Source organism: Calypte anna, chromosome 3 (assembly GCF_003957555.1).
Source record: "Calypte anna isolate BGI_N300 chromosome 3, bCalAnn1_v1.p, whole genome shotgun sequence".
NCBI classification, from domain to species: Eukaryota; Metazoa; Chordata; class Aves; order Apodiformes; family Trochilidae; genus Calypte; species Calypte anna.
The window spans coordinates 5652971-5913804 of NC_044246.1; the positions used below are offsets into that span (position 1 = coordinate 5652971).

At 43.1% G+C, this 260834-nt stretch overlaps 3 protein-coding genes and 1 long non-coding RNA gene across 7 annotated transcripts; 2 read left to right on the forward strand and 2 right to left on the reverse strand.

Moving 5' to 3' along the window:
* The first annotated feature begins 4648 nt into the window (after window positions 1-4648).
* Window positions 4649-162332, forward strand: SLC35F3 (solute carrier family 35 member F3). Of its 2 annotated transcripts, XM_030447668.1 has the most exons (8): window positions 4649-4935; window positions 5321-5550; window positions 118188-118512; window positions 153231-153450; window positions 157445-157570; window positions 159200-159392; window positions 161261-161350; window positions 161902-162332. In XM_030447668.1, the coding sequence occupies exons 1-8, from the start codon at window positions 4883-4885 to the stop codon at window positions 162144-162146; spliced, it is 1482 nt and encodes a 493-aa protein (XP_030303528.1). In that variant the 5' UTR covers window positions 4649-4882; the 3' UTR covers window positions 162147-162332. The 2 variants fall into 2 exon arrangements, with proteins under 2 accessions (XP_030303528.1, XP_030303529.1); XM_030447669.1 differs by lacking the exons at window positions 4649-4935; window positions 5321-5550 and adding an exon at window positions 101536-101611.
* Window positions 162333-163456: 1124 nt separating this feature from the next.
* LOC115598081 lies at window positions 163457-173115 on the reverse strand. Of its 2 annotated transcripts, none has more exons than XR_003987364.1 (3): window positions 172919-173115; window positions 169633-170001; window positions 163457-163722 (listed from the first exon to the last, which is right to left on the reverse strand). It is a non-coding gene; the product is annotated as an uncharacterized LOC115598081 (long non-coding RNA). The 2 variants fall into 2 exon arrangements; XR_003987365.1 differs by having other exon boundaries at window positions 172907-173115.
* Window positions 173116-173212: 97 nt separating this feature from the next.
* LOC103535598 (cytochrome c oxidase assembly factor 6 homolog) lies at window positions 173213-174975 on the forward strand. Of its 2 annotated transcripts, XM_030447720.1 has the most exons (3): window positions 173213-173280; window positions 173396-173552; window positions 174632-174975. In XM_030447720.1, the coding sequence occupies exons 2-3, from the start codon at window positions 173409-173411 to the stop codon at window positions 174725-174727; spliced, it is 240 nt and encodes a 79-aa protein (XP_030303580.1). In that variant the 5' UTR covers window positions 173213-173280; window positions 173396-173408; the 3' UTR covers window positions 174728-174975. The 2 variants fall into 2 exon arrangements, with proteins under 2 accessions (XP_030303580.1, XP_008499887.1); XM_008501665.2 differs by having other exon boundaries at window positions 173235-173552.
* Window positions 174976-176433: 1458 nt separating this feature from the next.
* On the reverse strand, window positions 176434-214254 carry TARBP1 (TAR (HIV-1) RNA binding protein 1). The gene is made up of 30 exons (XM_030448645.1): window positions 213399-214254; window positions 213223-213320; window positions 211984-212053; window positions 210955-211103; window positions 209721-209773; window positions 206943-207040; window positions 205718-205853; window positions 203864-203960; window positions 202964-203053; window positions 201912-202041; window positions 201026-201122; window positions 199964-200124; window positions 197461-197558; window positions 196974-197135; window positions 195363-195541; window positions 194513-194768; window positions 194240-194428; window positions 191312-191511; window positions 191098-191169; window positions 189917-190037; window positions 188682-188792; window positions 188020-188169; window positions 186106-186192; window positions 184983-185179; window positions 183814-183895; window positions 182323-182494; window positions 180843-181034; window positions 179852-179976; window positions 178887-179023; window positions 176434-176898 (listed from the first exon to the last, which is right to left on the reverse strand). Exons 1-30 carry the CDS (start codon window positions 214252-214254, stop codon window positions 176736-176738), a joined length of 4728 nt encoding a protein of 1575 aa, XP_030304505.1. The 3' UTR covers window positions 176434-176735.
* Between the last annotated feature and the right edge of the window lie 46580 nt (window positions 214255-260834).

The window sequence follows — 260834 nt, forward strand, 5'->3', positions numbered from 1 at the left end:
AGTCCCATTCAGATGTACTAACTGGCAAAATTGTTAAATAAGCACAAATGTTGTTCATCAGCTTAATTTAAAGATCCTGTTTCAGTCAATGGAAACTTTTCATGAATTATTGTGTAGAATTTCTTTTACACTTATCCTACCATCACAAAATACCTCAATACTAAAAATAAGCACAAAACTACTGATGGCAGAGGATGAAAATTTAACCTTTAGAGGGAGATGAACCAGAGCCTAGAATTAGCCTGCTAGCCCCTAGATGATTAAAAATCACTTGCATGTTTGTTGTGTATCTCCTCGACCCCAGGAGCAGAGCTGGAATATTTCTGTGGAGGTATTTTTAATTCATCTGTTGCAATTAGGCTTTAAAAAAAGAAATGGCTCTGTAAACCCCAATATCTCTGCTTGTCTATAACAGGGAGGAGTCCCTGAGAAAGCTGAGATTGTCCACAGCTACTGGAGGAGAAAAAGAAGGGAGCTCTTGCTCAGCTCTGCAAAAAGGGAGTAAGTGTTTTATGGACTAATGCAGCACAAAGTGAACTTCAAGAGTGGGGAATGACACAACAACCTCAGTAGCTGAAGGGTCTGAGTGTTCTTTTTGTCTCAAATGGTATCATAGTAACCAACAATAGAGCAGGTGGGAGGAGAAGCCAAAAAAAAAAAAGGGCCATTTTATTTATGGCAATAAAAGGAATCCATAGATTTTGATCCGTAATTTCTGCCAAAAGGCAAGCTGAAATCTGTTGTTGTGGTGGGGATTTATTTTGTTTTAGGAGAGAATCACTGTATTTAAGGTTATGAGACTCTAATTTTAGTGGCAGGTGAGAGCTGAAGCTGTTGGTGTATCTGTGTGTGAGTGCCAAAACAAATATGCAGCTCAGTGTTCAGGCAACAAAAATGACTGTGGTTTATAGGTGCTATTTTCACTCCCTTTCAATGTTTACAAAAAATACACTGAAGGTGATATTAAAAATCCCATGTGAGATACAAAGGGCACAAATTACCTCCTCTCTGCACAGTAAAACAGAACGTGTTGTCATTTCCCAACTTCTTAATGTGTGACATCTTAACTGCTCCACCTGTGCCTCATGTAGGAGTAGAAAAAAATAAAATTCCAATTAATTACTCAAATTATTCTTTGCTTAGCTGTTGGATACAACTGGTATTTCTGCTGGGCTTCCTGATGAAGAATGCACAGCAAAATCAAACTAAATACATTGAATAGTCCAAGGAGAACCCATAGTATTAAACACCCAGTTCTGTGCAGTAAGCAGGTCTGGAATGAATGGACTGGGGCCAGCGGGGGGAAGGTCTGGACTACAGCTTTTGCAAGGTCATCTTCTCCTGACTTAACCTTTAAGAGTATGATTTAAAAGCTTTCTGAGTTTCCTCAGCAAATGCCCTTTGGCAGGACTAAACTGCACTGCTGCCAATCCAGCTCAGTCCCAGGCATGTTAATGAGGTGTCTTGGCCTTTTTATTAATTCTACAAGCAAGGGAGTCCATTCAGCACAGCCTGAGAAACTTTAATGAAATCACCTCCTTGTTTCCCATTTATCACCACAATAAAAAAATCTACTAAAGAAATAGAAGATGAAAGAGCTGATTTTTTAAAGCTGTGTCATTATATACTAAGCTGCAGTACATCCTTGGGGCTGACTGTAGTGCTAACACCTATCCCTGTGTAGGGACAGAGTACAGGGGGAGCTTCGTGTCTACAAGGGGGACCTGCACAGCATCTCTGCAAATTGTCTGCCTGGAGTTCTTACTGTTAATCTCACTACATATTTTTACTTTAAAAGTTGTGTGTTACTCACGAAAGGAGTAATATTTGGTGAGTGCAAAATTCCACCCCAGATAAATTTTGGTAATCTATTGGTGACAATAAATACAGTTTAAATGATACTTTCCTCTGGCACAGCATCACATTGTAGACAACATAATTCTAATATATCTTAAGGCCTGTGCCTTCTGAAAGCTGACTATCAGTCAAGCATATAATTTCATGTTATCTGGAAAAATATAAGAAGGTGTCTAACAGGGGAGAATAAGTAACTGCATTCTGGAAGTACTAATTGTTACCTTGCTGCAGGGCTCTGCTATTTTTCAAAATACACTGTTTCCCAACTACTACTCTCTGCTTAGATGATTTGAAGCTATTTTATTAAAGTAATGCACTAGTAAGAGGCCCAGAAAAGCCATTTAGAGTGGTTCCAGCTTGGTGTTGCATACCATGCTAGGTGGCTCCAACCTAAGCTGTGTGAAACCTTGCTCCATTTTTCCCACTGTTCCAGGAATAGGAATATATTTTTTAGCCAATGCTTTCTTTTTAACATGTTCCTCACTTTTGGTAGCATTGCTAGCATACTACAGTACTTCTTCTCTCTTCATATTAAAAATCTGAAATAGCTCTATAAACCTACAGATGCTAATTCCTAATGGGGGATACCATATTGTTGTGTTTCAGTTTTAGCTACAATGCTTAAACATAATTAATGTAATCAAGAGTTTTTACTTGCATGTCTCCAGAAGCTGCTATTTTTTAAGAAATGTCATTTACAGCAAGTTTGATAAAAGCCAGCTAGGTTGATTTTGCCTCTCACTACAGTTTGGAAATGTCATTTTTATTAAACATTCCACTGAACTTTAAAATTTTCACTCACATGCACTTTCTTCTCTCTCATAAGATGCATGCTCACTTCAAGTTTGTCAGCACTGCCAGCCAAGCTGTCCCAAGTCACTTGCTTGCACGACTAACACCCATCCATCACTTAATTTACACCCTGAAATGACAGCAGATGGGAAAGAAAAACAATCAAAAAACCCCAGCAGAAACCCAATCTTTATTGGATAGAGGAATGAGATAGTTCTGGTATATTAAAGTTATAGGTATGTGTAGCAGGACGCCTGACTTCCACGGCTCCTCTCTGGGGCTACAGAAAATGGGCAGTTAAATACTTCAGAGATGGGGGCAAAATGCCTATCAGGGCTGAGCAAGCCTCTGCTTTTCTGCACCAGAACATGGCAAGAGGTAGGTGAGTGCTCAGTAGGTGACTTGACTGGTCAACAATGTCACTTGCTTGGTTATTGGAACCTTTGTTTGCTCTGAGATTTAGAATTTTATACTAAATATTATCTCATCCCTATGGGAATTAGTCCTGTACTGAGCACAGCCAGCCCAAACTTAGATTTCTGGACCTACTTTATGTTGTTTTTAGCACCCTCTGAGTCCTGTACCTATAATAATGGAAGGATTTAACATTAGATAAGTGAAGTTTTACTTGCAATTCTCCTCTGAGATCCTACCCTTGTCCATCACTTAAAGCCAGAGGGTGCATGGGCTCTGCATACAGAATGATGCTGGACTTTGGAGACCTGATTGAAAAGCTTGAATTCCATTCATGTCTGCTATTGCCACTCCTGCCCTGAATGCCCTTAAGAGACTTAACCCAGGCCAGTGAGCACTATCTGTAGATTTAGTGAGCGCTGTTGTTTTCATCCTAACATCTTAACCTGAATCATCCCTCTGCACTGCTGTGTGTACCTTGCAAAAGGTGACTCTGAAGGTGAGCAGCAGCTTCAGATGGCTGCAGTTGGATCAGCACCCTCACCTCTCCTCATGCATTTTGGAACTGACCCCCACAGCAGCAAACATTTTCACCAGCTCAGAATAAGGGTTGTATAAAAGAAATTTAGGATATGTGTATTTGGGATTAATTTATCAGGCAGCTGCTGGAGATTTTTTTACTTTTTGTTTCTGGTGACAGTGCAGTGATGCTATAACTTGGCAGGGAAAGGTTGCATGCAGCTGGTACCAGCTGCTTCCACATTCAGTACCTTTGTGTTTTCGTGTTTCAGGTAAACTGAAGGTGTGTGGTGATGAAAGAGAACAATTCTTTTCTCTTGGACTTATTTTTTCCCCCTGTAAGATACATATATACACAAAGCAGTCTTTAATGTCAACTATCACATTTTGTGGGTGATCAAAGGTCTAAGCATCTATCATTCGATTTTTTTTTTTGTTTGAATGAAGCGTTTGTGTAAGCTACACATCGACGCTTACACATTCACTTAACTACGTTCCCACTCGGGCAGTGTGTTTAAAAACAAAACGTGGTTTAACAGAAGGTTGGGTGTCTGCGGTACCGGTTCCATTACGGAGAAACCAGGAGGATGCTCCTGGCAGGACGTGCCCGCCGTCACCTCAGGACCGTCACTATTGGGTCTGACCCCCATAGCCCCTTCTGTTCTCAATTGGGCCTTGCTGAGCGGACCGGCACCAGAGCCACCACTCCACCCCGGGGCTGAGGCTGAGCCCACCCGTGCCCCGCTCCTTGCGTGAGGAAACCGCACGACGCAGCCCTCACGCAGCCCTCCGGGCAGCGGCCAACCCAGCCCCGCCCCGCCTCACACCCCCGGCCCGGAGCCCCGCCAGACGAGCTGCCACGGATCGCTCCTCGCCTCGTTTTTCTACGGAACCGGGACCCAGAGGGCCCGCCCGGAGGAGGGGACCCCGTCCCGCCCCGCCTCAGGGCTGCTCGCCGGGGGGCGGGTGGAGGCGGGCGGCGGGGCCGTGGCCGCGGGGCTCCCCCTGGTGGTTGCAGGGCGCAGGGTGGGGGGGCGCGAAGCCCGCCTTGCCCGGCCCGGCCCCCGCCGCCGGCTCTCCGCTGGCAGCCGCGGTTGTTCCGCCTCTTCTCCTTGCCTGCCGGGGACCGGCGGCAGCACGGAGATCCCTCTGTCGCGGGCGGCCGCTGCCTCGCCTCTCCCTCCCCTCTCCTCCTTCCTCCCTCCCTTCCTTCCCGCCTCTCTTTTCCCCGGCCGGTGAGCGCCTCCGGCTCGCCCCGCCGTGAATTCTGGGCGCCCCGAAGCCATCGCTGCTGCTCCCCATGGGGATCCGGGAGTTCCCCAACGGCTCCGCCAGGGGCAAAGCCACCACCCTGTGAGTACCCCCGGGGGGACGGGCGGGCGGGAGGGGTGGGGAGGGACGGGGACACCTCACCCCTATTCCCCGCCTCACCTTACCCCATAACCCGCCTCGCCTCACCCCCTTTCCCCGCCTCACCTCACCCCCCATTCCCCGCCTCACCTCACCCCCCATTCCCCGCCTCACCTCACTCCTCCATCCGGCGGCACCGCCCGCTCCCGGGGGTCTCCTCGGCGGGAGGGTGGGGAGGAAAGTTTGCGGCGCGGCTGCCGCGGGTTCGGGAGCCGCTCAGCTGCCGCCGGAGGTCCACTCGCCCCCCTCCAACTTCTCCCGGGGGCCGGGGGAGGGCAGTGATCCCACCCCATCACCCCCCCGCTGACCCCCTTCTCCCGGTCCCCAGCGGCATGCGGCGTTCCCCCGATGTCAGCCCCCGGAGGCTGTCCGACATCAGCCCGCAGCTGCGGCAGCTGAAGTACCTGGTGGTGGACGAGGCCATCAAGGAGGACTTGAAGTGGTCCCGCTCCGTGGAGGATCTCACCAGCGCTTCCGTGGGGCTCACATCCATCGAGGAGCGCATCCTCCGCATCACCGGCTACTACGGCTACCAGCCCTGGGCCGCCAGCTACAAGCGTGAGTCGGGGGGAGCTGCCGAGGGTTTGGGGGGGACAGGGACTGGTAGGGGGGGCTTCTCACAGGGGTAGGGGGCGAGGGGCTGATGGCTTCACCCATGGAAAGAGCTCTCCTGGTGGCTGAAGAATTCCGCACCCGTGTGGGTGGGCGGTCGCCGGATTGTAAAGTGAGCGGTAATAATCGCGATAGTGAACTTGTGTTAAGAAAATCGGTCAAATATTTGGCGTAATGTTGCAGGCAGGTTTGGGGGGTTGCCGATTGCCGTGTTTGTGAGGGCGGTGTAGAAGCCTCTGTGCATTCATGCACATGATGTTTGCACAGACCGTGCCTTACCATGCTGGCTTTGCCTCGTTTTGGGGGTCTCTCAGGTTTTCCCAGTGCCTTTTCCAATGCTTTTTCCATATGCCTGCTCTTGAGAAAGACAGCTTTTTATGACACTTATATGGAGAGAGACTTAGATGTGTTCCTCCACATAAATGATTTACAGAGGATGCCTTGAGTGGCTGTAATGTATCAGGTAGTATTTTTGCATTTAACACGCCCTATTTCTTGTCTGCCTTTCACCAATGTGATGGTAATGGCCTGACTTACTAAGTTCTAAGAATAATTTACTGGTTAACTGAAGTCATAAAAATATTTTGGTTGCCCCGATGTTTTTTATAACATCACACAGCTTTTGCTGTAAGAAGGATTCTGCTGTAACAGAAATCTTTGCTTGGCTGGGAAGACTGTGAAAAAGTGATTGTTTTTGTGCTGCACTTCCCTAAATATTAAGTGCAAACACTCTGAAATGTTTACTCACAGATTATCTGTTTGGCAGTGTGCTTTATAATGGAAGAGAATGATGCAGGAAAATGTGGTACACAGGACTAGTCCAGCGGGGTTTTTTGGTTGGTTGGTTTGGGTTTTGGGTTATTGTTGTTGTGGGTTGTTGTTTTTTTTTTTGTGAGGAAAAGCCCCTCCTGATTATTGGACTTGACTGATAAAGATTCTAAAACTTCTTCTGCAAGAGCATGTAATGTTTCTTGGTTGTGATTATGACAGAAATAGCTGATATTTGCTACTTTAATCACAGGGAGTATGGGATTTCTCAAGAAGCAATTCCATTACCTGGTTTGGGACCATTCCTGAGAGTAAGACTTAGTTAGGTCAGTTTTCAGGATCAGATCATATCCTGATGTCAGAGTGAGTTGGATGTTGGTGCTTCTGTCTGACAGAGTGACTAATAGTCCAGCTGAAGTCACACTGAGCTGCCATGGCCAAACCTTCTGAAATAATAAAGGTCATGCTGGCTCCTCAGTTATAACCCATTTGCTGAAATTTATAACTGTGTCTGGGGAAGTTAATTGCAAGCCAAATCCTGCTATTCTAGTTGTATTCTCTCTCCTAACTTGTTCTGAATAGCAAAATTACATCCCTGAGTTGTAATGGTGGGGGATAAATATACAAAGTGTCTGAGTTTCATAGATGCATGTCTAAAAATAAGAGGTTACCTGAAGTCGTTGCCAACTTAAAATCTGAGTTGCTAGGAGTGTAGAAGAACATGCAGAAGCCCCATCTTTCCAGCTGGTATAATATGGCATGGCTGAAATCTGCATCAGCTCAGCAGCTGACTGAAGGCATGGAAATGGGGTAGATCATCAAAAGTGGGAAGTCAGCTTTGTAACAGCTCTTTTGGAACTTCATTGAATAAGCTTTCAAGCTGGGCTGATGCTCAGTTGTGGACTCTAGTTCTGACTTTCCAGTTATAAGGTTTAATTAGCCCAAGGACTGTGAACAAATGCTTTTTATTAAGTTCAAATTGGATTCTGGGTACTTCTAGCTTTATTATTGTGCTTGCTTGTAGATATTTAGGTGCTATTAGCACTGTGAGTATAGTTATGGAGTGCAATAGTGATGGACCTGCTTTCTAGAAAAGAAGCCCATAATTCAGTCTGATCTAGATTTGGTTAATTTCTCTCAGTGACATTCTTTTTATTGTAACTAAATCACCTGTAGGGCCAGATCCATTTTCTTTTTGACATTGGATTGCATTCTTCTCATACATTGTTTAGACTTTATACATATATATATACATTTGTATAAAATTATTGTTCTTAAAGCTTTTGCTAGTTTTTGTTTCAACAGAACTCTGTAAGGGAAACTAGAGAAATAATCAAAGATAGTGTTGCCATTACCCCAAAACTTGCTTGGAGACCAGTTTTATTGAGGTATAAACCCTCATCATTTAAACATACTGGGGTACTTCAAGGTTATGTACCAACTCCACTATTTAATGCACTTATAAATTAGATGGAGAGAGGAAGAAGTGAAAATCTGCTGAAGACACAAAATGATGTGGGTTGGACAGAACAAGAAAGAACTTGTCATTACTTTAGTGAGGCCTGACCCAGCCAGATGTATAGCCCAGATATCAACAAATTCCATTCAGTTATCACACACAGAAGCCTCATGTTTCTTGAAAATGCTAAAATTACCTGTAGAGTTTCACATCATTAGATCAGCTTGTGAGAGAGAATGGTTTGGGATTGTACATGGTCCAGGGACTGCACTTGCAAACCAGAGTTTGGCAACTGGAGTAATGTCACGTATGTTATAATGTCTGTAGGGAATTTAGTGGTACAGCCTAGTGAAACACTGTGTAATTCCAGCCATCTCCTTGCAAAAAAGATGGCAGAAAGCTCTGAGATAGGTGAGGAGAAGGGGTACTAACCCTCCAGAAATAGCCTCAAGAGTTTTGGTGGTTTACCTTCAAGAGCTTGAAACAAAAATGGGCACAGTACTGTCATGTGTTGCTCAGGCAGGTAGAGAGTTTTTCTTTGTATTGTGTCCTGAGAGACAAACAGATAGACAGTCAATCAAGTGGAAAAGCCACCAATTGGACACTGAAATAATTTAAAAAAATATAATTTGTTCTTGAGATCAAGATTCAGAGGCTCATAGCTGACAGCAGTGACAAGATCTAGAATTGTAATAAATGGGGAAAATATTGGAGACAATATTGAGCTTCATTATTTGGAGTACTAATTAGTGCCTCATAGACTGGGAGGGGGCTGCTTCTTGAGGGCTTCTTGCACTTTCCTCTAGGCATCTGCATCTGGGGCATCTTCAGAAACAGGATAGGAGTGAGTCCCCATCTAATCTGGCACTTATTTCTCTTAAATTCTCACTTTTGGTTTTCAGGCTAACTACCCATGTGAATTGCTGCTCTCCAGACTAAGTCAAATATTCATATTTGTCCCAGGGGACTGTTTTGCAGCATCTGACTTGTTTTCTCAAATGCAAAGCCAGAGGGAAAGAAACCCAAGATGCAGTCAGGTTGTAGAATCATACCCTGCTGCAGCTACATCAGGAACAGCTCAGTATTTGAATTTTTTTTTTTTTAATTAACATGTAGGGATCAAATAAAAACAAAAAACCCCCAAACCCTACAAAATTTATAGATTGCAGTGACAGCCTTTATGTTGTATGGAGATCAAACAGTTATTAGGGCTTTATTAAAAGTGCTGTTATCTCTAACGAAGGTTAAGTAAATTACTGTGATCTCTCCCTCTAAAAGCCTTGGATTTCAGATTAATAACAGAGACAAGTTTGGAAGTAAAAGGTTGTATTTTAGGCTTGAATTTCATGCCATTATTAGTAGGAATTTGGTTTCTAAGTCTCTAGGAAGCACAGTCCCCTGGAGCTTTTCTGTACTTGAGAAACACAGGTGTCACTAAACTTTTGAACTCTCTTGTTCTGTATGGAAGACTTGTCAATTCCAATCCCTGTAGCAATTGGCAGGGTGCTTGTTTCCACCTGAAAAGTGCACAGCCAGCACCTTTGCCAAACATTCATTTTTCCCTACATTAACTAGGCCTCTTTTGTGGTGATTGAATAGCACAGGCTGTCATTATGTCATTAGTGTTTTAAATACATTCACGTGGGCTTGAGCCAGCTTATCCCTCTTCTGCAATCTTTGCCTCTTCCTACAGATCACCTGCTTCCACTCCTTGTTTAAGATCAGGCTCTTTCTTTTAAGGCTGGGATTTTCAATTATCTTTAGAATGTGTTTCCAAACACAGGTTTGTTATGGGCAGATCAGGATTATGTGTGTCTCTCCCTCCTTTTAGATGGGAATGGGAATGAGAGAGACCACCAAGAGACCCCCTGGCCTCCCATATCCTTTCACTTAACTTCATTATATAGTTGCACATCTTACTCCACCTGCAGAAAGAATATTAAGAGAGTAGTATGTACTTTTAGTTTCTCTCAGTTCTATTTAGTAGGACTTGTCTGTGGCTCATGAACCTCCATTTCTATGAGAGTTTGACCTTGGGGATGGCTCCAGGTTGTTCCAGTGCTAACTTTTCAGTGGTCTCCTGTTGTCCAGGTTCTGCTTCTTTAAATATTATTTCCCTGTTTTTAATGTTTCTCCATAGTGATTTCAACAAGAACAAAAGAAACCCTAGAGTTTTAATGCCCAGAATTTTCAGTCTTGTATTCATCCTGCGTGTAGCACAGGTCTTCTACCACCACTGTAAATGACATATTGGCTTACAAATATCCTGAGCATTGCTCAGAAAGCAAAAAAAATCTGAGTAGAACTGAGTCTCAGTTTGAACTTAAGCAGCCTTTCAAGGTAGTAGTTGGTTTTGGGTAGTTATGAGCATTCAACCCTTATAAATTAATTTAAGCAATTGATTTAAAACTGATCACTGGGTTTTCAATACATAAATGCTGTCTCTAATGCTCTTAAAACTAATACAAGAAATGTAGCCAGCCCCCAGGAAGTTTCTTTTTCAAGACAATTCCAGTGGAGAAGAGACTGGAGAGTTCTTTGGCTTTTGTCAGGTGGTAAAAAAAGTGTTTTTTGAGCAATGCTAAGCAGAAAACTTGTTCCTGTTGCAATCGTCATTAACCAAATTTTAAGTTTTTTGCTGGCAAAATTGTAATTTTGTAAACACTTTTAGTTGCTTATTAAATAGTTAGTAAATTGTCAATGTTTAGTGAACATTTAGTAAGTTGTTTACTTAACAGTTTTAATTTTCTGGTGTTAATTAGCTGCCACTTTTAACTATGCAGCTGGGTATTTTATATTTTGTCTTTAGTTTTCACAGTGAAGAAACTAAAGATTGCAACCTAAAAAATGGCCTCTTTTTTGTTTGTTTATTATTTAGACAGATTAATTGGTTGCTGTCACCTTTTTATTCAGTGCAGCTTTAATTTATGCCACTTATGCAATTTATCTTTTTTTTTTTCCTTGACTTTTATAGTGAAAATCTGGCAGGAATTATGCTTTTGCTCATGACCTCTTCTTCATATCAGTTAAGGTACCAAAGTGGGATGAAAGTTGAGCTTGTTGTGCACTATCCATGCATGCTACAGCAGGACATAGGAGTAGTAATCAATAACAGAAAATATTGTTCCTTGTACTTCTGCTCAATTTTTATGCTCTATGGCATTTTCTTTCATGGTATTCCACTGGCCTGATGAAGGTACCAGTTGTGGAGCTTTCAGAAATATTTATAATGTAAAGATATGCAGTTAGGTTTGATTTTTCAAACTCTAGTGAAAGAGAAAAATCAGAAAATAATGTAAAGTAGAAAAAAGCAGGCAAGAACAAAACCCTAAAAATCAGGGAAACCATGGAAGATGTCTGTAATCAAAGTTAGGAATTTGAATCTCTTTCAAGTTAAGTAAGAAGAGTGAAAAAAGGGAAGGAAAGGGTTTTTTTTCCTTCTGGTTTGGCTTCTTGACACTTCTACATCATGTGTAGTGACTGGGGCACTCTGTTGTTCATGATTTATTCAGCTATTTCTTACATATATTTCCTACATCTTACATGGAAGCCAAAGATTATGCCCAGACAAGGAATTATGGTGCATTCAGGAGTTAAAAATCAATGTAAGCTGTCTCTACAGTCATGGGAATGGCAGGATCCCCACATGAAAATTAATAGAAGACCCCATTTCATGAGTATAGTGGGGAAATTCTGGGACTGAGGCATTCAGCCACGTGAGCTTCCTCACTATATAAATGGAATAAATCCCTTTTGAAAAAGATTCTCTATTTCAGACTGACAAACTTGGAAGGAAAACTTAACACGGAGGACCAGAGCTACTCTAAGGAGCTACTTTAGGGATTTCAGGAGGCTCTCTGACTCCTGGGTGGTTTTTCCAGCTTGCTAGGTTATCCTGGGAGGAATATATGAGGACGAAGCCAAGTGAAGTCACTGCATTCTCACAATTTGCTTGTAAGATTTAGGAAGATTCTCTGAGATGGGACAGCATAGACTTTAACCTCCAATTTCTGCTCATAAAATTACTCCCCAGTCTTTAAGAAATATTGTTTAATAAGCAGCTTCTTTAATAAACAACTTCTTTATTTGCCTTTTTGGGTGTTGTTTGTATCAAAGACAGGAAGGAAATACAGGATTCTTTGCTGTTTCACATTTTTCACCTTAGTAATGTGTAATTCAATATCTGTAGGAAATTGTTTCTTCTGCAAATAATGAAGTCAGAAGGTGGAAACACTTATGTGTGTTCAGACTTGGTACAGAGTTATGTTTTACAGTATTTCTCCAAATGGAAACAAAAATGGGCAGTAAATCATAGAAACATGGATGGGTATATTTTTTGTAGAGAAACACATGGACAAGAACCAGGGCTTGACTCCTGTGCTGGGAGCAATATTTTGGGCTTTCTGCTTCTGGTATCTACAAAGAAGAAGCTGAATCTCACTGGAAATAATTCTGGCAAACAGTATTAGGCATTTTATGTTCCTAAAAAGCTCAGATTTTTTTGCATGGGAACTTAATAGGCTTTTTAATTATTACTTTAAAATGACACTCCTCTCCCAGCCAAGGTTTTCTTATATTCTATGTGTCAAATTCTTTTACATCCTACAATCCCACTTGTTTAAAAGCACAATCTCTCTTGTCTGCAGGGTAGAAATACATTGGAAGTGGGAATGAGATCAGAATCTCCAGAGTGTAAACCCAGATTCTCTTACAACTCCTTGGGTACTTTTTGTTTTCTTGATGAGATTGTTGCACAAAAGAAACTGGAAAATGTGCCTGCAGTGGAGCACTTCTGGCTCAGGGTAATAATGTTACTCAGCTCAGCACTTGCAGGAATCACAGAATCATAGAATTGGCTGGGTTGGAAGGGACCTCAGAGATCATCAAGTCCAACCCTTGATCCACTCCCGCTGCAGTTCCCAGCCCATGGCACTCAGTGCCACATCCAGGCTCTTTGGAAATATCTCCAGACACGGAGAATCCACTACTTCCCTGGGCAGCCCATTCCAATGCCTGATCACCCTCTCCAGAAAGAAATTCTTTCTAATCTCCAACCTAACCCTCCCCTGGCACAACTTGAGACCTTTTGTGCCCTCTTGTCTTGCTGAGAGTTGCCTGGGAAAAGAGTCCAACCCCCCCGTGGCTCCAACCTCCTTTCAGGGAGTTGGAGAGAGTGATGAGGTCTCCCCTGAGCCTCCTCTTCTCCAGCCTCAACACCCCCAGCTCCCTCAGCCCTTCCTCACAGGACTTGTGCTGGATCCCTTCACAGCCTCCTTGCTCTTCTCTGGACCTGCTCCAGCACCTCAATCTCCTTCCTGAGCTGAGGGGCCCAGAACTGGACACAGGACTCAAGCTGTGGCCTCACCAGAGCTGAGTACAGGGGCAGAATCCCTTCCCTGGACCTGCTGGCCACACTGTTCCTGATCCAGGCCAGGATGCCATTGGCCTTCTTGGCCACCTGGGCACACTGCTGGCTCATGGTCACCTTCCTGTCAATCCAAACTCCCAGGTCCCTCTCTGTCTGGCTGCTCTCCAACCACTCTGTGCCCAGCCTGGAGCTCCCCATGGGGTTGTTGTGGCCAAAGTGCAGGACCCGGCATAGTAGAGGATTAGAAAAGGTGCTGGGATGAATCCCTGCCTCCAAACAAATCCATGGCACTTTTGTTGGTAACTCCAGTCGTGCCAGGTTTCCCCCACCAGGCTGAAGGCTTGGAGTTTGCCTTTTGAGCAGGCTCCCTGCTTTCCATGCTGAACATCCTGTTCCTAAGGCAACTGTATCCAATTACACCTACCCCATACATGGCCTTGATTATATGTTCCTGAGCACTATTGAGGATTTAAATTGTAGAATAATTATTTCTTTTAATAGATGTGCAGTTTTATTCTCTTATCTTGAAGTTGGTATTTAGTTAATACTTCAAAGCTTGACCCAACATGGGGAAGAAAGCATCTACAACAATTGAGAAGAGCCCATTCTTCCTTTCTAGAAGCCTAGGGAGCTGACCACCCTGAGCTTAAGTGCTGAAAAGAGAGAATCCATATGTGGTTTTAGGTTAGGAGTTAAGGACTGAGACATCTAACAAGGCATAGGAAGAAGGTCCTCAAAAAATTTCTCTTACCCATAAAAAAATCCCTATTTCCCCAAGTCTCTACTTCTTCATTTATCATAGTGTTTAATAAGTCATTGTTTGTGTCTTTCCACTTCAGATGAGAACAAAGAATCTGCCTGTACAGGTGTGGGGGAGGCTGAATGGGTCCTTAAAACAGTGAGAGAGAGGCATTCAATTTCCTCATTTGTATAAAGTGTAACTTGGAAGCCAGGGAGGCTTTGATAGCCCTGACTCACCCAGCTGAGGAGTTCAAGCATGCAAACCCAGACTTTTTTGGCAATGTAGGCTAAGGACAGTGTGCAGTGGGACAATGAGAAATCTGAAATGCTAAAGATAAGGAAATGTTGTACATGCATCTAAGTTTTTTTTTTTTTGTTGCTGTTTAACTGGTCCACCACAAAACCATACAAGTAACCTATGGGGTGGAGCTTGGAGGACTTCCTGGATAAAGGTTCAAATCCATCTAATGAAGCTTGTTGGTTGGGTTAGTGCCTTAATCCTGTTTTTCTTTATTTAGTCTTCACATTAGTAAAACTTCAGTAGAAGCTATAAGGAATTTTACCTAACTAAACCCAGGAGCTAATGGTGTGCTGGAATATTGCAGTTCTGAATGGAAGTGAGAGTCCTGGTCTAAATGTGGTTGTAATAGATCTGTGAAAGCTGCAGTTCTGCAGCCTTGGACACTCATAAACCTCCAGCAAGTCCCAGGAGTAAACTGGCTGAAGTATTTTTACAAATGCAACATGGTCAGAGTCACTCTTTCTGTTCTAATGCTTGCTGCCTTTCTTTAATTAAGGGCAAAGTGCTTGGATCTGGTCCCAGCTTCCAACTGAGAGCATTCCTGTTGTATCTGTCTGTTGATGCAAAGGTGTAAATTGCCTTCCAGTTAAGAGTATTCCCCTTGTAAGTCACCTGTCAGTGTAAATATCTAGTGAATTCCTTTGTTTTCTTCACTTTGGCAATTAGGCAGTAGGTATTTGTGGTTGTCCAGTGATTTATGAGGACATGATCCTCCTTATTTATGCTAGGTGAGGACAGCATGAGAGCAATGAAACTTCCTCACAGCCAGGAGAGGTAAAACAATCTCACATGTTGAAAAAATTTGGCTCCTAAAACATTGTTTTGGAGGGAGGGTGGCAGAACCTCAGCCAAAATTCCATGCCCAGCTATTGGAATTACACTGAAGGCATGAGAGATCTAGATAAAGGGGTTTGATATTAGTTAATATTAATTGGATATTAACTGCTTTAGCTGGATTATTGTTCATTGAAGAATAATTGGAAGGTATAAAAACATCAACACAGAAACACTCTCACACTGAAGAATTTCTTCCCAGTGTCTTACCCAATTCTACTTTCTTTCAGCTGAAAACTGTCAGCCCTTGTCCTGTCCCTAGGATTGCCTTTATAAAAAGTCACTTCTCAGTTTTCCTGGAGCCCCTTCAGGTACTGAATGACTCTAAGGTCTCCCTGAGCCTTCTTGAGGCTGAACAACCCTGACCCTCTCAGCCTGTGTCCATAGGAGAGGTGTTCCAACAGCTCCAGGTCCTTTTGTTGGGGATGCCAGAGATGGACACAGTGCTCCAGGTGGGATCTCAGGAGAGCAGAAGAATCACCTCCCTCTCCCTGCTGCTCACACTGGATGCACTTTGGTTTTCTGAGCTGCAAGCACCCATTGCCAGCTCAGGGTGAGCTTCTCATCAACCAGGATGAGCTGTGTGAAGTTGTACTGTCACTTGCTGTTCTCCAACCACTGCCCTCTATGCTTGAGTTACTGATTTATCCACTTTGGGAAGTGAAGAGCAAAGGAGGGTTCTGTGCTTAAAATGATGCCAAAATTTGGACAAAGACTCCCATGAACGTTAGGACAAAATACTCTATAACTTTCTTTTTTTCTCTTTTTTTTTTTTTTTTTTTTTTTACTAAAAGACAACTCACTTCACTGATATGATGTGCAGCTGCCTCTGTGTTAGCTGATTGTCATATACAACCACATGCAAATATGAATCAGTCTTCCTAAATGATTTTCACTCCAGTGTGGCTTGGGTAGCCAGCTAATGGCTTTCCTGGTGCAGGTTTTGGCAGGAAAAGAAAATTTGCTTAGGCAAGAAAAGGCAGGGTGCCAGTTTTTATTCTTAGATCAGGTACCAGATTGTTAGTGTTTCAAATAGCAGGTGCCAGCCAGCAGCAGCCTGGAGAGCTAGAAATAGTTAAGCTTCAGTTACCTCATTTTCAAAGACTGAGACCCTCAAAAATTTTGCTGAGTCCATGTTCAAATAACTTAAGAGTTTGATGCTCAAATATACAGGTTTTTGGCTGACATCCATCCTACTGACTTGGTCTTCATTTTCTTGTTAGTGGAGTTTCTCTAAGATACAGGTTGGGATCTGTGACTACCTGCATGTCATTTTTTCTCTCAGAGAGATGTTTTTTGCCAGATTTGACACCAGGTTTGATTCCTAGCTTGTAGGTCATTCTTTCACCCCATGTCCTCAACTTCTTAAATTCTATTATCTCTACCCCATAAACCACTTCATCTGTCTTCTCTGTCAACTGCTGATGGTTTTTCTCCCTCATCTCATAATTTTCTCATCTGACACCATGAGCTTTTTTTTTCTTCTAATAGCCAACTGCAGTACTGCTCATGGGGGAGATACAGATCAGACCTAAAAGGACAAGTGACACAGAAAGGCTAACAACACCCTGGCCACTGATATGCCAAAAAGAAAAACTATGATCATGTTCTTGAATTTTCTATAGAAAGCCCAGAAAGACAACGTGGCCACTGCCAGCAAGTCAGGTCTCAAAGTTGTCTGGGGGAAAATGAGGTGGAGAAAGGCTGGGAAATCATGAGTTGAACCAGTTAATGGTGGCATTTCAAAGGAGTGAGGATAGGTTTGTAAATGACAGAAGGTTTTGAAAAGTTTTTTATGTTTAGCACAGGATCTGTACTACCCCTGAGAACCAGGTAGTATCTGTTGTGCAGATGAATATGCACAATATTCACACTGATACCCTGTCTTGCCTTTAAGCCATCCTTTTCTGGAGAGCCTGGACAAGATGTTTGGCTTTCCCTCAGCTTCTGCAGATGAATCAGTGTCAGTTCATAAAGCAAATGTCACATCACTCACCTGAGTTCTGGTCTTGCTATGTTGTGCTGAATTTTGCAGGTCCACACATGTTTTGGAAGTAACAGAACAACAGGGATAAAATATGGAAATGCAAGGAAAGGATCCTGACTCAATTCAATAAATAAAAACCACAAAGCAAAATAAAACACCAAGAAAACAACAACAACAAAAAAAAGACTGTTGTGAAAGTCTAAGAGTATGTGGGTGAGAATGCCATATGGGGCATTAGCTTGCAGGCAGCCAAATTCTCAACTAATGTGAGTTCTGTGAAAACTTGTAAGGAAATAAATAGTATGAAAAGACCTTGAAGAACAGCAAAGGCATCCAAGTGGTCATGAAAACTTCAGAAAGGTCTGGAGAGCTAGAACTGGGAAGAAAACTTGGCTTCTGTTGAAAATTTAAGAAGTGCCAAGGTTTATGGTATCTTTATACACTTCTCATACTCCTTATTTAAATAGATTTTGAGCTCAAATGTCAACTCATGAACTGATTGTACCCCCAACATGATTTGCAAAGAGATTTGTGCTAGCTGGGCTATGCTGCAGTTGTTGTATGGTTTAGTTTTATAGGTAGACAGAGAGGAAAAAGAAAGCAATTTTGTTTGAAATAACCAACCCAAAAACCAGACACCCAGCTATCAGTCTGACATTACCTTTGCCTGTAGTCATATAAATGCTAAAGAAGAATGCCAAATTAAACACTGTATCCTGAGTGTCTATACTAAACAAAAATAGTGGCCAGATCCTGGTTATGCTTTCTGTTCACATAGCAGTAATGGGCTTTAAATTGCTGTTTGAGTATTTTCCCTGAACTGGAGGTTCTTTGTTCAGCAAACTCAGCTGTTCCTGATAAGGGACAGAAGAGACAGCTCTCCCATGGATGGCTAAAGGCAGAAAGATGAGATTTAGTTGGATGATCTTTGTACAAGCAGCAAGTCCCTACATGTTGTTTCCTACTGACATTGTTCAGACTAGCCCAGTCCTGCATTAGTCCAGGATTAGTCCAGAGAGGACAGAGTAATATCTTGAAGTGGTCTGTGCCATCTCCAGATGTGCAGTGTGCTAAAATTTGGCTCTAAAACCTCATGTCCATCATTCCACCCCTCCTTTCCAGATCAACTCTTCTTGGCAAGGTAACACTGCAGGCCAGAATCCTCTCCTTCCTTTGCTTAGTGACTGAGCAAAATCAAAGTGTGTGCAAAATCAAACCATCCAAATCAAGATGTAACCCTGACCTTAGTGCTTTGTGCTTCTTCATGGTTTTAAACACATCAGAGATGCAGCAACCAAATGCACCTGTGTGCAGCCAACACTGTCAGGATTTAATGGGGTTACCCTGGTGAAACCCCTGGTGAACAGGAACAGTTTTCTTCTAACAAGTACGCTGAGAACATTAAGTCCTGATCCACCCTGACATGCTTGGATGGTTTCTTTATATTGACTGATTGTTCTTGCAGCTCATTTTCCCCCTCCCTGTCTGATAATTTAGTTAATTTGCTTGCATAAAGCCCATTAGTTTTTGCACTGAATTTATTGTCTGCATCACAGCTATGGGTTTGTTCATGTAAGGCATTTTACAGAAGTCTTAATTTAGCCCTTTCTAGAGTTGCAACAATGAATATTGGAGCTTGACAGCCAGTTATTTCAAACTGCATACAGCACTCCTTGAGTGGTGTTCATAGAGAAGTGGAAAAATGAGTGAAGGAGTCTGGTAGGTAAGTCCATGTGTTATGCTTCTCACCTGGGCAGAAGAAATCAGGTAAGCCTGTCAGAGGAAAATATAGAGAGAAAGCATTAGAAAATAAATTTGTGCTCTTTTCCTATGACTAAAGCTTAGTCTTTTTTAGCTGCAGTGCTCAGAAGAGTGTTAGCACCCACAATGTATTTTAAATGGTAGAAAAGTCCCTTGAGTACTCAGTAGAATTCAGAGACAGCTTTTTTAGTTTTTGTTTTTTGTTTTTTTTTTTAATGCAGAAATCGGATATAATATGGAGTAATTCAGTTTGGCCATGCAAATAACAATGAATTTATTGGTAAGGTTGTCATTGACTTACTTCAGAATTATCAAGTGACTGAAAAGGTAGAACAGGATTAGATGATGACAACAAGTTGATCATGAAATGTTTTCCTCAGCTTCCTAAAGCAAGCAAACTTTAGGCTACAAAAAATGAGTAGCAGTGAGTAAGTATCAGGACATGGTCTTACATTATGTCTTACACCTTAGGAAACAACCTTGATTGAAATAGGAACAGAAACAGATCCAGAGAAAGGAATTTAACCTAAAGGATACATCTTGAAAATGTAAACAGGGACTATACTAACACCTAGACACTCAGTATGGTTTTGATGAAGGATGAGAAGATGAAGAAGGCAATTTTCAGAAGTATCAACAGAAGATAGTTTTGGTTTTGATTTATTTCTCAAGTAAAAATGTATATCATGTTTTCTGAATCTGTACAAAATATATAGTCCATCTGCATGAAGATTATATGGCTGTTTATCCCACTTAAGGCAAAACCAGACTGGTCACATAACCTCTGCTTGGCCAAGAGTTGGGTATATTCTTCTTTTTCTGCCACACCATTTCCACCCCAACTCTGTTCTGTCTGTCCTCTTTCAGTCCTTTCTTTTATCCTGTTGAATTTACATGCTATTGGGGAAAAGTCCTCTAAATAATAATGCTTTTATAACATCTAATACTGAAGGTCTGAGTTTAGGTGGATTCTGAACATCCCCACAATGTAAATATTAATTACTCGTGGCCACTGCTGGTGCTGCCAAGGGTCAGTGTGGTTCTCATCTGAGCTGGGGAGGCTGAACCTCTGCAAACCACTCAAGTGACAAGTTGTGAAGTGGCTGGGAAGAAGGGACTGTGCATGTTTAATATTGAATGGACACTAGCTTATAGAATCAGATAAAGCATTTGAATTCTCCTGGTTTTGCTGGGGAAAAAAAAGCAACAGAAAAAAAGATGTCTTTAGTACTTGTGTAAATGTTTCTTCTTTCTTTCACAGAAAAAGGTATTTGAGAGAACTTTCCTGTTTATAACATCTATAAATATGAGGCAGGGTGTTTGGATTTGCCATAGAAGTTATTTAGGTAACTAGTTTATCAGACTGGCAGTAGAAGGCTCTTCTCTTTTGTGCTCTGAGGGGTGGGTTTGGGACCTTCAAGCTCCAGCTTGGGGGAGGTGTGAGGCTCACGCTGTAATGTGAGTGATCTCCCATCAAATGCTGGGGTGCAGCCTGGATCTTTTCACCTCTGGGCTGTTCTGCAACCTGGATCTTTCACAGATCCTTTTATTTTGTTTCTCTGGTTCCAAGGTAACTCCTGTATGGAGAAAGATGATGTCACATTAATGAACAAGATCTCTTTGACAAGCTGTGTTCTTTGCCAGGGTGGAAGTGTGAAGTGCTGGAACATAAATCAATAGTGTTGAGCCTTGGGCAGTACAAACTCAGAGATCTGAAGTGGCTCCTGATGGGGTAGACAAGAGTTTTATTGGTTTGACATACAAACTAAAGCCATCTCTGCATTCTTCAGGAATATAAGTTCAAGAGGAAGGTGACCACGTTCAGTGCTGTTCTTGGCAGTGTATTCCTTAGCACCTGGTGTGTTGGCATTTCAGGTATTTCAGGGAACAGTAGCAACCCAGCCCTTCCAGTTCTGGTAAGGTCTCCCTCCTGTGTGATTTCCCCCCCAGTAACTTATTTTTTTTTTTTTTTATGCATTGCAAAGGAAAGGGAGCACACTGAGCCAGGACTGAACTTCTGGGAGGTTTTCTTTTCTCAGTGTTGATGCTTCTGCAATATGGTGGCATCTGCAAGGGAGGCTTCTGCGTCAGCCTTAACTGTTGTGTATGTGTGGTTTAAAGAGAGATTTCTCACTGAATTTTCCAGGATGTTGGTCTTTTTAGGGCAGGAATATTCCTGTTGAGGCAGTTTATAAGGAGCTTTCCAGTGATGAAGCTGTGTTGCAATTCAAAACTGTTCTGGCATAACAGCTGAGGGTGGGAGATGCTGCTGGTCTGGACAAAGAGATTTGTTTGGTGAGCATTGAGTTTTCCTTCTTTTACAAACCAGGATGAGGTCTGCAAAAGCCTGAAGCAGTCCTGACATTTCTCATTGGTTTTTAGGGGACTCTGTGTGACACCCCTAGGTTGTGCTTTGCAAGTTTATTGAGTCACCTCTGCTGTGTTTGATTTTTCTTTATAAACTAAATTGAATCATTCCTCAGCTCCAGCATCAGTACAGTGGGCTCTTGTCTGAATTTTAGGATTATTAGTGATGGACCTGGTAAACTGGAGTAAATTTTCTTTTCTTTATGTAAATAAATAAATAACTTACATTAGTCAAAGTGGAAAAAATCTCTTAAGTAAAGTCTCATTATGAAAATTTATGAGGCTTTAATTATGTCTAAGTAAATACACTGCTACGTTTTAAACATTGACTTGAAATAATCTGAATAAATTATAATGAAACAGCCTCGTTTGCTGCTGAAGTTCTAAAAAATGTTAGTCATAAAAAAAAGAGGGGGAAGTCCTTGGCTGTTTACCCAGGAATGGTTTTTTTGGAATGGCTCAGCCCACATTTGCTGTTTGTAGTGGAAAGAAATTCCTCTTGATTAAATAAATCAAATGAATAAACTTAGAAGCTGAAGCTGAGATGATAAAAGCAAGTTCTTTTCCTGCTCTGTGAATGATGATGAGTTGGTTGTAGTTGGTAGTTTTTGGGGTTTTTTAAAAGATGGACTATCTCAAGGCTCTTGAATGAAACAGTGACTTGACACAGACAATTATCATAGTTGGGTTTATGAGAAGAAAATAATTTCTGTGTAGAGTGAGCTATTTTAAAATTCAAGATAAGTTATGGTAAACCAGCTTTCTGCCTCAAAGAATCCACTTGATTTAGGGTAGTTTAAATTGGTGTTAAGGAGTGATACAATTTAGTCAGATTCTTAAGTGACTGGATATCTTTATGTATAAATTGTTTATTTTTTTTAAGTAATTTCAGGAAAAAAAAACCCACTTACCAAAATGATTATGCAGCTTTCATCTGAGGAAATGCTAATTAGCTTAAGATAATACATTAGAAAAAATGGAGCTATGTTAGAAGCCTGTAAAGAAGATAAATTACCTGCTATTTCTCATAAAGAATTATTCATTAAATGATCAGGCAGCAATTCTGAAGCAGCTGTGAAAAGATGGTTTAGGTTTTCTGGTTTTTCTTTTCCACACCCTCATTGTAAGATGCTGGACCTCACTGTCCCAGGATATATGGAAGCCAAAGAGGACCAGGACATGTAGAAGAGAACAAGATGTTTATGGGTGTGTTGCTGGTGTCTGCTGCTGCTTAAACTGGAGTCAAAGTCAAACTTGAAGGCCTTTTGCTTCTCTTGGTTACTGATTCTTATTCATGGCTGTGCCTGATCTTCCATGAATAAATAAATAATAAATACTGAAAAAAATATTGGACCTGAGAGTCCACACTGAAGTGGAAGGAAAACCAGATTTTGCTTGTATACCTTCCAAGCTTCATAACCAGTTCATCTCAAAAAGAAATTCAGTCAGGATTTCTTTTGTTTTCTACCTTTTATTAATCTTTTTTAAAATTTTATTTTATTATATACTTTTCATCCTGCTCTCTTCATAAAAAAGGTTTGGGAAGGCCAAGTCTGGTTGTTTTGGTTGAAGGATGCTTTGCAAAATTTGTTCACTGTGAGAGATCTGTTACCACAAGTTTATATGAAACAGGTTTGAAGAGAAATAAAAAGTAAACAAAGAATTTAAAAAAACCCTGAATTAAAATCCTTTCTCTTTAATGAGAAGCTGCAGAACCAATGTGATTTATTCTGTCCTGATTTCATGCTCTTGTTATTTTTGTTACCCAGCAAAATGTGAGGAATCTAGAGCTACATTTAATGGAAGTGAGGAGAAACACCCTTCATGCTCTTTTATTTAACACCTCCTTCTAAGCAGCCTTCATTCTTTGTAAGGAAAGAATCAAAAACACCATCATCTTTTGGGTTGCTTTCTGCCACATTAATTACCTCTCTACCAGTTTCTTTTTGTCTCCCTTTCAGGGTAAATTGTGCAGGTGATTTCACCCCCTTCCCTTGGTAAAAGTAGTTCTGTAGCTAAATGCTGATAGATTTCAGTGCTGATTTACAGATCAACTACTTTATTTTATTCTGTCTTCAATGGGGATTTGAGTTGCTACCCATTTTACTTGTTGGCTGGAGCAGCAAACTTGGAGATAACCACGGCTTGAATACATCACTGCAATGCTTTGTGAACAGCCAGAAAAGTTTGGCTTCTGTTGGAAGGAATGTTAAAATTCAATAAGAAAAAAAATAAATCAAAATTTCTGGTTGTTTAAGTATGATTAACTATGTGGTTCATCTTCAGTTTTGCCATGCTGCACAAGTATAAACTGTGGCATTACTTGATTTAATCAGAAAAGATGCAATAGAGCAGTGTACCCAGTTAACTGATGTAGTTTCTCTTTTTTTTTTTTTTTCCTTTTGTTCCCTTGGTTACCACAACAAATTGACTGTATGTATTTCTGGCATTGGTTTTGTTGCTTTTTCCTTTCTAAGGTTGCTGCTCTATTATATGTATTTTTAAGCACTTTGTTTGTCTGCCTTTTCAAGCTTTTGTCTTATCTAAAGCATGGGTAGGTTGTTTTCCATTAGATCCATGGGGGACATAAGGTCCCTTCTGAATTAACAGGGAAGGCCAGGATCTAATTTGAATGGACTTTGAGATGATATATTGAATTACTGAAACAAAACCAAATTAAACTTTCATTTAGACTTTTATCTGGAAGCTCCTGCATATTGATTTCCATTCTTTCCTCTTAAACTCATTTTAGCTCTTCTTCTCCTTGTTTCCTTTAATTTCTTAAACCTTAGCACCTACTGGATCTTTTTTTCACTGTCACATGTTCTGCAAGCAAAATCAGGAAAGCACATACACACTTATCCATCCTCTTGATCCCAGTGGATTTATTCATCGTGGCCCCTTTTCTATTACAGTCTTCCTGCTTCTGTTTTACAGGCTTTTTTTTCAGAAACTGCATCTGATTTCATGGTGGTGTTAATCTTTAGTCTCAATACATCCAGAAAGTCTCAATGGAACCAGAAGCTCTGACCTGGAAGTCAAGTGCTGGATTCTGAATTACTTCTTTGCTGCACAGTTGGTACCACGGTGCTTTCCCAGCAGTGCTATTCTCTCCCAAGTAATTTCAGGTTTTAATATTATTGCTTAATTGAATATTTAGCAGATGCCAACCCAAGCTAATGTGTAGAACTTGTGTAATTAAGTTTCAGAACGGATGAAATCATCTGCTTGCAAAGAGTGTAAAGGAATTACTTATTTTTCATAGCTTAACCTAGTTTTAGGTCACCAGGATAAAAGTAGTTCTGTGGTGCAGTCAGATGATATTATTGCCCAATTTGGGCTTTGATAGAATTTGTATTGTGTTTTGGGTTTGTTTCTTGGTTTTGGGGTTTTTTTTTGTTGTTTGTTTGTTTGTTTGTTTGTTTTTGGTTGGTTGGTTTTTGTTTTGAGTTTGGGGTTTTTTAGGGGGGAGGGAGGAAGGTTGTTTTGGTTTTTTTTGTGCTGTTTTTTTATTGGGTTATTTGTTTGCTTGCTTGGTGTTTTGTTGGGTATTTTGAATTTTATTATACAGTCAGTGGTACTTGGGAAGGTGATCTTGTTAGGTAACAGAAAATAATTAAGTCTGTAATACCCAAGATTTCAAAAGAGCACTGTCTGCAAAAGTGTTTTAGTTGTTGTGTAGCTGACATTATCAAAGGAAAGGAAATCCTGACATAAAGTAAATGCTGTCTTTTAATCAGGCTACAGTTCATAGAATCATAGAATCATAGAATTGGCTGGGTTGGAAGGGACCTCAGAGATCATCAAGTCCAACCCTTGATCCACTCCCGCTGCAGTTCCCAGCCCATGGCACTCAGTGCCACATCCAGGCTCTTTTGAAATATCTCCAGACACGGAGAATCCACTACTTCCCTGGGCAGCCCATTCCAAGGTCTGATCACCCTCTCCAGAAAGAAATTCTTTCGAATCTCCAACCTAAACCTCCCCTGGCACAACTTGAGACCTTTTGTGCCCTCTTGTCTTGCTGAGAGTTGCCTGGGAAAAGAGCCCAAACCCCCCCTGGCTCCAACCTCCTTTCAGGGAGTTGTAGAGAGTGATGAGGTCTCCCCTGAGCCTCCTCTTCTCCAGCCTGAACACCCCCAGCTCCCTCAGCCTCTCCTCATAGGGTCTGTGCTCGAGTCCCTTCCCAAGCCTGGTTGCCCTCCTTTGGACCTGCTCCAGCACCTCAGTCTCCTTCCTGAGCTGAGGGGCCCAGAACTGGACACAGTAAGATAGTACACAGTAAGTTAGTACAGCATGTCTGATTAAATTGGGAGAAGAATCTTTGGAGCAAATAATGTGTTACTGATATAGTTACATTTTAAACAATAATTCTGTAGACTATCAGCAGGAATGGTGAAGAATATAAAAGGACTGAAAACATTTAGAAATAGGGGCAGGAAAAAAAGAGCTGAATTTGGGAAAGTGTCTGGGTGCATCCAGATTTGTGAGAATTTTACCAGGTACAGCTTCAGGAAAGTGTGTTGGGCAGAAAGAGGAAAATCCAGAGCCACACCAGTAGGTCTGAGAGCAAGAAAAATACTGAATTTATGAATTTACAATGGGATATGGTGATAAGGAAAGATGTGAATGCTTGTGCATCTTCAGCCCATCCTGGGGTAAAAGGGAGTTGCAATGATGGGATTGAACTGAACATTCACTCATTTTGCTTCTGGACACGATTTCTTTGGTTCATTTTCAAACTGGAGTGAGCCCAAGAGAAAAAAAAATACTTGTGTTAGGTGGCTGGAAGGGGCTTGCTTGTAAGTGAGGATCAGTAGAATAGAATCTTTTTTGCTTCCACATTATTTAGCTTGATGAAGAAACAAAGGAAGGAAAGACAGAAATACAACATTGCTGCTCTCTTGGCTGTCTGGCAATTACCACATCATTTGTAATACAGCTGCTGGGCCCTGCCTCAACTACCTTGAGGAGGAGCTGGTGTGTACCACAAAAGGCAGGTGTAAAAAATAGGTCCTTCACTGTCTGCAAGCAGATAAATAAGTTGTGCTCTTCTGCAGGTTAGTAAAAGGCAGTTGAAGGAGTAGAAGCTAGAGGAGATTTATACCCAGGTAGCACGGGCTGACACAAAGCAAATGGATCAAGGACACTGAAAGCCTGAAGACCTCCAGGAAATATTTGCAGCTAATAGCCCAGCTTGCTTTGTTTTCCAGACTGTTTAATTTAATGAATAATGACTTTTTACCCATAACTGTGACTGATGGCATCCCTTTCTCTCCTCAGGCTGAGACCAGAACAGGTACCCTTTGCAAGGTTGCAGTTACTTGAGTTCACTTCCTAATAGCCAAGTCATTTCTGCAGTAAATGAGGCCTGTAAATATTGCAGTATAATATGCCAGAGCCTCTGCTGTTCAAGGACCCAGTTTCCATGCTATGGAAAAGGTGTAAATAAAACAGTGGTAGACCTAGAGATGGCATAGCTGATTTCTGTATTTCATTCCCAGTGACTCTTCTTCCAAGAAGAGGGAAAGAGGAGCATTCCCTCATTTCTGCCATGTGGGGCAGGACATGGATACCTTCCCTAATCAAAACCAGGAGACTGAAAAGATGAGCACAGTGTTGCCATGAGAACCTGAAAAATGTGACCGTGTTCCAGGAGTTGGGGCTCTTCTTTCTGTTGCTTTCTCAGCTCTTTTTGCCTCTGTCTTCAGGGACACGAAGTACAAAAGCTCCAAGGAGTCAGTTTTTGTTTGATGTTCCAGGTATTTTAGACCTGCTTCTTTCTGCAGTTTACAAAATGATACAAAAGATTCCTGTAAAAGCTGGAGGAGAGTGAGCTGGAGGTGTTGAAACACCTGTAGAAGGCAAGGCTGGGATGTAAATCCCTGTCTCTCCATTGGGCTCATGGAAAGATAGGGCACTTTATACTTTTCTTGAAATTAAACACTAGGAAAAGTGAATGTCCTGTCTCCTCTGTCCTCCAGAAGGATTGATACCCACAGCCATCTCCTCTGTGAACATTGTCCTCTGCTCCACCAGCATGGACCAGTATATACCCAGTTGACCTAGAAGAGTAACTCAAAGCAGTTAATCAACATTTAGCTTTTATTTCTGATCTAAAGAGCTTATGTGCCTGAATGCTTATCTTAATTCTCTTTTTTCCCCAGAGCTATCAAAATGGCTTGCTGATACCATCATTCCATGATAACATTATTGATATTTAACTTGTGGATTGATATGGCAAAGGACAAAGAAAAGAGTAGTGTTGTATTTGCTAAGCTATCCAATTATTCCCCCCAAAATTGAAGTTTTCTCTCTGACTGGGTTTTATTTAATCAGAAATAAATCACTTAGAAAAACTAAGAATGGGGTAAAAAGATTTGTGCAAATCAATTTAAAGAATATTTTGTTTTAATTTTTCTCCATTAGTTTCTCTTGATCCTAAGGTTAGCAGGAAAGATAGGAGGAATCTTTGGTGTCCTGTATCATCTTGGAAGACTTTAAAGGGAAAATTATGTTTCTTACAGCTTCTTGCCTTGATCTACTTTTGTTCCCATAAATGTCAGTGCTGAAATTCCCATGGTTTACAGAGCAGCCAACACCAGGAACTCTAAAGTGGGCAGAAAGGGGTTTTCAAAAGCCCTGGACAAACACAAATGGATGTCTTAAGTGCCCACCCTGAGGGAAGCTGTGTGATGGCTTAAAGGTTTTTTTTTTAAACATACAAACAAACCCAGTACTTCCCTGTCTTCCATTCAGTTTTTCAAATCCTTGACCTGTAACCTTCCTGAGCAGTTGTGAGAGGTTTAGAGCATCTCAGACACATTTTGTGACAAGTTTTAGATGTCACCCATAGCCACCTCCCCTGTGGCAGACATGGCAGGAGTTATTAGTGTCTGAATCCCCTCAGCACAGCCCCTTTTGCAGGGCAGTTTCTTTTTCAAACCCAGCATCACCAGCACTTTGGGCAGAGATGCTTAAAAGCCAAGCTTTGCATGGGAATAAGTGAGCCATAAATATACATTCTCTACTATTACTCTGTGATAAGGCAGGCAGGACAGTGGAAAAAAAGAACTGGAAATAGTGAAATCTTGCACCATTGCAGCAAGATTGGCAAAAAAATTCTGCTAGTACTTTTAGGACAAGTTGTGGCAGAGATGGATTATTTGGATTATTTACAGTTTTGTGGGTGAGATTGTTCATAGTGTGTAACACCCCAGCTGACAGTTTCATTGGTGCCAGGTAGTGGTAGAAGTACATATCCATATGGTTATTAACTGGGCTTTTCTGTCTGTGTTTTTTGTTTGTTTTAGGGGGTTTTTTTGTTGGTTTTTTTGTTTTGTTTTGTTTTTTGGCTTTGTTTGATTTGGGTTGAGTTTTTTTCTTTTTCCTTTTCTTTTTCTTTTTCTTTTCTTTTTCTTTTTCTTTTTCTTTTTCTTTTTCTTTTTCTTTTTCTTTTTCTTTTTCTTTTTCTTTTTCTTTTTCTTTTTCTTTTTCTTTTTCTTTTTCTTTTTCTTTTTCTTTTTCTTTTTCTTTTTCTTTTTCTTTTTCTTTTTCTTTTTCTTTTTTTTTTTCAAGAGGTGTTGAAAGATACTGAAAGGGTTTGAAATCATGCAAATAAATGCAGTCATCACTCTTACATCAGTCATGGACCTTTCATGTTTCTTCATCTCTCATATGTGTTTTCCAGGTAAAATAGAATAACTGACTCATGCAAAAAAAAAAAAAAAAAAAATCACATCTATATATATCTAAGGAATCCTGTTCTCTGCTATGCCATTGTGATACAGGCCTGGCACACCTCAGGATGAAAACTGAGCAATGTGTCAGCCCCCTTTCAAATGGTTCTCACCCTGTGTTTTTTCCTCGTGTTGCTTCACCTGCTGTATTTTCAACCTACCACCAACTTCAGAGGCTTATACAACAATATAAGGCTTAATTATACCCATCTGAAGAACAGTGCTGATGAATCAGCTCTTTACCAGGCTGAATATTAAAATGCCTCAAAAGAAAGTATTTGCTGCATTTACAGATGTAAAAGATTCTGGGGTTGCCCAGCAACCGTGGCAGAAAAGCAAAGCAGAGAAAGTTGCTCTGCAGTAGTGGTGGGGAGCACTGATGCTTCCTTGTCACAGCTGCACTCCCAAGATGGAAAAAACACCTCTCCTAATCTAGGTTTCTGCTCAGATGAACTCACCCACCTCCTCCTGGTCCTGTTGACCTTCACAGAAGGCAGGCATCAGTAGCTGAAAGATCACTCAGCTGCAGGAGCATCTGTGCAAATTGCTGGATGTGTAACCAGCTTTTCTCAGGAGAAAGCATGGAAAGGGAGTGCTCTCTGTAGAAAAGTTCATTGGACTTGGAGAACTATCAGGGCCTCCCAGCGCTCAGCCAGGCTGTACCTTTGCTCTTGGGGTGATGAATAGCTATCAAACGTGGCTGGGACTGAGGCTCATTTCTTTTTATCCTCTCCCCCCATGGAGTGCAGACCATTATTCCCTTTTCCCTTGCATAGAATCATAGAATGGGCTGGGTTGGAAGGGACCTCAGAGATCATCAAGTCCAACCCTTGAACCACCGTTGCGGTTGCTAGACCATGGCACTGAGTGCCACATCCAGTCTCTTTTGAAATATCTCCAGACACGGAGAATCCACTACTTCCCTGGGCAGCCCATTCCAATGGCTGATCACCCTCTCCAGAAAGAAATTCTTTCTCATCTCCAACCTAAACCTCCCCTGGCACAACTTGAGACCTTTTGTGCCCTCTTGTCTTGCTGAGAGTTGCCTGGGAAAAGAGCCCAACCCCCCCCTGGCTCCAACCTCCTTTCAGGGAGTTGTAGAGAGTGATGAGGTCTCCCCTGAGCCTCCTCTTCTCCAGCCTCAACACCCCCAGCTCCCTCAGCCCTTCCTCACAGGACTTGTGCTGGATCCCTTCCCAGCCTCCTTGCTCTTCTCTGGACCTGCTCCAGCACCTCAATCTCCTTCCTGAGCTGGGGGGCCCAGAACTGGACACAGGACTCAAGCTGTGGCCTCCCCAGAGCTGAGCACAGGGGCAGAATCCCTTCCCTGGACCTGCTGGCCACGCTGTTCCTGATACAGGCCAGGATTTTCCCAGCCACTGTAGTGCAAAGAGGGAGCTGCTGCAGTCTGCTCAGCTGCCAGGACTCCACTCCTGGCACCTGAACCAGCAGTTCAGTCTGTGCCACATGCTGTGCCCATGCTCATACCTCACTTGCAGAGCTCTGGCTGCTGGAGGACACTCTGGTGGTCACTCTGTGGGCACCCTTCCAGCCCAGGCTTCTCCATGGAAAAAGCCCTCTGAGCATCCTGGTGCTGGGTGTACCCAGTATCTCCACATCTCTAGATCATTGCCTTCTCCCCATACAGAACAGACCACACCATGACCTTGAGGAGTTCTGCTTGCTTTTCCATGACCTTCTGCTCACTTTTCTATCCTATCTTTCCTGCAGAAGTGCTCCTTGTTCCATGTTCCTGGGTTTTCCCAACAGCACTCAGGTCCTTGCAGTTCAGGTTGTTCAACAGCATCCAGCCTTCCCATCTGGGTGCTGGAGAGGTGGCACAAATGGAGCTGGTGTTTGGACAGCTGTTTCTAACTTCCCTAGAGGAGAAATTTTATGTCAGGTACCAAGTGAACCAGGAAAGGAGAAGTACATAATCATCTAGGAAAATGATGCTACTGCACAGAGAGGGGGAGAGAGTCGACTGGAACAGCTGCCTGGTGATTCAGAGGAATTCTGCCAGATTCCTCTGCCCTGGCTCTCATCCCAAGGGACAGTTTGAGTGCTGACATGCTGAAATAATAATGGAGATTTAAAAAGTTATTCTCATACTAAATAAGTGAAAATGAAATTTTCAGTATGTAGGGAAGCCCCATATTTAGAATAGGGTTTTTTGCCTGCTTCATGCCAAGTGCATCTTGCTGTACTTGTGTCAGTGCAGTCTGTAGGTTTGTGATGCGTGCAGAAAGACTTTGATTGATTAATATACTTGCTACTTTCCTTCCTCACTTTTAAAAATCAATTAGGTTTATTTTTACTTTATTTTTTTTAATCTTTTTTCATTGGAGGGGGACTGTTTTATGGGCCTGTAGTGGTAGGATGAGGGGCAATGGTTTTAAATTAGAGTAGATTTAGATTGGATGTTAGGAAAAAGTTTTTTCCCATGAGGGTAGTAGAAAAATAGAAGAGGTTGCCCAGGGAAGTGGATGAGGCCTCATCCCTGGAGATGTTCAAGGTGAGGCTTGAGGAGGCTCTGAGCAACCTGATCAAGTTGAGGGTGTCCCTGCTGACTGCAGGGGGTTGGACGGGATGTCCTTTGGGGGTCCCTTCCAACCAATATAATTTAATAATTCTATAGTAGAGTAAGAAAAAAAAAACACAAACATATTTATTTTTCCCTAGGAGAGTTCTTTTGCTGGTAAAAATAAAAATATACAAAGGCAGGAAAACTTTCCTCCTATTCTAGCTGGTACTTAACTTCTCAAATGGTCCCTGGCCCTGGAGTGCTGTCAGTCTCACAACTCTGTGCTTCATGAGTGGCCTGCTACATTTTTCCAGTGAATTCCTTCCAGACACTTTCACAGCCTGGATAAAACTGATTAAGACAAGAGAATCTTTCAGGTTTGTTGTTTTCTGTGTTTTGTAAACTGAAACAGATAGTGTCTATGTACCAGTTTTTCTGATGGTGAAAGCCTCAGGTTCTATAGAGCTTTCTAGAGCTTCAGATTGTGAAGAGGGTTTTCCCTGCTAACCTTTGGGTTTAAATGCTTGGCTAAGCAACAAAACAGAGTTCCAGAGCTTCATTAGTATCCCAGTCACAGAAAAAGTACAGACAGAGCTGAGGAGTTCCTGATGTGAGCATTTGTAGCCAGTGGAGCTATGCAGAATTCTGCACTTCTGCATGTCAGGGCAGCTGGTGATTTACAAGATCTACAGGTGAGAGCTTTGGGGCTTGTGCTTCCATGCCACTTAAGTGGTTTTGGAAGCTTTCATCAACATGAATGAATTCAGGAGCCTCTCAAAGGCTGTTAAATCTGTTCTGTCTGTATTTCAGTTCTGATAAAAGATTGAAAATCAATATTACTTTCCTTTCTTGAGGCTGTGATTTTTTTTCTGTGTGTGTGTGATGGAACTAAATCTTGTGAAAAGAAAAAATAAGCTTAGCTCCTGATGCTGCAGTAATTATACACATGCCTAATTTTAAGAAGAGAAGCAGTTTGTGGAAGACTGAGGGAATAACTGAGCAATATTTCAGTAGTATCTGTTTTGCCTAAGGGGTTTAGTTTGGTTTTGTTTTTTTTTTTTTTGCTAATTGAGGTAACATTACCCAGCTAAAGCAACACCTAAGAAACACAGCCTTTTTCAGTTTTCTTCTATAATGAAGTTTTATCTAGAATTGGAGCATTGCAATTGTTCAGGTAACTAAAAGCTTTGAAAAAAATTAGATAAATTATTTTCCAAAAGTGAAGTAATTTCAATGCAGTTATTGAAGCTGACTGGGTGCAATCATGTCTTTTTGGTGTTTCTTCCTCCTCCCCAGTCATTTCCCCTTCTCCTCTGCTTTTGCTTTGTTTGCTGTTCAATTCCCTGCTATCTTTTTCCTTGTCCACCCATTCCCCACTTGCTGTATTCTTTCTTATCTTGGTTTTCATGTTCCACTGCAGGCTGATACAGCATTGCCAGCTCCTTTGATTTGCTTAAACAACCTGCACTGCAAAAGCAATACCTGTCTGCTGGAGATTTGATTTTTGGAGGTATGGGTCATGTTGGAGGCCCCATTGTCCTTCAGCATTGAGGGCTGGCAAGTATTTTAAAGACATGCTGCTCAGCAGCTGTGCTGTGTTATCTCTTAGGACTGGTCAGCAGGATTTTTCCCTCTACATTTCAGTCTGTAGGCTCATAAACAGTTTTATAAAGTGTCTGGCATCTGCTCTCAGGAAGGGGATTCAGGGATAAACCAAACCTGTGTTGATGAATGAGATTATTCATAGGTGGTTTTGTTTTTTTTAATAGGTGATATTGTATGTTGAATAGCAGGTGTAATTAATTGTGCTATTCCAGCAGCAGGAATGATCAGTTCACATCCACACCAGTGCAGACATCCCTGGGGTGCTGCTGCTAATTTTCAGTCAGAGCAGTTTCCCTGGGAATTTTAATAGCATTGCCAGAAAGCTCAGGGTGAATTCAAGGTGAAGAAGGAGATGTACACAGAGCAGAAGCTGCCAGAAAAAGCAGGTGACATAGGTCAGGGTAATCCATCACCTCTCAGAGTCTAGGTGTTATCTGGGAACTGCCACTGCCCTCCAGGCAGGTTCTGTGGGGGGTGTGAGGAAGAGGGAAACTGGGAAATGCAGCTTGCAGGGCCACCAAGTGGTCCAAGATCCCCTTCCCAGGAGATGAGCTGTCAGGAGGGACTGTGAGATGAAATGAAGACATTTTTCTAGCATCTTGAAGATAGGTGTTTATTCAGGTGAGCTCCTTCTTCCTATGCCTCTTGCCTTCAGATTTATTATTAATAAGGACAATAAAACTGAAGCTGTCTGTGATGGGGGATGCACACAGTCTGGGTGGCTTGGAACATTTGTATTCATCAAAATTGGTCAGACAGTGTAAGGTAACCCAAATAAGATTGTAAACTGATTTGTCTGCATCTGGTGTGGCTTGGGGATTCCTGCAAACCTGACTTTTGCTGCAGGAACCACTGAGCTGATTGGCCTGGGAGGGCCAGGGATGCTCTGCAGAGGTAGCCACCTTGCAGAGACCTAACATAGAGAAGTTTTAGCAATTATTTTGTTGGTGTGGAAAAGCTGACATGATTTATGTATTTGAATACAAAGGTAATAGTGGAGTAGCCCTGTGTGCATAAAAGCAGAAATCATACAAAATGCAGAATGCAGCTTGAATTAAACTTGCAAGCCAGAATTAAAAATAAAAAAAAAAAAAAGAAAAACCAACAAGCTGGTGGGGATTTTATGGTCAGAAAGCCAATTAAAGCTTTACAGAGCTTATAGAAGAGATTTAGGCTTAAAGCTTCCATGAAAGCTTGCAGAACTTATGCCAAAGCAGAAAATTAGCAGCAGTTTGCAATAGCTAATTCCTTTATCCAAAGTAAACTCTGTCACCTTGAAGTGTGACTGTGATTAATCTGAGTACACTCACTGGGGAAGGAAAAGCTGAGGTGGTGTAGGTAATGGGGATATCTATAGGAAACTGCATGTCATTAAACATTAAATGTAAGGAATTCTGATTTTCAGATAGTGGCATAATGCCAAGTTCAAGGATGATACTGAATACTTTTTCTTAAAACCAAATTATTTTGTTAATTGTAATTTGCCTGCTATGATCACAAAGAGCTGTAAATCAAAGTCTTCCTGAAGTGTGTTTGTTTGGAAACATTTTCTGGTACCACTTGGAGGGGCAGAGAAGTGGATTTGTGAGCTGAGAATCTATAATCTCAGCACTTGGAAGGATCTTTCTTTCTCCCCCTCTTCTTCAAGGAGAAAACATTGGGAGCCACAAAATATTCCATAGCTTTTAAAGGAACCATTTGTTTGATTTAGAATCATAGAATGGTTTGGGTTGGAAGGGACCTTGAAGATCAAAGGCTTTCTCTTTTCCAGGCTTAAAAAGCCTGATTTGTTAGGATGGATCAGTGATAGGGACTTGGTGGTCCTCCTCTTATTAACTGGCATTATCTACATCAGTTCTGGGAAGAGTTGTCTGAAATGTTGGGCATTTGTATTTCAAAAGTTGTCAAAAATTATTACAGAAACCCAGTTGATCATCCCTCGGTGGCCCTGCTCTGGCAGGGGGGGTTGGACTAGATGATCTTTTGAGGTCCCTTCCAATCCCTAGGATTCTGTGATTCTATGATCCCACAGTGACTGCAACAGTACTGGGTTATTCCATTTTCTCTGCCATTCACCTCTATCTTTTCATTGTTAAAAATTCTTGGCTATTCTCAGTAACTAAATATTTAAAACTGGATATACTGTTAAATACTTGCTTCTATTGACCAGCTGAGTTTATCTTTTAAACAATCTGAAAAAAAAACCCCAAATGAAGTCTCAGCATTCCTTCTGCAGCATATCTCATATCAGATTGCTTAGATCCCTCTAGTGGGTGCTGTGGTTTTTTAATTAATAATTACATGACTTCTTTATAAATAGACATGCTTATACAGAAGAATATACTTTCTTACTTACACAACTTTGGGTGTAAAGCCACTTTGAAGCTTTCAGTGATCTACAAGAATCATGAATACCTTACCTTGGTACCTTGAATCTGAACCAAATGTTGGTCATTCTGATTTTTTATTACCCTTTGGCAGGCAATATTTGAGCTTTCTGCATTGCTCTGTTGCCTTTGGCACAGTCAGATTAGAGGGTTTCTAGATCTAATTAGGTTTGGTACAAGTCACGAAATGGTTTTGTGGTTAGAGATGATTTGAAATCCAACTTGTTTGTTTAAGACCATGGTTGGAATTAAAAAATCCATCTGGTGTTCCATGTGATGCTGTCAGGAATAGAAAAGCAATGACCCATTTCTTCACTTGTGTCAGAGTCAAGAAATACATATGAACAGTCACATTTGCAGACCTGAAGGTGCAGTTCTGCAGAAACCTTCTTAAAATAAGTTTTTTTCTGTCTTATGACTGGCAAAGTAGTAATTGTTCTGGAAATGGAAGGTGTCCCTGCCCATGGTAAGGGGGTTGGGACTAGATGATCTTTAAGATCCTTCCCAACCCAAACCTTTCTATGATTCTAAGTGTAATAGTTGAGTGATATTCAGAACAATTTTCCATTCTTGAGGTCTGAGTCTGTCACTGAGAAAGTAATTGAATTTGCAATGGCATATGGTTTTGTATTGAAAGAAAAAAAAATAAATGCACTGCTTAACTTACCATATGCTCAATAATTACGTTTTTAGGGATATAGAAGAAATGAGAACAAAAAAAAAAAACCCAAGAAACATGTCCCTCTTCTGCAGCTTACTCATTTCACTTTGCAGACACATCTCTTAGGTTTTGTTGTCACAGAAGAAATGTCAAGCAAAGATAATGAAGAAATCAAGGGATTTTAAAATGAGATAAAACTTCAGAATCTTGCTGAATAAGAAGAGGGAAAATGCAGTGTCTGTTGAGCTTATAAGTGATGGATTTATGAGTTATTATGCGGAGAGACAAGTGGATTGGAGTAGAAAAACAAAATACTCTGAAAAATGCCAGGTAATACAACAAATGAGCTGTAGTTTATCAGAAGAGATTAAGGAGTATTCCCATCAGCACATGTGTAAATATGTTGCATTAATCACAGCATGCCTGAAGCTTTTATGACTTCTTTTGACAAGCAAAGTATTACTAATATTTTTCTAGATTACAGGTATTTTGATGTTTTATACAGAAATTATTACAATTTTTTTTAAGTGTCTGAGTGTTAATATGAGTGCAAACACTGGTTTACTGGGAATAGCAGAGTTTATGCTCAAGATTCTCTCCTTTTCTTGCCTCAGTAATGTGTAAATCACAGCTTAGAGTTTAGTGCTCTCACATCAGCATTCCCTGAACCTTTCCACAAGTTGCAAAGGCAGTACAGATGGCAGAGCTCTGCTTTCAGCTGTCCTCTGGAAAGCTCCAAAAACAAAACCAGAGTTTGGTTCCACTGCTTAGCTGTCACAGAGCTGGGTCTTCTGGTTCCAGTGTGAAACCTGTGTTTATGCAGCACCCCACCCCACCCACCCACCTGGGTCTGACTCCTCTCTTGGGCTGCTTTTCATAACCATCCCTGCATGCAAGATTCTCCTACAAAATATTTTTCAAAAGAGACATAAATTGTGCATCTCCTCTCACCCTCCAGTGAAACTTCCATTTCTTGTAAACTTCAGGCAGGTGTGACATCCCTCTTCCTGCAAAGAGAAGGATGAATTCAGGCTTCAGGGAGCTCAGCTACACTCAGTGGCAAAATTCCAACTGGCTTGAGCAGAACCAGGATTTGGGCCTTGGTGTTCATCTCCCTTCTAACTTGCTAAGGACAGAATAAAGCCTGGAAATCCATGTGTTTATATTTCCCATTTGTTTGTCAGATAACTTTCTGTCATCTCCTTAAAGCCAACTGTGATTATTTTCAGCTCAGGAACTTGAATTACTGCCACATTTATGCTTGGAAAATCCCAAAGCTTTCAGTGTAATCCCACACTGAAAAATGAGTATGTGGCTCAGATAGGTACAGCCATGGGTGCTCATTTTAGAAGTTATATGGCATGTTCTTCATTTCTGTTGCTTTGCAGATGCTCCACACCCTAAGGCATTCTGTCCATTGTTCCTTTTCTTCTATAAAACCTCTCCCTGACCTCCAACTGATAGCTCACAAATCCCTCTAAACCACATGAGGTTTAGGGAAAATTGTACAACCTCACCGTGGCTCTGCCTTTGCCTGCAGAACCTTGCAGGTGAGGCAGAGACCCAGGATGGATGCTCCCTGTCACCACTCTCTTCTTTTCCAAGCTGCAAGAACACATCTGGCTGAGCTACCATGAGAAGAGGTCGTGTATAACCTTAGGAGCTCTTGTTTCTTGTAGCTACAAACATAGTAACAAAGGTGATTTGAGGATTTCAGTTTCCTCCCAGAAGTTCAGAAAGCAGGACACTAAGTAGGCCCCGTGGAACTGGAGGCCAAACTCATGTGGTCTGGGTTGAGCTTTGGATGCCAGCAGCTGGAAGTTGGGTAAGTAGGGGATTTTAGCAAGAGGTACAATGGGTGAAATAATTATCAATGGAAACTTGGGTTTTTTTATGTGTTTGTATCAAGGTTCTGAAGCAGGTCCAAAGGAGGGCAACTGGGCTGGTGAAGGGACTCAAGCACAGATCCTATGAGGAGAGGCTGAGGGAGCTGGGGGTGTTGAGGCTAGAGAAGAGGAGGCTCAGGGGAGACCTCATCACTCTCTACAACTCCCTGAAAGGAGGTTGGAGCCAGGGGGGGGTTGGGCTCTTTTCCCAGGCAACTCTCAGCAAGACAAGAGGGCACAAAAGGTCTCAAGTTGTGCCAGGGGAGGTTTAGGTTGGAGATTAGAAAGAATTTCTTTCTGGAGAGGGTGATCAGGCATTGGAATGGGCTGCCCAGGGAAGTAGTGGATTCTCCGTGTCTGGAGATCTTTCCAAAGAGCCTGGATGTGGCACTGAGTGCCATGGGCTGGGAACTGCAGCGGGAGTGGATCAAGGGTTGGACTTGATGATCTCTGAGGTCCCTTCCAACCCAGCCAATTCTATGATTCTATGACTGAAATCTTAAGGTGTTGGAATGAAAAACCCAAACAGAAGAATTACAGCATGGATGCTTCAGTCTTTTTGTATGCTACCATGTATAATGAGTCAGTTTTCTGAAAAGCTTTAATAAAAGAGTTTCTTTTGAGACCTAACAGTGATAAATTTGTGTAAATGTGAGCAAAGGTGAATGGTAGATTAGCCAATATCAAACTGTATTTTTCAACAGAGGTCTGCCTTCTTCCTGATAGTATTTCTCTGATACCTACATAAAACACTGTAAGCTTTGTAATCATCCTGTGTGAGAGCTTTCTTTTGAAAACTGACCTGTCAGGATACTTTGGCAATCTTTGTTCAGCCCTTTGCCATAACTCTGAAATTATGTGTCTGGAGAAACACAGAGGGAATGTTGTAGTCTGTGGAAACCTGTCACATTTTTTCTGACCTGATACATGAACATTGTAGGAAAGGCCAGAACACAGATCTATCTAACTAAGTCTGTTGTTTCCCTGAGTAGTTATTAGCAGATATTTTGGGAAGAAGGTAAGAACAGGACATGTAAAACAGGGATTTCCTGGCAGAGTGACTTCCCTGCACTTCAAAGTTAGAGTTATGGTTGAATTTTCTTCACAGACCTCCCCACACATGAAACACAGGTAATTTTCTGTAACAATAAGCATCCCAAATGAATCCTTAGAAACTTCCAAATGGCTTTTTTCACACTGTCACTTTTTTTCTTGCCATTGATTTGTTTCTATGCTTCCAGTGGAGTCAAAACTTCAGCCAGTTTTGTTATTTTCTTCCTAAAGCCTCAACCTAAGAAATGAGGTGGCCAACAAAGTCTGCCCAAAGTCTAAGAGTGGGGGTTTAACTTCTGCTCCCTCCTTTGACTGCAAAGTTTTTCAGAAATGGAAGTCCACATATTGTAGCTATAACTTAAAGGGCATCTGTTTGTTTCAGCTTTTATTTTCCTATTTCCTGGCACCAAAATGGTCAGTATTTTTGCCTGTGTATCTCTAGTAGGTAGTTAGTCTTGGAAATACATTTCCAACCAGGCAGTAACCTCTGAATAGGTCAAATTGAGGGCAAAAAAATGTTTATGCACTCTTTTTATGTTCTTCAATTAATTTGTTCTCATTTTTTGATAACTTCTCATCTGGAGTACTACTTACATGCTATAGCTTCCACAAAGGTAGAAGTCTTGCAAATAAATACTCTGTATTGTAACTGTGCAGGATTAGTTACATTTCATCAGCAAACAGTCTCTGAAATGCTGGTAGATACTAAATGTAAATGCTGATGGATATTAAATGTATGCAAAGGGATAAACCAAAGTAACCTAAAACTTAGCTTCAGGAAAAAGCATAAGAAAACGTTCACTCTTTTGTTGTGTGGGGTGTATCTGCCTATACTGTGCTTGACAAAAGACTTCTTCAAATGTTACTTTTTCTTCTTTAAATGTCAAATTGTGCTATCTGCTCTTTTGTTTGTTTTACTTTTCACCTTATTTCTACCCAGACCTGCAGGACTGAAAGTTGTGCCTGCCATGTGTGGTATGATCCTTCTTGAGTATTTTGTGTACAAGAGGATGTATTAAAGGTCCATGTCCTTCAATCCCATACTAACAACTCCTAATTCTCTGCCAGCATCCAGCATCTGCATCTCAGCCTCTTGTTTGCCAAGATGTTATTTATATTATACCTAATATACCTAAAATACCTTCAGTGGAAGTGTTTCTATGAACTTCCCCCATTTCTCAGCAGCTTTCTACATCCCCCAACATCCTTTGGTCAGCATTTCCACAAATTTACTCTTCAGTTTTGCCAAACCACTTCCTTTTGTTTGTTGTCAACCAGGTTCCCACTACTTCCATTTGATTCCTGCTGCTTCTTGCATAGGAGGAGCAGGGGACACCAATCCCTGTCCAGGTTTTTCATCACATTCCTGATTTAGGAGTAGTCCCTTTTCACATTCCCCAAAGTCATCTCTCTTCCAGGCTGAAGAAGTGCAGCTTAGACATTTATTCCTTCTAAAGAAGCCATTCTGGATCTGATAGCCCTTTTGCCCTTCTCTGAACCTTTTCCAGCTCTCCCATTGCCTTTTTCAGCTGAAGGGACAAAACCTGCCTGCAGTATTCAGAGTGTAGCAACCACGAATTCACCTAATGTGTTAATCTATTGCCTTGCTAATCATTTCAAATATTAGCTTTTTTTGTCTGTTGCTGAGGATTGATGTATCGTGGCCTCAGGATCTCACTTCTGGCTGATAATTTTACAGGTTTGGGTGTTTTGTTTTTTTTTTTTTTTTTGACACATGCATCACTTTTGTACACGAGCTGTTGAAAGGGGAGTCCCCTGTAGATTTCCTGTGTATTTGTCTGGACTACTGAAACAAGTTGAGTTGTCTAATACACTTTATCTCCTTTATCCCTTCAGGATGGTGGAAAATTAATAGTGTTAGCTAAGTAGGATTCCCCAAAATCTGTGCCTCAGCAGGGAAAAAGGCACTAAGCTGTATCTGCATGAGGAAGAAGATGAAGCCCAGGTCAGCACTAGAGATGAAACCAGGTTAGTGAGCACTGACCTGTGCTGAGCCACTTTCCTCCATCTTGGCAGATCTACTGCCTGAGTATTTTTTGTAAGTCTCCACTGGTTGCTGTGGAGTACCATGGATTGGGTATTTCATGGCAACAATTTCAGATTTAATTGAGAAAAACAACTGCTTCTTGTTTTTCACTTTTTTAAAATCAGCTTGGACCTTAAATCTCATTTTTTCCAAACCCATGTTGTACCATTCAGCCAGTGTAATGCAGGCTTGAAATAAGCACAGATGTAATTTGAAGCCCATTTTTCTACCATTATTGTTTAAAATTCTTTTCATATAAGTAATAATCAGTCACATGGCTCTGAACATAAAAATAAAGACTATTATTTTATCCAGAGCTGAAAACCAAAAAGCACAATGTATAGCTGTATTCTTAAATGCAATCTGAGGCTCTTTCTTAGTGAAGTTTGCATTGCCATAAAAGAAAAGAAGTACTGCTATTCAGCTGTCTTGTGTATACTCTTTTGTTGGATGTCCAATTAGGAACTATATAAACTGAGCATAAAAAATGTTTTCCTTGGGATGAATTTGGCACAGACTGTTTCACTTTCCCACTAATGGTTTTAATGGATCTACAGACACAAGTGTGCATTACTGTGGAGTACCTGGCCACATCTGCAAGTGGTTTTCAAGATTTTTGAACCCTCCCAAATCTTCTCATGTATTGGTTGCATTCAGATTGACCATTCTGATTTTATTTTTGTTATAATGGTGCATGACATCCGTTCAAACAAACAAAAAAAAATAAATGGTAATGGTTTTATTTGGCAAACATCTGGGGAGTCTTTTACAAAATGCATTGACCCTTTCTGCTGGAAAGAAACAAACCAAGAGACTAGAATGTTAATGGTCTTAAACCCCAGTCTGTAAGTAGATCCTTGGATCTTCCTTGCTTCCTTAGGACTAATTATCAAAGTAAAGTTACTCACGTCTGCTTCCTTATATTTTTTAAGCAAATAGTCCCATTTTGACTGGAATGTTTGTCATGTTTGGAAAGAAAAAAAAAATTAATCTGGATACTTTCTGGAATCCATGCATCCATTCCTCCTATTCAACTGCATTGGCTTCTGTAGCCTGTGCTTCTTTTTCTGTCTGTCAAGAATACATGGCTCTGTTTTCCATAAAATTTCAGTATTTTACAAAAAAAGGAGTGGAAAATCCTCACCTTGATGGCAGAACTGTCAGTAAGCAGAAGTCAGGGCAGTTTGAACTCTGAGAGCAGAGAACTGCAGGTTAAAGGCATTTTTCAAGCCTCCTTGTAACGTCAGACTTATGTGGTTGTTGTTAAGCAAGAATGTTTGTGCCTATTTATGGTGTCTCATGAATCATTCAAATAGCCAATAATGGGCAATCTGTATTCTGTAGATTGATCAGGGATTTATTTTTTTTCATAATTCTTAGTGATGAGACACGAACTCTGCTGGTACAGAATGTGTCTGATCATTGTAGACAACAAAGGAGCTAAAAGAGCTTCAGACAACTCATTAATTCAAATTTAAAGGCTTCCAAAATAAGGTGAAGCTTTCTTATTGTGCATGAAAAAAGCTAATTTCTCACACTTGTCAAGATTTTCCCACTTGACTGTTTTTCATGAGGGAATGCTACTGCTCTAGGGGTGAAGTAGATGCTTTTATCATTTGAAACAATCTGTAATGTGGGCCTCCAAATCACAAGCACCGTGTCAGCTGTGCAGGCAGCAAAGTGGATAAATACTTGTTTGCATCAAGGTGTTTCCACCTGGGGTGAAAATACAACGTGGTCTTTGAAGAGAGTGAAAAGTAATGGCTGGGTTATGTTATTTTGTACTGATGGGAGCTGAGCTGCTCATCTCTGGTGTGCTTCTGGCTGGCAGGAGGAATTAAATGGAGGCTTTTGAGGAACATCCCCCCTGGGCTGAGGGCAGCCTGGAGCCCTGTTGAGATTTCTGAGCTATATTACAGAGATTCTGGTGTCATCCCTGGCTCAAATTCTAGGCTACCCACCCCTATCAGTTATTTCAGTGGTCCTTTGGGGCTCCTTAGCAGCATCAAAAAGGCCCCAAGGGGTCCTTAAGGCACTTAATCCCCAATTTCTGGGTCATGCTGTCCTGTGAGTGTGGAAACACAGCAGCAAAGGATGCCCTTAGGTAGGTATTTTGTGTGAGGTGTGCTCAGCACTGCACTTAAGGGGCCTCAGTACAGGTGAAAACAAGTAAAATGAAAAAATAACCTTAAGTAGCTTTACACATATCCTAGACATCATCATTATATATATAAAAAAAAATCTGGACAAGTTATTTTTAGAGAAGTACTTACAGAATTTAGTCAAATTTAGCATGCTGTGTGCAGTTGTGGACCCTCTTAGTGCCCACTCCATAATATAAAATTCCCTCCTAATGAAGTAAAGCCCCAGGAAATGCTGCTTCAGTTTCTATAGACAAATCTTAGTGTCATTTCCACACAAAACACATGGTTCCATCAGACTAATGGCAGCAAAAACCTGTTCCACACATAACTTGATAAATCATACATACAACTGTACTCCTTCCTAGATGACACCCCAAAGTTTTGACTAGACCTGGAGTCATTTTTTCCTCCATTTACATCTCCAAACCAGTCTGTCTTACTCCTCCCTGGGCAAGCATCCTTGCTGAGAGAAGACAGTGAAACATCATTCACTTCTGACTCTGCCAGAAAGCTGAAACAGCTGCTCTGTGCACACAGAACTGTCTGATTTACTTGGTGTTTTTAGATTCACAATTCAGGGATCTCTAAAATTTGCTTCCTGGTGCTCTACGTAGCTCAGTTTACTTCAGAGATTTTAAAGAAGTACAGCCAGGAGGCTGCAGTCAGATTCTGTGGAGTTCTCTCCATTCTGAATGCTGGGAAAAAAGTGGTGATAGCCACAAATGTGTCATATAAAATGCAGTGAAAATGATATAATTGTGTGTTCCTGGAAGCTTCAATGTCACTTGACTATGGAGAACAACCTTCTGCAGAGGGCTGGATTTTAATCACTAACAATAATTAAAAACATATATAAACCTTTCATTAGCTTTGACTCTAATTATGGTTTATAGCAAAGGGGAAAGTGTCTCTCCTTAACTACATGAGTTGAATCCCAGTTCACATCTTACTCAAGTGGACTCACTCCCTTTTTTAGAGCAAGTCACTCGTGGCATTATAATTCAGCAGATGGTCCCTCTGTGCTGTTTATAAAGCTATTCCTCAGCATGCTCTAATAGTTAACCAGATGATGCTGATTTCAGGATCATTTTCAGAGATGAAAGAAACTAGAAACTTCTTCACTAGATTCTCACCTGTGTGTTTTCCCTGAAAATGCTGCAGAGAAGCACTGAAAACATCTAATGGGCTTCCTCTGGAGTGGCATCTTTGTGATTGCAGCAGCTGTGTAATGGTTGGGGTAGGCCCTGGATATCCTCCCAGCTGGAATTTTTAGTCAATTGGAAAAGTACTATGAGGATTAAGAAAAAAAACAACAAACCACAAACCCCACGTTAGAACTTGCTGTAATCTACCTCTCAGGGACATCCATCTTTTCCCTGAGCTGTTTCTTGTTGGTGATCAGGGATAGCCATAATCCATTGATCTTCTTCATCTTTTTTTCACAGTCCTTGGGTTCAGAATGAAATGTGGGTGGAAATTATAAAAGCAAGAAAAATCTTGATTTTTCTTTTTTTCTCCTCATTTCTGTTATATGTGGTTCCAGGTAATTCACTTGCCCTCTCTGCCCTCTTTTGTTGTGTTTAGTGTCTGTCTGAGGGAACACTGATATTGATGCTAACCTGTTTCTTGTCAGGGAGAAGATAAAAGTTTGTAGTGCTCTGCTGATCTAAGTGCCAGATCTTGGGTTTATTTTATATCTTTTTACTGTTATAAAAACATTAGGGGAATATTTTTGCCTTTATCCTCTATTTGGCATTTTAAATATTGATCTAACGTGTAAGACCATGAGATTTATCCTGTGTCCACTTTTTACCTGAAAAATATAAGAAGTTTCTTACCAAAGTTAAAAGGCTGAAGAATTTTGTGTTCAGCCAATTGCCAGAGCTCTTCCACCCCTAAGTGATGCCCATGAAATAACTCTCCTCTTTACCCATCCTGCCAGTCTTTTGACAGGAAAAAAACCCAAACCCCCTCTTTTTAACATGAACGACCTTATCACCATATATTTTTTTCTTAACTGAGGTCAGACTTTAAATCCCTTAAGCCTACCCTGCATGCTGTTTTACCACCAATCTCTTAAAAATTAAATTAATGATAGCTTAAATCTTACTGTATGCACAGGCTTACTTAATCCATTGATGCTTGGTTTGCCTGTGAGTGCCACCCATGTCAGGAGATTCCCTCTGAGCTGCACCTGAGTACCCTGAAGAGGTTAAAAGCTGAAGATAGTGGTGTAAAAATAAAGTTTGAAGTGGAGGTGTGGAGAGAAAATGACCCTGTCTCCCCTGCAGTCTTTTCTTTGAGACATCTGTGACAGTGTAGAGTAGCTGAGGGTCTATTTCATTAACTTCTGTGTCAAACAGCTTCCAAAAGCTTATTTCATACCACACTCAAGCAGCAAAGAGCTGTCACTTGATTTATAATATTATTCGTTTCAAGGTTACGTTGAAATTAATTTATTAGAGGAATTAGTGCTCTGAAATGTGAGTTCAGGAGGTGTAGCCTGCAAGTGAGTTGGTTTAGTATCAAGCAGAATAATTTTTCTAAGCTGAATGAGTAGTTCAGGTGTCAGCATCCAAACAAGTCTGTGTTCAGGCAGCCACTTTGGGCCTCTTAGAATCATAGAATCATAGAATTGGCTGGGTTGGAAGGGACCTCAGAGATCATCAGGTCCAACCCTTGATCCACTCCCGCTGCAGTTCCCAGCCCATGGCACTCAGTGCCACATCCAGTCTCTTTTGAAAGATCTCCAGACACGGAGAATCCACTACTTCCCTGGGCAGCCCATTCCAATGGCTGATCACCCTCTCCAGAAAGAAATTCTTTCTAATCTCCAACCTAAACCTCCCCTGGCACAACTTGAGACCTTTTGTGCCCTCTTGTCTTGCTGAGAGTTGCCTGGGAAAAGAGCCCAACCCCCCCCTGGCTCCAACCTCCTTTCAGGGAGTTGTAGAGAGTGATGAGGTCTCCCCTGAGCCTCCTCCAGCCTCAACACCCCCAGCTCCCTCAGCCCTTCCTCACAGGACTTGTGCTGGATCCCTTCACAGCCTCCTTGCTCTTCTCTGGACCTGCTCCAGCACCTCAATCTCCTTCCTGAGCTGAGGGGCCCAGAACTGGACACAGGACTCAAGCTGTGGCCTCACCAGAGCTGAGCACAGGGGCAAAATCCCTTCCCTGGACCTGCTGGCCACGCTGTTCCTGATCCAGCCCAGGATGCCATTGGCCTTCTTGGCCACCTGGGCACACTGCTGGCTCATGTTCAGCTTCCTGTCAATCCAGACTCCCAGGTCCCTTTCTGCCTGGCTGCTCTCCAACCACTCTGTGCCCAGCCTGTAGCGCTGCATGGGATTGTTGTGGCCAAAGTGCAGGACCCGGCACTTGGCCTTGTTGAAGCTCATCCCGTTGGGATCATCCCAACTCTCCAGTCTGTCCAGGTCCCTCTGCAAAGCCCTCCTGCCTTCCAGCAGATCTACACTTCTTCCCAGCTAAGTGTCATCTGCAAATCTGCTGATGATGGACTCAATCCCCTCATCTAAATCATCAGTCTTGGAACTCTCTGTCTGCATAATTCAGACAGCTTAAAATAAGCAATTGTGTAATTGGGTTTTTAACTTTTAGTGAAAAAAATGAAATGGCTGCAGTTGCAGGAAATGCTGCTCATTGTGATCATTGTCCTTGGACCATCAGAGAAGTTATTGTGCATGAAAATCTTGTATTGGGTCATTCAGCTGCTCAAAGCTCTAAGAAAATGCTGAATACTTTCACTGCTTCAAAGCTCTTCTCAATCGTTTCTTTTTACATGCACACTTTATTTCCTGGTAAGACCAAATATTTGGAAACGAGCTGGAATGTCTGGCTGGAGATTATTGAATTTTTAATGGTAGTTTGGAGTATGTTGATTTGTAATTTTACTTGGAGGTTAATGTCATTCCAACTTGTATTGCAAGAAAACTATGTATTGGGGAATGTTAAGTTTTGATCTCCTTTTATCTTAGTCTTAATTTCCTGATGTTAAAAAATTACCCTTTTAGATGGCTGGAGGATGTGAAGCAAGGTTTTCTACTGAAGTACAGAATATAAGTTAATTTCAAGGGATAGTGAAGTTAAAAAGAAAGTCTTTTAAGTTAATTTTTTTGAGAATCTTTGTGTTTTAAGCCTTATATTTATTAAGCCTTTCTATTAAAAAAATACTTGTTCTATATGGTTAAAAACCAAAAGAAAAAAAACCCAAAAAGCAATCCCAAACCAAAGAAACCAAGATGGTTTTTGATTAGTTTTACTTTCATCTTGCCTATTTTGGAGAAATTCTATTAACTTAAAAACTGTATTTCTGGCTAAAATATTCTCCTATGTGTAGTGATATTTTGGACTTAGATATACAATGTGGAAGTCCCAGTTTGTCATGGATTTTTCAAGCAATGAAGGTCACCTGTAATCTAAGGTAGCAAAGGAGAAAATGAGCATCTTTTATTCAGAATATGCTCACTTTGCATATATGGTTTTTAAGAAGGTTACCCTGAGCATTCAGTAATTTTCTGTTCTGATTTAGTGGAGACTTTGACCAAGGAAATGGAGAAGAGGGAGAAAATAAATAATAAAACTGCAGATAATACCTGGAGAAGTTAGACTGAAATTGTAGCTTTTTTTTTTTCTTTTTCTTGAAATACCAGTAAGCTTTAAAATTCACCTTTCCTTTAACATTAGTCAACATTTAAATATTTTTCTCTGTTCTTCTCCAACTGTGTTCTTTCTCATATATATTGTCATATATAGTGTGTTAATTAATAAGCTGGCCAGAGTATGTTCCTGTGTTTGGTAATGAATTTTGCAATACTTTAGGGGGCTGGGAGTCTGCTCCACCTAAATACATGTTGCCATGGATGTCTCAGACTTTATGCAATCCTTAGATAAGAAAATAAAGAAGACAGGTTTCTAATGCACAGAACAACTACATCTTTTTTAACCTTGCTCTTTGGGAGTTTTTCAACCAGACTTCAGATGAGAAGGAGCTGGCTCCATCCTCACCCAGAGATTCTCAGGTGATTCTTCTAGGCAGAAGCAGTAGAAATTATATTCTACTTTTTAAATGAAAAACTGAAGTTGTTTTTTTTTTCTTTGTTTATTTTTTTCCCCAGGCTGATGCTTTAATGTAGGCTTCATAATCTCTGTGAGCTCAAAACTATTTATTATTTTTTTTTAGTTGCCAGGTGGCACAGGAGCATCTGACCTTTGCAGTGGCAGTATAGAGGTGCACAAATCTGTGACTGTTGTTCCAGCTTTGGCACTGAAACTTTGGGGTTTTGGTGCTTTGCTTTTGAATTAAGATGGGGAAGGGGAGGGCTGAGTTCATCTCCATCTGGTGGTCTGAGAGTTACTGATACCTCTGGTTTGCCTTACCCAGGCAGTGCCCCTATCAGCTCATCAGTGGAGCTGTCTGAAATGTTCTTTGTTTAAGTCTAAACTTCCAAACCCCTGTTTTCTGTCTTTTTCTGCCTGTTTTTCATTTTTAACTTCCAATCTACTGCAGCAAACTGGGTCATTGGTTGGTGGATGGAAGCAAAATTTTCAAATGTGATCTCTTGTCCAGCAATTGCAGAGCTGCAAGAGCAATATTTCCCCAGCTTACAACATCTTTAAAAAAAAAATCTGTTTTGAATTTTGAAGTGTTAGAACAAACCCTTGTCAGAATGAATTAGTGAGTGTGGAACATCTGAAGCCATCAACACAGCTTTAGGACACAAGAATGGCCACAAGTTCAGCCCAGAGGTCTGTCCAGCCCAGCATCCTATCTCAAATCCTGCCAGCAGTAAGTCACAGTCACAGGGAGGGCATGCAGCTGGAGCTCCTGGGAGCATTTTCTCCATCTCCCATGGTTTTGGGGCTCAGGGGTGTTTGGAGACATAGTGAATCCTTGTGTTTGCCTGCTTTGGATGGGCACTGGAGATGCAGCAGAAGGTCCTGCCCTACATCTGCCCTACATGAGGGTTTGCACGTGTGTTAGGACACAGCTGTCACTGACCCTTCTCAGTCACCTTCAGGCCTGAGCCATGCAGAGAGACTGATGTGGTTGTTGACACTGGTGTGATGATTTATGATCTCATTTCATTTTCCAAGATTTTAAGAAAAAGAGGAAGGTTTTTGTGGCTTTTTTAAATAATAATTGTATGCAGACCTGTAACCCCCAGCGTAAATAAGTCAACAATTCTTTTCCTGTTTTCTACTTGAGCCTCAGAGTGCTTAAGCAGTGAAATGGATTATGTCAAATTTGGCAACATCCTGATGGGATCTGTATTTGATTAACATCCTGGTGCATGTAGCTCATGCATACTTTGCTGAAGAACTTTTGTGGTCCTTTTGCACTTGTACCTTGGGCATAATCCATCACGTGCACCAAATTCTCCAGAATAAAGGGACTAAGTACAGAAAGGGGGTGGCCAATTAAATCTGAAAAACTTCATACTCTTCAGACTGGGGAAACCAGTGGATGTGAGGCAGAAAACAGCCCAGATTGGAAGGGACCTCAAAAAATCATCAAGTTCCCATTACATGGGAAAGGGAACCTAGATGAGATTATGGGGCTCTTTTTCCTTGTTTGAGTTACATTTTACAAGCATCTAAGTGAACAAAATACCTGGTAAATGAGGTGTCCTGTTAATTTGTGTTCACTTCTTGAGTACAGAAAGGATATTTTGCACCTCATAAATCATATGCTCAATTTCACATCAGGCAATTAATGGGGCAGCAAAAATTGTTAAAATGCCATCACAGTAGATCAACAGAAATAGAATTGAAATGGCTGTGGGATTTTAGTGCAGGAGGCATAAAGCCTGCCCTACACATGTGTTTACTTTCAATACAATAACTTAAATTGCAAGGAGGAAACTAAGAGAACATGGTGTTGATTTTAGCAGGATTCCATTGAGAAAAAGTGCTGCTGTAGACTTGAAATCAGGTTGGTTTGACTTGGTAGTATCTGACTTTTCAGGGAAAGTGGAGATTCTTCTGAGACCCAAGGAGTCTTGCTAAGGTAAAATACATAAAGAATTATATTCAGTGCTTCAGGCTGGTGAATGGCAAGTTATCCCTTTATAATTTACTTACTGATCTGCACTTTTCACACATTGCACTCAACTGCCAGGTGGAGCTGGTGCTGGAGAAAATGGCCAGGTTTGTGTAAATCTTTATTCTCCAATTAAAGAGTTGATTTTTCTGAAAGGTGGAGATGAGTTTCTCATCATTAGGAAGAAGAATCTGTGCTGAATCTGATAATATGAAAGGTCTGTTGGGAGAAGAACTTTCTATCTTCAATTCCTAGTGAGAGTTTGGTGGTAATAGCTGCAAGTTTTTCAGTCAGATTTCAGAACAACTTCTCTGGAGGTGAAGTCATGGGTATTTTTCTAGAAACCACACTGCAGATTGTGTCAGGTGGTAAAGAGAAACTTGCATCAGGGCTTAGAAACCTCATTGATGAACCTGGGATGTTGAGGCTCACCAAGGGATGGATTAAAAAGATTTATCATCTGTCATCTTAGAAGATTTCAAAGGTTTCATCAAGGTCGAGGGCATGTCTAGACAGAGGATTTCTCTGACTTGAGTACTTCTTTTCTTATGCCTGAAGGGCTCACTTGTGACATTTGAGACCTAATTTTGCAACAAAACCCAGCTGCTTCTTGTGTTGGATTGGGCTCCATTTAAGAAAATAAATTGCTTTAGGCTGCCTTCCTTAAAATACAACTCTTCCAGATGCCACTTTTCCTTAAAGGAAAAAAAAAAAGGCTGGTGTCTAAGCAGACTATGTTTAGCAAATGCCTCTCCCCATAAATCCTGCAAAACCACTCACTGCAGAGCTGCCCAGTTTCTGCCCCAGGTTTGTGGGAGATTTGCTTAGCAGTTAAATAGAGACAGGAGCTATTTATTAGTTTTATTGTGAAATAATAAACCCCACACTGTTAATGAAGGCAACTAAAAAAAAATAAATCTATTTAATGTGGTATCCATGGCCAAAACATTGGTGGGACTCTTGGCAATGGAGCATGACTATGAGGTTATATATGAAGGAAGAATGGTGATGGTGGTGAAGCAGCCTCACAAATATTTCTTGGTATTGAGTATGTTTCTGCCCTCAGTCAGCATCAGATGCCATCCATCCACCCCCTGCTTACATCTTCCAGACAAGCACATTGCTAGAGAGGTGCAGAGTGCTTCATTATTTCCATTTTTGTCATCCTTCATGCTTGCTGCTTTTGTCGTGTCTGCAAATGGCCTGGCTGACAAGTTTGTGTAGCTCCTGCCTGTCTTGCTGCCCAACAGTAAATTGCAGTTGGCTATGGATGTATTGCAGGAAGGTGGAAATTCAGGTTGATTTTTGGCTTCTGGGAACTTTTTTTGGGATGACTTCAGGACAGGTTTCCAGCAATGTTTGTTGTTCTTGTGACAAGCAGAGACTGCAATTACTTTCTTACTATGATCATTTTCCTGTGCTTTAAACACTTCTCACAAAAATTAACTCTGTGCTTGTGTTGGAGAAGGAATATGTGTGAATAAACCTTGCAGCCACTCTCAGCCTTGAGACAAATAGGTTGTCATGGATCAACAATCTTTGACAAAAAGAAATGAAATGTCATGCAGTTTCCTGCCCTTGAGCAGATCAGGTACTTTGGCTTCTCTTAAGAATATCTGGAGTCTCCATCCTTTGAGGAAAAACTCTGAATTGTTCCCCTGAGAACGATATTTATGTGCTTTGAACTTTTCCTGATATTTAAGTCCTGTCTGTAGACTAAATGGTGTAGAACTGGGGTCAGTGGCAGCTCCCAAGCAGAACTCTCAGCTGCTTCCCCAAGGAAAGCAGCAACACCACTGGAAAGCATTTAAATCTTGGCAAGTGGCATCTGCACCCTGGGCTGGTGATGCCTGCTGTGAGGAGCCTGTCACTGAGAAGAGAAATTCTTCATGGTTTAGAGATGAGAACTTTCTTATCTGTGCCTGACCTAAAAACCACTGCAAGTTCCCCAAGCTCCTTCAGGAGTTTTAGTGGGAACTTAGACTTTTGTGACATAAACAGATACAAATATGTTTATCTGTTTACAGAAATACCTTTAACATTCCTGTGCCTCCAGGGGATGTAAAAGCCTCTGCTGGGGACTTTTAATATCAAGTAAGGAGCAACAGGAGAAAAACCTCTTCCTAACAGAGGAAAGGCTCAGGGTTTTTCATCTTGGCTGCCCTGCACTGGATAGCAAGAAGCTTTTTGTAGTGGTGTACATACTGAATTCTGTTTGGTTTTTTCCCAGAGACCTCTCAAATATTTTTTTTAAGCATCATCCCACCACACACTGAAATGACAGTATATGAACTTGGGACTTCATGCAAAACAGATGAATGTTGACTGTCAAGATCTTTCTCATCCAGCTTCTTGGGTTCTACAGAGTACCTGTCATTGAGAAACATCTGTGTTCTGTGCTGTCCTATATAAGCATTTATCCATGGAAAGATTTTTATACAAGATTCTGCTTATCTCTGAGCCTCCCTGGGCAGCCAAATTCAATAAAACCCATCCAAGAGTTGTAGATGGTTTCAAATTCAGATGTTATCACTGTTTGAGGCATCTTCTGGCAAGCCTAAGTTCTTGGTTGTACCAATTGCATGTGAAAAAGGGATTTTTTTCATTTTCTCAACCAACTTTGCTAACAAGTGTGGCTTGGCAGCATCCATTCAGGATGCTGGTAGCTTTTATTCCAGGCTTCAGAAAACAGTGCCCCAGGGAACAGTGAGCTACAACAACTACAACTTTCAGCTGTGCTTTCTTTGCCTCTTAGTTTCAAGCAGCAGGATTATCTGACATGTCGTCTTACCCTCTCATCAGGTGACACTTTGGTTTCCCAGGGTCTCAGGTCACACAGAGCAGATTTCCTGCTGTCCACGAGTCAGATTATATCTATTCAGCTTTAAACAAATTGTGTGTATGTCCAGTTTAGTGTAGCCCTACAGCTGTGTTTACAGCTAATTTACCCTTCCTCTCATGCAGTTTGGCTTAGGTGCCATATTAAAGTGCCAATACCATGCCCAGGACCCAGTTTTAGCTAATTAAGAATTATTTCTTGTGTGTCCTCTAAACTTCATCACATGAAATAGAGATTCTCTTGACTCTCATACAGGTTTTTCAAGACAGAACTGTATTATTTAATGTTTTTATTACTAAGATGACCTTAGGAGTTTTCTTGTGGCTTGTCTGCAAGCCAATTTTCTCTTGTGATGAAATAGCATATGAGTTGCCAAGTAATGTGTTCTGATTGTATTTTTCCTTTTCTTTGAGAGTATTAGAAGGTTTTGACTTAGAAGGTTTATTTCTGGCAGCAAATGGATTTAGTAATGGCACTTGCATGAGAAGGAAGTTGTTCAGCTTTGTTAATAACTTCTGCTTTCTGAGGCCAGCAGGTTAGTGGGAGTTTTAATTACCACTGCCCCTGCTTGGCTGGGGATGTTAATTGCAGATACAGGCTGCCAGGGTCAAAGAAAAGAAAGAATTCACTTTATAAAGTCCTAGGTTCTTCTTCTCAGCACACGTTTGAATCCACAATGCAGGGGAGATAAAACATTTGATGGATCTGGAAAGCAGTAACATGCTCTTGCAAGGATGGGACTTTTATCTTTATGTGGAGATGAGCATTCTGTTCTTCCTGGGCACTCCTGAAAAACATTGGCACTATCCAAATTAATAGTAGAGTCTAAGTGCAAGTGTTTCTCAGGTGAAAAACCTGACTTTCTCTCTTAGCAGTTCTGTTAATGACATTTGCTTTGGGATTTTCATACCATGTTAAATGTCTCAAATCAGCCTTTTCATGTCAGCTAAAAGGAACAATTTTTTTCCCTCAATTCTGAATGGCCTTTCCTGCTGCCTTCACAGAAATCTGTGGTTTGGGGAGCTTTCCTAGCAGTCTGTTTTCTATTTTCTTCCCTATTTTTTTTCCATTTGACACCCAGGTGAGTGTGCCTGGTCTTAAGTTTGGCAATGTTACATCCAGTCTGAAAATAAACCAGCTTCAGTATTTCTTGATCTGGATAACATGCAAGAAAGCAAAGAGATGAATATTTTTGAAGGTTTACTCCATATCTTGAAGCACCCAGGGGAAGCCTCTGCTGGGCCATCTGGTACCATGTGGAGGGGCTGCATGGGAGCCCTGGGTGAGTCCTCTCTGGAGTCAGGAGCTCTGAAAGAATTTCCCAGGGACAGACTCAGCCTTTCTAACCCCATGGAGGGATGGAGCTCCCAGTACTCTCTGGTCTCACCAGGTATCTATCTGCAGAAATGTCCCTGTCATTTTTGTGTAGTTAGTGGCCCATGTGGGTGTTCCCACAGCAGTGCTCACCACTCTGTTGAGATACACCCAGAGGGTGCTTTCAGGTTACTCATTTATAAGAAATGGAATTTCTTCTGTTTATTCATCTACAAGAAAGCTGAGGAGGGACTTTTTAGGCTGTCAGGTAGTGATAGGACATGGGGGAATGGCTTCAAACTAGAGGAAGGGAGATTTAGATTAGATACCAGGAAGAATTTCTTCCCCTTGAGGATGGTGAGACCCTGGCACAGGTTGCCCAGAGAGGTGGTGGAAGCCCCATCCATCCCTGGAAGTTTTTAAGGTCAGGCTGGATGGGGCTTGGAGCAATGTGGGCTGGTGGGAGGGAGGTGTCCTGTGGCAGGGGGAGTTGGAACAAGATGATCTTAAGGTCCCTTCCAACCCTGAAGGTTCTGTGGTTCTATGATTTGCCATCCCCACAGCAAAGCAGTGCCTAATGGTCCTGTTATGATAGAACAGAACCAGAGCATCATGGTTGGAATAGAACTTCAAGATCAACTCCAACCATCAGTCAGGTGTAATGTCCCACACTGAGTTCCCTGACAACTTTCCTTTGAGATTTTTCCTGCAGTTCTTGAAGAGAAGATACCACACCCAATCTGCTGGTAGGTAACTTGGAAGATGAGCAGGAGGCAGGTGACAAGGCTACATCTGTGTCTCATATCTCTTTGATCCTTAATTTCCCTTTTACTGTGTAATCTCACAGGAGTGTTCTCAAAACAAATGGGCTTGCTGGTATTTGATGATGGTATGAAAGATAAGAAATCAGAACAAATTGTGTTATGTCCTATCAAAAGGCACATAAAACATTTTAAGCAGTCTGGGTGTTGTTCTCATTTGCATTCAAGCCTCTTTCTGTAGTTCTAGCAATGTGAAAAAGCAATAGAAGATATTTTTTACACGTAATTTATACCCAGAGCAATATGAAGGGGTGAAGGGAGCTGTGTTAATGTAATTAAGGCTTTCTATTGATAAATGATCCAAACTCTTGTGAGCAGAAGGCTTCATAGACACTTCACAGGCCAATGCAGAAGACTTGTACTGACTCAATAGATTCTTCCTTCCTGAGGTTAAGTTGGGAGCTCAAGCTGTATGCTCCAAAAAGGTGGCAGTGGCAGTGTTGAGGAAAAACCTTGTTCTGTTCTCAAGCTTTCTACCTGCATGTTTGCTGTAAGGACTTTGGCAGCTGGGAAGGCATCTGCAGGGGCTGGGAGCAGCCCAGGCTGCTGAAACACTGGGGCCAAGGTGGGAATTGTGGTGGGGAAAGGAGGGGATAAGTGGGAAAAGTCAACAAGAAGAGACTTGAAGACTGTGCTTAAGAAGAAATAACAATTTTTAGCACCTTTTTGTTAATCCTGTTTGTTGCTTTGGCACTGAAAGGTGGGTGGACCTAAGACTCAACAGTCCCAGGAAAAGTAGTTTGACACAGTCCATGGAGATTTCTGCTGAGGTGACTGCACAGCATCCTAGCTGTGAAGGAACACATTTCAAGTGTTCCTTAAAATTGATGGAAACATTTTTCCTTTTCATTGCTGCACTTTTTCACCCTACCAGAGTACTTGGAAATGAACTCAATGGGACTCATCTAGTGTGTTTCTCCATGCCTAAAGCTGAGAGCCAAATGGGCCACGTGTGACCTGCCACTGGCTGTGAAGGCTCCTGTTTCTATTCCTGGGGGTAAAGGTACTTCTTTCTTCTCAGCAACACTGAATACTGGCAAATATTATTGTGCAATACTGGAGCAAAACACTGTGCCTTCCAAGCCCCAAATCCTTTCTTATACCCTGAGAAAACTGAGTATTGGTGCTGCTTGGTGGCAGCATGCTCACTAAATCCCTCGTACTACTTGCAGTGGGTATGTTGTCTGGATTCACTTTCCCAGTCCAAGATAGGTAAAGAAAAGAGCTGGTATGAGGCTTGTGAGATTTATGTACACAGTTGTGCAGGATTTCAGTTCTTTTCCAGCTGCAGGATTGAACGAGAGACTTGGATGAGAGGAGTGGGATTTGTTAGCATCATCTTCAAGTCTGAGCCCTAATGAGGAGCCTTGCTGTCTTCCTGAGGCCATTTCTTGGTGCTTACTGGCTTGGATGCTGTGAATGCCACTGATGAGAAGGTCTGTGTGCTTCTGGGGCGCTCTGGCTTTCGTTTCCACTTCTGCCTAATTGGTTCTCTGTGGAACCTGAAGCTCTCACACAGTTCAGGTTGTGGTGAAAAAAGAGATGGAGATTTTTTGTTTCTTCTCCTCCTTCTCTTCATTGGAAGACAGATACCTTTCTAGTCAGCTGTGTCTTAGATTTTTGGGACTCTACCCCCAGGCCTTCATTTCACTTGATACTGCACTAGGAAATTCAGAACTTGCATCTGCTTCTTTCTTGGATGTTGGGTGTTTTAATCACTAAGAACTGCCAGTTGAAAAATTCCATGAGAGGGGAGGGCTTGGAAATCAGTAGATAGAATAATAAAATAATGAAAACTTAGCAAAACTGGTACAATTCTTTGCATAAAGATTTTGTAGTGTTTATTGCTGCACTGGGTATTTCTGCAGCCAAAAGAACATGTTTCTCTCTTGGTACTGTATCTCAATACCCATAGATGCATTGATACTTCCCTGTCCTTTGGAAACTTGCTAGGGAATAACAATTTTCTTTTAATTTTGCCTTGAAAAGCTGAGATTTCCAAAGGTGCACCTCAAACCCCCCATATATTGTGTCCTCACCTGCAAAAGGGAGGCTTTCATCCTTCTTTAGGGTAGAAATGTTCACTCTCCTTTTAGATGAAGGAAAACATATCTGTGCATGCATATATCTACACACCAAGTATCTAGTACTCCAGAATTTAGTTTGCTCAAGGATTGCAAGTCATAATTTGAGTTTTGGGGTTTTTTTTATGTGTTTGTTTCTGAAGCAACAATAAATCCTACCTCATTTTGATCTCCTATTTCTCAGGCCCCAGATCATCATCCATTTCTCATCAGATTTCATGCATTATCAGATGAGGAATGTTCTGAGTTCCCAAACAGTGCCCATAAACTATTTGGAACCGAATATGTCACATTAAAAAAAACAAAAAAGCAAATATTGAGGTGATGGAGCTCTGAGAATAAAAGCAGAGGGCTCTGTGCTCCCTCTTCTGGTCATGGCCAGGCTGTGCCTGCTCAAAACATGAAGCTCAGGATAGCAAAATCCTTGGCTTGACTTTGTTGAGAGGGTTGACATGTCAAGAGACTTTTCATACTTCAGGAATAAAGGTGGTTTGGTGGGTTTTTTTTAGACACTATCAGAGTTTAAGAAGACAGAAGACAGCATCATTCTTCCAAAGAGTTTTCTAGTGTTTGGCTTGATCTGCCAAAGGAGCATTTGTTTGTAGGATGTTTAGTTCAACATAGCCAGGCAGGCAAAATATTGATGGAATTCTAGCAGTAGCAACAGGATTCCACAGAACACAAGCTCAAAGGAACTGGAGGCTCTGAATCTTTTCTCTTGCCTCTGGGCTTCTTTCCAAATTGCTTTCTGAACAACAGGTTTTTTGATGATGATTGGGGGCCTGAGAAATAGGAGATCAAAATTAGGCAGGATTTATTGTTGCTTCAGAAACAAACAACAGTTTTTTAGCTGTTTGGGGTTTTTTTTGGCAAAGGAAGGGCTGATACATCCACTCTTCAAATACTTGGAAGTCCTCTTAAAACTCAAGAAACTAAGTGGCACTCTAGGGTGGAGGGGAGGAAGGGCTGCCAAGTGCCATGTGTGTTATCCCAGCTGCTTGGGATGGGAATACCAGAGGTGATGAAGGCCCTGGAGAGTCACATTGGGGCTTTATGGTAGGGGTGGTTGAACACTGGCACAGGTTGCCCAGAAAGGTTGTGGAATTTCCATCCTGTGAGGTGGTCAAAAGAAATCTGGATATGGTCCTGGGCAACTGTCTCTAGGTGACTTCTCTTGAGACCCTTAGGTTGGACGAAGCAACCTCCAGAGGTACCATCCCCCCACAGCCCTTCTCTCAGTCTCTGATGGAAGTAACCTCTCCCATCCTGGAATTAGTGACTTAAATCAAGCCCTCCTAGCTGGGAATAGCACCCAACAGCCTTTCACTGGAGTGAGGACATTTTGTCAGCCCAGAAGTGCTGGAACACAAGGAGTCAGGACTTAGAGCCCAGCAGCATTTTCGTGCACCTGGAACAGCTGAGGCAGGGCTGGGGTTGGTGCTGCTGCTGACCCTGCAGCAGCATCCTCACATCTCCAGGGCTGGCAGCTCCATGACTCCTCCTACCTCAAACATAGGGACCTCCTACTCAGAATCCTGACCTTCCTCATCCTCACTAAATCACAGAACATCACAAGATGCTCCCAGGCCATGGCAGGCATTGCTGCTTGTGGTTTGGGGAGGTCAGCAGCAAGGAAGCTGTTCATGAGTTGGGTAAAACATGAATTTTAGAAGTCTCTGCCTTCTCTTGGATGCATTGTTCCCCAGGATAATATCCATGTAACTTTGGCACCTTGGGATACTCTTAGCTCCATTCTCTGGAGTAGCCTCACAAACCACTGCACGGATGAGCAGTGCCTGGTGGTGCTCTTTAGGAGGAGCGTGGCAGAGCAGAAAACAAACCCATTTAAGCTTCTCCAGCCCTAGATGAGTAGCAAGTGATGCTTCATGTGTGATCTTCAATGAAATGGAGCTCTGTGTCCTGCTGAGCCCCTGTGTACACCCTCAGCTTCCCAAGGCTACACAGCACTTTGTAGGTGCATCTCCTACCTATAAGCTCCAGTTCAGATGCACCACTAGCACCTGTCCTGTCTGTGGTTATTAAATTTCTTTCAAAGTATGAATGTAAATAACAGAAATTTATAAACTAATCTGCTGCTTTCTTTGTTTGAGAAGGGCATCTAGTTCCTTATTATATTGGCAAAATGACCATAATATGCTCAGCTTCAGTGGAATTCTCTCACTCAGGCTGCAAGTTTCAGGATCATTTTCAGGATTTTTTTTTTTTGCATAATTATTTCCTATGTTTTTCTCTGTGGGATGCCCTGGAATTCTGCAAGTGTTCTGTTATAGAATAAAAGTGACCTACTTTAGTGTTGTACCACGCAGAGACTTCTTGCCTTTTCTCACCAGGGTTTTTGCAGTTAGAGAGGAGCTGCTTATAAATTCCAACACTACGAGTAGAGAAAGTCCAGATCTGTATTTGTACATAAATTCTTATGACCTGTTGTAATCAGATTAATGTAATTTGCTTGAATATTTTCTGCAACATCTTTTTCTTGGAAGTTTTGAAATCCAGCACATTCATCCATCCTCCAGGGGCTTTTCCCATTTCCCATGAAGTGGTCTTGCCAGCTTGAGGTGTTTTCCAGCTCTAGAAGAATTTGGCTTCTGAATTGAGGTCTCTGGGACTCCAAGGAGTTCCAGGAAGGAGGTTAAATGATAAAACCTGTGAGGAGCAGCTTCTCCTATGTTTGGGGAGATGCTCAGTTGTTAAACTAGACATAGGGTGAATCAGTTTCCAGGGCTGACACAAATAAAGGTTGAGGAATTCTTAGGTTTAGGAAATGTATGTGAACAGAAGGTGGCAGTGTAGGAAATAACTTTGTATGGTTTAATTCATTCTCTGTGTTAATGCTCTTTGTGGTGCTTTTAATATACCACAGAGAGGATTTTTGCTTCCACATCTATGTTTTCAGGAGTTGGTGATGAGTAGGAATCAACCACAGCAGCATGGTCAGCTGTGGTCACAGACTCTGGAACTTCTGCTGTGAAAAATCTGAACAGTCACAAAGCAAATCCTAACCTCTTCCCCTCCCTTACTTACAAAAATTTCTTACAAGTTACAAAAATCACAAATCTTACAAAAATCTCAAGATACAGAATCTGGGAGTGTTGGCTGACCTACTGACTGTTTTTATGTTCTTGATCATCCATCTTCCCTTCCTCAGGATTTTTTCAGGATCCTCAAAGAGCTATGAGGATGATTAGGGGATGGGAGCATCTCTGGTGTGAGAAAGAACTGAGAAACCTGGGTCTGTTCAGCCTGGAGAAGACTGAGAGGAGAGAAATATAAAGATCTGGAGGGCAGGTGTCAGGAAGATGAGACCAAACTTGTCAGTGGTGCCAAGTGACAGGGCAAAGCATAAACTGGAACACAGGAAATTCCATCTGAACATAAGGAAAACTTCTTTTCTGTGAGGGTTCAGAGCCCTGGCTCAGGCTGCCCAGGGGGGGTGTGGAGTTTCCTTCTCTGGAGACATCCAGAACGTACCTGGATGCCATCCTGGGTAATGTGCTCTGGGCAACCCTGCTTTACCAGGACTGGATGATCTCCAGAGGTCCTTTCCAGCCTTTACCATTCTGTGATTCCATGTTCATTGGGCCAGGGGTGTTATTTTCATTCTGGTTTTTAGGGCACCTCCCAGGGTTATCCAGTGTGTGATAGGGCTTTTAGCAGCTGTTAAAAATAGACCTCAGCTGCAAGTAAAAAAACATGATTTTATCTATTGCCAGTCTCAGCAAGTTTATTTCACAGAAAATATATATGCAAGTCTGTGATAGTTCAAAAGCTGAATACAAACTTAGTTTATTGGCATTTTGAGTCTGGTGATCTCTTTAATTAGTAATCATAGAATCATAGAATTGGCTGGGTTGGAAGGGACCTCAGAGATCATCAAGTCCAACCCTTGATCCACTCCCGCTGCAGTTCCCAGCCCATGGCACTCAGTGCCACATCCAGGCTCTTTTGAAATATCTCCAGACACGGAGAATCCACTACTTCCCTGGGCAGCCCATTCCAATGCCTGATCACCCTCTCCAGAAAGAAATTCTTTCTCATCTCCAACCTAAACCTCCCCTGGCACAACTTGAGACCTTTTGTGCCCTCTTGTCTTGCTGAGAGTTGCCTGGGAAAAGAGCCCAACCCCCCCCTGGCTCCAACCTCCTTTCAGGGAGTTGGAGAGAGTGATGAGGTCTCCCCTGAGCCTCCTCTTCTCCAGCCTCAACACCCCCAGCTCCCTCAGCCTCTCCTCATAGGGTCTGTGCTCAAGTCCCTTCCCCAGCCTGGTTGCTCTTCTCTGGACCTGCTCCAGCACCTCAATCTCCTTCCTGAGCTGAAGGGCCCAGAACTGGACACAGGACTCAAGCTGTGGCCTCACCAGTGCTGAGCACAGGGGCAGAATCCCTTCCCTGGACCTGCTGGCCACACTGTTCCTGAGCCAGCCCAGGATGCCATTGGCCTTCTTGGCTACCTGGGCACACTGCTGGCTCATGCTCTATTGACTTTGCAGATGATGTTCTGGAGAGCTGCTCATTCTTTCATTGGTGTGTGATGTGATTTTTATGAAAACACCTTCATCTGGTCACTGTTGCCATAATCCCCATGTGCACAACTGCACATGAAATGAGTTTTGTCATCCAAGGGGAGTGGGTGGGGAATGCACAGCAGGGCGGGTACAACAACTGGGGGACTGTGAGTCTCAACCCTGACACTTAGGTGATACCCAAGCCTGTTCCCTGTGATGGCACTGGAGTGATTCCTGCCTGGAGCATTCCTAGTTATCAGGAAGAATAAAAGATGCTACTGAAAATCAACAGTTTGGTAATGACAGTTCAGGGGCTCTCAGCATTTTTCATGTGGGTGCAGAACAAGACCATGAATGTATTTCACAGGAACAAAGGCTTTTAAAAATAAATATATACAGTTTGCCTCTTGAAAGCCTTGCAAATGCTTTTCCTGAGTGTCTGGGGGAGAAGGATTATTTGCTCATTATGTAGAACTTTGGATTAGTCTGATTTTTTTTATAGTATGAGTAAGACCACTGATGCCTCTTGATTTACACAAGAAGATGCTGTCAGCTCTTATCTGAAATGTCCAATGATACAAAGGTTTCTTTATATTAGTATTTCATTCCTTTTGTGGAAATTATCAAATACAAGCCCAGATCTCATTCCTGAATGATAAATTTCCTCTGCTTTGTTAAGAAGACATTTGAAAGCAGGAAGGTATGAGCTAATTTGGAAGAAATAGATCTCCAGCCTATAAATACTGATTTAAATTGATCTGAACTAGTTATCTGCTCATTGTACATTACTTCAAAAGATGAAAACTGATGGAAAAAACTAAATTTTTCATCCTTAGTGATGCTGCTGAGGTTTTTCTCTGCAGATCTCTGTAGTGCTGCTCTACAGGTGTGCAACCTCCCTGGGGTGCAACCACCAGCCTCAAAATATCAGCCACTGGAGTCCTCCTGACCAAAGGACCTGGAGCTGGACCCATGCCCTGACTTTTCCTCCTCTAAATATATGTTTCCTCCTGTGTTTATCTACAGCAGCTGATGCTTTTCAGGATCTAGACATTAATATTTAAATAGAAGTATAGCAGCTCCATGGCTGTGTTACAAGGATATTGTTTCCTTCTCTTTCTTTTGGGTATTTCTGTATTCTGGGGTAGAGATGCCCCCATCCCTCTGCCCCAGGTTCCTGTATCCTAGAAGAATGGAGAAATGTTTACTTTTCATAACACTCTTCCCATAACATTCAGGCAAAGGGGAAGAGCAGTAAAATCACAAAATAAATTACTAAAATTAGACCTTTCTTAAAACAGATGTTTTATCCAGAAAGACCACAAAGTTCATGGCAAGGAAATAGGATCACTGTGCAGTTTTTTCCCTTAAAAAGTACTTCTTGTTGTGACAGTAGAAGTCAAGACCCCTGTCTGGAAGTGATGTAGATATGTGACATGAGAATTGTGTAGATGGTGCTCTTGGTCACATCATTTAGTTTTAGGTAGTCCTGGGATGAACAGGGAGCTGGACTCAATCCATATGGGTCTCTTCCAATTCAAGCTATTCTATGATTCTGTATTTAACAGAAAATGTTACAAATTTACAGCTGGAAATGGTCTCCTAAGCAAAAAAGGGAAGATAGTCTCTGCCTCACAAAGTTCTTAAGCTGCAAACTGCTGGAAGGCAGAAGGATGTATCAGAACTATCATTGTATATTCTTTTACTGCTTCCCAGAGCTCCTGTGTACAAAGCAGACACCCAAAACCACAGAAAAAAAAATCAGGGGGAGTTTGAAAATGCTTGTTTTGGAGTTGTGGTTATTTTTTTTTTTAATTTTACAGATAACAATATGTGTAGCTTTTGTTTTGCCAAGCAGCTTCCCAAAGTCATGGCACGTTTATATTCTCAGTTTGAAGTGGAAAGCTTTTAGATGGAATTTAAAATAAAAGCAAGTGAGATACCTACTTTAAAACGTTAAATTATTGCCAAATATGCTCAGGAGGTTTTATTGTGGCTACAATAAAACACCCTACTCATTTCTCAGTAATAACATTGCAGCTGTGATTTCAAATTAGCCCTGTGGTGAGTGGTGTGAAGTGATGCTCTGTCACTCTTCTAACATCAGAACACAAGGTCTTAATACTTCTTACTTCTTCAGAAAAAAAGGATTAGGGGTTGTTTTTCACATTGAAAGAATTCTTTTCACTCAAATGACACAAAGGATCAGAACCTGCTAATGTATTCCCATCATTTATTGAACTTTTTAGTGATGTCTCTGGGCATTTATGAGCTTACGGTAAAAAAAAAGGGACTGAGCACTCAAGATAATTCTAGAAAGTCTCATAGGAGATTATCTTCCAGGAAGCTAACAAATATCTATTTTGCAAGCAGTTTGACATAAGCAGACATTGACAGAACCCACAGTCCTGAAAAACTGATTCACTTTATTACAAGTGATTCTCCTGATCATCCCAAAAGCTGTTGATTTCCATCAGTGTTTGTGTAATTTTCGCCCCTTGCAAACCAAAGGGAGAGCAAAAGGTGAGTTCAGAGAGGGAATAAGCTAAAATTTAACCCCATCAGCTGGACACGTGCCTGCATTTGGACACAGGAGAGAGAGGCATCCTTGTGGCCCCTTGTGGACCTTTTTATTTTCCAGGTGTCCTGACCTGTAGATTCAAACCACATCATGGATCTCCATCCAGCTGTCCAATGTCCCACAATAGCCCTGTTAGAACAGTCCCCAAATGCACTCAGCTTAAAGAGACAGAAGATGCAAAGTCAGCTCCTCTACACCAGCTTTTCCATCCTTCTCCAAGTTAAACTCAGCTCAGGCAAATGAAGGAGGTGTTTCTGGGGGCCTGAGCTCAGACTTTTTCAGGTAAATTGCTGTCAGAAAGTTTTGAATAAGATTCACACGTGTTTTTTGACAGCAGCAATTGCAAAACATGAGATTAATTGCAAAGCAATGCAATTTTTTCTGTGTACAATTTCTTTTTTTTGGAAAGGACCTCAGGGATCATCTGGTCCAACCTTTTGCCCAGAAAGGCTGCAACCACCTGATGATCCCTGTGCTCCCTTCCAACCTTGCAGTCTGTGATTCTATGATAATTTGCAGCCAGTGTATCACCCTTTCCCATGTATTGAACCAAAATATTTTAAACCTTACTGGCTACAGCTGGCATCTTAGAGCTGTGTTCAGTCATCTCAACTCCTTATGGATTTTTTTACTCAAAATTCAAGAGAGGATAACAGAATTCCAGCCAAGAGCTTGTTAGAGCCAGCTCTGATAAAAAGATCATTTATTTAGGAGAAACAGTCCAGAGCAAGGACTCTGCCTTGCACCTTATTATCTGTGAGGCTGAGTACCCAGCACCATGAAGAAAAGCATCTGTGGTGTGGCACGGGGTCAGTTCTCAAGTGAACTTAGCAAATGCTTACTGATTTTTTTAAAGAAGAGCAGAATGAGGGAGCTAGAGCTGTGTTTTTATCCCTGGGAGAGCAGATGAAGATAAATTATCTGGAGGAACCTGAAGACACAAGCAGGAACTATTTAGCAGAGCAGGAGAATATTCAGACCTAGCTCCTGGAGCAGTAATCAGTAGCCTGTTTTTGCTCAGTCTGTACAACTTGAATCAAGTTGAGAAGGCTTTGAATCACACAAAGGCATTGGAGCTGCAGTGTTTGGGTGGCCCTTTCCTGCAGGTTTATGTCATTCATAAAAATGAACAGCATGAAAACTGCTTGGTGAAGAGCTATGGGAGCATTACAGAGGATTTGGTTTGGAACCAGTCAGACAGTCATCAGGTTCTGAACTGTGAGGAGGATCATCCCTGCCTGATCTTTTCCCAATCACTCACCTCCCAGGAGGTGAATGATGTTCCTGTTCAGTGCCCTTGGACCTCTTCTTTTCCTTCCTAAGGTTTAGAAACTTCATTTTTTTCTTTACTAATATTTGTTGATAGTGAGTAGCTTTTGATTTGCTGCTCTGAGAGTGTCAACATTTATCAGTGCTTGTTCAGCTTCTTCCTCTGGAGCTGGAAGAACTTAGTGTCAGTGACAAAAACGTGGTTTCAGCCAAGCTAATATTTTCACAAGAGGAGAATTCTTGCTTTATTAGTCCAGCTGCAACTCCAGTATGTATGGCTGATATGTATTTATCTTATCTAGTGAAAGCTAGAAGCTGTGACATCTTATCATAGGAAGATCACCCACAGATGGGGATGGTGAATGAGCAATGGTGAGCCAGAGCCAGGCAAAATTCTATTAGAAAGATCTGTATTTGTTTAATAACCATAGGAAGGAGCTCTTCATGAAGGTCTGACAGCTCTTTGCTCATGCTGGCAATGTTTTCTTTTTCTCCTCACCCAGAGATATCCCTGCTGGTACAGTTGGAAACTTATTCATTTTCTCAGTATTGATGCCCCCAATGTGCAGTGACTGAAGTGCAAGACTCATTATTAAGAGTTCACTTTTGTGGACTGGGACCTTTTCAGTATCCCTGTATTCTAAGATTACCCTGTCACCATCACCATCCAACTCTTTTTTGCTCCCAAGACATTGATATCCTGCTTTGTTTTCACTTTGAAGTGTGGTTTTTTCACTGTTCACACAGGTAGAAGCACACAAATGACTGCATCTGCAGATCAGCTTTCTGGGTTCAGTTGAATTGTAGTGAAAGAGGACCATGGACATGCATCTGATTATTCCACCTCAGCTGGCAGCAAGTACTTTGGAAGATTGGCTTGTCCTATAATCCATTCAGGTTTCCCAAAGGACACAGAGAGCCATACTATGATGTCTTTGCTGTTACTGACATGGAGCTGAAGATTTGTTTTGGGAAGTGGCCCCATAATCAGCAACTGAGAGGGTAAAATAAAGAGAGAAAAGAAAAAGTATTAGAGTGGCCAAAACTTCTGCAGCTTCAGCAGCTAAAGTGGAACACACACTTTTTGGTTGAGCATTTGAAAGATCAAGATCCTTCTGGCCCTTGTTCCAGTATATTTGCTTTAATCTTGAAATATACTCAGTTGAGAGGAGGTGTGGCAGAAAAAAAGAATGTGATTTAGCAACTCTGAAGCCTTCTGAAGATATTTACAATAGAAATTTTAATTTCTCTGTGCTGGAATTCTTTCTTGTGTTGGTTTTTTGTTTGTTTGGTTTGGTTTTGGGTTTTGTTTTATTTTGTTTTTTCCTTCTCTTTCACAAATCTTCCTTAGAAGCTGTTTTCCTAAGTGGTTAAAATTCTAACCTTTTAAGCACTGTACTGTTCTTTTTCTTATGAATCATTACCCCTTCTGTATGACCTAAGTGATACACTATTTAAATATTTTTCTTAACATTGATCCCCCCAGGTAGGTAGACACTCCCTTCCCTCAGATCACATCAAATTTAGAAGTCTTGCCCTAGGTTGAACTGTTCCCCTTGTTCCTTTACTTGATGCTCCACTGATTCCTTACTTTCACAAAACTTAATTGCTTTCTAGAAAGCCCTTCCCACGTAGTTTAATTTTTAGAAGTTCATCAACAATAGGAGGTTATTTCAGTGATCCAGGTTCTGCCATATTTAAATGTTTCATCTGTTTTTATAAGGGATAACTAGAAAATACTTTATGTCCTTGGATATTGTATGTTGGAAAAGTCACTTTCTAAATTAGTAGGTCTAATAATATATATTTCAGAGAGGACAGCAGCATTAATTTATTTCCCAGAAGATGCATTAATTTCTGGTGAGTAATGCTTCATTCTCACAGAGCAATTAGTCTTATTTTTCCATCTCCTACAATTTATCATGATTAAATTCACTGCCAAGTGCCAAGCATATTCAGATATATTCACAGCATGTCAGCTTTTCCTTGACAAAACTCTGCAAAGCACTGTACACCTGTGATTGACTCTAATCAGTTTGTTATCAATGGGAATTCCAAATATTTCTTCCCATTGGTTTGGAAGATATTTCAGCACTCCATTGGTTCACTTTATTTGAAATCCTGAGGTCTTTTTAAAGCTAAAGATGCAGATGCTACCATTTAATCATCCTTTTTAAAAATGCATACCCCTTTTTTCCATCTCCACTTCAACATAAATTCAGTATAAGTGATTTATAAGAGAAATGGGAATTTCTCTTGTGATCTGTGGGGCATGTCAGGACAATCCTGTGAGGAAGTTCTGCAGACCAAGAGGTAGTTCTGGGGTAAAGCAGGGGTCTAGGCATCTGCTACCATCTGAACAGCAGCTGCTCAGCTGAAAACCTGATAGAATAATTTCTTGTTGCAAACCCAAAACATTTTTTTTCAGCATGCAGAATATATGTACTTTATCTGAAGTTAAAAGAGTGTTTTATTAATATAAAGTGTTTCCTTTGATTTTGTTATTTTAGCTTTTAATTTAGTGTGGTTTTGACTGCATCACTTGAATGATGGGACTTTTTCCTCCAAAGTTTTTATCATTTAATTGCTTTCCAACTTCAACTCAAAATTCTTGTATTTCAGTTGTTTCTTTCTCTTTCTCTGAGCTTCAGGGTGTCTGCTCCTTCATTCATTTGGGCATTCCTATTTATTGACTTTTTACTGACATATTTATTGACTTTTACTGTCTCGAGTTCCAGGATGAAGTTGCCTCATTACTTTGCTTCTGCTGACCCCAATCTAGCTCTGAATTCCAGACTCCAAAACTTTTCTTCTCAAGCTGTTTTTCAGGTTGACAGCAATGCAAGGTGATTTTTTCCCTACCTACTTAAATGTTTAATATTTAATAAATCCTATAGAAACACTAAAAATAGTTCAAGATTTTAATGGCCCTGTTTGAAGACAGAAAGACCACTGGGAGAGACATTTCACTTTTAGGCCATCCTACTTTCATAAAATGTTAATCACATGGGATAAGATCCAGTCTGCCTCCTCAGCTTGTGTGTAGGTATTGCAAGTCTGCATCTGTCTAGCCTGGAGCTGAATTTTAGCTACAGAAGGAGGTAGGATGTGATCTGTCCATAATTCCCCTTAGAAACATCAAGGGCATTTTATCCTACACTGTTATTGGCACAGACAGCTCAGAAGTGGTTATTTGGGAAACCAGATAAATCAGGAGTATTTATTCTTGGAAAATATATTTGCCTCGCTTTAAAGGGCAGATTTTTTTTTTAAGTATTATTTATAACAAACAAATTACAGTTTTTATGCTGGTTCAGCAGCAATACCTGTGCATTTGACCTTCACCTTAAAGATGTGGAAGGTTTTTGTAGTGGTCCAAGGGGAACACTGTCAGCAATCTAAACTCCATTTGTAGTTTCTGATTGACAGAAAAAAGATGTAAGGCTCTTGGTGGTGTTATAACCTGGACAAGTTGAAAGCAGCATTTCAGCAAGATTTTCAGTTAGAGATATGACAGTCCCTCTTTAACAAGTGACAAGAAAAGAATAGATAAACCTTTAAAACACAACCATCAATCTGAATAGAATTTTGCATTTTGAGAGCATGGGATAAAATTGTTTTTTCAAAGGTGATGGCCCACATGGCTCTCTAAGGCAATTATTCTGAATAGGTTTCATCTTGACATGGATTAACATTAGTAACATCATGGATCTGAAAAAAACTGAGCCCAAAGACTCTTCCATCCCCTTTGCCCCTTTTCCTGCTTCCTTCTGCCCCAAACTCTCAGGAGCATCCATGTTGGTGGGCAGTGGCAAGGCTGACAACTACCTGAGCTTACAGACCACAGTCTTGTAGAGAATATTGCAAAGTATTTAAATTGTTTGTACTCTTGCTGCTTTGTTGAAGAGCAGAGGGTGTTATCCATGTTGCAGTTTCATCCTGCTTTCAGATAAAAAGAAATTAATCTTTAATTCCCTTACAAGATGGAATCCAGCGTTTCTCTTACTGCAGTAATTCTGTACTTCTTTTGTCTCAGGATTTGTGTTTGGAGCTTTTTTCATTAGTTAAATATTACTTTGCAATAAGCATTTTAAGTTTATGCATCAGATCTGTAACGAGTCAGTTGAGATGATACATATAAAACATGAAACTATTGATTTGAAATGTCTATTGGGAAATAAGCTGAGAAGCTCTGGGGATATTTATAAATTATGGATGTTTCACATAGCTAAATAATACTAGTAAATAATAATACTTACTCAATGGTTTTCACATTTCATTGCAGTTTTCATATCTTTTGTAACACAGCCTAGGACTTAACCCAAATAATTTCAAAAATTTTTCAAAAATAATTAAAAAAAAAAAATTTCTAAAAAATTCTGCCCCTGTGCTCAGCCCTGGTGAGGCCACAGCTTGAGTCCTGTGTCCAGTTCTGGGCCCCCCAGCTCAGGAAGGAGATTGAGGTGCTGGAGCAGGTCCAGAGAAGAGCAAGGAGGCTGTGAAGGGATCCAGCACAAGTCCTGTGAGGAAGGGCTGAGGGAGCTGGGGGTGTTGAGGCTGGAGAAGAGGAGGCTCAGGGGAGACCTCATCACTCTCTACAACTCCCTGAAAGGAGGTTGGAGCCGGGGGGGGTTGGGCTCTTTTCCCAGGCAACTGTCAACAAGACAAGAGGGCACAAAAGGTCTCAAGTTGTGCCAGGGGAGGTTTAGGTTGGAGATTCGAAAGAATTTCTTTCTGGAGAGGGTGATCAGGCATTGGAATGGGCTGCCCAGGGAAGTAGTGGATTCTCCGTGTCTGGAGATATTTCCAAAGAGCCTGGATGTGGCACTGAGTGCCATGGGCTGGGAACTGCAGCGGGAGTGGATCAAGGGTTGGACTTGATGATCTCTGAGGTCCCTTCCAACCCAGCCCATTCTATGATTCTGTGATTCTATGAAAACAGGATAGGCATTGGTACACTCTATTCTCAGATGAAGGTGAATTCAAGTGCAGAAAGCAGCAACTATTAAAGAGGATTACAGAAGTCAGTATTTAGACTATAACCAGTGTCTAATAAAGCTGATCCTGGTTTACATTTAGCAGGTAGATCAAGTATATTGAATGGGTAATTTGTCTACAAATTGCTTAAAAGAGGAATGTTGCTGGCAAATGCTATGAGACTAACTGGCCTGTTGTAAGTAGAGTCCCTCCTGCTTGGGGAGTATACATGCTTCTATGAAATTAATCAGATTTTGTTGGTATTTTTGTTTTTAAAGTAGGATTAAAACCAATTCTATAAATTAGATAAGCATCTGCCTCTCTGTATGCACCCCTGAAAACCTTGCCCTCTGGTTATTATTACTGTAAAAGAATATTTAACTCCTGAATTAGTTGAAGAACATCTGACAGTATTTTCTTTCATAAAGCTTGAATGAGTTTTGCAAAAACATTTTTAAAAGCTTTTGTGTGCTGCCCCCATCCAACACATGGAACTGACTGCTGGCAGCTGGACTTTAGGCCAGGCATTTCAATTTTAGTGAATTTTTAGTGAATTTTAGTGAAGCACCTGAAGATGCAGAGAGAGACACATATTGTTACTGAGGGAGCTTTGGGGTCCTAAGTATTTTTATTTTTTTTTTCCCATTAATTTCAGCAGAAACTGGGCATATTACCACTTCTGGAGTTTCTAATCTATACATGCTAGTTTCTGGCTTTTAAATATCTGACCCTTAAGGCACTTTGTATTTACTCAACTCACCTTTGCAACTTGCTCATAGAACTTCTCCATTCTCAATTCTTTTCAGCACGATCAGAGCTGGGGATGCAATTTCTTTATCCTGCAGCATTTCTCAGTGGGAAAGTGAAATCCTAAGACACCAATACTAAGATTTTCCTCTGCATGTCCTTCTTGGTCCCCTATGCTTCAGCACTGACTTGTGTTTTAGCCAGGATGCTGTGTCCTGAAGAACAAGCTCTGGGGTGAGAAGGTGTTGCAGGAGCACAGATTCATCCTGCAGGGTCAGCACCTCCTGTCCTGGGGAGGGCATCTGGGGTTCACAGGTTTAGAACCTCTGAAGCAAAAAGACAGAAGAAGTGAAATTAAGAAAAAAAAGACATTTTCCTTCTCAAGACCATTTGTGTTCTCTGCAGATTCCTGTTCCTGTGTTCCCTGCCTAACAAGCAGGGGCAATTTTAAGTCACCCATCTCTCTGCTTCAGTGTAGTTGGTGTTTATACTGTGGCACACTCATATGCTGAGAAGTAAAATACATTTTTATGTTTTCTATTAGAAATGTAAATTTCATTCAGGGACTCATTTCTGTTGAATTATCCCCAGAATTCTGTCCCTGCTGTCACTTTGGAAGCTAAGACTAATGATGGCTCAGTTAGACCTTCTTTCTAGACTGCTTTCTTTTATTCCTCTGCTGCTCATTTCCTATTACTAAATTCACAGCAAGACCCTTTCAGCAGTTCAGTAGACCAGAACCCAAGTAATTTGTGGTCTTCTCGAATTCCAAATGGAAAAAAAAAACCAAAAAAAAATGGAATTTGAATTGCTCTTTTCACACAATTCTGTGGAATCAGGTTAAAAAAGAACTTGGAGTATGAAGCAATTTTATATAATAGATTTCAAGATTTAAAATACTATTCTCCTGACAGCTAAGAAGTGCTGCTGCAGCTGGGTTCTTGAGTCTGTAAAATGGGAGTGAATGAAAAATCAGTGAGGAGAGGGAGAATCATTCCTTCAGAAGATTGCATTAAAGGGAGAACATCATTAAAAAAAAACCCAAAAAACCAAAACAGGAAACTTTGGCTGTGGCCTTTTAAGATGAAAACCAACCAAGTGAATAGGATTCTGTCAATTCAGGAATTGCAATAAATAGTAGTACCTAACCTAAGCTATTAGTGGCAATAAAATTATCTTGAAGTAACAGGTTTTAAGGCTCATGGATAGCCCTGACAGTCACTGTATAACATTAAAGATGTCTGAGGATACAGGGCACCTCAGCTCTTCATCATTGATCAGATTTTTGTCTCGAAGAAACCTGATGCAGCATCAGACTTAATTACAGAAGCCAAAGACAGTGCATGCCTCCCCACCCAGAGATGGCCGTGGTAATGCTGAGTTTGAAGTCTCTGGATATGGATTGCTGTCAGGAACTTCAGGGAGAGAAGCAGAACCAGCAGGTTCAGGTTGTGCAACTTCTCAGCACATTTGCTGAGGGGAAGGCTCTGTTGGGGTCTGAGCACAGGACTGGGAGCCAGGAGGTCTGGGTCTATTTGTGGCCATGTCCTGCAACCTTGAGTAAGTCAGGTTAACCTCTCTGAGCTTCTGCACATCTGCTATTACATCTATGCTGAGGTAAAAGCATTGCAAGGTGTTCCTATTGTCGGTGCATTTGTCTTCTGTGGGTGGCTTTGCTTTCAAGGCAATGGGGATGCTAAGGAGGACGAGCAGGAGAAAGTTTGGGGTTTGCTCCCTGTGGAGTCGGTGTTAGTATCCTCTCCAAGTTCACATGTGCTTAACTTCAGTGTTATGTCTGTCTGCTCCAATAAGTTAAGTGTCATCCTGCATGCAAATGAATCAGAATCCCTTCCACATCACCCTGAAGGTTTGAGAGAAAATCCCACTCTTTCCCCTTTATGGAGCATCCTTGTGATCCCCCATTTACGCAATCCCAAACTTATAGATTCATAGAATTGTCTGGGTTGGAAGGGACCTCTGAGATCATCAAGTCCAACCCTTGACTTATGGGTCTTATGGGACTGTGTGGTTTTATATCAGACATTCCTCATGGTGTGGCTGCTCCAAGGCTGATTTTTGTCCAATTCTAGGTCCCCATGCAGACAAACAGATAGCTCTGGCCTCCTAAGGCAATGTTTCCTCAAAGCCCCAAGATGGGACCTAAACACACTGGAGAGTTGGGCTGATTCCAACGGGATGAGGTTCAACAAGGCCAAGTGCCAGGTCCTGCACTTTGGCCACAACAACCCCATGGGGAGCTCCAGGCTGGGCACAGAGTGGTTGGAGAGCAGCCAGGCAGAAAGGGACCTGGGAGTCTGGATTGACAGGAAGGTGACCATGAGCCAGCAGTGTGCCCAGGTGGCCAAGAAGGCCAATGGCATCCTGGGCTGGATCAGGAACGGCGTGGCCAGCAGGTCCAGGGAAGGGATTCTGCCCCTGTGCTCAGCTCTGGTGAGGCCACAGCTTGAGTCCTGTGTCCAGTTCTGGGCCCCTCAGCTCAGGAAGGAGATTGAGGTGCTGGAGCAGGTCCAGAGAAGAGCAAGGAGGCTGGGAAGGGATCCAGCACAAGTGCTGTGAGGAAGGGCTGAGGGAGCTGGGGGTGTTGAGGCTGGAGAAGAGGAGGCTCAGGGGAGACCTCATCACTCTCTCCAACTCCCTGAAAGGAGGTTGGAGCCGGGGGGGGTTGGGCTCTTTTCCCAGGCAACTCTCAGCAAGACAAGGGGGCACAAAAGGTCTCAAGTTGTGCCAGGGGAGGTTTAGGTTGGAGATTAGAAAGAATTTCTTTCTGGAGAGGGTGATCAGGCATTGGAATGGGCTGCCCAGGGAAGTAGTGGATTCTCCATGTCTGGAGATATTTCAAAAGAGACTGGATGTGGCACTGAGTGCCATGGGCTGGGAACTGCAGCGGGAGTGGATCAAGGGTTGGACTTGATGATCTCTGAGGTCCCTTCCAACCCAGCCAATTCTATGATTCTAGGATTCAGCAAACTGCATGGCCCTGGCCACATTCACTGGGGGCTTTGTTGTTGTCCCCATGTAAGTTCTGCCAGCTTGGTCTGAAAACTCAGTGTTTCTGTTAGTTTTTAATTGACTTAATGAAAGTACAACCTTGATACAAAGGCTGGGCACATGTGCATGCTCTTCAGCAGCAAACCCACTTGTGGACCCTGCTGAGAGAAGGGCTGAAGTGAAGCAGTAATTAGATATTCTCTCTCTTGTTTCAGGACACTAGATGGCAATATAGCAATATAGTCCCCTAAATCTCAATACTCCTTCCTGCAGCTCAAAGTTTGTAATAGGGATTGACATTTTTAGGTGCTCACCTGGATATTTAGCAAGCCATCCATCACTGATCATACATGGTGTTAGCTACAAAGGGCACTCACTTTTGGTTCTATATTCTCAAATAGATGACTAAATAACATTTTTGTGTCTGGACAAGGCAAAAAGAAGAGATCACAGATTTGTTTGTTCTTATGATGTTGCTGCTGGTTCTTGCCCCATTCTCTCCTGTATTGTGCTTCCAGATCAAGTGGTGGAGGAGAATTTGCAGAGGAGACAGCACCTTTCCCCTCTGGCAACAGGGCAGGTAGAAACTGGTATTTTGCTTTGTCTCTAGCCTTGCACTGGACAGTAATAGCTATGTAGAAAGAAAAAAAAAAATCAAAAGAAAAAACAAGTCAGGAAAACTGTATCACTGAAGCTACTGGAAGATGATGGTGTTCTTTGTGCAGCTCCAGGGGTGGCTTTTGTGCAGAAGGTGGTGGGTGGTTTTGATTTTCTGCTACCCCATGAAGATGAGAAAATAATAGTTGGAACATGGAAATTAAGAGCTGTTTACTGTCTGAGACAGGGAGATGTGAAATTCTGTCAATATTAATATCACGAGGGGCAGAGCAATATTTTTATTAGGCTGTTTTGCTACAGGTTTTTTTTTTTCTTTCCTGCGGCAGTTCTGACAGATAGAATAGCAGCAGGAGGTAGAAAAAATAAAAGGAATCAACCTGAATTTTTACTGCAGGGTTTTCATCACAGAACAAGAGTGGGAGGAGAAAATAATAGGAGCAAAGTGCCATCAGGTAGAAAATTAATAATGTAGAGAACTGCGAAAGATCTCAGACATTTGATGTCACGTTCTGTGCAATGAGTTTGAGCTCTCCTCACCCCTCATAAATTTCCAAGAACAGCTGAGAAGAGTCCCTCATGCTCGAGACCTTTGTGAACTCTGGTTTTTCAACCAAAAGCAAGTTCTGAAAGCTGCTGCACAAGCTGCAAACTTGGAGCGCGTTTGGTTTGCGGTCGCACAAGACACCTGAAGTAATGAGAGACAGAAAACATTTCACCTCAAACAGCTTCTGTCTGGTTGTCTTGACACCAGCCTTGACGTGTTTGCCCCCACCTTGCTGTCATGTCAGACTGATTTCAGCTGAAAATCAGTTGTTGCTCTAATCCAGAGACAGATTTGTTGCTGCCTCCAGCAGCCGTGCCTGATGCTGTCTCTGCTTTTGGACTTGCTCATCGTTCAGAGTTCTGTGGCCGTTGGCTTGAATGGACTTAAAATTTAAAATTAAAAAAATTAAAATTTAAAACCAGGTCTTGATCGCTCTGTCTTTTGCCAGCACTGGCAAACTCAGCCTTTTTCTTTAGTAAAGAAGCTTTTTGCAGATGAGGCTGTGCTGGCAGAGTGCAACCCTCCTGAATATACTTCTTACCAGGGGGAGGTTTTTTAGCCTGTGCAGCTTAACCCAGTAACCAAAGTAGCAAAAGGGTTTCCTGTGCCTTTTTCTGGCAGAGTTGTATACTTTGTGGACAAGATATTTTTTTTACAGTCCTGGCTGGTGTAGTTTTTCTAGTGAAGCCTTTGGGGTGTAGGTCAGATCCCACTGATGCCAGGGCAGGAGTGAGCAGTGGGAGCCTCTCTGCTCCACTGTGCCTTGCTGAGAAGAGGCAGGTGATGCCTCCCTTTCCCTCTGGAAGGCAAAGGTGGGCACAAGCTCCAGGTTCTCCTGGTACCACAGTCTCTGCAGAGAGTCTCTGCTGAGAGTTGGACCTGATGATCTGAGATCTTTTCTCAGCATAATGATTCTGTGAGCAACCAGCATCCATGCACAAAATGAAGGTGTGATATTAGCTTCTTCTTGTCAGCTTGTTCCAACCAATTGTGAGGACACAGGTCTCAGCACCCAACCTGCATACCAGGATCCCCAGAAGCCCCCATCCCCATGGCCAAGCCCTGCAGAAGCACCTGATGCTGCTGTCCCCTCTCTGCCACCATTACCCAGGTGCCCTGTCCCCAGCATCAGCCCAGCCTGCCTTTGCTCTGAGGTGCTGGTAAAACCCTCAGCACCTTGCCCAGAGGGCAGCCAGCCTCTGCTCTGCCTGTGTGATGCTGCAATTTGTAACTTCTGAGTCACTGAACTTTAAAAATTTGCAAGCTCACACCATTCCCCCAGGTACCTGACTTTTCCTTAGGCATTTTCCACCATAGCCAGGCAGGGTTGCTCTAGTTTGCTTTCTAATTTCTCACAAAACAAACCCCAAGTGGTGGTAAGCTCCTTCACCCCTGCTTTGCCATCAAAGTCTGCTGGATATTTACCTACCTCTCTAATTATAGTTCAAGTGTTTGGTTTTGGGTTTTTTTTTTTCCACCCTCAGGTTAAGTTTCAAGCTGAAGCCTTTTTTCAGGTGGCTTTGCAAACCTTAGCTGGGTTACACACTAATGTGTTAGTGGCACTTGCAGTGAGATGAGGTGTGCCAGAGGAAAAAAAAAAGTTATTTACAATAAGGACTCTTAATGGATGGAGGCATAAATGGCTTCATAGTGTTGTATCTGCATGGCTACCAGTGAAAGCTGAGATGAGCAGCAAAGGTTTCTTCCTCCCTTTAATTCTCCCCCTGTTTAGAGGAGGGGAGGAGAGAGCCCAGCTCTCAGCAGTACCAACCTGCTCACCCTTTGTATTTCCCAGAAGCACAGGAGTGAGGATTTCAGCTGGTGTGTGCATTTGTCACCTGGTTTTAGCTGCTTAAACACATGCAGAAGCAAGATGTAGTAACAAAAATTTGTTCTGGTGAAACCTGCCCTGGAGAGTGGTTGCTGAAAGCAGTCCCAAGGCATTTTCCTTGAGCTGATGAACTTCAGTCACACCTCTCTGGAGCAGCACTTTGATGAGATCCTGGTCTGCAGTGTGGTTTTGCTGCTGTGCACTATGTATTACTGATTAATTTCAAGTACAGAAACGCTTCTGAGCTACTTTTAAAGACACTCACATACTCACCTGAACTTAGAGAGGAAAAGAGAGAGGTGGCAAACACAAACTGAGAAATCCAGGCACCAGCAGATTTACAAATCAACCGTGAAATGGGAACTTTTGTCCAAGCATGGGTGATATTTTGAGAACTTAATGTATGTGAGATTTATTCCAGTCACTATCTCAAATTAATTTTCCTTTTAAAAATGAGTCTTGAGAATAGGATGTACCTGTCTAATACTGAGAGTGTTTCCCTTGGTGGATTGCTGTTAAAGACTGAAAACTGAAAGTCATGTATCCTGAAGTAAACCAGTATAGGAGAGGGCCATATGGAAACAGTTGAGTTTTATGAACAACTGATAGGATACAAATGTCTTTTTTTGTCTCTTCCTCTAGTAAACACTTACAGAAAGAATCCAGCTTCAGATCATACCCTTGCTTTGTGTTAGCAATAAACAGCCATTTGTTAACAATGATCTGTTTTGATAACTCTGTTCTTTGATATTTCAAGGCTTCTTTCATTGAAATTGTTTCCCTGTGCTACCCAAGCTGTAGTTAACTCTTCTCGTGTCCCTAGCAGAGCAGCTGGGATCTCAGATCTTCAAATTAATTCACACTGCTCCATATCCATAATTTTTCATGACCTCCATTTTAACATCTGCTCTCCCAGCACATTTAGCAGTCTCTCTCCACAGCTCAGCTCTAAGGAAAAGCAGATTTTTAGCCCCTGTAGCCTGGCAAGAATCAGAGGAGAAGGTCAAGCTGCAAAATCATTTACTTGAAATAAAGAGACAGAGACGGGGTGGAAGAAATGTGCAGGAGCAAAGGGGAATGATGTTTGTCACAGGCTGAGCACAAAGAGGTCACCCAGCAGACATGTAGCACACAAACCCTGACCTGCCATGAGACAATCCAGAGGAAAATAGAGCAGGAGCTCCATCCCACTGTGTGTGGATCAACAAGTGGGGGAGAAGAGCCAGAAAGAGCAGGCAAAAGAAGAGACAGAGGGAACCGCAGCACATAAATCTGCTCTTGTGGCACAGTTCATGTGTTGTGGGCAGCCCCACAGGCACTTGGTTACCTTTCTTTCCTTGTGTAGAGATCCAAGGATAAAGCTCTGGATAGAGATCCAGCCTTCTAGGTTGGCTAGAAGTGAAGGCAGCAGCTTATGGTAGAAGGCTGTTCAAGATTTTACAGCCTCCAGTCCCCAGTACTGACCTGGTAGTGTTAGAGAAAAACAGAGATGCACTGGAGAACTTTGACAGGTAGGTACTTTGACTTTGTAGGTACTTTCCTGTACCTACAAGGTGACCAAAAGCAACAGGAACATCCAAGTGCTGTGGTTTCATGCTGGAGATTTCATGCTGGAGTTACCCCCCATGGTAACTTCAACAGCTTCCCACTTTCATGAACACTCATCCAATCCCCTGTTTCATGAAACAGTTAAGGAACAAGGGGATTTATATTTATTTCTGGATGAAGGGTGAAGTCATGAAGAGAACAACATTTACTTCCTCTGTTTAAATTTCAGTTGCTCTGTTTGAAACTGGAGCTGAAGGCAGGAGGCTTTGAAGCTTACCTTTGGGTGGTTATTTTAGGCATTTTGTGGGCTGCAGCAGAGTAGGAGGGTATCACTGGCAAATCAGCTTTGTGTCTTTGACAGGGAGTCTTGTGATATTTTAGCAAGTTGGGTGCTTGTGATATGTGTAGCAGCATTTCTCATGTGTGAACTTCTTCATCTGGAAAAGAAATTTCTTTGGTAGTAAGGCAACTTTTGCATCATCCTTGTGGGATTGCTCAATCCATGGCAACATCAGACAGCATGTCCAAGAGACATTGATTCTGCCTGAGGACTCATTGGCAAGCTTTAAAAACCCAAGTCAGTGTAGGCTAAAAGGGAGCCAGGTTGTGGTAAACTGCCCATGGATCTACCCCACCAGGTCTGAAAAATTTTCAGCCCCAAACATGGATGAGAGAGAAACTCCTTGATAAATTCATACTCAATAAGGTTCCAGGAAAAATTCAGACTGTAAAGTAACTGAGGCTCTTATGCAGGAAAGAGTTTGACACAACTGCCTGTACTACAATAACCAATTATAAAGATTTTTTTTAAAGTGGAGTTTTATCTGGCAAGAATTGTTGATAAGGTGCAAGGCAGAAGAAAAGCTCAAATGGCTGGCCCTAAAGCTGTGCCAGCTCTGTAGAGCTAATACAAATTAAATTTTAGGTTGGAATTTTCACCTGAAATGATTGAGGAATAGGACAGGAATGTGCATTTAAATAACCACTTTGCTGTGTCTCAGTAACACTGGACAAGGAAGGTTAGAGATGCTCTTGAATTCTGGATTCTGCAGTGTTACCATTGCTTGGAGGTGGGGAACAAAATGACCAAATGAGTCAATGCAATGAATGTGTTATACATGGAGAACTTGAGGTATTGGCACCCAAATGCCACTGAATTTAAAAGTCAAGTTCACTCATTCCTAGAAGTAGAACTTGGTTTGTCAATGTGTACTTTTTGGGGTTGACTTTAGTGACAGATGAGGACACCACAGTGCATTCAAAATACAACAAAAAAACCAAAGTTCATAGCCCAGCTGAAATACCTTCTTTTTGAACTCATTCTGATTTTCTAAGACCTTGAAAAGTATGAGCCAAAATCTATTTTTAGCTGGTCATTAGACAGTTTTGAGGTTCTATTCCTATCCCATGGATTTGTTTCCATTACTTATTTTTTCCTGCCTTATAAAAGTCATCCACATATAAATGTTGCTGTTAAAATTACTGCTGCTTCATATTGCATCTAAAAATAACTTATTTTTGTAAAATATGTAGACAGATGACTACTCTTTAGTTTAAGGAGCAGAAGAAGGTGCTTTATACATAATACATTTTATACATTACACTTTTCAGACTGTTTCCTCAGATGGCTTAATGTAAATTTTCAGTCCTGTAGCTCACTCAAGCCTGGATTGTTTGGACCTGTAAGAGAAAGTTTCCAAGGCATCCACCTCCTGTCACTCTTAGGAAGAGTCTTTATTCTCAAGATCTTCAGGGGAAGCTGCTGATGATGTCTGAACAACAACTAAAAGGAAAGGTAGGGAGGAGGAGAAGGGAGATATTATTCCTCTCTGAAGCTGTCTCTAGTTATAACCTTTTTACTGGATGAAATCCTTTCCCTGATGACTAAAGCATTTTGTCTTCACTTCAGTGCAGGCACAAATTTAATCCAGGAGTTTTTCCACTTATCCTATTTGGCTTTGAATCATTCTTTTCACTGCTTTAAAAGATTGCTTTTGAGACAGCAGTGAGGTAATTTTCTCTGCTCACCTCTCTTCAGAGCAACTAAAAGTCCAATCCCACTGTACAGGATTTGTAGTCTGATCTTTTGATCTGGTTTTATTATTGTCAGTATTAAATGTTAAAATATTTTTAATATTTTTAATATTTCTACCCTTTGCTGCCATGTACCTTACTTGCAAACTAAGAATGTAGCCTGTAACACCTTAAAATAACAAAACACTGCTTCTGTCTCCTGTTGTAAGGAGAGATTATTCATTTGTATTCCAGCCTTACAAGTTTAGCTCCCATTTCTGGGTTTCTGTAACCACATATCTTTCCATGCAAAGATCATTTTCTTAACCTGAGGGTCACCTAAAGTGGTAAATGATCTTTTCCTTGCATACTTTTGCCTGTGAGGCATTGGGTGATATATGGCAGGGCTTTTTTACCCCTAACATTTTGCATTAAGCACCTCCAACCTCTGCAGTTCCCAGGCTGCAGGCAGAGCAGTCTGGGCTTCTGTACATCCTCTTAGTCTGGATTCCTGATGAACCAAGAGGTAGGAAAACTGAAGGATATCAGTTTGCCCAGAATCTGTTTCAAATATTAGCTTAAAATGCAAGTATGTTTGGGCAATTGAAAAGAAAACCAAAAAGAGAAGCAGAAACCAGCAGTGCTGGGATACCCCAGCTGCATGGGTGCCAGGGCTCTGAGTGGGGATTTGTCAGTGCCAGCCAAGGGATCCTTTTGAGCAGCCCATGGAGTGGGTCTCCAAAACTAAATAGCAAAATGGGCCACTTAGTTTGCCACTTGGATTGGCTTGCTGAGCTGTCCTGTAGTTTGACTCTACCCTGTTCCTCTTTTTAGGATGGATTCTCCTCTTCTGATCTGTTGGTTAACCCTGCCACTACCCAGCAGGGAAATTTTGTGCTTATGAGGACGTGGCTGTGGTGAGGCAGCCTTTCACCCTCTTCTCTTGCATAAAGCTCTGAAATTAAAGGATGAAAAAATAGCTTTCTCCCCAGGCTCCTCTATTTTATAACCCTACTGTGTTTCTTAATTAGCACATTCCTTCAAATCTGCATGGTTGCTGCAGTTTGTGAAATAACCACTGTGCTAGTTATTGATGGTAATGACATTTCCAGGACTCTAGCACACTTACAAATCATGTCTCTGAAGTATTCCCTGTGCTTATGCTAACAAACTCACAGCTTTCTGTTTGCTTTGGGTTGTTCCAAGGCAGCAAATACAATGTACAGTATTACAGATGCTCTTCCCAGTACTCTTCCCTTGCACTCTTCCCCTCATTTTTGGTCAGGAACTTGGCTCCCATCACAGCATCAAAACCCTCTGTGTGCTAAATCTCTGCTTTTGTGGCTCAGTGGTAACAAAACCCCCGTTTGACTGCAACAAATGCCAAATACACCTGGCAAAACTGGAAGCAGAAGGTCGTGGCTGAGCTCTAAAAGGCACAACTGAGAGAACCAAATCAGAGCAATCTGAAAGTGATTGCAACAGCCAGGCCAAACAGCTGAGTGAGGAGGAAAAACCCCATCAAGCTTTGTGTGACAGCCTGAGACATTTTGGTGACTTACAGTCCAATTCTAATGCTTTGACAAAGACATTTTATAAAAGGCAGAGCAGCATTTTCTGTTGCTTTTACAGTAAGGATCAAACCAAAGTATTTGAGAAAAGCTGTGTCTGAAGTGCAAGGTAAGTCAGAGCACATTGTCAGTAAGAATGTGCCTATGTGAAGATTTTCTTACATTGTAAGATGTCATATGTACAGTTATAGATATGTTCTGAATACCTACATGTTTTTTGGTCTTGTTCCCATATTATTTTATCTGAAGATCAGGTCTTGGGTGGCTGCTCAGAGCTGAGACAAGCCTGGGCTCTTTAATGCCTTCCTCTGGTTCTTTCAGCCTCCACTGAAAGCCATTTGTGCTTTCCAGCAGTTGTGGTGTTCCAATTCACTGTTGAAAAAATAGTGACTTTATCAGTTCCTTCCAGCTCTGGAACACAGTCTCTTTTGCCCCAGACAAATCCATGGATTTCAGTAGGAATAGAGCATTTGGTGAGTTACCCAAAGTTACCCAAGTGAGGAGCAGTATTTCCATCCTGAGCCTTTCTCTTGGCTGCTGTCAGACTGGGCCCTCACCCTTAAGATCATAGATCACTCTCTCCGTAAAGAAGTTCTTTCTAATATCTAACCTAAACTTCCCCTGGCACAACTTAAGACCGTGCCCTCTTGTCTTGTTGAAAGTCGTCTGGCAAAAGAGACCAACCCCCCCCTGGCTCCAACCTCCTTTCAGGTAGTTGTAGACAGCAATGAGGTCTCCCCTGAGCCTCCTCTTCTTTAGGCTGAACAGCCCCAGCTCCCTCAGCCTCTCCTCATAGGGTCTGTGCTCGAGTCCCTTCACCAGCCTGGTTGCCTTCCTTTGGACCTGCTCCAGGACCTCAATCTCCTTCCTGAGCTGAGGGGCCCAGAACTGGACACAGGACTCAAGCTGTGGCCTCACCAGAGCTGAGTACAGGGGCAGAATCACTTCCTTGGACCTGCTGGCCACGCTGTTCCGGATACAGGCCAGGACGCCATTGGCCTTCTTGGCCACTGATGGGATGGTGACTGGTGAGATGAGACAGATACTTCACTCCTGTGGCTCTACAGGCATAGTTCACACAGTAAGCTTGTGCAGATGTGCTCAGGAAAGTCAGGACATCTCCTCATTCAGGTAACAAAGCTTCCAAAGGGGAGAATGAAGCTTTTCTGCTCCACTGAAATTCCTTGAACACATCCACAGCAGCACAGAGAGAAGTACCCACTGACAACTTCTGCCTAAAATCACTCTCAGTTGCTGTAGGATTCTTAAGGTCTATCTTGAGGTCTATCATCTAGCTTGTGATAGATGAGCAAGGCTTGGGGCTTCCAGAGCTCTCCTCTTCCCACTCCCCAGATGCCTGCAAGGGGCTTGTGCCTGTTCTGGTACCTGTGTTTGGGCCGGGGAGATGGGGTGCTCTGTCACAAACAGGTTTTCTAAGGACAGTGTAAGGTGACCATGCATATTTTTATTTTTTTTTTGTAACTTATTTCTGTGTGGTTTTCATCAGCAGTGCACTCTTTCCTCACCTTCTGTTGTCTGGGACTCCAAGCTATGTCTGAGTTTCCAAGCATTCAGACCCTGACTCTAGTACTGCTTTATTTGAACCTTTGACTTTTGAGAAAGTAATGTGTCTGTCTCATAAGATTTAGAGGGTGAACAGGCATAAAGGAAACAAAACCAAGTATTGTCTAGATATATTCTTGATCATAAATCTGAAAACTTATTTCTAAATAAGACTATTAAAAAAGGAAGGCATGATAGAAAACCAAAGATAAATGTGAAGTAGTCTCACTGTCTTAAAAACTATTTCTGAGCCATCTCTTGCCTGCTCTAGCCAAGGGCTAATCACCAGATCCAGGATGCTGCATCACAGACTGGAATAAATTGTGGGCTCTCCAGACACAAGCTCTGTGGTGTTTCTCTGATACTTTAGAGCTGTAAGGATGTCAATGTGTACAAATGCTACGTCAAAGCAATCCTAGGACCTCCACTTCCTTCTTAATCCATTTAGGGCAGTGTATTTGCAGCCTGGGATGGCTGCAGGTTTGCTTGGAATATTGTAATGGGTATAATGAATCTGTTGTAGTATTGTTCAAGCCTCCTGTCTAGGCTGAGCTCTTCACAGATGATGTGACTTTTTACAACAGCTGTATCCTCCTGCTAATTACATTGCAGTCTCTTTCTGTCCCAGACAGAATGATTTGCAATGTGCACATTTCCTCCTTGTTGTAGGAAGATGGGATTTACATATTATGCAAGGCAATACCTGCACAGCAATTTGGTCTCACAAATACAAGGCAGACACAAAGCCAGCTCTCTGTCTCCCTTAACATTAAAACCATTAAATTGTGGCTTAGTATTTGGAGTTCTTTCTTTTCTTTCTCTGACTTTTGTCAGACTTGTTGGGAGGACAAATCACAATAAGGCAGAGCACCAAATTTAAAGAATTTAAATTTCTCACAGGGTCTTTCTGGGTTCCATACTGAAGTAGCATAATTCCCTATAACTATTAATTCATAATTTATATCAAATGTAGCTGTGGTGGCTGATTTTGGCTGGCCTTCCACAGACCAACTTCAGCTGGAGTTGGGGAAAAGATCAGAGTCAGAGAGAAGTTTCAAGGCAAAAAGAAGATGGAAAGAGAGAGTTGTTTCATTTAGGGAAGTGTTAGGAGAGGGCAAGCTGAGTGGAGGCAAAATAAAAGTGGTTTAGGTACCACAGTTCAGACTTCTCCTGTTTGAATTTTTGAGGAGAAAAGAAAAGAAAAAGATAAAAGGGAATTGTTCTTGATTACTTGCCCAGTAAACCAGAAAGCCAACAACTATAAAACAGAGAATAGGATTTTTCACCAGGGGCAAAACTAAGCTGTGGGACTCCTGTGGTAAAAAATGTACTGAGACCATGAGCTCAGTAGGAATCTGGAGAGGGTGGGAGTTTTTTTGAGTAAAGTTACACTGGACTCTTAACTGAAAATAGGGGAAAGTTGTGCTCTGGGGTTAAATCAAATAAGGGATGTGGAGGGAGGGAAGCTCATCAACATCAGTAAGGTACTGATCACATTCTTACCTTTACATAGTTACTTTAACCAACTCAGCAAATCACTTTGTAAGCAGATACAGATCAGCTCAAGCCAGTTGAAGTGGAAGCTTGGTGTTTTGATTAGGTGTCTGGGCAGTTCTTTATAGTATAAAACCTGGAAACAAAACATGCAGATGGGTAATGACAGTAGCAAGCATGCTACACATGAAACAATAAACCATGCAGAAAACCACTATGACAAAAGATGTAACATTTGAAAGCAGTTTTCCATCACAATTGCCCTAGCTTCATCTAATTAAACATCCAGTTGGCCAACATGTATGAGTATCATTAGCAATCAGGGCACATTATTGACATGAGAGATAAAAACTGGATGCCTTCCAGTATGCTAATCTAGGTGATTATAATAGAAATGATTTTGTGCTGTGCTCACATTCCTTTTTTCCTGTGAATCTGAGGCTCAGTTCAAATAATTCTTGGGATTCATGGTAAATTCCTAAGGCTCCTTTACACTGAAATACCTCCTGAGGAGGGGAAGTCTGAAAAGAAATATGAAAGCTGCAAAAATTTTCCCTGCATGCCTGGGGGATCTTTTATGTTCCCTTTCTCCATCTGTACTATCTGCAGCAGAAGTAGCAGTGATTTTAATGATGGAATTTCTGTAGTCATTAGCATTTTATAAATTATTTTGTTTCTTCCTTGAAGTGGACCAATTCCAGCAGTAGATAGTCTCTCATTCCCCTGTATTGCTGGCAATTTGCTAAGTATTTGGCATTCTGCACCCAGTGGAGTTGCAAAGAGCCTCTCTCCTCCCATCTGGTAAAATTCATGGGTTCTACTTTTCTCTCAGTCACTTTTAAAATGTTTTTTGTTCGTGTGCAGTTCACAACCAGGCAGGAAAATATCAGAATGTTATTATCTAAGTGAGAAGAGAAGTGGTACTGATTTCTATTTGCCCCTCACTGCCTTCACACCAAAGTTTTCCAAATATTAAAAAAAAAAACAAAACAGCTACAGAAACACAAAACCCTCAGAACTGATCAGGCAGTCATTTGGCAGGCATTTTGTGTAGCAATTTCATTATACGAGATGCATTGTAGTTATTTTGGGTTGGAAATAAAAAAGAAAGTGCAGTTTCTGCAGTTGAAACACAGGGAAAAAAACCTAGGAGATTTACTTTCCTAAAACTCGTGCTGAATTGGATAAGAAGAAGGAAATACAGGTAGGAAAGACTGAACATAATATCTTGCTTGTTGCCAGTATATAGTGACACCCAGAGTAACATTTACAACAAGGTCTTTGGTTACTTTGAGTGACTTCCCCTGAAGCAGCAAAAACAATTTTGAAACTGCAAAATGGCTGGAAATAAAACCAGGCTGGGTAAACTTCTGCAGCTCTGCACACTGAAATGCAGTCGTTTTGCTTGTAGTACAATAGAACATGGTGTCTTTTCAGTTAAACACCCTTTTTCTGTCCAAAATAATAATAATTGAAACCCCCAATTAATAGTAGGTTAAAAGTCTCTGTGAAATCAAATATAAGTTTTTTCTTTTCACTTTGAATGCAATGACCCAGGAAGGAACTGATGGCTGTGACTGGAATATTCACATCACAATTACAGCGCTCCAGGCTGGGCACAGAGTTATTGGAGAGCAGCCAGGCAGAAAGGGACCTGGGAGTTTGGATTGACAGGAAGGTGACCATGAGCCAGCAGTGTGCCCAGGTAGCCAAGAAGGCCAATGGCATCCTGGGCTGGCTCAGGAAGAGCGTGGCCAGCAGGTCCAGGGAAGGGATTCTGCCCCTGTGCTCAGCTCTGGTGAGGCCACAGCTTGAGTCCTGTGTCCAGTTCTGGGCCCCTCAGCTCAGGAAGGAGATTGAGGTGCTGGAGCAGGTCCAGAGAAGAGCAAGGAGGCTGTGAAGGGATCCAGCACAAGTCCTGTGAGGAAGGGCTGAGGGAGCTGGGGGTGTTGAGGCTGGAGAAGAGGAGGCTCAGGGGAGACCTCATCACTCTCTCCAACTCCCTGAAAGGAGGTTGGAGCCGGGGGGGGTTGGGCTCTTTTCCCAGGCAACTCTCAGCAAGACAAGAGGGCACAAAAGGTCTCAAGTTGTGCCAGGGGAGGTTTAGGTTGGAGATTCGAAAGAATTTCTTTCTGGAGAGGGTGATCAGGCATTGGAATGGGCTGCCCAGGGAAGTAGTGGATTCTCCGTGTCTGGAGATATTTCCAAAGAGCCTGGATGTGGCACTGAGTGCCATGGGCTGGGAACTGCAGCGGGAGTGGATCAAGGGTTGGACTTGATGATCTCTGAGGTCCCTTCCAACCCAGCCAATTCTATGATTCTATGATGAAGGCTTCTTCAATGACTGCAAGATGCTCAACACTTTCCAGTGGTATTCAATTGTCAGAACACACGTTGAACAGATGACACTACTTTAAAGGGAAATTGTTTTTAAGATACTCACTGATTCTCCCTGATGAGCAGTCAGACTTGGCACAGTTATGCCTGATATGATATAGGGAAGGTAAGGATGTAGTGAGATAAAAACATATAACTTCGTTCAGTGTTAGTGTGCTTCAAGTTATCAGACAATGTCATTGTTTTGGTGTTGCCTTCACTGAGAAATATCTATTGGAGCTGTTGTAGGATTCTCTATGAGATAAAGAAGGCTGTTTTTCAAGCAAAAGGACTTTTACCAATCATAGTGCTTAGGGATTTAGACAGCAATGGGTATGAACTGGGAGTTAAATTGAGTGAAACTTAGTGGAGGTGTTAGAGATTGACTAGAGTACAAACAGCTTGTTTTATCTTTATGTATGTTAGCCACTGGCTAAGGAGGGAGAGCAGGGTAAGAACTCTTTAAAATATATAGAATTATATATAGAAAATGTACAGAATTATCCACTGCCTAAGGAGGGAGAGAGGGGTAAGAACTCTTTAAAGTCTATAGCATTAACTTAGGTGAAGCAGTGACTATTATTATCATTAATCCTTTTTGACATCCTCTGAAACATAGAAATTAAGAGCCACATTTCATCTAAATGTATTCTTCTAAAAGTTTTGGTTGCCTTTTGGGAGATTTCTCTGCAGTGCTTCTGCAGATTGGCCCAGGGGATCCACGTCTGGAATCTGTCTAGACAGCAAACCCATTCTTATTTTTAAAAGTAATTTTCCAGTAAATCTTTACACTCCTCAGATAATGAAATGGATGCAGGCTATCTCTGAGTATCTCTTTTGATGCTCTTTTGGATTGATCTCTGTTGAATTTATATCATCAAAGCCAACTTGCATTCCCACATTTGCCATGTTAGTATTTCTTGCCCTCCCCTTTTGTAGCCTTAACTGCTCTAGGAAGTTCTGTATGCTTCTGCCTGTCTTCTACCTTTGGGTTGTTATTCTCAGTTGATGCCCTGTTTGCTTTCTCACACACAAAAGGATCATTGAAAAAAAAATCTCTCCAACAGATCCTTCTGCTCTGACCACATTTCACACAGTGATTATATCAGGATCCCTTAAATGTTGGGATGACAAAAACTATGATGAGTTCCTGCTTAAAAAAAACAGAGCATTTTTCCTCCTGATTGACTTGCAAGGACTTATCTCAAGCTTAGTCATGGTCTTAGCTCCTTGTAGATTTAAAGCTGTATTTTGATTCTTTCACCTCTGCCTCCCAGGCATGATTCTACTTCTCTGCTTTCAACCTCCCTCCTTCATCCAAACATTCTGGAAGAAGAGCAAAAGATAAGCTTTTTGATGGGAAAAAGAAACTAAGAAAACCCCTTGTCAATTCTCATAGGTAATCCTGTCTCTGGGGAGTATATAAGGTTTTGAATTAGGATATCTGGAGTTCCTTTAACTGCACTAACTCTGCCCTATACACTGATTAAAAGCTTCAATAACAGGTCCTGAGAGGCCTCATAACCTTCCAGTCTTCTATAAATGCATTTGTTTACCGACTTTCCTTTCTTTTCTTCATGCATTTGTTATTGTTTTCCTTCTAGCCTTTTCTAGAAATCAATCCTGGAGAAATGCCACTAGTAGGGGAAAGTCTGAGCAAACAGCAAGTTTTATGTTTACTTCTGATGAAGTGTTGGCTTGTTCCTGGAGGTGTCTGAGTCAGCCTGGACTCAGAAAGCTTTATTTTTTAGGTCTCCATGAGCAATACTCAGTTTGGTTTACATTTTGCACTGAAAATGCTAATATCCAAGCCAGGTTTAAATTGACACCGAAGTGTTATTTTTTTTTTTCAGTGAGTGACTCCATGAAACAGCTATAAATTAGTCAAAAGGTGTTTTATACATAGTTAATCAGAAAAAAAAAATGGTATTAGTGCTGTTTATTTCCATTTGGTGGTGTGGGACCCAGATTTATGTTTCCATGCTATGGGGAACTGTGATGCTTTGTGAAGGCTTGAGACTGTTCTGTGAAAGAAAAGCAGTTGAAGAAATATGTGCTGCTGCCTGAATTATTACACTTAACTGAATAACAAAGCCCCAGCTGCATTTGCCTCCTGCTTGCAACTGCAATAAAAGATACTTCTAATTTTAATTACTCAGAGCAAAATTCAAGTGATTTGTTAATATCAACAGAACCCTGGGACAGAATTATGGGAATGTTTTATGTGCACTTGGGGGAACGCTGGTGGAAATAATGCACAGGAGATAAATCTGCTTTCCTGCTGCCTCACAGTTGGGTGGAAATAGAACCTGAGATCCAGACCTGCATCTGCTGGGAGTGGGAGAGGGAATACAAGCCCAAACAGCCACCCTGGGGCAAAGTGTCTTCCAGATCTTAGAGAATGATTCTGCCATCAGTGCAGATGCAGGAGGCTTTCTAATGAAGGTTGAGATGAAGATGGACAGGCTGTCTCTTGCTCTCAGGGCCCTTATCCTTCCATCATCCAGGCATCTGGGCAGTTCTGAGCAAAGGGCAGGGCATGGCTGATGCTGCTGTGACACCTGGAGCTGATGTTCCCCCAGGGTTCTGCTGAGAGCATCCCATACCAGGCAGTGCAGCACCAGCTGAAGTGTTCTCCAGTCTTCTCACTGTTCCTACTGCATATCCATGTGCCATCCTGTAAATGCTCCTGGGGATGGATCTGGGAGGTTTGCTTAGCATGATGGGGGGGATACAAAGCAGCTGGGTTCTCCAAAGGATTTATCCTCTTGGCCAAGGTGAAAGGATCACGTGGTAGCTAACGAACAAGTTGGACATCTCTGCACTAAGACATTAACCCCAAACTGTGCACTATAGGATAAGGAGCCTCCTGGCAATAGGAATCTGGGATTTTGGTAGTTTTCACTCCAGCTGAAAGGAACAGGATCTGCTGAATCCTCACACTCTGAGGGGGATTTTCCTCACAACAGGCAAATGTTTTAGAGTTTCTGAATTGAACCAATATTCATCTTATTTCAGATACCTGTGTTCTGATGCTTACCTGTGTCACTGCCCATCTCCCTCTGGCTTATCCTGACTGATGGTCCTGTCTTTCCTTCTCTAGGTTTGATATTTCTGCCTCATACTTTACCCCCTTTAGCTTCCCTATGGATTCATAGCTTAATGTGACCCTCCCTCCTCCTACTCCATAAGCAAATATTTCTTGTCTGTTTTTACAATTTAGTCTCTTTTTAAAGTTGTTCTATTGTCACTGTTCTAGCAGCAATGGTAGTTCCAATGCTGAGTGCATTGGGTGCAATGACAAAGTTCCTTTTAGTTCAAAAGAAAATTGATTGAGTTATGGGATTGTACAACCATGTGTGTAATCTTATTATAGATATCCCTGGTACTGTTAATTAATGATCCAAGTTCAGTCCCCAAAAGCATTAACCAAATCTGGTCTAGAAGCTGAAGGATTAGTGATAAGCTGCAGAAGGTCTTTATAAAAAAGAGCTGGGTTATTATCGTGTAAAATACAAGGCTTATAGCAGAGAAGAACCCATCTTTAATGCTCACAGCCATTGCCACATAAATGGGAAACTTGAAGTTCCTACTCCAGCAATTTAAAAAAAGCCTTGTGCCTGTTTTAACCAAATCCATGCAGATTTAGCAATTAATGGCCAGCAAGCAACAGCAAGAACCCCTTATGCTTATTTTCTTCTTGTAATGCAATGTAATCCACCAGTGGACATTGACATCCCAAGGAAGGTTGTAGAAAGCTCCCCTTTTAGCAACAACAGACCTGGAAATTTCTGGAAGTTGGCAGGAATCAAGATGACAAAGGCTAAAAGTTGTGAATCACACAGAACCTCCAGCAACAGTGTGCTCACCTTGTGCCTGAGTGAGTGGGGGGAAAAGAAGATATCTGCAGTAAATCTGGGTGCTTTTTTTTTTTTTTTGGTGCAGTCCTAGCTGAAAACAGGAGCATGAGAGTGAGTGGGAAAAACCATCATTTTCTCCTCTCTCCTTCCCAGACCTCCTTCACAGCTCTCAGGCTGTGGGGAACCCCTGGGGTTCCCCTATGGATGCTGAAATGAAAGGGAACCTGTCAGGCCAGCTCAGCAGCAGCTGCTCAGTGCATGTGAAACTGGTTGGAGCCAAGCTCTTAACTCACTTCATTTCCAACCTGAAGAATTAAAAAACGCCACCAGCTTTTTGCTTATTTTAGACTAAACCAATTAATCAGCATGATGTTACCAACCCTGTCTTTTTTATTCAAAAAGTTGGAAAAAACTTTGGGGTTTCCTCAGTTCCATGACTGTTTTCTGAGGGCTGCTGCTAAAATAATGTTACACTCTTAAGTAAAAAACTGAATAAGGTGATAACTTGGGACAGACTATGCTTATTGCTGCCTATGTGTTTATCTGACATGGCTGCACTGCAGTCTGTGGAATTATTCCAGTTTTACATTGTTAGGAATCTCCTGGTTGTATCCATGTTCCTTCCATATAAAGTACCTCCTTTCCAAAGGGACAGAGCAGCCACCCTAACTTTCCAGCCACAACCTTGAGCTCATTTCTCATCTTTGAAGCAACCCAGAGGACTTAAAGTTTCTCCATGGTGTTTCCCATGACCATGAGACATTATTCCTTTTCTGTAGGGATTCATCTGACATTATATTGTTCTGTATTGCACTTAGGAGGTTAAAATCACTATGGATCAAGTTATGACCACCCTAGAATATAAAGAGAGGTAATTCTTGGTCTACAAAATGTTGTTTTCACTGTAATTTCAAAAACTCAGATGTCATGGACAAGCCAAAGCTTTTAATTCTTCTTGCACTAGTGACAAGCAGCAGGAATAATTCAATCACCCTCTGCACTAATAAGTTCATCCTCTTTATCAAGGAAAGGTGATAAATTCCAAATAATCAGACTGTTAGATATATTCCAAGTGTTTAATAACAATAATGCTTGGTTCTTCTCAGGGCTTTTCAGCATGAGAACACAGTGAGAAAGTAGCTAAGTCCTGTCCTGGGCTACTTATGAGTAACTTGTGGCAGAAAGTTAATTCAGAGCCAGTGTCATGGTAATGGCAGAGCCTGAAATGGAGTGGGAGGATTTCACTGCCATAGCTCATTACACACCAGTAGGTACTTTTAGACTTTATAATAGGCATTCCCACCCCAGCACTCTCTCCCTTTCCCTTTTCCCAGGCAGATATTCTAGGAAGCAGGCTTATATTGCTGTCTCATATTATAATGTAATAGCTGGAGCACAACTGCATTAATATCTCCCTTGTTAGCTGTTGCAAGAAGCAAGAGGAGAAAGTCCCAAAAGATAGAGGAGTAGCCAGTGGGCTCAAGAAGAAGCAATTAGGCTCTCCAGGAGTGGGAACCTGGAGTGATTAGGATTGCAGGGCAGGGAGTACATAATTACAAAGCACTTGGTGCTAAAGGGTTCATTCTGTGTAATGCCTTTTAACTAACAGCTGAGCTTGTAGGGAGAACTCCTCATCCCAAACCCAATGGTCTCTCTGAGCTCAATCAGAGCAGCTCCTTTCTTTAAGTATTTCAGTGAGAGGTCCCAGGAAAATTAACCTATTGCTTCCAAGGATCTGACTTGCTGCTTCCTGAGAATTAACCCAGAAATCCACTCTGCTGGTCCTTACTGGGAGTTCTTGAAAGGAAGCAGGGCAGGCTTAGGAAATGTGGGGACAGGCTGTTCCCAGGGCATTATTTTTCATCCTCAGCTTGAATTCTTCTGGACATAGCACCAATAGTGCTATAGAACCTTAAAATCACAGAGCAAAGGTTAAGAGAGCTTGAGAGGTGCCCAGAGCTTTGGAGCTGTGAATCATGAGGCCTAAGATACCTCCAAAAATCCCAGTATTAGCTGTTAGGGATTTTGATGGAAATGAACACTAAATAAAAGAAAACCACAGCTGAATGTGGGTTTTTTTGTATTCTGTTTGTCTGTGTAACTTTATAAGTGGATGTGGTATTGAGTTCAAATTGCAAGCTTTTTGGTATCAGCAAATACAAATGCAGAGTATACAGAGAACAGGAAAAATGCAGTTGTTTAAAGTGTTTAAAATCAGTCTTTCTGGTAGAAGAGCAACACAGGATTCAAGCTGTACCTGCTGGCTCTTACCCATCTTTGGATTTTAGAAAGGCAGCAATTTTCTTCCTAGTAAATATCTGGCAAATTATTATGTAGGCTGAAACTCTCCAGTGCAAAGGCTTCCAGGAGTGCTCCCATCCTGCCCAAGCTTTGGTCAAGTGGCTGGCAAGAAAATTCACTTTGACAGAGGTTGAGAATTTCATCCCAGAGCACTGCCCAGAAAGAGGGTTACTTGAAATACAGAATATATTTGCTCAGAAGTGTCTTTACTGTTAATTTCCAAAAGATCTTTGGATGTCCCTTTTTCATCTCATTTTTTGATGTTTCGTTTTGTTATGTTTTGTTTTCTTGCCTGATACTACTTGGGAGGGCAGTGCAGAGTTCTGTAAATACTCAGGAGGAGGAAAAAAAAGCTGTAATTCACCCTTCAGTTCTCATGGTCTCTTCTTGTGTGCTTGAGGCAGGGGAGTATATGCTTATTTACTTACTCTTAAAGAACCTTTTATTTCAGGACAAAAGATTTTCCCACAAATCAGACCTATTTTTTTTCTGAGCAGAACCTGGACAATTGACTATTTTTATTCTCTTTTTAGATTTTAGATTTTTAAAAATTCTGTTTTCATATGAGCTAAGCACAGATCTTTCAACCTCTTTTTTTTTTTTTTTTCCTTTTTCTTTGTCTCTTTTTACAATGCTAGAAGTATGAGCTCTGCCAAACATCATTTTCTGGCTTTTTTAGTCTTTACACATCTTGCACTCAGTTTCTGATGGTGGAAAACATTCACAGCTACATTTAAATGCACTTCACATCCTCTGCCTTACAAATCCAAGTGGCTGGGAGTGGGATGGTGGTTAAGAATGTGGAGGTGATGCTGTTATTTTTAATACTATAGGTATCCTAGATAATGAGAGGGTTGAAAAGCAGATGTTACTGAATTGGTCAAACTAATGGCCTAATGATGGGGTATGACTTGGAGTAATTAAGGTCTCCTAGTCAAGACAGCAGCCAATATGCAAATCTGCAAGGAAAAGCAATTGCCTGATGAACCCAGGGGAGTCAATAGAAAAACTGCTGGGCTGTAAGGGTACAAGGACATTACTTGCTTAGCTCCAGCCACAACTGCCCAGGGAACATTTGGAAAAAAAAAAAAGAAAAAAAAAGTAACAAGAGACAGGAAGAGGGTTGCTGAGGTTGCCTGGAGCAGGTAGAAAAGAGCAGAAAAGAGCTGTTGGATTTCTCAAGGAAAGACAAACTGCAGGGAGACAAATGTGCATCCTAGGTGTTATCCTGGTTCCTTTCTTTTCAGCATCAGTTCCCAGCACTGATACCAAGAAGTGCTGTGAATTTAGGGAGTTAGAGAGCTGTGTTCCTCACAGATCACAGCTCCTGAAGACAAACCTTGCAGGGGGACTCTCTGAACAATCCCAGTCTCCACATGTTGGGCTGGGTCTGAGCCTCCTGGTCCAAACCTGGGCACCTCTAGGGAGGCAAATATGCAGAGCCCATCCATCCACTGAGTCAGGGGGACAATTTTTCCATAGCTGAGTTGTGTTTAAGGGTCACTCAGCTTTAAATTCTCAGTCTGCTGCAGTCACAGGAGGTTCAGTGACCTTTAGAAAAGGAGTAGGGTCTCTCATGTTTCTCTTGCATGTCCCTTTGTGAGGAAGTGTTGCTCTGGGCTAATCCTGATGCTCATTTGTGCTGTGTTACTGAGGGCAATGTAGGCTGAGACTGAGTGGCTTTGGGATGCCCTGGACCCTCAGCAGTGTCAGACAGGTTTGTGGCAACTTGACAAACATCCTGTTGTCTGATTCCCTTGGAAATCATAGAATCACTGAATGAATTGGAGGTGGCCTCTGTGCAAGGCTCCACTCACAAAACTTGGCAATCCCATCCTTGGGGATTGAATTAACTTTTTTTTTAAACTGAAAGTAACTTTAAAGTTGTCCAAATGTAAAAGGTTAAGATGTGAATGCTTCCTGTTAAAATCCTTAAACCCAGGTTGGAAAATGAAAGTTATATAGTCCAGTATTGAAATGCTGAGACTTAAACTAGATTTATTTTTTTTCATACAGTTTTGGAATTCACCAGTATTATTTGCAGTGCAGCTGTTGTTTATGCACAAAACCTAGAGAATTTCTCGGAAAATATTGGAAATAGTTAACATTTTCTGAGAAGAAAATTCATCAGTGCTGTCTCCTCTAGCAATGCTCACAGCATCTATAAACAGGAGAAAAAAGAAAAGCAAAGTGTGTGGAAGATATTTTCACCAGGACTTTGCATCCCTGTCTAGGAACTGTTGGATATATGGTCATTCCTGTCATCTGCAGCCTTTATGGACCCCTCAGCTTTGTCTGTAGTGCTGAATATACAATCAAATTTAGAGAGGAGACATTCAGGTACAGCAGGAATTCCATAGCAGCCTCTGATGAAGCCTGGCAAACATCTCCAGCCAGAGAGGTTTTTATCCTTTGCCTTCCCTTCACTGCCTTGTTCTGTGAATTCAAGGTGTGACACCAAAAAATAAGTGAATTGTTTTGGCATAGGGAAGATTGGAAAGATGTCATCTTTAGGGCTAGGCTAATATTGCAGGGAAGATTGTATCTAAATATGACAAAAATATGAATTTGTTCTGTGGATGGTTCTGAAGGTAGGAGGCGTGCAAACAGAACGGTCATCAGGCAGCACATCTAAATGCAGATTTCCAAGTGATTGCAGGATAGCAAACATCATTTCTAAAATAGCTATTATTTGGGTCAGAAATGTGTTTGACATCTACAGTTTTTTATTTGGGAAATCCAAAGAAAACAAACCACTATTTGAAAATTATTAGACAGCGGCCAAACAAAACTAATGCAGCATTCAAACAGAACAAGCTCCTCACAAACAGACAGATAATTATTTGTGGAGAATACTCACATAGAAGCTGAAAAAAAATAGAAGAAGGGTTGATCTCTGCCTGACAGATCGTGGGCAGTGGAGGTTTCATGCATGTATTTGACTTCTGGCAGATGAATTCCTGCTGGCATGAGATGGAGCCTATTAGGGAATTGGCTACACAAGTAAAAGTCCTCACTCCATCTCCTTTAGGGTTGCTAAGCACAATTATTGGCCTCAGTGGTAAGGCAAGCACTTCAATTAATAAATGTCCTATTAATGAGTGTGCTAAATATGAAAGTGTCTGAACTGGAAAAATACCAGCTGTGTGTTACCAACTGGGCACATGTTTCGTGTTGGTTGAATAATAGAATTGAAGTCAAATTCTCACATAACTCTGAGAATTTAGTTTTGCCTCTCAGCTGCCTTTCTATGTCAATAAAAAAATCTTTCAGAACAGTGGTGATCACAAGCATTATAATAGCTGTGTGCTAGCATACATGTGTATATAAAAAAACCCCAAACCCAACCCAACAATGATCATGTCATAATCTAAAATGAAGAAGGGTAAACGCAACAAAAGCAGCCCCATGGAGCTACCATGTGGAAGCCTGGCTGGGTAAATTCTGACTGTCTCATCCAGGATTTTTCAGCTGACCCTGCCTCATTCAAATGATACATCCTCACTCTTGCTCTGAAATGGAAGTCAGCTTTTCCAGTCTCCAGGCTTTGAGAGTTTCCTCTCTATGTATATAAAATGCCTGCAGCCCAGACATCCACCAGCTTTTCCTCCATTGCCTCTTGAATACTGGGTTGGTGTAACAGAGAAAAACACCACAAATCAGGCCAGAAATTTTACCTTGAGTGTGCATCAGTTTTGCATGTATGCTGTAAAGTGCTTGGGGTAAATTAAATTAAATGTAATCCAGCAGCAAACATGTTAAGGCTTAGGTACAAGTAAGTAAGACTTAGATACAAGTGAGTACCAAGCCTGCTGCCAAATGCAGCTTTTACTGTAGAGCCCCTGGAATGGAGGCCCCAGGCACCTTGGTCTTCATTAAATAAACACAACATGTTGGTTATTTTGCTATGTGGCTGATGGTTTTTATGCATAGTGTCAGAAAAGGGCTTAGTGCAGGTCTCTGGTTTTATGTGTGTGCATCTCTAAGGGCACCAAGAGAAAGCAGCAACAACCCTGGTTGTCTCCCAGAGAGCTGGCAGAGGTTCTGCTCTCTGCTAAGCAAACCCCTTAGGGCAAGCAGTTACTGCCCTACCATTTTTTTGACATTTGGGGTTCTAGGCTATAAAATATTCTCTATTATATTCTGTAAAATATTGCAGAACTGAAATACGTAGATAGCTCTGCAAATCCCTCAGTATTAAAAATATGCAGAGTTAAATAACATGCCATCAAAAAAAAAAATTGTCTTGTTTTCCATGTGATTCTCTAGGTGAGCAGCACCATCCTCCAAGTAACACACTGTGCTTGCTCTGTCTTCCCTTTAAAAAACAAAAGAGCATAAACCTTGCAGAATGGAAAGAGAATAAACACTCAGCAACAAAAACTTTTAAATAAATATCCTTTTAATTCTTACAAATGTCCTATTGATTACAAGATACAGCCAGCAGAGAAGTCTGATAGTCCTGCCTTGGAACAGCCATTTACCTCTAGGAAAAGTAGGTGAAATTTGAATGTAATGTGCTGATTTAGTAGTTTCCTGCTTACATAGCAGAAACTTAGATGATCCTGGAAGGAAGGTTCAGAGCAGAAGCCAGCCAGGTTTCTGTGGCTCTGGAGGTCATCTGAATCTGAGGGAGTCACTTGAATTCTGTGGCTTTATTTCACCCACCAATGAACTGGAAATTTCTTCACAGAGCCAGTGTCAAGTGGATTATTTTATAACGTGCTTTGAAATGCTCTGATAAAAGGCACTACAACATTGCAAAATATTTCATGGGTTGAACCATCCCAGGTGAGATCTGCCTCCTTTTATTTAACTTCTTTTAAGGATCATAAATTAATTAGACTCTAAGGTGGATTAGTGCAATGAAACTAGGTGGACCTGTGGTTGTTACCATGCCTGTGATCTGTAATATCACAGGAACCCAAATGGATCAGTTAATCCTCCTCCTAAGAAGGCCTGGAAATCACCATAAAAGCCAGTTTTTTATTTATTTTTTTTTCACCAAGCCAATCTTTTGTGGTCTTAGAATCATAGAATCATAGAATTGGCTGGGTTGGAAGGGACCTCAGAGATCACCAAGTCCAACCCTTGATCCACTCCCGCTGCAGTTCCCAGCCCATGGCACTCAGTGCCACATCCAGTCTCTTTTGAAATATCTCCAGACACGGAGAATCCACTACTTCCCTGGGCAGCCCATTCCAATGCCTGATCACCCTCTCCAGAAAGAAATTCTTTCGAATCTCCAACCTAAACCTCCCCTGGCACAACTTGAGACCTTTTGTGCCCTCTTGTCTTGCTGAGAGTTGCCTGGGAAAAGAGCCCAACCCCCCCCTGGCTCCAACCTCCTTTCAGGGAGTTGTAGAGAGCAATGAGGTCTCCCCTGAGCCTCCTCTTCTCCAGCCTCAACACCCCCAGCTCCCTCAGCCTCTCCTCATAGGGTCTGTGCTCGAGTCCCTTCACCAGCCTGGTTGCCCTCCTTTGGACCTGCTCCAGGACCTCAATCTCTTTTCTGAGCTGAGGGGCCCAGAACTGGACACAGTACTCGAGGTGTGGCCTGACCAGAGCTGAGTACAGGGACTCTTATCACTGAGCAGATGAATATACCCTCCAGCAGGATCCCTTTGAGGGAAGCCTAATGATTTTTTTTTATATATATAAAGCTCTCCCAAAGGCTGACCCAGAAGTGGCATAAGAAATGGAAACCACCTCTGAGCTCACAGATTGCAGCTCACCAGATGAAACCCGTGCAAACCAGCTGCCTGGCTCTGACCTACCATGAAAAACTCACCTCTTAAATAAATAGCAAGAGCTGTCTGGCCAGCACAAGTAACGTGTTGTTTTCCCATGGTTTGCTAAGCAGTTTGTCAGGGCTGCTTTTCAATAGCTGGGATTTACGTAATTAACAAATACTTTGGAATGTTTGTGGAGTCTTGATGGCTGCCCAGTCTTCATTGCAAAGTACACTCCTTTCAGTTTTTACCGAATCTTAAGAAATGTTGAGTATTTGAGTCTTTGTTTGCTGCCTCCTCTCATATGGGAACCTGTTAAATGGGTGTTAAATTTTCATACCCACCGAGTAAAGGGTGCTGAGCTCAGGGTGTTCAGCATCTTGTGAAACCTGAAATCTTTGCTGAGAGTGATACAATAGTTTTTTTACATGTTTCACGTTCATTCATTAGGATGTGTTCTCTCCTGGGATCCACTTGCATTAATCTTCTTAATTCTTCTTAATTAATACCAGTTAGACTTGTGCATGGTGACAGAAGGGTGAATCTAACACATGGTGTTGGTATATCGTGATTTGGGGGGGGGTTCCTTAAAATTATTTAGGAAATAAACTCACCATAAAAGGTGAGTTTAGGAACTCACCATAAAAAGTTGCTACGTACAGCTGTGAAATGCCACATTTTATCTTACTAGGTCTGGTGGTATTTTGTTTCATGTCTCAGGAAGAAGTTGGTAAACTGTGTTAAGCTGTGGAGTATGCGGCTGCAAGTGTTGGAATATTATGGATAAATTAATGGTGTATCCTCGTCTTGACTGCTGTGTTTAATTGTGGTGACCCTCTTAGGGCACAAGCAGGAACGGGAGGGATGAAAGAAATTACCAAAAGGCAGGGATGAAAATTGATGCAGCTTGGAGGAAAATAAAGGAAGGGATATAATAAATAATAATTAAAAAAATAAATTATTTGGAGAGTGTAAATTATCCTTGCCGGTAAGGAAAGGAACAGATGATGAAAAAACCAAAACAACCAAAAAACAACCCTGCAGCCTTTGTGCTGCGGTGCATTTAGCCCCGCACCATCAGGAAACCTCCAGGACCGGGATGCGGGTTTGGCTGCGGGATGCCGGATGGGAACCGTGTCCTCAGCCTCCGCATTACGGTCCGGGCTCTCCCCGGGTGCCCGGGAAGGCTCCCGCAATCCCGGAGCCGCTTCTGCCGCTTCCATCCCGGACCGAACCGGAGTGGGGGGGGGGAGGCGGGGACAGGGAGTAGGGAGGTGGGGAGGGGGGGGTGGAGGGGGTGTAAATTCGGCATCTCACCGCCGGTACCACCCCCGCTACGACCCGGGGGGGCGGCCCCGGGAGCCGGGAGGGAGTAGGGGGGGTTGTACCGGTGACGTTGGGTTTGCAGCAGCCCCGGCGGGCGGGCGGGCAAGCCCCAGCCCCCGCCGCCGCCCGGTGCTGCGGCAGAGGGCGGCGGGCCGGGAGCTGTAACCGGGAGGGTGGTGGTGGTGGTGGTGGTGAGAGGTGGAGGGGGAAGAAGAGCCTGTGAGGAGGACTGGCAGCATCGTCAGGATGTAGTTGGAAGGGCGGCTGGGGAGCTTGCCGCCGGCGACGGACTCGCCATGAAGAAGCATTCGGCCAGGGTGGCCCCGCTCAGCGCTTGCAACAGCCCCGTCCTCACCCTAACCAAAGTGGAAGGTAAAAGGCGAGGGGGGGAATGACACCGGGGGATGCTCCGGGAAGCTCTGGTACCGCGGTAGGACATGATGCTTCGGGGCGATGCTCGTCGGCGGGGGGGATGCGCGACCCGTGGGGGAGCGGCGGGGTCCCTCGCCGCTCGCCCACGGGTCGCGCATCCCCCCCGCCGACGAGCATCGCTGATGCTTCTACCTCTCTCCTGCTCTGCTCTGCTCCGGCTCTTTTCTTCCCCACACTCCAGAGGCTAAGCTCCTCGGCTGGAGCTTCTCTCGGTGTTCAAGAGAAGCCTCCAGCCCTCTGGGCAAATACTTGCCAGGCGGGACCCCTCCTGGCAGATGGGAAGGAGGATGCTGGATAAATTTGTCCCCCGATGGAAAGGACACTGCCAAACCCTATGTCCTCACCTCTGGTTGCTAGCCCAGATGTGTGGTAGAGGTGGGGTTGGGGCTCTGTGGCCAGAGCTCCATGGGGACCTTTGGAGATTTCTGGGACAATGGACAGGGAGCTTGAAAAGGGCAGTGGTGTTCCCAGAGAGCTCTGAAGTTCTGGATGGGGAGGTGTAGGGTGAGGAGCTGTGATCTGGGGTAAAAACCTGTAGGCCATGTCCTAGAGAGGCAGAGATGAGATAGAAAGAGGGGGTGATGCAGAGGCAGGAGGAAAAGAAGGAGGGTGCAGGTCAGGAAGAGGACTTCAGATGAGGAGTGGATAGGGAACCCAGTTCCTGAAGAAAGGGGAAAGAGGAAACCATTGGCTTGTAGGATCCACTGGGGAATGTGGTAGTTGGTTGAGAGAATGGGGTTGGTGAGAGGAAAAAGGTTGACTGAGAGAAATGGAAAGAGGCAGAAAGGGATAAGCGAGATGAGGCAGAGAGGAAGAGCAACTAAAGAAAATGAAATATTGAACAACAAGAGATAAAATCTAAACGTGAGGCTCCATAGAAAGCACGTGAAGGAGAAGAAGAAAAAAGTATTACTGAATAACAGAGGAACAAAGAAAGGAAAATAAAAAATGGTAGCAATAGGTCTGGGGAGGAGAAAGTGAAAAAATGCAGAAATGCTCAAGAGGGTGAAAGGAACTACAATCAGCAAGTAAACGTGGAAAATGAGAAGTACCTGGAGAGTGTTATTTCAGTTCATGGAGAATACAGCTGTTGCATTCCCCCAGCATAAAAACCACCTGCTCTGGAGATAGGAAAAGGGATCTCAGTTTTCTGATGGAAAGAAGAGCAGGCCTGATCTTCCTTACAGCTCTCAGAGTTAGCCTTGTGCATCGTAGTGTTGCTCTCAAAGGTTCACGTTGGAGGCTCTTCTGGGCAAGCATCACGTCTCTCTCTCTTTTGGTGCACTGCACATGTTTTATGAATCATAAATAATAATCTACCAGGTTCCAGCTTTGAAATGTGGGTCATCTCATTCCTCTCCTACCAGTCCAAATGCAGTTTATTACCTACCTTTTATAGAAACAAAAGCAGTGCAGCCTTTTCCTGTGCCATAAAATGGAATCTGTTCAAGCATTTCCACGTCTGCTCTGTATACCAGCTCTCAGATACCCTGTCACCACCCACCAAGGACTTGGTTGACCTAATTGGACTTTTCCTTCTTTACTTCAGATTTTTTTTTTCCTTTATCATAAGGGGCAAAATCTAAATTGCCTTGATGGTGTATGAAAGGGCCCAGAGGTTGTACAGAGGCAGGTAAAAGTTTCCTTTGCTGTTTGCTTCCTTTTCACAAAGCAGACTGGCTTTGTTTGAGAGCTTTCTCTTTCCAGATCAATTGACAACGTTTCCTTTCAGAATAATATTGACTAATTTTGCCAGCTGGTGTTTAGAGGAAAAAGCCAAGATGTAGTTAGAGGCAAAAATAAAGTGAAGCAGAGAGCATCATGTGGACTGCCTACTTCTCTTGGTGCAGCTGCCATGGCAAAGATTTTGCCTTCCTAAAGTTCTCTGGGAACCCAAGTCTCAAGAGCAAGACAGCACAAACTTTCCTCTGCTTAGTAGTTATGATTATTTTCTCCTTTATCAACCACCATCCAAGCATTTCAAGGATCATTGGCAGGAACATGTTTCACTCTAGGATAGTTAGCCAAGAGGAGCCTTTCATTGATATGCATTGCTGTAAAGCCTTCCAGCATTCCCTCTGGTTTCCTGGTGGTGCAGCAGCTTCTTTGCTTTAAAAGGGAGATGAGGACTTTGTGAGCCTTCAGAAGCGTGACTGCCATTCCAAATTATTTCAGAGATTGGATCATCAGTATGCTCTGAGCCTGCTGTACCAGCACTTTTCAGGACAACTGTATCTCCATGGATCCCTCTGGCAGGCAGTAACCATACTGTGTGTTTTCTGTGCCTGCTACCACTGCACATGCTTCCTATTTTGAGTAATGCAGGCTTGGTGCCTGATGTGCTCCTTTGTCTTTCTGTTGTTTTTCTCACCAGATTCCACCCATACTGCAGGGACCATTCCTCTTCTGACCAGCCAAATTGGCTGGTTTCACCCTATTTGTAGGTGAAAACACGGTGTACTTTGAGGACTGACTTCCCTTCCTTGGGAAGGTAAATGCTTCCAGACATGCTCTGTGTCTTGGAATCCTCCTGAGACAGGTAATGTCAGCTTTGATGAGGAGCTGCCAGGACAGTCACCATCACCACAGAAAACCGTCCTCCTCTTAATTAGCCTTTAGAACTTAGAGCTGCTTATTCCCAAGCTTCCAATCCCAAGGAAATGGTATTTCCATTGCACAGAGCACATTTCCATTGCAACACTGGCAGGAGGAGTGACTGGTGATATTCAGAGTTGTTTAGTAGGTAAATGATACTTCTCTTCTTTCACTTATAAATGTCTAAACTGACTTGCTGTGGAACCAGATTCTGCCACCTGCTCAGCTGGAGTGACCTTGTCTGCATGACTGGAGTTGGAGGGAATTTGGATAAGTACACATGAGAAATTAGTTTGGCCTTTAATATATAATAGCACGCCTGCAGGGAATTCATCACAAGTGTACCCACAGTGTAATCACTTCAATAATAAATCTTTTTCACTTTTTAGCAAGCACAAATGGAATATCCCAAGCAAAGCAAAAACTTCCACGAGTGGCACTCTGCTTCCTTAAGAGATGCCACTCTTAACATCCTCATTGTGCAGATGGAGCAGCCAAGAAACTGCAGAATGAAGCAGCACATCTTTTCACAGAGCAGGCAAGAAAAATCTACACAGATGGGGATTGACCCCAAGCTTCCTGTGCAGGTTTTCTGGCCTCAGGATGGCACGGGTGCAACAGAGGTGTGAGGGGACTTCTTTTACTGGAGTCAGTGACTTCAGGTTCCTACTAAAACTTGCTTTTTGGGAAAGAAGCTGAGGTGCTGCATTCATGTGTCCCTGGAGAGATGCTGTGTAACTGTTAGCAATGTCCTGCTGGGGGCAGCTAAAGGTTTTGGTAGTCAGGCAGCACTTGTTCGTGCTTTGACTATACCCTAGGACAGACCCTGTCAAAATTTCACCCTGGGTTTAGCATTTTTGGAAGCAAGAATTGTGCCCACTGGTCTTTTTTGTTTTTGGTTTTTGTTTGTTTGTTTGTTTGTTTTTGTTTGTTTGATTTTTTGTTTTTTTTATTAATGTGAGAACTGTACCTTACAGAAATGTGCAGTGCTTGTGCACTCCAGAAGACAGAAGCAGCCAGAGATTCTGGGGCTGAGCCAGGGCTGTGGGTTTGTGAGTGCTTCCCCACTGAGGTGGCCTTTGCAAGGAATGCCTGCTGGCTTCTGCAGGGAGTAATGTGTAAAATGTTTGCTTTTGATCAGCCTGTCTTCCCCCTCCTAGATGGGAACATTCATGATCAGGGCAGTGACCATCCAACCCACCTTGTCCTTGCTGCAAAGCTGTGGTCGCAGCTTTCGCTTGCTCCTGCCCAGAGCTGAGATTGATGGATGGGAGGGGGGTGAAGGTGAAATGGTGAATTGTGTGCAGCTCCTGGGATGAATGGGGGTGTAAATTTGCTTCTCCATGGTACCTGTCAGCATGTGCTCTGTTATTACAGGGATTTACTCCCCCATGGAAAAGCAGTGCCCTCTCCTGTGGTTACTGTGGGGACTGAGTGCTAAGTGCACGTAGGCAGTAATTGCACTCTGGCTTTGCCCCAGGTCAACCTTTGCCCAATTTTGCTGTTCCTTGTGCAGTGTTTTCTGTTGTTTTAACAGCAGCCTATTTGAGCACCTACCCAAGATCTTGTTCCAAAGGTGGGAAGGAGTTTTTTGTTGCATAACACCTGGCTCCCTTCCCAAATGGCACCATGCTTTCTCCGGCTTTAAACAACCTCAAAAGGAGCCAATCTTAGCTGTGCTAGATGTACTCACTGGGGATTTCCATCTTTGATCATGTCCCACTTGTTATTTTGTATACCATCCTGCCTGTGCAAACTCCTAAGCTATAGATTTGGAGGTGACTCATTACTTCTGAACTGTATGTCCTCTCCCCAAACGATACAAAAATAAAATGAGACCATTTTGATGTTGCTAAACCAGTGCCAGAGCAGGAGCTTTAATGCATCACAAAGCAGAAAGAGAAGCTATTAAAGATTTATCCAAGCCTCCTTTCTTTAGTGGCTGGAATGATTCAGTAGGTGCACACTATGGTCAAGCAATAGTTTCATTTACAGTGGCAGAATTTCAGTATAACAGCAATGATAGGGTCATCTTCTCAGACCTTCTGTAGATCCCAGGCCATCATATTTTTCTCACTTATCCCTAAATGAAGTGAGGGGCATTTTTCTGTCTTCTTGAATCAATTTAGGCATTTGTTCTCAAAAAAATAAGCATATTTCTAATCCATCTATTTAATTATAGATTTCTCCTAAGAGAAATTGGAACAAAAGCTAGTAAAAAACAAATATTAAGTCACCGGAATGTGTAATTCATTGTCTTCTGTTTTCATTTTATAAATCTTGTAGAAGATCTTGTAAAAGATCATCATAGATCATAGCCTGTTTTAGCTGGAAGGGACCTGCAATGATCACCTAGTCCAACTGCACTTCAGGTTTGACCAAAATTTAAAATGTGTTATTAAGGGCATTGTCCAAATCCCCCTTAAACTCTGGCAGGCTTGGGCAATGGACCTCCTGTCCAGGAAGCCTGTTCCAGTGTTTGATCACCCTCTTGGTAAAGAAATGCTTTCTGTGTCCCTTCTAAACATCTGCTGGTGCAGCTTTGAACCATTCCCATCATCCTGTCACTGGATGCCAGGGAGGAGAGCTCAGAATCTCCCTCTCCACATCACCTCCTCAGGAAGCTGCAGAGAGCAACGAGGTTTCCCCTCAGCCTCCTTTTCTCTAAATTATTCAAGCCCAAAGCCCTTAGTCCCTCCTCCCAGCCCTTTCACCAGCTTTGTTGCCCTCTCCTGGACACATCCAAGGACCTCCTCATCCTCCTTAACCTGTGGGGCCCAGAACTGCACACAGAATTCAAGGTGAGGCTGCAGCAAGGCTGAATACAGTGGGATGATCCCCTCTGTGATGCTGATGCTGCCTTTGATGCACCCCGGGAAGCAGTTTGCCCTCTTGGCTTCCAGGAATTTTATCCCTCTTTCCTAATGGCTGACAACTCTATAGACAGGAGGATTTGTAGCATAGAAACAGTTCAGTACAAGAGCCAGAGTTCAGAGAAGACTTGTGCTTGGAAACAGAAGTCTGACAGCTCAAACACTGCATTTCCCTGCAATTACCCAGTTATAAGCTTCCTATATTTATGCTGCAGCCTTCCTAGCACATTCTGCTCACTTCAGCACACTCAGTTACACATGCAGTAGCTCCCTTTACTTGGCTGGAGTACCAATGCCAGCCTTCAGTCCACAGCCAAGTTAATCTTTGTTACTTACGAACCGTGAGATGCCACTGCAGACCTGGGCAGCATCCTCTAGAAGCAGGAATTTGGCCAATAAAACTCTAGATTTACTTTGTAATCTTCCTTGAGTTTGCTGACAGGCACTGCAGCAGAAGATCAAAGGCATCAGGAAGGTGGTTTTGAGCAGTGCAGAGCTGCCTTGCTTTTAGGGCAGAGCTGCCCACCAAGTGCCCTGACAGCATCTATTGGAGCAGCCAAGTACCATCTCTGATGGGCCCTGGCCCATTGCAGGAGCTGGGATTTACTCTACCTGGACAAAATGCAGATGAACCTAACCTGGAAAGTTGTTGAGTCCTACTTGAAGGCTTCATTTTGCCATGGGAAGTAAACACCCTTTGGTTATACAGAAGTTATGTGTTGACTCTGAAGTAATAGGTATCCCTGTTTGCCCAGTATCTCTTTTTCTGGCCAAAACCCCACCTCAAATATAAAACAAAACCAACCAAACAAAAAACCCCAAACCAACCAGCCCTGAAAGCCTTATAGTTCAGTCATAAAGAATATAGAAGCAAGGAAGTATGATTTAGAAATGCCTGTGCCACAGTCACCTCAAATTCCTGTAAGTCTCATAAATATTGTATTTATGGCTGAAAAGGGCATGAGTCTGTTTTCTGTAGCTGATTGAAAGAAGTGAGGAACAGCAGGCTGTAAAAGCCTTTCTCACTGAAAAAAAAAAAAAGGAGAGGCAACTATCAGAGAGAAAACAAACTTGAATTGTTGCATGAGATGTATTTTTGCTCAGAATTATACTGAGTGCCTTGGTGCCACCAAGGATCTAGCCAAGCTTAGCTTTTTCTTCAAAGAGGGACAGCTTTTGCTGAGCTTACTGGGGAGAGGTGAGGAAGCATCCTCATCTTTTGGGGTTCTGGTAGATCCTCAAGCAGCAAATCATGTGGAAACTTCTCTGGAGTTTTACTCCAACCACTGTGGCCATGCTCAAGTCCATGTCAAGTCCATTCTAAATATCTGGTTATTGGTTGTCAGAGGACAAATGCTCCAACTATCTTGTTTTGAATTTAGGAGCCAAAAAAAACCATTGCATTTGAGGCTCAGCAACATGTTAACCCTTGGGCTTCTAGAGAACAATCAATTGGAGTCAGAATGAATGGGCTGTAGCAAAACCTTCTGTCTAAAACGTGGCTCTGAACTTTGGAAACTGCCATAAAGGAGTGGTAAAATGCAGCCAGTTAGCTGTTCCACACTTAGCATGGATTTACTTCCTTCTAAATAAAAATACCTGTATATATGGACTGATACCAATATGCTGTTTATATGAGGAGTTGAATTCCCTTGGAGATAAAATCATTACCCAGGGAAAGCACTTGGCACTCAGCTGCCTGGCTAATTAATACAGGAGGTTCCTGCAGAGAATCCAGCCTGATTTTTTTTTCACCAGAACACAGAGTCATCTCTCAAACCTTTGTTCAGGGTGGAAGTTGCACAGTCTCTGATCAAAATTTGCTCAGAAAACTGTTTTCAGCATAACTTAGTTTTGTACTAATGGAAGTTTTGCAGTGGTCTCTGCAATAAATGGCCAAAGTCCCAGTGAGCTCACCAGGTAACTCACTGTAAGCTTTGGTCCATTTTTTATTAAAGAATAGATGCAAAATAATGGAAAAAAGAAAAAAACAAACCCAAATTAAAAACCCTCTTTTTCCACTCTCCCAAGAATAGGTACCTCATAATAAGGATTATTCTATACATCCTTTTATGGTTGTTACTCTCCAATACCACAATGCTGATACTGTAATAAACACTCAGTATCTTCCATTTTTATTCTGTACTCCAGTCATACATTCTGATTAATAACAAAAGGGACAGTATTGAGGGGAACAAATCCCCACTCTACAAAATTCCAAGTGGAATATCATTATTAAAAGTGCTGCACTCAAATGGACCTTCTTAAAATGACTTTCTAAGCAGTGGCCTCTGAAGAGAAATTGAATGGATTGAAGTCCAAATTGCTGCAGTGTGGAGCTGATAATTTTTCAGCTCTTTCTGTATCACTAACAGGCATTAGAAGTTATATTTTGCAGGAAGCCTTGCTGGAGGATTTGGCAGAGGAAGAGAGGCATATGTGTGCTAAGGAGGAGAATTTAGTTGTCATCAGCAAATCTCTGCAGATTATAATTAAATAATCCAACACTTAGTAAGTTTAGATATAATAGTTAGTAGAGGATAAACCAAGAATTAATATATGATAACTATTTGTGATAGAAAATGCTGTATCTGTGAGTAATACTTTAGGATTTGGGAGTATCTTTTACAAGAAATTTATGTCTATTTGGTGCAAGTTGAGCTCTGCAGGTGGTGGTAGCAGTGGTCTGGGACAGATTTCCACAGTCAAGAGGACAGGAGAATCACCTTGGTTGCCTGGGAGCCAATAGACCTCTTTATCCTGTGCAAGTCATTGTAACACTTTATTTTTTATATTTAGTTAATGTATATTATGGATTCCAATATCAAGAGGGGCTGAGTTCAGGCTGCTTTGAATGCAATTTTTCCCATTTCCAGATCCCTAAATCCCTAACTCTGTAGCCTCAAGCAAATTCAGACCTTCTGACCAAATAGGTTAATACTCTGGTTTTGGTCTTTAAAATAACCTCTACTGTGGATTTGAAAACTGTCTGCTGTATTGATTTATTCTTAATTTAGTCATGCTATTCCATGATCAAATTAAGGGAAATTATTTTTATCTGTTACTGTAAAAGCAAAGTATTTAAAGAAAGTGCTTTGAACTTTTACTTTCCCAAATAGTGTCTAAAAATCCATACGTGCAGTGCAGTTTTGACCAAATATTCTCATTTAAAACTCATTTTACAAAGGCTTATGGGGTTTACAAAGGTTTATTTGTAATTTTTCCATTAAGATCCATTAACTGGCATTCATGAAGAAATGTAATATTGCTTTCTTAGACCTTCAGCACCAAGCATGGTTGGAAAGTTAGGGAAATGAGCAGAACCCCAAAGTCATTGCAGCACTGCTTTTCCCAGGGCACATGAAGAGTTGCCATATGGGGCCTGCCCAAAGGTCTGCCTGGTCCTGGTCCAGCTCAGTGGAATCAATTACGAAGGTGGTTTTTCTAGCCAGAGAAGCATCCCTCAGAGTGTGGGTGTGCTGACAGCTGCAGTTTCTTTCCCCTGATGGTAGGAAGCAAAAAAATTTTTCTGTGTTTTCTACTAGCAATTTTTGGCAGTTGTTTTCTCTCTCTCTCTCTCTCTTTAATTTTTTGTCTGCTCTTGACCCCTGACTTGCCCTTTTTGTGGGGCAGCCAGTGAAAGTCTCAGGATCCCAATGGCCAGAGCCCAAGCATATGGGTTGTTTACTCCCACCTCCACCTCTTTATCAGCACATTTCTCCATCTGCTGATTTTTTTTTACCCAGGCAGGTAGCCTCTCATCCCTCCTGGCCTCACCTACCCCTGCAGAGCTTCAGCAACTTCTCCCATTGCTGCATTTAATCCTGCTTCCTACAAGGCCAATTTGAGGGGGATTTTTGTCAGAAAGCCTCTTAAAAACCTAGAAAGGGAAACTCCATCTCTTTTATCAATGTGCCTGTTGCTGTCTACCAGTCAGGCTGGAGGATGTGTGGTTTGCTTTGCCTGGTGGGTAAATCCCAGCAGAATCCTGAGCTTCACACCCTGCCAGAATGCCTCCATCTCCATCACTCAGTGCTCTGTGTTAGAGCTGAGGGGCTGAGCCCTTTCCTTCAAAAAGCAGAGGTGGAGTTGGGGCTGCTCTTGAGGAGCTCAGTGCACAGAGCAGCCTCCAACCCTCTCTGTTAGAAGGAGCAGGGATCCAGCTGCCCTAAGGATGCTCTAATCCACAGCTCCTCCAAAGGAAATCCAGGTGTCAGCAAAGCTGCTCTGCTCAGAATAGAAAACATCCTTATTTATCAGGAAAATAGGAAGTGAAGAGGTTTACCTAGAGGAGAAAAAGTGAGGCTCTAGACCTCGTTTCAAAGACTACCTCAAATACAGAATGGGAAGGTTTGCTGGAGATTACTCATAAAATGAGAGGTGTAATCTCTCAAGTGTGTCTTTGAATCCAAGGTGGGGGTGTAAGCAAGGCACAAACCTGCTTAGGAGTTGGGGTGCTTAGGATGCCCAGGAAGAAAATTTTTGGCATGTGAGGAGCTCTGCTGGGGTTGGGAGGAGTTTACATCTGGTGTGAGCACCTTTGGCAAAGCTAAAGCTGATTTGGAAAAGGAAGGGATGTCCCTGAATGCAGAAATTAGGCTGTGCATGCTTTAATTACTGCTCTGGGAGCTTTGGAAAGGCCACAGGGAGATCACTGGCTTCCCAAGTGAAATATTAACAGTGCCTTAAAACCAGCTAGCAGAATGTCCTGTGTAAGGAGATGTCACGGGTGACAGTGGCAGGAGAAAGCTGCACTTAGCTCCTGGGTGATGTGCCAGGTGACAGATTTATTTGTCCCCCACTCTTATTTGACACCTTACTCTTTATCCTGACCAAGTGTGAAGAAAGTGGCTTGGGCAATGGATCTGAATGAATACAAAGGACTGTGGCCATTAGAGATGTAAACCACATTGTGGCTTTGGCATTTCATCTTCTCTTCACAGGGTGATGCCTCAAATGTCTTTTTAACAGTTTAGCTCTGAAATCCTGGGCAGCTGAGCCATGCATAGCTACTGTGATGGACAGGGATGGGATAAAAAGACTTGGAGGTGTTTGGAAGTTTACTGAGACAAATAGTGTGTCCAGATAAACCACCACTGAGAGTCATCATCTGTGGTTTTAGGGCTGTTTGTTACTGGTGAGTAATTCCATAGGAAGTAATGGTCTCCTGCTGATCTCAAGGTGAAGAAGAAATCACACAGAATGCAAGGTTGGGAGAATACACCTTGTTCAGTGCCCAGCTCTGGTCCTGCTGCAGGTGACCAGGTTTCTGGAGCTCCAACTCATGGCTCAGGGGCCATCATATAGGATTTTCCTTAGCTCCTTCTCCCCTCTTTATGACAAGCATGTCTAATTTTTTGCAAGCTTCACAGATTTGTTCTGTGCAGCACCCAAGCAGCAACGCAAAGTTTTAGAGGAAGCTGGTGAAATGGAACTGCTTTGAGGATGGCTCATTTGTAATTGTCACAGAGGCTTCTTCCTTTGGTCAGGATATTTTTTTAATAAAAAAAAAAAAGCTTAAGAATATGCTAACATTGAGGTACAATTCATAGCCTGGGGAAGCTGGAGGAGTTGTGCATTATCCTGAGGCACATTAGTCCCTAATAGGCAGGACCTTAGTTTGTCAGGGTCACTTTCTGTGTCTGAAGGGATGTCACAGGCACCCTGTATTGTAATATTTCCTTCACTGATTTCCTGGCTGGATGATGGCAAGAAGTAAAGCAGTGGATTGGTGACAGCTAAATGTGTTTGTGTGGTGGGACCCAGCTCTGAGCCTCCCAGTGCTTGTCTGGGGTGGCTTCTGCTCTTTGCTCCTGACTGCAGCAGTGGAGAGATGGGACTCATCTCACCCAGCTTCAGCCACCTACACAAGAGACTCCTACTTCTGAGCTTGTCTCCCCAGCCTGTTTAGAGCTGGTGGAGAGAAACAAGCACTTGGAGAGGGTGATTCATCTGGCTTGGTTTAATCGTCTGCTTTAGAAGGAGATAAATCGTGCTATGGAAATGGCTTTTTTTTTTTCTTTTTTTTTTTTTCTGTCTCCTGACTGTGCAGAAAGTGTAAATGAGAGTCTCAGATACACAGATCCCCAAAACAGATGTCTCAAACTCAGAAGATGAATGCCACCCTGGGGTTTTGTCAGCATCACACTGAGGTACAGTGGGGTCCTGTGGAAAGCTTTTAACCAGCTAGTTAAAAAAACCTTCAACTAGTTGTGTGAAGGAGTCCTAAGCCTTAAAGCACTTTTGAAGTGACCTGGACAGGTGTTACCTCTGCTGGGATTTTTCTCTACCCCAGTGCAAGCATCTGTAATCAGTAAGAAAGGGCACAGTGTCGTGGATGGAGTGAGAGATGCACTTTATTTTAAAAGAAAAGCAACAGTACAATTTATTGGTACAAAACAGTGAGTTAACAAAGTTCAGTATTAGATGGCAGTGGTTTAAGAAGTTTTGATGGCAAAGTACACTTGATTATTTACTGTATAAAGGACAGGGTCAGACAAAGCTGTCAGGGAGCCCCTCCTGTTGAGTCATGAGGTTCAGAGTTGCTTTTTAAACTTCTCAGAGAGCAGTCTAGGGGATCCAGTCCTAGCCACAACCTTGGTCATCTAAAGAATTATATATATGCTCCATCAGTCCTTTGGATCACTTATGTAAGGTTTCAAAGTTTAGCATGCTATTAATCATGAGCAAGACTCTGTTGCAGCAGTGAATCTCTCAACCTGAAGCAGTAACCTTGAGAGATGTCACTGCTCAAGGGGAGATCCTGGCATGCAGCCCACTGCCATTTCAGGATTGCTGGGCTGTCCACTATTTCTAGAGTGAGTTAATTGACTTGCAGTCATATTTGCATACCAGCAAGACATCTGGGTCACTGGATCAGGTGCCCTTTGTCTGCCACGTTGCCATCTGTCCCCCAAAGTCCAGGGGAAGCTGGGTGCAGCATCCCAACCCTCACTGCTGCCGTATGGAGGCTGTGCAGTGCCTTCCAGTGGCTGTTTTCCTCCATGTGTGGAGTGGGAAGCTCAGGTTTAGATGTCCCTACCACTGGTATCTGAAGTCAGATGGGAGGGGTCTGACCCCTAATGGAGAAAACAGAAGGAGAGGTGTTGCCTGGGGCTGGAGATCTCCATGGATTGGCAGTGGCAGTGGCAGTGAAGGTGATTTCCTTCCATTGCTTCTGAATGCCCTGGAAGAGAGGTGTTGGCTGAAAGGGAGGGCAGAAGAGTGGTTCCAGTTGGGATTTGTGAAAGGGGAAAGGGAATGAACAAGAGGGAGAATGAAAGGCCAAATTTAGTAAGAGCAAGATAGGCATTTTTCCTCAATCTCAGCATCTTGATTTACTCCTTTGGGGGATATGGTAGCATACAGAGCAGTCTGCTGCAAGGGATGAAGGAAGGAACCCATTAAAAGTCTGGAGGAGGATGTCCAGAAATAAAATTCTTTAGTGTCCTGCCTCATCCATTTTGAAAAACCATTTTGCTATCTTTAAATTCGTGTGCATTCTGTTGCCATCTGGTCCTTGAGCAGTATTAGAAAGAGTGAGGAACTTCTCATCCGTGTGTGGGTTTGATATTATCCCATCTGTGCATCTGCAGCTTGGGTGACAAAAACTGTCCCCATGGGGACACAGGGACTGGGCAGGGAAAGGGACAGCCCTGGGTATTATACATGCCAGCTGGCAGGCATGGTAAATGAGAGGATGGGACCACAGATACATGCCATGCATATTATCTCTAGCATCTGTTATTTTCAAAGGCAATTTAGCTTGGAACAGATTATGTCCCAGGTGTTCTCCAGGACAGTGCCACATCCACTGGAAAAGTCTGTGCCCATTTGGATCTAACCCTTCCACAGCAGAGGAAATCATGAGGATTCAGTGGAGTTTCACTGACCAAACACTTAAGAGAAATCTCAGCTTGTAACTGCTGACCACTGGGACAGGGATTTTTACCCCAAAATATGGGGCCTTTTTGAAACCCATCGTGCCTAGGATAAGCTTTTACTCTGTGTAAATCTATCCAAAGAATGAGCATTCCTAGAAAATGTAATCCTCAATCTTTAGGACCACTTTAGGAGTGATACTTCACCACTGGCTTTTGCTGAAAGTGTGCATTTCTTCTGGTGTATTTAACACAGAATTTAATCTACCTGGATAAGTCATTATCCCTGTGGAACAGAGAAAACAGCAGTAAAGGTTATCTTTCTTTCATAGGGAGTATTTGTCATGCAATGGAGCTAAAAGGCAGTGATGTTCATGCAGGCTGCTCAAAGGAGCTGCTGACTCATGTGTACGTGCACGGTGTGATGGGGAGTGGGGTGGGTGGGAAGATGCTCCCCAGTGTCTGCTGTGGGGTGTTCACCACACACTGCATTCTTTTATGTTGTGTGTCTGGTGGGTCAGGTGGTGTGGTTGTGATTTTCCCCTTTTCCAGTGATCTGCTGGGCCAGAGGGCCAGGCATGGTACCTGCTGTCTTAGGTCAGTTCTTTTAGAAAGCAGAAAGCAGCTTCAGTGTTGTGATTCAGAGCACCAGCTTGTCTTGGGATGTCAGACACCCCAGTGGCTTCAGTCATGTTCTCTGAAGTTAAATCCTGGTTTTCTGCTTCCCAGGGGAAAAACTGCAGAGAAGATGGGGATGGTGGGTACCCTGCTATTATATTCTAGAAGAAGAAACATCTTTGCTCTGCTTTCTAAATAGTTTCAGAGATGCAAACTATGAGTGAAAGGAGGCTCTTCCCTGCCATGCCACTGGCACAAACCCTTCCTCAGCTCTCACTTGGTGCCCTGGATTCATTTCTGCTGTGCCCAGCTCTGCCCTTGGTCCATGGGAAGGATGCTGGGGTTCATTAGGACATGTGAAGTGTTTGGTGTTTTAGTGCCAATGACCAGAAGTAGAAAAGCTTGAGAGGAAATGAAAAAATTCAGTAATCATGGTGGAATTTGTGTGGTGGGCTGGCAGCTGCCCCTGATGTGGTGAAGTTAAAGAAATGATGAATGTACCATTTTTTGGTAAACTGAGCCCTGGCTGCTCTGTGCAGCAAGTGAGGCAAGAAGTATCAGTTGCAAACAGTGTATTACAAAGAAAATGTGTTTAAATTCTTTTGAATGAGCTAAGGCAGCATTTTCTCAATTTTAACTTCTTCCAGTATTTAGCAGGTAGCTCATAACCTTTCATTATGTGTTTAACACAAAGCCCCATTAACTTGGGCTAGTGGATTGGTGCATCTCCTGTTACGTGGGAAGCTGCCCACACAATCTGCTGTTGAAAGCTGAAATAAGTGGAGAGATCAGCAAAATCCTCATCTCTGTTAAAGCTGATCAGAAACCCCAGATGTTTATACCTCTGCTGCTGCTCTTTTTAGATTTGAGATTATCAAAGAGAAGGCTCAGTTTTTCCCATTATAAGATAGAGCTTTACTGGGCAAACCAATGGTACTCTTAGCTCAGATCATGCATTTCTTATCTGCAAAGAAATAGCTAAATAGTTCTCTCCACTGGAATAAACCTTTCCTTTAATAATTTATTATCTTATGTAAATACAGGGTTAAGTTAACCTGAAATAAGATGTTTTGAGAGATTTTCCATTCTAAGTACTGATTTTTACCAGGGTAAGGAAGGATTTTTTTGTGTAGATCTTAGTCTGCCTTGAACATATATAAATGTTTGGCAATAATCCAGTCTCTCATTGTCCTGCCTGTGCTTCCATATCTCTTTTCACCTTTCAATGCATCCAGTGGCTTCTGGATGCTTTTGGAGTTGTAGGTTCCTCTTTTTGAAACTGTAGTAACAGGAATTACTCTTGCATCCTGCTTCAAGTGAATGGACCAAGCTGACTGAAGAAATCACTGCTTGAGTATTGCAGGGTGACTGATGGCTTCAGCAGATGTTGAACGAGGTGGAATTAAGACAGAACAAAAGCCCTGAAGGCAGCAGCCTGCTGCTGAGGTCTCTCCATCACCTTTTGATCTCCCTAGGAACTGACCTAACCTCATTTAGCTCATTTAGCTCATTTAGCTCATCCAGCTCATTGGCTGGATCTACCAAGAGTGGTTCCAGAGCAGGGCTGTGACAATTCATGTTCTAGGATGTAAAGAGCAAGTTTTTTTTTGTGATAAATGTCCAGCAGCATGCTAGGCTCAGTTAGACTGGGGCAGAGCTCCAGTTCAATCTTATTTGGTAAAGGACTCAAGCTAAAAAAAAACTTGGGGCTGCCTAATCTGAAATGCTCTTCAGGGCAGCCCATGCATGGTCTGCTTTTTGCCTTCTGGCTGTAGCCTTAGGAGAGCTGTTTTGTTGGGGATTACTGAAATATTTGGTGATTCAAGCTCATTATTAGTCATTCTGCTTATGTTGCAGTGATCATCTTTAACTGCAGGATTAAATATATTGTCCCCTTTCTCTTTTAAGAAACACCACATTCCATTAGATCTTAGGAAAAAGTTCTTTTGGAAAAGGTTGCCCAGGGAGGTGGCTGAAGCCTGATCCCTGGAGATATTCAAGGTGAGGCTTGAGGAGGCTCTGAGCAACCTGATCGAGCTGAGGGTGTCCCTGCTGACTGCAGGGGGTTGGACTGGATGTCCTTTAGAGGTCCCTTCCAACCCACATTATTCTATGATTCTATAAGCTGTCCAATTCTGCATTTTCTGAGACAATTATATTCCCAGGTGTTGATGTAATCCCCTTTTATTACACTCAGGGCTGTATTTATCCTTCATTTTTCTGTCCTAACAGCATCAATTTAAGCAGTGTGTGTTAAGCCTCTCTAGGTACATGTAATTTCTAGCAACATGTAATTTCCATTTTTCACAGTGGCTCCTCAACCTGGAGGTGCTAATTCCTGTTTGCATTGTAACAACACCTCGGTTGAGCCAGGGGCTTTGCAACCATCCAAAACAAAGGACTTTTTGTGGCAAGATCTGGTGGGTTTGGGTTTGTTTTGTTGGGGTTTTTTTCTGGCAAAGCCTGAGGTGACTTCAGAAAGGTCTAGGATTTGAAAACTAAAATGCTATCTGGATTTCTTTAGTAAGCTTTGTGTCTTCTTCTCCCCAGGGGATGAGCGCTGCCGGGAGTCTCCAGCCCCAGCTGAAGCCCAGATGCAAGCTGGGGCAGAAGGTGGTGGCAGGGTGAGCCACTGTTGTTGGAAATGCTCCGTGACACAACTTAAGAAGATTTTTTGGGGTGTGGCCGTGGTCCTGGGTGTCTGCTCCTCCTGGTCGGGTTCAACCCAGCTTGCAAAACTGACCTTTAAGAAATTCGACGCACCCTTCACTCTGACGTGGTTTGCAACAAACTGGAACTTTTTATTCTTTCCTTTGTATTATCTTGGACACGTTTTTAAGTCAGCTGAAAAGCAGTCTCCAAAGCAAAGATACAGGTATGGAAGTTTTTTTTTTATTTGTTCTTTTCTCTTCATCTCTAGCAGATGTTTTATTCAGATGACTTGGTTCAGACTCCAGTTTGCTTTCCTCTCCAGGTTTGTTAAAAGATGTTCTGAATTCATTCTGTGTCCTCTGGTATGTTACTATCTCAGTATGATTTCACTGCAGCAGTAAGAAATCCAGGTTTCTTTCCAATATATACAAGCCATGTAATGAAAATCTGCATTTCCTGCAATTGCTTCTCAAGAGTTTTCTGTTCAAACCCCCATGAACATAATTTCTTCTCTACTCACAGCTAACTTCTACGCCAGCCTCTTGAGTAAGCTGAGTAAACTTTTCTTTTCTGACCTCAGGACTGGTGCAATGGCTTGAAAAGCCAAGTAAAAAAAGTATTGCAGTATTTTCCTGGCATTCTGCCCCTGACATCAAAGGCCAAGCTCTGATCCCAGTTCAACTCAGGCTGCTGTGTTTATTTCCGAGAGGAAGCAGAGTCATAACCAGAGGCAACACTTTGTCTTCAGCACACCTTGTCTTTGCAGCAGCCAAACCCACAAACCCTGAATCCCTCATGGAAAACCCTGAGTCCTCCACGAGGAGCTGAGGATGCTCTAGCTGCCTGAAGGACTCTTGGTGAGGCTCCTTTATCTCCTCTCTTTTTGGCCTGAGAGGTGGCTGGGACAGATGGGATGACTCAGCCAGCAAGATGTCTCATGTCAGGGAGCTTCCCTGATCCGTGGAAGGATGTGAACAACGTTTTCCCCTTCTGTTACACAGTGGGGCTCACAGCCTTTTAATGAAGTAGTTCAGAGAGTAAACAGTAAGAAGTACACATTTCTCAGCTTCCAGCTGTGCAGCAGCGAGGTGGAAATTTACTACCAGGCTGCTGGGGAAATGCTGTCTCAGATGAGATTAGGATTAAGATGATAAATGGTGAATTTTTGCTGCTTAGCCATCATTGCAGTTCCTTCATCTTCAAAATTATTTGGGGGCTGCAGATAAAGGAATTTCACTGTTCACAGCAGGTCCTGGGGCAGTATCCAGAAGTTTTCAAGGCATTTTCTTAAGATGTCATGTTTCCTGAAGCACTTCAGGCTTCAGTTTGCATTTGGTGTTTATTCCACAGCAAACGTGGTTGCTTCAGAGATGAGAGAAGGATGGAGGTCAGAGCAAGTGACAGTTTAATCTAAACCCAACAACAAATCTTAGCCCAAAGCAGCTACCTTTTTGTTTCTTTGGTTTTTAACTATTTTTCTTTCCATCTGCTCTCAGGTACTGTAAATCCTGATGAATGCTGGGGTGAGCAGTTGTGGTTTGCCAGATCCCTGGGGTTAGAACCAGAGCATTATACTCTTTGTTGCTGCACTTAATTGCTATGGTTGGTACTTTTATGTCTTGTATTTAATTAAATGATGGCTGAAGAGCAGGTTCAAGTCCTGCAGCCTGTTTGGGATGCAGGGAGGACATCATTACAAGTAATCTTGCAGTATGCTTGTAAAGAACATTCTATTGTATGTCTGACCAGCAGATTGAATTGGGTTAATTTGCAGTTTTTTCTTACTGTCAGGATAGTCCTGGGCATTTGGAGATATGGCTTTGGTTCCTAGCTTTGCTGCAGATTTATTATTATTCCTCTTTTTTTCCATAATATATATAGCCAGAGAGCCATATGCAGAGATGTTGCAGCTCTGTATGAGGCGTTGCCATCTGCAAGCACTTCAGACACAGTTGGTCATTTGAGGGAGGCATTGCCTGGGATTCTGTGTGGGTAAAATAAGACAGTTCTGACCTGGAACTAACAATCAATTTGTTTAATTACTTGGTTCTTCTCTTCTCCCTCACTTTCATTTATATTTTCTAGATGAAATATCTTATTTAAAGCGCTCTGGCAGGAATTTGCAATGAGATAAATGAAAAGGTGGTAGTGGGAGAAGGTGAAAGTATGATACCCACGTCACCTTAGTAGTGAGGTAGTAAAAGGATTCTCAGAGCTTGCCTACACGGGTTGCTAAAATCCACAGAAAATTCATTTTTTTGGCAGTAAAGCTCCCCAAGGACACCTGCCCAGTTGTCTCCTCCTCAGCAGGGCTGAGCAGCTCAGCCTCCCCTCCCAGGGATGCCTTTGGGTACCTGACCACAGGGCTGAAGAGCCTCTAAGGAACAGCAGCAATTAAAATATAAACGAATAGGGATCATAAAATGTAGGAACAGTGAAGAGGTGGTATATAATCTCTCCTATACATATTAATATGCTTTAATATGGTTTTCAATGCTTATCTTATTATACCAGTGTGTATATATATGTGTATATATTGTATATACACACACACACTATGATGTATAGAAGTGACTTTGTATGTTTTTTAGTTTTACATACCTGTGATGGACACAAACCAGTTTAAAGCTGCAAGGATTTTTTTCCCCATTTTATAGCCTATATAGTTGCAATAAACTTGGCACCGAATTTTTATAGTAGCATTTTAAAATTCAAAAGGAGTTTTATTCAGTTTTTTTTTTTTTAATAAGATTTAGAAAGTTAGACCATAATGCAAAGGATTTCTGATTCACCCATATTGCCTGGCAAGGAACCTCCTATTCCAGCTGAAGCAGTCAGCTGTGTCTTCAGGCAGAGTCACTCTTCAAGGCACAGCAACATTGATGTGTCCAAACTGCTCCAGGCTCCCTGTGCAGCTCCATCAAATACCAGAGTTGTGCCCAGGTGCTCAGGGAAAGCTTTTTCCCCTGCTCACCACCAAAGGTGTCACCCCCCCTTGGCACAGGACCTGCCCTTTGCCAACCCAGGGAAGAGGACGTGGGGCTCAGCACCACTCATCTTGCTTCTTGTGCAAGTGCTCACCAGCTTAAAATAAAATTAGTCACTAAATTGTCATTAATTTCAACCAGTGTCCTGTCCAGAAATAGCACATGTAATGATTTTTGCACCTAATGGGTCTTTTAAGGCTGCTTCATACTTTTTTGCTTCCAAACTACTTTCTAAAATGACACATTTCATCTCATGAGCTCCCCTCCTGTCATACCTACATTATTAATTTATGAGGTAACATAAATTAAAAGCACTAGAGCTTAAAGCTCCCTGCCTGCATGAAAGATTACATTAAAATCTCCCTAAGACACTGCTTAACTTTGGGTATCTCTAGGCAGGACAACTCACATTTTATAAAGATTCACTCTTGTGTGTTGCCAGCTGAGGGGATAGGAAGAGGTTATGTTCCCATGTTTTAGCAGGAAAACCCCTCAGAAAGCTTGTTTATTTTGGTGGTGCTGTCTTACCTAGTGATTCTTTGAGAAGAAAAGGGCAGGACTTTAGAGAATGGTTTGCATGTTTATTTATGTGTTTGTTTGTCATTTAGATCTGTATTTCACAAAGCATTAGGGCTAAAGGGGACTCCAACTAAATCTTTTCCATAATGTTGACTAGAGCTGACATGATGGATGAATGAAAACATCATCTCATGCATCTTCATTCATCTACAACCCCATCTGAACGTGTTCCAGGATGTTCTTTTTCACTAAATCAGAGTTTGATGTTCATACTTCCTCCAAAATAGCTGCCATTAATCTTTCAGAATTTGGAGATTTTTTTTCTTTGAAGAGAAAGTGGGAAAGGACTTTTTCTGATTTACCATCACGTGAACTTCACAAGAGTCACTATTGAGGTACATGGAGGTGAGCTCAGCATCAAAACTTAAAGCTTCAGTGACCAGAAATTATCAGTGCCAAAGTTTCATCAGATATCCAAGGAGGATGTGGGCCAGTTTCTAATTGTGTTCCACATGTATTTCTGCTGACCTGGAGGAGATGAGGCACTAACCTGCTATCCCCAGGAATGCCAGGAGCTGGGTCCATTGGGTCCATCAGTCCATGGTCCTGTCTCATCCAGAAATGCCACTGACTGCCCCATGGGCATTGCCCTCCTCTGAGAGGCAGTGGGGATTTCACCACCAACGTGATGAAACTCCAAGGGGGAAGAAAAAGATGAGAGCCTGACTGGGCACGACTGGGTGCTTTTTATTTACTATTGATTTTCAGCATTTTGTATTCATTAAGAAGTTGCAGTGTGGTTGACTTTTGGCATCCTACTGATTTATATTACCACTTAGGTGGGAGCTTCAACAGAGTCATAAATAAGCTACAGAGGCATCAAGACTTGAAGATCACAAGTGTTTTAGCAGATACTACCCAGTGAAGCATGGTTTCTTTCAAAAAACTTCACTTTATAAACTCTGTTTTTCTATTCCAGTGCATTAGCTTTAAAACAATCCAAATTTACTCTGTGTTCCTCAAAATAAAATCACTTTACAATGCAAGTTCCTGTTAGCTTGCTGGGGAAAACCAAACCAAAACACCAAACAACAAAAAGAGCCCTTGAAATCAAAAGGTACAGTGTTTAATTTAATTCTTACCTAAGTGAGATAGATGCAGCCCAGGAGTAACTCCAAATTAAATCAGTTTGATCTTTACAGCAGCCTGTCAAGGCTTCCCTTAGTGCTTGGTATCACAGCAATGAATCAAAAGGAGACAGGGATATTGTGCAAGGGGCTGATGTGGTCATCAGTATTGATGGGCCACAGTTATCACTTCTCAGGCTGTTTCCACTGGATCTGCACTTTTCTTCCAGGGCTTCTAGCTGAAGACAAAGCCAAATTGTACCACCAGAAAGTAGCAGCAAAGCCTTCTGCTGGCACAACGTGGTGGTTGTGGCAGGGGCAGTGCTGGTGGGCATCTCTTGGATGTCCAGCCTTCTGTGTGTGCAGTCAGGCTCAGGCATGGAGTGTTCATTTGGGTGCAGCCCAAACCACAGAGCCCAGGGGGATGCTGTTGTTCACTTCTGTTTCTCAAAGTTAAGGAATTAACTTTTCCTGATGAAACCTGTGGCAGCTGCTGGCTCCTTCCTTTTGAAAACACCAGGTGAGCCCATGGGACTTGGGCTAAGAGGGGTTGTCACCCCACAGGAGTTCTGGAGGTGGCTGCTCCAGGTGGCTGATGTATTATCACATCAGTCATTTCAGCTGTTTCTTTGAGATACTTATTTTCTTATACAATCATAGAATGCCACCTTAGAAGGGACCTTAAAGATTGTCTGATCCAACCTTTCTAGGTAGGAACTTGGCCCTTTTCAGGCTGAGTCTTTAAAGTGTCTTGAGGACTAAAACAACTCTTAGGTGATAAAAGTTTAAGGTAATGGTTCCTCTCATTCTTTGTGGCTCCTGAAGATTTAAACCACAAAAATTTCCTAGCCAACTGTTGAAAATATGCTTTACAGGCTGCCTAATCTTGAGGAAATGGGTAGTCCTCCAGCTCTAGGTTATTTCTAGGGTATCTTCTGCTCACATGTCTCTTCTCCACACTGAAGGCAGTACCACAAGTTCAATTAGCAAGGAAATTTGCCAGAGCTGGCTCCTCAGTGCCACACTATTCCAGCATTGCCAGCTTGGAGCTGAATGTCTGGCTTCAGCCTGAAATGCACAGGAGAAAAAAAAAAAACACTTGCAGATGATGCAGCAGAGAGGACACATCTAAAGTAAATAGCAGGAAAAACTTGGAAAAGAAAGAGAAAAGTCTGTTTGCCAAACTGTAGCTGTTAAAGGGAGCCCTCCAGCATCCCAGAGTTGGATGCTTGACTGGACTTGGGGTGGCACCACTCCTCTGATGTTTGCCACTGGAAAGCTTAAAAACCTCTTCCAGCCCACTATTAAAGGTGGTGGGTTTTTTCTCTTCCTCAGATGCCTGGTATGGGAGAGCTTACATAGGGCTGATGGTGTGAGTGGCTGGCAGAACACCCCAAAATTCATGTTGGAACTTCTCTGGAGGTGGCTCTCACAATGAGAAGCCTAAATAAGAGTCTCAGGAGCATCAGCTGGAATTAATGTGTTTACCTCCCTCTCTAACCTGGCTGATCTTTCACATCTCCTGAGAGCACCTCTTAGAGGATTTGTTTAAACTTCTGTTTGACTAGTTTGCTAATTCCTTCTCTTTAGGTAGCTAACACTGCCTTAGAGAGCTTGTGCCTTAGCTTCTCTGAGACTGAGATTCACTTCTTTATTTATTGAGCTTCCTTTTTAAGGAAACCAATCCTTTCTGGTTTAGCCTCCCATTTTATACTTCGTATTTCAGGCCGTGATGTTCTGAAAAGAGCTTAACACTCATGCCTGGTGAAAAGCTTTCCCTTAATCTGAAGGTCCTTCATCTGTTGAGGATCACCCCTTCTGGGCTTTTGGACCTTTGTGGAATGCTAATCAAGAGTAAAAATTAGGTAATGCTTGACCAGGAAAAACACATGTTCTTTAATCTTCAACCTGCTTTGCAAAATCATTCCAAGGATGATTGAATTAAGTGGTGTCCTGTAATTTAGTCTTGTTGTTCCATTACTTTGGTCTGCTCTGCTGTGGCTTGAGCAGATGCTCTAAAATAATTCCATTATTTGCCTCCTCTGAGGAAATGGTGCTTGAGGCAAGGACTAGAAAGAGAAGTAATTGTTCTTGTTACCTGAAGACAGGGCAAGTGCTATGAAACAATGTGCTTCTGTGATGGGTTTTGCTGGAAAAAAAACCCAAACCATCAATTCTTGCAGCACAGATCTCTGGTCAGTAGTTAAACTGCATTTCATTAACTCTTCCTCTGGTTATTCTTGGGGCTTTTTTCTCAGGAGACCTCCAGAGCAAATCCATCTCTGCTGATCACAACCATCCTGATCTCTCTGTGCTGGCATGGGCTGTGGAACCAAAACAGCCCAGGCTGGAGGGACCTGGAGAACCAGGTGAAGGGTTTGGAGAACAAACCCTGTGAGGAGAAGCTGAGGGAATTGGGAATGTTCAGTTTGTAGAAGTGAAGGCTGAGTGGAGGTCTTATTGCCCTCTACACATACCTGAAAGGAGGTTGTAGGGAGGTGGATGCTGCTCTCAGGTGAATAGTGACAGGACCAGAGGAAATGACCTGAAGTTGCACCAGGGGAGGTTTAGGCTGGATATCAGGGAGAATTTTTTTACTGAGGGAGTAGTCAGGTGCTGGAATGGGCTGCTCAGGGAGGTGGTGGAGTCACCATCACTGGAGGTGTTTAAAAACTGTGTAGATGAGGCATTTCAGTGCATCTCTGTGGGTGATGCAGATATTGATATGTGTATTTTATTTTTATTCTATTCGGGGGAGATGTTGGCAGTTGGAGGTGGTGATCTTAGAGGTCTTTTCCAACTGGGAGAATTCTGTGACCTCCTCCATTCCCATCCTCCAGGCATGACCTGCACACCCAAACAGAAAAACAACTGCAAAGATAAAAAGGGCCTGGGAGAGGAGTGTGTGATCATGTTTACTGTGCAGGGACAAGAAGCAGAGAGCTGAGGTGAGATGAATCATCAGAACATGGAAGAAGACAGAGTTCACATTGAGTCTTTTTGCAGAAAGTGTTTTACCTTGCTTGTCATATCAAGTACCTTGACACCCAGTGCACAAACTCACTGAGCAGAGACAGCTCCAGCAAAAACAAAGCTGGGAAAGGAGCAATAAGGAATTCTGCATTTTTTTTTTTTTGTCTAGCTCAGATCTGCATCAAAATGTCTTGAAAGCAGCTACCTTTAAAGGTGCTTTTAAAAAGGAAAAGTGCCTGTATGGCAACAGACTTCACAGCTATAATTAACACAGCTCTCAATAACAAGGGATGATAGAGGGAGAAGTGTTGGAGGCTGGCAGTACTACACAAGTGGAAAAAACCTTTTTGTCCAGCTGCCTAGTGGTTATGGACTGCCTCCAGGTTTCCTGGGATTGTTTGTGTTTGTATGAAAAGGCAGCCTCATATTAATGCACAAGCACCTGGCTGAAGATCCAGTGGCTGGTCAAAGCTATAGCTGGTAAAAAGGGAGGAACAGCCAAAGGTGAAGGTTGGCAACAACATAGGGATGCAAACAGGGCATCAGAACTTGAAAAGCCCCATCCAGCAGCTACATAATGTTGTCTGTGAACATCCATGGGGTTTTTTTAGGAAGGAAACAACAGTAAGATATGAGGTGATGGGTAGAGAGGTTCATATACGTGCTCAGCCACCCATGCACAACCATTTCTGTGTTTTCCAGTGCTGAAACACCTTTCCAAATAGTTGCTATCTGCCTGAGAATCTGATCCAAAATGAAGAAGACAAAAATCTGGTTTTGTTACCTGTTTTGGGAGCAGTTGTAGAAAAGAACTTAGTTTCTCTTAGTTGTAGCAAAAAACAACCCTTTTGTTGGTCTGTTTGTCAGTCCTTGGGGTCTGGGCTCAAATTCATCAGGTTTAAAGGAAAGAGCCTCATGTGTTTGATGGCTTTATGGTCACTTCCTTATCATTTGGGTCTCTTGTCTTCAGCAAGCCTACACTAACCAAGCCCACTGTGCCCACCTCATCTGTTCCCTCTTTTTAAAAGAAGTTTTTCAAAACTCTTTCTCTTTGGGGCTGGGGAGCTGTTTAGTCATTTACTGGGTACCTGAGCCCTCAGAGACTGCTCCAACATTTCCTTAAATCCTTGAAAACCTTCCACTGTCTCAGTGACACATTCATGTTTCCACAGGGGGATTTGCTCTTTGGAAGCCTTAGATGAAGGATGTCATACCCCACCTCTTTCAGCAGATATAGTTATTAAAACCCAAGGGTCTCAAGTCACTGTGAATGTCCCCTCAGTGACACAGAGGAAGGAACCTTCATGTAGTACATTGCTACCACAGGGCATCCTTGGATGGTGTGACCCCAGGTTTATTCACTACAGAAGGACTCCTCTGGCACTTGCCCTTGTGTTGCATATCAAAAATGGTTTGTTTCAACAGGATACTGTGTGATTTTCTTTTTTTAAAATAACTCTCTTCATGGTATCTATTGTAGAGGCCAGCCAGGCCAGCTGAAAATTATAGCCTGCTTTTTTTTTCTGCACTGAAGCTACAGCTTTTTTCACTAGTCTGGCTTTCAGCTGGAGTGCATATAGATTTCCAAGTAGAGAAAAAAATCTCCATTAAAATAGCACACTAGAAAATAGCAAGAATTTTGCCTCTACTTTCAGTACCTAGGATAAAACTGAAGCTCCAGCTAATGCTGCTTGGTATTTTCCCCATCCACCAAATGGTGCTGTTGTTGAGGATATCTCACCATGATATCCTGAACATCAGATCACAGAAACCTGGAGAAATTCTGGCTGCTAGTGGCATGGGGAAGGAGGTCTCTAGCCCAGCCTGCTCAGTGCAGAAGCCACATCATACCTAATTTGTGATTTTGTTAATGGGTTACTCTGTTAATCTGTTAATTTGTTAATCTACAGACACTGAATGAAGCATAACTGTTACTATTTACATGTATGTGTCCTTTATTACCTCTTTTAATGTGCTATCTCTAGATACCACCCCAAAATTACATGAAACAGAATGCCTTGGCATGAATGGCACCTTTTCTCCTGCCGTTTGCCTGTTTTTGCCAGAGCCACCTTAAATCTTTGGCTTGTCCTCAGGCAAAAATATGTTGATCCAAACCCTGAGGTTTTGATTAAACTTTCATTGACCTTGAAATTAAACAGAAAAAAAAAAAAGATAAGAAGAAAACTTATTAACCCACTAGAAAGTGTTTCTGCTTAACTTATTTTTAATAATCAAACAAATTTTCACCTAGCATTTCAGGATTTAATCAAGTTCTCTATATTAGATGTGACAGGCCCAGTCAGCACTTGACCCTGCCTGGCAGAGCTCCACGGAGTCCCATGGCAGCAGAGAAAGGTCTGGCTCAATGAATATTAAAAATATCAAGTTAATACCTAAATCTTTCCTTCTTTTGGAAGGGAATGCAGGCTTTGAAGAGGCTGAAATTCACCCTTCTCCCCCACATTATTTTTTAAAAAGTGTCTTTTTCTCTTCTGGAGAACTGAAATAGAAAAAGTTCACGTCGAAAAATAAGATCCCAGAAGAGTACAGAGTGACAGATAACTGAATTATTTGCTGCCTTCCATTAATGTACCTGCAGACATGAACTTGCTCATGGAATTTTTAGCAATTAAGGCCAAACCTCTGAAAATCTTACAGCATTTAACAAAGAGTTCTATCGATTTCATAGATTTTTCAGACACCTTAACCAACCATGCTTCTTCATATTTCCAGATCCTTCCTATAAAACCATTCTTTTCCTGTCTTACCAAGTTCAACATGACAATTTCAGTAGCATTGCACTCTTCTTCATCATCATTTAAAAAGGGACCTCAAGTTATAGGGGGACATACAAGTCCCTCAGGAGTATTTAGGGAAGATTTAGAGCAGCAACAGCTGCTTCATGTGTTATCAGGTTTGTTTCTTAACACAAGTGAATGAACAAAGAAAATTTACCCCAAGCTGCTAGAGAGTTTTTCTTTGGATCTTTTCATAAGTGAGCATTATCTTGGCTTTATTTTTATGTCAGCAGAAGGACATTCCTCTTGAAAATCTTACCAGTGAATTGTGGGCCTTACTTTTGGCTGTTTAATGTTTCTTGAACTTTGATTTAAGGATTAATAGTAATAATAATGATAAAAACAGCTGGCTTCCCAGATATGTTTGCTGCAAGAAACTGGAGACAAGTAGTTTCTAGAAGCTGAAGTGTATTTTTCTATTTCTATTTCTATTTCCATTTATATTTATATTTATATTTGTTTATATTTATACTTATATTTATATTATTTATATTTAATATTATAAGTGCCTATCACCACAGTGTGTTTCCTCCATAGCAATTATGCTACAAACAATCTGTTCTCTTTATCTGGGTGGCTTCAGACACTTCCCTCTATTCTGCTGCTATCTCATTACTCAAAACACCTTTGCCTGGCGCAGAGCAGTGAATAGCCACAGATTTTAGGCACAATTAGCAACATCTCATTGGGGAAATTTGGAAGAGGGATGACAAATAACACCCTGGAATCAATGATCTGAACGTGCCAGGGCAAATCACCCTACCCTGAGTAACTGAGGGGCTGCTGAAGGCTACAGCTGGGCAAGTACAGCCCCTGTACTCAGCCCTGGTGAGGCCACAGCTTGAGTCCTGTGTCCAGTTCTGGGCCCCTCAGCTCAGGAAGGAGATTGAGGTGCTGGAGCAGGTCCAGAGAAGAGCAAGGAGGCTGTGAAGGGATCCAGCACAAGTCCTGTGAGGAAGGGCTGAAGGAGCTGGGGGTGTTGAGGCTGGAGAAGAGGAGGCTCAGGGGAGACCTCATCACTCTCTACAACTCCCTGAAAGGAGGTTGGAGCCAGGGGGGGGTTGGGCTCTTTTCCCAGGCAACTCTCAGCAAGACAAGAGGGCACAAAAGGTCTCAAGTTGTGCCAGGGGAGGTTTAGGTTGGAGATTCGAAAGAATTTCTTTCTGGAGAGGGTGATCAGGCATTGGAATGGGCTGCCCAGGGAAGTAGTGGATTCTCCGTGTCTGGAGATATTTCCAAAGAGCCTGGATGTGGCACTGAGTGCCATGGGCTGGGAACTGCAGCGGGAGTGGATCAAGGGTTGGACTTGATGATCTCTGAGGTCCCTTCCAACCCAGCCAATTCTAGGATTCTATGATTCCAAGGCTTTGCCAAGGGCACCTACAAGATGTTGTGCAGCTGGCAGGAAAAAGCTGCAGTAGTTCAGCAGTTTTGTCACTCTGTGGAATCCAGGTTTTCAAAAGGAAAGGCACTGAAAGCTTTTGTAGCACTGGAGGTGCAGCAGGATTGCATCAGAATTGCCCATCTGCAGCTCAAGGGAGATAATTGCCGAGGCGGATTTGCCTTTGCACAAGAGTTGGAATAATAAAATGTTTTTCCAGCTCTCCTGTCATCACCTTAGCCTCTCCTCACCCCATCAGCCAAATTCACAGCTCATTTACACTCTTCAACCTAAAAATACCTCGTGCTGGCTCAGTGGCTCAGCACACTATTCCACTCGAAGCTGGAATAGTGTAAGTCACCTAAAATTGGCTCCCAGCTCCCCCCAGCAACATTTGGGAACCCAATTGAAAGAGAGTAATGGGCAAAGCCTTGCTGGTGTTATTTTCTGTATCTTTAGTAATTACTTTAACCCAATTACTGGAGTTTAGTTGTGCCAGTACTGATTATCAGTGAGGCTGCAGGGTGCTGCTTGCCAAGGGACAGGTCTTGTCACGGGGTTAGATCCAGAAAAAAGGGATGTGACAGGTGGCCCGTCCTGCACACAGGATGGATGTCTCCATCTGGTTTCCAGCAGATGCTTTTACTCCTCTGGAGCCTCTCTTCTCTCTTGGAGGTAGAGCCTGAGTGGATCCATCCTCTCCAACACAGACATACTGAGGGTATTGTGGCAGCAGCAGGTGAGATGGAAGCCCATCTGTATCAGGTTTATCATGGCTCAATTAACCTGCTCCTGCAGAGCAGCTCATTAGCATGGACTCAGCTCACCCAAGGCTTTGAAGACAGTCCCTGGCTGCTTGACAGTCTGTGTACAGCTGAAAGACATGTCCTGGTTAAGTGCATGCTTGCCTGCTCAATTCCTCCTCTCCAGGGATGCAATTGGTAACTACACCCATGTTCTGCTGTGTTCCCTTTTCTTCCAGTCAAAGACTCAGCACTGGTTAAACAAGATTTGTTGATGCAACTTTATCCTATTTATATATAGGATATATAATTATTTATATATTATTTATATATCCCATTATAAATCACTCTGGTGCCCCCATCACCCTGAGGATGCCTTCCTAATTCCCAGTAGCTGTCTCACAGCCTTTGCAACACATCTGCTGCCTCTTCCATGCAGCAACTGGAGCTGCTCATTCTAGCCCAGCACTACAAAACAAACAAGCACAGGTGATTTATAATGCAATGGCAAATGTTTCCAGGTAGATGACAGGATCACCTGGTGGCTTCCTGCCACCACATGCCACTGGTCCTTATGCATGAACTGCTGTGGGATCCCTTCAGCAAAAAAGCCACCTGCCTCCCCCATGGTCACCTCACCCTGCAGCTCTTCAGCTCCTAAATCCTTGGCACAATTGAGAGATTTCTTCTGGCTGTGCCTCTTGGGTAGCCCCAGCATGGACATGGCAAAGCTGAGTAGGTCTCCAGCACTGGGAAAGCAGCCAGCAGCCCTGGGAGATAACTGTGCCAGCATCCATCTGCACTCCTGCATCCCTGAGGTTCTTTCTTCAGGTCCCTTCAGTGCTCAAGGAGCCAGAAAAAAGTAGGGTAGCAAAAAGAGGCATTGTCTTCCCCAGTTTCACCTCAGGGACTGAAACCCCACTGCTGCTCATCCCACTCATCCTGGGGAATGATCTGAAAAGAAATTAAGACATGACACTAAAATTAGTGACAATATGAACTGCTATTCAGTACACTTTCCTCTCTCTCAAGGGCTTAAGGTTCTTGACTAACCTCTTTATCAGTTTGATCACAGAGCATTAGGTTTAGAGAGAGGGCTGAGACCAACCACTGAAGCTCTTCATTCTAGTTAATGTAGATGTGGTATTGACAGAGCTAAATTTATGCCAGCTTACCCAATGCAGAGATACAGTAAAACCAGCCAGAATTTGCACTGTGTCCATCAGGGGGGGTTGGGGAGGGATGTTGCAGGGCACTGTGACTCTGAATGACTCTGGTACTGAGTTTTAGTGAGGTTTCATGTTCTTTGGGTTGCATTTTTGAGGTCTTGCTGCTGGATTCTCTTCTCTTACTGAAGGCTGTGGTGGAGCTGTAGTGACTCAGTTGGGAAGGAGCAGTGATGGAGTAGTGAAAGCTGCTGGGAACTTCTCCTAGTGCTTACTTCGGTGTGTATGTGTGTGTTTGTATGTATGTACAGATGTATGCATGTGTATGTATAGATATATGGAGTGTGTATGTACAATCTGAATACAGATGTTGGGCACCTTTAGCTTGGAAGAGCAGGGATATCCCAAAAGAGTAACAGCCTTTTTTTTTCCTTTTGGTAATCTTCATACCATGTCCTGCAGATCCTCCTGTGAAATTCAAGCTGTTGCAAAAAGAAAAGAGAATGAAGCCAGAGAAAAATGAAGAAAAGAAAATTAAGTTCTAGGGTAAATCTGGGGTCATACCCTTGACTGGGGTGGAAAATCCCCTTGCACAACTTGTCTCTTTCCCCCTAGGTCTCAGTTTAAAAGTACAGGTTGGAGGATCAGGTCCCAGCTTGTTTGCTGAGGGAGCTGACACTTGGCTTCTTGCAGCAGGAAGGCTGCTTATCCTCAAGCATCTGTCTCCCTGGTGCTGGTCTGAAAATCCCTTCCTCCATGAATGAACAAAGATGGAGCCTGGGGAGGAGGGACAGAGCACCCCCAGCACTCTCTTGCCCTTAAGCCCCTGCTTTGTCATTGTCCCCACCACCAGCCCAGGCTGTGCAGGAGATTTGGGACCTGGCCTCACCTCCCTTCATACCCCTTCCCATCATAGAATCATAGAATCATAGAATTGGCTGGGTTGGAAGGGACCTCAGAGATCATCAAGTCCAACCCTTGATCCACTCCCGCTGCAGTTCCCAGCCCATGGCACTCAGTGCCACATCCAGTCTCTTTTGAAATATCTCCAGACATGGAGAATCCACTACTTCCCTGGGCAGCCCATTCCAATGCCTGATCACCCTCTCCAGAAAGAAATTCTTTCTAATCTCCAACCTAAACCTCCCCTGGCACAACTTGAGACCTTTTGTGCCTTCTTGTCTTGCTGAGAGTTGCCTGGGAAAAGAGCCCAACCCCCCCCTGGCTCCAACCTCCTTTCAGGGAGTTGTAGAGAGTGATGAGGTCTCCCCTGAGCCTCCTCTTCTCCAGTCTGAACACTCACGTTCAGGATGAAACAAACACCCTCCAGAGCCCTCTTCATCCTCCGTACACCTCTGAATTTTAGAAATCCTGAACCTCTGGTAAATGTTCCTGCCTGTTCCTGTATGCAGATACTGTCCTGACTTCCAAAATTCAAACCCCCCCCCTTCAGCAAGGCTTTTCAGCTCTGCTGGGCTGGAATCCCCCCATGGCTGATGCCCCATTCGAGAGATGTCCTGCTTAACCTTCCTACCTCTATTTTAAAATCAGAATTTGATCACCCCATGATCCCTTTTGAAATCAGTGGCAGTGACAGTCTTTAGCCCACTGAAAAGTCAGTGTGTTGGGCACCTGAATATGAATTTATGTTTTTAATTTGCTACAGTCCTCCTGGGATCCCGATGTGAAAGTGTAGAAATCCAGTCATTCCTTGCAGCTTTCTCATCTGTTCTGTCAGTGGATTATCTGTCAAGTTCTTTTTTATATTGTCTTCAGGAGAAATGTAATGACTCTTATCAACACAAAATAATTTGTTTCTGTTGGTTTATTTTCTAGGATGATTTACATATACATTAAATGTGATTGCAAGCCATTCCCTAACACATGTACACCTCTGTTTTCAGAGATCTCTGGGGATGCTCTGAGTTTTAATAACAGCCTCACATAAACCATAATTATCCCATTCTGACAGTGAACATGAGTAAGCATGGATATAAGGAGTTATTGAAATAATAGCTTATTTCTTATTTCACAAATTGTACTCTACAGTTAGGGACAACTCCCTTTCAAGAATGGATTGACCACATACCCTAAACTTGATATATTAATCCTTGTTGTTATATGTGCTATTGATCCTGAAGAGAAAAGGTTTTTGGTGTTTTGGTTTTTTTTTTGAATGGGCATAGCAATGAAATAAAATTCACAATTCACATCAAAACCAAAGAGCAAGAATTATTAGATAGTTGGGTTTTTTCCACTATGTATCTTCAGGGTAATATTCCATGTTTTTCTGTTGGGCAGCTGACATTGTTTGCTCCCTTCTCCCATATAATCTCAAAGCTGCCTGCTCAGCCTCTCTCACACACTGGGAATATTTTGGTTTATGGCTCAGCCCACCTACCAACTATTTCAGCTACTGAGATGCAGTGAGCTAATTAACACATCCATCATACACATTCTTCAGGTGCCAGGAGCAAGAAAGAGAATTAGCCTTAAACTTCCTTGGTTTATTCTTTCTCTCAGGCTCAGGACTGGCCAAGCTCAAGCCTGTGCCCATTTTCCTTGCTGAACTGTTCACTCATGTATTTTTTTTTCTATTTATTGCTTTCTATTTATTGACTCCTCATTATCTTCTGCTTCTAGCATGCATGCTAAATTAATTCTCCATTGTCTAAGCTTTGCCTAGCTCACACAGTAAGTTAGCATTATTACTTAGTATTTGTATGAAATCAGCATCCAGCAAATCCTGAACCACACCAGAAGCTTTTCCTGCTTTTCCAGCAGGGAGACAAACATTGTGTCTGTGCCACAAACTCTGCAGTCAATGTTGAGGCACAAAGCTGCTAGAAGAGGCTCTTTTTCATTTAACTGGTGATTGCTGACTTCTGTTTGGGGCTCTGGGGAGGGGAGCTTTGGGTCCCCAGGATCTGCCAAGGGGAATCCAGACAGGAGCTTGCAGCACTGAGCCCAGCAGAGCTGAGCTGACTTAACCAAAATCCATTTATGAAATCCAAGGTCATAAATTTTTTTTTCTGCCTTAGAAAGATATAAACCTGCTTAAATTAATCTATGTCTGGACCAAAACTGAGCTAAGTGCTTAGAGAATATGTAGGCTGGGATACATCCCCAGCAGTAATACTGTTAAATTTTTTGACCCCCCCTGTGTGAGGATTTTCAGGCCCCCCAAAAACGGCCAACTAAGTGTGCTCCTCTCCTTTCCTTTTATCCACTCTCAGAACAGCCCTGTGCCTCCTCCTTGCATGCTTTCTGCTGTAAATCCAAGCATTTTCATTTCCCAGGCCATCCATCCTACAGGGCTGGAATTGCACTGACCATAACTGCGACCAGAGGGTATCCCATCCAAATTATGTAGCACATTCTGATGTTGGCCTCTGGAGCCACAGAGCTGGGAGAGGGCCAGAAAAGCCATTTTGCAATTAGAGTCTAACTCACGAACTTTATAAATCTGTTATTTAAAAAAAAAAAGGCAGAGCAGGCACACCCCAAGGCATTAATCATGACTTGATAAAGTCCACTTCTCCTCTAAGTGGCAAGCTGCAAGGTTTCATCAAGAGCTCACTCTTGTGGCAAGGACAGGCCCATGCTTTTTGCCTTTACTGTACTTTTTGTCCTTTAAGAGGAGCAGATTTGTCACTGCTGTCTGTGCAGCTGCTCTGGAAGCAGAGTGTGATGCTGGAAGCCAGGATCACAAGGTCGTTTTCCACACTGAAGGAAGGAATAAGCATGTCACAGGGAGCAGAAGGTGGAAGACAAATGAACCCAGAAATTTGGTGTCTGGCAAACACTTGGCTCTCCTTGCTGCAGCTCCACTTTCAGAACCAGCAAGCATGGAGGGAGGCTCAGGGAATCACAGTCCCACACACCTTGTTACTCCTTCTACCCATAAAATCCAGGAAGATGCCATAAACTGCAGCTGCATGTCACTGAGCTATTACAGTTCAGCCAGAAGTGAGTGCTACAAAAATAGATGTGCTGCACACTCAGCTGATGTTGCTCAAAGGCACTTGATTCCTATAGCCAGAAATGGTCAAAGAGCAGGAATTACTTTTGGGACCCCAAATTGGGTTGCTCTGGGCAAGGGTCTTTCCTGCTATTCTTCTGTTTTACTTTAGAAACCCTCTATCATAAAGGGATGTTCAGCTGTGCTGCACTCCATCGTGTGGTACCTGAGCATATAAATGTAAGAAAACTTTTTAGCAGGCTCTATTCCAGACACTTTATTAAAGCCATTACCAGAGGCACATCAAAATGTAAAAAACATGGAAGCAGATGATGGTCAGAACATTTCTCTCATGAAATGCAGGGTCTATTCTGATCCAGGTTAAAAGCTGTCATTTCCATTTGGCAGGTTTGAATGTCACAGTCACTTTTCTGAGACCAATCTTTCTTGGTTCTCTCTCCAGAAATCTTTGGTTCTCTCTCCAGAAATGTGTTCCTGATCACAGCACCCAGTCTGGATGGTTCCTCATCACTAGAAAGAGGTCCCCAATTTAATGGGGCCATCTGGGACCAGGTACCTGATACCAGGATCCTGAGCCACCCTCAGTGACTTGAACTTGCTGTCAAAACTTGGTCTCTACCACTTAGCTATCAAAAAATGCTCTTTTTCCCAAGTCTTCCAGGTGTTGTCTCCAGGCACTCTCCCTCCACTCTGGATAATCCTGACTTTTCTGTCTGCTATGCTTCTTCCCAGAAGGGAACTGTACTGTTCTCTCTCCAGAAATGTGTTCCTGGTCACAGCACCCAGTCTGGATGGTTCCTCATCACTGGAAAGAGGTCCCCAATTTGATGGGTCCATCTGGGACACCAGGCCCATGCAGCAAGTTCCCTGAGTCCAAACTGAGCTTGCCACAGTGGTGCCCATCATGCTGTCAATGACAACAGAGCTGTCCTTTGGCTCTGTTCTTCCACCCAGATGGTTCAGAGCACTCTAAATAATGAAATGGTAATTTATTCTCATTGCTTCTGAACTCCAGGGAGCCACACTTGTTTTACAGCCTCAATGAGGGTATTGCAGCCAAGGGGGGTGAAGCAGAAGAGCAGGAAGAGAAAGATAAGAAAAGTGTCAGGGTGTCCCAGGGGAAGGATTTCTTCCTTTATGATGTGTCCCAGTGCCTCCAGCACTGGAAGCTGATGGAGACAGGACAGGGCTTGGCTGGACCCAGGCTGGTAACTCCTGAGTGGTCCATGTCCATCCCTTCCCAGGCACCTCTGAGAAAATGGCTCATTGGCACAGACTGGGCAGAGGGGAAGATTTATGTTGTATTATTGCTATTTCAATAATTTTTCTGCTGAAGACAGGAGTGCAGCAGATGGGTTTTCCAGTTCATTAACTCAAGAGTTCTGCATCTTGTTCCAGAAAGTTCTTGTGCTGTTACTGTAGCTGATAAGGCTCCTTTCTGGTTTCAAGTCTTTCACAAAGTCACTCAGTACCCTCAGTGATGACTGGGTTGAAATCCCAATTTGTGAGTTCAGAGCCAAGGTCAGGATGGCACAGGAGGTGCCAGCAGACTCTCAGGGCAGTTTTTGAAGTGTCTCTGAACAGAACTCTTTGCCCTGAGGATCACACAAAGCAGAGCCAAAGGAAACCATTTAGTAGGCAATAAAAATGTAGCAGAGAAAGAACAAGTACATTAAAAATGTCACAAGGAAAGAGAGCAGTGTGTGCTGTGACAGCCTGATCCAAACCACACTGACATTTCCCCCACACATGTACAGTAATGACAAGGTCCTTTGGACTTTCCTACTTCTGTGATATCAGGCTCTGGCCAGGGACTTCTGATGCTCCCCCATCTCTTCCCATGTAAGCTGTGGAAGGTTTCAGACTCAGCAAATTTCTTCCTGGCCTCTGAAGAACAGCTATGTGTCTGATCCAAACACAGAAACAGTGCTGGAGAGCTTCTTGTTCAGGGATGTGCTCACAGCTTCCAGCTCTGATTAGTCACAAGTTCTCTTTTGCTTCACCAGCTCAATTTCGAGGCTGGTTTTTAGATTTGGCAAATCTGAAACATCCTTAAGTTTTGCTTCTTTCAAATTCCTGATTATCCCTCACCACTGTTTTAATTTCTGGTCTTCCCAGGGACTTCAAATAGATCTCATTTTCTTATCTCTCAGCAGCTTAATCACCTCAGTGCCACAGTCTCTTTGTTTACTTGTAGAATGAGTCAATTACTGTCTGATCTGCCCTGATAATTTCTTCTCAGTTCCTTTTAATAGCACACTTATTTACACACACTTCATTCTGAATGAAGTGATGGAGGGCTTGGAAACCCTTTAGCTATTTATATTCTATTTTATGTCTGGTGGGGATGTTGGCTGAAAAGTCGAGGGTAGGACATTGAGAGGAGCCAGAAGAAAAGGCAGCACCAGATGTGCCACTCCACACTTCCAGTAGTCCAGAGCATCAGACTCAGTAGCCTTGGCAGCTGACACCAGTTCTAAAGTCCTGATCCATCCAGCACAACAATAAACACAACAGGGTCACTGCAGCTCTTTGAACTTGGGGTATGTGTTTTTTCCTGCTTCTGGACCCCAAATTCACAGCAGCAGCAGCATGCAAGGTCCTGATGGAGTTTGTCACTTCTTGCCATAGCTGGGAGGTGTCTGAATCTCTTGGTGTTCAGTGAGCAGCTTTGTGGATATTCTCTCTCACTGGCCAAACCCCAGAGAAGATGGATATGGGCATGTGGCTGCTAATGGGACATCTCTGGGGATACCTTTTTGCTATACACAGCTCAGAGCCCTTTCTCCCCTGCAAAAGGCTTAGTTCTCAAGGACAGAAGGACCTGTAAAGCCTTTGGAGATGGAGGCAGGGGAGGAGAGGCAAGGGTTATCTTCTTCAGACTTCTGAAATGTCAAGGACTCTCCATCTGGACTGTCTGGGAAGTTACAGGGAGCTGATAGAAAGAGCTGGAAATTTTCTGAAGTTCAAGAGCAGAGACAAAGCAAATTCTTTAAAACAGCTCTGTGACAGCTCAGCTTCCACTGTGGAGCAAGGTCCCGGCACAGAACTCAGTTGTTCTCCTTGCTTTTTTTGAGGATATAAAGGATGAAAGTTCATGGCTCACAGACTGATGGAGCATGAAACTGAGATTCAGCTTCTGAACCATGGAAGAGTGAACGGCCCATCAATCCAGAGGCATAAAAAGAGCTAGAAAAAAGAACTAGGAAAATATAGACTCCCTCAGAGTGCAAGAAGACTGCAAGTCAAATGTGGTTTGCATTCATACTCTGGACCTTCCTCTGGTGCTCAGAAAGAAAATTAAATTGATGCTCTATGTTTTGAGAAGAGTCTTCAAAGAGTTTTGCTTTTACATAGGATCCTCAGATAGTAATTCCCAGAATTTTACAGGTTCCTTAGTAACTGACAAGTTGAGAGAAGAGCAAGGCTGAACTGTCTCATCCATGATCTCTCTCCAGCAGGGTTGTTTATGGATTTTTTTGGTATTTCCCTCTATGGGTCTTATTTATAAAGGTAACTCTGAAATGAGTTGTAAGGCTGTGGAGGGAAAACTCCCCCAGTTCAAGACACAATTCTTTACTGGCTGTGGAGCTTGGGTCAGCAGTGTCTTTCATGCAGTCACCTTTAGGACTTGTTAAGGGGTAATATAAAGGGTTGTTAACAGACTGGAGAGGCAATTATTTTCTTTTTCCAGGAGGCATTTTGGAATTGTAAAAGAAATCTTGTTCCAAATGCTCGAAAGGCAAAATCCAAGAGAATCTATGGATGGGAAGTTAACATAAAACCACCTTTCAGCTAAAATACTTTCTTGCCTATTCTAGATCTACCAAACCTTTCATGAGCCCAGTTTCTTGGAGTTTCAGCCTCTGTGGCTCCATTTCTGTGCTACCCAGTCCTCCTTTCAAAACCCAGTGGGTGTCATTTTTGGCTTTGCATGTTTGCTGTTGAAACAAGAAAGTGCTCAGATGTGGAGCCAAAATTTACATCTTCCCATTGGACACTAGGAAATTGATTTTTCTCTGTTATTGTATGCCACACGAGGGACCTACGTGTTCCAAGAATGCAGAAAGAATCCATTCAATTTGGGTTACATTTCACTCTGTTTTTACCACTTCTGCTGAGGTCTTGCTCAAAATTAAAGCAGCCAGCAACAACACCATGTTGTAGAATATTGGGAGACAGGTCAGAGCAAGTAAAGCTGTTTGGAAATATAAATCTCACAGGTGCTGTACATGGTATTTTGTGACACCACCCTTTGGGCTCCAAGCTCCTCAGCTGTGCTCCTTCCCTTCATGTTTTGTAAGGCTGCTGAGTTCCTCAGTCTCTCTCAGGCTGCTTTTCAAGGATTGCTGTGCTCTGGAGGGTGATGTTAAATAAGGTCTGGGTGAGGGCAGGTGCCATCACAGCCTCTTGAGACTTCCTCACCCCCCTGCCACTGGGATGACATTGTGGAAGGACAGAGAGGAAGGACAGAGAGGGCTCTGGTTTTGTGTTAGATGGACAAACAAACTGCAAACAGAAAAGCTTCACCTGTCCTTGACACAAGTTACTCTAAAAATGAACAAAATATGAGTATTTAGAAAAGTTTCCTTCCTGTATCCCAGTTTACTTAATGAACCCAAGGGCAATTTGTGCATCCTAAATGTCAGTGTCTCTGTTATGTCAGCAAGCTCTGGGCTTTTTTTTTTTTTTATACCTTTGTTTCTTTTCAGTGACCAGATGCCAAGCTGACAGTGTCTCTTCCAGTATCTTCTGACTCACCTGCTTTCCTGTTCCCAGCTGTCCCAATGTCCTCTGATGGTGCTAAACAATTGGTACTTAGGCTATGAGGTTGATATATTTCCCTTGTTTTCTGTAGTGCCACAAAATACTTCTATAGAGTGAGGGTTAGGTGAGGTTTAAGAGTTGATATTTTAAATCCACAGCCTAAAGGCTGGAGCTGCCATGGGCTTATGGTTCCCAGATGGAACCATATCTCCACACCATCTTTCTGACAGCATAAAGGTCTGCCTGAGTGTTATCTACAGATGTGTATTCTAGATTCATGTGCCATATAGATATATGTGTGTGTGTGTGTATTTCAGTAACAGCTGTCTCAGGGGGGTGAGTAGCCAGTGTTCTTCTCACTGAGACATTTATCACCTCCTTCTGTTGCCTTGTTCTTTCCCTCTCCCAGACTGCAGCAGCTCTGTCCTGTCAGCACTGCCCCTCTAAGTCAGCAAGCCCAAACCTTCCATTTCCAGAAGCCAAGACAGCAGGGATTAAAAAACCATTCTATTCTTGCATGTTTTTTTGTCTGCCTGTACCAACTGCTACAAATACCCGATTCACAGGAGGCCAGCTGGCCAGCTTCTCCTGAAAAGTTTCATTTTGACTCTTCCAAAAAGTAGTGAAGTGGCTCAGGTCACAGCTGAAGAGCACGAGCTGGATATAAATCACATCAGGCCAAGCTTTAGCTATCTGCAAGGGATGGCTGCTGAGTCTCAGACCCTGCAGCCTCTCACACCCAGAACATCCACTGACGTCAATGGAAATTTTGGATGATGACAGAGAGCAGTGATGATGTTGACTCTGGCAGTCAGAGCCTTGAGAGCCTCATGTTTAGGTTTTCTCTGCCTTAGTTTGTATATGCTGTCCCTCACCATCTGCACAAATGCTGCATTTACATCAGCACAGCCCTGGGAAATAACAGGGAGCCAAGGGGGGGACAAGCTGGCTGGGTGACACAAGGGATCTGTGGTCCAGTGTCACTCTGGACCTCCAGCTCAGGCTCCCAGCACCCTTCCCTTGGCAGAACTTTGGTCTTTTGGGTCACTGAAGTGTAGTAACATCACTTGAGGTGCCTCTTCAGACTGGTGGGACCCACAGGGAATTGCCTCATCAGCTTAGGTAATGTTAAAAACAATGCGGGTTTGTGGTTTGGAGCTTTTCCCTACAAAAAAAATTCCAATTACCTCACTTTTTAAAGGCCAGCATTAAGCAAACACCTTCATGTGACTGCCTGAGCCACTCAGGACAGGGTCTGTCAGGTCCTGCAGATCCTAAAGGCCAGTGGTGCCAGTGGTGACAATGGTGCCAGTGGCAGCAGCAGCACAGAGCTGCTGTGGAGCTGAGCCCTACAGGGTTTTTTAAATTTTGACCATGATTAAAGTGAGGAGCAAGAGCCTCCAGTGCCTCTGGAGAGCCATCAGCCACTCCTGCCTGAGTGGTCCAGCAGGAGATGCTCAGGAAGGTCCAAACTCATCAGCTCTCTGTGTCTCCAAGCAGTCAGTGTCCTGGTTTTGAAGCTGGCAGTCATTAGGTGCATGGGATAAGTGGGAATGATCCTGCTGGAGTCTGGCTTTACAGGCACCTGGCTCACCAGCCCTTCCACTGGGCTGAAAATCCTTGGAAGTGGCAGCACCTCCCGAGCTGTGTCCGTGTGCTCCTGGCATCGGGTCTGCCCGGTGCCATTGCCCCTTGATGAGCCCAGGAGGAGGAAGAGGTGATGCAGAGCAGTCTGTAACCAGCAATGGTCACCTCCAAAATAGATCAGCCAGCTACAGCCCCCACATTAATGAGATTTACAGGATCTGTGTGAGATTTACTTTTTGGCAGGATGGCAGTTTTAAAGGCAGAGTTACAGAGTGGGTGTTTGGAGCTTGCAGGGAGGGAAGGTATTACATTATTATACTTTATTATTACATTTTATTATTACATTTTATTTGTGTCATGCTGCCTTTTCTTGAAGAGGATAAAGCAAGACAGGCTCTGGGTGCCTTTAAGGTGTAAAGGATCATGCTGGAAAATGTGCCACATGATACCTTGCAACTTTCTGATCACTTGAGTGCACGTTTTCACCTCAGAAGCAGCATTTTCCATACTGGCACATCCCTTCTGGCATGCTGGGAGACAGTGCCATCCTGTTCCATGCAGCAAGCTGAAGGTGGACTTTGGAAAGACCATCCTGTCAAGGTGATAGCACACCCAAGGTGAGCTGAGCTCACTCTGGTGTTTGTGGACAGATGTAAGTCTGTGGGAGATTTGCTGCAATGTCTGCTTGCATGGCAACAGCTGCTGCTATTCCTGTAAAGCAGAAGAACTCCTTGACTTTTGCCTCTCCTTAGCACTTTCTCTCTTGTCCCACCAAGGTTGGCTTGGTGTTCCTGCTCCCACGACAACCAGCAACCTCGATGCAAACTCTGCAGTGTGTTTGGGTGTAAAAATTAAATTAAAGGGTCATCCTAATTTGATCCACTTCCTGCAGCCATGGATGAAAAAGTTGGGGGGTATATCCTAGGGCTCCTGCTCTTCACTGGAAATGGACAGAGGCAAATCAAACAGGCTTAGGGCCCCTGCTTCAGCAAATTGTGGGATGGGGGACCCACAGATGTTTCCCTCTGCTTCTGCAGCCTCCCATGCACCCAGTGTTTTGCTAAGGCAGTTAACAGTATGTGAATTTCCCCTGTGGTTTGGTCCTCATTCTTTTAATTCACTTTTTTTTTTTTTTTTAATGTTAGTTTACACAGTTTTTCATTAAGGCATCTAAGTGTGTGCTAAGACTTGTCTTGAAAATGTGTATTCAGGTGGTTTGTAAGATTTGTATTATTTGCTTCTTTTGGAGCCATTCTGCTATATTATGTAAATCCATAGCTAAGCATATCCTGAGCCCATTTATTGTGCCTTTGCCTAGTTTGGCACATGTACAGAGCTGAGCAAACCCAATTGCTTCTGCATCTCTAGTTCAGAGAAGATCTGCCTGGAGATTTTTGGTTTTATTAAAGAGAAGACAAATTTCTCATTTCATTGCCTATCAGAATGCATTTTCTGCAAATGAGCTTGATGGATGCTTCCAGAACAGATGTAACTTTAAAGGCCCCAAACTTTATACATAAAACTTTATCAGCCCCAAACTGTGTGTAGAAACAAGTCATGGTAAACATTAGACACAGATATTTAAAAGTGGCAGCTGGACCAGTGTCCAGCTTGTGTTTGTGGTGATTTCTTGCATTTAATAACATGCTTACACAAAAATATGCATGGGATGATGGGCATTAACAAGCCATGAGACTATTTTAAGTCATCTCAGTTTTTAAGAAACTGCTTAATCCCTCAAACAGTTATTTTTCAGTTCAGGTAACCAGATAGGTTTGGTAACAAGCCCCAAGACTGCCTCTTGCTTTCAGCTTCAGTTCAAGCTTTTTTTCTCTGTACTGGCTGCACAAAGTCTCTCCCAGAGGTGAGAAAAGCAGCCGTGGGGTACCTGGTACCAGGAACTTCTCCATCTTTGTGGTTTCAAGGTTTGTAATTCCCTGGCCAGCTCATTGCATCTCTCCACCCTGCAAACTTGGGAAGGGGCTATGGGTTAGGGTTAGGGTTACCCCTGGGAGCAGAGCCCTGAGATAGTTCACCATCAATTGAATTAAAAAGAAATGTTTTAAACTATGTACATCGAGGTGAGGCATCACCACAGTGCCACGGAACTCTGCTAGAAGTAGAGAACATAAGAACCATTTCCACTTGTGGCTGAGAGCCTGTCCTGGTTTGGGCCAGGATAAAGGTGATTTTCTGTCTTGTACTTTTGCTTTAGCTGAGTGTCTTTAAGTAGTTGCACTTGCTGAAATTAACAGCAAGTTTCTCAGACAGTGTGTGCTTCTAGGACTGATAACACTTGATGCTTATAGTTACTGCTAGAGACTGGTGTGCAGAGCCAAGGACACTGCTCAGCTCTGATGAGAACATTTTACCGTGCAGGAGGATAAAGAGGTCCCACCTGCAGCCTCCTTTGGGGAGGAACAGACAAGATAGATGCCAGAATTGACCAAACAGAGGATTCCATCCCATATGCGTCACACTCAGTATAAATTTGAGGCATCACGAGGGCCAAGCCAGATTTCCTGATTTCCTGCTTCCCTTCCTTCACCCGGCATCCTGGAAGGATTCCATCCCTTCCTCTGCCTGTGCTCCTGATCCATCCCAGCCCATATCTGTGTGTTCTTGCCTCCAGCTCCAACTGCTGCCAACTCCAGGATTCCAGCCTGGACTTTCCCAGGGCTGCCCTGCAGCCTCTGTAGTGATGTGAGAGTTACTGGGGGAAAAGGGGGAGGAATGTGGTTTCCATTTTCCTGTATATTTGTATAGATTTAGTAATTTTTCCTATTTATCATTCCTGTTTCATTAAAGTTGTGTAGTTTAGTTTCCAACCCATAAGTCTCTCTCCCTTATTCTCTCTCCTTTCTTTATCAAGGAGGAGAGAGAGATTAGTAGAGAGCAGCTGTTACTTGGTTTAATTGCTGGGCCAGTGTTAAACCATGACAGAGCCCCACCAGTGCTGTTGCCTCCTTGGACTTGGTTCCTTGTCAAGACCTGGAGCTCCCACACCCCATGGCAGCTTCTCTCTGCATCCCACTCTGCTCTTCAGCTCTTCCCAAGCACATGGAGGGACAACATGGGAGGAGGGATCCCTTCTGGGGCATTCTGGGGAGGGGTGAAATCCTCCCTGCTGCAGGACATGAGCAGAGGAACTTGGTGTGGACCTTGGTTCATCGCTGGGCTGGGAGCAGCACACCAGCACATCATGGTCTGAGAGGGACCTGCTGCTTGAATTTCCTGCCAAGCAGGATTTCTAGACATGCTCTCAAATTGACCTGACCCTAAATACAGGAACAATTGATTGAAGAAAGTGTTCCCTGTGAAGCTAGCTGCAAAAATCTTGGGTTTATGGCAGGCTGTACTTGCTACCTTGACCTTTCTAAGGACAGGATGCTCCAAGCTTGAGATTTTGTGACAGTAGCCAAGCATTTCTTCATGTCTGCTCAGACAGAGGTCTGGTAAAGGAAAAATGCCTGATGGGGGTGAACCACTCACTAAACAGCTTTATGGTGCCCCATGAACAGCCATGCCCATGGACAGCAGGAATTAAACAGCTGCTGGAAAAATATCAGGCATTTTGCAGGGAAAAAGGGACACCCCTTGCTTCCACCTCCAGAAACCAGTGCTGCCACCTGGTCTCCCAGCAGAAAGGACATAAGGAGAGACTGAAGGGCCAGGCTCTGCAGGTCCAGTTCAATCCCCAGCATGGACAGTAAGTTCATGGAGTGGGGAAGTTCAGGACATCTCTGAGGATGCTGCTGCCCTGGCCCAGTCCTCTGGCTCCTGGCCACCAGGCTGCAGCATGCCCTCAGCAACTTGGCACAGCCATGGCACATCTCCCAGCCCTGGGAAGCAGCTTTCCTGAGCTGCTGAGAACTGGAGGCCTGGGTTTGTGGGTTTTGTTGTAGGAGCCTCCAAGCAGGAGGGCAATAAAAGCCACAGCAGGAATCCCGGGCGTCTCTCTGCAAAGTGCTGAGGCTGGCAGATTTATTCCCAGGGTTTTATGATCTGGGACACGCCACAGGAGCCTCCGTGCAACTGTTCTGCTGGCATGAGAACCTGCAGTGACTCAGGGAAAAGGCACTCAGGGGCTGTCTTGGGAAGTCACAGGAATTGGCAATAAAATAAACGTGCAGGAAAAGCAAATCCCCAGCTCCCTCAAGGTGCAGCCTCCAGGCAGCCCTCATCCTGCCTCTTCCAACCACCCATTGGGTCAAGGTAGGGGGAAGTGGAGCTGGAGGAATGATCCTGTTTTCTGGGCTAGATCATCATGGACCTTCCTGGAGAGCAATTATGAGGAATAATTTGGCTCCACTTGTGTCTTTTATCTGCACAGCAGCCTTCAAAACCCAGCTCCCCTTGTGAGCGCAATGTGTGAGGGATGCTCTGACACTAACAGAACCAATTAAGAATAAAGATTTTTATTTTTTTTTTACACTGGGAAAAATTAAGCTTGGTTTTAATTTCCTTATCTCCTTTTAACAGCCAGGTCACGTTGTCTGTCTTCTTTTTTTGCTTACTGCATCTGGCTTGCGAGTCCCCCCAGAAGACATGGCATGACATTTTAGTCCAACGTTTCTTTAATTTTGTAGATGGCACAGAAAATATATGATTAGATGAATATATGGCTGTTAAAGATTCTTTATCTGTGCAGGACTAATCAGTGCAGGTATTAGCAAAACAGATTTTTCCTGCTAATTTCTAATCAAGAGGCCAGATTCACTGGCACGGTGGTGGCTCTGCTGTGCTCCAGGGAGGTGATGCTCACCTTGCTGAAAATCAGGAGCAATTTAGCCAAATTCAGTTTGCAGGTACAGACCCTGTGAGGTGAGGGTGAGAAGCATAGTCTACAAAATAAATGATGTCCCCTGCTAGGAGCAAGAGCAGATCCAAACCTGCTTTAGAGGAGAAGGCTTGGTAGGAGCACTGCAGCAGTCAGAAAATGGTAACAAAAGTTAACAGTCTGGAAAGGAGAAATAACTGAGCAAAGTATTCCCTTAGGGTGTGTATTTCTCTCAGATATTTTCTACTTTGCTGCATCTTTCCCAAAGATGTAATGGCAGCTTCAATAGCTTAATAACCTTTCTGGCACAGGTTTGTTCTGCAGTGAGTGTCAAGGGACCAACCCCCCAGCCTGGGGGAACACACTCTGTGTGCTTTCTCTGGTTCTTGTCTACCTTTCGTCTTCACAGGAGGGTTGTTTGTGGTTTTTTTTTTTTCAAAATGGAAGCAAAAAAGCATCCTTCCCAGTCTTAGCAGATATTTATACATTCATTTGCATGAGGTTCAAAGCAGTGGGGAAACATCCTGACTACCTAGCAATGGTTAAAGACATCACAGGTAGTGGAAGGTGAAGTGTTAAACCATACTGGTGAGGTAAAAAATAGAGCTTTACTGTCATATTTTATTTGCAGGTTTTATTTGACTGCAACACCTGGTTTTAATATGATTAACTCTTATTAGCACACAATTTTGGCACTAAGTACTTCTGATTTACTTCACTGGGGATGCTTGGTTTCAGTGACAGAGGTATTTTGCTTGACATCTTGTGCTGGAGACATGCCTAATGGGGCAGAGCTAATTTGCCATTTGCTGGGTTAATGAACACACTAAAAAGATTATGAGGAAAACCAAGAAGCAGTGCCTTAAAGATTAAGAAACCAGCAAACAATGCAGAATAAAAATGCAACCAGTCAGATCTCTGTGCCTTAAGGCATTTTCAGTAGGATCTTCCATCCCAACACAGTTCCCACAGTGACACAGCAGCTACATTCCCAAGTGACATTCCACGTTTCCATCATGAAGATGTCAGACACCCTGTGACAAGGGACAGGGGACCAAATCCCCATCTGGGAGAGGGAACTGCTGGTAATCCAGTCCACCCAGTGCTATTCTGGACTTGGTAACTGGTAACTGCACTACCTGGGGGCTGTCAGTGCAGAGGATTTGTGGCACAGCAGACGCAGGGTGGGTTGGATCTTGCCATCTGGTGCCTGCCCACTGCTTTATTCCCTACAAGCAGATTCCCATCTGTCCCCACCACTCTCTTCCCATGCAGAGGATGCCCTGGAAGCCAGGCAGCTGCTTCTGCTCCTGGTTGGGCTTTTTGGGCCCCAGTTGGCATCCTGAGGAAGCAGGGAGCAACCATGCCAAAGCAGTGCCCCTTTCTTTCATCTGCACCCATCCCATTACCCTGACACCCAGCAAAGGTGTCTGCCAAGGACCAGAGGTAACCAGGCTGCAATTCTCCTGCCTTTTATTTCAGTCATGAGCCTTCTGTCCACCTAGATAGAAAACTTGTGAGTGCAAGCAAGATTTTCTTCATTCTGATTACTCCAGTTAAGCCAGGACATTGCCCTTCCAGGACATTTCCATTCCATTCTTACATGGCCCTTTGCTGCTGCCTTGGCTAATGCTTGGCATCTATATTTTTTTTAAACCAACTGCTGTGATTACCCTGGAGTTCCAGCTCATATCAGCAGAATTGAGGAAGATGATGGGGAAAGGTGTTTCATCTCATACTCACTGTTCTGTGCCCTGAAACCCCAGAGCTCTTTGCTGTCTGCTGCCCCCTCATCTGGAAGCAGCTTTGCAGCTGTAGGGATTTACTCCTTATTCTGGAGGATTACACAGAGTTGAGGAGAGATTGTCTCAGTGGGGTGGCTCTGTAGGACATCTCCAGGGTGACTTCCCAGTCCAGGAACCCCAACCTGCAGAGGTTCAGGGCACACCTCAGCTCTGCATCAGTGCTCCCCGAGGGCTTCTCTGGCTCTCCCCCACATGGAAAATCCCAGTGCTCTGCCAGCCAAGCAGGGTGATCCCAGCAAACCAAACTGTGTCAGCAAAGCAGCTTTAGGGTTGAGCTGGTAGGTGAGACCAGCAGGAACAGGATTCCTGGTAATGTGGGGAGGAGTAGGTTTGGTCAGTCTTTTATGGCAGTTTCTGTTTCAATGCAAGGGGTGGGATTTCTGCTGCCAGATGTGTGCTGGAGGTGCCCATGTCCCTGCTTCTCACCCTGGGGTCTCTTTTAGAGCTGAAAGAGAGAAATAGAAGCAGCTTCTTGCTGGACTCTGTGCCTCCTGAGGTGGGAAGGAAAGGCAGCTCAGGAACATGCATCTCCAGCACCTTCAGCAGAGCTTCGAGTCCCAGCTCAAGCATTAAATGTTGCCTGCACATACCCAAAGCAAATGCTCCATGCCCATACCATTAAACACTGAATACCCTAAAAACCACTGATCCCCTTGGCAGCTGGACCTGAGCTTCTGGTGCCAGGGCAAGGGTAAGCCCCAGGAGCACAGGGCAGCATCTGCTTGCAGCGTCCCTGCTTGCTTTCTTTGCAAAGCACAGCTCTGGCACCTCTGCCCAAACAGGGATTCAGTCCTAGAGATGAACCCAAAGAAGAGGCTGCACCCCTCCAGCCATCTGGCAGCTCTCTCTTCAACTTAGACAAACTTAGAATTAGCTTCACAGCAGGACCAGCTCACTACAGCCTGGGTAAACTGAGGCAGGAAGTGTATTTCATCCTGGAAAAATGAGAGAACTTGGCTGCTGGCCCTGACAGCCCAAGCCAGAGGAGGGTTCTGCAGTCTTGCCCCAGGAGGGGACACCCAGCTCTGTCTCCTCCCTGGCCTGGAGGCAGCTGGCTTGCTCTGATTCAAGTAGAGGATTCCCTCCATGTCCTGCTCTGGGCTGGCAGAATTGCAAGAGTCTGTCCTGTAAAACCTCAGAGAACTGCGCCCAGTTCCCCATCTGTCCCATGGCTTCAGGAGGGTTAGGGTTAGGAGGGTTAGGGTTAGGATTAGGATCAGGCCTTGCAGGAGCATTCATGATGCTGAGTTGGGCTCCAAAGGATGCTGAATGCTGACAGACTGCCCTCTGGGTAGGATGGGTTTTGTCTTTCTTCAGACAGTAATGTTTTTGTTAGCAGATGAAATTGTTAAAATCTGCACAGGCAAAGGCTCTCCTGGAGCACCACAGCACACAAGCTCTGCTTTTGCCAAGGAGCATCCATAAAACATCAGGATGCTCATTGGGTACAATGTTCCCTTGTGGGCAAAACTGAAATTACTGGACAGGAGGAACAACTGCATCCAAAATGTTCTGTCAACAGATTTAAAGTTGAAGGGTGGGGGTTTTTTCTGGAGTTATTTCACCCCCAACTGTTTTGGGTTTATGGTGTAGGTTTTATCCCAGTGCTGCCTGGCTTCCCATGACTGTTTCTCTGCTATTGCTCACTGACAGCTCTTTTCATCACACACTCCCTGCTGTGGCTTCACAAGCTGTGTTGTGGCACCAAGGAAATAACCAGTTTCTCCATTAAGCAGTTGCAAACCTGGGGAGACAATTAATTGTGAGGAGGTTGTTGTATGGGATACAGTCATCCTGGTGCACAAAACAGCTCCCCTAATGCTCCTCAGACTCCACTGAAGTTGCCAGAACCAAGAATTCCATCTAACCCAGAGCCTGTGCTACACCTCTTTTGGACCATGGTGGGTGCTTATCTGGTAGCACCCTCCAGAGCCCCTCCAGGTGTCTTTGTCCCCAGCATCCCCATGCTGGGTGAGGAAACCTCTCCCATAAGGAGCTCTGCTTTTGGAAGCTGGATCCAGCCTACAAGAAGCAATGCAGACTTGCTGAAAAGAGCCAAAACAGCTAAAAGGAGGTTTATGTTAGAGGCCAGTGGGAAGAGACTCCCAAAGAGGGGAATCCAGCTCAGGGTCCTGACCCATCCCAGTTCAAGGCTGTTCTTTGGGACATGGGTGCTTCAGGCATGGGGGTGAGTGCCAGGCTGTGCTGCTGTGTGGATCCAGTGCCAAGCAAGCACCAGGTCCACAGTTATTTTTGGTGGATTTTATTTTTTCCCCTCGAATTCATTCTTACATAAATTCCATTTTAGTCTTTTCATTCCCTGTCCCTCGTACTGCTCTTACTTAGTGTCATAGAGGGAAAGGGACACTGGTGGGGTGGCTGTGACATGATGCAGAACCAGCAGCTCGGATGAACATGTCTACAGCAGCCAAAGCCCAGGGTCATCAAATCCAGAGATCCAGGGAAAGTTCTGGACAAGAGATGGGCAAGTTCTGCACAGCTGTGACTCAGTACAAGTGACTGGGAGGTGACAAAACCCAAGAAGCAGAGAGAAGGCTTTTCCTCTGCCCTGCAGCTCTGTGCCTGCTGCAGCAGAGAGGGAGTGTGGGCAGATGGAGAGTTAGTGATGGGGAACATCTGGAAAGGCTCAAAGCATGGATGGGGTTCTTTAGGGAATCATCTGATACAGGCCCCTCTTTTGAGAAAGTGGATCAAAATTATACTTTCATCAGACTCCAAATAATGAGCCCTCCCCATCCAGTCTCAGGAAAGAAACAGCTTGAAATTCAAGGCAGCAGTAAAAACCTGTTTTGCACTCATTGTCAGAGGAAAACCTAATTTTGCTCCAGTTTTATCAAAGCACCTCATTAAAGTCCTTCAGGGCCTCAAGCAGTTGTGCAGGGTTGAAATCAAGCAAAGCCAGCAGAGCCCATGGCACCACTGCTGACTCTGTGCAGAGCCCTGGCAGTATCTCCACAAAGGTGACCCCAGCCCCTCCATCCCAGCCCCTCTCCTGCTGCCCTCCCAGAGTCCTCCCAGCAGGGCCAGGATACAGCCACCCATCACCTCTGTCCCCAGCAGCATCTCTGGGACACAAACCACTGGTGTTTTCTCTTCCTTGGTGTTTTCTCTTCCAGCACCAGGGCCATACCTTCTCTGGCTGCATCTTGGCAGCGTCCTCAGCCGTTGCTGTATGTGAGCTCTTGACTCCACACTGCTGCTCCAGCTGTCCCTGGGTGCCACCATGCCCTGTCCCTGTGTGTTTCCTCACCTCAGCAGAAGTATTCTGTCCAATTTTGTGTCTTTGAGCATTGTGTGGGCACCTCAAGATAAGAGAGATCCTTGAAGCAGTGCAGAGGAGGGCTGTGAAGCTGGTGAAGGGCCTTCATCTCATGAAGAATAATTTGAGGAAGTGGGGCTGTTTAATCTGAGGAAGAGGAGGCTGAGGGGAGACCTCTTCCCTCTCTGTACAACCTGAAAGGACATTGTAGAGGTTGGTGCTGGTCTCTTCTCACAGGTAATCAGCAATAGAAGAAGAGGCAATGGCTTCAAGCTGTAGCAGGGTAGGTTTAGACTGGACATTAGGAAAAAAAAAATTCACAGAAAGTGTGGTCAGACACTGGAATAGGCTGCCCAGGGGGTTTGTTGGGTCACCATCCTCGGATGTGTTTATGATTGTTTACAGGTGGTGTTGGGGGATATGGTTTAGGGGAGAACTTTGTAGGGTAGGGATGGTGGTTGGACTCAATGATCCCAAGGGGCTTTTCCAACCTGAAAGATTCTGTGATTCTACGTGGACAGAGGCCAGCACTTTGTCCTGCTCCTGGTGTTGGAGACCTTGCGCCAGGTCCCACTTTTTGGATGGAAAAGCCCCAAACTGGGCTTTGGGGAGGCTCCTTCCAAGCCCTGGTCACAGATGAGCCCCAGGGTCCCGTGGCTGCAGGAGGGGCAGGGACCAAGGGGCTTGTCAGTGTCCTGGTGCCCACAGGGATGAGAGGAGGATGTGTTCCATGAAGAACAGTGGGAAGGGGCTCATGGCAAGGGTGGAATTTCATCTTCTGGCTTCACCTTTCACTCCTTTATTGAGAAATAAATGTGTTTGCAGTGGGGTTTTTTTGTTCTTTCTTTTTTTTTTTTTTCTTCAGTGTTTGCAGCCCCCATATGTTCATGTGGCTGTTGCAATAGATTCTGAATCTTTTCTCTGCTTTAAGGTGTATGCCCCTCTTTCCCCAAAGGAAAAGGAGAAAGAAAATAAAACCTGTATGTTTGCTGCAGACTGTGACTGGCTTGTGTAAAAATGCTGCTTTTCTCTTCTTGTTTTAGGGAGTGCTGCCGATTTTTTGGAGACAACGGCCTGACTTTGAAGGTGTTTTTTACCAAGGCAGCACCCTTTGGTGTTCTTTGGACACTCACAAACTACCTTTACTTACATGCAATAAAGAAAATAAACACTACGGATGTCTCTGTGTTGTTCTGCTGCAACAAAGCTTTTGTCTTCTTGCTTTCATGGATCGTTCTGAGGGACAGGTTCATGGGAGTGAGGGTAAGTGACTTCTTATCTCTCTCTCTCCCCCTTTTTCCCTTCTGCCTTTTTATTTCCACATCTTTTGGCTGTGCATGCATCACTGGTGGGGAACCAGCATCATGCCAGGGTGTGGGGACTTGTGTCTGGGCTGCTCTCCTGGTGGCATCCCAAATATTTGTTTGCACCCTTAGTCCTACATCCCACATCAACGTCCACTCCACAGTAACAGTAAGAGCTGCATGCAGGATATTGGGGTAGCAGAAACACTCCCAGAAACACCAGTCCTCTGGCAGCTGAGCCAGGAGGGTGGGAAACCCAAAGTCCCAGGACTAAGGGGGTTCCTGCCAAGGTGAGGGGTAAGGAAAGGGCTCTAGTGGGCAGCAGGCACTTAACAGGATTAACAGCAATAATGGCAATAATAACTCTTTTCTGCCCACTGTTTGAGAAGCTCTCTGCTCACCCACCCACCTGGCATTTTCAGATTTTGTTTCATTACCATTAAATATCATACACTTGGAAAAATAAGCATTTTTCTTAATTGCATCCCAGACTTGATGCCAGTGTTATTACCTCAAAGAACATTTTGAGCCTTGTGTTCCCAGACCATAAAGAAAGGAGGAGAAAGCTCTGTTGGAAATGCTCTCAACATGGGCTGTGCATCACGAGCAAGTCTCTTCATTGAGCACAGATTTTTCTGTGTCCAGAAGGATGTTGCATTTTTTTTGTATAAATATCAGAATAGTTCCAAGTCAAAGGAGAATCATAATACAGGGCTTGTAGTGCTGAGAAGAGATTGTCTCTGCCTGGAGCAACTGAGAGTTAACTTTTCAGGAAGCAGGAGGGCTTGGCCAGCCTTGCAGTGGTGGCAGCCAAGAGGCTGCTGAGGGGATGGTTGCAAAATTCACCTGCCAAAATTCCAGCCTTGGCCAGCTGGTGTCTGCACTTGCCCACCCACCTGCCCAGGTACCCTGTACCCTGAGAACAAATGGCCTGGGGTTTTGGAGTACAGAAGCAAGGGTATCCTGAAGTGATCCTGGAGGCAGGGAAGTGGTGTTCTTACCAATGCTGGCCATTTTGATGGAGTGGAAAAAAAAACAAAGAACAAAAAAAACCCCCATATTTTTATGATTTTCAGCCATCTGGTGCAGTTTGCTTCTTGGTAGGCACGTGCCATCTCTCAGCACTGGATGTGGCTGTGGTCTGAAGGGAAAGATGCTGACCTGCCTGTAGGGATGCCCACACTGCAAGCACACACTGGAGCAGAGATGCTTCTCATGCTCTCCTGGCTGCATGGCCATGTTTGAAGAGCAAGGGTGGTCAGGAGCTCCCCATGAGCATCCCAGCCAGGCTAGGTCTTGTGCCATGATGTGTGGTGGGGAACAAATCCTGCTCTGGATACCCCCCTTCTCCCTAAAGGGGAAGAAGGAGGGGAAGGAGCAGGAAAACAGCTCCCATTGGTGATCTCAGCCATGTCCAGCTGTTCTTCATTTCTTATCATCACAGCCTTGGGAAAGGCTGAGCCAGGCAAAATCCAGCAGCAATAAAGGAGAAGCCCAGAGCAGGGGTCATGGTGATGAGGGTCTGTGTGATGCTCCTGCCATGCAGCCCAGCCCCTCACCGTGGCAGCTGGCACTTGGAAGGATGCCCCAGGAGAACATGGACATCTCTCTACTCTGGTGAGAAGTGCCCCAGCAAGAGGCCTGGGCACAGAGGGAAGGAGCTTGCAGGAGGACTGGGCTGGAGAGGTTGTGGAGTCTCCTCTAGAGACTTTGAAGCCCCATCTGGATGCATTTCTGTGTGACCTGCCCTAGGTGATGGTGCTTTGGCAGGGGTATTGGACTTAATCATCTCCAGAGGTTCCTTCTGTGATCCTTCTCCTCTTGTAGAGAGGGGGCATCCTGACTGGCATCCTAGACATGGATGTCCCAGCACTGCCACCCAGCTTTGTGTGCCACCACGGGAGTGCTGCTGATGCCTCTGTCTGAAGAGGGACATGGTGTGGAATCTCCCGGCAGGATGCATTTTCTTCCCCCTTGTGTCCCTTTTTCTGACACAGATGAGGTGAAAACCAGCAGACATGGTGGGTGGCACTGCCCAGCACGTTGGGGCATAGCTTTGCATAAACCCCAAAACAAATCCTTCTTCCTGGGACTGGGAGCCAGGAGGAGGAACAGCTTCTGGGGCTTCTCTGAGAGCAACCTGAGGACTGCAAGCCAGCACCCCAGCAACCTGGGGACAGCAAGCCAGCTGCTGAGCCTTTTAGAAGCACCCTTTGGGAGGGTATTTAGCAGACAAGGCTGCCTGGGGGACAGCACCTTGGCCTGTGGTGAGCAGGAGCCAATCCACCCCCCTCCTCCCGGCTCCATCCCCCTGAAGGGAAGTGCGGCAGCAAAGCTCTGACTGCGCATTTGTGTGTCCCTGTTCACACCTCCTGCAGGAGAGGCTAAGTGAGGAAGGCAGCACACATAAGCATCTACAAGTATCCTACTTGGCCCTCAGAAGTGCAGGGAGTAGCTCTACAAGCACTTCCATCACAATCTGCCTGGAATTTCAGTGTAAGAACAAGCTACGAAATCCCCTCCTCGCCGCTCGGGCTCTTGGAAGCGTCCACATCTCCTGGAATGAAGCTGAGCTTCTCCTTTCCTTTCCCTGCTCCGGGATCAGCTGTCCAGCTGGGCTGCCAGCTGTCCCATGGCTTGCAGGAAGGCCATATCTGGCAATGCAATGGAGCTGGAGGTGCCTGCAGTGTTGCCTGGGTGAGCCCTGCGGGGCTGAAGCATCTGGGAGCAGGCGTGGGGCTGTGGTAGTGGTGTGGCAGGGAGCCAGCAGCTTGTTCCTGCTGGTAACAAGGTGCTTGATAGACAGCCTGAAAGGCTTCCAGGGAAAGCATGTGTGACATGCCTGACATGTCAACAGGCCAGGCCAAGACTCACCTGATGCTCATGACATGCTTGATGGAAGAGGGGAGGGCTCCTGCCCCAGCAGGGTTGTCTGCAGCCTGGATTTATTTGCTCTGCTCATGGACTTCAGTGTTTCCCTCCCTGCTACAGTAAATGAAGCAGCTCAGGATTTAAGGGAATCATCACCTGAAAGCATTTCCTGTGTATGTGATGTAGATACAAGCACACCCTCCAGTGGGACTTGGAAATAATAATACTATCAAATCCCAAATCATAGGCTTCCTTTCCCAGCAGGCAGAGACACCAGGAACTGCCCTGAAGCCAGCCAGCCCCTGACACTGGAGGTTTTTTTTTTTCATTCTGCAGTTCATTAACACATCCTCCAAGTTTCTACGGCAGTGGGAAATCTCAAACACATCCTCCAAGTTTCTGCCAGCACAGGATGGGACAGGCTCCTGTCACCAATATCCATGGAGATTCCAGCTGGTTGCCATGGCCTGGCATGTGGCTGTGGTCACCCCTGGCTCTCCAGTGAAGAGTGGAGAATGTCCATGGATCTCGGGTGGGAGATGCTGTAGGAAACACTGCATCTGTCACTCTTTGTCACTTGGGCTGTAGCACTGAAGGGCTGGAGCTGCCTCTCTCTTTCAGACAAGCCCAATCTTGCAGCTCCACAAAGAGCCAAAGTGAATCAGAGCAAAGATGTGTCTGCCCCAGGAGCAGTGGACACCCAGAAATACCTTTTATACAGAACAAGCCTATAATGATATTTCCTCGTGAGGCTTTCCAGCCTCCAGCAATTTGAAGCTCAAGAACTTCCTGAGATGGAAGTGATGTTCCTTATAGTTAATAGTCCTTGATGGATTTTTTCCTTCCACGAGTTTATCCTTGTAAACTTTTCACATCCACGCTGTGCAGCAGCAAAGCTTTCCTTGGCTGAATTATGCTTTTGGTGAGGAAAAATCTCTTTCTTTGCTACCAGTTTTCTACAATAAGGGTGAGCAGGTGATGCAGAAGCACTGCTCTCTCATTTCAAGTTCCTTCTCAGGTTTTTCCCACGTTGGGGGGTGTTGTCCAGTAACACTTTGCTTTCTTTCTTTGTCTCCAACCAGATTGTGGCTGCTATATTTGCTATTGCAGGGATAGTTATGATGACCTATGCTGATGGTTTCCACAGCCACTCTGTTATTGGGATAGCCCTGGTGGTGGGCTCTGCCTCAATGTCTGCTCTCTACAAGGTAAGGACACCTGGGCCTTATCCCTCAGAACCACCTGAGCCCATCCACCCTCATCACTCCCTTGAACTGCTCCTGTCTTACTTGCAAACCTTTGTGAAGCTCAGTTCCCCCTGCCCTTCTCTGAGGGGTCATAAACACACTGACTGCAACCCTGCATTCAGGGCTTCACTTGCTCTGATGCCTCCCTCCCATAGGATTCCCTCTGATTTCCTGGGAAGAGTTTTTCCCAGTGTCCCCAGGAGGACTTAGAGGTGCTACACCTCCTTGAAAAATGAGGCTGCTTTTCCATTAATCCTGGGTTTAATTACACAGGAAAGCACCCTGAAGAGAATTAGTTTCTTTTTCAACTCACTGTGTTACCTCCCCTTACCCCAGCCCTCCTCCAGCAGCATCCAAAGCCTGCGTTGGGCTGGAAATATTGCTTATTTTGGAAGCAACCACAGGCTTAAAATCCAGAGCAAGTGCCTGTGAATCAGGGCCTCATCCTGACCAGCCATGAGAGAGCCATTTCACTGAGCCATGGATGGGCATTTGCCTCTGTGCTGCTCCTGGCTCAGTTCTCAGGGAGGAATAAGCCCTTGCAGGGTTTGGTTCCCCCTCCCTGGCTCAGTTGTGGAAGCTGGGATGAGGTGTGGGCGTCTCCATCTGCTCCCATGAGGACTGCACCACTCCAATTCCAATAGGAATTGGCCACTCCATCCCTGCAGCCTCAACAGGAGTAATCCAGGGAAGCTGCCAAACTGAGCAGCATCTGCCTGTGTGTCCCTGGCTGCTGTGCTGCAGGGCTCAGGTTTTCAGCCCATCCTATGTCTTAGCAAGGGATTTGGTGAAGTTTCACAGGGTTCTTTCCTCTAAAACAGAATTTTCTTGAAAGAGCAGAGACATGGACCCTCCAGTCCTGAGGAAACACCCTGGCTCAGGAGTCATTTGCAGGCAGGGAGGGTGACTGGAGGTTGGTTCTGTCCCCTCTCCCATGGCACCTCCCCTCCTTGCAGGGACAAGGGGCTCAGGACTCCTCCAGCAGAGCCCATGCTCTGGAGGTGATGCTGGCAGGAGGTGACAGCTCGGATGGAGCTGTGCATTTTGTTCTGTTTCAAATGCCACCCTGCAGCCTGGCTCAGCTGCCATGAGCTGTGCATGCCAAAGGGGCAGCAGAGCTGCAGCAAAGCCACCTTGCCCTCCTCTCCCAGACACCTCAGTCTGCCTGTACCAGCTGCCCACCCTGCCAGGGCATCCTCAGGTAAGTGGCTTTGGGGACATTTTGCTCCATTTTGTTCTGCAGCAGTGATGGCTGTGAGGTGGTGGGATCCAGCAGCAGCCTTGCAGCTTTGTCTCTGGGCTCTGTTTGGACAAAGGGAGGAGGCCACTGTCACCAGTGAGGGGACTGCCACCCCAGCACAAACCAGTAGGTCAGAGTCCATCAGCTCTCCTGCTCTGCAGAGCCCAGGGGATCCACTGCATCCTCTGCAGTTCTGTGGTGGGGAACTGACAGAGAGAGGCCCTGGACAGGGATGTCTGACACAGGGAAATCTCAAACACATTCCTTCTTTTCCTCCCCCTGCCATTCTTCACCAAGTTTTCTGTTCTAATGCCAGAGACACTTAAACCCACGTGTTTTTCTTTTTGCAGGTCTTATTCAAACTTCTTCTGGGCAGTGCTAAATTTGGGGAAGCTGCCTTATTCCTGTCCGTGTTAGCTGTCTTCAATGTCCTCTTTGTTACCTGTATTCCTGTCATCCTTTATTTTACCAAAGTGGAGTACTGGAGCTCTTTTGACATCGTTCCTTGGGGAAACCTCTGCGGATTTTCAATTCTCTTATTGAGTGAGTAGATGAGGGGGCTCTTGCACTGCTTGGGGTGGGGAAGGCTGCAAGAAAATGGCTGCTGAGGGAAGCTGTAGGTATCTGACATACTGAAGCTGTTTTCCATTCTTCTCAACTTAGAGAATCATAGAATTGGCTGGGTTGGAAGGGACCTCAGAGATCATCAAGTCCAACCCTTGATCCACTCCCACTGCAGTTCCCAGCCCATGGCACTCAGTGCCACATCCAGTCTCTTTTGAAATATCTGCAGACACGGAGAATCCACTACTTCCCTGGGCAGCCCATTCCAATGCCTGATCACCCTCTCCAGAAAGAAATTCTTTCTAATCTCCAACCTAAACCTCCCCTGGCACAACTTGAGACCTTTTGTGCCCTCTTGTCTTGCTGAGAGTTGCCTGGGAAAAGAGCCCAACCCCCCCCTGGCTCCAGCCTCCTTTCAGGGAGTTGTAGAGAGTGATGAGGTCTCCCCTGAGCCTCCTCTTCTCCAGGCTGAACACCCCCAGCTCCCTCAGCCTCTCCTCATAGGAACTGTGCTCGAGTCCCTTCACCAGCCTAGTTGCCCTCCTTTGGACCTGCTCCAGGACCTTCCTGAGCTGGGGGGCCCAGAACTGGACACAGGACTCAAGGTGTGGCCTCACCACCGCTGAGTACAGAGGAAGAATCCCTTCCTTGGACCTGCTGGCCTTAATTATTAGCTCGAGAAATCATGCAGAGGGCCCATTCCTAAATGACAATGGAGCCCCCACTCCTGCTGTCATTACCAAGCCAAAATATTGTGACCATCATTAAAAAGAGTTGAGGGACTAATCTGGAAAACTTGTCCCAAATCCCACGGATGAACTCAGCCTCGTGGAGACAAAGCAGCATCCTACTGGGCTAAGTTGGGTTCTGCAGGGCAATACCTTGGGCTCTTGGAAGAAGGTTGGGGCAGGCCAGTGAAGGCTCCCTGCCACTCCTCTGCTGGTGTCAGGACTGGTTAATTGCTTTTTCTAAAGAGCTGGAAACGTTCTGAAAATGTAGCATTGCAGAGCACTGATGGGAAGTTGATGGGGGACACTCCTCTCTTCTGCAGCCACCAAGGGGATCCAGCCTGGGGGGGGAGGGGTTGGCAAACATTTAATGATTTTAATGAATTTAATGATTTAAAGATTCATGGTTATCAGAACTGTGATGCTGCTCCTTGTTAAATTAGAGGTGTAACTGTGCTGCCACAGTTGGTCCCTAAGCTGGATGATGGCATCACATGTCCTAAACTATTCCTTTCATTACTACTGAAACTTGTCTTAATTTTGAGCCCCATTTCACCCTGCACAGTCACAATATTTAACTCTAGAGGACAACCTGCAGTTTCCTGCCCAGTGGTCTCAGAGGGAGGTTTCTGTAAGCAGGCAGAGCAGAGCTTCAGGTGATGGCTGGGCAATGGACAGATGCTGCTGGAAGGCAGAGGCCCAGCTGCTGACAAGTTTATTGACAAAGCTCTTCTGATTTTGCTAGAGCTGATCAGTGTACAAAAAGGGATAATTATTAATTTCTTGTGAGACACTTCATGATCAGGGAATGGTATTTCATTGGAGTAATATTATATGCTAATCATTCAGTTATAATGATATTTATTATTTCACTGTGTGAAATTGTATCTACCAAGTTCCTGTCTGGTTGAGGGGTAAATTTACAGCATTGTCCACATCCAGTAGTGTCTCAGGAGATGGATGTCTGTCCACAAGTATCTTGCAGGACTAACAACAGAAACTAATAAATTGTTCTATCTGAGCAATTTACAGAGGGAGGAATGAAGCACAAATGTTTCCTGTGGCAGTTCCCCTGCTGAGCTTCACTGTAGTAAAAGTTGTTTTTCTTTCCTTCCTCAGCATTCAATATTCTACTAAATTTTGGGATTGCTATTACATACCCAACTTTGATTTCTCTTGGAATTGTACTAAGTGTCCCAGTGAATGCAGGTAAGAATTTCTGTCTTTGCATCTTAATGAATACATTAAATCTGTGGCCTTTCAAAGCCACGACAGAGACAAAAGCAAAAAGCTTTATTAAAGAAGCTTTCTGTTTTCTCTCAAAGACTTAGAGATGACACTGCTTAAAAATGTATACTTTGTGTGCTAAACATGTATTGTGTATTACTTGAATACTCATCATCTCTAGAGCTTTTTAATTTACTGTTCAAAAAACCCAGCAGGCTGAAAAACAAAGCAGATTTGAAGTCATCCACCTCTGTGTTGGGATGAAAACTCATGGATGAAATATAAATCAACTCTTTATGATTTCTTCAAGGCAGGATTAACACTAAATGGAAAGGAAATTGCTTACACTTTAGGGCAAATATCTATTAGTAATTCTGCTTGCCTTGGTAAATAACAAGAGCAGAGGATAATCCAGTTTGGGGCAGTTTCTGTGCCAGAAAGCCCTCAGAGGTGGGGAGGTGAGGGAGAGGGAAGGGGATTTCTGCCCTACTGCTTTATCCCACTTATTAACTCTCATTCCATGTCCCACACAGTTGTTGATCACTACACCAGTGAAATTGTCTTCAACAGTGTCCGGGTGATTGCCATCATCATCATTGGCCTGGGCTTCCTCCTGTTGCTCTTGCCAGAGGAATGGGATGTCTGGGTAATAAAGCTCCTCACCCGTCTCAAAGTCAGGAAGAAGGAAGAAATTCCCGAAGGGAATGGAGACATTGCTTCAGGACTGCCCAACAAAAGCAGGAGAACTCGCCCCTCCATGTCATCCTTTGCTCATTAAATGCTCTTTTTACCAGAACTTTGTGGTTAACCTTAGAGATGATGATGATGCAAAGGTCTTTTTTTTTTTTCCTTGGGAAGAAGCACACCTGTCCAGCACGGTGTACATAACCTGTACAGTTTTGATATGATCACCATCTAAGTCTTGGCATGTCCAGTTTGCTTGTACTTTTTTTCACACCAGACCTTTCACTTAGGTAGTACACTGAAAAAAAAGAAAAAAAGAAAAACCACAAAAAAACAAACAAACAAAAAAACCAAACAAAAAACAAACCCGCAAACCAAGAACCTCTCTCTTCTCTTTTTAAATGAATGTAATATATAGTAAAAAATATATTTGCATAGGTTATTTTAAAGAATGATTTTCATGAAAAGCAGGGCAGACATTCTGACCATGAGGTACTGAATGATGCATTGCACACTGTGATTTAAAAGAAACAAATGCTATGCTACATCACACCTTTATTTTTTGACCAGAGCTGTAATCTGAAAGTTTTCAAGGAACCAAAAGGGAATCTTTTCAAGAATGGGGAGGGGGGGAAGAATGGAAGGAAGGAGGTTTGGAAATCACTTTATGTAGATGAATGCATGTTGCACTGCAACCAGGAGGAAACTCAGGTGCTGGGAATGCTTGCACTAAAGCACTTGAGTGACAGCAGTTGAGAGCCCAAATCTCCTTATTCTGCACGTGGCTGAAGTCCAGGTTTAAAATCATGCAAGAGAAAAATCCAGTGCCTTCTACACAACTCTTGTCTTTATCCACGCAGAACCAGGTCCCTCCGTGAGGCCCTTGCCATGGCAGGGCTCAGGCTTGCAGAACCAGGGGACCCCAAATTCCCACCCACATCAGGATGTGCCTCCCATCTGCTCCTGTGGGAAGGTGGGGACTGGAAGTTTGCAAGCAGGAGACCTGGTTCTCTCCTCACTTGCACAGGTTTTTACCCCTGTGTGGAGCAGCACTTGATTAACACCAGTGTGGGGCAGGGGAAGTCTTGGTCTTGTGTGGGACAACCTGACCAAAAATGATCCAAGAGGCTGGCAAGAGCTTGGTTGCTGATGGACAGTCTGAGAGCACGGACTAAGGGGGTGAATCACCAGTTGCTTTTACTCCATAATTGTGAGTGTTAAAAGAGTTTAAAAAAAAAAAAAAAAAAAAAAAAAAGATATTTACATCAAATGTAACACTTTTTATGAACCTTGTAAGCACCAGGATGTTTACTTATGCGATTTTGGTTCGCCATTAAATTTCTATCTGTGATAGATCACATGCTATGTAAAAAAAAAAAAACAAAAACAAAGGGGGGGGGGAAAGGTTATAGTTTACTATTTTTGAAGTTTACATTGTTGCATACAAAATGAAAAGTGTTCTTTTGAACTGCTGCCATAGCCTAAGCCCCCCTGCTGCCACTGAGACCCTCTTTGCCTCAGGCAGGGGTGGCATTCACTACAAAACATTTTAGCAAATCAACTTCAGATTCCATTATCTGTTTGGCAAAGCTAAATAATAAAAGATTTGAAATTCAACCTTTGTCAATGCTCTGCTTCCATCTCTTGGCTGCACCTGTATTCCAGTGTTCCTGTGGAATCAGAAGGGAGAGAGAAGATCATTAAAGCAACCAAAGGGACAACTTGGAGATTAACAGAGATAACACAGAGACAAAAAGCTGAGGCTGTGGGAAGCTGCTCACAACCAGTGAGCAGAATTACACACCTGAATTTTTAAATCTATTTATTTGGGAAGCAGGGGATGGTCAAGCAGAGATACAACCCTAGTAACTGGGCACACACAGAGATCTCAAAAGCTGTCAGCTTAGGGTTTACTCCTTCTTTGGGTCTCACATTTTGTCATCCTCAGAGCAGCCCAAACCCCTCCCCAAACCCCCTGCCTAAGGCAAGGCCAGAGAAGAATGTACAAGCAGCACTTCCATTTTCCACAGTCCCAGCTAGTGACATCTTCTGTCATCTCTGCACCCCACTTTACTGGGTGTTTTATGCAGTCTGGTGAGTATTCAAAAGGCTCTAAATGCCACTTAAAAAACCTGCAAAAAATGTGCATTTATTACTAAAACAGCAGCAGATTTAACATTCAGTGCACCAGAATGAATACCAGACCAGTGAAACTCCCTGAATTACCAGATGTCACAGGTTCTGTCACATCCTGAGAACAGGCTCAACACATGGAAGGGATTTCAAACAATCTCTCACCTGAGTGGGAGCTGAGCAAACTAGATTTACACATGTTAAGCAATTCTAAACTACACTTAGACAAATTAATGAGAGGAAGTGACCTGTATTTCTCCAGCCAACACCTTGCCCCAAGGATAAACACCTGACTTGACAGGGAGCAGCTGCTCAGCAAAACCTTGCAGACAGCAAAGCCCAGGATGGGACTTGGAGAATGTCAAGAAAACAGTGTCCATCCTGGGTACATGTGTGCAGCTGTGAGTGCCAGAGCTTCACAGCTCTGAAGCTGAGGTGTGAAAGGAACTGGAGATGTTGGTTCCCAGCAGGAAGACAAAGCAGAGAGCAAACCCTTCTGAGAACCTTTGGGTGAGGAGAAGATTGAACCCTCCTGATCTTGACCCATTCAAGCCCTCCTAGGACAAATGCCTTGAAGGTGAGGGCTGAGGCTCCCCTGCTTGTCCTCAGATCTTCTGAGGTCCCTGCAGCATCAGGCCCTGAAGCTGATCTCCTGCACCTGGATTATGTGGTCCCTGCCCATGCAGAGCAGTGCCAGCCACCAGTGAGCACCCTTGTTGAAATTCTGGCCTGCAGCTGCAGCTTTCTGCCCCAACTCAGCCCTCAAGAAGTGTCTTGGCTCTTCCAGCAGAGGAGGAAACCAGTAATGACCAAGTGGATTTGCTAAAACAGACAGTCTCAAAAAAAAATTCTGGCAAGTAAATGGTATAAGCAGGCCCCATGCAGCTCTGGCTTTTGCTGCTGCACAAACACAGTGGTGAAGAAGCTGAGGAAGGACCAGTTTTGCCCCTCCCTTCTTCTTGGCTTGCTGGTGGAGTTGTCTCCTGATGCCACCTCTATCATATTTTTACTGCACCTCTCCAGAGTGACTGCATGGGTTTATTTTAAAAAGTTTCTCCAGTGTGCTTAGGATCATTGCATTTATCTCAGTAGTCTTAAGAAAACAGGAATGAAAGGCAGAAACCCAACCGCAGCAGAGGAACAGGAGACACTCAAATGAACACAGACTTACTGCTTTGGAGGTTGAAGACAGACGAGCAGGACCACCAAGTTCTGGGGCTAAATTCATGTCTCCTGTAAGCTCAGGGACAAGTCACCTGTCCCCAGCTCTCCAGAGTGCTCTCTAACACAGCCAGTGCAAGACCCAGAGAGGATCCTACCTATAGGGAAGGCAAAACATCACCAGGTGGGCACCATTTCTGGTCAAAAACCTTTCTCCTATTGTACCTGCAGGCTTCCCAACCAGTTGGGAAGTGAAGGTTTCCCTGTGCAGTGAATACAGAACCCTCAACTGACTTGTGTAGCTCTAGATCATATTGCAAATAAACTCACAAGTCTGCACAACAGAAACACAAATGAAATTCCCCCTCCTCTGCACTGAAAAGTATGTGATGGGTCTCCAGCACTTCAGAAGCCCCAGGAATACCACCAGTCAGCTGCCTGGGCTGCAGGGACTCAGAAACCAGGCTGGGGATGGGGTTTCCTTCAGGGGATGGGGAAAGAGCAGAAGCCAGAAACAGCTGGAGTGAAGCACAACAAAGATGCTGATGAGTTGAGGACTGAAATGGGAACCACTTTGCAGGGGAAGATGCCCACCTGGCCCTTGCAACAACTCCAGTTCAAAGAACTGGGGCCTGTGCAGATGCTGTAAAGTCATAAACTGTGGGAAATGGAGTAATTTGCACTGCAGAAAGGGCAGAGTCCTTCAGGGCCTCCAAATCTGAGCTACTCCTTGGCAAAGCTTCTTTCACAGTCCAGTCCTTTTACAAGTTGCCTTTGCAGAAACTGCCAGCAGTAATGGTTTTTGATGGATGAGTTTAATTAGTCCATCGTTATTAAAAGAAAAGCAATTTTGCTGTTTTTTTTCTCTAGCTGGCATGTTCCAGGGCATTTCCATAATAACATGCAACTTGTCTGAACAATAAAAAAGGGAAATAAGGTAAAAAGGAGCTGAAAGATCTCAGGAAAGCCAAAAGGAAGTCAAATGAACAGATGCTCACCTGCAGCATAAAAACCTTTTAAGAGGAAATCACATTAGTAAGGACAGGAGCAGTAGCTGAAACAAATGTTTCTGAAAATAATAAGCCTCATACTTCTCTATTTTACCTGAAACACTGTGAGAGGGATCTTTATTATGCACAAGATCATTCAAAAGAAGGTGGCAATCAGTATTTTTCCATGCACATCACAGATACACCAGGATGCAACCAATTCTCAGTAATGAAGAGTGAAACTTATAAGGACAATTAAAATTCTGGAAAGGGCAAACAAGGGAGATATGGAGCTCACACTTGTGTTTAAGAACCCATTGCATTCATTTTCTCTGCAATGATTGAGAGACATGTCTGTAATCCTACTGTTGAACTAGATATCTCTTCAGAAGAGAACTCTGAAGTTCAGCAGCTCTTCATCTCCAGGTTTTGCTCCAGTTCTACCTTCAGCCCATCCAACATCTCGAGATCAGCACATTGACTTGGAGCAACAGCAACCAAACTACAGACCATGGTCCACCCAGATGCAGAGAACTAAAGCAGGTGGGCTTGAACAAGAGTTATCCACCACAAACAGATTTTTTTAAATGAAAATGGTTAATTTAGAGCCCCTCAATGTGAATTTTAGATCTTTTCACTATTTCAGTTACCTCGTGTCTATTAATGCTGAATGCCACCAGCCTGGCCACATGACAGTAAGAGATGTTCTCTCAGTTTTAGCCTTCACACTCCAGAATTACTAAAAAAATATGGTTAGTAAATGTTGTGTGGGGTTTTTTTTCCTCAATCATTTATTAGTACATAGAGGAAGACTGGCCTCAGCACAGCTACTTGGGTAATCTCTCTGCTTTTGAACAGCACTAATTTATTCCTGCTCACTGCTTCCTGCATCACTAACCAGTTATTAGTCCACAAGAGAAACTTTTCTTTTGATCCACTGTAGCTTCACTTCTTTGATAAGAAAACTCATTAAAAACTCATCAAAAAGCAGTGCTTCCTGAAAAAAGGTTCAAAATGAGTGTGTGGAAACTCATCCACCTTCCAGACTCCTTTTAATATGAAAGGACAAGACTGTAACTTTTCCTTTGCCTTTTTGTAGGAAAGAGTTGGCTTGGCCAACTTCTGCAAATCATTTACACCAAACTCCAGCTTCTGCACAGATCTACAACTGACTCAGATGCTTGAAAGATGCTTGTAAGATCCTGAAGAGAACCCCTAAAAGCTGTATTCCACTTTGGTCCAGACAGAAGGACTTGTAAGGACTTATAAAATGTGAATTTCAGCTTGAATTTCCTGCCCTGCTGCCCACAAACTCACACCATGGGCTGGAGAACAAAGCTGTGCTCTCTCTCAGTGCCAGGTCTCACTGACCCTCTGGTTTCTGAAGCTGAAAAGTCTTTAATGACTGCAGCCCTCCAAGCAGAGTAAGTTGAATAATGCTCTCCTTGTGATTTTTGGCCAATTCTATATTTTCCACAAACCCACCTACCTTTCATTGAGTGATTTTGGATTTGGTAAAGGCTTATCCCTTGTTAGCTTGGCTGCTCAGAAAATAGATACTGACCTTAGGAACAAATATTCACCATGGCTGAGAATGATGCTGCCTTTGTGCATGTGAAAGCAATCCCAGCTGGGAGAGAACATCTCTGCTCCCCAGAAAACCTTCACAGTGAACATCAGAGAGGGGGTGCAGCTGATGGGCTCTTAAAAACAACACCTGAATGCAAGCAGGCAGCTGGATTTTTTATAACATTTTATGATGTGCTTCAGACTCAGAAGGAGGAGCCACTTCTTTGCTTTTAGTACATATGCTGCAGGAATTTGAAGCCACCCAAATGAGACTCAGAAGATGAATTTCCCTCTTCCATTTACACAGCTTTGAAATTTGAAGTTTCCCAGAAGAGGCAGTTTCCCAGTTTCCCATCTAGCTTTCTTGCAAAAAATATGAGCATCAATACTGCTGCAAAACAAGCTTGTCTCATCCTTGGTAGGCTTGAAAAATTGCTAATCAGGAGCCAAGAGAAGAATAAGAGTTTAGTCATTCTTCCCACTTTGCCATTTTCCTATTTTCTTCCTTTCCAAAAACTGAACAAAAATGGAAGAGTGGCATTATAAACTAGTGCTGTAATTAATGTGTTACTTCATCACCTTAAATGAACTTTGCACATCCAGTAGTTGGGGTTTTTTCCCTCCAGGATAATCACCACTCCTCTAAGTAATCCAGTGATTTTCAGACTGCTCCACAGAGCACTTCACTGATGTCCAAGAGAAGTCCCAAAGATGAGAGAGCATCTCAGCAGGCTTCAGATCCCTAAAAAGAGGTCTGGAGAAGGTGAAAAATCACTGTTCTGACTATTCTTTCCTCTTCTGCTTCCATACCAGCCTGCAGAGGTCTTAGTCAAATCCCTCCTGATGAACCCAGAGACCATCAAAAGCTGTGGCAACCTCTGTGTCCCAAGCCACAACCTCTGTGGCAACCTCTGTGTTTCTGTTCAGCTCACACTGCACTCTCTCCAGGGATCCTCAGACCCCACCAAGCATCATCAGATCAAGGTAAAAGCCCCAAAACACAGAGTTGGAAAATCATGTGACAATGCACCTTTTCTTAGGGATTATGAATATTTATTTGCTGTGGTTGCCAGATGAAAGCTACAGGTTTCACTCTCCTCGTGCACCCCTCTTCCTTTATTAATTCAAAACCTGATTTTTTTTTGCTGAAGTTTAAGCATTACTGTAAAAAGGAAATTCAGAACAGTAAACCTCCTCGTGAAGTCTTCATGAAATAATGAAGAGGAGAGCTTTGCATGAGGCCACAGAAAGTACAGCATAAATCTCTTTAACTTCTCACTATGCCTCTCTCAGATGTTCATTGCAAACACTTAGTATTAAAGACAAAATTATGTAAAGAGAGAAATTCTCTTTATAAACATGGTCAAGTAGTATGATGAGTGGCTACTAAATAATGAATAAAACATTAACTAAGGGAATCATTGTCTGTCTGCCAGTTCTTAAGCAGTTCTCTTACAAAGCTCAGAGTTATTGCTGGAAAAAAAATGAGTGGTCTTCTCTGAAGCCTGATTCAGATATTTAGGTTTTAAAAGATTTTTGAAAAGCTGATTTAAAGACAAAAATTATCTGTTCTATTAAAGAAAGACCTATTTGAAAGAGGACTTAGGTCTCACTGAATCCTAATAAACCACAAAAATAACCTCAGCAAGCAGTGTCAGGAGGACTCTAAACCATGAAGAGGTATAAATGCTTCCCCTCCACAAAAAAACAGAGTGTTTCTGCACTCACCTTTGCAGACTGCATCTTCCAAGCTGCTGCTGAGAGCATCCCATGGGGGTCTTGAGCCAGTAAAAGGATGGGAGCAGAATCTGAAATCTGGGCACACAGGATCTCAAGAGATTCACTCAGAGAGATGCTTGGTGTTAAACCATTTATGTAGCCTCTGTTAAAACATTTTCAAAGAGGAGCAGAAAGAGGTGGTTGCTGTTTGCAGGGAATAGTGTTTCTTTCCTTGATTCTTCCCCTTTTTAATGGCAAAACCAGGCACAATTCATCACTGTGATTCTTCTGCTTTCTTTTGTTTAAATGTTTTCTTGCAGCAGGCATTGCAAGAGACACTGCAAGACCAAAGGACTGAGTTACATCCTTAACAGGCATCTGAGAAACAAGAAAGAAAAGAGAATATTAATACATGGTTCCTTCACACTACCTATTGTGTTGTTTTTTTTTTTTAAAGGATTTGTTTAAAAAAAATTGCTTGGTGCTCAACAATGGAAGAGAATGTCTCATCTCCCTCAGGTAAGATTTTGTTACTACTTCCATCAAAATAAATGGTTGGACACAGGGTTAAATTTTTAAAGAACTCGTTTTTAAGTTCAGTTCCATGAAAATCTATTTCACACAAGGATCACACAGTGCAAGAAAAACAAATTAACTGAGCTCCTGGTTTAAACACAAAGGTCAAGGCAGTTATAGTCCATCAAGGAGTGCTTGCAGTATCAGTCCTAGGGACACGTGCAACATGCCAATTGCCTCCAAAATGAAAGGAGAATGTTAAATGCATTTAGCAAGTCTGGATTTATATTTTTTTTCAGCCTCCTGTCTTTCTAAAACATTTGCCCCTTCCAGCCAATTGTAAATATCCCATTTATTACCTGCTGGGCACACTTCCCAAGAAGTAAAAGATTAAAAATAAATGCTTAGAGTTGTCTAACTAACAACAGAAAAATCCACCTCATTATGAGGTGGACCAAATGGAAACCTCACCATTAAAAATGTACCAGAGAAATCTTTTTTCCTATTCCCACACTTTCTTAAAACTCATCACTACATTTCTGTACTATCCACTACACAGAGTTATTTACAATTGTCTCCAGTGGGCATTTCTTGGGCTACAGCTCATTAAAGAATAAGCTATTTATCACAAATATCCCAGATGTGCTCTTAGGGCTTTGTGATTAATTATATATGATCACATTACCCCTGTGTTTCACGAGTGCATTAACCAAACAACATTACACACACCATCATTTTTTTCAGCCTAGAACACAACTGACATTTCCTACTCCCACCTTTCAGTCTTGAGGCTTAACATTAATTTTCTTTTCAATATTCATGCTCATAAAACCTTGCCTTGCAACAGCCCGAGCTCAGAAGGGTCACATAAATTTCCTTCTATATTAATTATTTTCAACAGGAAAAAACCAACCAGAATTGAGAGTCTGTTTTTGTAGTGACATTAAAACCCCTGTTTATTAGAAATTAAATTCCTGCATTTTTATCTTTTACCTAACACAGTCTAGCAAACAGAAGGTGGTTAAGCAAAGAGGCAGGAACAAGAACATGGACTGTGTTATGTACCATGCAGGGTGCAGAACCTATTGCATTCATTTTTCTCAAAAAGAAAACAAACAAAAAAAAGCCCCAAAACCCCACAAAAACAAACAAACCAACCCAACCCAACCCAAAAAGTATTTCTCCCAAGGGGTTGGTCAGGTGTGTCACCAACCAAAACCTCCTCCAGGCTCTGGCAGGCTTACTGAAGAAGTGCAAACCTGTGGTCTTTTAAGATAAATTTTTCCTTCCAGTGAAACATGGGAACCATCTGCAAGGAGAACCAGGAAAAGCACCCAGAATCCCAACCACACAGGGAAAAAAAACCCATTCCAAGGTTGTCCAAGAGCTCCCCAGCCTGGCTCCCAGCAGCCTCACACACCCACTGGACTTCCAGCTATCCACAAGCTCCCAGGGCTCTTCCCAATGCCAGAATGGTCCAAATTTCCCCAAATCCTAGGGAAACACCCAGCCCAGCTTTGGAACTGCAGGAGAACCCTGGGTCCCCTGGTGGGATGGGGGAGTCCCAAGTAAAATAATGAACCCAGAAAATTGCTCCCAGATGCAAAAGGCCACAAGAATTACAGGGTAAATCCTTTAAACCTTTTTAATATCCTTCTTTCAGATGTTTAATTCAGGTGTTTGGAATTCAATACTTGGTTATGTAAAGAGAAAGAAGATTTTTTACAAACATGGAGAGGTTGTTTTAATATTATCAGGGGCTGCTAAATAATGAATCCTTTAGTTATTAACTAAGGAATTAATTGTCTGCCAATTCTTTGGCAGTTCTCTTACAAAGCTGAGAAAATTATTGCTGGAAAGACTCAGGGATCTTCTCTGCAGTCTGATGCTTCATAGAATCATAGAATTGGCTGGGTTGGAAGGGACCTCAGAGATCATCAAGTCCAACCCTTGATCCACTCCCGCTGCAGTTCCCAGCCCATGGCACTCAGTGCCACATCCAGTCTCTTTTGAAATATCTCCAGACACAGAGAATCCACTACTTCCCTGGGCAGCCCATTCCAATGCCTGATCACCCTCTCTGTAAAGAAATTCTTTCGAATCTCCAACCTAAACCTCCCCTGGCACAACTTGAGACCTTTTGTGCCCTCTTGTCTTGCTGAGAGTTGCCTGGGAAAAGAGCCCAACCCCCCCCTGGCTCCAACCTCCTTTCAGGGAGTTGTAGAGAGTGATGAGGTCTCCCCTGAGCCTCCTCTTCTCCAGCCTCAACACCCCCAGATCCCTCAGCCCTTCCTCACAGCAATTCTGCTGGATCCCTTCACAGCCTCCTTGCTCTTCTCTGGACCTGCTCCAGCACCTCAATCTCCTTCCTGAGCTGAGGGACCCAGAACTGGACACAGGACTCAAGCTGTGGCCTCCCCAGAGCTGAGCACAGGGGCAGAATCCCTTCCCTGGACCTGCTGGCCACGCTGTTCCTGAGCCAGCCCAGGATGCCATTGGCTTACATTTTTTAAAGATTTTTGAAAAGCTGTTTGAAAGATAAACATTACCTGTTCTGTTCAAGAACAACCTATTTGAAAGAGAGCTTAAGTCTCACAGAATCCTAACCTGCCACAAAAATAACCACAGAGAGCAACGTCAGGAGGACTTTAAACTCTGCTTTTTTAGCAGCCCTGCTGGGCTAAGCCCACCCAGCTTTGGTATCATTTAATCACCGTTACCACAGGTAAATTTTATTCCCACTGCCGCAAACCTTTTTCTCCCTTACTTTAATCATCACCTTGACTTGGCGACAGGGCCCATCCCGGGAAACCTCTCCAGGGCTGTAGCTTTAAAGGTACCGCCGAACGAAACCAAACCCCTAGGGGCTTTAAACATCGCCAACTCAAGCCGAAAGCCCACAGGGGGGAAGAACCACCCGGGAAAAGCTTTGCGTGGGGACGCGGGTGGGTTCGGGGTGGGGGGAGCCCAGGCAAGGCCCGATGCGGAAGCGGCGGCTCCGTCACCATGGCAACAGCAGCCTGCAGAGCAGGGGGCGGGACTTCCGCTCCGCCAGCCAATCGCCGCGCGGTACGCATGCGCACTAGGGAAAGCAACGCTTCCGGGAGCGCGACCTTCTCCGCCTCAGGCCGGGCCGGGCGGGTGAGTTCGGTTCGGGGACCCGATACCGGCGTGGGTCCGGGGACAGGGCGGCTCCGGGCCCCGCAGCCTGCTCGGAAGGGACCCGCGCGTATCCCACCCCCGTTTGTGTGTGCAGGGGGGCAGCGAAGATGGCGGCGCCAACGATGGAGGAGAGGAAGGCCTGCTGGGGGGCCCGGGACGAGTTCTGGCACTGCCTGGACAGCCACGCAGAGGATGCCGCCAAGTGCGAGAAGCTACGGCACTCCTTCGAGTCGCTGTGTCCGCAGCAATGGGTGAGCAGCATCTCTCTCCCCCCCTCCGGCCTCCCCAAGCAAGGAGGGAGCCGGGAGCAGCCCGCACAGGGTCCTGAAATGGTGTTTATTGACCTTGTTGGTGAGGGCAGCTGCCGGTCCTGTGTTATCTGTGGGTTTCCCCTAGATAACCCTGCACCTTCCTAAAGCAGAATTTGGTTTGCTCGTTTTCACTCGAGTTAAAACTCCTGAGCAAGCCCCTGACTGGCCCAGGAACTGTGAGGAGTATAAAGAGTGCAGTGTAAAGGGAAAGGAAACTCAGACTTCCAGATAAACACACCAAATGTGCAGGCTTATTGTTTAATTTTTTTTTTTTTTAAAGTTCTGGAAGGTACTTGGAAGCTTTAATTATTAGAGGAAAGATCAATGCAGAAGGGAGGAGGTGCAGGAGTTGCAGGTGCAGAGCTGTCATACCTGCTGTAGCTTTTTTCATGCTGTTTCATCTGCTCACATGGAGCTCATTTATGCTTTTTGGTTTCCCTAAGATGTTACAATTCTTTTTTTTTAATTGGCATTGCCTTTTAGTGACAGTAGTGCTGAAGAGTTTCTGCTGGAGCTTGTAGACTGAAGCCAGCTAAAAAAAAAAACTCAGGTCCCTTCAGAATTCCTGCACTTCCTGACACTTTTAAACACTGCAGCTCTGCCACGTGGCATTGCCCCCCACACACCAGTGGCTCCAGCTGATGTTTTAAGAGGTCACACAGTCAGTGGCAGTGTAAAAAAGCTGCTAGGTTGATCTTCTTATTAGAAATAATCTCTGTTCACAGGAGGGGAAATAGCAAGGCTCTGCATATTACTTTTTTTAGATGTCTGTGGAAGCAATAAGAGTGGCTGTGATGGGGGAGTTGAGTCTCAGAATGATAAAAACACCCACAAAACAGAAAAAAAGTCATCCCCCAACCCACTTCATCTTTGGAGAAACCCCTAATTTAATTCAGTTAAAATCCTCCTTAAACTCAGTGATCAAATACTGCTTATTCTCACTCTTTTGCTGAACAAAGGCCCTTCCTCTGCTGCTTTCTTCTGACAGAGATCTTTTTTTTTTGTTTTGTTTTAAACAGGTTAAATATTTTGACAGAAGAAGAGACTTTTTAAAATACAAAAAAAAACTTGAAACAGAAGGGTTTCATCCTCCAGAGGCTGCTGGAAAGTCTTAGGCACTCTGCTGGCAATAAAAATGTGGTAAAAATACAGAAGGAAGGAGCACAAAAAAGCAACAGAAGCTGCTTGAGCTCAAGACCTGGTAACCTGGCTGCTCCCTGAGATGCAGGCTGCCTCTTGGTGCAAAGTGCTGAGAAACAGTGGTCATGGACAGCTTTTAAAGAAACCTGGTTCAAAAATCTGAGGTTTTGGATGTATAATTAAATGGTTCCACAGGAATAAAGGATTATTTAATGGTAATGTACATATGCTAAAGGAAACAATAAATGGGGGGGTTTTCACTAAGTCAGTGTTTGGGTTTTTTTTAAGGAAGCCACTTCCTTCCTCTCATCAGAAATAGATGGTAGCAATAATGTCATTTGTAATTGTCACTTACCAAGTGTTTCTAAGTACTTTAAAATATATTTTATATCAGACTTCAGTTGATAAATTAGAAGACCTAAGGCAGACCTGGACAGACTGGAGAGTTGGGCTGATCCCAACGGGATGAGGTTCAACACGGCCAAGTGCCGGGTCCTGCACTTTGGCCACAACAACCCCATGGGGAGCTCCAGGCTGGGCACAGAGTGGTTGGAGAGCAGCCAGACAGAGAGGGATCTGGGAGTCTGGATTGACAGGAAGCTGAACATGAGCCAGCAGTGTGCCCAGGTGGCCAAGAAGGCCAATGGCATCCTGGCCTGTATCAGGAACAGTGTGGCCAGCAGGTCCAGGGAAGTGATTCTGCCCCTGTACTCAGCACTGGTTAGGCCACAGCTTGAGTCCTGTGTCCAGTTTTGGGCCCCTCAGCTCAGGAAGGAGATTGAGGTGCTGGAGCAGGTCCAAAGGAGGGCAACCAGGCTGGTGAAGGGACTCGAGCACAGACCCTATGAGGAGAGGCTGAGGGAGCTGGGGGTGTTGAGGCTGGAGAAGAGGAGGCTCAGGGGAGACCTCATCACTCTCTACAACTCCCTGAAAGGAGGTTGGAGCCAGGGGGGGGTTGGGCTCTTTTCCCAGGCAACTCTCAGCAAGACAAGAGGGCACAAAAGGTCTCAAGTTGTGCCAGGGGAGGTTTAGGTTGGAGATGAGAAAGAATTTCTTTCTGGAGAGGGTGATCAGGCATTGGAATGGGCTGCCCAGGGAAGTAGTGGATTCTCCGTGTCTGGAGATATTTCCAAAGAGCCTGGATGTGGCACTGAGTGCCATGGGCTGGGAACTGCAGCGGGACTGGATCAAGGGCTGGACTTGATGATCTCTGAGGTCCCTTCCAACCCAGCCAGTTCTATGATTCTATGATCCTTGTGCATTTGGTATGTAATTTACATATTTTGGTTTTTTTATAAGTAATAGCAATTTTTATCTTAGTGGTTACAGTCCAATCAGTCCAATGTGTTAGAAGTATGGCAATTACTTATAATTATTACTGCCTTTTTTTTATCATATTATGGCCTTTTCTGTAATTATTTTCTTTGTGATCACTTCACCCACGTGACTCCCTTAAGAGGTACAGCCTGCTGAGAGAAGGATGAGTAAATTTGACCATGCAAGGCATTAAAAAAAAAAAAAGAAGGGGCAACACAGGTAGTTTTTAATCATGTAAGTGAATTAACCTTGCAAAAATTACCTATTTTTCTAGATCTTTAAGGTATTCAGAGCTTTCCTGTGTTCTGATTGTGGTTCTGAGGAAGGCACCACTTCAGATTCAAGCAACTTCATCACCAAGTATCTGCAGTAAAAATCCTGGGATGCAGTTTGGGGCTGTTCATGGTGCTCTGCTGGTGTTCCAACAGTAGAAAAATCCCACCCCATGCAATATAAATTAATATTTCTTTCCAACACAAGAGTTTTATTTCAAGAGGTGTGAAGTATTTAAGGCGTTTAAAAACCAGTCTGAATTACAGAGAGCAAAACATGCAGAACAAGAATCCTCGTTCACCCTGAGTCTCTCTCTCCACCTATCCAGATCTTTTTCTGTTGTAGCACCATAGCCAGGCAACCCAGCTGTACTGTAAGGCACAATTTGGGGAATTATTTTTGTTTTTGCTTGATAACTTGTTGCCTGGTGTACTCCCAGATCAGCAGGGCCCCGCTGACGTGAACGTTGAGTGAGCGGATGATGCCCTGCTGAGGGATTTCCACACAGACATCCAGGTGGTGGATCAGGTTTGCTGGGATTCCTTCATGTTCATTCCTAGGAAAGAAGCAGCAGTTACTTGGATCTGAGAGAAGTTGAGGAAAAAAAAACCAAAAAACCAAAACCAAACAAAACCCATGCAAAAGTCATAACAGCACCAAAACATCTGGTGTCCTGGTTTGGGCCAGGATAAAGGTGATTTTCTGTCTTGTACTTTTGCTTTAGCTGAGTGTCTTTAAGTAGTTGCACTTGCTGAAATTAACAGCAAGTTTCTCAGACTGTGTGCTTCTAGGACTGATAACACTTGATGTTTATAGTTACTGCTAGAGCCTGGTGTGCAGAGCCAAGGACACTGCTCAGCTCTGAGGAAAACATTTTACTGTCCAGGAGGATAAAGAGGTTCTACCTGCAGCCTCCTTTGGGGAGGAACAGACAAGATAGATGCCAGAATTGACCAAACAGAGGATTCCATCCCATACACCTCATACTCAGGATAAATCTGAAGGATCACGAGGGCCAAGCCAGATTTCCTGCTTTCAGCTTCCAGCTCCTGCCCTTCCTGCCTTTCCTGCTTCCCTTCCTTCACCTGGCATCCTGGAAGGATTCCATCCCTTCCTCTGCCTGTGCTCCTGATCCATGCCAGCCCATATCTGTGTGTTCCTGATCCATCCCAGCCCATATCTGTGTGTTCCTGCTTCCAGCTCCAACTGCTGCCGACTCCAAGAGTCCAGCCTGGACTTTCCCAGGGCTGCCCTGCAGCCTCGGTGGTGACGTGAGAGTTATTGAGGGAAAAGGGGGGAGGAATGTGGTTTCCATTTTCCTGTATATTTGTATATATTTAGCAATTTTTCCTATTTATCATTCCTGTTTCATTAAAGTTGTGTAGTTTAGTTTCCAAAAAAAAAAAAAAAAAAAAAGGGCAAAGGGTGCACCTACCCTCAGTAGAAATGATCTTGAAAACCATAAATACATCACAGATAAACATGGGAGAGCTGACTGAGCTTGGATGTAGGAAAATTCCCTGCTCCAGCAGTAGCTGAGCACCCAACATAATGAATGTTTCCCTGTCTGCCTTTATTTTGAAACTCTCCATACATGATGACATCAGCAGCTGCAGAAGAACTGAGCAGGGCAGCTCAGCTGCCCACTTGACACTCAGAGTGAGGGGACATCAGAACTGCTGGAAGCCTTGAGCTGGAAATGTTTCACCTCTTCAGACGCTACCAAAGGTCATCAGTAGTTAAAACTTTTTAATTAGAAGATAAAAGTGATTGAGAATCATATTCTGAAGACAAGCTGCATACAAAGTTTTAAACAACAGGTATTTAGAATCAGATTCATAGAATTTTCAGGGGTTGGAAGGGACCTTTAAAATCATCCAGTTCCAACCCCCCTGCCACAGGACACCTCCCACCAGCCCAGATTGCTCCAAGCCCCATCCAGCCTGACCTTAAAAACTTCCACCACCTCTCTGGGCAACCTGTGCCAGGGTCTCACCACCCTCATGGGGAAGAACTTCTTCCTCACATCCAACCTCAATCTACCTTCCCCTAATTTGAATCCATCTCCCCACGTCCTATCCCTACCTGATATTCTAAAAATTCCCTCCTTTCTTTTCTGCCCAGTTTGTCCTAAAAGGATGGACAGACAGACCCTTCCTCCTGGTCTCAGTGACCCAGTAATTCCAGGAGCTTCCTGGCAATTTCCTCTAAATCTCTTGAAGCACTCTCCTCTTTGTTACACCCAAGAGCTGTCTGCCTGATCATTGCTTCTCTCTGAAATGGTCCCAGCCTCTACTTGCACTGCAAAACTTTGCTACTTCATCCTGAGCCTCAGTGTAGGGTAATTAAATATCTGGAGAAGGATCACTCAAGAGTAGATACCAATAGTTACCACTCCCCAGCACACACAGCCAAGCTCTGCTCTTTCCACAATCACTTCTTATTCTAAATCCACCTTTACCTTGGGTTTCACATGACCAAACTCTGACAAGTAGAAGGGATGGATGTCAAGAGGCAGATGTACAGAGAACTGTGTGTTCTTACCCCAGCAGTAGCAGTGACTTCTCTGGGAAGGAATATTCTGTCAGATCAAAACTTTTAGCTGTCTGCTCCACACCAATGATAGTGTAGCCTTCTGTTTTTTTCTGCTGTAAATAATCAACAAGCTGAGATGGTTTCACCTGTCCAGCAGAGAGAAATACACAAATATTTAAATACTGCCATTTCTAAAGTTCCAAAATTACTGTAAAAATCAATTTACTTGGACTGTTTTAAAGATGAATGACTTCTCTCCCCAAAGACTGTCCATAACTTACTAACATTTTAAGGGCTCTTAAGTAGCACAGAAGGTTGAGTAATGCCACTCTACAAATACAATGAAAAATCAGAATTCTGCTTTAGGCAGAGCACACTACAGCTGTCTTGTTCTGAAAGAAAGTCTTAATAGGCTGCAAATGCACACCATGGGAAAAAACTATGAAAAAACTGAACTAAATTTTTCCAACAACAAACAAAGCTGATCTTGAAATCTCAATTATTATAAAATTTCACAAAAACATTTCCTAGCAAATACTAAACAGGAAGATTGAAACCCTCATTTTTATAAGCAACAAAATAGGGTCTAAAAGCTTGACACAATTTAGCTTCAGGCAAACTCAGAGATCATCCCCATGAAGTTACCAAAAGCACTGGACCAAGCAAGAAAAAATGAAGTGTTGTTCAGCTTTTACAGATAAACCTTAAATTCCAACACACCACTACAGCACACAGATTAAGATTTAGCAGTGAAATCTCACATAATCAGCTACAAACAAAATTAAAACTATTTTTTAATGATGCTGACCCACAGTCAAGATCTCAAGATCAAGTCTCAGAGCCAACAGTGGCAACTTTTGTTTAAAAAAAGTATTTTGCAGGGGAAAAAAAAATAAATCAAGTCTCTGAACTATGCAGCTGATGAACTGAGGATCTTCAGTACATTTTTTAGCTGTTAAAAAGTTTTCATTCACCTCAACCAGGGGGAGCCACTGCTCTGCAGAAACACTGAGGTGCTGGAACTGTTTATCCTGTACGTAGTGAAGGCTGCCAACCACCAGGGCAGATGCTCCAAATATTTCACTTGTACGACATAAACCTGCAAAAGGAATTCAGTTTTTGAGAAATGGCTATTTTAGTCTTCTCTTTTTAAAGAATTTCAGGTCCTCCTTAGATCTCTTCCAAGTCACAGCTTCTTCCATATAGTTTACCACCAAAAAAAAAAATAAAACTGTTTTGTAATGCAACAGAAAGATGAAAATCAGAACAGCACTGCCTGAGAATGTGTTGCTACAATAGTAATTACACAAAATAAGAAGTCAGCAGAGATGGATGGGCACACACACACACTTAAGCTCTAAATTCAGCACCAGGCTTGAGAGACTCAAACATCACAGCATTACAATGCAGACAGCACCAGCTTGTGGGCATAATTTTCATCAAGAGTCTCACTGCAGTTATTTAAGCTGCTGACAAGAGCAAGCACCATGCAATGAAGTCTTTGTGGGATTTATTGTATCACAGCTTGTGAAGGAGCACTTTATGGTCCAGAAGTCTTGAGGAACTTGTAGGTCTACAAGATTTGGTACCACTGTTAGAGGAAAAAAATGTAAAAGCAAATTATGGCATCCAACTGCATACAGGGCTGATAAACAACTGCAACAAAGACTATAAAAACAAGAAGAAACTGAGCATGATTTACAGCAACATTCTATTTCATTCATGCATGTTATGTGGAATGTAATTTTTCTTGTTTTCCAAAAGCATCTGTAGAAGACCCCTTCTTCTGAAGCAGGTAATATTTCTTTTGGTTACCAATTTTCTTGCAGGATAATGATTTATGTCTCTAGAGAGTACTTAAAATATCTTTTTAATTATCAGCACAAGACAAAATTAATTCTTAATATCCAAGTTGGCTCTAAAGTCTAAAATAAAAGTTAAAAAAATGTGCAATCACAACCTTACCTCCTAAATTGGTTGGTTTATCAATAAGTGAAGCTACCACAATCAGCCTGCTGTTTGATTTCCCAAGCTTAGCAGCACGATCCTGAAACACCATTTCCAGGTCTGAACTAGGAGTACTGTTCTTCCAGGGTATGATTTTTTTCTGAACATCAGTCCATTCTGTCTGGCTATCTGTTTCAGCTGAATTTGAACCTATAGAAACAAATATTAGTCATATGGATAGGCAACTGGTAGTGAAACTACTGCTTCAGTCAAAATTATCTAAATGGTGATACTGTAGACACCACCAGTCATCATTATTAGTTTATGAGATATAGAATCATAGAATCATAGAACTGGCTGGGTTGGAAGGGACCTCAGAGATCATCAGCTCCAACCCTTGATCCACTCCCGCTGCAGTTCCCAGCCCATGGCACTCAGTGCCACATCCAGGCTCTTTGGAAATATCTCCAGACACGGAGAATCCACTACTTCCCTGGGCAGCCCATTCCAATGGCTGATCACCCTCTCCAGAAAGAAATTCTTTCTCATCTCCAACCTAAACCTCCCCTGGCACAACTTGAGACCTTTTGTGCCCTCTTGTCTTGCTGAGAGTTGCCTGGGAAAAGAGCCCAACCCCCCCCTGGCTCCAACCTCCTTTCAGGGAGTTGGAGAGAGTGATGAGGTCTCCCCTGAGCCTCCTCTTCTTTAGGCTGAACAGCCCCAGCTCCCTCAGCCTCTCCTCATAGGGTCTGTGCTCAAGTCCCTTCACCAGCCTAGTTGCCCTTCTTTGGACCTACTCCAGGACCTCGATATCCTTCCTGAGCTGAGGGGCCCAAAACTGGACACAGGACTCAAGCTGTGGCCTCACCAGAGCTGAGCACAGGGGCAGAATCCCTTCCCTGGACCTGCTGGCCACACTGTTCCTGATACAGGCCAGGATGCCATTGGCCTTCTTGGCCACCTGGGCACACTGCTGGCTCATGTTCAGCTTCCTGTCGATCCAGACTCCCAGGTCCCTTTCTGCCTGCCTGCTCTCTAACCACTCTGTGCCCAGCCTGTAGCGCTGCATGGGGTTGTTGTGGCCAAAGTGCAGGACCCGGCACTTGGCCGTGTTGAACCTCATCCCGTTGGAATCATCCCAACTCTCCAGTCTGTCCAGGTCCCTCTGCAGAGCCCTCCTGCCTTCCAGCTGATCCACACTCCCCTCAGCTTAGTGTCGTCTGCGAATTTGCTGATGATGGACTCAATCCCCTCATCTAAATCATCAATAAAGATATTGAACAGAACTGGGCCCAACACTGATCCCTGGGGGACACCACTAGTGACCGGCTGCCAACTGGATGCAGCCCCGTTCAGCACCATAAACTTTGTTCAGCATATAAAATTTGCTTACAGAGATACAAGGCTACAAAACCCCACAAAGAGCAGACTAAGCAGGGATGTATACAGCTACTACATACAAATAATTATATTTAAGCTAAATTTACTATGCTTGTACCCATGTCCTGCTGAGACCAGTCACTTGGCTTCAGGTCAAGAAGTTTCGTTGTAGAACGGGACCACTGAAATGTTGGTGGCAAAGGAATTTCAGGGAATCTGTCAAATTTAGAGAGTGAGATCCATTCATCCTCAGCAAGTTCTGAGAGGCGTGGGAGAGTGTAGAATATTGTCTGCAATGTAACACAGTGTTATTAACAAAGCAGCACTAAAACAAGCAAAAAAGGTAGTCAATTAATCTCTGCTAATTTTATTGTACACAGCTTTTATTATTTAGCATTCTCTTATTTTACTACTTGTTTTTCCTGGCACTTAACATAACTCTCTCTCAATATATTCATCACTGTACACACAGTTCATAAATTTAATCTCTGCCTCTTTCTGATTAGACCTTTCAAAGGATCTGCATCACCACCTGTTCTGAAATTGCAGAACACCCCAAGAATTAACACCATGCTTCTCTGCACACAAGTCTTGTGCAAATAGTTTACGTGCAAGTAACCCTGAAGAATTTTCAGATGCCCTTATGAACTTCTAGCACAGAATGAGGACTGATTAAATGTCAAAAGCTTTAAAATCTAGTGTTAAATCCAGTCCCAGTGCAGCTAACCATGATTCATTCAGAAGCAGCAAACACAAGCACCAAGGCAAAGGCTGAGGAAGATGAAGAGTTCAAACCTCAGACATTTTATTTATCCCAATACACCCTCAAGCTGAACATGCACCCTGAGTACAGTCACATACTTAGCAGGTATTAGCCTGCTTTTGTTTTCTTGTTCAGGATTTTAACTTCCTCATTTTCTAAGTCATGCCAAGCATATTTTAATGTATTTCATAGGATGTCAGTTAAAAAAGATAAAATTCCTTCTCTGAAAGATGGCCCTGTTTGTGCCAGAACACACATACCCCTTCCCACTTCCATGCTTATCTTCTATGTTCAGCTCAGCTCCTCTCTCTCTCTTATTTTTATATCTGCACCCTTATTTTTGCCTGCCTTCCCTCAGTGTTTATTCAGCTCTTAAATCATTTAAGCTCTGACTGCAGGGACAGCTGAAGAAGATGCTCTGGGAGTTATGTATCTGGATGCCACTCATATCAAACAAAATTTTTATTAAACAACCCCAAGATGCTCCTAATAACATGAGATGTCTCAAAAATCTAACAACCCACACATGATTAAGGAGGTGCTCTTCAGTTATTAGAAGTAACTTTTCCAGCCATGAAAGTAAAACCTGATTAATTCCCACACAGATGGGCACAGTCATCACAAATGCCTCCTTTTAATCAACTTAGTTATTTTTTTAATACAGAAATAATTAGAGAATTAAGCTGCAGCCTCAGTCTAAAATCAATCACACTTTAGGTGAAGTAATTTTTCAGAATTTTTCAATGAATAACAGTTGACCATTATTCATCCTACATTAGAACAAACTCAAAAAGAAAAAAAAATGTTATACAGCTACACTGTGATCAGCAGCAGGCTCAGACTTGCCTCCAGACTATAATCCTCCAGTGGATGAAATGTTGCAAAGAAGAAATGGTCTTGAATTCTCTGCCAGTTCCTCCTAGCATTCCTGCAATGGCAGAAAAGATGCACAAAAAAAGGCAATATTAGAGCTTTTTTCAAGTGGGAAACTGAATTAAGGCAACCTGGCTATATTTACTATATATCAATGGGGAAGAAAATACTTCAACAATTAATAAGGACCCATTTTAAAAATAAAACAAAACCCCACAAAAATCCCAGCAGTCAGGAAATAACTCTTACTTATGTTTCAAGAAAAGCCCATACCATGCCTCCAAATTCTATTACTTAAGGAAGCAAGTTTCAAAAGAAAGGGAATCATCACATCACATCCAGGCTCTCTGATGGAAACCAAATGCTAGTTTATAGTTCAGTGACAACTTTTAGCTGTCAAAAAAAAGAAATACATTTCTTTTGCTATTTTTTATCATCTCGTATCTTCACATGGGTGATTTAACAGTGATTGGACAAATTAACGTGACTGTTCTCAAAGAGAGGAAAAAAAAAAAGCATGCCAGCAGCAGTCCCAAGTTTATGTTGATTTGCAACACTACTGGAAATTCTAAATTACTTCTTAAAAACAGGACTAAGAAGGATACAAACACACACAGTATAAAATTTAACTCAATTGCTGTACTTCCAAACCAGTAAGCAGAAAAGCATTTCTGTAAAACTCATTTAGCCATCAGCCCAAATTAATTTCCCTGTCCATTTTTGTCCCATGCACCTTTTTTCAAATACTAAGAACACTTAAGAGTTTGTATTTCAGAATTTATTACTACTAGGAAGGTTGCAAGAATTATTTGTATTGCCTCAAAACCCATCAGGTAAGAAAACCAAGCACTCCTGACTGTCTTTTTATTACCCCATCCATAAAGTATGAGCACTGCTCAAGTATGCCTTGAGTTTTTTCCTGATGTGCTTTCAGACTGAATCATCACTTCATCTTCTTTGCTGACAATCTGATTTCAATTTCCAAACCTTGGTTTATCTTTAAACAGAATAATTACCCCAACCCTTACTACCAAAAAACCACCCCAAATAAACAGATAAATTACCAAGTGCTTTTTTTGAAGATTGGACTTGCTGCAAATGGCTCACAACCTTAAGCTGTAAATCAGAAAAAGGTTACTAACCCTGTGCCATGCATGTTTTCCACTTGTTGAAGGCTGGATTCAATAACTGGGGTCAGAGCTTCAAATTCTTCCACGTGCAGCATCCTGCACACAGCCCAGATTTTTTTAAGGGCAATTAATGCATAAAGTCGGACGCTGAAATTATGGTTGAAACACCACTGCAGAACAACTATGAGGCCTTTCTTCAAAGCTGCCTTCTAAAAAACAAACAAAAAAACCCCCACAAAACCCAAACCAAACTGAAACCAACAAAAATAATGATTTTTCTTTCATTTTTGTTAAGTCTTAAATGTACCATTTCGAAGTAAGGCCCAAGAAACCCTGTCTTCCTCCTAAGACAGCCTTTCAGAAAGTCCAGAGCTTTAGCAGTAAATGTATTGTGCAAATAAAAGCTTCAGAACATGGTCCTGAGTATTTTTTTCCTTCTCACTCGGGCACAGACCTAAAGCCTCACTGGGATTTTTAAAATGGATTGATTTGCTTTATAAAAAAACTATTTCTGCATACGAAGAAGCATCTATGAACTTCTGGTTTTCTAGCAGTTCAGAAAGCTGATCTTGCAAATTTATACTGTTTAATAAAAATGACAGAAATGCCAGGACTGCTACATATATATAGCAGTTGATTTATTTATTGTAACATCTGACTGCGTTTAACCCTCTGTTTAGAAGTTCAATTAAAAAAAAAAAAATGAAAACTCCAAATACAGAATTCTAAATAATATGAACTACCTGTTGCCCAAGCACTCCTTATTAGAGTGCTGGTAGTCTACAGAAAGATCACCTTTCAGGTTACATTTGCCCAATTTCATGCTGATTAAACAGGAGCAGCAAGAAACACAACTCCAGGAGTATTCATGTTTAGTTAAAACTGAAGCAGCTATTCTAGAAAAACTCACAGGTAATCAAGCCCTCTGTATCCAGAATATTTGCTATTTAGCTAATTTCTGCCCATCCAGCATGTTAGAGAGAAAACAGGAAGAGATGGTGTGTGCCATAAAAAAGGATACCTTAGTAGGAAGTAGGTATTAAAAAGGTTTTGAGAAGAGATTGCAAAAAAGATGGGGTTTATTTCAGAAACCCACGTACAGTGCAGCTGAGTAAACTCTATTAACCAAGCTTACCTTCTCTGAGGTATTTTGAAGAATGATGTCAAAGTGTGCCAACACTGATAGAAATGTGCAGATGCTTGTTTTAAGCTTTTCTTCATCCTAAAGCATAAGTGAATGTAACAAGAAACATGCACACATGAAATGTTTTTATACCATTTAAATTTTCACAGCATCTTTTGCAGGTGCAGGAACATCAACACTATTAAAAACCCCAATTTGTTTCCACAGCAAAATTCAGTAAAAAAACCAAGTTTGTATTATTAAGATTTTGGAGAGGGGGGGACACAGTGCTGACACACTGGAGGGAAGGGGGGGGGACACCCAGAAGGACCCTGACAGGCTGGAGAGGTGGGACCTCAGCTTCATGAAGCTCAAAAAGGCCAAGTGCTCAGCTCTGAGAGGGGACAGTCCCAGGCACAAACAGAGGTTGGGTGGAGAATGGATTGAGAAGAACCCTGAGGAAAAAGGATTTGGGGGTGTTGGATAATGAGATGCTCAAGGTGAGCCAGCAATGAGGACCTGCAGCCCAGAAAGCCAACCATATCCTGGGCTCCATCAAAAGAAGGATAGTGAGGTGATTCTGTCTCTATTCTTGTGAGACCTCACAGGGAGCACTGGGTCCAGCTCTAGGTCCAGCAAACATAAGGACCTGGAGCTGCTGGAGGGCCACAAGGATGCTCAGAAGTCTGGAGCATCTCTCTGATGAGGACAGGTTGAGTTGGGGTTGTTCAGCCTGGAGAAGGCTCCAAGGAGCCCTTATAGCAGCCTGACACTACCAGAAGGGGCTACAGGAAAGGAGGGGAGGGACTTCTGATAAGGGGATGAAGTGATAGGACAAAGGGGATGGTCCCCATTAATTCATTTTGTTACAGGATTGCACTGGGTGCTCAAGTTATTTTTCACTATGATCCTGACACTGCTTTTCAGAGTCACTGTTATCTGGGATAGCCTCTGAAAATGCCACCTGTATTTTTCATAAATCTACATGTTTTCTGCCTGCTCTGTTTGTTTGAATGGGCCCACTGTGATGCAGTACATTTGTTATCAGCATGAGATCATTTTGTTCCAATAAATTATCATCAATTCCAACTGCCTGAGTACTTGGAAGGAATCCTGAAATAGAAAAAGCTTACATCCCTTACACCACTTTCCATCAATTCATAGGCAATCCATATTTATGCATTTAAAGAAAGTATAAAATGAAAACAAACTTTTTCCCCTATGCAGAAAAAACCCAAAGAAAACAAAAAACCACAACACACATCACTAGCAAGCAAAGTTATTCTCAGAACAGTATTAAAAACCCTGCCCCGTTTGGGGCAGAAAAATGTGAATATAATTTTCCAATTTTTCTATTTAATTTCAATTCTTGTCCTACAATTAGGATTAAAAAAAAAAAAAAGAAACATACATAAGACTACATTGGCAAGGATATGAATACAGACAATTGATGCAGGTCAAGAAGAACCCAAGACATTAAAATAGAAGTCAGCTTTCCTTTCAGGCTTTTTGGGTACCAATATTCAAACTCTGCCTCCAGTTTTGAAGCCACATTACAGAAATTTATCTTAAAATGTGAGAGAAATTTATCTTAAAAGCTCCAAATTTAGTGTGTGTTATGCAAGTCAGGTTCCCACTGAAAATGATGCTGAAGGCAGAAGCTGGTGTGGAAAGCTCAAGTGACTTTGTGGCATCAACAACATAAAAGGAAATACCCCAGGTGGATAAATTCACCTGACTTCAGCCACTTCTAGATCACAAATTTCTAAATGTCTAAGACTACACTTCCAGGATAATTTAATCTTCTCAACAACCCATGACTTCTAAAAAAAAAATGGAATACATAGAATAATGCCATCTAGGAAGACAAACTGCTCCCTCTTTGTTCAAACTACTCTTCAAGTGAATGCCAAAGCTCTTACTTACATAGGAAAAGCAATCCCAGAATTTATTAAGGAATTGGGGGTATTTATGTAGACTCAAGATGACAATCCACTCTATGAAGTATTTCACAGATGCCTGATTGTTACCAAATCCAGCCTGGAAAACTTTGTCAAGGGTTCCACACAAAAAAGTCTGAGAAAACAAAACCAAGCAACCATTTAGTATCTTGCTACAGTTATTTCCATGGAGAAAAAAAAAAAAATCTGAACAGAAGAACATTCCCTCCTTTGACATAATGCTACAAGTATTTTTAACACTCACATGAAAACATTTCAGAACCATCTAATGTCTGTATTACACTTTTCAAATAGTTTATTATGAAAGAGCATTTGATGAAATTAGATCACTCGATTTTCTGTGAGGTTATGAAGTAGCAACATTTCCACTGACTGAAAAGCTCTGAACCAGACAGTCAGTACAGGGTTTTCACTAGCTCTAACATACTACAGATTCACAAATCCCAGAACCAGTTTTCAGTGACCTCTAAAAATGCCTCAGAAATCCAAGACTTTGGATGGAAAGAATGAAACCACACAAAACTTCTACACCAGAGATTACACGACTGAAATTTAACACATGCAGTTTGCAGTTATTACTGAAAGTATAGATCTATTTATGTAAGAATTTACAGTGAAAAGCAATACCTGGTCAAGCTTTGGAAGAAGGACTAAGAGTGTTTGCCATACCCGGTTTTTAATTCTGTGATGCAGGGAGTTTGCGTAATAGCGTGTTCTAGATCTGGACACCAGCTCATCCTAAAAGCAAATTAAAAGGTTTATTAGCTATTATTCAATAGGATTGAACACATGGAAATATACTTCACTGTACTGAGAAAGCAGTATCCTCTTGCACAGGTAGTATCAGGGTTAAAGTTGGGAAAATATATTTATTTCTGGTCTTTAAATTTTGAAGCTCGTCTGTGAAAAGTTCAGAAAGTTGAAAAATACACTTAGCATTTTCACTTAAGATCACAGAAAAGACTCTTCAAACAGCAGAAAGTTGAAGAATTTACAGCATCTACTGTAAATATGCATGAACATTTCAAATAATATTACATGAAGTGGAGCATGAAGGCTCAAGCTGTTGTTTAGTTATCTAAGTGGTAAAGATCCTAAGTGAAGAGATGAGCATATCACTGAAAGCATTTCTGCTTCAGTGTCTACAGTTTAAAAATGGGTTTAGTGATGCTATCAACTAGCTCAGTTTGTAACCACAGCTTTGAGACAGAAACTGATATTCTACAATGTTTTATGTGAAAGAAAATAGATGAGATAAAGGGAGCTTTAGCAAGATTTAAAATTCATGTTCTCATATAGCTGAGATTCTTTCCTTACACACTCTGTTTTGGCCTTCAAAATATAGGGAATTCAAAACTATTGCCTCACTTTTTTTTTTAAAAGAAAATTATTTGGTGATACCAGTTCTGTATTAATATTAAAATGCAAATACACTTTATTTTTATATGTCTCGACTTCATATTTAAGCAATAAGGAAATCACTTTTCCTACTTGATTAATCTCACAACACATATTAAGCATTCTTTTCCAGCAGTTAATAGACAGGACTGAAGGATCACCCATTTCTTGTTCTTCAGACAAAAGCAGCATCCTTTAGCACCAGAACTGCATGGGTAGTAATTTACCACTGTAGTAATTTACCACTGTAGTAATTTACCACTGACTTTACACTGGTGCCAATGCATAACAGAAATGAAAATCAGACCCCAACCTTCTCCTTTGATTCTATTTATAAAGTTAATTACTGTGAAATCTAGACAGGCTACATAAAAGCAGTAAATACATCCTGTCAGCTGTAAACAATTTGTGTTTTAATAACTGTACTACCACCACATTTATATACCAAGAGAAATGAAGTTTACTTTATCAAGCAGCTTGATGAAAATGTCTTCCATAAATGCCTTATGCAAGGTATTTGACTCATCCAACAAGCACAGGAATTTAATTGCACAGACCCGGACGTAGTGATCATCTCGAAATGTACTGTAAAATATTGAGAAAAAAACCCCAATGAATCAAACTCTACTTGTTCAGACATAAAGAGCATTTCCTAAATTATAAAAGAGCACCAAACATCATCTTGAACAAGTTGTGTGTAGTCAGGCAATATGCAAATACTCAAACCCACAATTTTAAGGGCTGTTCAATCTCTTTCTACCTGTAGGTCTTCAGTAGCATCTTAGTATTTAAAGTAATTTTCTATTAAATTTTCTTTTCTAAAGTAATTTTCTATAGCTGTATCATACAAAAATCTTGTAAACTGTGATCTTGTAACAACTAATTAATGCTTACAGTTGTGTTCAAATATTCTAGTTCAAAACACTTGTTTGCTATTAATTACTAAGGGACATCTGGAATAATTAATGCCAGGAGTAGAATTAGTGATATTATAGGTTAAAAGCCACCACATTGCCATGGACTGTCACAACCAGACATCTGAGTTCTTGGGAGAAAATACTGGAGAGTATTAAACCAGAAACAGCAGCAATATATTAGAAACTCAGGTTTTAGCAGCTACTAATCCTAACCCAAAGCACAGACAGTTTCTCTGACTCTTTTTCCACTGAATAAAAGGTGGGAGTGAAGCCACAATAAAAGTTTGATCAAGCAGCCAATGCTCCCCTTTCAAGAACTGCAGGCAGAACCTATTTTTAAGTATGGAAGTTAAAAAGAACTGCAACCAATGCTAAAAAGTCAAGCTCCTCTTCTGGCTGCAGAAGAACCCAGGTTTCTGAGCTCTCTGGTCTACAATGATGAGGAACAGCCTAAAAAGTCTTATTTTTATGAGGTTAAAAAATGAGGAATCAGTTACTTCAGTGCCAGTCAGGTTACCAAATGGGAGATATTTTCCTCAAATTACTCAATGTTTTTGTATTTGAATTATTAATGCAGTGTGATGTGTAACCTTTGCCAATATTAAAGGAGGTTATGAATACTAATAAGAAATTGACTTCAAAACCAGCATCCTTCCTAGTGTAGCACCAATCATAACAAAGGCATAATGCAGACCAAATATTTTAAGATGTCTCCTCAAAATCATTACCTTTCTGTAACAACATTTGCTGCACATTTTTCTCCAAGACTTTCTATGAAGGCATGCACATCCTGGATAAGTCTTCACAGATGAAAGGAGACAAACCACAAAAAAAGAACAGCAGACAACAGTTATTTAAATAATTATCTATTGCTCAAAGAAAACAAAGTGCATAAAATTGTAACAAAAATAATAAAACAAGATTTTTTTTTTTTTCAAATACCTTTGGTCTCTCCTAAATACAGTTCCAAAGACACAAGCCTCAGTGATAAGTTCACAATAATTTCCAGCATTTAAGAAAGGATTTGTCAAGGCACTTCTCTCATTAACAAGGGGAAATATCCAAGATTGACAGCAATGAGTAAGGACTACATTGAAGACTCCAGTCTTTGTGGCAGACATATCTATAAGCTTGAAAATTATCTGAAAAGAAGAAATAAAAGACTCAGAATCTAGTTTTTAGAAGTACTGGAATTATTAGCATTAACCTGGGCAGATCTAGGATGCAGATGGAGATCAAACCTGCTAAAATAGATATCTCTGCAGTATTATTCTATCTTCAACCTATTTATAATTCATTGATTCTAAGAGCAGGTGAAAAGTGCCCCAGTTCATGTTTCTGTTCACAAAAGTTTGAACTGATCTTTGCTTAGAGAGGGAGAACACCAGACCCTTCACATGAATCACCTGATATCTGGAATAATGCACCTGAGCTTATTTCTGTGAGTACAAACCTGGTTAGCCATTTATTAAAAAAAATAAAAATAAATTAATAAAAAGAAATTCCTTCCCTAGCCATCTCACTAATTCTCTTCTTTTAATAAGGATTACATTCATGTAGAAATTAAAGATTGGAAGTTTATATTTGATTTAAAGCAGAAAAATGTCTTTTTTTCTGTTGTTATTGAGCAGGGTAAATTCAAGATATATGAAACAGCTATCTAGGACTTCTCCAAAAAGGAGAAAACCAAAACAAGGAAAACATCCCCAAAATTTTCCTTCCCTAATCCCTTCATTAGGTTAAGTGCAAGAGTAAATTCCAGTTACAACATAATTTTATCCTAAGAAATTACAAGCATTTGGGAGAGGACTGGGACATCCAAAACGATCAGGTGGGATGTTTGGTTTTTTTTTTGTAAATTCCTTTTTAGACAACACCAATTAAGAGCTGCCCATGGGAATGGTTTTCCAGCAGGTGATGGCTCTTACAAGACAAAGCTTCTTCTCTTCCCTGCTCCAAAGTGATACTTCTGATAACATGACATTTCTTTGACTCCTTTTTATAGAGAAAGTGACTCTGAATTGCTGAGGCTTAAAGCACCAAGAAGCTAAGAAAGAGCCTAAACTGAAATCCTGGAACTCACTCTGAATAAACAGTTTTGGAAAAGAAAACGAAAGGACAAAACCCAGCACCCTGGAAACATTTTACAACAAACTCAAACTTTTCTTTTGGTGAAGAGAAAAAAATTGCAACTTCCCTAATAACTCCAAACTTGAACAGCAGGACATTTACTGTGTATTTCTCAAAATCCTGGTGTTTATTTCAATTCTTTCATTAACACAGTAAAAGTCCAGCATACAGAAAATAAATGTAAGACATTAGAAGTTCTAGCACAATTTTCATGAGTCACAAAGAAGAAAAGCAGCAGAAGAAATGAAACCTAAGAACACAGTGCTCTGGGCACCTCTGGAGAAGCCATTCTGGGTTTTGCCACAGCAATCTTCCCTTTTTTTTTTTTTAACTCAAAAATTACCCCTTTGTTCCATCCCTTCTAACTCTTACTAGAAAGACAGAGTGCTCTGTGGTAGACAAAATTCAAATCATGCTTCTGTGACAAAGCAGAACTGGGCAGCTCCATTTTTTCTTTCTCTCCAGCTAAAACTACTCAGCCATTGCACAAGGGGTCAATGGCAACAGAGACTGCCAAGGGGTGCAATAAGAATATACAGAAGGAGACACTTGCTTGGGAGCTTTCTCTTCATTTTCTTATGAAGGGGCAGAAGGTGGCTTGAGCAGATGCCCTTGGGTGGGGGTAGGAGACCTTCATTAGCTCCTTGGTGCCTGCTGGCATGGCATGTCCCACTGCAGACAATGGCACAGCTGTCACATAGGGCTCCAGACTCTCAACATGGGCAAAACACATCTTTAGATAAGGCTTGGAATAGTAACACTGAAGTTAAGACAGTCATTGGTAAGAACTGCAACAAATTTCAGGATCAAAGAAAAAATAAAATAAAACAAAATAAAATTTCAAAACCTGCTACACTGAGCATACAATCAGCCATTACAGATATTCATTAAAAATAAAAAAAAAAAACAAAAAAAAACCACAACCTAAAGGATTCCTAGAACTGAATTTTACCATTTATGCATATATATCTCATTTTGGCTTGGGTCCACATCAAGAAGTTTAAAATAGATGACAGTAACATTCATTTGAATCAAGTTTTCTAAAAAGAAGAAAGATAAAACAAATGGAGCTATATTTTAAGATACTTAAGGGTAACACAGAGATGTCACTGCAGTTTTAACCAGCTAAGAAGTATCAGGTTTTCTGTATTTTACTGCAAAATAATTTTGTAGTGTCTGGGCTGGAAACAAAGCTGATGTGTTTGATATTTACAGTGATGAGAGTGACACCAGGACAGAGCTCATTATGGTGACTCCAAGGCAAAACTGCAAAACTGCCCTTCCTAATACAATTTTTCTGCAATGCAGCACATGAGAGCACAAGAGGAAGCACACATCTATACTGGTAACTAATTTATAATGTATTACTGTTCTGGTAAATATGTTGCAGTCATTGTGGATTGTTTGGCACAAATATTTAACTGATGAGAAATCATTTAACTGAACTTGATTTGATTTTAGTTCAGAAGCTAAAAAAACAAAACAAAAAACCCTAAGATTATTTTAGAAGTAGTAATAAAAAGCTATTAGATAAAGGCATAATTTTTCCAGAATGTTAATAGTTTGTGAGAGTTCAGGTGGCAAGTCCTGAACAAAATATTCAGGGGTAAATGCATAATGTAAAAACAAAATAAAGACCAAAAGACAGTAGCTGAAAAAAAGGAAAAAAAAAAGTAAAACACATTTTCAGATCAGGATAACATTTCTGTCCACTTCCTAAAGAAGAATTATTAAACTGACCTCTTTAATTTTTGCATATGCTTGACCCTTTGCTCTTGCAGCAACAGCTAAAACCTCAGTGTCAAAGATGAACTGAACAAAAGCTTTTAGATTGGACCAAAAGATTAGCTGTGTGTTGCTCAAAGAGGATATGATTTTCCAAGCCAAATCGAATGCTTCTATGCAGAGAGACTCTGCTGCCTCCAGAAGCTGAAAACAAGAAGACAGAATGGTTACTTTTGACAAAAAACACCCCCAAAACTAATAATATTATGCAGCTGTTTCATATTTTACCTTGGGAACAAGGACTTTCATGCAGTCGAACACAGGTAAAACTTGGTCTGAAGGAAGAATAGTTAAGGCTTCTAGTGCCAACTCTAGAATTTTTATTGACTCTTCAGCTGTAGATGATAATATTTCTGAGGTGTCTTCATTCTCTTGAGACAGAGTTGGAAATAAATTTAAAATGAAACGAAGGCAAATCCATTGGTCCCGGACGTAGCGTGCAACAATCCTGCCCCATCCTTGAGATGTTGTCTCTTCACATGAGCTGTAAGGAAAATATTGGATATATATTGTATTAACTTCTCCTGCACATTCCCACTCGACCAGGAACAGCTGAAGTGTATAAACTCACTTCTTCAAGATGCTACAATTTACACACAGGCTCAAGGGGATACTGGACAAGTTCATCGAAGAGAAAATTAGAAATAAAGTTTTTACAGACACACACACAAAAAAAAATCAGTTCTGGGCTGAGGCAATCTCACTAGCCAAACATCTGGGAGAGTATTCAGTGAATCTAAATTGTCTGGCCTGCATGCTATGGGTCTGTGCAGTGTATTTAGATTTAAGCTGGCATCAGCAATGTTCAAATTACAGCTTCATAGCACCAGAGGACTGAGCAAAAGAACTTTAGGTCTGATCAATGACAGCTGCTTCAATTTTCTAAAACCTGAATGTTAAGTCAAAAGAGCAACCAAATGAATAGTTTGTGTTGAAAATTCTTCATTTTTATCTTAAAAAAGAAAAAAAAAAAGTTAACAGATTAACAGTTATCAAATAAAAAGCCAGCATCTTAATCACTGCTCCCTGCTAATCAGATTTATTCTGGAGAATTACTGAAGCTGTAGCACAGACCTACCTACTACTTTCTGCAGTTTGAGATGGCTTCTTTAACACTTCATTGAATGGCCAGCAGGAAACAAATCTCCTCAGAGCATCCACAAGGTGTGCTTCAGGAATCTGACCCATGATCTCACAAACTGCTGTAAGTGAAGCCATGCTACACACCTTCTTAATTTGATCCTTAAGTGTTGGCTCCTAATTAAAATGAAAAAATAGATAAACAAGCATGCAGGGATTTCTTCTAACAGGGTAGAAATAAGCTACTCATACATTTGATAATCCATTTATTTGTATCACATCAAACATCCTATGGTAGCAACTCTGTATCCTTCTCCTTTCCTAATTTCTTACCCTATGCCTCTAGTGCAATTAATCACAAGACAGAATAAACCTTGCAAAATTACTCCTTAAGTGCAGGCACCTGGCTTGACTGTGATGGAACACTTCTTTCTGTCTTGCCAGGCACTAGTTAAGAAATATTTCTGGGCAGGAAAAGGATGCAGGTTCACACAGTGAGAAACCCAATGCAACAAGGTAGTTAAAATTTGAAATGTGACAATTAAACTGCCCCAAGAGGCTTAAAAGGTCACAACACCTACTAGGATTATTTGGTGTAATAAATGCATATATTCAAAGAGGTGTGAAATAAAAACTCTCAGTTTAAACAAAAGTCAATAGTAGAGGTCCCTAATAATAGTAAAAGCTCAATGTTATTTAAATAGAGTTACTTTCAGCTATCTATAGTGCAGAAAATATTTTTCTCATCTGTAATTGCCCAGCATTTCCTTTTTTCTTGCTAAACTGAAGACATACTCTATGGGCAGCTGAAGAAATCATCATGACAACATAATTCCACTGCATTCAAGAGATGTTGGTAAATGTCCCAAATAAACACTAAGTTTGAACTATAAAATGTTCACTTTGAAACTACTGGAATATATACAGAATTCACATAACTAAAGGAAAAATAAAAATGAAGTCTTGCTCTTTGTTTCTCAGGTAAGTAAACATAGCTAGTCAAATGCTTATAAACTTTTAAATGTGTTATTAACTGATTTTAAACAATAATTCTACCTATAAAATACCAAAGATAATACTGCCCAACAAATCTTCATTTAAATCAACTCCTTTACAGAAGATAATAATTCTGTATCTTTTGGAAATATATCTGTCTCAGATATACTAGCCTCATACATACATCCAGGGAATCATGAGCATAATTAAATGAAAAAGCCAAAGTTGAGTTCTGCAATTTCTTTTTCTCTTTATGTTCTAGCTTGGAAATTCAACAGATCATGAACAGAAAGGGCATTTTCATTTCACAGTAACTTCCTCAGGAACACTGATCCCCAGCCAAGAACAAGTAAGTGTTAGGATAGATACACACACATGCATATTCACACAACCTTGGTCCTATTTTATTTTTCAATAAGTTTACATTAATGTATTATGTTACAAATATAATAAAAATATAATTATTTGTACACTAAGTTGTAATTACAGTACTTATATCATATATAATCTAAATAGTATATAACTAAAACCAAAATATTTTAAACTTATTTTTTTAAAGCAGTATTTACTGATTTGGTTTACATTCATATTTACTCTTGTAATGTTAAATTACCTCTTCACAATTTCTCTCCTGAAGATTATGAATAGATGCATTTGTCAGGCACAAAATGAAATTTTTGAGGGATTGTGTTTTCTCCCAGGTGACTTTCAAACCCAAATTCACCATCTCACGAATCAGATCTAAGTACAGATCACAACGATCCAGATCACCAACCTAAAAAGGAGGAAACAAAGGTAAACTGAAGCATTAAAATAATTACTGGAAAGAAAGGGAACCATCAGTAACAATCATAGTAGAAGCCAAACAGCCACTTCAAAAAATGCCACTTTGCATTTTGTTCATCTCCTTGCTACACTTGGCTCTTCCTTTCAAGCTCCCCTGGTCTCATCCCTTCTTCCAATAGTCTAAATAAAGTCCTTATTAAATTAACAAATTTACTTTCTGGGTGTTTATAGATTTTATTGGAAAACTAGGAACACTGGTAAATCAAGTTAACAATTTAAACCACACCAAAGAATGCTTCATAGTGACTTCTTACAGTGTTCAACTCATTTGCAGTAAGCCGTCGGAGAATGAATTGAAGAATACTCTCCATGGGTGTCAGTAGAGACTTCAAGATAAAAACCAAGACCCCATCTGTGTAAAAAGGAAAAAAAATCACTATTAACATACAGAGATACACCTTGGCTACAGAAATTAATTATATCATGCAGATTTAATTAAGTTACAGAGTGAAAGTTATACCAATATAATACAGTTATACCATATGATAAGTATGGAAATACCAAAGACTACATTAAAATAGTTCCCTACTCTTCAGCACTCTAAGCCATAGGGATGAACCAAACCAGATGATATTTCCTGAACCCTATAATGAATTAGTGGATCAAAACTCACCCAACACCAGGAGACCAAATCTTGCAACTTCTAACAGAAACTTTCATGCTATTCTCAATCCTCTGCACAGCTTATTCATGAACTTACCTTTTAATACAGAAGTTCCCATACCCAGCAATTATTGTATGCAATAAAAATGCACTTAGCCATTTGTCATTTGTACAGGAGTGAAAACTGGTGTTTGGCTGGGTTTGGTTTTGTCTGTTTAGAAACAATTCAGCTTTGGATATAATCTTAGAAGATTTCAGTCAAATAGCTTCCAGGACTCAGACTAAATAAAACACAAGAAATGCAATACTTTCTCTAGGAAAAAGCTTGGCTAAAAGTATAACATGTGCACAGCATGTCACAAACTAAGACAAAAGTTTATTAAGCATGGAGAGTAGGTCACTCTAGTAAATCAAATTTAACCAAGTGTGCTCCAATCTGTGCTTCACGGGCAAGGGCTTGTTGAAAGGCAAAGAAATAACTTATCAATATGAAAATTGAGGTAACATGCTCAGCATGACCACCCTGTTCTAAAAACATCAGTTATTTTTAGTTTCAGTATTTAGAAGAGTTATCCAGAGTTATTCTGCTGGGTTTTTTCTGAGGTTGACCCTGACTTAGATTTTATGTAGCGAAATTATCATGAAGTGGAAGACCTTCAAAAGGTGGAAATATAAAGGAATGTATTTCCAGATATTTCAGATCTATATTGTGCTTACTGCACTTCCAATCTTCTTTTAAAAGATCTCACTGGACTGCATTTCTAATGCTTAATTTATTTAGAACAGTTTAACTATGTCAGGTTATCACCACGTTTCATTATGTCTCAAATCACTAAAATAACTCCTGCAATTAAAATTCAGAAATTCTTTATATGAACACATAAGACAGCCAAATTCAAGTCACTACTCAGGGCTCTGTAACACTACCAAAAAGTCATTAGCATATAACAAGTCTAACAAGAGTACAGACAGCAAAGCCTGCAGAAAAATGCAGAAAAAATGCTTTCAGCATGCAGTGCAGCCTATTCTATAGGCTAGAATATATCCTATTCTATTCCTATTATCCTATTCTATTCTATCCCATATCCTATTCTATTCCTATTGAACTGTTCTTAAATAAAATATTTCCCAATTGTTACTATTTTGGGTTTTGCAAGCTTTCCCTTCTTCAAAACTGGTCTTATATTTTATGTTATAAAAAATAAATCAAAAAATCTCAAAAAAATCTGGGGAAGTAGAAACCAAATGCCAAGATCCCTCTTGTTCTAGTTGAGCATCCTAATTTACAAAAGTAATGCAATTTTTCACTTGCTCTCAGGAAAAAAAAAACAAACTATAGATCTTTTCTGGTTACAAAACAACCAAGTTAAAATAAAAGTACTAAGGACTCCATAGCTTTTGTTGAGATTCTCCTGAAAGGTCTACAAGTTAAAAAGCTGAATCTGTGGGGGACCAAAAATCCCAGACAGTCAGAATATCAGCCTTGTGCCTAAGCAGACACCTCTTCACCCCCTTGCTTTTTCACCTAAACATGCCTATTGCAACCAAGTCCAATACTGTGAGATAACCAGAGGCATCCTGCATTTTGCAGTCTAAACAGCATAATTAAATCAGAATTATCTACCAGTTAACTCAGAAAAAAAATGCACCTAGAAGAAACACTTCATGCACCCAGGGCAGGCTCTGGCTGAATGTGGGGCACGAAGGAGGTTAGGCTGGGTTTCTGTGCTGGCTTTTTGATATGTCTGAATGATTTATGGAATCCTTATGTTGGCACAGAATAAACCTATAAATATTCGTAATAAGGTCACATTCTCCACATTTTAATTAACTGCTAATCTAACCCTAAGAGGAAACAATTGCTTTCTCAGGGACTTTCCACCTTCTCACTTCCCAGTCCTTGGGACACTTTCATTAAAAAAAAACAAAATAACAAACTATGGTTAAATAGCTCCTGTAGGACTGGACCCACAGCTCAGTTTTGCAACAAATCTGCCAGATGGTCAACTTTTACATTTACCATTTCTAGGCTAGTAATATTTTGACAATATATTTGACAATATGCTTAAGGCTATAGCTTTATAACATTAATTATCTTAGTTTTAGTTGGACTATAATTAATATAAGACACAGTATACTGAAGATATCACTAACCATCTTGTTTATGGGAACTCTGCAATAACTTCAAGAGAAGTTGTAGGCTTTTATCTGTTTTCAGTGTTGGTATGTAAGCATTACTGCCAAGTTTCATCAAGACATCCAGAAGAGGGTTCAAGAAAGCCTCTAGTTCAATCCATTCTATGTTGCTTTTTCCACTACACAAAAACAAAAATTAAAAAAAGAAAGTCTGCTTCTGAGTATCTGCCTTTCAGTGCTGAAGTCCCTTATGGAAATAAATAGGACACACAATTCCAAGTCAATGAAGTATCTTTAGAAATATGACCCAGGATGTTTGTAGTGAGAGTTGGACAAGGTCTAAGGCATCATCAGGATGAGTAAAAGTTGGCATAGTTTGAGTGGACCAGGATAAATTTTGGTAGCAGAACAAGGAACTAAAGAAGAGGATCTCAGGACCTTGAGGGATCAATGTTCACCCCCAATTCCCTGCCCATACTCTACAAAAGCCAAGCAGATCAGCAGCCCCTCCTCTCTCTCACCCACTTCTTGGTTCACTGCTGGTCCCCTGTGCTCCTTAACCATCAGCTCCCCAAAATCCACATCCAGAGGGTGCTGGAAAGAGCTGTAGAGCCCCATCCTGAGTTGGCCCTGGCACAAGGGCCCCTCAGGCATCCATCAAGCTCAGGTTGTATGCAAATATTTATATATTTGTATTTTGGTTCCTTATCCCATGTGTTACTGCCTTCCCCCTGTTCTAGTAAACCTGTTTCAGTTTTAATATCCAATTTTTAAGCCTCTCATTCTCACTCCTCTTTTATCTTCCCTTGGGAGGGTGGAGAGGGGGGTAATAGAGAGTTCTGTCCTCTGGCTTTCGGTCCACCCAGACTGCTAAACCATGACAAAAGCCATGACAGAGAAATGGAGAACTTCCTGACTTGATCAGGCTTCTGCCAGATCCTTCAGGTGGCCCTGCTCTGGCAGGGGGGGTTGGACTAGATGATCTTTCGAGGTCCCTTCCAACCCCTAGGATTCTGTGATTCTGTGATTCAGGAGTGGAGGGAAAAGAAAGAAATGTAAAATAAACTCTTGTCTACTTACCTATACTCATTCCTCATCTGCTCCCCATCTGCAGCCAATAGAATCATTGTTGCAACAAGCTTAGCTTCAAACCAGTCAGGCATAAAGCAATTTTCTCCTGATTAAAGATATTTTAAGGTTTCCACAGTACTTAAAAGAAATACCTTCATATTAATTTTTAAAACTTTGGGGTTTATAACTAATTAAAATAAATCAGTAGCATAAAAGCAACCAATGCTAACAGGAACATGACTACTAAATTTTTGTATTCTTTTGTCTAGATATAAAACTCAAGCACAATTATCTTTCCTTTACACCTCAAAGAGAATTATCTCATTAGCCTCTATGCTGAAATAATTTTTAGGCAATGTGTTATATTAGACAGCAGTTCCCAACACTTTCCTGTTGCTTTTAGAAGTACATTACCTTATGCAAATGAAGTTAATCAATAACATCTGCTCCATTAGCAACATGAGTTGTGATTTTGAGCAGCTAAAAGTTAAATGAAGAACTAAAACTATTCTATCAGAACAAAATGAAAGAACTTTTCATCTCTCTTTTATGCAGGACTACATCATACCTAGAAATCTGTTACTTAAGAGAGTACATAAGCTGGCTTTAGGTTTTTTGACTGGTGTATTTTTGGCTTTGGGAATTTAGGAAGAACAACAGAATTTGGAGGTCCAGTTCATGCAGCTGGATATGACTGATTATTTTTTCCCTCCTCAGAGCTGCTTATAAGCCAAGATTTATATCAAACCAGCAAACTACAAACACCACATGTAGAAGTGAAACACCAGATGTCTGCCATGGAATTACACAGAGCTCTTTCTAAATCCAAAGGATTTCAGTAAATTTTAATATAAAAATATTTTGAAGATAAATTTTTAACAAACATTTAACTTACCTTCAGATGGTGGTGTCTTAAGGTACCCTCTCACAAGGCTGTGTACATACTGACATAATGATATTTCTTGATGTTCAGAATTCAATGACTTTCTGAAGCCCCTGTCATTCACTTGCAACCAGCTGCAAAGCTAAATTAAAACCAGAGCAGAGCAGAAAGAAGTGAGAAGGAAATTGCCACAAAGAGAATACATAAAATATAGAGAATAGACTGCCCATAAATCTGATGAGCAAGAGCAGTTTTAACTGAGGATGTTACATCCACCTGGTATCTTTAATAAAAGTACAGAAAGAAGGCAAGGTTGTGGCTCTGTGGACTCCATAATGTGCCCTGCTTTGCACTCTCTCCATCATTTTACCAACCACCTGGAAGACTGAGCATGGACTCCTGATGGGAGAGGTTACAGGTACTACTACAGGTACTACTACAGGTTTACAAATAGCAGGTTTAGCTCCCATTATCTTGGCAAAGGGGGCAGAAGACCAGGAGTGTGATGTAAACACAGAAGTCTCTTAAGGATCAGAAGTCTGAGTACAACCAGATTCTGATTCACATTTCAATACACTTACACCTAACAGCTGCAAAATTGAAATGAACTCTGCGAAACACAATAAACTGGGGTGTAACAGCTCTGAAGGAGTTCAGGAAAACCTCAGCCTCCAGACAGAGCTTTTCTTCTGCAAAACTGCTAATTTCTGCACCAAGACAGAAGTGTTATTTTTCTCACCAGCCACCTTACTTTACTTTCAACCACTTATAATTCTTCCATGTTGAACCTGCTGAATAATTTCTTTAGGGTTAACTTTAACCCCTCTATATTTAAATCAATCAATAATTAAAAATAATCATAGCTTTCAAGAGAAACAAATCCATTAGGACTTCACATCCAGAAATTCCAGAATGTACTACTGCAAAAGTACCTAGCTATTTAAATATTTATATAATAACTAATAAATAAATTAAATATTACCTAAAAATGAGCAGTATTAAAACATGTATTGGTATAGGTATTAAAAATGCCTGATGAACACAGAACCAGCTTCAGTTCTCACCTCCATCCATAACAGAGTATCTCTCCTGAGAGACTCCTCTGGCCTCAGGGACAGAAGAAAGTTTGCAACTTCTGGAAGGGACACTTTCTCCTGAAGAAATCAATTAAGATACGAGAGTTACCAACACAACGGACAACAGATGACATCTATATAACAACTCAGGAAGGTTGCTGTCAACAGGCATGGTTTCAGAAAAAAGAAATTGAACTTTCCATGACAGACACATTTTTTGCATCTTTTGGACCAATTCATCATCACCATGGAACCCAATTTCATTCTTCCAAGTATCAACATCTATCTGGAGGTTAATGAATGACTAGAAGAATAGTGCTATGCACTGATGGCACCTTTTAAATGTACATAAATGAGTAAGAGTGGCTACAGCAAATTATTTCCCTATTTCCAAAAGGAAATCCTACTAACACAAGTTAAGGACATAGCACAGAACATGAAAGGCAGTTTACTCATCTAGAATGAAAATGCCTTATAAGACCACCAAATCCATGAATATTAAGGCCTTGCTATTTCAACATTAATGCCAGCTTTAGCATTTTGGTTTTATTCTCTGAGCTGTTTCAGAAAAGTCCATTTAAAATCTAAGTTTATATAGTAGATATGGTAATAGGACACTGTTCCACAATTAATACATGAAAACCACACATGAAAAAATAAAAAAGATAATGAAAAAACAAAAGTTATTAAAGCTAGAAGCTAAGAGAAGCATTCTGATAGTTATATTACACAATTTTTTAGTCATTAAAAAATTGCAAATACAGCAAAATCAGTTGTTCCATGTTGTATTTAGGGATTTTTTTAATACTGTTTATGCTGTGTTAGGGTACTTCTATTACACCAGAAAATAAACTTAAAAAAAACCAAACCACAACAAACCAAACTCACCACATCTGTCAAATGCAAAGCTGATTGAAGGAGATAGCACTGAGCAGCTCCACGCAACAAAATCTGATGTGTAATCATAGTACACTGGAGGACATCCCTGCAAAGGGGAAAAATGGGCTGCAGAAAACACACACTTAAGACATTTTCATGTACTTGCCAATTATTAACCACTTAAAATACATTTGATTGTCTTTAACAAACTTATTCTAAGTATTACACAATCACTACCTGATGGGACAGCATCAAACACAGAACCAAGCTGACTACTAAATGTACTTTCAAAATATGGTATTAAAACTCAGGTAAGCAGGAGGAGGCAATGCAGAACCAAGGCAACTGAAGGAAAAATCCCCATGAGCACCTCTTTCCAAACTAATATTTGCATTGCTAACTCTAAAAATATAATAATAAAATGCTTGCCATAAAATCCTCACTCTTGAAGTTTTCTATCAGTTTTTATAGACTTTTATCAGCAGAGGAGTGTCTCTTATTATTAATTTTATCCAATATTCCTTCAACCACCAGTAAGATTTTACTTTAAAGCTCAGATTTGATTCAACTGGAATAATTACTGATTTTCAGTGGCTCTAGAAAGAGAGCTGGGCCGATTCCAACGGGATGAGGTTCAAAAAGGCCAAGTGCCGGGTCCTGCACTTTGGCCACAACAACTCCATGGGGAGCTCCAGGCTGGGCACAGAGTGGTTGGAGAGCAGCCAGGCAGAAAGGGACCTGGGAGTCTGCATTGACAAGAAACTGAACATGAGCCAGCAGTGTGCCCAGGTGGCCAAGAAGGCCAATGGCATCCTGGCCTGTATCAGAAACAGCGTCACCAGCAGGTCCAGGGAGGTGATTCTTCCCCTGCACTCAGCGCTGGTGAGGCCACACCTCGAGTACTGTGTCCAGTTTTGGGCCCCTCAGTTTAAGAAGGATGTAGAGGTCCTGGAGCAGGTCCAATGGAGGGCAACCAGGCTGGTGAAGGGACTCGAGCACAGGCCCTATGAGGAGAGGCTGAGAGAGCTGGGGCTGTTCAGCCTGAAGAAGAGGAGGCTCAGGGGAGACCTCATTGCTGCCTACAACTACCTGAAAGGAGGCTGTAGCGAGGTGGGAACTGGACTCTTTTCACAGACGACCTTCAACAAGACAAGAGGACACAGTCTTAAGTTGTGCCAGGGGAGGTTTAGGTTAGATATTAGAAAGAATTTCTTCACGGAGCGGGTGATTAGGCTATGGAATGGACTGCCCGGTGAGGTGGTAGATTCTCCGTCCCTGGAGACATTTAAAAAAAAGACTGGATGTGGCACTCAGTGCCATGGTCTAGCAACTGCTCCGGTGGGTCAAGGGTTGGACTAGATGATCTCTGAGGTCCCTTCCAACCCGGCTAATTCTATGATTCTATGAAAGTAGATACTTAGGAAAATATAGGTGTGATTAAAGACATTGCACATGCCAAGAACTTAGCCCTTTATTTACAAGTTTTTCAGTTTTATGGGCTGTCTCCCAATATAGCCTCAACTGCCATTGAGTAAATTTTTTAATACAATTAGAAAAGAAAGAAGAAGTTTGATAGATAACAGCTAGGAATTATGGAAGACCAAATGATACAACTATGCCACAAAAAAAAAAAAAATGATGACAAGGGATTGAAATGCAAAATACTGATTTTTTAAAGTCACACAGAGTTATAAAACAGCCATTCTTAAATTGAATTCTTCCATTAATTGAACATAAAGGAGAGAGAATCCTCCCCATGCACAACCATCACATCCTCCTTGAAGTAACAAACATGAATGAAATCCTGGCAATTCAATTTATTTGAAAGAAGTCTGTAAGAACACAATGCAGTGCATATTTTACCTTAAAGCATGAAGTCCTTCAGTGCCCAGCACTTTACATGCAGGGATATTTGCCAGAGCCATAGAAAGAAATAAAATGGGAACAGCACACCAGTGTCTGCTTGTCATCTTCTGAATAAATTTTAACAGGAAACTACCTTAAATGAAACAAAACAAACCATCCAGAGTGACTTCTTGTTCTCAAATGCATTTAAATGACACAGACCTCAAAATTTCTAAATCATTTCTAAAAGGTAAATGAAAAACAAAGTAATTTCTTAGTTATTTCAGTGAAAAAAGGCACATTCCAAATTAAGTCTGTCAGGAGAAGGATGCAACAAAAAATAAACCTGATTTTGGCTATGATGATCTGCATTAATCACCATATGTGATTCAGTATGATACTTTATCTCTGTTTTGAGCACTAGACAATGTCTTTTTAAGCTGGTACTCAGCCCTTGTGATGACACCCCCAAGTATACAGTGATTCTACCAGTTTAATGGATGGTGGCATGGTTAAAGTAAGACTCAACAAGACACCACAGCAGCAATTCTTATTTAATTAAATCAGACCAGCTACTAAATTCTGTCAAAAGCTGCTCTCTCCTTTGTTCCAAATTTTGGTGTTCATGTAGGCTCAATCTCAGAAATTTTTCTTCATCCAACCTCACAATAAAAGAATTCTTCAACTTCCTCTTCAGCACTTGGACTCACTCTTTTGAATGGCAAACCACACAGGTTGTGACTAAAGGAGTATGGCAGATGGGTTTAAAAAAAAAAAAAACAAAACAGAAAAATAAACCCAAACCAAAAATCACAAACTGAAACCCTCCAAAACTCACAAAGCCAAAAAAGAATAGTTCCAAACATTTTGCTCTGCACAGGGTTATCTGTGCTGACAAATAAAGAAAGAAGAATCTGAAAATGCTGATCACCTTTAGAGTTTGGGCATTTGGGGGTTTTTTTAATAAAAAAGTAAGCCTGCCCCTAAAACAATTCTGTAGTTTAATACTGCAGCACCCCTCAAAACCTCTGAAGACCTCTCTTCTCTGGCAACTTCACCATTACAAGGAGAACTGCTCCTTTTTTCTCTCAAGTAATGTATAAAAGCAGTGGTAAATATTTACACAACATGGAAAACAGGTCTGTGATTTTTATTTGGAATTTTTATCTTAAAAAAAGAAAAAACTACAAAAACAAACAAGCAAAAAAAAACCCCAAAAACCAACTATGAAATTGAAACATACCTTTTTCTTCTTCTGGAAGAAGCATGAGATAAGAAGCCAAAAACTTCTGTAGCCTGATTCCCAAAGGAGGACAGGCTCCCACTGACTGGCCTGGTGTCCTGTTAGGTTTTAAAACATCAAACATACAACTGGCATGTTAACAACTACAGAGTAGGATTGCTCCTGAACAACAACAACAAAAAGTGCATTTCAGTGGTTAAATCACTTCAGAGACTGCTCCAACTGGATACAGAGATGACGTGCACCAGCCTTCATCCTCCACGGGTTATTAGCATCAGTCATGATGATGCTGAGTTTTCTCTCAGACAGCTTGAGATGAACTGTAATAACTTTGTGTGTTCTTGGTGTAAGTCAAAGCATGCACCCTCCTCTAAATACACCAAACAAAAATCACTAGGTGGGGACCTGGGTGGCAGAGTCCCTCCCACTCTATGTGGAGATCAGGTTCATGACCACTTGATGATCCTGAACATACCCAAGTCTATAGGACCTGGTAAGATCCCTCCAGATTCTTGAGAGAACTGGCAGATGGAGTCACCAAGCCACTCTCCATATTTGAAAAGCCATGGCAGTCAGAATTCCCTGGTGACTGGAAGAAGGGACACATTACACCTATTTTTAAGAAGGGTGGTAAGGAAGACCCTGGGAATTACTGACCTGTTACAGCCTCACATCTGTGCTTGGCAAGATCATTGAGCAGTCAATGATCAGATCATTGATCAGTCATTGATCAGATCCTCCTAGAAGGTCTGATAAGGCATTTGGAGGACAGGAAGGTGATCCAAGAGAGCCAGCACAGCTCCACTAAGGAGAAATACTTCCTGACACACCTAATGGCTTTCTGTGATAGGGTAACTACATCCATGGACATGGGATGACCTATGGATGTGATCTACCTGGGCTTCTGCAAGGTTTTTACCATGGTCCTCCACAATACCCCACTTGTCAAGATACAGATTTGAATGGTTGCATCCAGAGGGTTGTGGTCAATGGCTTGAAGTCCAGATGGAGACCAGTGACAAGTGGTGTCCCTCAGGGGTCTGTACTAGGACCTGTACTGTTTAGTATTTTAATCAACAATATAGACCTTGGGACTAAGTGCACCACCAGCAGGTTTGCAGGTGACACCAAGCTGAGTGGTGCTGTCAATAAGCCAGAGGGATGGGATGTCAGCCAGAAAGACCTGGACAAACCAGAGAGCTGGGCCCAGGTGAACCCCAGGAGGTTCAACAAGAGCAAGTGCAGGGTCCTGTACCTGGTTCAGAACAATCCACACTCTCAATACAGGCTGGGGGATGAGGGTTTAGAAAGCAGCCCAGCAGAAAAGGATTTGGGGGATGCTGGTGGATGAAAAGCTGGATGAGCCAGCAGTGTGTGCTGGCAGCCCAAAAGGCCAATAGCATCCTGGGCTGCATCCAAAGAAATGTGGCCAGCAGATTGAGAGAGGGGATTCTGACACTTTCCTCTGGTAAGACCTCACCTGCAGTATTGCATCCAGCTCTGGAGCTATCAGTACAGGAAGGACATGGAGCTGATGGAACAGGTCCAGAGGAGGCCATGAAAATGATCAGGGGGCTGGAACAACTTTCCTACAAAGATAGGCTGAGGGGTTGTTCAGCCTGGAGAAGAGAAGGCTCCAGGGAGACTCAAGAGTGACCTTCCAGTACCTGAGGGGGCTACAGGAAGGCTGGAGAGGGACTCTGTGCAAGGGTCTGGAGTGATAGGATGAGGGGCAATGGTTTTAAATTAAAGAGCAGATTTAGATTGGATGTTAGGAGAAAGTTCTTTATCATGAGGGTAGAGGAAAAATAGAAGAGGTTGCCCAGGGAGGTAGTTGAGGCCTCATCCCCGGAGATATTCAAGGTGAGGCTTGAGGAGGCTCTGAGCAACCTGATCTAGCTGAGGGTGTCCCTGCTTGCTGTTTGGAGTTAGAACAGATGATTTTAGAGGTCCCTTCCAACCCAAATTATTCTATGATTCCCCAGGACAGGTCACCTGCCTTCCCTAACAGGACCTATGAGCAATACTTGGTTGCTCTGAGACTGCTGCAATCTGACCCTGGATTTGGGCATCCCCATCTGCTGCCCAGTCTAATGTGGGACTGTTCCAGTTGGGAAGTAATTAGCAACTGAGGAGGGGGAGTTCCATATTTACATATTTTCTATACATTTGTAATTCACTATTCCTACTTCATTAAACCTACCCTACTTTCTTCTTCTAACTCCAGGTTTCTCTCCCTTATTTCCTTCTTCATCTTCTCCTGGGAGGGTAGTGGGGACTAACAGAGAGCATCTGTCACCTAGTTACTGTCTAAAACCATGATAGACTTCTGAGACAAAGTGTTAATTTCCTAAAAGTTCCCCAAATAATCAACCACTGTTGAAAAAACACTGATTAGTTATGAACTGACAACAATCAGAACAGACCCTTCTTTCTGTGTGGCAAGAAAACGAGACTATAAAAAAAAGACTTTACTAAGTTATTAATTTATCATATTTCACTTGATTTACAAATTAATATTTCAACACCAGGTATAAAACAGGACCCTGTCTTCATGTATACGGCATCCTTATGTTGCTACTACTAGGATAAAACTGAACCAACTTCATCTTACTCTGCCACCTACCTTTCCTGAAAAATTCTTTACCTGCTAGGGAGTTCAGCAACACTGTTTATTAATATGTTTTTCTTCATCCAAGATTTTACCCATATACTCAAGCCAGTACTAATAAAATACATTTCCCACATTACATTATTAAAAAATAATCAGTGGCTCACCTGCTATAGAGGGAACTTTCTGAGAGAGCATCCATTAATGGTCCAATAATAAACTGGTAAGAGAAAACAAGAATAACTAAGTGTACACTTACAAGGCACTGTTACATAAAGGCTAAATAGATCCATTTCACCAGGCAGGTGACAGCCTAAGTCATTAGAGAATATCTTTGCTAGTATTAAATAGGAGGAGCAAAAATGAGGTGGAAACTAAAGAGAAGGGCGAGCCAAAGATTAAAGAAAGTAACTTTTTCATTAGGTTCATTTCACAGAACATTGTGAGAGGTGCAGACAAGCAAAAAATTCTTTTGGGAAACAGATGGAGAAAATATATATTTCAGCTTTAAAAAAATAACGAGTAGGGGTCAACACAAGTAGAAAGATTTAGAGGGCATTTTAAGGTTGACTGGATTTTAAGTTAAGTCATCAAGAGGCTGACTTAATTTGTATAAATCAGCAGTGTTAACCTCTGAGGGCAACACTTTTACTAAGGAGAAAATAAAGACATAAAAGTATAACATAGATCATTCCTTACTAAGGTGCAGGCTGGTTGGAGAGTAAATCTGCAAATGATGCTATTAAAAAAAATAAAATAAGACCTTCAAACTTGCAACATTTCATCCCACATATGGAATGTTTTGATGTGCAGTTTTCAGTAGGATACAGCAATATGCTGATTATAATGCAGAGATATTCACCTTCTCACAGGATTATTTAGCAATGGATCTACAACATCCATTGCTAAGTAGCAGACCATGTGCACAGATAAAGTCTGTTGACCAGGTTCATCCAAGACTTTCAGTCAATTAATACTAATTAATAATTTTGGAGCAGTTCAGAAGGCTCTGAAAATCTGAAGCAGCAATCATCCCTGTGAGAATTTCATAGAATCATAGAATTAGCCGGGTTGGAAGGGACCTCAGAGATCATCTAGTCCAACCCTTAACTTCTGATTTAACTTCTGATAACAAATCTCAATAATAAAGGTCCAACTTCAATTAGAAAGCATTAGTTTGAAATACAGGAATGAACAAATGCACTCAAAAACACATTCCCCATGGGCTGGCCTCTTTTCAAGTAAATATGTAATTGACACTACTTACAAACATTGCTATCACTTGCACAGCAAAATAAAGGGCATTTTTGCAGAACATGTCTAATTACAACACTATTGAGGCAATAAGGCTTAAAACACATCATAAATTAGAACATCTGCTCGTTCTGGCAACACCCTTACCTCTGAAAAGTCAAGTGCATTTGGAAGGTGCTTTGTTTCACAAAGCTCCAGAAAATGAAGAACTCCTTCCTTTGTCAAGGTTTTATTCTCACTCTCAAACATTCGTTTATAAATGCACATGTGCCAGGATGGGTGGAACAACCAACGACCTGGTAACAAAAGCAAATTCTTCTGAACTGACACAGAAATGACAGTGACACAGTAACACACTGACACAAAAGTTACCAACATTCCGGACATCCTCATAGTCAGTTTATAGGGCATTTCAAAAAGATGGTTATAGATATCAGATTTATAAACATACTCTGCTAAATCTCCAGTACCAAAGAAAATATTTATTAACACGGCTTTCAAAATTTGTCCTCTAAATTTTAGTAGTTATAAATTAAAATGACAAACAAGTGCAAAAAACATGTCTTTTTTCCTGCAGCTCTCCTCATACTGACTTTGTATTCACCTGCAACACTGTCACATTAACAGTCTGCCCACTTCAAAAATCTCTAACATCTTGCACTACCTAATAAGATGTGTTACATTTTGCTTTGCAGAAGATGACATTATATTCTTCAACATGTTCCAGCATTCATTTCATTTCTTCTCTCCCTTCTTCCAAAGAGTTGATTTTTTTTTCTCCTTTTTATAGGAGTTGTGTAGGTGACTTGGCTCATATGACCCACCCAAAAAAATCTCTGCCTTTGTTACCTGAAGTAAAGCAAAATGTAGTGAAAAAAACCTACTTAGTTGGGTTTGCTTACAAAAAAAATAATATATACATATATGAGCTAACACAGTAAGCAATGAGCACATACTAAGATTTCTTCTTCTCAGAGCAGAGGACCACTGCCTGTGTATGTCTGCCAAGCAAAGTCTTCATATGGCAGACCCACAAAAATTGAAATAGTCACTCAGAAAACCTCTGGTTTGAAAAACAAAACATAACAAAGAGCTCTGACTAAAACAGCAAGAAAAAAAAAGCGTGACTTGATTGCCCAATATTTGGGAGATGTTTCAGCAAAAGCTGTATCTTACCTTTTTCCCCTGATATAGCATGGTCATATAAACTGTTCAGTTTTGGTAACACTGGCTTTATGACATGTATCTGAAATTCAAATCAGATGTAATGTAAGTAGTTAGTTTACTTCTCAAACACAGGAACTGTCTCTTACTCATGGGCTAGAATTTACTGTCAGTAGCATTAAGAGAAAAAGTGGCAATAAATTGCTTTTAAATAAACCTGCAACATCCGTGCTGCTGTTCCTTCCAACCATGACAATTCTGTGAACTTGGCATGTAACACTTGGTGGTAGTGTAGCACTCAAGAAAAACTGATAATTCCATGCTACTCTATTACAAGAAAATGCTTCTTAATTAACAATCATTCTATTCACCAAAAGTAAAGCCAACCAACACACATCTCTAAAATTAAACATTCAGTGAATACTATTTTTCTCAGTTACAGGACAATTATGTCCAAATGAAATACTACAAGGAGAGAGTCACAACAAATACTTAACACCACAATACAATTATGGAAGCCTGAAGCCAAGAGAAATCTTTATGTCAAGGTGCTAAGTCAAAATCCTTTCCATCCAAGGCCACAACTGCTTTGCTATACAGATGTGGTCCCCTCTACCAAAAAGAGGTTATTAAGTGAGGAGGCTGAGAGAGCTTAGAGGAGTGAGGAGGCTTAGAGCTCACTTCAACTGCCTTAAGGGAGGTTGGAACAAGGAGGGAAACGGCCTCTTCTGCAATATTTTTTCACTGAGAGGGTTGTAGACATTGGAATGGCCCAGGACAGTGGTGGTGTCACCATCCCTGGAGGCACTGAAAAGGCGTTTGGACCTGGTCCTTAAGGACATGGTTTAGTAGTTAGATTATGCTGTTGGTCACAGGTTGGACTGGATGACCTTAGAGGTCTCTTCCAACCTTAACATTGTGTGAAGTGCAATAGTCTGATTTTCACCAGAAATGAGGCTACCTATGGGCTTGCAATCAGCTGCAATCCAGTTGTTCTTTTTTTCCTTTCTTGGTTCAATCCACAGCTCTAACCAGAACAGGTAAGAGTTCTGAATTCACTCCAAACAGATTACACATTCTACGTTTTAAGCTTGCAAAACTAGAAATAAAAATATTCCTCTTAATACTCAGGCACCTTCCATCACCAAGCTTGCAGGTTGTTTTACCCAGTCAGAACACCTGCAGCATCGATGCCAGCAGGAAATCATCTCCCCTCCCTCGGACAGGCATCCATTTGAGGGTGCTCCCTACCTGGTTTCCTTCCAAAGTTTCCATGATCAAAATATAAGTTTCCCAGAACTGCAGGAGCTTCTCATTCTCCTCGGCACACCACCAGAACAGACTCGATTCTAGGAAGAAAAACAAACTTTTCTCCACGCCGTTCGGCCCTACCCAGCCGCTCCACCTCCCTCCAGCTCCCGCCGTACCGTCTGGGCCGTCCGGGGGGCACCGCAGCTCTGCCCGCTGCCCTCCGCTCAGGTCCAGGGCTCTCTTCAGCAGGTAGCGGGCCCGCTTGCGGCACAGCCCGTCCCGTTCCGTCAGGCCCCCTTGCACCACCCGCCAGAACCGCGGGCACAGCCGCGCGTCCACCCCCGAACCCGCTCCAGGCGGGCTCCGCGGCAGCACCGCGTCCGCCAGGGCGCTGAGAGCCAGCAGCACCGGCCCGGCCCGCGGCGGTTCTCCTTCCCCCAGCAGTCCTTCCCAGACCAGCGGCAGAGCCGCCCCGTTGCCTCCCAGCGCCGGCAGCAGCCTCCCTGCCACCACCGCCGCCGCCTCCTCCTCCCTCTCCCCCTCTTCCCGCACCAGCTCCAGGGCCGCCGCCACGCACCGCGCCACCACCTCCGGCTCCTCCAGCCGCGGCGCCGCCGCCACCAGCGCTTCCACCGCCGCCAGCTCCGCGCCCGCCCCGCCGCCCGCCGCCAGCTCCGCCAGCGCGTCCCTCGCCAGCCGCCCCGCCAGCGGCGCCCCGCACAGCTGCACGCAATGCCGCAGGGCTCCCCGCGCCGCCCGGGCCACCCGCACCCGCTCCCCGCCGCACACCCCCGCCTCTCCGCCGCAGAGCAGCGGCCGGCACCGCTCCAGAGCCACTTCCCAAGCGGCCCTCCGCAGAGCCCCCGCCTCGGCCTCGCCTGGCGGTAGCAGCGGGCAGCCCGCGGCCAGGCGCTGGAGGAGGAGACGCAGAGCCTCCGCGCCTTCGGCCGAGAGCGGGGAGCAAACAGCCCGCAGCACCTCAACGGGATCCCCGCAACGGGAGAGCAACGCGTCCGCCAACACTACCTCCATCCTCAGCGGGGGGAGGAGGGAGGGGAGTCCCGCGCCTGCGCAAGCGGGGACAGGCGGGGCGCGGAGGGGACGCGTGTGGCGAGCGGGGGCCCCGGGCTCCTGAAGGGCGGTGGGGGATTCGGGGGTGCGAGTGGCTGGGGTACGGGGGTAGAAGGGAGTTCTGGGGGATGTTGTACAAGGTCTGGAAGGCACCGGCTCGGGGGGCAGTGGTGCGGTGCCCTGCACCCCTCAGGGATGCAGATGCACGGTGTGGGGTACCCCCCCCCCCCGATGGATGCTGAGCAAAAGCTGAGCATCCCTGTGTGTTGGAATGGGCTGAGCAGGGGAAGCCGGAATATATGCATCTCGTGTTTGAGGGGTACAGTGCCTTCATTCAGAGAATCATGGAAGGCCTGGTTGGAAGGGTCCCCAAGAATTAGGTGGTCCAACCTTCCCATGTAGGAACTCGCCTATGAGTTAGGTGAGATGGTTCAGCTCCATGTCAAGCTGAGTCTTAAAAATGAACAGTGTTAAGGGATCCACCACTTCCCAGGGGACGTTATTCCAATCTCCAACTATTCTCAGAGCAAGCAATTTGCTTCTGATGTCCATCAGGAGTAGCTTGTGCCCATTAACCGTCATCTTTCCACGTGGCTCCTTGTAAAAAGAGTCTCATCTTTTGGTAGCTGACCTTTAAGTACTGGAACATAGCAATAAATTCTCCCCTAATCCTTCTTTTCTCCAGGCTGAACACTGTGTGCCTTAAAAACTCTTTACACTTCATGCATGTTACAATGCCAAGGTCAAGCAGCAGCAATACATCAGATGCTCAATTTTCCCATCTGTTAATACTGTCTGTGCCAATACAAGTTGTTGAAACCAGTCTACATTGTCATCACAGCATAGCACACCTCTGCCTGAGTGCCCAGCATCTGCCTCAGAAGAATCTCAGAAGTGTTCCTGGGCACTGTCCCCATGCTGTGGGCTTGTTACCAGGGTCCAGACCACTGGTTCTGGGGCCAGAGAGCTGCTCTCAAGCAGCAGTGCAGCCCGAGCATAACTAGGAAAACCAAGCTGATTCATACTAAGTGTAAATTCATTAGTCAAGATTACAATTCCCATGAAAAAAATGTAGAGATAGGCCCATCCACAGTGGTGGCAAACCACTGCCCTAGGACAGAAAAGGGCAAACCTGGAACCTGCAGTTCTTGTGAAAGCAATGGACAAAAAATTCCCTGCCCAGCAGCACGATACAAGATGGTTTCCTATGGAGTTACCTTGGCTGTGCTATAGTTGCTCAGATGTCTAATGAAGAACAAAAACTTGCTGAAAGTTTTCAATGTGAACTCTCACTCTCTCCAAAGCACACGAATAAAGTCTCTCTTTCCAGGATATCCATTTTTCAAAAAAACCTTTACAGAAATTTATCTTTCAGAGTCAACTGATTGCAAAGTGCCTGAAGCTTCTTATGCTTCAGGCCTGATGGTGTGACTATGTATGTGATATAGTCTAGAAAAAGAAGGTGGAAAAGAGTTATTTTAAACCCTCCAGCTAACACTCTGTACACCTTACCACTTTGCATGTATTCAGTTATAGAATCGAGAAGAAGCTCAAGAAAACCATTCCCAATTATACATTTACTTAACCATAAAGTAAGCCCTAGGACTTTGTTTCACACACACAAAAACATTTTTAAGTGGAGGAATGAATATAATGGATGTCAGTAAATATGATGCTTACAGTTTAAATCGCTTTAATGCCATAGTACTTTTTCCCCCCCTTCCTTTCCATTTGCTCTGATTCTTAAATATCTTACTTATACCATGCAGTCTGGTGACTTGTGGGTGTTCCTTTTATCAGGCTTGAAGAAGTGCCAAGCAGGGCATTTTTTATTAAAATCTTCCTCTCCAGACACCTGTAAGATTTAACTAAATGAAGCATTAAAGGTCTACACAACAAGTAGTAATCAAAACAGAATAAAATACTAAGTGCTGTGCTCTTTCTCCCTTATTGTCTGAATTCTGCCTTGCCATCATTTTTATCACAGTGGGGAGCCAAATCTGAAGTCTTCTTACATCAAGTTAAACATCAGCATTTTAATGTGAGCTGCTTCACTGCAGATTGGCTTATCAAGAAGAAGTGGGTGAGAAATTAAGCTCATGTGACACCAGGCTGGGGAGCTTCTGAGTGGGAACACGATGCAGAATGATAAACAACAAAGAAAAAAACCCCAGAACAACCCAGAAAGGTGGATATCGAGTTAAGAGAGAAAAAAGGAGCAAGAAGCAGCATTTTATAATTTTCAGGTGGCAAGAGCCACAGCATTCACACCCTCATGTTTTACTTATTAAGTGTCCTCATGCTAGGACCCTAAATTTGTGCTTTCAAGCTTTACACTTTTAACACATCCCCACCTCACCCAAGACCATGTGCTCTTCTGCTTTTCACACTTCCCAAGCTTATCCCAACCCTTTCCTGCCTTCTTTCCAAACTAGCCCAACTCACAGTCCTCCAGCCTATAAACTGCAACCACCTCTATGATCCCAAAGCTTCAACCAAGGTTTACTTCACCAGCCCCAGCACTCAGAGCATCCTCCACCTGCTGATCTCCCATATGCTCTGCACTCCTATTCAGAAGATATTCTGTGTTCCCTGACCTATCCAGGTCCCTTCCAACCTCAACATATGGGCAAGATGGAAGGTGGAAATGACTTAGGTTTGGGTTTTGTTGTTTTCTGGGGTTTTTTGTTGGTTTATTTATTGGGGACAGCCTGCAGCTGCTTTCTTTGTTTCTGCTACATGAGATACTCTTCTTCAATCAGATTAATCTGTTTTAGGAATGTAGCATTTAGAGGAATTACCTCAAACATTAAATAGCAGAAGAGCCATGAAGTAAATGCCCAGTCTGGAATTGTGATCTTCACAGGCCACTACTATCTATAGACCATGAAATACTTCTCAACTCCCTGTAACAAACCTAGGGCTTGCTACACACTCCTGTCCCTCAACCAGAGTCTCTCTGTGATTATTTTACTGTTACTGAATTTATGGGGGCAGAACAGAGATGAGAAACACATTTTATTGTTGACTGTTATCTGAACTTGCTGACAGCACCAGTGCCGATGATTTGGGGTTTCAGCACTTGATAACTTGCTGACCAAGCTGGGGCAGATTTTATAGCTCAGCTACTTAACAATAACAGTTTATTGTTTTTCATCATTATAGGTCATCAGACCTATAATTCTGCACCAGTTTAGCAATACAAGAGGTCTGAAGTTCCCCACACTTCTAGTGAAAAAATCAGTGCCATAGTTAACTGCATGCTCTTCTAGACAGGTGTATCCTGTTCTAGGGTAAAGGTTTTCCCCTGAGATAACACAACTGGGCAATTCTGTGCTAGGAACAATCTCTGCATTATCATTTCAGTATTTGGTTGTATTGGAAGAAGATCATGGATAAAACTACAGTATAAGTTACAGACAGTTATAAGTCTTTGAAATCCCCTTTTTTGTAGTTTTGGAAGCATGTGTTATGTGTTATAAAGCCACAGCTGAGCCACCACATTAGAGCCCAGGCTAAGTATATGTCTTTAAACAGTTTCATGTCAGTAATGGTTTTGGATCACACAAAATTTCTTCTCATGAAAACTCTTACAATTCTGTCCTACCACCTCCACGTTTACAGGTAATTCTGCAGAGTTCATAAGGAGGAGGGATTAAATGCCCCTGTATCGTGGTTTTCTTTCCTTGCTTGATTCCATGGGACCATGTCTGCATTTGTGAAGATCTCTAGGGGGAACAGGTACATAACAGGTAGATAACACAGCCTTTTCTCTGCTCTCCCACTGCATGCCCTAAAAGTATATGGGAGATATCTGAAAAAGAGTCATTCAGAAAATTTCCCAGCATATCCCACAATAAAGTGGGAGGATGAAATGAAAAGCAGAGGTGTGCTCCATACAATAAACCTCACCAGATAGCTGAGTATATTCATATCCTCTTCTAGATTTCCTCAGAGCTGTTGTGCAAAAAACCAGCAGCACACATGGCTTGTACATGAGTCTCACTCTGAGACAGCACTTGCAGCAAGGAGCAAGGGGATTGGGTACAATGGGAAAGATTTGTACCCAGGCACAGGCATATTTGTGTCTTCTAGGCTTAGGGGAAGCTGGACAAGATGGGTGGAAGTGGAAGGGTAGGGGTGGAGCTGTTACTGAGTACCAGCTGTTACTCTGTACCAGAAAATAAAGACAAACTGACTTACAAAGGGGAGAAGAGGAAGGAATAAATTCAGTCTCATTTTTGTCAGTTCACCCTAAAGTCCTTGAGCCCCCGTGTTAAGAGGGGCAGAAATGTTAGAACTAAAAGATGAAATAATTGATATGCAGCCAGGAAGGCTGGTCACAGAATTTCTATAAGGTGGCTGTGCCATTATCTCCTGTTCCCCTCACACTGGTTTCATTCACACACCCCCTTGCACTGATTCTAAACCTTTCCTCTGGCTCTTCCCTGTCACAACACAAACATGTCTTAATCCTTAAAATTTCCAAATAGGATTCAGCTTGTCCCTCCAGTTACCTTCCCTCTCTCCTGTCTTTAATTTCTGAACTCTCTACCCCTTACAGTGACTTTGTGCTCTGCTTCCATTTCAGAGTTAATTTCAACACTTCCATCCCAGTCTGATGCTTGTATCCCAATGTGACTAACACTGTGTCACCTGTCACAGTACCACATCCACATCCCCTTCCCTGGCTAACCAAAAGTTTCTCTTCCCTTTCCTCTTCCCATTTGTCTCTTTTTCCCCACCTTCTTACTAATACCAAGGCATTGACTTCCACATTGACTTATGCTGCCAGTCTTTATTGTCCATGTATCAGACTTCCAAGTAATACTTCATTCATTTTCTCATGCCAGTTTCTACCTCATTTTCCTCTTTTATATCCCAAATGCCCCTTTCTTGTCACACTGACACAATTTTTAGGCAGCACATGGCCTATGACATTCTATAGCCAGTGACCTGTGTGGGCTGATAAGCTGATCCCCTTCTATTGAACCCACCCCAGAATGAGGATAACACTGATTGTGAGAAGTAAACAAAAGATATAAATAAAATCAGTCAAGCTATAGGAAAGGAAAGCAAAAGCAACCTAAGTTTTGTCTTATGAGGAGACAAACGTAGAGGTGGCTTTCAGAGCCAAGTGCTGTAAGAGCTGAAGCTTTTGTAGCCTTTCATACACACATCCTTCCCCATGTACATTCAGATCTTTTCAGACATTGAAATTCATGAAGAGTTAGCTCAGATCTAGCTCTGGCTCCAAATTTTTCTATCAGACACATCTGCAAAGGACTCCAGGAAAGAGGAGAGCAAAGGCTTCATCATCTCTGCAGAACAGAAGATGGTGCTGTTGTCCCTGACATGTGCCTGCCAGTTTTTCATCAGAAGCCAAGTGACTGCAGAAAAAGAGAGGAGGGGGAAGTAAAAGCTCAGGGACAGGAAGAAAGATCACTACCATTCCCATGCTTTTTAACTGGAGAAATTTAGGAAGTCTACGAGAAGAATCATAGTTGCACAGAAATCCAAAAGGACCATCTAAAAGAGAGCCAAGATCTGGAATTTTCAAGAGATGTTAGCAGAGATGGAGGTGTAAAAGCAACTATGAGAAGCAGAGGCAGCACAGACCTTATGCTGGATGCACTCCTCCTCATTTGCCTGAAGATGCTGAGTGGGAATAATTCCAGCTCCCCATTCCCTCTGTCAGGAGCTTTCATGGATCATCACCAGGCTCAGTGTGTCTCCAGACAGGAATCCGAGAACTGAGACATCAAAAAGCAGTGGGAATTTTCAAAAAATGTCTTTCAGTACTTGAGCTTGGAAGGAAGAAGAAGGAAATCAGGCAGGCAATGAGCTGTGTCTGCAGAACCTCTCACACTGAACCATGGGTTCCACTTGTTGGGCATTTTCATGGCTTCATTTCTTTACCTGCACAGGAAAAAAAACCATAGTAAGGTTGCTTTAGGACAGTACTGTTAGGATTGTGCTGTCAGATTACTCACATCTAAGGAGGAGATTCCAGCCTGAAATTCTTTGTTAACTGAGCAGAAACCTTCACCCGAAGCACTTTGATATTTCTGGCTTTTTTAGGAGGTTTGCTTTACAAATGAAGCCAGAGCACAAGTGTATCCACACTGTAAATATCCTTTGTTGAGAATCAGCATTTAAAGGCAGCTGATGAAAAGCAGTTGTGTCCAATTAAACATTCCTGATGATGGGAAGCTGCAAATCTATACTATGTTGTTTGTTAGTGTGAGATATAGAAGGGAAGTTAAGCTAGGAGATCTCTAGTTAGACCGAGTGCAATGGAAAGGTCAGGAAAAGACAAATTAGAGAAAAGAATTAGATATAATCCTTTGCCATCTGGCTTTATTTCGTTAACCTACTTGACAGGACACTACTAAAATCTGCAGTCATCTTTTAACTATTTCTTGTAGCTGAAGAGCATTTGATGTGCTGACTGGAATTAAAATGTTTTCCCAGTAACAGTCAGTTTTCCATTTTTTGGCCCTATTTTCATTCCTTTTTAAAGTAAAAAATCAGGATTTGCCATTCAGCCATAGGCTGCACAATGCATGTCTGACATCTTCTGCTTGCTAGGACTCAGAGCTGGCTGGTGAAGCTTCAATAGGTTTTGCCATTGTCTCTACAGGGCAGCAAAAGGGCTGTTAAAATGGATGTAACCCATGATTCTTCAGATTTCACCCTGGAAAGCAGATCTAGACCTGGAAGAAATGTGACAACTGAGAGGATGTCCAAGTGGTATCATGGTTTTTCCATAACAGCTTTTGTCTCTAAGTCTTCATCTGACAAATCATGTAAACATCAGCTTATCCCTAAGCACATGCTGGAGTATTTTGCTGCCTCTGGATTTGGGTGTACTGGGCATTCTACTGATAATGAACCTGATAAGAGGATATAGTGCAGCAGGGAAAATGCTCTGTAGCTTCTGCATGAAAATTTACCAGCTGCAACCCTGGGAGTCTTTTCAAAGCCCTGGTATTATTACTGGGAGTTTATTTCCAGCTCCCAGGTATTTTTCATTGCAAAAGAAAAAATGGGAAGTCAAGATGGGAAAGGCCCAGGCTGCTGCTGCCTTCCATCTCTCACTGTCTTTTATATCAATGTAAAAGCAAGGGAAAAGAGGTTTAAAATATTCTCCTTCATCTTCCATAATACTCCAGGTCATGCTGGTTTAACCAGGCTCACAAGGAAAAAGCAGGAGTCAGCTGTGTCAAGGTGTAATTTTCATATTTTGATTCGTGCGTTTGACTTCAAACAACTTCTTCCAAGTTTATTTTCAATTTCTCCTACTAAAAATAAAGACAGAGAACAACTCACCAGTTTAGCTGAGAACAGCAGCTTGGAAAGCATTAGGCAAGAGACAGCTCTGGTGTTGTGAAAACAACTCTTTAATGCTGTTGCCTTTTAGTAGGGATGGCAAATCTTCCCTATTTCCTTGTCTTCCCAGTGCCTCTCTCTAAGTGGAACCCTGCCAATTATTCTGCAAATCTCCTGACTCATTCCAGCATCATTTAGGGCCTTCTTAATGGATTGCAGGATATCTCCAAAGTCAAAGGAAGGCTCTTGTTTGATGCTGTTATAAGGTTTTCCAAGAGGTTACAATCTCTTCAGGCTTTGCCATGTACTTTAAAGACAGTGGGACCAAAGGACAAACCATCAGCTCATTTTAAGAAATACCATCATAGAATCATCATAGAATCCTTGGGGTTGGAAGGGACCTCGAAAGATCATCTAGTCCAACCCCCCCTGCCAGAGCAGGGCCACCTAGAGCACTTCGCATAGGAACGTGTCCAGGCGGGTTTTGAATGTCTCCAGTGAAGGAGACTCCACGACCCCCCTGGGCAGCCTGTTCCAGGGCTCTGTCACCCTTACAGGAAAAAAATTTTTTCGAATATTCAACTTGAACCTCCTGTGCTCCAATTTACACCCATTACCCCTTGTCCTATCACTGGTCACTACTGAGAAGAGCCTAACTCCATCTCCCTGACACTCACCCCTTACATATTTGAAAACATTGATGAGGTCACCCCTCAGTCTCCTTTTCTCCAAACTAAAGAGACCCAGCTCCCTCAGCCTTTCCTCATAAGGGAGATGTTCCACTCCCTTAATCATCTTAGTAGCTCTGCGCTGGACTCTTTCAAGCACTTCCCTGTCCTTCTTGAACTGAGGGGCCCAGAACTGGACACAATACTCCAGGTGCGGCCTCACCAATGCAGAATAGAGGGGGAGGAGAACCTCTCTTGACCTACTAACCACACCCTTTCTAATGCACCCCAGGATGCCATTGGCCAGTACAAAGATGCTGTGTGTTTTTAAAAAATAGTTTTCAATTATTCATTAATTAACCTTGGCATTGCAGGGCTACCTTGGGTTCTCTCCCTGCTGTCTCTGCAGGAAGAGTAAAAAAAAAAGGAGTCATTTATCATATTGCCACAATATTTCTTTTTTACTTCACCCCTTAAATCTCCATCCCATCAAAAATGATCATAGTAGCCTTTTATACATTTATGAGGTCTTCTGTTAAAGTCCATTCAAAGCATTTTATGGATAATAATGGATGAAGCCTCAAAGCACACTGCTGAGGTATATATTACCCCATTTTGCACTCAGGAAAATCTACCACAGCAATCACACCACTCGAAACAATAAGTAGTCATCAGGTTTGGTGCAATAGAAAGACTTCAATGGAACCCAGCATTCAGAAAGTGAATAATTTTCTGAAATTATGGCTCTCCTCTAGTAGCTGCCCACAAATGGAGGCATTCAAAATAATTCTGTCTTTGACAATCTTGACATTTAGATGTTTTCTTCAACCTCCAATCACTGCATCTAATTAGGTCTCTCTCTTTTTTTATTATTTTTTTATCAGTGTTGCACAGTTCTCAAAACTACCCACTCTAGAGGCATGGCACTATATTGTTAAAAAGTTGCTTTCTTAAAAAAAAAAAAAAGATACAACATTTTCTGGAAGCATCTGACCTTAGCCTACACCCCTTCTGCTTCCCATTGACATTTCTGTATGTATGGATGCTGAGAAAAGCTGTTTCTTTGGAGATCTTGCAGTCTTTTTCATGGGAAACCAGTTTTATAATACATGCTCATATTGAAGTTCCATTTGTAAGCCCACTCTAGAGATCTCTGACCATCTGTACTTTTAAAAAAAGATTCTGGTGCAGATTTGGAGAACAAAAGCCAGAAAGCAAAGTCCCAGATTTTGGTTAGCTCTGCAAGGAAGTTCTCAGACAAATAATCCTAAAAACCTATTCTAGATTTTGTATCATTACCAAGCCAAAATGCATATTCCTTTTTTTTTTCTTGTTTCACATACCATAAAGATCCTAAACATTTCTGTTGATAGTTGTCACAGAATCAGAGAATCACAGAAAGTTTTTGATGCTAAATGCTAACTAGTTCAATATTCTGGACTACAAGGCATCCTGAAATGTGTTGCTACTATGGAAAAAAAGTCTTAAAATAGCATTGAGGTGTTTTCATGTTTGTGTATGGATGGGGAATTCAGCATTTCTCATCTCTTGATGATTCTATGCAAATGCCTGTAGTGAAATGAGGCAACCAGGTGGTACTAATTGCCAATGCCCTCAGTTTATATCACAGAAATACTTTCTCCACCCAAAGAGCATTGACACAGATTCATCCTGGACTCTTAAGACAAGCAGTGTTTGTTTAGCTTCCCATTTGAGGATTACTGTGAAAAAAATGTTGCAAGAAATGCTTGGTTAGTCATGGCTTATGATATGAAGTCCAAGGCAAAATCCTGATCATGCTGGTGTGGAGTAATAGGGATTTAAGGGAGAGTCAGACACAGGAAACCACCCACTTCTGTCAGTAAAATGTTCTTTCACTTTAAAAAGAAAAATGAGCAAAATTATTATTTTTTTTTTATACTCAAAAGAAGCAAATTAAACTTTTCCTTTGTCTTAAAAAATATCTGGCAATATATTTGGTAAGATATCAAATTCCAGTAAGGATTAGCAATCCTTCATTCAAGACTGCAGAGGGAACAAAATCTACCTGAGAGGTGAGGTAAAGGGAGTTTATTAAAATAAGTCATCTTGTTCCTAAAAAGGAACCTTGGGCTTTTAACTCCTGCAATAACATAGGAAACCCAGCAGATGGTGGAAGGAGATCACAGTCCTAAAGGGGTGTTCTTGCCATTTTCTTCCAGTTAGGGCCATTAGCCCTTTAATTAAGTTACTGTCTTATTATTCATAATTCACCTTAAGTGTTTAAAACTGAAACGGGACCAGAATTGTTTCAATTATGCTTTTTGTGTCCAAAAATGTAGGTGGGATCATGAGATTGAGTCTGACAAACATGGCAAATGTTCTTTTAACTGGAGGTGAGGCTTTATCTTAAAGCCAATTGACAGTGACATGACAGTAAAAAATTACTTACTAATAAAAATGCTGATGGTTGCTTTTAAATTGTGTGCAATTGTTGCTGGGGAGGGAGTGTGTTTGATTTTCTTAGGGAGGGAGGTGGGGTTGTTTTGCAAGCATTTTGATTTACTGTTCAGCTGGCAGCTGCAGATCATATCTGCATTACCCAAAGATGTAACATGAAGGAAAAAACCTTACACTTTTCAGGCCATATTTGCTCTCTGAGTGACAAGACCTTGCAGTGCTCCCTATCTGCATCACTTTCCTGCCAGTGAACACCTGGAATCCAGCAATTTGTCTCCTGTACCTCTCAGAAATGTTCAAGGGGCTGACACCTTGTTGTATCTGGTTCATTCTTTAAAGATTCTCCCTTGTGTCTGGCTTATGCCACATCAGGGCAGACATTCAACACCTGAGACATCATCCAGATCAAAGGCATTTTGTCATTTTGCTCCGTGAAGGATCAACTAGTACATAAAAGACAATTTTGGTGGCACTTTCAGGGCAGTTTCAAAAAGAATGGGTTTCAGAAGTGCCAGGACAGAAGTTCTGGCCATACAGAACCCCTCATTTCAGTGCCCTGAAGAAGCCCAGGGTGACAGGAGGAAGATCTGCATTGTATGGCACTCCAGTTTATGGGGTCTATGATATAGGGATGGGGAACCTCTTCCTCCTCATCACTCATCACCTAAATCTGCTGCCCCACAAGCACCCCAAGCACTCCTTGGCCTTAGCAGAAGGCCAGTGAAAACACATTCCTCAAATAGTTCTCAAACAATCAGGCATATTTTATTACATCAAGCTGAAATTAAAACGTGTGGGAACTCAGGCTCTTTTTTGATTAGTGGACATCCTATAATTTTTTCTATCTGGGGCATCTGTCTCCTGTTGAGTGCCTCTAAGCAGGCTTATTTTGGCAGATACTTTTTGCAGGCTTGGTGGCCATGGCTCAGACAAATGGCCACTCCTTTTTCCTGCCCCTGGTGCAGGATTTATTTATCAGGTGCCCTCCCAAGGTCTCCCAGGGCCACCAGGGCTGCTCCTGCCTAACACAGCAGGCAGGAGAACATCCCTGGTGCTCCAGGGCCCTTCCCTCCCTGCCTGCTGCCTGCAGCTCAGCTGGGGTTTTAACTTTGTTTCTGGGCCTCCTGTGTCCATTACAAGTCCCATTTGGGGCACTTCTTTTTTGGAGCTTTGCTCACATTTGAGACCATTAAGCATGAAGAGCACAACCCACATGAACCTTTAATGTGCCCTTTTTACATGCTTAGCATCTGTCTCATTTTACAGATTAAAGAAAAACAGATAAAAAGTTTGGTTGTGGGTTGGTTGCTTTTTTTTTTTTTTTTTTTTTTTGAGTCTGTGTATCATTCCCTCATGATCACAGCTGACTGCATTCTGCTTGAGTTTTTCAGCAAAGTGGGTTTTTTTTGGGGGGGGAATATTGAATCTATCCCCATACTCACTGCTCTTTTTCTTCTGCATCAATCTGTGCTCTTCAAGAGTGGGCAGTTCTCTGCTATCCCTGTGTTTTCTGTGCACAGCAGGGTAAGGTATTGGAGTTTTCATGGAAATATGTGTTTACAAGTGCTGTATTACAAGGAGCAAGAGCTCATCTGCTCAAAGAAATAGTTTGCATCACAGAATATGGTATGTCCAGAGGAAACAGCCTGACAGGAATACCTTCTCCTGCTGGTAGTTCTGGGAGGTCTTTATTTCATCACTCACAAGAGGCTCTGACTTTCACATTTTTCTTCTCTTTGTCTGTGATTTCTTTCATCTCTGGTAGTCACAATAAGGATACCACTGCTCAAGGCAGCAGAAGACAGAAGCAGACTGAGCCAGGCTTTCTGTGAGATTGTTTCTCTGCTCAGGAATGGAGATGCTGTGTGTTTTCTTTATGTTCTTCAGCACTAATAAAATTTCAGGCATTTTAAGTGCTAATTTGACGTTGCCATTTGGTGGCGATGCTGTGGTGATGATGCTCCAAGTGAATGTTGCAAGCAAACAGATCCCTGTTTTCCCACTGCATGGGAGATTCTGCCTCCTAAGTATTTCATTGCTTTAAACTCACCCACTGACCAGAACTCTGAGGAGCAGTCCAGATTTGGGGTGGGGAGGCAAATTCCTGAGCTCCCTCTGGACAGTGGGAAAAGCAGTGTGGTTCCACTTCTTCTTCTTTGCTGGTTGCCCTATAAACATGCCCCAGCAGACCAGCAGATGTTGGCCAGCCTCTCTCTTATATTTGGCCACAACACAGAATTACTGGCTCCTTCTGCCCAGACTGCAGCTCCAGAGAAAAGCTGAGCAATTCCCAAAGAAAAAGCCCATTCCCCACAGTCTGGGTGCTGGGATTTCTAGCACATCCCAAGTGGCTCAGTAGATCCAGTGCTCTTGAAAATAGGGATATTTCCCCCTGCTTTCTAGACTTTCCAGTAGAAAAAACAACTAAAATATGGAGGTCACTGCATGATTTCACCTTGGATTTCTTCCCACTCCTTTAAGTGGTGAACTTGGCTTGAGTGAGGCTTTCTCTGCCTTTACATTGTTTCTGTCAGCTTCACATTCAGCTGCTGTATTTTTGGGGCAGCTATAACCTTGTCAGCCTTTTTCTTCATTTTTTGGCTCCCTTAAGCTCAGCATGAAGGCTTCAGAGGAATGAGCTGAAGGTGATGTCAGGCTGCCAGCAGCAATTTAAAACGCTCACCCAGAGTTTCTGCTCCCTCACTGCTCAATTGCTTTCCTATTCATGGTGACACTGGCAACACCTTGCACTTGTAGGGATTATTTAAAGATTTAGCTTTGCTGTTTGGAGGAATCTCTCTGTTCTGCTGAAGGTACTAAATCTGAGCTGTAGGGGAGCAAGTGGAATGTGTCTTTTTCATTAACAATATATATATATTATATATATACACATCTCTGCCTCTTTATTAACAGTGGGATAATCAAATATCTGCTTTTTCACACATGTGCTCATTGCATCCTGTTACCCACCCTGCATTCAGGAGCTGTATCAATGACTTCTACACAAATCCCATCAGACTCTGGCTGGATTCTGTGCATCTGAGAGCAGGAACCTGCTGGATGGCTCTGAATTCTGAGGTTGGTCCCTGCCCTTGGGAGATCAACAGATGTCTCGTACAGGGCGTTGCAAACAATCCCCACACCATTATGGTTTTATTCAGCTCCAGATCTATTCCCTGGCTCTTTCTAACTGACAGATGAAGATGGAATCATGATGTATCCCAGCTTCTGCCACATGATCTCTGCCTCCATCCCCAGAACATCAGCAGCCATTACGCTGATACTTCAGAGTCCTTTTAATCCATCTTGCTGACAGCACTGATGCTCTCCCATGTCACATCTGATCCCACTGGTGCTCTCAACCACTTGCATCTGCTCTTTTCCTGGATGTAGTGAGGTAGTTTCTTTCCTTATCCAGCTGTATTTGTCAATACCCCGTGTACCATGAATATGGCTTTTTCCTCACCAAGCTGGATATTTCCTTGCTTGTAGCCATTCTGTTGGACAGTCTTTTAGTTAATTCAGTGTTCAGAAGGGGCATGTTGCCTGGCTTCTCAGCATCCATACTGTTTATGTGACTTGTGGTAGCCCCTGACATTAGTTACAGAGGTTTCCTCTCCCACTCCCTCCACTGCTCCAATTATTTTTTTCCTTTTATGCTGTAGTCACTCCTGGAGGCACAAGTTGTAAAGATGGAAATAGATGAAGGCAATTATATGCCTGGAAGACATCCTCCCCTTCAAACACTTCTGGTTGTGCTTCCTAACAGCTTCATTGCAGGGATGCTAGTGAACATTGCCAGCTCAGCACAGTTAATATTTTTCTTTAAATTACTTCTGCTTACATTACCTGCATGAATTGTTTACTTCAAGCTCAGAGTCCCTGGGTGCTGACGAATTCACTGGGTGCAGCTGAAAGCAGAGAATTCGGTGTTGCCAGCAGCACTGATTTGACTTGCAAGTCACTCTGCCTAATGGCACGGGGTCATTGCATGGCTTTAATTCAGCTTTGCATGGTTAGAATTCCTTTCCCTCCTTGGCATAGCTCTAAGGAAGCCTTTGCAACCTAACACATTTAGTAAGTCTCCCTGTCTCCCTAGCATTCATTCTCAGAAGTGCTGCTGCTGTCTCTTGGCACACAGCTCAGAGTTTTATTTTTGCCCTTTTGCACCGTATTAACATCATCACTGTGCAAACTTTCCTATCCTGTGCACATTTTCTCACGGCTCTAAAGGTCTTCCCTGATGTTCTCTGCTTCGTATTTATGCATTTGCTTTTGATATTATTTTCTGCCTCTCAAGTCTACCACCTGAGCTAGCTGTGTGTACCCCACCCTTGCTCTGCTTTTGCCTGGGTGCTTTGCAGGAGCTTTAGGCACTCCTCTAGTTCACTAGCAGCTTTAGACAGCTTTTCTGTCAGCAGCCTCATCACACTTTTTCCCCCACTTCTGAATCTGCCACTAATTATTTCAGGTTTTGCAGATTGCAAAGTCCTATGAGTCAGCCATTTTCTGCCTGAGTTTTGGCAGAGCACCAGCCCATTGTTTCTCCAGTGCTTTGATTACACAACTGGGGGGCAGATACCTTCTCTATGTGTCATTTTACTGAGGACTGGAAATGCTTCTGAGACATTTCTAGGATTTTGCATGGGCTTCTTCCAGTCTGCAGTTGGTATACATCCAGATGCTGCAGAAACACGTGGAAGCCATCACCCTGAACGGCCAGCAGCATGAATGGGCTTTTTTTTTTTTGGCTTCCTGTTTTTTCCATGGCAATGGGTTACGTGTCCCATGTGACTTGAAGGAAAGGCTGACAGAGCTATGGCTGATACTTCCTCTTTCATTTTCTGCAGGAACATGGTGCAAACCCATGTTGTCTTCTCTGAACATCTGTGTTTTGGGGGAAGCGTGGCTTTGCCTCTTTTTTTTTCCTGCCTTCACATCTGCCTCTGACACGTGTCTGCCTAAGCTCTTTTGCCACCAGATCCAATGTCCACACTGACACTGAGCATGAACCTGACACAGGGAGCCAGTAAGCTGGTTGCTGGTCCCTGTCCTTTTCCCTCCTCCTTTGGAAGTGCAGCAGGGGTAAGGAGCTCCCCTGCTTCCAAGCAGAACTAACTCCTCTTCTGGAGCTCACACAACCCCCCCCCAACCAAAGGAAATTTTCAATTCTTCTTTGTAATGTTAGGGCAAGCTCTAAAAGTCACCCGGGGCAGGACTGTTGTAATGGAGACTGGGGATTTTACACAGGAGTCAAAGCAAGAGACAGCTGTGCAGTCTGAAAGATGATCAGAAGATAAAATGGCAAAGGCTGAATTTCTAAAGACATTCTAATGCCAATTAGAAGCCTGAAACCTTCCTGCCTTGCCCTGCCCCAGAAATTCACATCAAATCATGCACTGAGTTATTCCCACAAAAGGAACTGGAAATTCAATAGGTCAGACTGTCAGCTAGAGTAAGTCCACTGACTCCAGGGGAGCTGCTCCACACTCTTGTCACGAGAGACCCTGGCCTCATGACCCTGAGCTGCAGATTTTCCACATGGTTGTTTCCTTAGGACTTGCATCATTGCCCTGCACAACAAGGAGAGTCCAAGGTCCCAGTACAGGAGGATTTTTAAGGAAGCAAAGCAAGAGACCCAAAAAAGAATCTCAAGTTCACGTTGTGCCTCCATAATGCCACCTGGTCCAGCAGGCTCCTGGAGCTGCATCTTCTCACATCCTCAGTGCTGAGTCCTTCAGCTCACACCAGAAAGGAAGGAAGGCAAGAACCCACAGAGCAGCTGTGCTATGGCTTTGCTTCTGGTCAGTTCCACCTCATCTACAAGGCATAACTTTGCAGGAACAGGCTAGAGATAAAGAATGCCTTAAAAGCACCAGCTTCTCTTGCTGCTGTCTCCTGACCTGCTGTTCATTAACACAGAAAGAAGTACCTTGTATCCTAGCCTTACAGTGATAACCTAAGTACTAAAACAACATGTAGGATTTCTAGGATGAGCCAGACAAATAGAAATAAGTTTTAGAAATTCTTCCTGAAGTTCCCAGAGCATGACATCCACCCCCAGCCAGAGAAGCAGAGCAGGGCAGTTCTGTGTATCAGGTAATAAGTGTTAAATCACCCATTCAGCCCCATGTGAGCTGCTCCAGCAGTGGGATTCAACTGAAAATCACTGCTAGAAAGAAGAATTTCAGTGCTGCTATGAGGGATAATGATCACTACCTAGCACCTCTCCTTGCAAAGGCATGAATTCAGTGATTTACTGGTTCTTCCCCATTCCTGACTCCTGTCATCTTATACACTGTATATCACATTAAGAAAATAAGAGTTTTGGTGTGGTCCTTTTCTGTCACCCTGAACCTTTTATGTGAGGACTGAAAATCTAAACTGTTTGTTTTAAAATTGTCAGGACACCAAGGGGAAAAAACTCTTTCAAATGAGCTCTTAATTATTAATGTCAATGCTTTTCACATCCATCTCCTCCTGACTATCTCAATGGAGTGGTTGAGTTGGACATCGTGCAGGGAGAAGATCCATTTGTCATACTTCTTGAATTTTTTATCCGTTTGTAAAGCATCCCAAAACTCAGCCAGCAATAAAACAGCAAAGACATTGCTCAAGGCACCCTCTTAAAGGAGCTGTATGGGCTGGGTTCTGTTCTGCCACAGATTACTCTAAATCAGAAGTTATTCCATGATGTCAGTGAAACCAAACTGCCAGAATGCAGAGGCAAATCTGGCCCCATGATCTAATTCCATGATGAAATTGCTCCTGTAAATAATGACTGGTGCTGTTCAGCTCTACCCCTCCACTCCCCAAAGTGCTTTAATGAATAATGAATTTTATGAATAAGCTTTAATGAATGACTGAGTACGTTTTAACAGGCCAAACTACTAGGATCCTATGTTAGGACACTTTCCATCATATGTTCCTCTGCTCCTGGAACCCCACAGCCTTCCTTTGCTTCCTTGAACCAGGGAATTACCCCTTTAAACTGCCTGTCAATCACACCTAAAATTACCACATCCTGGCAGGGATTATCAAACTGCAAAAGTGGCCAGTTTCTCATTCCAGGAAAGACAATCCATATTGGTTTTTAAACATCTAACATGTTCCAAAAATTCAAGAGCTGAAACAGAACAAACCTTTAAGCATTTATTCCTTCCTTCCTTCCCCCCCCTCCCCCCCAATCCCCAGGCCTGAGATTAAAATCCATTCATTTCAATCAAGTCATTCAGAGGAAGGCTGTAAAAGGAATGACATAATTAGCCACTTAATATAGTACATATGGAATTCTAATTCCAGATGAAAATCAGGCTTCTCTAAGCTGTTCACTGAAAAAAAAAAAAAAAAAAGGAAAAAAAAATATAGTGGTAGTTGAAGACAGCCAATGCTTTTCAGTTTGGTGCTGCTTTTTTGCTTCTATTCCCCAGTGCTGTCAGCATTACCAAATAAACCTTTTTGGCTTCTCTCAGATGGAGGCAAAAGTGCCAATAGAGATAGAAGAAATCAGGAAGACAGTGAGGATTAAGGAGCCAGTTTTGCCAGGTTGCAATGCAGTCACAAAGCAAAACACGACTCCTCCTCATCCTGAGAACTGTAGGAACCAGTTTACCAGTTTGGGGACAGTTATCTGAAATGTCTTCCAAGTGGCTCAAGCCACAGCATTGGAAAATGGAGGCAGCTCCAGTCAGTCTGTACTTCTGAAAATATTTACTCATGCACCCAAAGTCATATCAATAACACGTATCTGATCCAGCAGCTTGAACCAAAAACCTTCTGACCAAAGCAGTGGGGTTTCATGGGTGCAGCTTAAAAATTAATCCAAATAAACAAATAAAACACCCCTTACAGTAGGCAAGTGGGCAATTTACTATCTGATGAACTTGACTCTCTCTGTAACCTGTCCATCCTGCTGGCCACTCACTGCTGTCCTGCTTGTATTGACATTTTGCAGGCTTTTAACCATGTTACTGAGTCAGGTGAGACTGAAAGATGACCCATTAGGCAGTGAGATTAAACAGGAGACACTAAAGAGCAGAGGGGTAGGGAATGGGAACAAGTCAACATTACTCAAGGGGTTAGAAAGATGTTCCAAAATGTAATCTCAGCATCCATTTCGTTGAGTAAATATGCAGTCAACCCCCATTTGCACAAGCCTTGATCACATGAAGTAATGGTTTCTGGGGAAAAAAAGCCACATTACACCAGCATGGATTTTGTGTAATGAAATACTCTTCCCCTACAAGCTCTTCCCAGGCTCCAGGAGCAATTTCATTTACCTGCATTGCTTTCACTGCCTGCTGATTGCTCTCAGATCCATATGCTCAGACCATGGGGAATGCATCAGGAAGTGAATGGTTCTGCTAGGAAGAAAAAAAAAAAAAAAGGCACAAAAAAACACTGGAAAGAGAGGGAAAGGTTAAAGAAAAGCATGTGTTTAAAGTGTTGAAATCCCCTGACATTGATACACACCTGAGATTGCTTCAACTCCACTCTCTTGTTTTGTGTTCTTTTTGTGAAAATTAAAACAACACAGTCAAAAATATGTTATCAGTATAAATTTTTTTTTTTTTCTGTTATTTTTTGGTTTGTTTTTCCAAGGATTGAGCTGGACTTTGTAAACCTGATTTGCTCTTTGTACTTCAGGTTATGTATGGGGTTTTTTTTAACTTATTTTGTTCTGAGATAGGGGCTGCAGAGGAACTTCCTGCTCTGGATTAATGGAAAACTTTGAGGGTTCCCTCATCCCATGTCACGTCAATCCAATATACTTTACTGCATAACTCCAGTCACTTCAACATGACTTTCAGCCTGTTCTGGAATTCCTCATCAATGAAGGACAAATTAAAAGTGATTCTGCCCAATGTAGCAATAGAAAGTTTATATGGAGATCTGCAGCATCTAAACTCCAAAAGTTCATCCACCCTTTTCATGAAGAACTGCCAAGTTGAGCAGAAGACACACAAATTCTTGCATCCCCACTGGCACACACATGGGGGAGGAGACACCCCAAGATTTTGGCTTTTTCTTCATGTCCCAGAGGCAGCTTGGATCAACAGGGCTGCTGGCTGTCTGGGGGAGAGGTACAGGTCTTGCAATACCCCTGGAATCCCCTTCTGAGAAGAGAAGTGCAAGGAACTTAGGCCAGCAGCTGAGAGTCACACATCTTCCTCTGACTTTGATTGCTACATAGGATTGATTGGGAAAGGAAAGGGAACAGTCCAGTTTTTCCAGTATGCCAGATCTCAGCCTCTTGGGGATGGGGTGCTGAGGCAAGAGCTATCACTCTGATCCTTTGTGTAACCAGGCACCCCAACACTCTGTTAACCTCTGGAGTCCCCCAGCCTCTCACCTTGCAGCTCTCCAGCATGGTCCTGAGCATCAGATCACAAAGGAAAGTGCAAGGGAAAAGGCAAACATTTTGGTTTTAAATGTGCACGAAGGTCTCATCACAACATCCCTGGCCTCACATAGTGGCTGATAAAACACACCAGCATTATTAAAATACACCAAAGACCTGCAGTTAGGTCACCTCACTACAGGGTAAATTGTCTAAGATCTCCAAAATCATCCTTTCCAGCCTGGGCCAGCAGAGAAGCTGGCATCCTGCTCTGACAGTCAGCATCTTTGGAGGCAAATGAGGGACCCACCACTGATGCCTGGCAGTCTTGGAAGTGTAATATAACAAAGGCTTACAAAAATTCATCTCAGTGTCTTGTTTCCATGCACCACATTTTTTCCCTTTTTAATTATTTGAAGATTTTTAACTGCAGGAAACACCCCCCTGCCCTTGGAACGAGAGCAACTGTGTCAAAGAGATGAGGGTCCCTTTGGATTTCATGTGGTTACAACATTGCTGTCCCATTTCCATCCCAAAATGTGTCACTGTACATCTGGTCTGATTGTGTCTGCTTTCTACGTGCCCTTTCCTGCTTAGGGATCACCTTGAGAGGATGTGGCCCTCCATCCAGGGGCTGGCGAGCAGCCACAGTGGCACCTGGCCAAAGGAGAAAACTGATGAGCCATCATGTTTCCCCATCCCACACCAGCAGGGCCCTGGCTCGATTGCCCTCTTGAAAATGCTGCATCCAGATGGAAATTCCCACGTGGAGATAACTCTCCAAAATGCATGCATCCATAGGGCAAAAAAACCTGGGCAAAAACCAAGAAGAGGAGTCTGTTTATGTCTCCAAAGCCTGCCTCCACACTAATTTGACTTCAGGCCTCATTATTCCTCTTGTGCTGACTGCAATAGCTCACCACTGGCAACAGGAGGATTTATCAAGCCTGACTCAGCATGGTTGGAGCTTAGGAATTTCACAAGGATGGATGGACAGAAGTTAGCATGGAGGGGAGCATCCCCAGCACTCAGCCTGAAACAGCTGCAGGTGGAAGCTCATCTACAAGGTACAATACAGCAGCAGGCAAATTTAAAGTTCTTTTCCAAGCTACAACCTCTCTATCATTCTGCACAAAGCCTGGAGGCTGTTTCAGCCTGTCTGGGATTTCATACTCCCTGGCCCACTCTGTGAGATGCCCCCTGAGATGTGCTCCATGGCAACATGGAGCTTCACCTTGCTGCTTTCCCTCACTTCAATCTTGAATTGGTCACCTTGCTTGCCACCTTTGTACTCCACTTCCTGGGAATCTTAGGTCCACAGCCCTTCTCTGCTCCCCACCACATTATAGACTCAATCTCCCTGCTCAAGAAGTCAACAAATAATAAAAAAACAACTCTGGGGTGTCTTCCACCATACACACACTTCTCATCATGGCAAGTGTAGAGAAAAGCTGTAGAATAGGTGGATGAGATACTCTCTCTCCTCACTTGTTAGCTGAGAGGACATGATTTCTGCATGTTTTCCTGGGTTGCCATTTCAAACACGATGCTCTGAGTGGGATTTGTCTCATCCTGCTTTAGATATCTACATCTGAGCCAGTCCCCTTTCATATTCAAGGAAGAGAAACAGGCATGGCTGGGGTGTGAATCATCTGATTTTCTTTATGCATCTCCTTTAGACTAAGATGAATCACACCCAGGGAGTGCTTATTTTTCTCCATCAGCTCTAAGGGAAACCAAGATGAATACCCAGCTACAGACATCTGCATTTGGTCAGATGACTCCTACCTGCACCTTCTGGGAAACAGCTCCAGGTAACATCCTCTGCAGAGGCAGTCACTGCCCTGTCTCTGTCTGTCTCATCTGGGCCATAACCTAAAAACAGGAGAGTTGTTCACTCATGGTCCCACCCCAAAAGCTACTACATGCCCAAAGCCAGCCCAGGGACCTCAACGCCAGTCTTTGATAAAAGAATCTGTGGGAATCACTGAGGAAAATAACTGGGAAATGTATTAATCTATTGCAGGAAACCTCTCCCATGGTGGAGAGGTAGAATTGGAATAAGATGCATGGAAGGAATTACCATCATCAGGATAGAAGACAGCATCCTATTAAAAACACTCAGTTCAGGTTGGGGGCTGGGGACATCCTAATTTCCATTGACAATTGTAGCACCAAGGACCACAAAAAAAGGAGAATTATCAACTACCAGCAGCTTTTGAATTTTTCACAAAACCCAAGAAAAACCAAACAAAAGGAAGTATCCATTCAGAGAATTCCCACATTCCTTCCCACAGGGCAGGGCTCTGTGAAGGCTGATTCCCAGTCGGTTCCCAGCACAGAGACCTGAAGTGCTCAGGGCACAGAGAGGTGACAGTGGCAGATCCTGGCACAGGTTACTCCTGGAAACTTCCACCTACGTGAGGATGGCAATGTCAGCCAGGGACCCATGGCCTGTGTCCCTGCAGCAAGTACTCACTTCAGAGCCATCAGCAGCATGGGTTCAGTTGTAGCCACCCTACAGTTCTGGGGTATTCTTATTTACTTGTTTTACTTTGTGTCATCAGTCACCTGCTGCTTATATTTCTTGCAGTCAAGCTGGTTGGAAGATTTCATGAGGATCAGCTGATCTGATGAGCATGGCACCCAGCACATTTCAGGGAAATCAGGTAGAAACAGAGTCACAGAATCATCCGGGTTGGAAAGCCCTCTGTGATCATCAAATCCAACCCTTGATCCACTACCACTGTGGTTACTAGATCATGGCACTCAGTGCCACATCCAGCCTTTGTTTTAGAAACCTCCAGGGATGGAGAATCCACCACCTCCTTGGACAGCCCATTCCAATGCTTGATCACCCTCCCTGTAAAGAATTTCTTCCTAATATCCAACCTAAACCTCTGTGGCAGAGCTTAAGCCCATCTCTTGTCCTGATATCTGCCTGGGAGCAGAGCCTGATCCTCCCCTGGCTCCAACCTCCTTTCAGGGAGTTGGAGAGAGTGATGAGGTCTCCCCTGAGCCTCCTCTTCTCCAGCCTGAACACCCCCAGCTCCCTCAGCTCTTCCTCACAGGACTTGTGCTGGATCCCTTCACAGCCTCCTTGCATGACCTTGCTTGGGATACATTCAGGATGCTATTTCCCTGACTCACCAGGGCACCTTCACTGCCATCCTTTGTGAATGTCCTTAATGTTCAGAAATCTCCCTGCCTCCTGTTCCCATCCATGCCCTCCAGAGCACTCATTTACCGTCAGAGGTGTCCAAAAATACAGCAGACACTTCTCACATGAGGCATGTACTAGCCAGAAATAACTGGTGTTTCCATCTGACATGGCTATCTACCCTTTGGTCTTCCAAGCATTCACTATACCCACATTCTGCACCTATGCAAGGGAACATTCATTTGCTCCTTTTCCTGGCCCAAGTCTCCAGCAACAGATTTCCTAAGTCAGGGCACAGGAGGACAAGCTGGGTTTGTACAACTGATAGACAGAGTCAGAGCACTGCTGATATCCACTAGCAGGGGCCTATAACACATCCAGAATTACCATGAGTTCTGGTTAAAACCAAACAAAAAGAAGATTTTTATAGCGTTGATGAAGGATGAAAAGATTGTTTTATTTTTACTAAGACAATCTGAAACATATGGGATCTCAAATATGCACTGTTTTACCCCAGGTTCCCTGATATTCATGGAATTTCCCCTGCACTCCACTTTGAGCAGATCTGGCTGAGGTGAGCCAGGCTTCTTTCCTGTGTTAGGAGGAACAGCTGGACACAGATCTTCTCCTTGGTGTGGGCAAGCACAGTTATCTTGTCCCATTTTTTAACAGGAACATCTGGCTGAACAGTCAGCCAAAACAGACCTGAGTTTCTAAATCCCCTGGCATCCCATCAGGACATGTGATAACCTTCTCCATGGGCTGGGTGTAGCTCTCCTATGACACTTGTCACCCTCTCCTTCCAACTTATGAGTTGACTCACCTGTAGGTGACTCATTTCCAACTTATGCTCTGAAAACAGGAGGCAATCTGCTCAGTGCTGGGTCTCTAGACACATTAGATGCTTCCAGTGCTGTCACTTGCTGTCCCATGAGATAAGGAGACAGATGAAGATGAGGCAATGATTAATCACAGAATGCTTGGGGTTGGAAGGGATCCTAAAGTTCCAACCCCTGCTTGCCATGGGCGGGGGCACCTTCAGGTTGCAACCTGAGGACCTGTGCTAACAATCATCAGAAGGTGGTTGTTAGTCACACCTTCCTAACTCATTATGGGGCTGACTTTCTCTCTTACAGCAACAGGAGGCTGCACCTTATGACACTTGCCCAGAATATTAAGTGTTTGGCTTAAAAAGCACAGTCGTGGGGAAATGATGGTTAAGATTAAGTCACTGGGGAATCCAGTGCCCTGGGGAGCACCTGCAAACAACCTAGCAAATTGGTCTGGAGATACATCAGCTTGCCAGACTTGCATCCAGTACTAATTTTATGGAGTAATGCTGGAGCACAACTAGAGGTGGGGATATTGGCTCCAGTGACCACCTCCAGTGAGCTGCTGGAGAACATCCTGTCCAAAACTGCTCCACTTCAGCTGGCATGCTTAGAGCAGGTGAAAGAACATGATGTGACAAATCTGTGCCAAGCTTGCTTCAGTCAGATTTAAAAGCTGGACAGCATTGCCTCTGAAGCTTTGCATCCTGGAACCATCCATGGGAAGGGGACAGTGAAAGTGCAACTTATCCAGGGCTTTGGAGACCACTGACAGTGTGGTCGGGGTATTCCTACACATCCTCTGAGGTTGGTGGTGAGGTTCCTGCTGCCTCTCTGAGCTCATGTGCAATGAGTGTTGAACTGCACCCAGAGACAGGGGGGAAGCACCCTTGGAAAGCTGATAGGATGTGCAGAGCTCAAGGGCAAGCTGGCACCCACCTCCTACAGCTGGAGTGAGCAGTCCTCCTGTGGGACAGGAGTTTCAGGGATTCAGATATCACTGGATTTTCAAAACCTGGCTCTCAGTGGTGCAAAAACACCTCAACTTGCAGCTTTCTGGGAGGAGGAGACAGTTAATTCACAGCACCATAAAATTTCAAACCTATTCAAGAGCTGACCTTCACTCGACTATCTATTTGAATAATGACCCAAGGAGTCAGGACAGAGCAATTGTGTTTTCAAGGCTCTGTTTCTGAAGGTTTTGCCTTGTATTTGACTTTACCTCAGAAAACGCCCTTTGCAGCAGACAGGAATCTTGGGTTATATATAGAAGTGTGTGATAGTGAGAGACAGAGCGGAGCCACAGGGCTGACAACAGGGGAGGGTTGGGGCTTTGAAGGAAGATTTGGGGGTCATCTCATTTGGTAAGTAATCTGGGGTCTGTGGCAGGTGAAAGGAGGGGAGGAGGCAATCCTAGCAGGGGGGAATTACAAGCTCACCCTCAGAGAAGGAAACTTTTCATTCTTCCTCTCCACCCCCCCTCCCTTATACTGCTCTCCCTGACATAGGGGATCCTTCTCACTCAGCTCCACAGCACCAAGACCATCTCCCTCCAGAAGGCATCCCCAGCCCTGTGCTGGCTGCTGCAGCAGCCAAGAAGCAACAGCAGCTACAGCTGGGGTCAGTCCTGCCTCTGGCATTTGTGGTGACAGTGTCAAGCCCAGCTCCTCTCTACAAGCAAACACCCCTCAGTTTGGAAGTCAGTACTCTCCACCTGCCTCTCTAGCATATGACCCAGTCCCAGTTTTGGATTACCCCTGGGAATCACATTTTTTCCACCTCCCTCTTCCAGCCTCCCCAGCGGGGCAGCAGCAGGAGGACAAGGGTAGCACCAAACACCCACCTGGCTCTGACCCAGGTGAGCAGCAGGTTCTGGGAGTGCAGACTAAGTGGCTGAGCAATCCTTATCACCGTGTGGGATTCAGATGTTGTGGAGTTTGGGAGAAAGGCAGTTCTTATCCAGCACCCCCAGACAGGAGAGGACAAGGTTACTACTCCCTGGGGCTGCCTGCTCAGCCTGGCAGTGGGTGCCCCACCTTCTCCCACTCAACTGAGTCATCCATCCCCTGTCTGTCGAGGGTAACGTTGCCCATGCCAGTTGGAAACCAGCCAAGTGGCAACCACAAACACCAGCAGGCACAGATGTCCCCTGGGCTGGGACATGTGCTGTGCTCACAGACATACCCACAGGGACATCGCACAGGATGGAGGGTGCAGGAGCTCCCTCACTCCTAAGGCAGGCTGCCAAATCAGGGTGCTCAGGGGATCCCTCTCCTGCCCTGCAGGGTTGGGATAGCAGGGACAGGGACCTCCTGCCTTCTCTTGGACCCCCACCCTCTGGTGTCAGTCACGGGGGCACCTTCTGCCGGAGGAAGCGGCTCTCCGCAGGGTGCTCCGCGGGAGGCAAATTCCACTGCTGGGGTCAAATTCCTCAAGCGAGGAATCTGGAAGTCCTTCAGGACTGGGTGAAGGCTGCTCAAAGCAGACCTCAGAGTCCCCAACCAGTTTCCAACCAGTGGAGCTGCTCTCTGCTCTGGCTCCCGGTCAGCCGCGTGGGTGAAAGGCATCCCAGGGTGATGAATTATGCCGGGTGCCAAGTAAGGCTCCTTGACCAGGAGTAAGTTACTCACAAAGTGATTTCTTAGAATGACTTCTTTGCTTGCTCTTCCCGAACTATTAAATTACAAGGCTGTGATTAATTACTACAGCAACTGCACAGCAAACTTCAAACTGTCACCGCAGAACAAAAGGTCTCTTAGATAGGGGATGTTTACTTTCAGCTGAAAGGGCACATGCTCAAATTTGGTCAAGTGGACCTTCCTTGCATTTTAATTCCAGTTGAAAATAGCAGCTGGCTGCACTGAGAAGCAGAGAGGTGAAAATGTCACTGGATAAAACCTCCAAGTGTTTCTCACAACTGGCACTAACAAATGGTTTCCGGAAGCTAGAGGTCACTGCACACACAGTCCTACAGCTTTCAGGCATTAACCTGGAGTTATTGTATGTCACTGGGATACCTAAAGCAAGGTCAGACAGTTTATCCCAAATGTTAGCAAATTCCAACAACTAATCCAAGACAGCTTCAGAGGGATGCTCTGAAGGTGGAGGAGGAGTGGGCTTTGAAAAGGGCTGCTGCTTCCTCACTGCACACAAACAAAACCCATGCTGCTGAAAAGCTTTTTGCTTCCCCCAGGTCTGCCTGGTAGCTGCTGTAACCTTCCTTCAAAAAGTTTAAAGCCTGGACGACCCAGGTATATAATTTTTTAATGCACGGGGCAGAGGGAGACACGAGCTACTCTGTCTCCTAAGTGTTTTTTGGAAGAGGAAAAGGAGCTATTCAGCATTAAAGATTCAGGAATGTCTGTTGACATATTAAGGAAACAACCTCGGGGGACAGCTGACACGGCTCCAAGAAGCATCACCAAGGGAACAGTGACGCAAATGTCTTCCATTTTTACAGGCTGGCAGCCGGCCAGGTTCCCTCGCCTGATGGCTGATGTAATGCTAATCCCTATCTGGGTTAGTGCTCAGATATCAACCCCAGCAGCTCACTCGGCTGCAATCAATACAGCACACTTTTTATAGAAGAGCATGTAAAAAAAAATTCTGCTCTAATCTGCTAGGAATATGTACAGTAGAGTCACAGCAGGGGAAATCTGATGGCTGGCCTGGAGCTCCCCCAGCCTCTGCTCTTTGCAAGGGTGCACGTGTGTGTGCACAGACTTGTACACAAACCCACATACACCTTCAATAATGGCAAGTCCAGGCGAGGGCCACACATTGAGAAAGGGCTGGCTGTTCATCACGTACAAGAAGAGCCTTCCAATTCCTTTATTAAGTGATGTACCAGCAGAAGAAAGCAAGCAACATAGCTGTGAAATAAAACCGGCTATTACGTGTAGCATGGACTAAAATGCTTTGCTTTTTTTTTTTTTTTTTTTAAATTTCATAGTCCTCTGGGTACCAGAAGGCTCTGTGGGGGTTAACAAAACCTCACAGCAGCTCTACAGAGTTATCAGCACCGAGGTAAAGTGGATTCACAGCAAATCACTGGCAGCCAAAACTGATCAGCCCCCCATCCTGAGTGTCAGTTCCACAGTGGACACCAGCACCAGAACCTGAAGACAAGACAAGAGCAGGAGAAGAATGCAAAGAGCCTGAGTTACCATGTAATTATCTGAGTAGTGTTTTGGCTTGCTCATAAGAGTGGAACTTTGAAATCTTGAGTAACCTCCAGTGAACATAGGCTTGACACCTTCCACCATGGAAAGCCCTTCCAGTGCTTAAGTGCACCCTAGAACCAGTCTAGAGCACTGGAATGCTCCTGGGTGGATCTTCACCCTACCTCCTGTCAGCAATAACTCTGCACCAGTTTATTTCACAGGATATTGGTGTCATAACTCTAAAAATTTCTATATGTGTTTCAGCACCAGATGAAATTCTGAGATAAACTCTGTGGGCAACAAAGTAGATGAATCCCAGGCAGTATCCAGCACCTCGTGTGATGGGGACCTTTGCAAGCCAAAGCATTCTTTCCTTCTGGTCTTCCTTTATCGGATAAAATTTGAGGGGAATTTTAGGAAAATGGTACTTTAGAATAGAGGCTGGTGTTCCAGTAGTATTAGTTCTTGGGTTAACTCCTGGCAGATGTGATAAGAATATTAACCACATCATTCTGAGTTCCCAGAGAGGGTCAGCTTCACCGAACAGCCTGAGAGCTGGGTTGGTATTTTGGGAAAATTCAGTTCCATGGCCTATGGAGATTTAAAAAGCTACAGTCCCAGCCATGTCTTTTCCCAGGCCCTGCTCAGAGCAACCTTTCCACAGCAGCTGGACCAAGCAACTGCCCCTGGCACCAAAACTGAAGGGAACCAGTGCCTATCCACTTTAGCCCAAACCATTCCAAGCAGCCACACGGCATAAAGCTCCCCTGAGATGACTGCCAGAGCCCAGCTGCAACCTCACACATCCATCAGGCATTTCCTTGCATTTCTGCCTTCCTTTTGCCAGGAGCTGCCATGGCAGGATGCTCTTTCTGCCCATTCCTCCCTCCTCTGCTCTTCATTCCCTGCCAGCTGGGTCCTGGCCAGAGCAGCAGTAGCCCGGGGGAGGGCTGGGGGCTGCAGCGTTTTCACCTTCCCTCCAGCAAGCAGAAAAGCTCAGGGAACAAAGGAGGGAAGGCCAGAGCAGGGCAGGGGGTACCATAAAGGGCAGGGTAGGTGTGGGGAGATGACAGCAGGGAGAAGATAGCATCTGGCCTCATAACTTCTTTGATTTCTACACTTTTGGTCCCCAGGAGCCACTGCCCCTCTCTCATCCACCTACCCTGCTCAGGCACCAATTGCTGCCAGAGCAAACATTGGCTCCTCTGCCTTTAGTTTCCAAAAATAATATATTCTAAGTGAACGGATGGTCTTGTTACAGCAGCCTCGTAAAACAGAGCAGTTAAGGGCATTAATGGAATTTTAGTACTCTCTCTCTGATTTGCAAAGAGGTAAGGTATTTGGTGACCAAAGAGCCTCCCTTCACCAGCAAAGGATTTAACTGGGTTTGCTCACATGAAGATAATGGTGGAGAGAGTATATATTTCCCTTTCAAAATCAGTAAGGAGGAGGCAAACAGCTTAAGTGAACATAAATTTTAGCACACCATATACATGTCAGTGCTCCAGACATGCCCTCCCTTTGCAGCACACACACACGTAACAGGGAGGGAACTGTGAGCCCAGGCTCCCTCACCAGCAGTCAAAGATGACCTCATGGAATTACAATGCAATCCCAATGTGAAAGGAAAATCCAAGTCCTCTCTATGCAATCCATAGGTCGTTTGCACAATTTTTAACATATGTGTTTATATTTCCTTAATGTTTAATGAAATGCTTAAAAAAAAAAAAAAAACAACCCATGTTCTAAACATGTTGATGGAATTACAGCTTGTTGTGCTTGAATTCTGAATGGAGAACAGCCTCCATTATTTTTTCCACATGCTTATACTACATTTATATTAAAAACACATCCTCCTCAATCAGACATGTGTTGTGTGCTTTATAAACACATGGCACAGTTGGAAGCATTCATGTTTAGCCATCAAGTGCAATGTGGAGAAACTCCTTTGCAGCAAAAGGTCTGCACTCTTATCATGGGAGCTGATTACCAGGAATCATGTATGAAAGGCCTGACCAGAGAGCCCAATTCTGCATCTCTGTGCAAACACAAACCCAAATGAGAAGACTCCAGACAAGTCAATAATCTGGTCTAGTTTGTATTCTTGCATTTTAAAATAGAAGAGCCATATCAGTGTCAGTGCCTTGCAAGGTTCATTGCCTTCCCAGCCTCTCTCACACTTTTGGTGTGGCCCAGTAATCTTTGATAATCCAAATAATGTGACTCAGGTGTTACCACACACTCTCTACTCACCCTACTTCATTGAGGTACTCCTTGGAGTAGTCAGACAACTCCGAAAGATTATTGTAGCATTTTGGTTTAAACTGTTCATGTAAAGCTGGTGTTCAAAATCTCCAGTGACCAATTAGTAAAACGAGGTGGTTTTCAGGGTAAAATCCTTAGATAAAATTCACAGGAGTGAGAAACTGTCAGCTCTTAATTCTCAGAGCAAACTCTGTCCAGTGTTTTCAGCGCAAGAATCATCCTTCCCCACACCACCTCATGCAGCAGCTGGGGATTTCCACATTTTTCCTATGCATAAACAAAATAAACCTGGGGTGTGGAACAGTCTCTGGTTCCAAACCCTCTGATTCCTTTCCAAAACGAAGGCTCCGTCAAGTGCAAAATAGACTCCACTTCCCAACTGGAATAATGTGTGTGCTACGTGCAGGGCTGGAGTCTGTGGGTAGGTAGATGGATTGGTGCTGGTTCCAAATTAATGGAAGGGTCAGGAAGAAAACATGAGTGATCAAGAGCTTTTATGGACCTTCCCTTTCTGACGTGTCATCCTACACCACATAAATATACACTGGCAGCTCAGGAGAGATGCAAGGCAGTTCTTAAGCTCTAATGCCCGATGGCATCTTGATGGGATGACAACACAGTTGAACAAAACCCAGGAAATAGTGCTGATGGAAATAGGTGTTTAACAAAGAAAACCAAATATTTTGTCTAATTGAGGAATGCTAAAATGGGAGCATTCTTCCCTGAACTTGTGGAAATGTATTTTCTTTCATTTGGGATAGTTCATGATAGTTTTCCTCCTGTGTTTTCATGTTATACTCTGTTTTTTAATATGTGCTTCCCTGTCCCAAACACACAATGGTCAGGAGGGCAAGGATGAACTCTTGAACCATCCCAGAAGCCCTGTGAAAAGTAGGACCTGTGCTCCCAGGTGCTGTGGTCATGGTCTGTGCAGGCTCATGTCCTCCAGAGCAGGGCTGTATCCATCCCCACATCTTCTGCTGGACAGATAAACCAACCAATCCTCCAAATGTGTAAGGTGAGGAGCAGAGAACACGAAGTCTATTCTGAAAGCCAGTGAAGAATGTGCTTTAGCCCAGAGCACTGGGGTCTGGGTTCCTTTGTGTGCTCCTGCAGAACCATGAATTAGCTAGGAAGGGACTCACCTATTTAGAATAAGCTTTACACAAAAATAGAGGAACCCTAACCTTGTTCTTAACAGCAGCATCTGCCTCTGAAAGTGAATTTCTTATGGTGAAAAAACCCCTCAAGGCAAGCATTTCTGCCTCCAAATAAGACACAGCTTGTTGGAGAGGTGAGATGAGCATTGGTGAACATTGTCCAGCAGCATGCACGAGGAAGCCAAAGGGAATGGCACATCTTTATCCTACCCATTAGGTTTTTGTGCTCTGTCCAGTTGGTTGGGACTGCCCCACTGAGCCTCTGCCCATCGGAGGAGCCATGTAGGATCTGAGCAGTTGGAATCCCTCTGCCCCTGGGTCATTACAATATTCAATTATGGCTCTGTACTTAAGTGACACAATGGATACGGGAATTGAAAGCACAAAAACTCCTAACCTCTGATTCTATCTCTACACCAGAATCCCTCTGGTGGCTTTAGGCAAGGTACTTAACATCTCTGCCTCGTTTTCCCATTTGCAGGAGGGGCCTAATAATACTCAGCCACCTTCTCCACAGGGGTGTCCTGAGGATTCATTACTTAATGTAAAGTGGCTGGAAGATGAAAACCTGCATGTAAGTGCCAAGCATTATTACAGTTACCCAAGTTTAGCTTCAATTTTGGAGACTTGCTTTCCTCATTGGAATGAGGGAAAGTATTCCTTTTAGTCGACCAAGATTAGTGTTCTGCACTGCATCTCTGGCAGAAATGGGAAGAAGCCTTGGGAGTGTGAGAGAAAAGGAGAAAAATGTGTCCCCTTGGATCCAAATCTACCTTTCACATCCTCTCAGGAAATTGGTTTGAAAGTGCCTGATGCTTAGTGCAACGTGCTGCAGTCGCAAGGCAAAAATCTTACTCTTTCAAGAATATTTTATGAGTCCCAGGAATAAATCATCTCTAGCAGGGATGGTTAAGCAAAATGTTGAGAGTCTGGGATTTTCCCCAGAGGTAGAGAAATCATTCCAAGCTTTCCTTCAATTTGGTCATGAAACTTTTAAGAAGAAAATACGAGGACTGTTCTGGCACATTGCCAGGCTATGTACATTTAGACAAACCACTGGGATGGTTTTGATTGACCAAATTGTTTCCTCCATTCTCAAGTGAGTTAAATGCTGGATTTTAAGCCACAGCTCTGGTGTGGCAAACTCATTTCATGGCAATGGGGCCAACATTATGCTTGGCCAACACCCTTAAACATTTGGGCATAACTGTGTTAGACAATACACCAGTGATGGGGAGGGAGCAGGGGAACTGGTCAGCCTAACATGAGCTCTGTTGAGGCTACAATCTGCACTAAATGAATGCAGCAAACAAAAGGACCAATTCAGTGTTTGCAAATGCTAAGATTATTGGAAACAAAGGAAATAATTTTGTCACCCCAGAAAAGAAAAAAAATAAAAAATAAATAAAAATAAGGCCTTTTATGACTGTTCTGAAAAAGCCCCCTGCCATGAACTGCTGCCACTCCTAAGAATTCAGAGCATGCAGCTAATGCACATGGCTTTGCTTCCAGCTTCATTAATAGGAGATTTTGGCACTGTAGGAGCACCTCCTTGTGAGTTACTGGATCTGGATCTGGCCTAAGCACATAATTATGTTTCTGTTGAGTTAGTCAGAGCACATGATGTGGTGTTTATGCTAGTTTTATGCTGACTGGAGGACAGACGTTACCTGATTCAGGATGGTGTCTGCCAGGATTTGTCAAACATATCTGAACCAGAATAGTAAGTTTGTACTTGTAGAGTGCTTGGCACCATGTGGCTACGATGTTCTAGTCCAGCACAGGGCACTTCTATGCCAGATTTTCTATCCCAGGAAACTGTGGTTTAAGGCATAGAGTGCAGTTAAAATCCTTTGCTTATATTAACTAAGCTGCCCTGCCCCTCTACTGTAAGGTGGTGTTTAGGTCTCATGTGCATAACAGGGTCTCAGGGCTTTCTCAGTGATGCAGTAATTGCCAGGTCCTGTGCCTCCTGAATGTCAAATGTTTACATCTCACTTCACTCAGTAAATACAAGGCATCCAGTTAATATGAGCAAAGCATGGAGAGAACAGGATTGTCAGATCAGCAGTGAAATCTCCAATCCACTCCTGCTTTTCTGACTTCTCATTGAGTGGGGTGTAGAACCACCCTGAACTCTGAGTTGCTCCACTTCCAACAAATATTGGTCAAATCCTGCAGGACCAGAGCCAGCTTTGGGATTTTGAGCTGTGCTAACAAGAGGATTCTGCTGGGATCCTCCCTTCCTCATCATCCCTCCCAAGCAGAACAGAGTCATTTGCAGCAAAGTGGGTGGGGAGGGCTCGGAAATTTTGGAGGCTCAACAGCTTGCCCAGGCAACATAAGAAGACAGCTACATGGACACTGGGGATGCCAGCATCTCAGCTATTTTCCAGAAACAATTCCCTCTGAAGGGAGCAGACAAAGCCTTCTGGCACATCCGGGTGATTTTTAGGCTGTTTTCTCTTCCTTTTCTTCTAATTACTTAGTCATGGAACCCAGAATAATCAGCCATAAGTGGTCAAAAGAGGCACTGAAACAAAACGCCTCTTGAGACATTGCAACACAATACTGAACTAAGAAAAAGAAATTACTTTAACCTAAGGACAGCACGAGTCTCTTTGTGTCACCTACATTCTCCCATGTCTCTGTCTTATTTTTCATCTTTCCACCTCAGATTTTTTCCTGCCTTTTCCCTGTCATTCTTGGTTTGCATTCCCTCTTCTAAAAAATACTTTTCATTACTTGCTCGTTGCATCACTCTTTTTCACAGTGGTTTTACCTACTTTTCTCTTTTTTCCCTGGTCATTACCTACTTTTTTTTTTTTTTTTTTTTTTCCCCCTCTGGTTACTACTCCTGGCTCCCATCTTTCTCAGTTTCTTTCCTCTGGCTGGTCAGTTCTCCTTTGTTCTTTTCTTGACACCCCAGTTTTCCATGTTCAGTATTTTCTCTTCTTTAATCTTTGCCTCCTTGAGGAAATGAAATTCTCTTGCCCTGAGTCCTACACCTTCTTATTCCCCATTATAGCAGTCCTTCCCTTCCTTTCAGTGTGGGTCATCCTCATCCCCTCCCACCTCACTGCAAACCCTGCAAACTTTCTGTATCCCCATGCATGAGCTACCCAGCCAAATGTCTTTCACAAGAGCCACAGAAGCCCCACTCATGGGACTGATGTTTACAGCAACAAGACTGGACTGAAAAGGAGCTTTGCTTGTGCACACGTTAACTCATGGGGAGGTTATTATTTGGGCTTATCAAAGGGTGGGTGAATAGACAGGCGAATCCCAAGCTTATCTCTTTCTCCTTTGGACAGCTACGCGTGTTTTGTCACCGTGTTGCTAATCCTCTTCTACTTTCCCAAGAGCATTGTTGGAGCTGCATGGATGAAGTGCTGCTGGTAACTCCTTCCCTTGCCCCTCTTGGAGGTGGGGATTGTTGCTGTGGTTGCAAGCATGCAGCAGCAGAGCCAGATCCCCTCTTCCACTTTTGCTGTTAGGCATCTAGGAGCCGAGTCAGCTCTTTGGATGAGATGCTCTTCCCTGTGGCTGGAAGTTGCATCAGAAGTTCACCGCAGAGGACAGCTGAGCCACCAGGCAGCATCCAGACAGCTCCTGGCAGGGTGTTTTTGGTCTCCTTTCATGGGCTTTACCCAGGTAGTTCCCTGCTGGGCTGTGAGCTGATGGGTAGAGAAGAGAGCCCCACGCAACCAGAGTGCTGGAGCTGGGCGCTGGCCATAGAGAAATTGTGCACAATGTGCTTTTAAGTTGCTGTGATGAATCCCCTCTGTTCATGGCCAGCATGAACACACTGAATGCTCTCTTCACAGTGAAAAATTCTAGAAACTGCCCAGGCTAACTCAGTCCCAAGGGCACCATCACTAAGTCAACAAAGCTGCAGCATAAATGCGTGTGTCCCATTGTTAGGGGTGGGAGAGACCAAACGGAGAGGGTTTTGTCAGGAACACCCACAAAGATCTCTAGGCACAGAGCAACCAAGCTGAAAGCTCCAAAGGCCAGAGTTTTGCAGCAGTGGGAGCCAAGCATGGTCAAGCAACATATGAACATTTGCTTTTCTGCTTCATATCCCACCCTTTGCTTAATAAACGTCAAGGATTAACAGTTTTGGATGCAGAGCCTGAGTTCACACAAATGCACATAAAAGCAGCAAACAATACTCCCATTAAATGCATGGAGCAGCTCAAAGACTGGAACAACTCACCTCCAAGAACTTCACCCAGGTCCCACAGGAAGGCTACAGCCGAGCCAGGAATAGAGCCCAGACCTCCTGACTCCGAGCTCTGGGCCTTAACAAAAACACCAGCTTCCCTCCACCATCCTTCTCTTCATACACTACATTGACCAGACTGGAAAAGGCATTCAAAATAAATAAAACCTGCTCCTTATGCCAAGTTTTAAAAAACATTTTCTTGTCATGGCTGGTTGTTTTTCTCCAGCTAGACATTAGGCAGTCTCCACGAAGGGAGACAGCTCTCCTTTCTTCTCCAGGAAACACAGTTGTCTCCCACATGTTGCACTCAATGCAGCTCAAACAAAATGTTTTAGGAAATTCCCCCTAATTCGGTGAAAATGTTAGCTTGGCAGTGGCGTGCTGGAAACAGGATTGAAAGATTGCTTTGGATTTTTTTTTATTTTCCTTTTTAAAGTGTACAGGAGAGCTGGGGTTTCAGACGGGCTGCCGCGGAAGAGAGAAACTCATGTTACACATGAAGGATTTGGCAGGCCTGGACACAGAAATTTCCAGAAGTGTTTGCGTGGCAACAGCTCTGTGCCAATCCACATTTTTTAGCTATTCTGGCCGGATGCCCGGACGACAAGAAAGTCTTGTATCTCCACACAGTTCACTGGCTTCCCTGAGGAGTTTCCATACTGCATGGCAACATTGGATAATCTCATTTGCGCGCCAGCAAAACTCCTGCTACTTACACTGTTACTAAATACCAGATGTGCTTAATAAAGAGTAAGTGGAGCCAAACCTAGGGTAATCACATAACCTATCATTAATGTTTTCTAAAAACAAAACAAAAACAAAGCAAAAAAAAAAAAAATATATGCCATTGGAACAGCAGATTACTGTTTTGCTTTGTTTGCTTTACGCCCTGTTACGGGAACCCCTGGGGTGCTGGGAAGAGAGCAGTGCAGGAGCAGACAGCTCTGGCACGGCCAATGACATTGTTTACAATCACACCCCTGCACATCTGAAACATGTGTGAGAAAGTAAAGGCTAAGCAGATTTCCTCTGTGCTGGCGAGGGAGGGGAGGATTGCAGCAGGAAGTCTACGGCACTGAGAAAGTGCTGGAGTCATGTTTCTGCAGCCCGGGATGGTGGCCAGAGTGAGGGGTGGGGGATGCTGTGCTGTGGGTTTGGTCCTTTGTGCCATGCACATCCCCAAATCCCTGGGGCATGGGAATCAGGGAGCGGGGCTTTTCTTCCTTGATATGTAATGGTGGCCCAAATCCTCCAAGCCCAGTTAAAAGATGGTTTGTGTGAGGCCAGGGGCCCAGTTGCTGCACACAATGTGTGCACACATTCAGTATGGTTTTAAAGGGATGCTGCACGTGTGTATATCTGATGCTAAGCAGGGAAACAACTCATGGCCATGGTGAATGAGTTCCAACATGACAGGATGTTAAGAGAAGGAGGGAGACAGATGCACTGAGGAATGTGCATGCCTGTGAGCCCCTCGCAGGGGTGCAAGGGAGACATCCCTCCCCAAAATGAGATGTTGGTGGCAAACCAGGTTTCTCCCTCAGCTCTTTCTGTGGTTGACACAGAGGAGTGGAGTTAGGAGTTGGAATCCCTTCCAACCCTAGTCATTTGGTGATTCGAGGATTATATAAATGGATTTATTTTTTATTTCTGTGTCTGCTGCTACCTCAATAGAAGAAATTGTGTGCTGACCTGGTCCTCCTGAGGATGGCCATCCCTCACAGGTGTGATTTTTCTGGCTCGATGGAAAGCAAGAGAAGGGGATGGGACCAGGGACAAGTCTGGGCCTTGCTTATTGTGTACCTGAAGGTGTGGAGCTGTGAATCACCCTCATCAGGCAAGAGCCCAGAGTGCTGCCATTGCTCCAGTCCCTCCAGCAAAACTCTGCCCCACGTCAGTGGGAGTTGCAGCTCTGCAAAGCCAGGATATCTGATGCCAGGAGCCTTGCCAAGGGCACAGGGTGAGGAGGTCACAGCAGGTGTCAGCCTGCCACAGCCCAGGAGCAGGAGGAAGTTGGCCACCACATAGAGCTCACATGGCTCCCAACGTGATTGAGCCTCAGTGTTTTCCAAAGGTTGGCTGAAAAAAAAAAATGGAAAAAAAAAAAAAAGGAAAAAAAAAAAGAAAGAAAAATGAAAAAGAAGAGAAAAAAAAGAAAAAAAAAAGGGGAAAAAAAAAAAAGCCAGCAGACCAGGGAAATGCAGCAGCCTGGGGTCCTGCAAGACCTCCCCTGCCCATCCCTGTTCATTGCACCTACTGTACAAGGTTGGGTCCAGGCTTCATTTCACTCCACAAATCCAGCAGCACGGATGCTGAAGGTTGTGCAAAGTATCAGTGTCAGCACTGCTGCCTCTCTGCCCCGCAAGACAAACCGAGGGTACAACCCTGAGCTCCAGGCATGGCAGCCAGATGCACAGCAGAAGAGATGCAACATCTGGTCCTGCTTGGGCAAGCTTTTGCCCCATCTTATTGCCATGCTGGCCCCCAGACACAGGCACAGGGCACCAAAACAGCCATGTTCCCATCACTAATTCTGCCTGCACCAAAGTCCTGGAGACCTGGGCTTGCTGCTGGCACTGATTAGAGGTCAGAGTGAGGAGGACGTGGCTGTTCTGTTAGGAGGTGAATTGCTAGGTCACAGAATCATAGAATGGTTTGGGTTGGAAGGGACATTAAAGATAACCAAGACCCAAACCCCTGCACAGGCAAGAGACATCTCCCACTAGACCAGGTTGCACAAGGCTTCATCCAACCTATTCCAGTATCTCACTAACCTCATAGTGATGAATTTCTTCCTAATATCTAAATCTACCCTCTTGCAGTTTATAACCATTACCCCATATCCTATCACCACCCTCTCTGATGGAGAAGAACTCATTTGGGATTTGCCCCACGTCTCCTTCTTCCAGCTCCATCCTTCCCCCTGTCTCATGCCTGGAGTGGTCCTGGGTGCTCATCCTTCAGCTGGCAAGACTCAGTTTTGCCTCTGGTGATGTGAAAGGTTTAAACATCCTGCAGTGTGCCAGTCTTGTTGCCACCATAATGTCCTCAGCACTGCTAGAGGGCTGATGGTGCTGTGTGTGACCTGGCACCCAGAGCAGGGGACAAGAAACCTCCTCCACCCACTGTGCAAGCTTGAAGCAGCCAGCTTTCCCAAATTGAAAACTTGGGAAGAAGCCAGCAGCCCTCCCCCTCCCTGTCCACTCCCTGTCAGCCAGAAGATTGGGTATCAGTGGTTTGGGGAAGCCTCACCCAACCAGCTGTGGGAGAGCCAGGAGAAAATGAGGTAGTGGCTGCCCAGTGCTCCATCACTCTTTCCACTGCAGGTTTAAGGATCTTCTGAAAGAGTCAGGAAACAGCAGAGAGGAACAGTTAATTATCTGCAGGAATCCTTCCCCTCACTGCTCCCCACAGGGCTCCCCGCCCCTGCCCACCCAACCCTGCTGGACACTTTGGATCAACTCCTGGCCTCTTCCAGGGATGCTGAGGGGATACTTGGGACTGCAAGGATCCAGGCACCTAGATCTGCCCCTTCCCCACTTCACTGCACAGGTAATTCACTTGGGTTTATAGGAGAACCAACGAAAAAGATGTTTTCCTACAGCTGCTTCCAGGGGTCCAGCCACTGTACTGCTCTTTGGAGTTTGGTTTGTTTTTTGTGTTGTACAGGGGAACCCATCAGGTGGTCCTGAAAGTGACCATCTAACCCTATCCCCAGTTGGCAGCAGGAAGGAGAGGCTCCTGCCAAGCTGTCACAAGGCACACCACAAACAGACAGCTTCACCCTCCTGCCAGGGAACAAAGGGCATTGCTTTGGGAGCCTTCAGCCTGCAAAGCAAAGATGTTTGCCCTGGCTCCAGCTCCCAGAGGTCAGACTCCTAAAAGACCAAGCCCTGCTGCTCAAGGTTTTGATGAAGGTTTTATTTCTTGGATTTAGAGCCTCTCTTTCCTGAAAGGGAAAAGGTTTTAACATTTTGGGGAGGTACAGACTGTCCCTGTGACCTCTTCTTTGTTAAGCTGTATGGCCAGTCATGTTGCTCTGGACACAAAGGACCCTGGGAACCCCATGGGAATCCCTTGCAGAACAAGCCTTTCCTTTTGCAGGAAAGAAAATTCCATACAGGGCTTGCTGTTCTTCAGCTTTCTGGTGGATTGGGATGCATGTGGGGTTTCTGTGTTCTTCTGTGCAGTGGTCAAATAGAACTGGATCTGCACTTGCAAGGGATCAGAGAGGTCTGCAGGACAGGGAGGTCCTTGACCTTAAAAGGTCTCTCCAGAGGGACATGGCTATAAAAGGAATTGAGCAAGGAAGCAGAGGGGACACAAAGTGAGTTTACAAATGCCTCTGTAGCTCCATGATCAATGTGAAAAGAGATGGGGTTTGAGTTCTTTATTGGGAGAGAGCAAAGAAAGAGACAAGAGAAGGACAAGGGCGTGAAAGAGCAGGGAGGGCAGGTAGGATGAGTCTGGGAGGAAGAGGGAAGGGAAAAGGGTCCCACTGTACTTCTTTCTGTTGTCCAAGAGATAGGGAAAAGGTGACAAAATGGCCCCTTACATGTGTGGTAAAGATACAGAGGGTGACTTTCCTTCATCACTTCAGTTCTTGTTCTGATGAGCTGAAGCTGGCCCGGCCTTTTCCCATGTCATGGTGCTGCTGTATCTGTTCAAACAACTTCTGCCATCTTCCATCAATCAGAGCCAAAGTTGGACAAGCAGGCAACACCATGTCAGGCAACAACCACTTCCTAATACACACGGGAAAGATCTGCTAGAACTCTCCCACACATTGACAGGTTTTATCTTATCTGCCTCCAGGAGGGACAAAGAGCTAAAGGGACAGTGAAGGTCAATCAGGCACTTAGGAGAGCTCAGAACAAGGGAACAACTGATTACACTGAAGGACATCACATTTGCTCTTCAGGCTGAGCTCCAAAAGTCTGGGAGAAGTAAGCTGCTTCTCTTCTCCAGCACAAGAAAGGTTCCCCCCCAACAACCCTTTGGAAGTGCCTTTTTCCTTTGTGAGTCCTCACTGTGTCCTGAATGAGGGAAGATGAGCAATAAGCCTCTAAGTATTTACAAGAAAAAGGCTTAGTGCAAAGTGCTTCTGGGCACAGCTCTGTTGCCAGTAAAAAGCCTGATGAAAAGCATACTTTCTTTGATGAAACCTCATTCAAGTGGTTTATGGGTAAAGGTGAATTTAGTATATATCATATTTGTCTGATGGCAAACAGAGACTGCTTGTGAAATCTATCTGACTAGATGCTCTAAGAAAAATCTTCATGAAACATCTGCAAGCTTTTGAATCACTCCATTGTTGTCAGAGTTTCAGCTGGAAATTGTTCTGGATGTGAGAGAATGGTGGGTCACTAATGGCTTATTTCTTATTAAATGCTTTGGGTTTAGGGACTTTGAGCATACGTAGATATTTTTTTTCTCATTTGCAGATTCACATGCAGCAAAATACTGGGGTGAAGATGAATAATGAGAGCAACTTTCCTTTTGCTTGCATAGTACAGATCCAGATCATTGCTGTGATAAGTAAATAATATGAAAATACATGAAAAGTGTATTTGACCCTCTGGAATAGAATAGCTCTGCCATTGATCCAGGTTAACAGGCCTTAGGATTCAGCAGCTCTGGGCCAAAGAGGAAGGTATATACTGTGGTGTTGTTTTACCTACCTCTCTTGCTTTAGTTCAGCAATTTGAGAACACCAGAACTAATTTATGGTTTGTGTTTTTAGAGTTCTATAGTCTGCTGGATGTTCCTGAAATCCTCTAGTCAAAAATGGGAAGTGTCAGATGTCCCTCCTGTCAGCTTCAGCAGTTTCATGCCCCAAGGAACTACTGAGAAGAAGCATCCATTGGACACCCTCTCCATAACCTCTGCTCACAAGCAACAATTTTTCAGGTTATCTCCTATCTTTCTCTGGAGGATAAAACCCAATAACCACAGCTTTCCTTCTCCAGTCCTCCCTTGGTGGAGTTTTCACTGCTTAGGGCCACGTGCTGGTGTCCCAGCCCACTGTCAGCCCAGCCTTCCCTCACCTCATTTCCTTGGCTGTTGGATGATGCTGAGGTCACATTCGGGACTTTATAGCCACACTCCAACAGAGAGCTGCTGCACTGAAATGAGAACCTCCATGCAAACATCTCCTGAAATAAAGTGGGAAATAAAACTGGTGTTTGGGTGCTGTGGCTGCGTGTCACATAGCTGGGATGCTGCCCTACAGCTGGCAGGAGGAAATTCTCCAGGGCAAGTTGGGCTGGATCAGGTCCAGATCTCTTTGTGACAGCTTCTGCCTGCTGGTGGTTGAAGCACTGCACCCCTGCCTGCACACCAGGCAGTGTCTTGTCTTTTTCTTTGCATGCACAATGTTTAAGATGAGCAGAAACAAGCTGGGAGAACCCCCAAACATTGGTCCTACCCCCTGGTCCCATGGCTGCCACCCTACACTCATGGTGGCTGAGGCCTGATCGTGGGGGGGAGTTGAGGCTGACACACTAAAAAGCAGCTTCATCCAGGTCATCTATACCATGGGCTCTCAGATATAACACTGCTGCTGCCAAAAATAGTGTCCAGACCCCAGTGAGATGAGCTCCTTGCAGCTCACCACAGTGGTTACAGCAAGGGGCAATTCTGCAAGATTTGGCCCAGTTGCAAGGGGTCATCCATAGTAGCCACATGGCTATGGATGAAGCCCAAACAGAAGGCAGAGAACCTGCCACCAAAAAAGCTGGTGGAGGCACGGTGAGAGATCACCCCAGCCCTCGGTGTTTAACATGCAAAGGATGATGACCTTGGAGTAAAGGAAGGAGTGATTTCCCAGCATTACTCAGAGGAATGGAGGCAGATGGCTGTGGGGATCTCCCAGTATCACAGAGAAAATGCATTACATGAACCCAGGTTTTCTAATTCCCAGTCCCACAGCAGTCATTGTACTGATTCCTGTCCAGTCCAGGCCATCAGGACTCCTTCAGCATTTTGAAATGGCAGGCAGCTATTTATGGCTGCTGCCTATATTACTCTGAGGAGCAGCATCTTACTTTATTTTACAAACTCCAAGTTTCCTTGAGTACCCCACAGACACGGTGAATTTCTGAGACTAATCTTTCCTCCTTTTTCCCAGAACAGCAAACATCTGGGACTACTGAGATATCATCTTGTGGCATGGGCTGACTTTTTTCTTTAACGAGTTTCTGCGTAACAACTTCATGATGTTTTTCCTGGGAGGACAACAGTCTCATCTAAAACCTCGTATTCCTTTATAGAAAGATGTTTTATGCTAAAGCTCTTGAAAGAATTTCCTTTCGTGCTCCATCCCCACCTTTCTCTCTTTAATTCCTCCCAAATGTCTCTCTGATGCTTAACCTGCAGGTCGCCCTGTTCGCCAAAAACAAAGCAAAATGCTGGTTTGAATAAGCTCAGGATCCATGGATGTCATTTCTGAACATTAGCAGGCCACATGACACCACCAGCTTTATTTGATCCCATTTGCTGGAGCAGCCTGAATTTCTCAGGGGCAGGGTTATTGGGGGGGGGTGGTTTTTTTTGTTTTTTTTTTTTTTAATCCTAGCTCATTATTGTTCAAACCCATAAAGCAAACGGCCGTGGAGCGGAAGCTTGAATGGGCTTGTTTATTAAACAGGCAAAGCCATTCATCTGCAGCACAGCAGCTCTGCAGCAAGGAGAGGTTTTCCCCCTCCTGCATCTTACTGGCTCTGCGTCAGCAGCAGTTGTGTTAAACCCTGGAAGGAAAATGCTGGGGAGGAGAAATCTTGGTTTTCATGCTAACTGCTTTTAACCCACTGCAAGAAATCCCAGATGAAACAAAGGCTCTGATTGTTTCCCTGGTTTAAATTTATCCCTCCCATCTCACTTGGCACTGCTGAGGACACTGGCCCCATGGCAGGCTGTGTTCTTTATCTGAGTGAGTGATGGCCAAAGCAGCAATCCAGACTGTAGCCTTGGGATCTGTTGGTGAAACATTTGCAGCTCTCTACAGGTCTTATCATCGCTGCCATGGAGAGCTGAGATAGGCTCTGAAACCATGGCACCTGCCAGATCTACCAAAGTGGCCCTAAGCTGTCAGAATTGGCACCTCCCTATGAGCCAGGAGCTGCACTGAAGTTCCCAACCCCACCCCTGACTCACCCTGAGTTTGAATTAAGGATCAGACCCTCAGCAGGTGTGAATTGGTGCATGGAAATTTGGAGGAGCCCTGCCAGGTAATGGCAGCTGAAGATTTGGCACCTGAATGTATTTTTTTTTTACACATAAAACTTGCTATTTTTGCCTGGCCTTTGGCTTCAGAGCAATGCCAGAAAATCACAGAATCATAGCACGCCAGGTTGGAAGGGACCCCAAGGATCATCAGGTAAAAAATATAATTTAAATGAGGTGGCCCAGCACCCTGTCAAGCTGAGTCTTAAAACTCTCTAGTGTAAGGGAATCCACCACTTCCCTTGGGAGATTATTCCAGTGCCAAGTGAGATCATAGAATCATAGAATTGGCTGGGTTGGAAGGGACCTCAGAGATCATCAAGTCCAACCCTTGATCCACTCCCGCTGCAGTTCCCAGCCCATGGCACTCAGTGCCACATCCAGTCTCTTTGGAAATATCTCCAGACACGGAGAATCCACTACTTCCCTGGGCAGCCCATTCCAAGGTCTGATCACCCACTCCCTAAAGAAATTCTTTCTAATATCCAACCTAAACCTCCCCTGGCACAACTTGAGACTGTGCCCGCACCCCTATGAAGTGTGGAAACAGTATTTTGCCTCTGGACACTCACACCAAACCCATATTCCAGGCAGACAGCTTCTTGCATCCATCACGGTGCCATTCCTGCTCCGAGCAAAGCACGGGGGAGCCCTCCCTGTCCCCCCTGCTCCCTGCCTGCTAAAACCCAACTGCAACTCATTACATACCAGGAATACCACCATCCCCACAAAGCCTGTGCTGCTCAGAGGAGCCTCTCTCTCTCTCTCTCCTTTTTTTTCCCTTCCTCCCTGCTCGGCTGGGTCTTTGGCAGAGTCCCAGGACTTGGGAAGGGGGAGCAGAGGGGGGAATTTGGGGGGGGGGAGGGGGAGAAGACTTCCCAAGTGCACCCACGGCCTCATTTGGATCCGGTGGTGCTGCCTGCTCATTTCCACTTCACAGATGCTGCTGAGCTCTGCCACCGAGAGACAAATCCCAGAAGGGGAAGGAAGCGTGGTGGGGAGCTGAGAGATGAAAGGAGAAGAGAGCCGCATTTATTAAGCTGTTTTTCTTGCAGTGAAAAGAAGCATTTATCAGTGATTTCATATATCATGTGAGATGTGGCTCCCTGCCAATTTCCTAAGCATGCAAACAAGCCACTGACATCATGTGCTAAATATAGAGCAGCTCCTGCTTTAGGTGAATAAATAATGCAGATACAAAAGCCCAGGTTTTCAGCTACTCATTCATTACCATGTTCCTGTCAGGTTCTCATCATCCAGAGAAAAACGTCCGACTCCAGCAAGGAGTGACAGGTGAAGAATGCAAAACAACTGCAGACAATAGGTGATTAAGCAGAATTTGCTTGTTCTTTGCTTTTTTTCTTACAGCTACATTTCAGTTCAGCAGCAATCCACAGGGCAGCTTTTCCAGCACAGCTCTGCCACCTCCCTCCCTTTCCCTTCAAGCTAAGCTGGAGTGAAATGCCTGGGTGGGGAGAGCCTGAACAATGAACACAGCCAAAATGTGGAAACTTCCCTAAGCATGTAGTGGGAGAAAAAAATAACAGAAGCAAGGAATAGGAAAAAAAAAAAAAAAAAAAAAAAAAAAGGGGTCTGATCAGAGTGTGCAAGCAGTAAAGCATCAGCATCCCCCTATGAAACAGAAGTTTTTCCATGCCTTTCCAGAGAGAGGTTTGAATTAGGGTCTCTTAATACTGATTGCTCTTGGTACCTCTCCTGGTTTTATTTAAGGGCCCCCCTTTTTACAACCACACAAGCAAACCTCCACAGGGTATTGTTTTAGCTCTGAAAGAACACCCCGAGAAGGCTTAGGATTGATACCAAAACCCCATCGATCCTTTCCCCCCTCCTCCTCCTGCAGATCCAAGGCAGTGAGCAGGAGGAAGAACCCCAACCCATCTTTCCAGGGGGGAGAAGAGAGACAGGAGGGCACAAACCAAGCAGACAATGCACCATCAAAGCTGCCGCAAGGTGTTGGATCGATGACAACATCTGCATGAGGGTCTGGGCTACAGGCGAAGCTGTTGCCATGGCAACGGGTGCAAAAGCATCAGGCTGGAGGGAGCAGGCGATGATGAAAGGTGGGAAAAGAGGGAGAAGGGTATTTTTAGATTGCTTCAGAGGAATGCTACCCGGTGACATCATCCTCTCTCATTATTTGCACCCGTGCTGTATGAGGCTTCGTGGCATCTGCCCCAGGCTGTTAAATGAGAAAATGTTATTATGGATGTGAATTATAAATCCTGCGGTGAAACACGAGCTCTGGAGTTATTAGACATCACTATTCTGTAATAAAGGGGAGTATTTAATACACTGGGCTCTACAGATTGGCTGTACGGTGCAAGAAGCATGGAGTCCAGGATTTTAATATTCTCAGAAAGCAATTATGAGTCATCCTTTTATTGTTATTAAGAAGCAGAGTGCAAATAATTTTACACATTTGATATCCCACACATCAACAAGCCTTTGGCACTGGAGAAACATGGCCTAATTTTCCAGAGCACTGTGTGCCAATGTGCTCTGAGTGAATGTGGTAGTAGTTGTAGGTGCTCAGCACTGCCAAAAATCCAACCATCTGTGTCACATGTGAAAGAAGCCTCATTCATCCCAAAAATACAAAGTGTGGGTTTCACTGCCTGTGCTCAGCTCCTTAGGTAAGGCCAGCCTTCTTCTACAGTTACAGAGCCAGTAGATACCCATGGCATCTGCTGAATATAGCATTCATTCAGGGAG

Excerpts from the sequence above, each read along its gene's own strand:
- SLC35F3 (XM_030447668.1), top strand. The coding sequence starts at position 4,883 with ATGGGGATCCGGGAGTTCCCCAACGGCTCCGCCAGGGGCAAAGCCACC. Across the intron at positions 4,936-5,320 it reads AGGGGCAAAGCCACCACCCT|CGGCATGCGGCGTTCCCCCG; the intron begins GTGAGTACCCCC and ends CCCGGTCCCCAG. Across the intron at positions 153,451-157,444 it reads ACAGGTTCATGGGAGTGAGG|ATTGTGGCTGCTATATTTGC; the intron begins GTAAGTGACTTC and ends GTCTCCAACCAG.
- LOC103535598 (XM_030447720.1), top strand. The coding sequence starts at position 173,409 with ATGGCGGCGCCAACGATGGAGGAGAGGAAGGCCTGCTGGGGGGCCCGG. Across the intron at positions 173,553-174,631 it reads CGCTGTGTCCGCAGCAATGG|GTTAAATATTTTGACAGAAG; the intron begins GTGAGCAGCATC and ends TGTTTTAAACAG.
- TARBP1 (XM_030448645.1), bottom strand. The coding sequence starts at position 214,254 with ATGGAGGTAGTGTTGGCGGACGCGTTGCTCTCCCGTTGCGGGGATCCC. Across the intron at positions 202,042-202,963 it reads ATACTCTGTTATGGATGGAG|CTTTGCAGCTGGTTGCAAGT; the intron begins GTGAGAACTGAA and ends GTTTTAATTTAG. Across the intron at positions 194,429-194,512 it reads TGAAAGTCCTTGTTCCCAAG|CTTCTGGAGGCAGCAGAGTC; the intron begins GTAAAATATGAA and ends TCTTGTTTTCAG.